General features: G+C 41.1%; 2 protein-coding genes across 2 annotated transcripts; both read left to right on the forward strand.

Annotated features, from left to right (window-relative positions):
* Positions 1-25,129: 25,129 nt before the first annotated feature.
* Positions 25,130-30,559, forward strand: AVPR1A (arginine vasopressin receptor 1A). Its single transcript, XM_063396563.1, has 2 exons — positions 25,130-26,243; positions 27,863-30,559. Exons 1-2 carry the CDS (start codon positions 25,235-25,237, stop codon positions 28,144-28,146), a joined length of 1,293 nt encoding a protein of 430 aa, XP_063252633.1. The 5' UTR covers positions 25,130-25,234; the 3' UTR covers positions 28,147-30,559.
* Positions 30,560-111,670: 81,111 nt separating this feature from the next.
* PPM1H (protein phosphatase, Mg2+/Mn2+ dependent 1H) lies at positions 111,671-241,492 on the forward strand. The gene is made up of 10 exons (XM_063396564.1): positions 111,671-112,248; positions 169,273-169,441; positions 178,038-178,382; positions 184,527-184,639; positions 199,599-199,683; positions 206,730-206,848; positions 219,820-219,883; positions 221,484-221,591; positions 229,378-229,529; positions 235,534-241,492. Exons 1-10 carry the CDS (start codon positions 112,013-112,015, stop codon positions 235,679-235,681), a joined length of 1,539 nt encoding a protein of 512 aa, XP_063252634.1. The 5' UTR covers positions 111,671-112,012; the 3' UTR covers positions 235,682-241,492.
* Positions 241,493-243,793: the final 2,301 nt, after the last annotated feature.

Genomic DNA, 243,793 nt, shown 5'->3' on the forward strand with positions numbered 1-243,793 from the left:
ATTAATTTTCAGCCTGGAGCTTTTCAACCAGCGTGATGAGAAGTCTGGTGGAATGTCTTCAGTCTTCTTACAGGATAAAATAGCATCTCTAAGAGATGTGATACAGGTCATCTGGAGCCATCCTACCGTGCCACTGCAGAACACCCTCTGTGTTAAACAGAGCCTAATTTTATTGCATTGTCCCAAACCCACTCTAAAGCCTAATTAAAAGATAAAAAACCAATTGTAAGTAAGTTCCATATTTTAATAGACTGTTAATTTTGGGAAGAAGAATTAACCTAGCTTTCTTTCTTTCTTTCTGTCTTTTTCATGGAGTTTCTGCCAATCTAATTCCAAGCACTTCAATAGAACAATCAGCACTTTAATAGAACAAGCCTTGAGAGCAATTCTTTACTCCAAGCCGATTAGCAAGGAATAGATTTTCAGGTATACGCAAAGGGACAATAAATAGAAGCCTAAAATACCCCTCTGGGTGAAGACCATTCTCCTACTAATTTAGTATTTTCCTGCTAATGAAGAACTAAGGGCTTTCCGCACATCTCATTCTTCAGCCTGTAATTCTGATTACTCATAACAATTCCAAGAAACTGACAAGCAATGAAAATAGGGTATGTCTGTGTTCTGTTCCCAATCATGCCTTACTTTAGAGGTTGTAAGTTTGTTTATAAACCTTGTTAAGGATATTCACAGAGGTGCACATAGTTAAACGACCAAAGTTATTTCCAACGGCCCAAAGGTTTTTTCCTCCATAGACTGTCACAGTTGTCTGAAGACTTAAATGCTGGGCCATAATAAACTACTTAAACTTTGGGAATCCTTGGCTGATAGTTCTGTGTGGTGGTCACTGGAGAAGCAATTCTTGCCTGCATTGCCAATGGGTACAAATTATTTGCAGAAGCTGGAGTGGACAGCAATATCAGTAGGAAAATTATGAACCAGACAGAATATCTTGTATATTCAGCCTGAAAGGCAGCCTAGATGTGTGCAAGTTGATTCTGTCCCACACTAGACACCATTCTTAACTTGCAAAAATATGAGTTTCTGCATCTTCTGATAGCCATCCTAGCTTATAAACTTTCTGTTATATGGATGGGGTTCTGTGACTGTGCTGTCCAAATATGCCGAGACATTTTGCTAGAATTACCAACTGTTGCGATGATGAGTCACCTCTTTTTCTCATTCCTATATGTCTTCTTTCTCTTGCATAAAAAGCATGTGCACAATGTCCATGGTATGCCTATTTGTCTAACATGCAATGTGAAATAACACCATATTTTTATTACAAATAATTCATGTTTTACAGCACACGTGCATAATGGGCTGTAGTTTTACTCTGTATTAGTTTTGACTTTCTAAAGTAGAGGCTTCTCCAGCTGAGCTCATAACTGACCTAGTACAGTAGGATGTGTACTTTTGACAAAATACTACAGAATTTCAGAGTTGCAAAGACATTAGTACCTGGTGCAACAAGGATTATTTGGACTTTAGGTTTACTTAAATTCCCTTACTGAGGATGTATCAAGGGAATTAACTGAATGGTAGGTAACTATCAATAAATATTAGTAGAAAAATGTAACAATGGTGGGAAGAACAAACAGAAGGCCTCTTTTAGGAATATAAGTTTCTGAAGGAGAGAATACTTTTCAAGAGAAAGCCAGCATTAAATTGATCCTGATTCCAAAATGAAAGACTGTATACACTAGATTAAATTACAGGTCTCAGCTTTAATTCACAGTTGCAAATTTGTAGTAATATAATTGGCATATGCATTCATATAGCCTAGAATTGCAGTGTTATACAACTTTCATGGTTTGCTTTAATTAGGAAATACAGGGGAAAGACTCTGTTCTGCCTGAAGCTGAAGATCTCTCCAAAGGGATATGCCTCAAAACTCAAGGTCTCTCAAGCAGGTATTAGATCTCATCTCTTGCTATAGAGGATTTTGGCCATGCTCCTTACAGTAGACTTCTGCCTGTTCCTTGTGACCATGCTTTGCTGAACTTGTTATGCCCATACTTGTTAGGCTGCAGGTCCCTATATTAAATCATAGCTGGTGATGTACACAACCCCTAACCCTGAGGTCAGAGGAATGTAGCAATTTTTTTGTTTGTTGTTTAGACTTTCTGACTCAATTATTTCAAGAAAGAACGTATCTTACAGCTTTTAGATGTATCTTGCCAAATTCTACCCGAGGGAAAATTTCTTAGAATGCTTTTGCTTGAACATGATTATGGCCACTTTTTAATTTCCCATTCAATTTTCTTTCTATAACCAAGAATCTGACCCCTTGACATGGAAGAATGAGCTAGGAGTATTCTTTTTACTTTGTAAAATCAGTGCATCACAGCAGCTTCTTGAAATGGCTCCTAGAAGGAAGGCAACACACCAGCAAAATCTGGTCTGTGCTTTTCGTAATTTTGTTGTATTTTTCCTCTTCTGTTGCTATTCTGATTTTGAGAGGTTCCTGCAACAGACATAGTTAATTGCCTCCAGAGAGCTTGGGGCATTTTCCTCTGGATCCTCCTACTTCCCTCTCCCTGAGCACATCCTGAATTCGCCCTGAGGCAGTCTTGAGCAGTTGCTTCCAGCAAAGTGGGAAAGGGAAAATACCTTGTATTTACCACTCTTGTATGTATGTACCTTGCACCTTGTACGTACCACTCTTCTGTAATATCACTGCCTCATCCTTGTAGGACTCTTGCTCCTGGAGTAGCATCCCTTGCACCGTGTCCCAGCCTTCTCCTCCCTCTATGAACCAGCCAACAGATTTTCGGGAATATCCCCTTTAGTGGTCAGATTACATCTGCAGTCATTATCATCGTGACCTACTTCATCCTGGCATCATTTTTTCCTCAAAGCAGGCAGAGAAATGCATGGACAGGCCAAGAGGTTCACATTCCTTCATTGTCAGATGAGGCTGAAGAACATCTTGTACATGTCACTTGAACACCAAGGAAAAGGTTTATACATCTGGAGTTTTTTGGAGAACTTATCTTTGGTTCCCTCCTGAATATTTGCCCTTTTATCATTAATATACTTAGTCTTGATGATCCTTTCTGATGACATATTGAAGTCTGAGAAACATAGGCTCTGGAGCAATCCACGTGGACTAGGATTTATTTGGATCTCAGATCTACAGGGAAATGACTGATCCTGGAGTTGAACTTAAGTAAAGACCACCTGGGTGAACATGCAGTGACTGAATTACCTGAACACTGGGGTATTACTTAGTATTACACTGGGATGATTTACTTAGTTTAAACTTGGTGAGGAAAAAGTACATGCTTACCCTTAAAGGCAAAGTTATTCCAGAACACAAAAGCAGGGTAGTGCCAAAGCTAATGCAGGGAAATGTCAAATCTAATAGAGGGAATACTGGTGAAAGTCAAACTCCAGAACAGATAAAACTCAGCAGACAGACACCACAGTTCCAAGAATGGCTGAGGAAAGCATCAGAAGTGTTTTTAAAGATGGGCCATAGAACCAACTGTTTTTGTTTTGTTTTGTTTTAATGTTTTTGTTTCTATGTTTTTTTGGTTTTGGTTTTTGGTGTGGTTTTTTTTGTTGTTTGTTTTGGTTTTTTGGTTGGTTTTGTTGTTGTTGTTGTTGGTTGTTTGGGGGGGTTTTTGTGCCTTATTAGGGGACTGTGGTTTGATATGAATTACCTTTTATGATAACTTTTTACTGACTCTTCAGAAGCTGTGGTAATCAGGAGTAAATCTGTTGTGAAGTTGAACACAGCCACTGCATACAGATAAAAGGGAAAAATAAATGGAGAGGATAGTAAGTGCTTTGGGGTATTAGGCATCATTAGAAGTGAAAGGTGCTTGGTGATTTTATGCTTACCACTCATGCGTGTATTGTGCTTGCCATTTTTCCACAGAGGCGTCAAGGGTATCTGATATGGTTCTGCCTTGTGTCAAGCAAGACATAGAGCTCTCTGAAAACTGACTTGTGCATGAGATACCAAATGTGCTGGGAAAGGGGATGTCTTTACTGTGGTCAGCTTTCTGTTCACAATGGGGAGCACCAACACAGGGGAAACTGAAAGCTCCATCCTTTACAGAGCTGTGCTGGGCTATATGCTGACCAGAACATGTGAATAAAAGTTCATGTGATACACTATGGCTCAAGAATTCCCTTTAAAATTCCCTTCTTTTCCTGGACCTTGATTTAAATTTATATCAGAAGAGATGTGTAGAGGAATCCATCATCATAGGGGCAAGCATGAGAGACTAAAGTGGTTAATAGCTTAAATATTGTTGAAATCATCAAAGGACTTTTGCCCACTGTAGTAAACTGCAAAGAAACGGGAGTTCATCTTTGACCATTGAAGCCCAGTCCTCACCAAATATGCCTATTGACTGGAATTTGGACTGTGACAGGAACTTAAGATAAAAAAAAGGGGTAGTACTATTCGGTCATCACAGGTCCAGGGAGGAGAATGCCCTGTCTCTCAAACAAGGTTTTAGTCTTATAAATGTTTCTAGGAAACTATGTTAGCATGTTAAAATGTTAACAGTCAGGAACAGTCGAAAACACACTTGTATATTATAGGGGATTAGAAAGGAACATAGCAAAGCAGTTACGCCACTGAGTAAATTGATGGTTAGCTCTTATCTGAAATGTTATGTTACATTTCCTTTCTTCCATTTCAGAAGGGGTGGTACCAATGGAAAAGTAATGGTAGAACACTAGAGTGATGAAAGTATGGAATACATCCTGTACAAGGAATGCCCAAAATGACTGGAAAAGAACTATTGAAAGGGATGAGATACTACAAAGTCTCTGAAACCATGGCTAGCATTGAAGAAACAGTCCTTGGGTGTCTGTTTAGTACAAAAAAGAAAGGTACTGAGAGGAACTAGTAGGTGGTGTGCTCAATATAAAAGAGAGTCCTTGGTCTGGTTCTTCCCATATAGACAGGTGGCAGACACATGGCCATCTTAGAACTTTAGGGAGTTCAAATGGCAACTGAACAAAACTCCCAGAGAACCCATGACAGTCAATAAACACATTCATCCCCTCTGGGTCAGTAAAATCCTTATCCTTCAAACTGCTGGAGGGAAAATATTTGTAAAGTACAATGACACATGTTTTTCTCTTTGGGTGTTGGCAACTGGCAGTGATAGGGTAGAGATTCAGATAGCCCCTTGTTCTTATCAATAGGGCCATCCTGATAGCAGCTTTTTGAAAATGTGGGCTTGTGGAAAGAGAACAGAGAGGACCTGGTCCATGTGGGTGCAGGATAAGCCACCAAAATGAAAACTGGCCTCCCGGCTTGGAGGCTTGAAATGGCTTCCTTGAGGAATCACCAGATGGCCTTTGGACATCCAGTGTAGGAAAGATTAATTGGGAATGAAAATGGCAAGATAGATCCCATTTTTCCATACAATAATGATACATTTTAAAAAAATGTTAAATAAAGCAAGCTGCCACAAAACATCTCCTTTAATTAAACACTCTCTTTATGAAAGTGTACGAAAGAAACAAAAAAGGATTCTGTTATGGCAGCAAAATAGAAGCATCTACTTCATAAGTGCTTGTGCAAAGGACAAAGTGTTTTGTGACTATTAGGCCATTTGTCATTACAAATTATGTGAAAAGGGCCCAGGGCACACATAAGAAAGCTCTCTGCTATCCTGCCCAGAAGGCAGAAGGATAAGATGTTTTAGTCTATTTTCATAATACAACTTATAATGTGTATAAGTGGTTACCTGGGTCTCACAGACCATTGATCTGTGTGAACTGCTGTTGTGCCTTCACACAGGAGAATGGACGTGGTGTGTGTGTAACTTGACATGTGAGCCTACTACTTCTGAATGAACTGCATGTGTTCTGTAACTGCATGTTACACAAATTAATCAGAAGTCTTTAGGCAGAAAGAGAGATCTGGAGATATCTGATCCATTTCACCTGGTCAGGCAGAGTCACCCTAGAACAAGTGACAGAGATTGTGTCCAGTCACAGTTTGATCCTCTTCAAGGATGACAACTTCACAACCTCTTTGAGTAACCTATTTGATCATGCTTACAGTAAAAAGTGTTTTCTTTTGTTCAGAACACACACAGATTGCAGATCCTGGTGTCAAGTCACGGGTTTCTCTGTGTTTTGTGTGTATTTTGCTGCAGTGCCTCTGTTTGGTATCCAGTTGCATAGATGTTTCAAATATAAACACTCATGGCTGAGCTATATTTAGCTTTTGCATGTGTCCTCCTGTTGTAAGTCATCAGGTTCTGCTAGTAGATACAACAGAGAACAGATAGCAGGAGAAAATGTTCTCTGAGGTTTTATGCACAGTATGTAACTTACCATCTCATTCCCAAACTTCTATCATTCATTTGCCTGGAGACTGAGATATATATATATATATATATATATATATATATATATATATATATATGATCTCAATTCCATGTTTCTTTTCCCCCTAAAAGTTTCAAGTTAGTAAATCATGCTTAGTTTTGGTTTCCCTCCCTTTTGAAAATAATGTACAGAGAAGTGACGGCTGTGTCAGAATTGAGTAGTGACAGAAATGCTTATCCTGCTTTCTTGGTTTTCTGTGTTGGCTTGAGAAGTTCAGTTGCGGTGTGCTGGTTTTGTTTCTGACACTGCCAGCTTAGTACAGGCAGGTAGCCAGGGAGCTCAATTCCTATGAAAAGCCAGGTCAAATTCAAGCAGGAAGTAGGGTAATAATTATTTCTTCAAATGACTGAGTCTCATAATTTTCTCACCCAACTTTCTGAAATCCCACATCAGCATCATTGGTCTTGGGAAAACAAAACACTTTTTCCTTGAGTGGTTCTATACTGGCAAAATTTAGAGAATTTAGCTATATTTTATTAAGACACCAAAACAGTCCTTCATGGCAGAAGTCTGGTATCAAATTTACCATCTGTGCTGAGAGTGTTGAGAATATGGATTGATCTTTGGTTTGAAGGTCATGTGGAAGCACAGTGGAGTTAGTGCCTCATATATTCCTCAAAACCTGCAAGTACCCTTTTCTCAAATATTCTGATACAAATATGAAAATGAATTGCAGTCTACTACAGGGTTTAAAGGATGGTTTGAAAGTTTTATGAAGGATATGAGAGCTCTTTGCTTGTTTGTGGTGTCACAAAATGGAAAGGGTGCATCAAAGATGTTTCCTACATAAGTAAAAGAGAACTAGATATACCACAAGGCAGCAGCATAGTACAAGTGCCCAGGGTATTCTGCCTTTTGCAGATAAGCAAGCAGAACCATCAGGTCTGACAGGCAAAAATACTGAACACTGTGTGAACTGAATATTTTAATACAATCATGGATAAATGAGGACAGGAATGGTCCATCATTTCCAAAGTTTTTTTTTTAAACCTTGTGAAATTTAATTCTATCATCTCTGATCACAAACTTCAGTGCAGGATCCCCCCAAAGCAGTTAAGGTGTGCAAGGGGAAAGGGGAGAACATAGTCCTGTTCACTGGACTAGGTTGGTTTAAGAGCTACAGGTGATAAATGCTGCATGTGAGCCTCTAATTTCATCAAAGGAGGTAATCGTTAGAGGCATCAGGAAAAGCCAAACCCACAGCTTCAACCAAATCACCTGAAAAGATCACTTGCATGCCAGCCCTGAAGGCAAATGGGTAACATTTGCTGCATTCTTGGCTGGACAGAGGCAGAACCCCAGGTCACATGATGGAGTGTCATTGCATCCAGCTCCCAAGTGCTTCTGCAAGACAATTCAGGAACCTCTGAAAGAACATGTGGGTTTATTGCTCCTCTTACCATTGTCCTTCCACCCCATGGAAGGACAGTTTCTCTGATAGATGTCCTAGTGCTGAATGCTGTCTGGGAGAAGGATCACCCAGCCCTTCCCGTTAAGCACAATGCAATCTTTCTGTCTTTGGATGAACTTTTGGGTGAAAGATTCCATCTCTAGGTGCATAGCAGTCCTGAGGTTTTGTGAGATGCTATTTACTGAGAATTTCAGTGAATTCTCTTTGTGATTTAAACATGTTCCATACCTAAGATTGAAGGTGGGAAATGTCTTCTTCTGGCAATGGTCTTGGTCACAGGATAAGCCCCATTTTTCTTTGGGACAAGTATGCAGGCCAGGCCTCATGCATTCTATCTCCAAATATGTTAGAGATTCTGTTTATCCTTTGTTTCTTGGCTCCCAGCAAACAGCACGGGGAAATTGTTTACACTGCCTGAGGGCAGAAGAGAGAAATGGGTGATTTAGTCAGGAGCTGTGGGCCAAGGAATGACAAGGAGGGAGACATTTGTATTTCTAGTGTCTACTATATAGCATAAAACTGAAGGTTACTTCATTTCTGCTGGGGGAGGAGAAGTGAAGGGTATTTCAGTAGGAAGAAAATGTAAGAATTTTTGTGTGAAACTGTCTGCACTTATGTGAAATTATCTTCAGTAACAAACCTTTACGTGTTTGGTATTATTAATATGAAATTTTAATTAAAATCTTCTAAGTCATAACTGTTGATAGTCTGGAGTTGTGAAGAAACTCCAGGTGCATTTTGAACTCCCAAGAACCTGGGCTAGAGGTGCTCATGCAGAACTGGAAGATGACCAGGAATACAGTTAGGGGAATTAAAATATTAGTTAGTGCTTGTCTGCAAAGTTATTTGGATAATGGATGGTTCAGCCCCCCATTCCTATGGTAGTTATCAACCCTTATAACAAAGCATTTGGATGTCATTGGGTCTGCTGAAATTGAAAGAAAGCAGAAACCTGGGTAAGAATTAAGGACATGGCAAGCATTGGCTTTGCTATATTTATTGATGCAGAAGGAGGTTTCTACAAACAAAAACCATATTTCATCTCAGCTCTTCTCTACCTAAAGTACTGGCAAATATTTCTTTATTCCACAGTACAGGAGGATAAAATTAACTTTAATTTAAATAGCACTGGCTTGAAGTATTTCAGTTTATTTTAATGCTGAGAGGCTATCATAATCCTACTTTAAAAGCAAGGGAAAGACATGAGATGTTGTGTTCTTGGAGTAAGTATTTTCCCTCTGGATCTGGCAGCATTTCTCCCTGTGAGCTGAGTCCTGCACACATTTCCATGATCAACGTGTCGAAGAGGAAGAGGAAGGGGAAGGGGAAGGGGAAGGGGAAGGGGAAGGGGAAGGGGAAGGGGAAGGGGAAGGGGAAGGGGAAGGGGAAGGGGAAGGGGAAGGGGAAGGGGAAGGGGAAGGGGAAGGGGAAGGGGAAGGGGAAGGGGAAGGGGAAGGGGAAGGGGAAGGGGAAGGGGAAGGGGAAGGGGAAGGGGAAGGGGAAGAGGAAGGGGAAGGGGAAGGGGAAGAGGAGAGGAGAGGAGAGGAGATTCGAGGAGAGGAGAGGAGATTCGAGGAGAGGAGATTCGAGGAGAGGAGATTCGAGGAGAGGAGAGGAGAGGAGAGGAGAGGAGAGGAGAGGAGAGGAGAGGAGAGGAGAGGAGAGGAGAGGAGAGGAGAGGAGAGGAGAGGAGATTCGAGGAGAGGAGAGGAGATTCGAGGAGATTCGAGGAGAGGAGAGGAGAGGAGATTCGAGGAGAGGAGAGGAGATTCGAGGAGAGGAGAGGAGATTCGAGGAGATTCGAGGAGAGGAGAGGAGAGGAGAGGAGATTCGAGGAGAGGAGAGGAGATTCGAGGAGAGGAGATTCGAGGAGAGGAGATTCGAGGAGAGGAGATTAGAGGAGAGGAGATTCGAGGAGAGGAGAGGAGATTCGAGGAGAGGAGATTCGAGGAGAGGAGAGGAGATTCGAGGAGAGGAGATTCGAGGAGAGGAGATTCGAGGAGAGGAGATTTGAGGAGAGGAGAGGAGATTCGAGGAGATTCGAGGAGATTCGAGGAGATTCGAGGAGATTCGAGGAGATTCGAGGAGAGGAGAGGAGAGGAGAGGAGAGGAGAGGAGAGGAGATTCGAGGAGATTCGAGGAGATTCGAGGAGATTCGAGGAGAGGAGAGGAGAGGAGAGGAGAGGAGAGGAGAGGAGAGGAGAGGAGAGGAGAGGAGAGGAGAGGAGAGGAGAGGAGAGGAGAGAAGAGAAGAGAAGAGAAGAGAAGAGAAGAGAAGAGAAGAGAAGAGAAGAGAAGAGAAGAGAAGAGAAGAGAAGAGAAGAGAAGAGAAGAGAAGAGAAGAGAAGAGAAGAGAAGAGAAGAGAAGAGAAGAGAAGAGAAGAGAAGAGAAGAGAAGAGAAGAGAAGAGAAGAGAAGAGACGAGACGAGACGAGACGAGACGAGACGAGACGAGACGAGACGAGACGAGACGAGACGAGACGAGACGAGACGAGACGAGACGAGACGAGACGAGACGAGACGAGACGAGACGAGAAGAGAAGAGAAGAGAAGAGAAGAGACGAGAAGAGAAGAGAAGAGAAGAGAAGAGAAGAGAAGAGAAGAGAAGAGAAGAGAAGAGAAGAGAAGAGAAGAGAAGAGAAGAGAAGAGAAGAGAAGAGAAGAGAAGAGAAGAGAAGAGAAGAGAAGAGAAGAGAAGAGAAGAGAAGAGAAGAGAAGAGAAGAGAAGTCACAGTGAGTGTGTGTTGTAAGCATGTGCACTAGACCTTCACTTGTCATTCTAAAGTATTCCCTCTTTCCCATCTTCCTTGCATTTTCATAGGGTCTGAAAGGGTGTTCTTGAGTAAGGCAATGCTTTCCACTGCCATTGCTGCTGTATTACCACAGTACATACACAAACTGCTGCCACTTTCTCTCCAAGCTCTAGCAATGATACCAGTGAGTCACAGTGCAAAGCTCACAGTCACTAAGTTGTTTGAAGCCCTTTGCAACTTCTAAAGGGACAAAGGTGATGAGAAATTCAAGGGAACACTTTTTCATAGGTGATGACCTAAGTCAGCTAGAGCCAGCAGAATGACTGTGGAGGCCCTTATACGGATGATCAATGCAGGGAACTGCAGAGAGGAGATCAAACGAGCCAGGTGATGGAGTAGAGGTTGGTTCTGTCCCAGATAAATTCAGCTGCCTTCAAGAGGACCAGGTCTATAACCATATTAGTAGCCAGAGGGAGCCTGACAATGATTTTTGACCATATGGCCAAAATGCAAGCTTAGTCCATGTCTGTATACTGAAAATTGCTGCCTGCAAACTGAGGCAGCTGAATCCAAATTATGTGTCTACTTGAAGTGACCCTGGCAAGAGTCCCAAACACTTCTGAACCCAGGCCACTCACACATTGAAATTGATCCTGCATCCTTCATGGTCTCAGTGGAATAGAGTTTTGGGCAGCTGGACATAGACACTGGGATACAGACATGTCATGGTGGCTGCTAATGCCCTAACAATCTGTGGAAGCACTTCATAGCAGAAGCATCATTAATATCTTCCAGGCCCTCTGCACCTACTCTGACCTCGCTTTCCCCCCTTCTCTCAGCAACAGACACCATCAAGTAGTGCACGAAGCCATCTGTTGCCATCACAGCCCTAGCAAACACTACAACAGAAGCCACAATATCCTTATGCCTTAACCTAAGAAGAGTCAGGAAACAGATCTGTTTTCTCTCCCTTTGTCTGTGCCCCTGACGTGTAACCTCAACCACTCCTTAGGTTGATGTCTCTTGTTTCTGCTGTATTTTTGACAAGCATTTTCTTGCCGCCCACCTCCATCCCTACTTTTCCATTAGATTCTTCACTTTTCATTCCCCACCTGATTCTAGCAATTCATCCCCAAAACTATTTGCTCTCTTCACACATTTTCTGCAATGCCTTTCTGAACTACATAACAAAAGCAAGTTCACAAAATATTTCCTGTCCCCTCTGCACAAGACATGATTTGCTTGGGCTACTGTCAACTTGCCAAGTTACTTTGTGCCTGGATGAACCCCAGGATCCTTTGAGTTCTGCACCTCTGACATTGCTCCATTTTACCCTCCAATTATCATTGCAGCCTCCTCTGCAGATTGTCCTGCCTCAAAGGCTCTGCCATATCAACCAATAATTTTGTGTGGCCTCTGCATAAAAGTTTCAACTTGAATTGTTCAGGGAAACCCACTTCTGAGTCTTGTCTTCCCTAGACTATGAACCTGACACATCATCCAGAGGGTGCCACATCATCCAGAGGGTGCCACATCATCCAGAGAGTGCCACATCTTGCTTCTGGAGGATGAATGGCAGGTAGACATTCCCTCTCTGGAGTGCTGGGGGTTCAGAAGTTCCACAAACTCCAGATAAAGCTGGCTCTGACCCTCAGTAGCTTTGGAGGATGGCTAGGGCTTAGAATATCACCTGTCTCGACTGGAGAAGTGATGCTAAGTAACCTCCTGCTTTTGGGGTAACCCTGAGCAAATTGGATGTGCCTGATGAGTTCGTTCTTGTTGGGAGATCAATGCATCCATCTGAGTTTGTTCCCTGTGCTCTGTGGGGACAGCATCTTGGAGGCAAATTTGGTCACTCCTTGAAATACTCCTCAGCAGGTGTTACTCCATCTGCTGTATTTACTGCAGGAGACCTCATAAAGCTGCAGTGCAGCTCCAGCCAGCAGGATTCCTATCACTGGACTCAGGGTATATTTAGTGTGATTATTCTTACTCCATAAATTTTCCTCTTCTGAAGTAGTAGCAGGAAATCATTACAAATTAGTTCAGCATATAGACAATAAGAAGAGAAGTTGTTGTGAGTCAGGGCAGTTATTTAAGGTAGAAAATAATTCCATTCAGTGAATTTAGTAGTTCACATTTTAATCTTTTTGCTTGAAAAATAGTCATGTTCAATTTAATATTATGTGTATTAAAATCACTCATTAAAAAAGAATATTAGTTTTCAATTATTTTTTCTCCTTCAAGTGATGTTAAGTTTGTCACAGGAAAATGAAGGGGCTTAGATTAAAGGATTTTCCATGAAACCTTGAAAAATTAGGAATGAATATTTTCTTAATGTACTTTCAACAAATGAAAGTAAATAAGCAAAAACCCAAGACAACCAAACTTTCTGACATAAAACTTTGGTAGTTGTCAGTATCAGAGGCCATATTGGTAGGCAAAGGTAAAAAGATTCATTAAAACAACTGATACAAATCATTAGTAGTGATATCACCTACAAATCTTACCTCTCCACTGTGCAAAGAAAAGCGATGCAGGGTCCCCAGGCAGGTGCAGAGGAGAGCCATTTTATTGCAAATCCCAGGCCTTTTAAAGCAGTTAGCCCATTATCAGCTGCATAGTTTTAAATCATAACAAACATAATTCAACCAACCACCGTACACCATGATATGAACACATAAATTGTTTTTCTATCCCTAATTCAGCTGAGCCACTTTCCCATAGTCCTTTTCTACTTAGCTGAAGTAACAGGCCTGAGCCTTGACTTTACAAGGCCTTCCTTTTGTAAGGTTTTTCCTATATTCAACACTACTCTATCCTTAGCCAAAACCTCTGGTATTTCTTCATTATGGGCAACATTGTCTCAGCGGAGTTTGATCTTTCTTCATTTCATCTATACCGTTTACTTCTCTCTTTCCTGTCTCTTCTCCTGAATTTACTCTGATGCATCACCGATTATTCCCTCCCTAAAATGGAATTTCAACAGAAACAGCTTGTTATCTCTTAGTAAAAGAGTTATATGCAGGTTTATTGCCCCTTGAAATTATAAAAGGGTTCCAGATCTGGAATCTTTAAAGAGAAACTCTCTTCTCTCAGATCCACTCTTATACACTGTCTCCAGATTTAGTTTATAAAGTAGCTCCTGTGCCTGAATAGGATATATTCTTGTACCTACAAAATCTACGTGTTTTTTATTTTTAAATCAAAACTTGAACTCTGCAAAATGCACTGTACAAGTAGTTCACTTACTTATATAAGTGACATTTGAGTTAATATATTAGACACAAGAAAAGAATTGTGATGCTATACTTGTAAATTTGTCTCAGTCCCCAAAATGTGTCATTCTGGCAAATAGTTCACATATCTAAGCTATTTCATCTCTAAAAAATGTTTCATCTCTGCAGTGCTTCTTACCTACTGCGTGGTGTTGACTTAGAAAATAAAAAGCATTTATGTAGGGGCTGGGTAGCAGAGCTCCTGACTTGGGAAAACATCTCTGTTCTACAGGAGCATTTAGACACCTGCCCCACTGCTGTCTTGATTCAGTGCACAAATTATAAACAAGAGATAACAATTCAAAAATCTTGGTCTACTCTAGAATTCTTCTGCAAAGTGCAGGAGGTCTCTTCTGTGGCATCTGCAATGCACATACAAATTGCTCCAAGTCTTTGTATAGTGGGGTTTTTGAAGGGTTGTTTTTGTTATAAAACACAGAAAGATAAGAAATCTATGAAAAAGAAGCAAAGGGGAAATGCTGTATTTCTTTTAAGGGTTGCAAACATTTATTAATTTTGTTTGAGGAAATTAATTTCCTTGAGTTGTCATAAAAAACATTTGGATGTGATTCCAGTATCATAACGAAATCTGCAATGTTCCTTAGCAGACATTAGATTAGACAGCACATACACAGGACAGCTCAGTCTGCCTAGCTTTATATCTTGTGCAATCACCTGTTACAGCAAGGTTTTTTCTATATCCATAGATCCCAATACATTTAGGAAAAAATTCACATTCTTGGAAGTGAAACAAAGCCACTAAGACTTTAGCTTGTATTAAATCCCATTCTGTTTCTTCCTATTGCCCTGTGCTCCTGCTTGTTCCACAGTACTACACAATGGGCAGAACAGCTCCTTGGCAATTGTCTCATCATTTGGTTCCAGAAAGTCTAAAGAGGTCTGTATAGTCCAACGTAATTTTTATCTAGGTTTGCTCCTACTACAAAAGAAATATTTCATTCTTCAGATAAACTAAATCCTTTCAGAAAAAAGCTTTGGCTGCTAAGTGAACCTGGTAACGGGAGAATTTCCCTCTTCATGCAGAACAATCAGGCAATATTTTTGCATCATGCACTTTAAAATCAAAGTTCTTGCATATTAATGAACTAAAAGCTGTGAACATAAAAGAGCATAATGATGCTGTGGAAGCCTGTATTGCTTAATTAATCTACAAGCCAATACTAATTTGGCTGTCTGTCTACAGCATGTCTACAGCACAACCATAGAAGCTAGATATTTGTGAAGCCAGTCCTTACTGCATTTTCTGAATTTATCTAGAGTTCTTCCCTGCTGACTTTAATAGGAACTTTATTAAGGTTGTTGGGCAGGTAAGGATGTTTTAATGTAGTGCAGAGTAATTCTATTCAAGCACATGCATTATCATCATCCAGAGGTGCAAGAAAGAGCAGACCAAATCTTAATGACTCCAATGAATACCTTCTCAGGCACACATCTCTCAACTTGTTAGTTATAATCAGTATTCTCCAAAGCATCTATGGAAGCAGTCATTCCAAAGGACACATTAAGAAATGTATTCTTCACCAAACTAATAGTTGCTAAGAATTTCTACTGAGGCTCGTTCATGTCAGCTTTCGAGATACAAATTTATTATAGTGCATTGCTACTCATATTTATCAAGTGGCATTTTTCACATCACACTGCAGATATTAAAGGGAGTTCTTTAACCTAAAAGCTGTACTGTGTTTAGGCAAACTCATCTGCAAAGCTGCAGTCTAACTGATGCCTCTGAGCTGAAGAAATAGTGCCATCTTAGGAGTCTGGCTCATCTTGATGCTCTGTGGTCCTGTCTTCTTTTCCTGCCTTCCTTGTAGAAACCTGTTGAGTAAAGAGAAGTTGTTAGCTCTGGAGTCTCTATAACTTTTCTTCTCACAGTATTTTGAGATTGGAAATCTTATATTAATCTTTCTTCTACTGAGTGGGCCGGAGCAGACTTCTGTATGATCTTGTGATTTCTGTTGGTAAGGTATTTTCTAGTTCCATAACTTGGAAATGTTTGTAATGTCCAGGGTGATAATAAAGTATCTGAAAGGGAGGCTGTATTAATAGGGGACTACACTAAGTCATGCTCCAGCAGCAGCTCTATTCCTACAAGGGCTGAAGACTGAAATTGAAAATGGCAGTTTCAGGATCTGAAAATGGCAGCTCATCTCATCTACCCATCTTAACACCTTTGAGGAATTAATAAATAACATTAGTACAAATCAACATGAATATTACCCAGAAATACATTGAAATATTAATCAAAAATACTACTTTATTTAATAAAGAGTTTCATTACTTTTCTAGCAATAGGTGTGCTCTGTGGCAACTGTAGAGATACACTTGTCCCCCCAAACAACAGACTCAGCCTCCTGGGAAAGATCAGGTCATGTCTAACTGGATCTCCTCTCATAATGGTGTTGGTGGTGGTGACAGTGATAGTGACAGAAACAGAAGAAGGACATTTCCTTGTTCAGAACAGGGACGAGCATTTCCTGGAACTCACTTGAGGTAATAATGATGACCCATCCTCTTGAAGGTGAAAGAATTTAGAGAAAATCACTGTTCTGACAAGTAGGGGCATCACAAATGTATTATAAGACTTTCTTGCTACATTATAGACAGGGGACTGGAAAGACTGAAATACATCAACAGCAGCCAATTTAAACACAAGTCCGTAATGTTGACGAACTGACATTCATACAGCACATCCAATTTATTTAAGGTCTGAACTACCTAAGAATTTAAGCACAAATGTGACTTTAGATCACATATTTTACCGCCAGTCCTGTGGTTGTAATGTCATTAAATTAACTAGTAACTAATGTTTGAAGGCTTATTCTGGATGTTGCTACTGTATTTGTACATGTACTACACCCTTCCTTATACATGTTCCCATGCTAATTCCCATGGCTTACCTAGATGAAATATGCAACACAGTGTTTTCCATACCAGTTAGAAAAGATTCAAAGACAATCACAACAAGTATAAAATAGTGCCATTTACTTTTCAGTAAATGATACAGGCATTCAGGAAAGACCACTGGAAGCAGACACTAATTCACAGAAGCCTTCCATAACAATCACTTCTCTATGGAGATATTATTTTTAGTTTTGGAGAGATGCAAGGAAAAGCTTTTTCTTCTTTCCTTTTGAAAAAGTTCATATATAAATGCTCTTAGAATCCTAGGAAAGTTTCAGAAAAACGTTATGTACTGGATTCCAGCTGTAGAAGTTTGTTCCAAATTTTCTTTGCTCTTCTGCTTTGTGATCTGGATCTAACTACTGTACTGCAATCACCTCTATTATTCTGTATAGCTGACAAAAAATTGAAATATAAATTAAAATATAAAACCTACTTTCTCTAGTAAAAAAAAAGCCATTTCACATGGTTTACTAACTCTGCCATTGGCAAATCAAGCATAAGCAGTGCAATGGCAAAACTTACCCAGAAACCATTAAAAATGTTTATTCAGTAGACATAAAATTGTATACTTTGGCTTATAGCTTGGCTATATCTCATGGAAATGCTTTTCCTCTCATGTCATGCTAGCCAGTTTGTTAGTACCTCCTATCCCCTAAAATTTATTGTTTTATTATCCTTCTTTATCTTAGAAGTATACAAATTTTCCTTTGGTCATAAAAGGAACAAGTAAAATGTTATATGATATAGAGTGCTAAATATGATGCTAAGGGAAGTGCAAAGAGAGTCTGCTTAAAACTGCCAGATAGAGAACTTGTTTGGAGTGAAAATTATAAACCATAGCAGATTAAAGTATAAAGCAAGAATACCTTGAGGGGCCTTGAAGCTGAAGTAATTATTATCACTATGTTCTCCCTGTCTAAGTACTTGCCATGATACAATTTATGCAACAGCAGCTTGGATACCTACACAAATGTCAGGCCATGTTTGATCTAGGGCTGCTAACTATCAGTGTGTACCCAGATGCGTTTAAAAACCAAACAAAGAGACAATGAAATCAGCAGCCAGGATAGTCAGTGCACCATCTAAAGATAATTGACATTCCCTCTTTTTCTCCTTTCTTCTGTTGGTCTTCTTCAACCCCCAAATCTACCCCATCACTGTAAACTAAGATTGGGGTACCAGGGCATCTCTTGGCCATGCCTCAGACACAGAGCTGCTGCTCATCACACTGTTTGGATTCTCCTTTCACATGCTCACACGTTACCCAACAGACAGCTCCAAAACCAGCCCACCTCCCTGACCTGTGTTTCAGCTTTCTTTTCTCTTACTGTCAACATGTGATTCTTCTCTGCCTTCCTCAATAGCACTGTTTATTTTGTTTTCTCTCTGGAGATGCCTGAACAGATAAGAGCCTGTGCTGTCAGCACTGTCAGCTTGTTGCTGGCTCAGATAAGGACAGGCAATGTGTTAAGAGAAGACACACTGGAAATAGGTAGGGAATATGCTGTTTGTTTCTTCTTCATGTTGAACACATTGCAGGCCACAGCTCAGGTAAAAGACAGCAATGTGTGTGCAGCCCTCAGTATCCTTAAATTGGCATTCTAATGAAAAAGTATTTTGGTTAAAATATTTTCTTCCAAAGAGAATTGGGCTTTATATGGAGAGAACAGTCTCACAGAGGATAGTCCTGTAGTAACTGGAAAAATAAATGTGCATAAAAATTCGTAAGATTAGTTGGCATTTGTATCCTCTCCAGCCTGATAAAAACTGGATCCTATTTCTCAGGAATGCAGTGGGAAAGTAACTGTGATGAAGCACCTGAACTACCAAGCTGGTGAGAATGCAGCTGCCACAATATTTTCAGTATGAATTATTTGAGGTGTGTTTTTCTTTTACATAATGTTTGCATTAGTATTCTGCATCAACCACCAATATTACATATCAGCAGGCTCTTCAAAATTATCACCATGAGAAAAATTACATACATACAGTTTCAAAACTAATTAATTTTAAACCGCTTTAGTACATGTTTCCAAGTAATAGCTACTAAACTAAATTTTGTCATTAACAGAAGCATTATTCCTTTTATTCCATAAATGTTAAGTGGCTTTGTCTTTCAGCTAGAATTATGAAGCAGTAATGCTCTGCCAGTGTATTCTCAAACACAATAGGCTTTCGGTTCTATGCATAGTTCTGGGATAAATAAAGCTGTTTTGTACAATGACTAGCTATTACACAAATTCACATTTTCTAGAATCAGTTGATAGCGCCATTGTCAGTTGCAGTTAAATCCCTCAGAAAAAATTTTATGCATAAATTTTCTGTATACCTTCCTACTACTTCAAATGCCTGAACAGACTCTTTATTAATACTATAATTTTTTTAAGAGAGTTGCATCTCACGGTGTCAAATACTTTCTGAGAAGATATCACAGAAATAACCCTTAAACTTCATTTCAGTTTGTTTATACTGATTACTTTTGCCACCAAACTTTGTGAAGGATTTTCCTTTGGCTTGGCTTAGTGTATGTTAACTAGGAGAGAATGCAAGAGTCATTAACAAATTGCCCTTAGATAAATCAAAACTTGTAAAAGGCACAAGGAAGGTGTTAACGGAGTTGTTGCAGCGTGTTTTTATCCCTAATGGTTTGTTCCCTTCCCCCCTGGATCGTTAGTTCAATGCAAGTTGTACCTTCTCCCCTATTTGTCCATCTTGTCCAAGACCTGCCTCTTGATCCAGGTCGTTCCCTGTCCCTCCTCTTACTGAGTTGTCTATCCTGCCCTGTACCCGCCCCTTGCCTCTAGAAGTCCCCTGGAAATCCCCTATTTCTCCAAGCCCCATAGGTTTGTTTGTACTCTTCCCCTCCCCCTGTGCCCCACATTGGTTTATGTACTGTAAACCCCACCTTGTGATGCTCCCCAGTTCTTTCCCTATTGGTTGGAAATTTGTACCCTCTTCTAGATCCTCCCCTGTTTAAAAGTCCCTGCACACCAGGGTTCGGGGTCTTTCCTTCCTGGACTCTCCTTGGAAATAAACCTCCTTGGAGCCATAGGAGACACCTCTCCCTTGTTCTTGCCTCTGCCCTCATCCCTTCAGCACAACCCCGTGCCGTAGGGACCGAGCCCTGCTCCGCTGCTCCTCCGACCAGCCTTGGTCAGAGACCGCGGGTGATTCCTGCACAGCATCTCACAGGGACAGGAACAGCAGGTGTGTGGGCTTTGTGTGACGAGCTCTTGGTGAGGGGGACAACAGGGACAGCCTCTGTGAGAAGCTGTTGTCCAGCTGAGGAGGGGAGTGATAGAAAGGCTTTGGTGGATACCTGACCTCCAGCCACCATCAGCCCACCACGTTATATATGGAATGAAATTCTAGACGGGAGTAATTCAGAAACTGGTTCAAGGACATAAGAACATTTTACATCTCTGAAATAAGAGAAATGAGAGGTAAAGCTACTGATTATGTGCTTAAAGCAAAAACACTGAAGCAATATCTCTAGAAGTGCCAAATGCATATTAAGTCTCTTTCAAGTATGGAAACTGAAATTGCACAATTTCAGCAGGTAGGCATAATGTGAGGAAGATCAGTTCTAAATTTTTCTTACTCTGTTAATGACTAAAATGGAATAATTCTGTGGGTTTATGGATTAATGGCTTTAATTCTTCAGATTTAATGAGAGATCTGCTGGCTGAGGCTCTAGTTAAACTGTCTCACTCAGATTTTTATTGTGCCTTGGACGTGTTGAAAGTCTGATCAACGTGATTCAATGGGGAAAGGCAGGAGCTTTCACCATGTTGTTTTGATATGTTCCTTCCACAAGGTTATAAACACACAAAGGCAAATTGCACCTTCAAATGCCCATTCCCTTCACTGCCTTGAAATCCAGACAAGCTGCTGTGTTAACATTTCTTCAGGGGAACAGTTGAACTCTGCATCCCAAAGGCCCTTATTACTGTCAACCATGTCAACAAAGGATGCAAGGAAGGAGGCAAAAGAAAAGGGCAACATGCTGCTTCTTCTGGTGACTTATTTGCACAGGTCCCTCTGCAATACTGCCTGAATACCACAGGAAACCTCCACGTGCTGCTTTTGGCTGGGATACAGTTAATTTTCCCCACACACACAGTAGCTTGTGTGTGGCTATGTTTTGGATTTGTGCTGGGAACGTTGCTGATAACAGGGACGTTTTTGTGCTTATCCAGAGTTTGGGCCTTTTCTGCTTCTCAGGACACCCCACTAGTGTTATGCAGACTGGGGGTGCATAAGGAGCTGGGTGGGGATACAGCCAGGACAGCCACCCCAACTGACCCCAGGGGTGTCCCACACTGTGTGATTTCGTGCTCAGTATATAAGGCTGGAGAATTAAGGAGAAGGGGCTGGATGTTCAGAGTAATGCCATTTGTCTTCCCAAGTCACTGCTGTGCGTGACAGAGCTCTGCTTTCCTGGAGATGGCTGAACACCTGCTTGCCCATGGGAAGTGGTGCATGAATTAATTGTTTTGCTTTGCTTGTGTGCAAAGCTTTTGCTTTACCTATTAAACTGTCTTTATCTCAACCCATGTGTTTTCCCTTCTGATTCTGTCCCCCATCCCACTGGGGAGGACTGAGTGAGCAGCTGTGGGTGCTCAGTTGTTGACTGCGGTTAAATCACGACACGCCGTCATGAAAAGAAATGCGGTATGACAGGCATGGCCAGACGTGACTTCCTGTGTATACAAATACCAGAACCTAATTATGCTTTCAGTTAACAAGCAAAGGGACGCTTGGGGCATAACCTTAAAGCTCTTTTTTTCCTGGCCACTTATCGACATTTCCAAACACTGAACTGGGCTTTTGAAAACTGAATATTGAGGGCTAATCTTGAATTTCTGTCTCTTATGGATGCTTTCTTAATTTTGAGTTTTCCAGAGTAGGAGTTGGCCCTTAGTCTCATTTGTCTCTTGGTCTCATACTACAGCCTTTTCAGAATCCTAAATTCAGACTTGTTGCTATTTTGAAGGTAGTTTGGTCAATTCTTCACTTGATTTTATTCAGGTAGCCCAAAAGATAGGCCAATAGAGGTCCAACAAGGCATTTTTTCAGGAGTCTGCTTTGTAGGTTTTGTGTACTCCTGTCTGCTTTCAGGTGGCATTTCCTTGACAAGGATGGCAAATGAATGTGTCTGCTTGCCTCCCTGGCGACCCTCGCTTTTAGTATTCCCTCATTCAGCACATAGGATTTTCCCATGCTTGGTTCCCATAGCTGTGAATTTAAATGTTGGGATCTGGAGCATCTAAGTCTTGTGGCTCTCTGGGAAGGCCTATCAAACTCATCTTTATTTACTAAATTGTGTCAGTCAAAGGGAGCATTACAGATACTTTGAACTTGGAGACAGACTGCAGGAGACAGCTGTTCATATCTATGTAGAGGTTTTATGTGCTTTTTAACAAGGCAGCTGAATTCTCTACAAATAAACAGACCTCTTTTTTTAGCAGTGCTTTAACCCTTATCCTGCATGAGGAATTTATTTTAAAAGCTTGACTTTTTTTGCTTATATTAATTTTTGCAACTCTAATTGCTAGAGCTACTCTTCACAAAACCTGGCAGACAACCATAGTTTGACTAAAATTCTAAACAACCAGTTTTCCTGAAGAAGATTATGCTGAAGAAGATTATGCCCCATTTTTTGTTTAAAAGTTATCCTGATGAATAAAAATCATCATCAATTTCCCAGGATTAAGATCTTGAGTCTTTGATTTACTCAGCATTTCTTTTACCTGGAGGAAGAGGCTAAGTCTGGAGGTAAAGTCACCACCAAAACGGCAAGGAATGAAAGGAAAGCAGCTGCATTTGGCAGCACACCAGATCCATGTTCCAGTTAGGTTTTTGAGTACTTTACAGAAGCCATTCAGTCTTCAATGAATTCAGCATTCAGAAACCTTTAGCCATTTTTACAGAAACCTGTATGGCAGCAGAGAACGTACTAGAAAGCCTTACCATTCTTGGTGCTATGGAAAGCTGTGTGCCTAGTGAGAACAAATAAAGGTTTCTTGTAACAGCAGTCTATATTTCCTTTACTAAGGGTTCAGTTCCAACCTGAACTCCAGGTGAATCACAGGGCAAAAATGTTAATTTGCTCTATCAGCCTTCTCAGTGGCATTTTTTCTCTTTTGGAAGGATATTCTACAAGTACTGATTAATTTGAAGAACACCAATACTCTTAGGATTAAACAACCAAGGTCAGACTAGATGCTGATTAATCTAGTATAGAAACCTTAGGAGTTATGAATTTGTCTGGAGGGTATTTTTTAACTACTAGATATACATAAAATTCTCTACTGGCTTACTTAGTTTTGTTAAAACAAAAGGATTTGCAACAGCCTCTAGGTATGCTATCTGTAAAAACATCAGTTTTGACCAATTTGGAAAATGAAACAAACAAATACATCAAGACTAGCCCTAGATTAGTTCTAGGACTAAAACACAGTAAAACTTATTGTCAGTGTCACGCTTGACATTGTATGTGATCACTAGGTACAGCTTTGTGCAATGATATTCAGGCAACTTCCCAGCCCTTTGCTCTGGAAACATTCTTACAAACACCATTCAGAGGAACAAAGAATGAGTTGGAAAAGGAGTATTTCTGAGTTGATGCGGGCTTGACAAACTCTCAGTACCCAGACTGATACAACCATTTTTATTTTATTGTCTGGACACTAAAAATACGACTGTCAAACATGAATATCCTCTCTTCTGTTAATGGATGACATAGATAGCAGTGAATAGAGCTTTATTATCCTTGCATAGTTTGCACAGCAGAAAATGTGTTAGCAGAGTGTCCTGAGTAACACTGTTCATTTATGTAACATTCAACTCCCTAAAACATGACATAGACACAGGCAAGGAATATGAAAGAAGCCTTGGTAGTGGTGTGGTGTTGTGAGATTTGTGATATACAACTTTAATTTCCCCTCTCTATTTGACCTGAAACGTGTAGTCACACTCACCAGTTCCCCAGGTCTGATACAATAAATAGGAACTAAGCTTTGAATAATGCACTGAACTGTTCATAAAAATAAGGTTTTGGAACAAAAGCATATTTAAAGAAATAAGTTTGCTAGAAACTTAGAATAGCCACATCTTTGTCTGTATTTCCAGGTTTTGGGAGGGTTTGCAGTTTTAACTGGACAGCTATTTGCACTGTAGGAGTAGGTGTTCTCTTAAACTGCTACCACTGATCCCCAAGCAAAGGAAGGGTAGTGACAGACTGGAGTGGGTGCATATACCCTTCAGGGGCTAAAAAGCCCAGAAAGTGGCAAAAAACCTGTGATAAAGCCTTGCATAATGCTAACATGTTTAGAAGCCTATCATCTCGTATTTTAAACTTTTAGCTATTCTGGAGTCAAAAATTTTAATTAAAGAAGTAAGATTTAATCTTTCATTTTTCTCCATTTTTTATTCTCCCTGTAAAATCACATTTTTTGTAACTGAATTTAACTGTAATTACCTATGCCTAGACCTAGGGAGTTTTATTAAAAAACAATTACCACAGTACCAACATATTACCACAGTAAGGCTGGTATCTAACACAGTATTTCTTTGTTGTGATCTTAGGTGTTTTTGTGTGGATGAAGGAAGGAGTTTCTAAATGAAGGGTCAAAATCAGATTCCAGTGAAATCGGGATATAATCCACCCTCGTGAAAATGGGACCAAAACTTTCACCAAATCCATTCATTCTACCAAGAGCAGGAAAATTCTTCCTCTAAACCACATTTTAAACAAGAATTTTAATGGCCCACTGCCAGAAACTCTGCAGTAAATGCGGAGATTTTGCTTGTAATTGCAGAAATGTGTGCTTTAGACCTATGCTAAGGCTTGGATGACATTTATTGTCCGAGATGAAGTCCTGAAACCTTCAGAAGCATTAGGTTGCTTTGAAACCCTGTGCTATTTTTTCTAATAATTTAATTCTCTGGGGCTGATCCCAGCACGACAGTGAAATGCCAAAGGCCCGGGCGGATTCTCCCAGGACCAAATCAGCACCTCTCATCGACAAGTCACATTGCCTTGGCTAGAAGCCCGATCGCGGTGTGCGGCTGATGCCGACAAACCCCCATTTGTTCTGCACGATTACGGCAATTGTGCTCGCAATTACAAGTGCTGCTTTACCTGGCCGTGAGGGAGCTCTCCGGGAGCACCGTTCCGGCCCGAGCAGCCCTTCCCGCCCCTCCCAGCGGGGCCGGGCAGGGCTGCCGGTCGCTCTCCCCCTGGGCGCGGCGCTTTCGGGGCGGAGCGGCCCCGGTCCGGCGGGGCGAGCGGGCGGCGGCTGCCGGGGGAAGGAGGGGGCTGGCGCCAGGGGCTGGGCGGCCACTGGCGCGGGAGCTCCCCCTCGCCTCGCCTCTTCTCCCACGGCCGGGGGGATAAAGGCACCTGGCCCGGCACTCCGGGCCACCGGAGGGGGAGAGACGGGCGAGCGGACGTGCGGGGGCCGGGCCGGGCCGGGCCCCGCCGCGCAGCCCCCTCCATGCGCCTCGCCGGCGGCGCCGGCTCCCCCCGGGCTGTGCCCTCGCCCGGGAATGGCAGCCGGTGGCGGGCGGCGGAGCCCGGCGGCGGCAGCAGCCCCAGTCCCGAGGCGTGGTCGGGGTCGCCGAACGGCAGCCTGAGCGGCTGGGACCCCTTCGGGCGGGACGAGGAGCTGGCCAAGCTGGAGATCGCGGTACTGGCCGTCACCTTCGCGGTGGCGGTGGTGGGGAACGGCAGCGTGCTGCTGGCCCTGCGGCGCACGCCGCGCAAGGCGTCCCGCATGCACCTCTTCATCCGCCACCTCAGCCTCGCCGACCTGGTGGTGGCCTTCTTCCAGGTGCTGCCCCAGCTCTGCTGGGAGGTGACCCACCGCTTCCACGGCCCCGACGGGCTCTGCCGCGTCGTCAAGCACCTGCAGGTCTTCGGCATGTTCGCCTCGGCGTACATGCTGGTGGCCATGACCGCCGACCGCTACATCGCCGTCTGCCACCCGCTGAAGACGCTGCAGCAGCCCACCAAGCGCTCGTACGGGATGATCGCGGCGGCCTGGGCGCTCAGCCTGCTGCTCAGCACCCCGCAGTACTTCATCTTCTCCCTCAGCGAAGTGGAGCTCGGCTCGCAGGTCTACGACTGCTGGGCGCACTTCATCATGCCCTGGGGGCCCCGCGCCTACATCACTTGGATCACCGGCGGCATCTTCATCGCGCCGGTCCTCATCCTCATCATCTGCTACGGCTTCATCTGCTACCGCATCTGGCGCAACGTGCGGGGCAAGACGCGCCAGGGGGAGGCGGCAGCAGCGGGCGGCGGGCGGCGGGCAGGTGATGATGGTGGCCCGCGACGGGGGCTGCTGCTCGCCCCTTGTGTCAGCAACGTCAAAACCATCTCCCGCGCCAAGATCCGCACCGTCAAGATGACCTTCGTCATCGTCTCGGTGTACGTCGTTTGCTGGGCGCCCTTCTTCACCATCCAGATGTGGTCCGTCTGGGACCAGCGCTTCCCCTGGGTCGGTAGGTGCCGCCGCCGCTTGTCCCCAGCGGCCGCCCCGCACGCGTTGGGGGCGCAGCCGGCTGAGCCGAGCGGGGGGAAACGGGGCGCGGAAACGGAGAGCGGGACCGAGGCGCGCCCTCCCGGCCCCGGACGGGTCCCTCTCCCGCCAGGGAAGCGTCCTTGTGTGGGGAAGAGACAGCCCTGGGCAGCCGCCGCCCTCGGGACGCCCCGCCGGGAGCGGCCGGAGCGGCTGCTGGCGGCAGCTGTGCCTCCGCAGGGGAGCAGCAGCCGCAGCCTTCTCATCCCGAGCAGAACGAGCGGACGGAAACCGGAGCATCTGCTGCCGTAATTTGAACCAGCAGCATTTGCCTCCGTTTGGAGCTGCCGATGAGAAAACTTTAGAAATGTTTAGTGTTGTTGAGAAGCATGCGCACACACATATCGGAGAGGTTACATGAACAGAGAACTTTATACGTCTTCTTTACTGTATCTGCTGTCTAATAATAGGGTTGAGCACACTCTGAACCCTTCCTCTCAGCAAGGCAGTCACCTCTGAGTAGCTCCATTAGTCAAGTCACCACTTTTCATGAATCAGTGGCAATTTAGGCTTTGGAGATATCTGTCCCGCTGTTCAATATGGCTGAAAAAATTTGGTGAGTTTAAAAGCTACCACACAGGTAATGACAGGCAGCAAAGTGACATATATTCTGTTTCCTCATAATGAGAGAGAAGCAAATCAAACTGTTGAATCCATAATTTCTTGATTTTTTTTTAATATCTCCAAATTATCACTTACTGTACCAAGAACATTGGTTGCTTCCAATACGGGACTAAAGTCAAGCCTATAATGCAGATCTCTATAGAGAAACAAAGGCTTACAGTGAACGAATAGATTTTTTTTTTTTCTTTACTTCAAAGGAAGTTAAATCTAATTGAAGAGATGGGTATTTGATAGGTTTGTTTGAAGAGATTCTTCAAATCTATGGAACTGCATAACACAGTAATTACATTGTTTTGAAGATTCAATATTTACACAGAGAAGTCACTAATAATTGATTAGACTAAATACATATATAGAGTATTAAATCTAACTAGTTATTGAAAGTTGAACACCATAGCTTTTCCATGCCATAGTGCTAAGTTCCATTTTTCCCTTAAGTAAAATTTGTTCAACCTCCAAGATCCAGATTTGATGGACAATCCAGTAGTTAGTTAAGCATTCAATATTCTTCAACATGCAAATATATACAGCAAAATTCAGTGTTATTGAAAACAGTGGAAATTTTGCTATTGTCTCCCAGGGTGTGGAAAAGATTTTTCAGTATTTAAAGCAGGAGCTTATCAACACATGGGTACACATCAGTGGAAATCTGACAAAATCATTATTTTGGTTGGATTACCCCCTAACTTATTTTGTCACAGCTTTTTGAAGTCTGTTCAGAGAAATCCCCATTGAGTTCAACAGCAGCCTTACATAAATAAGACCTTTACTGATTATGTTCTCATTATTTGTTTCAAATGCTGCAACTCAACATTTAGAATTCAAATATTCAGGAAAATAAATCCAATGGTTAATGAAGCAATTGAATAGTGCAAATGTTCTTTTGATGGTTAAACAGCTTTCTCCCCCCCTCCCCAGATTCTGAAAACACTGCGACTACTGTTACGGCTCTGCTGGCCAGCCTGAACAGTTGCTGTAACCCCTGGATCTACATGTTCTTCAGTGGGCACCTCCTCCAAGACTGCCTACGGAGCTTCCCTTGCTGCCAAAAAATAAAGCAAACGCTGAGTAAAGAAGATTCCAACAGCAACAGCAGGCGACAGACTTCTTTCACCAACAACAGAAGCCCATCCCACAGCCTAAACACATGGAGAGAGATGCCCCACTCCAAATCGACCAGCTTCATCCCCATTCCAACATGAGACAAGCCTCAGGGCAGGCAGGGCTTGCAGTCCCATCACAGTGTTCAGGAAGGTTGTGGCATGGCACTTTATGCCAGTCCGGGGCACCATCATGGTACCAAGGAATAACTAAGATGGCCATGAGACAAAAAGTGCCACCTTGCTTGATAAGCTATGCTGCAGTGTGTAAATTATTTTCTGAAAGTTATTTAGGATTTGGGCAACTGATCAGGAAGATATGGCAACAATAAAGCGATTATTTTTTAAAATAGAATTTATTTTAATTTTTTGTCTGTTTCTAAAATACTAAGTGCATTGTTTGCTTGCAGTTTAAAACAGTAAAAATAATGGAGTGTTCATGTGTTGAGGTAACTACTTTCTAGTGTTAATACATAAAACTTCTCATGATTGTCTGATGAAGTCACAGGGAAAAAAGACAATATGAGCAAGATTATAATTTGGTCTTAAACATTAAAAGAAAGGAGTTGGGAAAAACTTGGCTGTCCAGATAAGGAATGGGTTAGACAGACTCTGAGTTGTTGGAATTCAGTTGCTCATGATGCTTCATCTTGTAAAGGTCGAGCAGTTCTCAGACACTGAAATTTAACATCCCTCTTGAGGGCAAATATTTAGTGCTGTCAATGTCTGTATGTGTGTTGTGGGGTTTCATTTTTAGGGTGACACTTCCTCTTCCCTTCATGTTGATGGAAATTATACAGCATATTTGTGTGTGTGTTTGTGTGTTATTGCACCTGCTTTCATTTTTTTAAACTAACTTTAAAAAATATTGATAAATAAGTATGATACGCTATGACTAGCTCAGCACCATTACAAACAGTTACACCAAGAAAACTCATAATGAATACCAGAACCACTTGCTTTACTGGTAGGAATGCCATATATTCTTTTTTAATGCACTAAGACATCTAGGATCAAGCTACATTGCTTGGTTGTCAAGCAGATAGCCTCATGAGCTCAGGAGAGTGTAGTCATTTGGTAAGAGCTGTAGAACCATTATATTTCAAGACACAGATCTGAGAATCAAACTTACAAGTCTTCTGGGAACATATAAAAATTGTCAATGATGTTGGCTTGTCTTTTCCTATTATTTTTTTTATTGCCAGCTCATGACAATACACTCTTAAAAATTGTCAGTAAACTGCAATAAAAAGTCATCACAATGTATTTGCTAATTACAAAACATTCAAAGTGTGCTTGTTTGCAATACAATGCATGCTAAGTTCACTATAGTTCATTTATATGGTAAACAATCCTATTACATCTTTCCTTGGAGCCTGTCTCATATATCGAGGTTGGGTTTTGAAGCTCCTTGAGTAAGTTTTGCTGAGTGTTTAAGTCTTGAGACTCTCTTTGAGAAGTACAACTACCTGTCTGCTCTGTTTTCCTGAGCTCGCTGGATCCTGAAGTCCGGGTGCTCCCCTGGCCCTCTGCAGGACTGCTGACACAGTCCCAGCTGGCTGCTGCAGCAGCAGCTATAACGTGCATGCAACGAGGAAGCTCGGCAGCAGGTTTCTTTCTTTCTTTCTTTCTCACCAAAACCTAACAAACAAGATTGCTTTTTAATTGCTTGAGGAGATCACATGTGGCTTTCACTGAGGATGGTGCCCATGCCTGCCTCAGTAATGGTAGCAGAAATTAATAATTAGGTGCAGAATAAAATCATCTTAAACCACTCCAGAAGCTCCCCATTGATTAATTTGGGCAAAGAATAGGGAATATTATACCCAAAAGAAATTTTTTTTGGTCACTAAATCTTGTCTCCATTCTCTTTTTTCCTTGTGTTTGCTGTTGTTCAAAGCACTAGAAGCCAGAGGGACAGTGTGGTGGAATGGCTTATATTTAACAGACTGTCTTTTTGACCACCTTTAATATACAAATGTGACTACAGCTCTCACCAACTCTGGACGAAGGTTTGCGAACCTGAAGCTATATTTTAGTAAAAAAAAATGCATGCAGTGATGTTGTGTGTGTGTTTGTGCACATTATGTGTACTGTGTATATGTTGCAAGTAGGTAATTCACAGTTACTGAAACTGCAAGTGTTTAAAACTAAGTGAATTATCCTTTGCCTAGTTTTCTGTTTGTGCTACTACTTTCTTTGTACAAGGAATCTGTATTAAAAACCAATTAGCTGTACTAACAGAACTTTCATGTTTGCATAATTGAATGTTTTTTCTATTACACTTTACATTCAAACAGAAAAGATAATGAAAAAAATGTGTGTAGAATATTATTGATAATAAAAATGAACTAGGTAATGACCAGTATATTTATTAAAGCAAACAGACCTGAATATGAATTTAGGTTTTTTTCAAATACATTACAAAATCTAGGCTTACACTTGGGGCTTGTCAACATAGATTTCCCTTGTGAGTGTCCTATTGTTTCTGTAATTAAATTGACAACACAATTTATCAATATTTGGTTTCCAGACATTTTTTGTAAATACTGACTTTTTCACATAATTGTAATGTTGGGAGCTACAGCCAATATTTTTAAATTGTTCCTCTGTGGAGATACTTTTTTAAAAGCTACTTTGGGTTATTATGAGGGTGCCCTAATGAAAACAGAAGGAAACAAAAAATTGTGAAACCATTGCAAGTTTAAAACATGGAAACTTGCTCTAATAAACCTCCATATTGGTTTGATCAGAAGCACTTTGGGGGTTTTGCTTGTCTAGATTTTGGAGGGCCAGAAATGCAGTTAGTAAAGCTAAATATATTTTACAAAATTCAAAATGTCTTCATTTAAAATGTCTTCAAATGAATGTCTTCATTTAATAAGTTGTGTCCATGCAAAGCTTTAAGGAGTGCACAAAACTAAAATATCTTTCTATTATATATAGTGCATGAAGGACTCAAGCAAAGAAGGAATGTGGAATCAGCTTTCTACTATACTTTGCTAGTATTGTTGAGGAAACATGTAACTGAACATATATTCATGTTCTAAAGGGGTTATTTTGATATTTTTGTTTTAAAAACTTATCTTCTAATGTGTAACATGATTGAACAGAAGAGCCTGTACTCTGTTATTTGTACTAGCATTTATTAGAATTCAAGCATTTTCAATTCAATTAGATGGCAAAAGTGGAGATGATACAGAAGATGGAAAGGATTTTTTTCGTTTATATAAGAACCTAAGTTTCCAAAAAGTGTCTTTTCATTAATTTCTCTTTAAATTTGCAGGGAAACATATTGTTGGCTCACAGGAGGAAAAATAAAAAAAAGAAAGAAAGAAAAAAAAAAAAGAAAGAAAGAAAGAAAAAAAAAAAAAGGCTTGGGTTTTTTTCCCCTTGTATTACCACATCAACACCAAAATCTACAAGAAGACACAACTTCATGTGTACCCAGTACTGCAAAGACAAGGGTTTTGTCTGCAGAAAATCTTATAGCAAATCCCAAGTTTTATAGATTGAAGGACGTTACTAAAGTGCATGCATACTCCTTTGCAACTCATGCGTATGGAAACCAGGGCAGAAGAAGGAAAGGCCTTGCAGAGCTGGATGTTGTCCTAGGCAGATACTAGTGATCCAGCTTTGGGAAGTGAACACAGGCCTTACAGTAGAGCTTCTGCTGAAATAAGTTACTTGTTGCATAAAAAAACCCTCTTAAATAATAATTCTCCCAGGCTGAGTTCCCCACCTACAAAAAGGACTAATTAAATACAATGTCCTCTTCTAAAATAATGTCTGCACAAGTTTCAGTCCCTTGTGTGCATGGAAGACTGGGAAGGCAGAAAGACACTAGCAGGAGCTGTAGTTACTCTTACAAGCTGGTTTTCCATGTTTTTCCTTAGGAATGGGCTTTACTAGAAAATCTATCACTTGCTACTTGGGTAAAGGAATTACAGGATAAATAAACAGACATGTTTTGAGGTCCAGGGCTAGATCCCAGCTGCTCTACAAGGAGCAATCCTGACTAACTCAAGTAACAGTCCCTCACACAAGAGTAGGTCCAGCTGGTAAGTCATGCAAAATGGTTTGTGCAGCTATGCAAAAAGCAAGCAAACACCAATCACAACTAGTTCCTGCTGAGCTTTGTTAGAGCCAGCCAGCACAGGTCTGCCTCTCCCAGGACTGGTCCTGCAGAAATGCAGAAAGCCCTGGATCCAGTTCAGTATTAATTAACACTGTATCACTATTTTGGTACAACTGCTCAGTAATTTGACATGCCTTAGTATAAACTTGCTTAGAGTAACAGTTTACATGCAAATTAGCCTCAGTTCTCCATCAGGACATTTTCAGCTGAATTCTTGATATACAGTCCATTGGGTTACTTAGTTTCTGAAAAGCAAGGCTGTGAGGCACCATCAGGAGTGCAAAGCTCTATCTTCGGCTCTATGGTGAGAAGACTGGCAAGTCTCTCTAGTTCTAGGTGGATCAACATGTTGTTAGATATGAGTGAACTTTCTTCCAGTAAAGGAAGAATCTTTTGCATAATCCCCATATTTTTCCCATTTCCAGCATTTGTTTTTCCAGGGGGTGGATGTAAGAGGAGGCTTTGAGATAGAGCACTTTCTCAGTGCTCTGCAAGCAAAAAATGCTCAAGTTATTAATTCTCAGTTCAGGGTAACGATGATTATCTTTCTCCATAAATTCTAAAAAGACACATGGCAAGAAGTACTATGTACAAGTTCCATACCCCTTTTCAAGCAAAGATTTGGCAATACAGTCTGTTGGTGTCCCATTCCTTTTATACCCTTGTAAAAAAACATGACAGAATTGATCTTGGCTGTCCAGGGTACAAAGCCCATTCTGGAAGATGTGGAACAGGTAACCAGAGACTAACAGTGACTATCCCAGCCTCTTCTACTGTTACTGCTGTGACAGGCCCTGCCATAGTGTCTCCTGACCCTGGTAATGATGGCAGCAAGAATGGGGACAGGGACTGCAAGGGCAGCAGCAGACAGGGTTGTCATTAAAGATCATTAATTTCCAAGTCCTTTTGGAGGGAGGAATGTGGATCTTATCAAATAAAAAACCCACAGTGAATATTGGGAGAGAGATGAACTGGTGACTCAGAGAGCAAATGAAACATTTGATCTCAAAGGTTATTTGAAAGTATCAAAATGCTTCCCATTTTTCAATTTTAGGATATGTTTTATGTATTTAGAAAAAGAGTCCCTTGTCTCCTGGAACTGCAACTGCATGATGCTCCTTACAAATCTAAGTATCTCTGCTGAGATGGCTACTAGGCTATGTCTAAAAAAAGGACAATGAGCTCTCCAAGTTAAGCATTCAACATGTGACTTGCTTGAGCCTTGGCTGCCCCAAAACTAATGTGTCCTGTGGGAAATATGAACAGACACAGAGTTTTCTGGGAGGAGAAAGGAAAAAGCCTAAATATCATTCCCCTTTTTGAAAAGAGGTGATAGTCAGGGTAAATACCATAATAGACGACTAAATCTTCAAACTATAAGGCAACAATCTTCCCAGTATTTTAGAAAGCTCTTGGTTGAAGGTTATGTGGAAGTGAGAGGCAGTAGATGAAGAATCAGACTAGGAGGCATGTCACTTTGTAGTATTTATATAAAAAGGAGAAACTTGCTTAGGTGCTGCTCCAGTGTTTTTCCAAACAAGAGTAACAAATGTACAAAATAGTGCACCAAACCCAAAAGATTAAGATAGCCAATGCTCTGTCCTGGCTCACTGTAAAGCAGGCAGAGCTATACAGAGTAAGAAATCTGCAAACCAGGGTAAGCACAGAAATGCACCCTCTGAAATACTGTATGTGTCAGTCACCTCAGAGGAAACTGCAGATAACAATTCTCTTTATTTTTGGCTGAGATCCTAATAAAAAGGAAATCAAATCATCAGACTAATTTTCTACACAATTAATCTGAATAATCCTCTTCCAGAGAAGAAGCAAACATTATTAAATAGCCACCATTATATTTTCTAAATGTGAGACATCTCAGGGTTTCCATGGGAGCAAAGGAGTGGCTTCCAAGTGTTACAAGTAGGGACAGAGTAAGGATTGATTTCAGTAAGACACTTCAGCCTACATGTGGATTTCATCCCTTGTGTGGTCTCATTATCTCCAATATTCCAAACATTGTGTCTTAGGTTGCCATGCAAGATGTAACCAAAAGTATGTATTCTATTGCCATCTATAAAACCGGGTGGGGCAGTGTTGTTTATCTCTTCCACAACCCATCCTCCCTCCGGGGGATATCTGCTGTTAATGGGCCATTGAGGCTCACTGCATGAAAGATAAAATTAAATCCTCTCATTGTGAGATGCTCCACCCAGTGGGAGGAGCCAAGCACTCCTACCTGGATAAAAATCTGAGAGTCAGAACACCAAGGCAGGCTATTTCTGATGGATTTCCAGAGGAAGTCTGGACCCATCTCACCACTGCTGGACCTTCAGAGGAAAACTGCACCCTTCTATGGGATCATTTCTCAACAGAACCACTCTGTCACTCCCCAGGAGGACTTAACTGGACTGCTACCAACACCCTGACCAGCAGGATGTCAGGTTGTATTCTGACTCTGTCAGCATTTTCTTTTTTTTTGTTTCCCTTTTTTTTTTCTACTACATTTTTATTTTAATATTCTTAGTAAAGAACTGTTATTCCTATTCCCATATCTTTGCCTGAGAACCCCTAATTTCAAAATTATAATAATTCAGAGGGAGGGGTTTGCATTCTCCATTTCAAGGGAGGCTCCTGCCTTCCTTAGCAGTCACCTGTCTTTCCAAACCAGGACACATTGTGAGGGCAGTCAGGGCAACAAGGACTTATATACAGTAAATAATAAAAGCAAAAGATACATTTGTGTGACTATGTATCATCTCACTTTTCAAACCAAATTGTACTTACCTTTTTCAACAGAAAAGAGCAGGGATTTGGTTATGTATCTCTGATAACCTAGTTCACCATGAAGCTGATGACCAGAGGCTCAAGAATCCTAAGCTGTGATATATGATTACAAATATTCTTTATTAAAGGCATGGATTTGGGGCTTATCAGTTTAGTAACATGTTATTAAATTCAATAGAATATGGCAAATGAGGAGACAGTTCTATCTTTGTGTTGTTTTGTTGTTTGTTTGGGGGTTGGGTTTTGTTTCATCTATTATGGCATCTATTCAGCTTTCCCCTGAAAAGCTATAATTTAAATATGCTGTACTGAGATAAGATGAGATGAGATTATGAGATGATCGAAAGCATCATGAAGAATCCCATCTTGACTCTCTCTTTCAACCTAAGAAATATCATTAGTGCTTCCTCTTCTGTCTCACAGATTATAATGTAAGGCATAATGTAATTAAACAACAAAATCTCATTTCTTTCCAAATTTATGACCCAAGTGCTTGAATATAGGCATTTTAAGCTGGATGACACAAAGATGGAATTCATCTGCATGAATGTACCTACAGTGCATGTGTGTCCATCTGATCAAGAGTGATTATTTTTGTGGCAAATACAAGACCAATTTTTGGAGACCAGGGAGTCATCTTATAGAGGATATCAAGAACACTGCCCTTATCTCCATTGATATGCAGACCAGAAAAATATTTATTCGTGTTTTTTAATGACAGGTAGATAGCTAGCTCAAATTGGTACACATGTACTGCAGACAGCTGTTTACCAGTACTATAGGTTTAAGATCTTGACAGATACCTCCACGTTACTAGTTCATGATTTTAATTTCTTTAAGGGCAACTACAAAATATTGCCATCTAATAGCATTGTATTATTTTGGATGGGGTTGATGATACTATCACTAACCAAGGGGGCTCATATTGCTAAGCTTCTGCCAGCTGGGTGCCTTTGTTAGTTGTGTCACAAGGAAGACCAAAACCAAAATGAGCCTGGAGATCAATTTACATCCTCACATCCAGATGATATCTCTGGCCTTATGAAGAGGGAAAAATCTCTAAATCTAATCTCTCTGTGTGTCCCATCTGTGCATGCTGAACCTTTCCATCTCCTTTGTTCTTAAAGGTAGATTTGTGAGAAAATCTCTAATTAGGCAGAACTCTCAAGATGCTCAGATAATACAATCCTAAGGTCAATGTACAACATAGACATATATATCTCATTACACAAAGAGTTCAGACAGGCTGGGGGGAAAAGTCAGGATAACACCTAAAATTCTTGGTAATATTGTGTGGAGTAAAAAGGAATAATAAGGAAAATGAGAGTGGCATGTTAGGTATGTCTGCATGTGAAGTCCAGTTTTCCCTAAGAAACTACTCAATTACTAGAACTTTGAGAATATAGTCAGTGTAAAATGGTTTGTGCTGGATGCCATCAATGGCTGATTCCAGCATGAGCACAAAAAATGACTCAGTGGTTCTGGTCATATTGCTCTCACAAGTGTTTAAAAGGAAAGTTAAAGCCACGTAATAGTTTAGTGGAAAAAACCCAGATTTGACCTCTTTGATGAAAAATGGCCTTTTTCCACCAGAAATGTCAGGTTCATGCAAAAAACAGAAATAAACACTGTGTGCCTCAAAGTCCATGTACCTTTTGGCCTGTGTGGGGAGGTCAGCTTTTCCTTGAGTGTAGGGAAAACAGGCAGCATGAACCAGACACCCCAGAGGCCACCTTGGCACACTTTAGCTCCCATTGGGAAAACACTTTGGCAATAGTAACTCTGTAAGTACTAACATGATTGATTTCCTGGGTGTATCTTTCCATTACAGTTTTTAAATCCTTGCTGAAGGCAAGGACACAAGGGAGTGAAGAAACCCAGTGGGACACTTGCACTTGTGTCCTTCCTCCTGAACCCAGGAGGACTGTACAGGCAGGGGTTATCCACACTGCTGCTGGGCTGGCAGCAGGGCAGAGAACTCTCACTCCTGGATCTCCTGCCCCAGAGTAGCAAAATCCCAGATTAGCTCTGGGAAACCAACCAGGCCCAGGAAACTGGAGAACAACTCCCATACTTGGAGTACGATGGAGCACCCTCAAGTGACATCCTCCAGACCAGCAATGTGAGTCCTCATTTGCCCTTGCCTCTGTGGAAGCCTGGAGAGAAACTGGGTCTCCTAAAGAAGACAAGTGGTTAAAATCCTTTTCCACATGCTGATAGCTGGAATGGGAACACTTCCAAAAATAGGGGCTGAACTTCTTCAACAATTGAAAACCAGGTCATGGAGAGATAGGTCTATAAATGTGTTTTGTAGATGAGATGAAAACTAAATAGGAGTTTTTCTGGATTTTTTTCTGTTTTGTTTCATTTTTTGTTTGTTTGAGTAGCACATGCGGTAGCTGAGATTCTTCTCCTTGAGCTTGTTAGCAGGAGTTGGGAAATAAAGATGCAAATCTTCAGGCTTTCATTTCACTGGAAAAGACACAGCAAGTCAACATAGTGCTAATTAGCAGACACACTCATAACATATTCCAAACATTTGGATTAACCAGTTATAAAGCATAAATATTTTAAAATGCACTTTCATGACACTCTGATTTATAGCTATTACATAACAGAAAGAAGGTACTCAGTTTTCAAAATTGAATTAATTTGTAATGAAGAGCATTTGAAACTTTTCATTCTTAGTCTCTTTATTAATCTTCTTAGCTTGAGGTTCTTTTCTGCCTTACAATCATGTAGAAGCATGACAGAATTCTTCCATACTACAGAAATATTTTCCAAGCATAATAAAATTATCATTACGCTTATCTAACCTGTAAATTATAGAATACTATACATATTGGAGATATCGATTCTAAGAATGAAGCTGTGGAAACATGCTTTCAATTAATTTACCTTTGATCTTTTGTATAACCGTGTTTGCCATCAGAAAGGACTCATTTCTTAATTTCAGCACTTTTCAGTGGAAGCATTCTTCTTTGGAAGAAGGAAGCTTGCTCATAAGACCGACAGCCCTGTTATGTATCGTGAGGCAACAGTAGTGGTGGGATAAGAAATCACACTCTTTGTCACAAAAAGAAATTACTGCAATTCTGTCACTTTAATAGTGCAAAAAGAAATGCGTGAGACAGAAATAACACCAGCTCTGAAACTTCTGCATGACCCCAAGGAGTGGAGAAGGCCAGCACACTGTTTCTCTCGACTGCAGGCTGTATCTGAGGAGGCAGCCCTAGAGTTCCTGGCTTCCCTCTGTTCAAAATGTTTTTCCCTAGAGGTTGGTTATGTTTTATGAAATGCTGGCACTTCAAGGACAAAATTATCTTTCCTCTGTGGTGTGCACTCTCAGGCAAAAGTAAAACTTCAGTTTTGACAACATGACAAAGAATTAAAGGGATGTGGTATGTGTGCTATTTGCTGTTTTTCTTGGAGCTGGGCTTGAATGAGTGTCATCTGAAGGGATGCAGTAGGTGAATATATAACCAGCAGGCCAGTCTCATGTAGCTACCGGAGGACAGCAGGAAAATTGATTCTGACCCATTGAACCCTGACACTCATGATAAAGCTGTGGCTTTGTTATAAAGCACAGTCTTCCCTTGAAGAACTTCTCCATTTCCAATTAGATTGTCTCAGGGCAGTCTTTTAAAGATGCTTTAGATAGTCTTTTAAAGAATGCTATTTTTTTCTGTTACTTTTTATTGTACTTATTCTTTCAGCTGGCACTGGCCTAAGAGCTGAATGAGTTCATGAGTATGTTCAAAGACAGCATTTCACTTACTGGTTTCAACATGATTCATTTTTATGAGCCTTTGCTCAGCTGCAGCTGGGAATTAATCACTGAATTTCAGTGTTTTTCTCATCCATCTGAATCCAGGTGTGATTTTATATGACGTTTTGTTTGCCTTCTGCTTAGTGGGGTGCTTGATTCCCTAACTAATCAATCTCACACGTTCTTCTATATTAAATCAATTGGGGATTAAAGAAAAGAGATTAGAGGACATAGTCAAGGATCATGGAAATTCTCCTTGCTTCCTACTGGTCAGTGTCTGGAAGTTTGCTGAGGATGTTGCTTTTGGAGTGCAATTTATGGCCATGCAGATCTGTATGGCATGGTCCCTCCACCAGCCAGGATCTACCAGGTCACATTGGCATGAGGTGATGGGGTGACACACTGGAACAGGCAGCTCACCACAGTCCTGGGCAGGACACAGAAGCATTAGTGCCATTTGTTGACATTTGTTAGAAAAATTCAAAGATTTGTGAGTTGATTATGGATTGAAATATTTGTGTGAATATTGCAGATGAAACAGCAGAATAAAGTTTAGAAGGAAGGTCAGATTAATGCTCTATGTGTGTGATTTCATTCAAAGCAAGTGGAGGAACAAACTGACCTAAAGATAAGGTAACAAGAGGATGAAGAACAGGACTGGAGCCATAAAGTAACCAAGTAAGTCAAGAAAGAATTATGAGGGCTCTGTTGATATACTGAGGAAAAAGATCTCAAGCAACATCCATTTCCAAAAGGCACAATGGCAAACCAGCATCAGTTCTTCACTGCAAGCCCTGACATAAGTCTTAGTGCTGCTGACCATATGTGAGAACATGTGAATGAGTAAAAATCAGTGTAGAGACTTTGTAAATAAAAATCACCTTTCCCTTCCATAAGATCTCACGGTGAATTAGCTTTATAGTAATTTACTACAAATTGGCTGTGTGGAGACACAGGAGGAAAAAGCACCACAGAGCATTCAATGATGAAGCAATTCTGCTTTCAGGAGGATCTCTCTCTGGGCATAAGTCACACATGAAGCTGTAGCAAGTTGACAGGTGTTCCCTCAGGGGTTGGACATTATATCCCACTGAGATGGGTACCTGGAATCTGAAATATTTGAAAGGATGTGTAAAAGACTTTTGAACAGTATCTGAATTTTGTGCTGGCCCACTAAATATTAAGGGTAATGAAAACATAACTAATGTCAGAACAGCAACAATTGTACCATACACAGTCTTATGTAAAAATAGGACTAAAACCATTTTAGACTTCAGAAGTAAAAAAGATGCATTGTCATCAGCCTTTCCAGTAATCTGCAGCTGTTCTGTATCAAATTTAGTTCAATCCAGCTGAGACACAAGCCAGATTTTGATTTTGGCTATATATGTTCTAATATCGCTGGAAGGTGGAATCATTTTGGTCCCATAACTCCAAACTTTAATCTTCCTTTGTTGTATAATCAAACTGGAAATGCTAGCAAATGGTCTTAAATTGCATCAACTGCAGAATTAAAATTACTGCAAAGGGAAGAATCTGGGGATGAGGAAGAGATGGGTCAGGAAGATTTTGGACCACGTGACTGACCAATAAATTCCTACAAGGGAAGAAGCCTCAGAGGAAAACAGTCAAGGGTGATGTAATCATGAAGCTCAAGGAATGATGTAGGATGTGACTCACCACAGCTGCTGCAAAGAAAACTTCTTTGCAACAGCACTGCTTGGCAAAGGAGGATGACCTTTGTTTTACATAAACAGCTATGAACAGTTGAGTGGCTCAAATGGTAGTGTAAATGTTTCTCACCGAATTCATTAAAAGAGTGTAAATGTCTCCCTGAGTTAGCCAGAAGAGCATGGAGGAGTGATTATATGGCTCAACATGACATGGAGTATAAGAACTAGACAACTAGCAAAAGTGTTTTGAAGAGAACAGGCTTGAGCAGCTTTCAGCCCAGAGGTTCCTTTCCAACAACTGGGGATGCCCAGTGTCATGACAATGAGTATATTATAAAGATGGATAATGAGAATCACACAGTTAAATCGTTTATTGCAATTGCAATGGATGCTTTGCTAAGTCTAACTTACAGCAGTATTGTGATTTGAATATGTTTTCTATTACTCTGCTAAACCAGAAATCCCCCAAAACATCAACCATCTTTAAATAAGTACATTTGACATTAAACAGTTCATATTCCATGTGTGGAATATCTAAAAGAATCCAGTCAGGGAGTATTGGACTCTGACAGCTACTCCTGTCTTCTTTCAATACTGGGTTGCCTTGAGGATGCTGTTGATCTCTGAGAAAGTGAGAGGAAACAGTACAAGTTTGCCAAAGCTGCAGTAACCCTTCTGTGAATCCAGTCCTGTATCCTCCTTTTTCTCAATAACCTCTGTGCATGGACCAAGTTTGAGAAATCATCAAGTGCTTGCTAATACGTATGATACAACTTTTGAGTGGATTTTTCTGCCGTTGTAGTATTTCCTTGCAGTGTAATGACAACAACAATAATAGCTGTTATTAGTTGTAGTATTAGTATTACTTTTATTTTACTACAGCAAAATATTTAGAGCATATCTTTTAAAAGTGATGACATTAAATGTTTGGGCTCCTGGGAAAAGCTGGGACTGTGTATTTGGAGATTTCTACTTCATAAATTTCCTTGGTTGCTTTGAAAATTCCCTCTAATGAGTATATTAAAAGTAATTCTGTGAAAAGTTGGCTGGATTACAATCAAACCCTTATTCCTAGGTCTTTCTTTTAGACTGACAAAAGAGATGGAGTGCTGCATAATTTTGATAGCAGCCTTAGCATAGATCATCATAGATCATTGCATGTAGTTCACTGCAGTATGCCTTAGGTGAAGAGACTGATCCTGCACATTTCAAAACACGAGAGATTCAAATAACATATTTTCCTCTTTGAGGACTATAGGAGAGGCTTATGTACCTTTCAGACTGTGTAGTATGTAATTTTTCATTGTTAGCAAACAATGCAATGAACATCACGCCCCAAAGTGTTAGGAGTTTTTCAGTTCCTGTGTGTTCGTATAATCTCACAGAGTCTTATAAGGAACTGCCAGTGGAGGCATAGGGGCTGTTACCCTCTGGATGGGGCTTCTTTATAACCTTTTGAGTGTGGATTAATTACAAAGGAGTATTTTAATATAGTTTTTTTAAAACCTCTCAGTCCTTGTGCCTCTAGACCAAATTATGACTCCCATTCATACTATATCTTTGCAATATCATTTAAGTCAGTGGTCTCTTTCCTTTCATTTTTCTCTTTAGTTTAAGATAGGGATTGAAATTGATGGGATAGAAATTGCTGAATTTAATCAGTTTTTGTATGCATAAATCTAAGGGTAGATTTTTCTTACCTTACATTTTTCAAAAGTGAGTTTCCTGTAGAAATAGCAATCTGGTAGTCCCAGTTGTTCCAGCACTGTTTGATAAATTACAAATGCCTTGAAAGCAAGTTGTAATCCATTACAGAACTCCCCTCTACTCCCTGCTGTAAGGATATTTATAGCTAGAAATAAAAAATGCATGTACAAAAAGAAGATATAAATGGCAAATGATAAACAAGTGCTCAAGAGTTGAAAGTCAGTAGAAATTTTTAGATGACCCCAAATGATTTCCATTTTTTAAAAGAACACTCTGTCTATTTTATGACTTGACCAAGGTAAGACAAAATAAAGAATGAGGCAAGCACTTTGATGGCATGTGTCAAAAACTGGGAAAAGAATGTATGTGAACTTTTAGGGAGTTTTTCTATTAAGAATTAGTATGTTTTAGTTAAAACCTGTCAGTCATGGGGTACAGTAGAAATTTACAGCCTACAAATATCTGCCTGGAAGGGTTGTAAGTGGGAAACAGGCTGCAAGTCACTTCACTTTTGGTACAAAATCACTGTAAAACCTTGAATTTGGAGACGTCTATGCTCTCATGCTGCTTTTGTTAACTAGAATAAATAGATACTCCTTGTGTTGTTTACAGTGTAGAGTGGCAGTACAAACCAGGGACCCATTGGTCTTTGAACAACTGACAAGTCTCAGACACCCTGGGAAGGTTCAGGGATAGACATTTGTGCACGTGGAAAACTGCAACACTTAGTGTACATAGAACCTTGAGACTTACAAAGATGTAAATATTTAATAGTGCTTGATTCAGAGAACCATCGCCTTCTGTAAGAAAGGAAGTGAAGGAGGAAAGACAAGCTCAAAGGTCAGGTTATCTCCTGTCTTCTGCAACTAGTGACATGGAAATGGAAAGCAAAAGGAAGCAGGGACACTTGTTGCCACAACAGTGCAGGCAAAGGGAAGAGCAGCAGAAGGAGGCAGCCTTGAAAGGACATTGATTTCCCCTGTGCCAGGTCTGCTAAATATTGTGGTGAAGTAGATATGAGTAGTCTGTTATGTGTGTTACAGAAATCAGTGCAATTTCTTGGTGCTGTACAGCACTGAGCTGAGGACTCCCTGGTGGGCTGTGCTGTGGAACTGAAATGGTAGGGGCTGACCTGTTGCCTCTGGAGGATCTCACAGTCTGGGGATGCACCTGCCAGTCCTAGTCCCAGTCTAATACTATCTTCTGCCTTCTACTGCCAGCTATGATGCTGAGTCCCAGTGCAGTACCAAAACATTTGAGGCAGGGGCTAGTGGGAGCAAGATGGCTATGTCCTCTTGGGGGTTTCCTCAGTAAAACTGTGTCTTTTCTGCAAAACAGGGCGTTCACCAGCAAATGACTCAGGATACAGATGTCACGAAGCAAGCCACTGGGAAGCAGTGAAGATCTAAGAATTACCTGCTCTGTTGTCTATTGGCACACCAGCTGTGAATCATCAAATGCTAAAGGGCTGGAGATCTGCACAGATGTGAAAGAGGAGGAAAAATCCCCCATGCCACTGCTTTGCAGCTGCAGACTGTGTGGCTGGTGGCTCACTGCAGAGGTAAGTGATGTTTACATGGCCCCTGGTTAACAGAAGCAGCTTTTGGGCTATGAGACAATATTGTTCTCAGGGCCCTCATATGAGTGAAGAGCCTTGAGGGAAACCATCCAAATCAGTGAGACTTCAAGAGGAATTAATCTGCTTTTGAAGCTGAAGATCTAAGCAACCCTAAAATTCCTGCTCTTTTTAGCTCATTACTGTGTTTATTGGTTTTGGTTAAGGTTTTTTTTTAGCTGAATTTGTCTTTTATGGTAAGTATTAGATTAGCTGACTATCCCTGATTTCTTGGGTCATGATGGTAATAGGAAGAAGACTGCAGCACAAACATGAACTTTACAAACTCTTACCATTAACTCTCCCTCTACTCTTCACCCTAGGGACAGTTCATCTCTGACCTATAAGCATGGTTCTCAGCAGATGGCTAATCTGTTCTGTAAACAAACTGATTTCTATTCCCTTGGGAAAAAAAAACAAAACCAAAAAACCCAAGAAATAAACTTACAGCCAATTAAATCAGTTTTCCAATCTCAAACAGAAGCAAACAGACAACATTTTGCATCTGAATTAGTTTTCTTTTATGCTCCCTTGAAGACACCTCTGCAAATCATCAGCTGTTTCAAGGAAAGGCCATGCACCTTTCCTCTTTCCCATGAAGGAGAATGAAAGAGTTAAATTTGCTGTTTGAGACTCCGGGAGAGTTACATCTTAGGACTGCATTTGTATCTGTTCTAGTCAGTGGGAATGTTAGAAAGGAACAAGAAAAAGTGCATGACTAGTACTTTTCACAAAAAAAGAAAGTATTATTTAGTCCCACTGAATGACTGGCAGTAGAATAATCATCAATGTTTTATCATTTATTACAGTAACCAGTTTCCTGCCCTGAACTCCTCACTAGCTACAAGGACTTGTAAGTTCTATTTTGATCTGGAACCTGGAATTCCTCCTCACATTCTGCCACCTGCCCAAGTACTACAAAATGTGATGCAGTGGAGCCCCTTGTAGATGAGATATGTCAGATAATCCCCTTCAAGTCATTCTTGGCGCTCCACCAGCTGTTTGGCTTTCAAGGCTGTAGGCACCCCACAGTTTCAAGGTTTCCTGGATGTAAGGTGCACATTCTCAGAACTGCTTCCACTCCCCTCACTAACTACAGTACTTTCATGACCACATATATTGCAGTGAACAGTATTGCAAATCCATCCATTTGGCATGATATGATCAGATTGTTATATTATTGACATAATATTTGATATAAGATTGAGTCTGCTGAACTAGATGAGGTGATTTTCTCCTGTACAGAACTTTTACGATTTTATGTTTTAGGCCTATTGCTGTGCTGTACTGTTGTCATAGAACTACAATCCTAAATAATTTTAATTCATAGAAAAGGCTAAATTTAAAAAATTATGTATTTTGTAAGTTTTTTCTAATGTTATTTTGGCAAATATTATTTAAATGTAGAAAAAACACACCGTGGGAGACTGTGAATCACCACACACTTGTTATTATCTATATTCTAACCTAAGAGGTTTAACCCAGTACCTTCAAGGCTGTGGTGGACCCCACACCCAGCACTGTGTTCTCATCCACGAAGAGTGTTACAGACTTCCCGGTACAAAGGAGCGATTGCAGAACTCTAGGTCTTCCCAGGAAGTGATGGGGTGAGACACTTAATTTGATTGTGAAAGGCTTTGCCCAGAAAAGGGCTTAATGATGGCTCAGGTTTCGGCACTACTCTGGAAGGTACCAAGCTCATGTTGTATGTTTCTGAGAAGAGCATAACATGAAGAGGGGGGAACAGATTTCTGCACTATCCTGCCAAAATCCTGGGTGTTTGGTTCACTTTCTAGGATGTGTTGCAAACAAATGTGCTGCTTAGGGAAGTGGTGTTGCACACAGCTTTTTTCCAGGCTCTGGAGATGACAGAAATAAATCATAGACACCCTTAAAATATGAGCCAGTCTGCAGATCTGCAGATTCAGATGCTCAGTTTAAAGAGGTGGGTCACCAAGATAGAGCAGAGTAGATGAGGGGATTCTGAGCATCTGGAGGCATGCTGCAAATTTTGAGCCATGAGCTATCAGCTGGACACCTCAGATAAACGCAGATGAAATATCCCTTGCATGGAGAAAACTTTTGGTTTGTAGTATGGAACATGCATTGATAGGAGCAAGTGACAGGCCAGTCAAATCCAAATTTAAACCAGTGTCCCCAAAGCTGTAGACTTAGAAGTTCTCTGTACCCAAATAATTATCTTAACTCTAGTGGCTGCAAGGAGGTGAGGCAGAGGTCACCGACACAATGGGTGGCCCAAATTAGAAAGGTGGCTGCAGGGCCATGCACACATTAGCATGACTTTTGCAAGCCCAGAGTCCGTGGAGCTGTCAGCGTTGTTCTTCTCTGAACACTAACTCCAACCCCAACAGCAGGGGCTAAGGATGTGGTCCCCAGGATCATGAATGGTTTAAAAAGTGTGAAAGGAGCAATGTTGGTACATGCTTTTCTCAGCATGACTTTTCCAGCCTTAGTGTCCCTGGAGCTGTAGGCTTTATTGTCCAAGGAATCCTAACCATAAAATGAATTAACTCTAGAATCTGAAACTGATGTCCCCAGCTCAATGGGTGGCCCAGATTAGAAAGGTGTGGAAGGAGCAATGTCTGCGCAGTGCTGTGATCTCCTTGGCATGTCTTTCCCAGCCCTTTTGTCCTTGGAAATGGAGTCTTGAAAGAGTTGCTATATGTTCTTCTCCATTCTCATAAAGTTTGTACTTTATTTCAACTTACCTCTCTAAAAATGTCTTAGCAATTCAACACTTTGTCAACTTACCCTGCTCTCTCAGCCATGGAAATGCACTTTCTTCCTGGCAGAAGGTCCTACATTTTCCTTTTTCTTTGGGAAATATGTATCTTCAAGCTGCATCCCTATGGTAGAGATGCAAAATCTTGTTCTCTGAAAAGTGTATTTTTAAATTTTCTCATTAAAATGTCATTGGTTGTAGATTTTAAACCATCTAGGACCATAAATTGTGCTGATCCAAGTTCCTAGACTGCTTTTCTGTGATTGTACAATTATATGTCTTCTTCTGTCCTGTTTTCCCACACTATGGTGAAGTAGGAAAATAGCTTTCTATTCAATATGCCAATTATATGGAAAGAATAAAAAGGGCTCCATCAGAAGCATGCTTTGCTCAGAAACACCAAAATTAATTGAGAGGGATGCTAATTTCTTGATCTAATACTGTATTTCATATGTTTTGTTTATAAAACATATGGTTGTGTAAAATCACAGTAACCAGTTTCTTTACCAGGTTTAAGCTTTTAATACAAGGCAGATTTGCACTATTCAAAGAAGCACTGCAAAGATGAAAAGAAATCATCACTTACTTTATCTTAAGAAATATTAAATTCTTTTTTCATCAAGAGGCAGTCAACTCAAAATAGCCAATTGTATCTAAAATCGTATACTGTGGGAATCACAGAGTCACACAGAATCATGGGAATTATACTCCACAACTCTGTTCCTAGATGTCTTAACAAAACTGAACAGATACTATTTCCCCTGAAATTATCAGGATGTTTTCTTATTATTATTTTGTTTTGTTTTAGCCTCATAACAAAACAAATAAATAAGATCGTCCTGTTGCTCTTATTGTTTCACGTAATGGTAAATATTGTAACTCAGCACTTTAGGGTCTTTAATTTGGAACATAAAATAAGGGTGGTGGTACACAGAGAAAAGCTTAGCACTATTTGTAGCAGTTCCTTTCGCATTTTGATTGTGCCAGGATTTTTAAACTCCAGTTCAACCTATTCATCATCATATTGTCGGAGCTGCACTTACGTACCTGTGGATCAAAAATCTAGTCTGTGAGTAGGACATTCCTGCAGCTGTTCAAGTTAGTCTATCTGTCATCTGAACAGAAATAGGACTTGAATTTGTAGACAGATTACTGCTCTGTCATGTCTGGATAAATTCAAAGCTCTCTCTGCAAAAAACTTTTTTTTTTTTGGTACAGAACTACATAATGCTGTTCACTGTGCAGAGCATTTAAAAAGTTTGGGATATATGATGTTTTCAGATCTGTCTGTAAATACTGGTACAACAAGCCCACAGCACCTTCTCTTGGTCTGATCATTCCAATTTCTTATGCAACCAGATTTTCTTTTTCATCAGTTTCTAAAAGAAGTGTGAGGGAGTGAGAAAGGGTGATGCTCATTTCTCCAGGGAGCCATTAGGACATGGCCAGGTTAAGTACCCACACCTGGGATCTGGACAATAGTCTCACCTCACAGAGTAGAATCATTGCCACCAGTAGCCAATTCTGTACTTTTGTCTTTCTAACCTACAAATCATTTGCTTTCTAAGACTCTCAGTAAACAGCTTTTACTTAAAGTTCTCAGAAAACTTCTCATTCTCTTTACAAAAGTTGCTCTCTCTCAAATCCTGAATTATTTATGTATCCCACCTGTCAAGTAAGCAAGTCTACTTCAGATTTTTTTCCCTGGTGGAGAAGAAAAACATTTTCTGTTTTCATGTGCATTTCTTTTGACCAGTGTAAAAAAGTTTCTTGTGAGGTGCAGGAGTGCTGACACATTTAGGACAGCATTTGGCAACTCTGGATGACAGTTTTCATGTTTTGCAAAAGTAAGAGCAAGGCATGTCTGCACCTTCTAGCACGCAGAACATAATGGCCTACAACTTACAAGTCATCATGACTGATTTTATTAATGGCTTCAGAAATCAGGCTGGGAATGCTCTCTTAGCTGACTGCTGTCTTCCTGATCCCTTTGCCTGTTGGTGTGGCTGAACTGGAGTGTCTCTAAATGTTTACAGCAGAATTTCCAGATGTTGCTCAGCAACAGAATTAAAAGGTGTAGCAGTGGTTTTCATTCTCTGGTACGTCCTTGGGCACACGAGTGTGTGGTGTGAGTGAAGGATGTAGGAGTGTACACAGAGACGTGAAGCATATCAATATAATAACGCTCAATGGACTCCAGTGTGGGCAGAATTGCAGAAATGCAAAGATTGCATTTTGTGGAAGTGCCCCACAAATAACAAAACATATCAAATAGAATATTATAAATTTTCCAATTGTAAAGAAAATCTTCTCTACTCCTCATTCATCACCCAGTCTACAACAAAAATGGGAATGTAAAACTTTTGAACAAAATGTACCATCAGTTAATAAATGGAATAAATATTACCCATATCAGTTTAATTTATTATAATTTTTCAAGTAGCATGAAAATGCTTGATAGTTTAAAAACATAATAGCAAAGTGGTGTTTCCTGTGAAGTCTGTTATGGGAAGTCTGTTATGGGAAAACTTATCTGTCCTGCATGATTTACGAAAGATCACCGGCTTTCACCATTATGCATACAATTATGTAACAAACATCACCATTATGCAACAAGCAAGACACAAACCCTAGTTATTAAAAGGCATATGGCCAAAACAGAAAAATGTGGATATGCTAATTCCCAGGTATAAAATAATCTATATCTACCTCATGTTTATAATTGCCACCCAGTCCAGGAAGCCAAGGGTTTTTTAGAATTAAACAAACAAACAAACAAACAAACAAACAAAAAGTGTTTAATTAGGATATTTTTATGTTTCTATTTAATTGAAATGAAATTAAACCTTAACTTTAGAGACCACATAATCCCTTATGCCGTATGCAACTTTAAAAAGAATCATTTTTCAATATTATAATGAGATGAACCTTCCTCAAAAACCACTCTTACATTGGCATTCAACTGATTTTTTTTCCCTTTTCCTTTCAAACCATACATTTCCTTTCCTACACCTTCTAAGAGAAAACATTAGAATTCTAGTTTTGGAAATGAGCCTCACATTCTATTCAGCTGTGTGAACTATTCAGTTGTGAGACAGGATTTTCACCGTAAGAGCTTGACTCTTTATTTAAGAAAGGAAAATTGAGGTGCTTGAAGTCACAGGTGTCCTGAACATCTGGCAAAGAAAATCAGCCATTGATGGCAACAACACACTATGTGTTAAAAATGTAGTGGTAAAGTGGTGCAGCTGGCAGTACTGCAGCTGTTTCCTAATCATCCCTGCCTAGTTACCTTGGGGGATTGCTATGTGCTTTGGAACCACACCACAAAGCTCACATGAGCATCCTAAAATGCTCTGAGAGTGGCTCTGAAAACTGACTTTACACTTCCAATAAGTAGACGACGAAAATATCCCTACTTGGTTTCTATAACAGTACAAGACACTTTCCCATCAGCCCTGGAAGAGGATTCAAAGTGTTTTCAGAAGAAGAAAAATTACAATTTATATTGGCTATTAACGAGATCTCTTTAAATTGTCATAAGCATTAACTTGAGTCCCCTGTGTCTGATATATTTACAGCTTTTGGCTTTTATTTCCAAACAGAATTTTAATTTCTATCAGAGTTCTCCTACAAACATTTCAGTTCTTACTTCTGAAATGTCCATTCTGCACTGAAATGCCTCCATATTATTTACGCAACTTTATTGGTAAATTATTCCTGTTCAATACCCATCCACACCTTTTACTAAGGCTGCATGCACATTCTGGTATTTGTCATATGTCTTAAGAACTTACACAATGTTGCAATATTCTACCTACATTCTTCACATATTTAAGGGCCTTGATCTAAAACGTATTGTCAGAGATGAGTTGTGAATGACACAGATTTGTTTCTGTCATACTTTAAATACTCAGACTTTTATTAAACTTACAGAAAACCTTCATGCTACTCCAGTAGCAAAATATAAATAGCCATATACTAGATGTTCCCTAGTGATGAGGTGGACATTCTTTATTATGTTACAGCTTGCATGAATTCCTCATTACCTTTCAATTTTTAATTTTTATAAACCAGTCTTTGATTCAGAAATGTGCTTTCATCTATGTCACAAAGCATTCATTCTTCACACTGTACTGAGGGGTTATCAGCCTTCTTGGTTACACATATTAAAAATCATGAGAATTTTATAGTCTCTTACATTATATTTGACAAAGAAATGCCACACATTAGATATTTTGTGGCCAAGCAGGCAGAGTATAGTGCAACAGACAAATGCAGTAATAACAAATGAACTTTTCAAGTGTGCATTTGTGTGTGAGGTGGGAACCATCAGGGTTCACACTGGTGGTGATCCAAAGCTATGCAACCCTTGGGTAGGAACATCCCCCCTACAACTGTTACAGTCTCTGGTGTAGGCAATGATTAACAGTGAATGTCTGGGAGACAGAAGTGTAAGTCAGCCTTTGCTGGTTACAAAGGCAATAAGCTCCTAAAGACAAATAACATTCATTATCATTAAGATACTGTCTACACAGTGTTATATATAGCTCTGGAAAAACAAGCTGGCACTCTGTCGTCTATGTCTGTTAAACTCACTTTCCAGGGAGATTCACTTTGTCTGTGTAACCCACTGTCAAGAAACACTCATTCAGATTTGAAGCCGTATTGAACTAGAAATGCCAGTAATTAATTTATTCATAGTTCTAGTCCTCAACACAGCTGCCAATTTCTTGCAGAATACTTCAGCTGGATGTGTCAGTCCATCCAGAATCCACTGTCGTGATTTTGGCTCTGCAGAGGGTTTTCTGTACCAGTAGGACAATTTTCTTTAGCAAAAATTTAAGTGGTTCTGGGAGGCACAGTCACCTCAGCACCTGCTTTCTCCTTTAGATCTGAGGCTGAAGAGTCCTTAGGTAACAGGTAGGATGTTCCTCAAACATGAGTTAAGGAATTGAGCTGAGTTTTATCTGAGTTTAGATTACCTGCCTGTTTACCCCAAGGGGTCCATATAAATGAAAACAAATGGACTTTCTTTCCAGTCAAAATTGTGAGTTTCCACAGAAAGACACATCGTGTAAAGGTATTTAAAACCCCATTTTGCCACCAGGAAGGGTCTGAAAATTCACACCCCATTCTCTCTGGGTGTCCTGCAGTCACTGGAAGGAGCAGAGCCCTGAGAAGCAGGAAGGTGCTGGGGAAGGCCCAAGTATCCACCAGCATGGATATCTCTTAGACTCAACTTTTGCACTGATGCTGACCCACTTAGGACTGCTACCCAGCTGACGTGGTTGAGTTGTACTGGTTTGGGTATGCCTAGGGTATTTAGTACCTAAATAATGCTGGAAGAACAGAGACCTGAAAGTGGACCTGAAAGAACACCTTGATCTGTGTCAGTATTTGGATAATATGAGAAGACTTGTGTTTGTCTCACTGCTTAAAAGAAAGAAATGAAACCAAAAAAACCCACAAAGCCGCACCAAACCAAACCAAACCTAACAAAATCCACGGCAAAGCAAGAGGTGCTGCATTTCCTCAGAAACTGCCTCGGTTGCCTCCGGAAGGCCCAGCTCGCCATTACACTGGCACCACACTGTGGACGTGTGCTACTACTGCAAAGCTCTTGTGCCTCTAAAATATGTTTTATGCTCTGGGGTAAATTTTTAAAAAAACCCCGTATTTATCCTATGGTATAAAATAATCCAGATTTCAGAAGTGCCAGTTGCCTCCTGACTTGCCTGTGACAGGCAGTGTGTTGGTGGCTTTTCAGCCATGGAGCCTGTGAGGGGTAGGAGGTTAACACCTGCCATCAGCTGACTGAGGAGCTGGGGGGACACTGAGGGGAGAGAAGGCTCCAAGGAAAATTAAGCAGCTCCTTCTCTCCCTGATGGTGGAGTTTTTGCCGGCATTATTCCAGGAGTGAGGCTTCAGACGATGAGAAGCCTCAGCAGTAGCAGTGGCAGCCATCCCACACTGGAGCGAAACCCAGAGCCACAAGTTTCGAGGGATTTTATTCAAAAGCACTGTTAGGGGCTGGCTTTCAAAAAAAAAAAAAAAAAGTCTTCCCAACAAACTAAGAGAGCTACTCTTCATCCATAGCATTTTCCAAGCACAGCTGAAGTCACAATGATCCCTGATGTTTCATGTCCCATGGCACATGCTCACTCTCTACTGTATTGAGAAGCGCATGGGACCATGGCTTTGGATGTCCACACAATGTGTCCACTCCTTGTAGTCTTCATGTATCCCAGAAACAGCACATGTAAAGGACATACTGATCTCATCCTGCACACTGCCACCCAATAAGAAATCTATCCAACATGAGATGTTTATGAATTACCTTTCTGTCCAAGGCTTGATCTCCTTAGGTTTTTGTTATTTGCACTATCTTGTAGGCTTCCTAATGCAAAAGCCTGATCCTTTAAGATCAAAGTATTTTATTCTTTCACCAAAATTTATCAAAGTCAGTTATTGATCACTGAAAGCTCTTGACAATTCAAGAATTATCAATCCATTGCAATTAAACACCAGATGGCTGCTTAGAATTTAGAAAAATGGTAACTTTCAGAATACATATTGCAACTAACTGATTCATGAGGGCTTTGTTACCCATTTTTCTGGTGACTGGTCTTGCCAAATGCTGCACCAGCCTTTCTGTGGAACTGCAGGTATGTCAAATACATTATGTTCATACATTGCTTTCTAGTGGAATAGATGTTTTGATTGTTATACGTTCTATATGTCTGAGATCTTATTTCCCTTAGTACCTATTTACTCTTGATATTATCCAAATACTGATTTAAATAATGTAATAAGCACAATAATAACCCCCAGTTTGGGAACATCTGATTCACCAATGAATTAGATATATCTGCATTTTGCAGCTGGGGAGATGGAAATACAACTAACACAAAAGGACATCTCAGTGTATGCTGACACATGTGTGAGCATTGCCAAATAACTAATTATTTTATCAATTATTTTATCAATTTATAAAGTATAAAGTATAAGTATAAACTGAAGAATAAATACGTGATATTTGAGCAATTACTGATCAAGCTGACAAAGAACACGGAGAAATTTCCTAGGGTGATGCTTTTCCTTTCTTTATGATTCCTTACAGAAAGAGGCTGTCTTTGCTGATTTGGGTGAGTCACAGACATTGTTTCAACGGCTGAAGATTTTTTTTACATAGACACTGAAAGTGTCTGGGCTGCTTTAAAACCAAAAGCTAATGGTGTTGAAATAAATAGGTTTAGGAAGTGGGTTAAACTATGCCAAGTGGTACTTGCTGCCCCCTTGAGAACTCCCTTGCTCAGTCATGTCATAGCAGCAGAACATTAGAGGTGTACAGATCCCAGCTACTCCAGCATCCTGTTCTGGTCAGTAGCAAAAGTAGGTGATTAGAATTAGCAGAAGAGCAGGCAAACATGTATTGATCCCTTCCCAGTGTGATCCCACATTGCTTACACTGATATGTAGCTCACAGCCCACCTCACTTGGTCTCATTTCAATTTAGCTTCTTGTCTACACCTTTTGTTTCTTGTTAATATGGTCATGTTCATCAGTGCACCTGTCTCATTTCAGCTTGCTACCCCTGCCAGGCAACATTCTCACAGCCTAATAAACAAACAGTACAGGAAAGAGGACAAGGAGGAAGGGGAAGGAGGAATGTGCTGCATAAAATAATGAGGAAGAGCTCTCAGTTCATGACTATTCATTCAGAGGCCCTGTAACAGGATTTAAATATTAAAGCTCATTACAATGATTTTGATAGAAAGCTGTTCCACCAAAATCCTGCTCCCAAAGGAGTCTTGTGATGAATTACAGGAAAAATGCACTGATTCATCTTCATGTTCTTGTTCCACTTCCAAATCATTGAAATAATTAATATTACTTAAGCAAAATGCTAAAAACATTTTGGAGGGGGCTACAGAGAAGAATTATATGCAAACTATGATGAACAGAAAGAAATAATGGTACCTAAAGAGTTATAGTTTGCCTGTCTCCAGACTATGTACTCAAATGCTTCTTTCCAGCTAAAATCTTAATTTCTTTCATATGGATTAGTAATAATCTTTTGTTTCTATCTGTTTATAAAATAATTACATAAACACAGGTGATGATGTTTTAAGTGATATTACTTTGTTAATCTATAAACTACTTTATTTGTCCACAACGCACACTGAGACAACGCTCATAGTTGATTTTGAGATACTACAGCAAAATCCAAGTGTGGTCCCAAAAAGAAGCTGGCTGAAATAGCAGCTCTTTTCTGCTCATGTATTACTTTTCACTGAGTTTTTAAAAGAGCATGAAACAGTTATTGTCAATAACAGTAACCATTGCTCTTACATTGCAGTTTTGGCAAGACATAGTAAGGACCCCATGGTTAAATACTGGAAGGCACATATCCCACTTGACAAAAAGAAAAAACAGACTTTCCCCACCATTTCTTAATAACTATGTGACCCTGATTTAGCAATATTTGGAATAAAATTATATTGTGTTTTTTGTTTGTAAATTCTCCTTTATTTTTTACACAGATAATCCTCAAGCCAAAAATGTTGTGCTGCTTAAAGAAGAGCAAACAGAATCTAAGGTTGTGGTCTGGAATAATTGTGTCAGTCAGCAGGGAACAGACTCCTTCCGCTCTCCCCTCTTGAGTTTGCCCTTAAAAGCTTCTTACAGTCCTAACTACTTAAGTAGAAGAAAGATGTAAGTACCCTGAAAGTAAAGAGCAACAGGGATTAAGGGGCTGCAGGGATTAATTTACAAAGAACTATTTTTAAAGCATTGCACTTCATAGACATGGTTTTATCCTCTGTAGAAGCATTCTACACCACTACCACCCCACCCAGGGAAAGGCATTTCTCTTGCCATCATCTGTAACTGTATGTGCTCCTCCCATCAGTTTTTTCATCAGCTTTTTTTTTCTCCCTTGTTGTGCTGCATCTCTGAAGTGTATAATATTTGTGGGTCATAATAACTGCAAGGTTAGTGACAAACTGCTGGAGCTGCAGGGCAAATTTCCTATATGAAAATGTGCCTGGCTACCTCAAAAACTCCTGGCACAGAGATACGTTTGACTATGATGCAGCCTCCCAGAGGAAGCAGTGCAAACTTTAGAATTCAAAATATTTTAAATAAGGCCAGACAATGCTTGAAGGAAGGTACTCCAGCTATTTACATTGTACAGTCTGGTCTCAAAGTGTTGAACCAATAACTACAAAATGAAATTATCAGTGCTTATCCTTCAGGAAACCAGTAGTTCTTTACCTTTCTCTTAAGCGCCAAGATAGAGACTGAGGAGTGAACTTCATAGCTTAATTAACAGCACAGGGTGTCCACATGCCCCTGTCTCCAGCTGACCTGAGTCAATAACAGAGGCAAAGCAAACACAGCACCCTGCTGTTCCAGACCCTAATGCACCGCCCTCATGAACATAACCAAAGAGCAGCTAAGTGCAGACAGCTCTGCAGACATCGCTCAGGACTTTAAATGTGAATGAAGCAAACTGTGGAATCAGTATGTAATCTGATGGTAAACCAATGAAAAAACAGCAGGACTAATGGTACTAACCTGGTAATAGAGGAGCTGTTGTACTTTGACAGAAGATGCATCTAAGACACAGTGCAAAGCAGAAATATGATAAATAAGCATTCCAGCTACATACAACAAACCCTGAAGGGGTTCTTTTGTAGGGTTACTGCTCTTTCTTGGGAAATTAGCTCAAAACCACTGTGTGGTTTTGTAGGCAGTAAAAGAAGGCACTTCTTAGAAATTAATCTATGCATCAAAAAGGTGAATATCATAAGAAAAAAAACCCCGAACATTTTGTTCTTGGTGATATAGGCAGTAACATATGATTGAACTATGAGAGATGAGACCATCTGGCCCAATTTTTGTTTGTTTGACTGATGTAATGAATCTACTCCTTGACTTTAACCAATATCACTTCAGGTACATGTTTATCTGAAAGCAAGGAGCACAAAGTGAATTCTCACTGGAGCAGGAGGTGGATTCTTCAGACTCTGCTTTTAAATCAGTAACCATGGATAGTCTGCAATGTGTGTCCAACTTGCAGAGGCTTAGTGAAGATACCATGATTCCAGGTAACCAGAGTTGGTCACTGTTTACAAGTATTAAAACTGTACAAAGAGCTATAGAAAAATATTGTTAATATACTTTGGTACCAGTGCTGTTCTTCAGTGGCTCATCTTCTTTTTCTTCTTATCATGAAGAAGACTGAGACCAAACTAAGGAAGAAAGAGCAGAGTGAGGAAGTGCAGTGAGTTTTGTTGTTCTTGCAAACTCATGCTGCTGCACATTTTATAATCAGCTTATCATTTTGCTCCATCTAGGACTGCATTTCCAGAATGATAACTAATAGAAGAGAGAAACAGAGCATAGGTGGCAGCTGATGCCTCCATAAGCTTTACTTCTGTGACTCTGGTCGTATCCCATTGACAATAGCATACAAAGAAAATCGTTGATACTAAAACCATGAAGCACTGAACTGGGCAATCCCAGGGGAAGCTCTTTCTGTTCAGCATTTCAAAGAGCACTTCTAAAAACACAGACGAACTTCCACCCTGCTGGTGACAACTAATGGAAGTCAAGAAAATCAGCTACATTTTCTTGCCAGCAAAGGCCACCTCTCTCTCCTTGCTCTTCAGAGACCTTGACTGTTGGGTGAGCTGATGCCACTCCCTGTAGTAGGTGTCCTCACTGGTGGAGTGGTATGAGAAGCATAAAAGGCCTTGATGCTATGCAAGTATTGCTCAGCAGTAACTGAAAAGAAAAACATTTCCATATTATCAACCTGCTTTTCAGCACAAATACAAAACATAGCCCTATAGTAGCTACTGTAAATAAAGTCAACTCTACCCCAGCCATCACAAATATCAAAATGGCAGTGTCATGGGTTGGTACTGGCCAGATGTTAATGTACCCATGAATATATTTTTCCCTAACAACTACTGTGGGATGTGATCAGGAACAGAGCAGAGCAGGCTTAAATCTTGAAAACAAAAAAACACTAAAACTTTATTACATTACATAAGAACAGAGACAGAAAAACTCTTAAACACACACAGAGACAGAAATAAAAACTTTTCAGAACATTTCTTCTCCCAGTTTCCACTCCCCACACATTACTCTTCACAGACTAAACCTTTGGGTTTTAGATCAAACAATCACCACTCAAAAAAAACAAACCAATCTTCAATTCAGCAAGGGAGAGAGGAGTCTCTCTCGCACCACAGACTGTTCCTCAGAAAACACGGGTCCACCCCTTATGTGTTTCTATGTCACCCGTGGCACCGCCCGGAGAAGTCTGCCAGGGTAACACTCTCTTTTTCCTATGTCCAGTGCTCTCACTGCTGTCCATAGTCTGAAGCTGCATACAGGGCTCTTTTAAGGATACTTGCATGCCGAGCTCTCCCCTTTTTACCCAGGGGCCGAGGTTCCGAGAGCAGGTCTGCCCTGAGGGCAGAGGGCACCACCTCACCCTCCCCCTCTCTTCTCTGCTCGCTCCACTCTTCACGTGCCAGTCACTGTAGCAAAAGCAGGGGCAGCTGCATCCACCCAAAATGCAGTTTATGTTCAAAAGAGACTTAAGTTCAGTCCATGGCTGACATTATGCAAGAAAAGTCTAGCTCAGAAAGCTACTCCTCTCATTCTTTGCCCATCGGGTTCCTTCCAATCGTGCTTTATCATCTCAGTCTCAGGTCGCTTCCCTCTCTCCTCCGAAACCGCCAGTCATGAGAATCAATGTCTAAGAAAAGTTTCTTTCTGCCAAGCAAGGGTTAACAGTTTCTATCTCCCAGCAGGGTGCTGCAGGCTCAGGCACTCCCAAGCTCAGCAACCCCCACGTGGCTGGGCACCTTCTCCCCAAGGGGGGCGGGTGGGGGGGGCGGGGGGTGAGCACACACAGAAGGCACTTTCACAGTTTTCCACCCCTCCATCCTGGACGGGGCAGCTCAGTTCCAGTCCTGTCCACTCTCTTCTCCCTCCGGGGCTCCGGCTTACCTGAGCCCGACCACGTGTTTCCCCTCCCCCACCCAGCCTTGTGGCTGGGGGGGGAAGGAGGCCTGAGAGGTCTCTCCGCTTAAACTGGAATCCAAAAGAGACTGAACCCCCCTGGAGTCCTGCTTTTAACTCTTTGTGTCCTCAGAGGCGTGTCCAAACCTCCGAGTGACCAATCCAGGTGCCAGCAGAAAAGCTGATCACTGATTGGCCTGCCCACATCCCCCTGGAAAAATTGACCTACCCCCGCAACCACGACAGTCTGCCAGTTTTTCCCCACATGACATGTGGACATGGAGACACCTATTTCACTGTTGCCAATATCACACACCATTGTGGATGTAGCAGAAGTTCAGTGCTCACAGCATGTATGGCTGGTCCCCCATGCCCTCCAAATTTTGGAGGCTAAAAGTAGATATTTACAGAGCAGAACTGCCCTCCTCAGAGGAGGAGCTCACATAGTCCATGCATGCTAAAGCATGTATGTCAAACAAGTAAGAAACCCACATCCTAAAAACACCTTTTGTTGACTACAAAAAAAATCCTAAGGAAATGCTTATTTGCAGGAGACTGTGCTGTATATTTCTAAAACTTCTGTGAGACCATCACCATATGTCCACAAGGAAGTTATAGTTCAATGAACAGCCTTGAGGGCCCTTGCTAATGAACAAGTATTAGTTTACCTGTGGGATCTGACGTGAGTAACCAGAGCTGTGTGAAATCACTCTTATGTGAAAATCTGATGCTCAGACATGGGAAAATTCAAAACCTGTGATGTTTCTCTCCCCCCCCTTTCCATGAGGTTACACAAGATCTCCAGAATTACAAGTTTAACAACATATTGCTGGTTCTAGAGAACAGTCATGAATAAAATAACTAATAACTTGGAAGTACAATAAATTATAGTTTGATAAAAGTAGGGATTTTAATATATGTGATCACAGTTTTTGCCACTCTGTCTCTAACCCATCCCACCAGAGAAGAGTCTGGGTTGTGGATGCTGACCAAAGGGATATTCCATACCATATGGCATCATGCTCAGTATATCACATACAAAGGATGCACCCATATATTACACAGAAAATAAGGAAAATGAGAGCATTGTTAATACTTTGAAGGGCTTTGTCATAAAAGCAGTAGAAGCATATTGGTATTTGAGGATAATCTGTGATTGATTGGCTCATTCTGACTATGCAGTTAACCTTTCAAGAGGAAATGCTTTTCTTGAAAAATTATGGTGCACATCAGACAGCATCCAGCTATGGTGCATAGTTTGTTATGCCACTTCCAATAATATTTGTCCATCTATTTTGTTATCTTTTCTGCCTGCTTCCTTGGCCACAGGATAATATCTTATGAGCCATGACCATAATCAGAAATTATAACTTCAGATTCTTTGGGCTAAGGGGCATTAGACAGCAGACAAATGGTGATCCTATTGGGCCACTGTTTAGCAGAGGGTGGAAATGGTATACGAGGGCAGAACTGCCCTTTGCTTGTCCTTGATGGGGAAAAGGCCCCTTGCTTCCAAAACTCACAGCTAGCTTTATACTATAATGTTATCAAGACTTATTTAAAATCTTTTTAAAATGCCTCCATTCTCCCTCTAGCCTCCTCTTTGCCTGCAGCCAGGGGTTGGCAGGACACAGGGTATGACAAGGCACAGTACTGAACTCCTTGGGTTTAGTTTTACTTCTTTGATCACCAGAGGTCAGAATAAGCCAAAGTCCTCATAAATCTTGCTCATGATGCAATACTCACATCTTCACATCCCGATTATCCATATTTTTTTCCATATGTTTTTGTGAAATGGTCCAGGTAATATGCTTATAAGTAAACCTAATTTGTACATAGGTAAACAGTTTAAAATGGCTGAGGGGAGTGATTCCTTTGTATTAGCAGAGCATGCAGAGCTGTAAAAAAAGCCCACTAACCAGGTACCCCAGCTTCTTGTGTTCCTCTCACTATTTTATTACATGGAATGGGAAGTGACCAATAATTTACTCACATAAGCAAAAAAATATTACTTGTCCCAGGAAAAATAGTAAATGGCTCTCTACCATGTAAAGCAGGAGAAATGTTTTTGAAGATGGAGTGTTCTGGCTCCAAAAGCTGCAGATTCTGAGTATATGTTCTCATTTCAGTGGCCTTTAAAAAAAAGGTGGAAAATCTCTAATTTAACCATTAGAGGTCAGTAAATCCCAGGTTATTCATCAGTTTGTTGAACTAAATTTAAAAAAAATAGAAACAAGATAAGAATAATTACTGCATCTCTGGACAGCTGGGCAAAATGCTGGTTGAAATAGAGTCTTGGAATAGAAATTTGAAGAGTAAAATTTTATTTTCAGCTGAATATGAGCACAGATGAAAAATTGAATTTGTCAGTGTTCCCTTTGTAAGCCTTATTTCAATAACTTAAAGACTAAAGCAAATGACTGTCCAATATAAGCAGCAGGATCAATCCAGGGAGTAGAGGGCTGTAACTAGGGAACATTTTCTCATACATGGATGTGTAACTACTGCACTGTGCTGCACAGTTACATTCTTGTATGCTGCTGCCCTCTCAGCCCAGGGAATTGTCCTTCCTGCTCTGCAGCAGCTCAGCTGCAGTAAGAAAGGTGCAAGAAAATAATGACTTCTGTACACATACTGATCAACAGGAAAGTTATACTATTCTTCTAATATTACTGCCACTAACAAGACATTTTCCTAATCTAGAGTAACTGCACATGATTTAATAATGTCTGATCCAAATTGATGCAACTTAAATAATGTGTCTATTGACCAGCTAAAATCAAGTTTGTTTTTTGATCCCCCATTAGAGAAAAACTTGAGTTAATTTCTAAACTGAAATGAACTCCAAAGGGTTTTTGCTATTTGATTTTCTGTTAGCCTGTCTGAAGCTAACTTGATGTATTGCTACCTCTGACGATTCCTCAAATTTGGTAAACAATTCTTCACCTTTTAATGTTACTGAGTGCCCAGGTGCTAACCTGCAGTTTGGAGGCATCCCCCTGCTCCATGCAAGCACATCCCTCTGGACCATATGTCTTGCCATGACAGATTGCCATGTTACCTAATATGAGCCTTGATGCCTGAGTATTTTAAAGAGGGAATGCAAGCCCCAGTCTAATGAAATTTGTGCCCTGATGTGCATTCACTCCCATTGTGGGCACATGCCATAGGAGAGGAGGCAGACACAGGTCTTTTAATTACTTACAGGAGGACTACTAGGCTCCCAATGTGATGTCCCTGTCAAAAAAACTAAAGAAAATCTGAATAGAATATTCTTTGTGAAAAAGTGTTTTTAACACAGTAGTAAGACCAAGGTGAAACTTCTCTAGAGTTGCCTGCAGTCCTGTGTCAGACAGTCTGATGTCCAGAAGAGGCAGGTCACTGAAATGATGAATAGGCATAAAGCAACAGTGGTGATCAAAATAAAAACAAAGCTAAAACAGCACACTTGTCTAGCCTGGAAAAATAAGACTGGGGACAGTTGTGACAGTTGACTATAAATACACTGAGGAGTGAGTGTTGAGGAGGGAGACAAGCTATTCAGGATGAAGAACATTCTTGGCTAAGAAACAGATGGGTATTAATTGCCTGTAAATAAAATTTCAGCTGGAATTCAGGAAAAGATTTCCAGATCTCTCAAATGCCTCTATTTCTCTTGGGCAACAAAAGATTAATTTAAATTTAGATCTTGGTCATTAAATAAATTACAAAATATGACTGCCCATGACAGTAGGGGACTGGAACTGGTGATCCAGCAGGCCTGCAGGTTTGCTTGCTAGACAGGACTCTTTAAACATCCTTTACAAACAGGTCTCAAATAATGGCTCCATAGGGTCCAGTTCTGCTAAGAGAATCCCTCACAGTGATGAAATTAAAGTTTCTAGCTGCTGATTGGCAAGGGATTGCCAAGGCCTGCATGCAAGACAACATGAGGTGACAGCTTGTAAGTCATGTGAGCTTTATGCCAGTAAGGAACACTGAACTTGGAAGGGTGAAAAACCCCTCCTTATTTATGACTATTGGATATTTGTGTTGAAATGTGGCTCTGGGATGAAGAAAAAATATACATCTTCTCTAATCTTGAAAAGCAGATAGGCACAGAACAAGGTTTCTGCTGAACCTGTGCTCAGCACAGAAGGGAAAGACACTGAGAATATGTTTCAGCATGTGCTCAGAAGCTTCTTCTTTTATTCTGAAGAAATAAAACTGAAGCAATAAAACAAAAGGAACTGAATCCTGTGGTTGGGGATTTGAACTCAGATTGGTGACTCAGCCCTGTGGCATCCAGAAATAGTTTTCTGCTTCAAAATAAAATGTGTGTCAGCAACAGGTTCTTCCTTCTGAGAAGAGGCGAGGCCACCGCACTGCATTGGTGACTGCAGCAGTGGTGAGACAAGGAAAGACTTTGCCATCACTCCCAGGGAAGCCAAAAGCAGGTAGGGCCTTCCAGAACCCTGCAATAGCAGATATTGTAAAGATTACAGGATGGGGTTGTTGATGTCACAGGGTCACTGCAAAGCCTCTGTCTGTCAAGGACAACACTCTAGCTGATTTTGTTCTGTAAATGTTGAAGATGAAATTCATGTTCTTCTGCCCAGGTTCAGGAACAGTCTGATTTATGCACATCTTGTGTGTTCAATAACTCTCATTAATGTCACTGGTTTAGGTCTTTTTGTAAATAATATATCATTCTTGTTAATAGAGAAGAGTGCTGCAAGACTGTCAAAATAATAAACAGCTGGGTGTATATGACATTTTAATAATTTTCCTTCTTAAGTATCATGGCCCTTCTCATCAACCTAACTCATTGATAAATGATTTCATCTTTTATTTTCTTCAATCAAGAGCTCTAGAACTAAATAAACCATTTTACTTAATGGGAGCAGTAAAGTTACTTGAATAATACAGTTTCAGAATTCAAGTCAGATGTCAGTTTTAAACAATGTGCTATATGGGTCAAACTGTGGATAAAAAAAGGAGCGGAGACTAGGGTGAAAAAGACAAAAAATAAACCAGAGACAAAAGCAAAAATTTAATCTGTTTCAGTTTAGAAGAGAGCACATCACATTAAAAGGCTAGAAGATAAACACATCATCAGCTCTGTTTTCATGACTTAGTGGAGATATTTTAAGAAACTTCATCAACTAAGTAGGAAGTTGCTGTGTGGCTAATAAGGAAGATTGGATGAAATAACAACACAAATAGCCTCAGAAAAAACCCCATGATATAAACTGATGACTACAGCTAAAAGCTGCTATTTAAACATTTTTTATTGATGTAAGAGCTATCATGTGTTCTCCATGCTGCAGCATTCACCATGAAGGTCATACTGGAAACAATGTGTATTGATCTGAGCCTATGTAAGAGAAACATTGTAGATGCAGAATAACGATTTGGTCCCTGCACCATGCGCTGAGGCTGTGCATGTCTGAGCCCAGCGCAAACCATTTCTGCCACCCCTCTGCATACTGCCCAATCCTCCTCCCAGCACTGCGGTGTGAGGCAAGCTGGGGGTCCTGCAGGAGGAAACTTTCTTCTGGGGTGTGCAGCAAATGTGATTCCCTGGGCACTGCTTATGTCTCATTGTGCTGGGGCATGAGTAGTCCCACAGTGTAGTGTAAAGTTGAAGTGAGCAGATCATAGCAGCAAGAGCTGACAGCTACTATTCATACCAGCCTTCCTATTGATTTGAAAACAATTTTCTGCTTGAGTAAGCCCTGCTCAGCTGAGAAAAGGGTTACAAAGTCATGGTCAGAGACTTCTGAAAGCCAGATATGTGTGTTGTGAGTCCTGTGCTCTATTTTTATTAAGTTCTTACAGTCCTGGGAGTTTACTCAAGTCTTCTCTGCCCTCCTGTTTTAGAGTTACTGTATGTAGCCATGGAATTGATTCCTTGGTGTCTTTTAGAAAGATTTGGGATGTGACTGAGTTTGACAAGCTGTCTAGAGGGTCCTTGCCAAGGTTCTCTGCTTCTAGCTAGCCCTTGACATGGTTTCATAAATCTAGCTTGGACTTGTGAGGGTCTGATAAGAAGAGAGGTCTGTGTCCAGCTTGGCTGCTGCTCCCTGAAGACAAACCAGCCCTTTTCCAGAATCCTAGAAGAGCATAATGAGCTGAGAAGACTCCCCATTTCTGGGCTGTATGGTCTGCACCATGTACTAGGACTGCCTGAAGGCAGAGGTGGAGGAGATGCCATCAGCTTCAATAAACTGAGAGAGAGGTGGCTAAAGATGCAGCCCAAGAACTGGCTGTAACCACAGCAGCCTTGTCAAAAAGACATCCAAATTGCATCCTGTTCAGCTCCAGGCACATTTTAACTTGACTGTGCTACATCTGGACTGTAACTGGCCATCAGTTGGTCCATCCCTTATAGTCTACAGAGTAGAAAGAGCCACAGTAAATATTTTGTTACAAGCAAAAATGAACCTTTAGCCTAGAAGGTAATCTTAAAAAGCAATTTCCAGCGTATGATTCTTAAACATTTACAGCTGTAGAGAAGTTGAGCCACTCAGTGGACTAAGATTATGCAGGCAAAAATTAATTCTATACAGCTTCTGGTTTAGTACATAACTTTTGGTCAGCCATTTACTCTTTGCTCTCTTCTTCATGTGTAATGGTACAATGGTAGGACCCAGTTCAGGGTGTGCTCTGATATTTGAAACTACAAAGATCATATAGTTGCTGAGCATCACTTGTGTTATGTCAGTTATACTATCTTAGAGACTTGAATGGTGATGACAAACCCTTAGTAATAGGAAAGTTACAGATATTAGACCATCTACAAATACAGGTAATTCTTACCTTTGTGTGTATTTTGTCCTCAAGTGGATCACCAAAATCAATCTTTTGCTTCACACACGTTAAATAACCTATCCTGAATATCAAGAATTTGTAGCTATCTGTAGCACAAATCCTCTGCAAGATCTTGCAGATGGCATGAGTTAAGTATGACCTGATTTGCTTTTTTCCTCTCTCTTTTCAGGGATGCAGGTCCATACGCTGAAATCATGAAGACTCCTTCTCGTGTTGCTATGCTTTCCTTGTCATTCATAGATTTGGTGTATTGAATGCCACTAACATTTAAAGTACTATGAGTATTTTCAGTTAGTAATGAAATTGTTCAGAGTTTTCCCAGCTACTGTTCATCACCTAACTAGTACTGAAATATGAAGAATGTATATGCTTGAGCTTTGCCATTTGTTTTTAGAGTATGTTGGTTCTCAAAGAGTGTGATGGAAAATTTTGTGGGATCAGTGTCTGAGGTGCTACCTAGAAAGACAAGGGTCATGTAGCCCTCAGCACCTTGTTTTCCAGATGTTGAAATGGAGATACTGATTTTTATTGAAAGATGACGGCAAAAATTGCCTTGACTGCAGAAAAATAGCAGGGAAATAATAACAAAACCACTTAGGAGTTATTTGCACTCTTGGATGCATTTGAGATGCCCATAATATATTCATTTCATTAAAATGCATGGGGTTTTGCTAAGCATGAATTGGGTGCAGATAAGGTGTTTGTGGCTAATGTAAGGACAACACTAGCTATTCTCAGAGATAACTGCAGTCCTGCCACTGCAGATCATAAAAAACTAATCTGTAATCATAAAGTTCTTGTACTCTATTTGAAATGTTGGGGGGAAATAATGCAATTCCTAGTATTAAGTAAAAATGAAGTATGCAATATGATCTTTTCATTTAGGGAGTGACCTTGAGTGGTCTTCTAGTGCGACCAACCCCAAGCAAAATCAGATGTGTTATGTAGCTGCTGACAGACATATGTCCCATCTGTTCATAAAAATCTCCATAAATAAAGCTTCTCCACCCTTTCATTGTAAATTTAGATTTGTTTCCCAAAAGAGAAATTTAGAAGTCTGAACTAACTTCACTGGAACAACATTTTTTTTGTCAGAAGAAGTTTCATAGCAGTGATCTGTGCTCTCTCACTCCACTCTCTGGAAGAAATTGCCTGCAGCCAAGAGGCTGCCCCAACCTCACAAACCCAAATGTTGTCCCTCCTAGCACTGGAAAGACTCTTGACCAAAGTAGCCACTCTGTAGTGCCTGATCATTTTATAAATTCTGTTGATGCAGTGAAATTTCTTGTGCTGTGACAGAAGTTTTGCAGCCACTGTCACTGTCACATGCCACTGGCCCCCCAGGTCCCCTGAGAGGCAACTGATAGATCAGACTCACTATTCTTTCATGGAAGTGGCAGTCTGTGCCCAGTCTGTGTGGTGGAGGGGAAACTGCTGCAATGGGCCTGACCCTTACTGGCAGAGGGAAGCTCACACATGCAGGGCTGCATGCTTTTTCTTTCTGAAGAAACAACTGTCAATAGCCATTTCCTTATGTTGTTTTCATTTAGGATGTTGAAAATTCCATCCAGGAAGTTCACTGGTATGGCTGGCTGAGACAGTCAAAGTTGCTGAGCCCTGATACCCATCATACTTATTTATGAGGCCCTCCTACTTAGAATCTGACCCACATATTGCAAGTCCTCATCCTTTTGTTTAATTCCTTGATTTATCTGTTCTTAATAGACATTAAGGTGTAAGACATTTACTTCTCTTTTATTCTTCCACTGAGATTCATACTGGGATGGAAAAAATTATGCATTTTCTCCTGACATGGAAGGGTTACAGCTGACTCATAAGTGTTTGTGTTCTTCCAGGTCTACAGCTGCTCTGTCCCATTCTGACTTGAAAATACCATGAGATTTGGGAATGACACTTGCTTACTTATATACATATAAGTAATATAATGTCTTAAACTTTAAAAAGTTGCCTTTGTGTTATGTTCCCCCACATTTATTTAGATCTTTTCCTTTTTCACTCCCGCAATTTTTCTATGGTGAAAGACTTGCAAACAATTTCAAACAATATTCAAAATACCAGCCTTTATCACATCTGTTTGTTCTGTTGATACAGCTTTTCTCTCATTTTATTTTTCCTTTTTGACTTCATAGAATCACAGACTAGAATCACAGACTACACGAAGTTGGAAGGGATCCATTAGGATCATCAAGTCCAACTCCTGGCCCTGCAGAACCTCACAAGAATCACACATGAGCCTCAGAGCATTGTCCAAACATTTCTTGAATTCTGTCAGGCTTGGTGCTGTGACCACTTCTCTGAAGGGTCTGTTTCAGTACTCAACCACCCTCTGTTTGAAAACTTTTTCCTGATATCCAACCTAAACCTCCCCTGGCTCAGCTTCATGCCATTTCCTTGAGTTCTACCACTGGTCACGAGAGTGAAGAGATCAGTACCTGCCCCTCTGCTTTCCATCACGAGGAAATTGAAGACCACAATGAGGTCTCCTCTCAGTCTCCTCTCATCCAGGATGAACAAACCAAGTAACCTCAGCTCCTTCTCATACAGCTTCTCCTTCAGACCCTTCATCATCCTTGCAGCCCTCCTTTGGACACTCTCTGATAGCTCAATGTCTTTTATATTGTGGCTCCCAAAACTGCACACAGCACTCAAGGTGAGGCTTCAATGGTGTGGCGCAGAGTGGGACAATCCCCTCCCTTGCCCAGCTGTGATGCTGTGCCTGATGCCCCCAGGACAGGGCTGGCCTTCCTGGCTGCCAGAGCACTGCTGGCTCGTGTTCAACTTTCCCTTGAGCAAGACCCCCATGTTCCTTTCTGCAGTGCTGCTGTCCAGCCTCTCATTTCCCAGCCTATGCATACAACCATGGTTGCCCTGTCCCAGGTGCAGAATCCACCTCTTGTTGTTGTTAGACTTTGTATGGTTGTGACTGCCTAGCCCTTTAACTTGTCAAGGACTCTCTGCAGGGCCTCTCTGCCCCAGAGAGAGTCAATAGCTGCTCCCAATTTAGTGTCATGAGCAGACCTACTTATGATTCCTTCCAGTCCTGCATCCAAGTCATTAATGAAGATGTGGAGGAGCACCGGGCTGAGCCCTGCAGAACCCCAACAGTGACAGGTCTCCAGCCTGACGTCACCCCATTCATTATATCTCTTTGTGCCTGGGAGCCAGTTGCTCAACCCAGCATAACGTGGTTATTTAGCTGAATGCTGGACACGTTGTCCAGAAGGATGCTGTGAGAGATAGCAGCAAAAGCTTTGCCAGAATCCAAAAAGATTACATCCACCAGTTTTCCTAGGTGAGCTAGGAAATCATGTTCAACAAGCAGGATTCTCGCCTCGTGAAGCTGCGCTGGTTGTGACCAATGACTGTGCTGTTCTCCAGGTCTTTTTCAATACTTACCAGAGTAATGTTTTCCATGGTTTTACTGGGCACTGAAGTGAGACTGACAGACCTGTAGATTCTATGGTCCTCCTTCTCTAGAACAAATCTGTGTGATGAGGGAGGAATGTGTTTTCCTCTGCTGCCCCTCTTCTAAAACTTCGCAGTTTCGCAGGCCCTGGGCTCACTGCACTGTAAAACACAGGGAAGAAACCAGAGATTGCTTTGATTAGGGCTCCTTGTATTTACCTCTTATTTCTCATTATCTCCTTTCTTTGAGGCCTTTACAGTCTTTTCTGTCTTTATCATGTTTGACCTCTGCTCAGTTGACATGTCTGTGCTTTGATCTGTTTCAGTCCCCTATACCTCTTCTCTCCTGCTCTCTCCCTTAGCACTTTCTCCCACAAGCATGCAAAGAAACCCTTCCATTGCTGGCACTTTTAATCCCTTTGGCTTCTCCAGTTATTCTAAATATACTCAAGACCTGGGAAGACAGCAGCTATTGTTACACCCCCAACGAAGAGCCAGCAAAAGCCTCAGTGTCCCAGGTCTGCTCAGCGGCGACCCCGCTGCCTTCTGTTTATTGCTGTTGGCCTCTGGCCAGGCCAGTGCAGCCCGTGGGCTCACTGGCCGTGTTTGTTCTGGTTCTCCGGCTGGATTTAAGGATCCCCCAGAGGAAAACCTGAGCACTGGAGGAGCAGTGTGCCTGCGTGTCTGTGAGCACGCCTCCATCACTACCCGGCGGCAGCCCCAGCTCCTTGTGCAGGTTCCCGCATCCCTTTTATTGCTGAATTGCCATTTTCCTGCTACCCTGAAGGGGCCTCTGGCTCCTGCACATCCGCCTGGAACTCGCTGAAGTCTCCTCCGGCGTGCCTCCACGTTTCCTCACAAGTTCGGGGGGAAGAATAGCACTTACTGAATGGCCCATTCACAGCCTGGTAGACTCACAAACCACCCAGAAAACGCCGAGGTCTCCTCTGCGGAGCCGGCTCGGGCAGAACCCCCGAGCGGGCCGGAGAGCCGAGGCACCGCCGCTCCCGCCCGGGGCCGAGCAGCCAGCACGGAGCACGGGCTGGCCCGGCAGGCTGTGCCAGGGCAGCTCCGCCTGGGACCGGGCCACCGCGCCCATCGCTCCCTGCCCACCTGGCAGCTCATTAACCTGGCAGCTCATTAACACGCGGCAATGCCTCCAAAAGGAGACTCGTTCTTCTCCTTCAGCTCCAAGCAAGGAGCTGGATCATTTCCAAAGGCAATGTTTTGTGTACTCATCTGGAGGTTGTGTAAATAAATCGGTTCAAGGAAATTAACTGGGGTTTATGAGTGTAGAAGCTGCAGCTTCTTCTCGCTGGACCCTCGGCAAGGCAGCAATCAGCTGTATCAGGCTGCTGTGCTCCCTGTGCTGCCCTTGGTCTGGGCAAATGTCTCTGCTGCCCAGGTGAAAATGCTGGCAGGGCCAGGGGTTTCAATCGTTCATACATGTTAACTGGGGAACAGCTGTACCTTGTGCATACAGGATCTTTCCATGCTTAGTTGTATGCAAAGAATTTGCAGCCCTCAAAAAGGGTGGGACTAAGTTTAAGCCTCTCTAGGTGAAAGTTTATATGTTTTAATAGCATTTTCTGCTGGCACTGCTGGTGATGGCCCTAGTACCTGGGGTCCTACTGTGGATAGAATCACCATTACCTTACATTTTAAAAGGTGCTTTGGGGAGACCCCATTATGGGAAAACAGCTGAACATAGCAATAGTGCCCAGATATTGGGCCCAATATCCCAGGCTGTTCAAACAGCTGCCTTGTTTGCCTATTTTGACAGAAAAAAACGTTGAGGAAACATGACACTGAGCCTCATTGGCTGGACTAGTGTTTACCTCTGGAGTTCTATACATCATGTTTTCATATCACACATTTTTTCTTAATTTAACTGAACTTCAAATTCTGGCAAAGGAAAATAACATTTTCAATACAATTTGTCACAAGAGTGGGATGAGGAGCTTTCCTTTCCAAGCCTGACTGGGCTTGTGTAAATTTTTGTAAAAATCTCTTTTCATGCTTTCATTTCTAAAACTGAAACAAGGTTGTTTGGATGCTCACCTCACAAGTCTCAAATGGCTTTTGAGGGTGAAAATCATTTCCCACTCTTCAGTCCCCTTTCCCTCTGACATATTGCTGGACACTTAGACCATGAGATGCTGAGTGGACTCTGTTTTTTAACAAAGATCAGTCTGGATAAGCGTAACCCAGGGAATCAGGGGGCTAGGCTTGTAATGATCCCAAGGCTCATGACAGTAACTTCATCTTGGCTGTAAGTGTTCCCCCTGCATAGTTCAGCAAGGGCGTGCGTACCTCCAAAACATATATTCAAGGCCTACATGTATGGGTAGCTGCATAGATAGGAAGGTAAATGGGGTTTTTGAACATCCAAGATGTTGCTGCTATCTGTCCAGAATAAAAAAATGAATTAGTAATTCGATCTTGCTATCATTACATAGGTAAGAAATTCATTAAATCAGTGTGACTAATCCTGTGATTAAGAACTGCACACCAGGTTTGAGGCTTAATCTCCTCCGAGAAAATCTGAATTTAACAGGAGTAAAATGATCCTAGAACCAGTTTGTGAGAGCTGATATTTTAAGCATGTGGAAGAAGAAAACATAATTAATTAGTTTTGAGGGATATTTTCTTATTTGGGTAATTCTATTACACATGAGGAGTAATTGCGTCTGAGTCTCCTCTTGTAAGGTAATGATAGTTTTCATTGGAAAATTAAGATCATCTGAATGCAAATACAGGACAGCACAATATTTTTGAAGCATGAAATGAAAAATATGGTTCTTTGTGAAAATGCAGTGACAGGGAGGGGATACAGCTTCCTTTTTCAGGAGTCACATTTAAAGGGTAAGATTAGAAGTGCATTATCTTGATGCAGGATTACAGAAAAGTCCACTGGCACAGCTAGTGTAACTGGCACTGAGAGGAAGACAATCTGCCTGCTCTTCAGCTTCTAAGCATCAACAGCATTGCAATGTTTTCAACACACTGTAGCATACCACTGGGAAAGGGCCTCACTGAATTTTAAAGTAATTTACATATACATGTGTGTGTGTGCCTGTGTGTGCCTGTGTCTCTGTGTGATTAGCCATTATTTTTTTGCTATTTCCAGTTTATTAAATATCACATGGAGCTATTTCATTCCATTTAACTTTTTAAAATTTCCTTTGACTCTTATTTTTGAATGTCCCTCTTTCAATGTGCTCTCCAGGAAGGGAGGGAAGAGTGAGCTGAATAAACATCCATAGCTGGGTTTTGTTTTCAGAGCAGTTCAGTACATTCCTGCAGGCTGGGTAGAAGAGGAAGGGTGTCTGCTGTGTTTTCTCAACATTACAAGCTGTCCAGACAATTCAGAGGTCATTTATTTGCAGGAGAGTGGCACATTTAGCCCATCCATGTATACTGAGTGGACCCAGAAGAAAATAAGAGCACAAACTGATGCAACCAGCATGCCTTCCAGGTGAAATGAGGTGATCTGTGAACTGAGACATTAGACAGCAGAGTTTGCCAACACTTGAGAGCATCATGTGCTACCTACAAGGCTGAGACAGAGAGACTTTTGCAAGTTATTTCTATAAATAGCCTGAAACTTCTAACCAGTTTATAGCCTAGGTCTCTACAATTATTGTTTTTGTAAGTACATGAACTGCTCAAATAGAAGGTGTGTGTGCCACTAGGCATTTGCAGGCACAGTGCTTCAAAGGTCAGGTGATATCTGAGCTAAATCCTTACGCTGGTTAGCCCTCACTACCTATCCCTAAGCTTACATATAGGAAACACAAACATTCAGAATCTAAGGAATCTGGCTTTGTAGAAATGCCCAGTGTTGAAGTCTATATCTTTTGAACTGGTGGATTTGGTGTGTTTGTTGGAGATTTTTTTAGAGTGTCACTACACCTTCGTACAAATGCAGGTCTCCTGGGATGTTGCAATGTCTACATGCAGCATAACAAGTGCTACACCAAGGTCTGGTGTAGGAGGTTACTAAAAAACCAGCACCAACAAAATAAGAGTTGGCAAGACAGTCAGGATGGTCAGTTCATCTTCTTTTTGTCATAGAAGTTTTCTCTTTTGTAGCCCCTAATATGTAAATTCCATTAGCAAAATGCATGTTGTTCTCTTCTCCCAGGTAACAAGAGATCAGGTGAGAAGAAATGGCCTCAAGTTGCACCACAGGAAGTTCAATTTGAGTATTTGGAAAAATTTCTTCACTGAAAGGATTATAAGCCATTAGAACAGGCTGCCCAGGACAGGGGTTGAGTCACCATCCCTACAGGTAATTAAAAGCTGTGTACATATGACACTTGGGAATGTGGTTTAGTGGTGGATTTGGCAGTGCTGGATTAATGGTTGGACTCCATGTCCTTAAAGCTCATTTCCAACCTAAATGAGTCTGTGGTTCTATGATTATTTTGTATTTCATGCACCCAAAGGATAACAACCCGAAAATACTATTAGTAATGAGAGCATATTAGAGCTGGTAGCCTGTCCCACTTGATTTCTTGCTATCAGTTTGGGTTGCCCACAGACAGGCTTCGGGCATATTTATAACCAATAAAGGGGGTTGTAAGATATCAGGAGGTAAATTCATAATCACTTTTTTCTTGGTGCCAACTGGGACCATAATAAAAGATGCAAAGAAGGAGGCCACCAATTTCTTATTGCATTCAGTCACTTACAGAGAAATTACACTGAAAGTCATACTGCAATAATAGCTAATGTCTCTGCTGAGCTCCAAGCCTATTTTGTGCTTGCAATTTTTCTGAAATGGAGTGGCTCAAATAATTGCCTAATGAGTCAGGCCTCTGAGGAGCAGCATTTGACATCCTGGCAGGCAAAACATAGCTATTATTGTCAACATTTTATAATCTGAAATTTAAAATGCTAACTGATCATTTAAAAGCTGGTGATCCATCCCAATAAGATACACGTTTTCCTCATGAATAGTATTTCTTTTGATCTTTAGTTTTTGCTTGACACATCTGTCTCTGCAGTTAACAGGGGCTATCACTCTTTTGGTTCTTGGTTGTTTCTTTTTCTGGAGTGCTCCATCTGATTCATCTCTTATCCCCCATCCTCTTTTCTCTTGAAAATGTAATGTGTATTTGTTTAATTGCTGGCCCACAATAAGCTTCCTCATTATTCATCCATCACAATCATCAAGCAAGGTAGAAAAGAATAAAAATCAAAGGGAATATATCTTTAGTGTTATTTGATGTGTCTGAATCTAGTTAGAAAGACACAAGAGAGAAGTATTTTGTGTAAAGAACCTGAAAATTATAGTTCTACACAGATCCTGTTATATATATCAGGCAGAAATTTCTTCTCTTACTCCAGGGCTTTTTTATGAAGGAAAGAGATTGAATTTGCTTTTTGTATTCTGTCTTTGCTTCCCTAAATTGGATACTTTTGGTTCCCTTTTCCTCTGTATAAGAATTGTGATTTCGCTCAAACCTCCCTGATTTTTTCCACCTCACTTGACATACAGAATCATTATCATTTCTCCTTTGGCTGTTAAGCAAAATCTATCATTTACCAGAAGCAATTTTTGCTAGAAGAAACACCCGAGTCCTTTCTCCTCAGTTTTTTGAGGATTACCACATGAAACACAGCTCATTTTAGTGTAAAGCATTAAAGGTGAGTTTTGAGCTTTTCAGCTCACTCAAGGCATGGTGAGGGCCTAGTTGCACTGTCCAGGAACAGGCCAGGTCAGGGAACAAAACTTATCTGTAAAATCAGGGGATGTTTCAAAGCAAGGCCATACGTGTTAAAATCTCTTATGTGACTGTTGCAGCATCCAGTGCTACAGCTGAAGGCTAGGCCCAAAAGCTCATGTCCATGCTCTGGGAGATCAGATCTGGCACTGTCTGCCACACGTGTAAATGTCTGTTCCCAGCTCCAGAGGGAGCAGAGGGCATCAGACACACCTGGCTCAGTTCAGCAGTACCAAACTCTCACCTGCTCTCCCCATGAAGAATGTCCCCAGCCCAGCTGCAGCCCTCCCTCGAGCACAGGGATGTGAGTGAGGAGCGGGTCAGCCTCGGCCTCATGGCAGCTGCAGCTTAGGTGGACGTGGCTGTGCCTCACAGCCAGAGCATAGCTGGTGCCCTGTCAGACCTTACAGGGGCATTATGGCCAATGAGAGAGATTTGAAAGCTATCTAATGAACAAATCTTTGGTCCCAGGGTGCAAACTGGTCGTCACATGGCTCACAGCAGTAATAAGCAGGAGTGGGCATGCTCTGCCCCCCCAAAAAGCACTTGTCTCTGCACCCTAGTGAAGGGAATGCTTTCTCTCCGCATGGTACCACTCACCTCTGACACCCATCAGCAAATTCCCATGACAAAATGGCTTCCTAAAATACTATAGAAAATGATCAGGAACAACTGAGCAGATAGAAAAGTCATATCATCCTAAGTGTACAGAGAAAGCACCCTTACTCCTGAGCGTGACCTCTGAGTTAAGGTGGCACCAGAATGAAGGGTGCTGTTTAAGGAGCAACCAGGCACTGACTATTTCTCATTTTCTCAGTCAGAAGGAAGGATCTTATTAGCCTGGTTACTTAAACTAATAAGATGCCTCAAGGAGCAAATGGAAGATGCTCCTAAATGATTCCTCTTTCAGTGACCTCTGTGTCCTTCTGATGACAGCAACCACTCACAGGAAGGCGGGTTTTGGCCTCCTATCTCATGACAATGGGCCTGAGGAGTGGTTTACCATTTTAATCACTGCAACTACTTCTCAAGAATTTTATCCATTCTGATAATGAAATGTTTGACAGACTTGCCACTTTTGAAACACATTTTCATTGTCCATAGGCTAATCACAAACTTGAGCATGGCATAACACCTCTGAGCTCTAGTCGCTCACTTCTCACCAGTCGGCGGTTTCTGGAAATGCTGACATCTGACGGCTTGAAAAAACAGAATCAACAGCAGAAATCACATTTTAGAAAATTTATTTGAGCAGCTAAGAACTACTTCCCAAAAAGTGTGAATGGTGACAATGTGGCCCAGAGCACAGTGCTGTAAAAAGGCATCTAGAAACTCAGCAGGATACCATTTAATTTCAAACCGTTCATTTCCATCTGTTAAGAGCTACCTCCTAGAGGAGAAAAAACACTGTGGTATAAATCTTCTTCATCTAGAAATACAGAATTTGGGATCCAGAAGGGATTTGTGTTTTTTCCCACAGACTTTTGTGCTTGTTTGTGTCTGGATGTAGCAGCTTTACCTCTCTGCCTCCACAGGTGCTGTTGAGAGGTAAGAGAAGGATGGCAGCAGTGCTGAATTACAGGTGGTGCTCAACTGCATCAGCTGTGCCTGCAGCAAAGGGTGTTCTGCCATTTGCTCCCCACCATGGTCACTCTGATATCCCTGCTGTTGCTGTAAATGAGGATGGAGAAAGGTGCTCCTGTTTTAGCTTTAATTTCAGTGGACCAAAGAAATTACTTAATCCTTGTAGCCTTGAGCATGAGGATTTAACTATGGCATGTTGAGGCAGCAGCAATATCATAGTGAGAATCCTATTTTCCCATTAAAATATGGAAGGAGCATCTTCCCCTGTGTAAGAAAATCTCTCCAGCTGCTTTTCTGTACTAAGTGGAACTGTTCAGAAGGTTAAATATGAAATTCTAACCCAGTAGGAATTAGCTAGTCACTCTATTAAAAAATCACTCTATGAAATGATCCCTTGTTTCTAAATGTTGTACTTTAACAATTTTTAGAAACAAGATTCCAAATCTGAGTTGATTTTATCTATTTCCCAGTGCTGTTCAGAACCTTGAGCTAATGGCCTCAATCCATCAAGAATTTGCCACACTTGGCACTGTGGCAAGTCCAAACAGTTCAAAATCAAAATTCACTTTCAAATAACAAGATTAAAAAAAAAAGACAAATCAAAGCTCTTTCAGTTTACTGCTTTATTGCTGAAATAATTGCTTGTGTTTTAATAAAATTTTGGAATCTCATATAATTTTAGATTTTCAGAAATGGGGTCAAAGAGAAAAAGTGTTCAATACTTTGCAAGTTGGAATGAAATTCAGACTTGATAAAACAAACAATTTTGTTCTCACCTCTGACTTTCAGGGTATTTACTAGCACAATTTATTTTAGTAAAAGTAATTCTACTCATTGCCATTAGTCTAGATTCAGGCAAGAAGAAGGTATAAGTTCATCATTTCAACATTAATTTTTTCATTTGGATAATTTGTGTTTAGATATTTTGCTGAATTAGTGACATACAAGCGTCCCCTGTTATAAAACAGTGAAGTGACTTGACCATTGGCAAGAAACCACTCTTGTGCTGATGAAAGCTGGGAGGGTACAGTGCAGTTATGGTGTTTCTTTGTTATATTTTAATACGATTCTTCTGCAATATGTGCGTAGTTATCCAGGCTCAGCCTTGCTACCTAGTGAATACTCACCACTCGTAAGATTTAAGGAGAGTCTCCTTTTAGTCTAAGAGGTGCAAAATTGGGAACCTGCCATGGAAGGAGGATGAAGGTGACAGAAATGTCTGCTTGCAGACCTAACCTGACATACCAGAAAGGACAGTGTGTGTTGAGAGCCTAGATCAGATCTGGTAGAAAACCTCCCTCATTAAACGAGCCCCTGGACAGCTGGGAGTGAGCCCTTTGCTTGCGTCATGGGAAGGAGGAGTAAGGATTGCTCTTCCCACCACCTCCAACTGAGGGCAAATGCTGGGGCAGAAATCAGCATCTAGACAGGATGGGGTGACTAGGAGACAGGACTTGGCCAAAACTGCAGCTTCCCACTGAGGAGGCAGTAATACTTGAAGAAAGAGAGTACATCTCACACAGAGAAGTGAGAATGTTATCAGGCACAGCCTGAGCCAAGTAGTAAAGAGACAGATACTGCATGTTCTGAAAACAGAGCACTAAATCCCCCCGGGAATGAAAAGGGACAAGAAAGAAAAGAGAGGGAAGACTACCTTGGAGATCTGTACGCTAATATAAAAAAACATGAAAAACTAATTGAAGAAAAATTTCATCCACAATCAGAATTATTTTTTAACTGATTGATAAGTGAAGGGACATAATACATTTATGTTTTATTTCAGGTAAGTGGAGAGAGAGAGTCGCATTTCTGAGGTGTGTATGTGGTTGTGTCTGAGTGCTAGGAGCACCAGTAGTCTTTGAGCATAAAAAGGAGGGGAAGCAGCCCTACTGCCATGGAGATTATTATCTGTTTCTCAGAAAAGGAAAGGCTCCTTTGGATTTGTCTCTGCTGAGAGAGGAGGGGTTGGTCCAGAGGGAGAAGGGAGAAGGCAAGCCCTGTGACAGGCATCATAAAGAAAGGTACTCCTGACATCTAGCAAGAGAATAAATGAAAAGCCGTAAAATAAAAATAGGGGATTTGAGGAAATAGAGCATCAGTTAACTTGGAGAATGGAGAGAGAAGAAACACAGGAGGAAAAAGGAAGTTTAAAGGAACCTCTTAAAAAGGTAACTTCAAAAAGATAAGCACAGATTATTTTCTGCAAAGGAGATACAGGAGGTGTAGTAAAAAGCCCCTTCTGCTTCAAGGGTATTTCAGTGACCTGAAAATTATTTGACACTGAAAGTAGGTCAAGTTAACAGCAAGTTATATGTAAGACTAGTACAAACTTACAAGGACACAAAATCAGAAAGACCAAGGCATAGAATACAATAGAATCAACACAGGACGTAACCAGAAAATAATAGAAAAAAATATTTTGAAAAATAATTTGCTAGAACATGAGGAACAACGCAGTACACTGCTGAGTGCCAGAGTAGTAGCTTTCTGTATACTGGCTGTAGCACTGCTTCTGACTTTGCTTCCCAAGGGAGTCTCATGAGAACGTTAAGGAAACAGTTTTATTGAAAACATTATGAAATTGTACAAGTGACTGGAAAACTATACTTCTAGACAAAAGGATGAGTAAATCTGTGTTAGGCATTCTCCTGGCTCTGGTATTATTCAATATTTAATGGTTTGGACACTAGACAATGGAGCTCTCTTGTACAGGACACAAGCTGAAGTACACAACAGGAATTCTAAATTATTTTGAAAACATGAAGTAGTGTAAAATAGCTAATTTATGTTTCAAGAATACAAGATGGGAAACTGTGGACCAAACAACTGCTTTTGGTAGAGGCTGTGGGTGTGGATGACCTGGGCAATGACATTGCACAGCCATGACAATGTAGCTTCCAAGGGATGCAAAAATGAGTTGTATGGAAGACACATTCTGCCTTTGTTGTAACTGGTAAGGTCCCAGCTGTGCTTTAAGAAAGGTGGGACTAGGGCAGAAGCAGAAGTAGATAAAGACCAGGAGTCCACAGTCTTGGAGGCAAGAATGAAAACACTAGGACTCTTCTTAAGCAAGAGAAAGCTGAGGAAAAGTGTGATAAAACTTGATCATTTGTAGAACTGTTCTGCAGACCATGGATCACAGGACGAGAAGAAATGGCCTTAAAAAGTGCCACATGGAAGATTTGTGTCAAACAACAGATTTCAAATACCCTAATACCATGACAGTCTGTCTTCCAGGGAAGCTGGAAGTTGTGGGGATGGAGGGCATTGACAGGGGATTATCTCAGAGGCAGATTAGACCAGCCTCTGCCAGGGATAACTTGGCAGAACTGAGTCTGGCCTGGGGCGTGGAGAGCATGACCTACATGACCTACATGACCTACATGATCCCTCAAATACCCTGCCAGGGCTAGTTTCCATATTTCTACAATGACCTAAACATTCCCTGCACTGAAAATGGTTGTCACTGAGAAATTTCACAACTGACATTTTCCCTGTGAAATTCATAACTGCATTGGTAACAGGAGTGACCAGAATACCTAATGATTCATCCAGCCAAAAATATCTTAAGGAGCTGAAAAATGAGAGCACTTAACATGATCAGCTTCAGTCTTGAGAGGACACAGCAGAAGATTTAATTTTCAAATGTGCCACATGTTAAAATGACGTATTTCAGACACAAACAATATATCTGCTACACTGATATTTCAAAGATGAGAAAATATTTATCAGAACATCATTCTGAATAGAAAATATTGGCTCATCAGAGATCATTCCATTAAATTCAGGTAAAAATTGGAAAATATTATAATCAAAGCATCTATTTGATGTGGCTTTTAGATCTGCTGCATCAAACCCACCTCAAAACAAAAAGTGCTGCCTCCAAGCTCTAAGACAGGCCTGTCTCCCATTTAGGACTAGGTGGAATGGTGGCAGGCAAGTACTGATAATGAGCTAGCTGGTTTTGTGCTTTGATTTTGACCAAAACCTTATTTGAGTCTCACATGAAAACTTGACTTAAGCAAGAAATTTGTTCTGATGTCCTGTTTACTCTCTATGTGAGAAAAATACCCTTCTTGCTCCTTTGCAGTTATGTGGTATACATGCACTTAAATGCTAACACAAGACATTTTGGTAACTCTCTGAAATAAAGATCCCCCTGAGTGTGGAGAAGGCAGGCAACTGAATCAACAAATTAGTAGGCTAAAGCTGAAAATATGTCTTGGACTTCAATTATGTGAGCAGCTCCTATCTGAAAGAATGGATTTTAAAAACAAACCAAAAAACCAAGCTGAGAAAGACAGATGCAAGTCATACCCCTGCCTTACTATGACATTTTGATACAGGGAAATATTATCATGATTATCTGTACCAAATCCAAATGCAATCACTTACGTAATTGCAACAACTCAAACAGATTCCCTCATTAGGAAATAATCTGGAGAGCTGGTTTAGGAAATGAAAACCATTGTATTCACCATCTACTCCCATTCTCTTATCATCTTGTCAGCTGTGTAGGTGGATAAATTCAAATATTATCTCTTAAACTACATCTTCTATGAACCCAGATCTGATAAAAGGACAGTGCATTTATAAGTTTGGGCACAGCAAGCATTCCCTTTGTTTTCAGAGGACTGTCTGGTACATAAGGATAACACAAATCCTGGTACAGTTATGTTCTGATCTTTACTACAATGGAGAATAAAACCTTTTCTTCCCAAAAGATTTATTACTGATCATAAACAACAAGCTAGCCTTTTATTACTTTGTATATTCCCTGGCAAAAGAGATGATCAAAGGCTAGCAGAAGGCCTGGATCACTAGCTGTAGCCATGCACATTATTTGTAAGGTACAATGCGAGTAACCTAACAAGAAACACCCCCCACACTAAGAGGAGAATCACTGTTTTTCACTGAAACTCTGATTAGGAAATTATTCCCATCAAATAGCTCTTGAATACAAAAAAAATACATATTTCCTTATAAAACAGACTCCCACCTTGATGCTTGGCTTGGTGCAACCTCATGATAATCTTCATTTCTCAGATGTGGAGGATGTGTAATATGTAATATGAGGCCAGCTGCTCAAGGAGCTGAGACAATCTATCCAAGATGGTCCCTGGCAAGGCTGTGGTGACTGGATCACCGTGGTGTTGGGGGTCCTGCCTCAAGGGGACAGGCAACTCTGTACCACCCAGGGCCCTTCCAGCATGCATTTCTGTCATTTTGTGATGAATGCTGGAGCAAGAAAGTTGGTTTGAATCAGATCCACAAAAGATTTGCCTTTGTAGTCGCTAAAGGTTTATGTGTAGGGGCTCTTAACAAGGTTATGAAATTCCCAGGATGACTGTGCATGTATCTGCACTTTGAATGAATGCCCTGGGACTATTAGCTTATGCCCCTAACTAGGAGAAAACATTTGCTGATTGTCATGCAGATTCTAAGGCCTTCGGACAGCAGGACACATTTCAATGATTGTTTGCTGTTGGATTACTTGTGCTGCCAGCACCAGGCTTGGTGGGGTTCATCCTCTTGGCAGGTAGTCAGCAGGGGAGGATAAAGAAATGCAGTGTTATCTTGGTCTCTTGAACCTTTTGCAAAGAAAAGGAGTAATACTCAGCCAAGAAAGTTTGGCTATCTTTTAAGCCTGATAAAATCCTGATGAAACACAAGTATTAATTATTAATACAAATGGCACCAGTAGCAAAAATTCATGCATATAAAATTGACTTATATTTACATTTGAAATGTTTTTCTTTTCTCCAGTGTAAAAGTTTGTCTTTAATGGTCTATTAGTGCTTAGTTAATGCTGCATTAGCTTATTTTTAATGTACTGAACTACCAACAAAGAAATCACAATCCAGACATTACCTCAAGAAGCAAACACAGAAGAAATCATGCATGGCAAAGAGGTGCTTACTTTTTTCCTTTTCACAGTCTGTCTCACCAAATAAAATTCATTAGAATATTAGAAATTCAGTCTATGTAATAATGCTCATGACATTACAGAAGATCATGTCAAGGGTAATTTTGTGGTGTGATAGAAGGGAATTGAACCAGCCATTCACATTAACAATACCAACAGCTAATCACCTATGTATCATCTGAAATTCTTCCTCTGAATGAACATTTGAATGTCTCACCTGTTTTTTCTAATGAGCTTTCCTACTCAAGAGAAAAAAGGAATTGTAATGAAATTCTAATGCAGTACCTGTAGCTTTATTTGCAATTTTGCATACAATCCTTTAAATTAATTATTCAAGAGAGCTATACATATTTGATATGAGCATAATAAACATTTATTTAGTTGGTGGATAGCTGATAGCCTCTGGATTGAACTGTATAGTTCTCCACAGAGACAGTTACATTAAGGTTACATGACTTAACTGCCCAGACTGATGTAAGTCATGCTAATAGGAACTTGAATAAATGAAAACTCTAAGAAGAAAGTACTGCCAGAGACAATAGGTATGAAAGAACTTTCTTTCACAAAGCCTGGCTAGAAGTAGCCATATCACAAATTAACAATCCAGGTAAACCTGTGTGTGGGCTGAGGCCAGGACAGAGCAGACAGAAGATTCTGGCTGAAACGCTCCTATGAGGTGCGAGCACTGGAAGCACAGAGAGCTGCTGCACAGCAGGAACACCACATCTCCTCCACAATGATGCCCTGGATGGGCAGCTTCCAGCCAGTGACTGAGCAAACCAAGAAACATAATCCACTGGAAGTAAGATGGTTTTCTGTCATACTAAGAAACTATATATGAGTAATCTATGTACATGTACTCTACTCCTTATTTTCATGATTTACTCTTTATATATTTAGTGAACTGTATGCTTAAGATTTTCTAAACAGACTTTTAAATATACTAGTTCCTTATGCTTGTTTCTCAGGGGAAAGATCCTTTATTTCTCTTCATTTGCATTTTATATTTAGTTTTTCCCTATATCTATGTTATGTATTAAATGATTCCCACTAAAACACAATCTTTGTTCATGAAAGGTAGGATTCCTGTGACTTAACTTTAGACTCATGGATTTCAGTGTCTTGCCTGGTGTCTGGGTTCCCTCTGTTATCAGCAGAGAGTTTTCTCCCAGGGGAAATAATCTGATTTGTCTTGGAAGCCTTTTTTAGACAACAATGAATCCCTCTGCCATGGGAGGGCTTATATCTCTCTGCTTTGATTTTAGAAATGCATGTCTACCTCTTTTATACCCAGTGCCTGGCTTTTAGATGACTGAAGTCAGGAGAGTTGGATTTAATCTCTCCCTGCTCTAATGATGTTCCTCTACAGAAGTGGTAGGTTTAGAGGATCTTCCCATGCAGTTGCTGAAATGAAATATTGCTTAGCATATTTGAAAGCATATTTGCTCAGAAGACGACATACAGCTAATTTGCCCTCCTTGATTTTCCCTGGCAGATTTATCTTGATAGAACCCATGTGGAAATCAAAACCCTACCATGGCAGGGCTCAGATCCTACTTAAAAATTTCTTCATTGCCTTGACTACGAATGTCTCCAAGCAAACAGCCACATTCAGATACAACACAATCTGCAGAACTTCCAGTACATTATTTCTGTAGCAAGCACTTCTCTTTGGAGGAGCTGGCTGGGATCTCCAATCCACAGCTTTTCCAAGTGCCTCATTTTCACCACTGTGCCACATGCATTATAACAAACACCATGGCCTTTTTTGGACGGGGAGATGGTAGTTAAAATTATAACCTAACCCATGTAAAGAATAGGCTCCCCTGGCTGGTAAACAGTGATTTCTGCCTGGCAATTGCAAAGGTATTTACAGGCTTCAGGACAAAAATAATTGTATGCAGGAGTGTAATGTAAGGTCTACATAAGGCCTAATTTCCACTCTTGCTTGTTATATAACATTTAAGGAACACTTCAAATATGCAAAGCTCCTGATCTGGCCTTTTGACTTTCACTGGCTAATTCAGGATCAAGATACTAAATTTTAAGGTCATTGCAAAATACAAAGAAAGTCTAAGAGTAGAAGTCAGTTCCTCTCAGTTGCTAAGCCCCAAGACCTTAGGTGTCGTTATATCTAAAGATACTTCCTATGCTGAAAATGTTCAACATCTTCTACAGAAGCTTTTAAGATATTTCTTTCAATGCACTTCTACAGATTTTACAAGGTTCTTAATATCTTGCATTTTTTCAAATTGATTTCTGATTACTTTCTCCCTAATTATATATTCCACAGCTGCAGTCTTGACAAGGCAAGCAGCAGGAATCTGCTCATCTTTGAGCTCCCTTTACTCTTAGAAGGTGATTTTCATTCATACAGAGATGTAATTAACAACCTTCTGGCTTCTCTGTGTAAGCACAGCTTCTAACTGATTATTATCAGAAACAACAGGTTGTTCTAACAACAATTTCATTTGTACTTCATTATGCTGTATTAGATGACATTGAAGGTGACACTAGGAAAAGTAAAATAGTTCTATACTGATTGAGTTCTTTTGTCTAATGAGATAGTGCTACAGGATGTTTCCAAAGACTTATGTAGTGCCTCTCCTGAGAAGTGGGAAGCTGTCAGGTGTTTGCATTCACTGTAACCAGAATGTTCTAAACTTTTTTTTTGCAGAGATTTAGTCCAATTACCTTCCTCTAATTCCAGGTGGGGTATTTTTTCCAGCCTATCTCTTATTTTCCTAGGCAAACATTGCTGTATAACTCCATAGGAAATTGTTCTCATGCTAACTTTCTGCTGCTGATGGTTTGGATAAGATAACTTCAGTAAAGATGTAGCTAGTAGAGATGTAAACTACACAACAAGGTTTCCTTTAGAGCAGTTTCTGTCTTACCTTCCCTTATTATATTAATTATAATTATAAGTAATCCCACATCTTTTGGAGCATTATCCAAAATGCTAAAGTCCGTGAGTCTTCCCATCAGTATCAGTGGTCTTTTTCCCTCTTGGCTAGTGATACAGTCATTTAGTACTTAAAAAGCTGTGAAATAATTGAGTTTGTATCAGCATGATATTCCTATTATTTGCTTGCTACAGCATCAAAGACTGAGAGAGCCCGGGGTGATGCCAAAGCACCCATCGGGCTGCTGCAGTCTGTCTGCTTTGCAACAGGAGCAGTCCCTTGCCATTGCTTCCTCATCAGCTCCAGCAGGACTTACTTTACTGAGGGACATTTGCCCAGTACCAAACCACAGATTTTGCTGTTGATCTTTGGTGTCATTCACACACTGCGTGGTGTGTGTTTAGTGGAAGGAGAAGCAAGACTTCACCCAAAGGTGTATGAGCATCAAATGCAACTGCAGAGGTAAAGGATCTACTCTTTTCTGCTATTTCTCAAACCCTACTTGTTATGTATTAGTTCCCATTACCAAAGACTAAAAAAATGGTAAACCACTTTAAAAAGTATTTACACTGAGTATTGCTGTTGCAAGAATAATTTTTAAAATGTATCAGAGGTGTTAGGACAGACAAAAGTTTCAATACTTTTAATGATGTGCATATGAATGAGAATTCAGGAACAGAGCAGATTTGTACCGGGAATGTTCATGCTCGAAAACCCAGTATTATGAGTGAAACAGGAAATATCTTCCCATGTGAGACAAAGAAGAATTCTTTCAGTGTTTATAAACCTTTTCTTTTTACTGAAGCCCCTGATCAAGTGCAGAACCGAGTATTACTGTGTACATCAGCTTTTACATTTCTTCATACTATTTTCAGAATAACAAGGAGTGACTAAGTTAAAAATATGTTATCCTTTTATGGTTTATGAGCTGTAGTAGCTCAACAAAGGAATTGGGAACAAATTCACACAATGTAAGTAGAAGCTTTGTTCCAGCTAGCTCTGGCCTGACATTTACTTCAAGTACTTATCTCTGGGAGCATACCAGGAAGGAAACTATAAAAATACATTTGAGGATCTTGTCAAGTTAAAAGTGGTTGACAAATAATAGACCTCTGCTGATACTTCAGTGCATTCCATAAACTCACCCTGTTAGCCAGTTGTGTTTTCCCAGTAACAAAATCAAACACTGTTCTTTAATTTTATCTGTAAATTTATAAGTCTATTCTCCCTGTTGCTTTCCTATCACCCTACTTTTCTGTAAGGTTCAGAGTGACCACTCCTCCATGTATTTCAAGGGAAGAAAATCCACCTCGTTCTTTCTTTGTAAATACCTGATGACCTCCAGTAGGCCCAGGCACATGTGCACAGAAGAAGCAGGGTTTCCCAGTGCAGAAAGTCAAATCAGTAGAGACCCTGTTTGAGAAATAGCAAACAAAGATTTAACTCACTTCAGTTCTAATAGCATTTGTAGAAAGGAAATGGAAATTATTAGACCACTTCAATGACAACAATCTTTGTATAGCACAATCACAAGTACATGCTTGTATTTGTATACTTCAGCTTCTTGCTCACCTTATTCTTTGCGTGGAAAGAGAGCAATGCACACAATAACTGTGCACTGCAATAGCAATGTGTGAAGGGATAAAATCTGTGGACTAGTGACCCATCCAGGAACCATTCTGTGGCATGTGGCTGGAAAGCTGTGAGTCAGCTCTCTTGGTGAATCTAGAAGACTTTAGGGAGATGGGACATAGGTCCCATGCACTTCCTACACTGACTTCTTACCCTCTGGCCAGATGCAGCCTAGCTCTGACATTTGAGGGAGAGGTTCTGGACAGCTTTTAAACAGTCTGACAAAATGAGAAAACATGATTCAAGCATATAGGTGTTCACTTTAGGGTGATCAAAGTGCTCTGTGCCCTCTCTACTCAGCACTAGTAAATACCCACTGACTTCAATGGGGATTTACATACCCACAGACTGATTCACTTGATAAACAGAGGTACACAATGCAACTCATGTTAGATGTACTAGCTTATCCCACCCAGCTTGTCCTGCTGCTCCAGGTGAACATGAGGCTCCCACTGATCACAGCTGCCCAGGCTGCATGGGTGGGTGGTTCACATAACCACAGCTCAGCAGATGAGCTGCTCTGGTTGCTCCAGAAACATGTAGTCAAGCAACTGTATCATGCCTTTAGCTCACATTCAGATGCTTACATTTGGAAGTTTGAAGACAATTAGATGAATTCCATGTTTGGCTGGAAGAGACCTTACCCAATTCTGCCTCAGTTGTGGCCAGGGAAGTGCCAGGGCACTGTTAACTGATAATGAGTTTTCATTTCAGTGCCTACTGTGCAGAGCTGGATCCTGAGGTTTCAGTGCAAACCAGGTGTAGGTGCCACACGAATTTCTAGCATGACTGCCGAGCTTTGTGGATAATGTTTTTTACTCATTTTATAGAGAGAATGGATATGACATATTTTACCCTGACTTAGAGACAAATCCCCACCCCAAGAAGCTTAACTGATAAAAGGAGTTTAAAATAGATTCATTGCCATTGCTTGCAGGAACCTTAAGATGTATAGCTTTTGCTTCATTTTCTACCCAGCAAACCCTTATCTTTGTCTAAAAGCTGACACATAATGTGCTACCAGTTCCTGGGGAGCAGAAGCTAGTTTCAGCCTGCATTGTTGCAATCCAGTGTATAGAACTATCAGTCTTTTAAACGTAAACCAGGTGGTGGAAAGTTGTGGAAAAAGAAGTAAAGCAAAAGCTGTACCTTTAGTGGAAAACAATCATGAAAGTGACTGCAGAACTACAGACAGGAACTCTCACAGGCTTATGCAGGCTGCAGTGAAACCATTCCTGTCCTGAGCTGACAGCTCTCTGCAGTGTCTGCAGCGTTCATTACGTACAGCTTAACATGTACAGAGCCGTGGGAGGAAAGTGTTCTTTATTCACCTGAAGAGCTAGAGAGGGACTCAGCATGCAGCATGTTACTCTAAAGTCTGGGTAGCAGCTAGTTTTTTAAAGAACTCCGTAAACAGACCTCCTCTTCAAAGCCTTGACCAAGGTACATTGTAGAGGTACAGTACCCACAGAGGTTCAATTCAGACACAGCAGAAAGCTTCAGCCAGCAGCAGCCAGTCACAAAACATTTCTCATGTTTGTCAAAATCACAAGAGTATTGTAACTAAAATGTGAATTTTCAAGTTTGTCATACTCATAATTTGACCCAAACAATATGTACCTCTTCCTCACAGTAACTTCCCTCTGTCCTTCCCCTCTTAAAGCAAAAGTAGGCTGAGGGAAGCATTACAAAATATTTCCTATTCAAGTACTTAAGCGTTCAAATTACTTTAAAAGTTAAATTAGCACCTGCTTTAAACCACTTGCTGTTGAAGAACTGAGGGTTTTTTTCCCATAAAATGCTAATTTAAGGTGAATTGAAACTTTTCACATTTCAGTTGAAATAGAAGGCAAGTGTTAGGAGACCAGCAAACCTCAAAAACTTCTGACACAATTCTTCTGGACTCAAAACTGCCTACAGTCACTTTCACCTTCACAATAACCTTGAGAGAAATTTTCAGGGTGATGATAACTGTATTTTCAGAATATTTTATACAGAGAAATAGACCTTTCACCAAAGCACAAGGCAATCACAACCTAAGCTGTAGAACACCCCTGCTGAGAGTATGAGTACATACCCCATTACCTTTTTTTTGCAAGTTACTATAACAGATTAAAATTTGGTAGTTAAATAAAAGGTATCTGAAAATGATCTTCTTTATTTCATAAGTTAGTTTTAGAGACTCTTTTATCTAGACAGAACTTAAAGGGAAAATGTTCTACTTTTTTTGTGTCTCACTAAACTCTTATACTCTGAGCAAAATTTCATGGATAATTTTTACCATCTTCTGACAACAAAGTAGAGAAAATATGAAGTGCTTTCATCTACCTACACAAGAAAGTAATGGCTGTAGAAGTGGAGTACTGCATACCAAATGCTCACATGAAATTGCTCATAATCATTCTCCCAGAATCATTAACATTTTGAATAATTAATAAAATCATGAAAATTACAATCTGTTCAAAGACAATCCATGAAAAAAGGCTAAGACTGCCAAACAAGTTATTCATCATAAATTACTGCTCTGCTGATGCAGTTACATTACATAAAATCAAGCAGTCAACCCTTTAAGAACCAAATGTTTCACTACCCTTTCTAATGGGTGACAAACAGGTGAAATGAAGCACACAGAGAGAATTAACAGAGGAGAAACCTTGCAGTGACAGGAGATTATCCTCAATATATATCACATTTCCTATATTGGGAGTGCTACAGCTCTTTCAAAGTAGAATAATAAAAAATAAGGTAACACCAGAGCAAGAGGGATGCTAAGACCTGAATGAGTGTCAGTATGAATTTTCATTAGGCACAGCTGGAAGGTCTTTTGTGTTGTGTAACCAAGTCTATGAAAATTAAACAGTGTGAAAACTGCTGACACACCAACTGAGCTGCTTAAACCAAAGGCAGCCCCACAGCTGGTGCACAACAGCAGACATCTCCACACAGACCAGTGAACACCAGTTGATTCAGAGGTCATCAAAGGCATTTTTTAAAACAACCTTCAGAGGCTGAAAACGGACTAAGTTTAAAGTTCCCATAAAAATTGCAGGTTTATAAACTGCTGCCAAATCCTTTCTTGTGTATGAATGATAGACATTAATGAAATGTGGCATTTTCTTCCATAATATACTACAAAAATACCTGGTGAAATAACGATTATATCTGAGAAACTTTCATCCTCCTGGTCTTTTGTTAATAAAATACAGACATTAATCAGATGACGCCTTTTAAGTATCAGAGCAGAGATTTACATTCTTAAGGGTATTTTTACAATGCTTTGTCCTACTGTCAGATAAGAAAAGTGTGCAGTCTGCCAACGAGTAACTGAATATGCCCTGGGATAATCCCAGTGTGTTTCTTTTTTCAGATTTCTACATAATTTCTATAATTCAGATTCCAGTTTCCAGACGCATCAAGCTCTCCTCCCCACACTGGCCTTATGCACCAGAAAAATAGGTATTTGCAGAGGGGCTCAGAATGTTAGGGCTGGCCAAAGAGCCTTGTCCTCTTTTCACTGTTTTGTGAAGCTACATCTCTATAAATCTCATCTGGTTTCTGCTGCTTAGAGAGGGGTGGATTGGGTAAAGAGGTGTTGAGGCGGCTGCTGTCCCATTCCTTACATCTCTTCAGTGCCAGCAAATCCATCTCCCAAAGGCTGCTCCCCCTAATCTGGTTCACCTTCCATATAAGGCTTATCCTTAGGTTTGACATTCTTCCTCCCCTGGGAAAGGTCCTGGCCCATGCTCAGATCACCATTCCTCCATTGTGCCTGTTTTGCTGAGACATCATCAGTGCTCTCTGCTCTTTGACAAGCTCACAAAACAGAGTTAGAAGTCCTTAGGACTCTGGTTCTGCTTCCAAGTCTTTAAATAAAGTAAATTGACATCTGCTTTTCTTTCCCAAAGCAAACAAAATCATTTTTGTAGTGGACATTACCCTTGATTAATAAGATTCCACCTAAAGTAATTTCACCAGAACAGCATCAAATGCAGAAAACCCAAGAAAGATCCCAGACTTTTTCCCCATCAAATATCAAATATCAATAGTTAATAATTTTATAAAATTTCGCATGGTTGTAAGATAAAAGGTTGATTCTTCCAAGGGAAGAGAGCATGCAAGAATCAGAGCACGCAATATGCCTCCAGATGAATGGAAACTGAAGTCACATCTTGGTGATTTTCATTTCTATTAGCCATGTCTACACTACGTGGACCAGAGGATCTAGTGCCACACACCATGGCTGTCTCTGTGCTTGTGCAACCAGACTTCTTTCCAAAAGCAACCACTGGGCACTAAGGGATGGTGCACACCAACACAGGATGCCACCATACAGGCCAGGTGCTGTCCATATGTACACCTCAGCAAATTACTGAGGATGACCCTGTACAGCAAGAGGGACAAAGCCAACGCTCTGTCCTTCATCTGGAAGCAGGAGTCACATGAGAAAGCAGGGAGAGATAAAGGTGTGTTTTAGAAGTTACTAAGTCAGAGATTCAAAGAGTTTCAGCAATCAACTTGGGCACTGAGGAAGGTACTACAAACCCAGCAGGGTTTCAACATGGGTACTGGTTAATAAATTAATAAACTTACTATTACCTGAAGTTAAGAATTACCTTACTAATTATCTGAATGAAGGCTTAAGGAGTTGGTGTTTTCAGCCTGGAGAAGAGAAGGCTGCAGGCAGACATTATTTGGCCTTCCAGCACCTAAAGGGGGCCTGCAAGATGGCTGGAGAGGGATTTATTACTAGGGCCTGTAGTGATAGGACAAGGGGCAGTGGCTTCAAATTCCATAAGAGTAGTTTCAGACTAGATATAAGGAAGGAGTTCTTGACTGTGAGGATGATGAGACACTGGCACAGGTTGCTTGGAGAAGCTGTGGTTGTCTCATACGTGGAACAGTTTGGATAGGGTTGGATGGGGCTTTGAACAACCTGGTCTAGTGGAAGGTGTCCCTGCCCATGGCAGCAGAGTGAAACTAGATGAAGGATGTCCCTTCCAACCCAAACCATTCTGTGATTCCATGATTCTGTGGCTATCTATATAAAGAAACCCTCTTGCCTCATAGCCCTCTTGTTAGTAGTTTCCCTCAGCACCTGTCATCAGCAAAGGGTTGGTGTCTCCATGGCCCAGAGACAGTCCAGTGTTGCTGGTGGAAGCTCCAAGCCTAAATGCTTCCTGCCTGCATGTCTCACTGAAAGGGGTTTTCCATTCTTCACTCACCCCAACCATTTAGCACAGAGACGATAAATACAAATCACCTTAAGATAGCCATATATTCAAGAGTTTCCTCACAAAAATATTTTTGTTCATTTGAATTTATAAGGAAGCCATTTACCAGCTTGTGATAAAGGAGATATTGGCCCGCTGAAAAGAAGCAAATAACCAGGGTAAGAAACATTTTGTTCTGCTGTACATTTCTCTCTTCATACATTGCCAGGAGATGGTAATGAGCAGTGAGTCATGAGTAGAGTTTCACTGGAATGAAAAATGGCAGAAATAGAACAGAAGATACACCCCATCCTTTCAAGATCCCCATCCCATAAACACCAGAACTTCATTAATTAGGATTTGAATGTAAATTAATGTGATTATTGCAAATTAATGCTGGGAACGAATCCAACAGAGTTGTCCAATAGATGTCAGTGAGAATGCCAAGGCACATACACTTTTCTCTGTATTGTCACTGGGAGCCTCATTTCTAACCATGGCTCTCCAGGATGTGCAGGCTCCTGGATGGGCATTCAGCATCATGCCTCCAGCAGCTTTCAGGACTTAAGGCATTGAAAGAATGAGGTACAGCAATATTTAAGTTTATTCCAAATGTAACAGACACATTACTAATAGTGCTTGGATATAAGTATCCAGTAGGTGTTCCAGAAGAACTCCAGGCTAACTGGAAGTCTCATCACCTGAAGGTATTCTCATTATTCGTGCTAAGACAGCAACAAGAGACCAGTGATTCAGGATTTCAGATACTGTAGGAATAAACAGACAGTCGGTTCCCTTAGCTTTCCTTCCTACAAAAAATAAACTGTACTGGGGTCATTGTATGAAGGTCACATTGTGTCTGCAAGGCCTGAGAAGACTGGGAAGCCCTACTGGACAGCTGTTTGCTTGTCAAGCCCACGATGTTAGAGCAGATCATCCTGGTTTGGAAATAGATATCCCTATTTCCAGAGCTCAGGTATTTTCTTGAAAGTGTCACACTGATCCTTAAAAGCCAGTGACATCTGAAGTGTTCTTTGGGCCAGAGGGAAAACAGGTTTTTTTCCCTTTCCCTCTTACTGTTCATGACAATCTTTCTATTGCCAAAGAAACTTGACCTTGGTTATCACCTGATTTAAAAGGAATGAACAAAATTTCCAACTTCCTTATGCTGCCATATGCATGTATTTTTGTTCAAATACATCACTGACAGGACAGTTAAGTGGCCTGAGTTTTCTGCAACACATCTTCCAAGTACGCTCATCACTCTGCAAGGCACCCTTCTATTGCAAGTGCCTACAAAAGCTTCCCAAACTAAATTTGTCAGTGTTGGTTCCCTGACTACTTACACGGCATTTGATTTGGTCTTGTCAGGACTCAGTCCCATAACTCTATTTACTTCACCCACTCTTCCCAGTCTTTTGCACCTTGATGCCCCCACCTAAACTCTGTATTTTTTCATTCCTCCTCCTTTGCCTATGCCTCCGCCAACCAGGACACCGTCCCTCCTCATTCATGCAAGGCAGGCTGCAAGATCTCAGGCCATAGTCCTGTCCTCATCCTGAGCCACATCTGGCATCCTGTACTTTAAGCACAATTGCAGGCTTCAAAGTGATGTGTGTGTGAGGCAACCACAGCCACCATGGCAGCTCAGAGCTCTGTGTGTGCTGGTTGCCAGTGGATGGAAGTACGTGGGTCATGTCTCCTGAAAAGCACACATGCAGTGAGCAGGTTGTGGCCACTGCTTCCCATGCAAATATTTCATACAACACTTGAGCAAGGTCTAGAGTGATAGCTGGAAGAGCCACCAGCATGTAGTCTGTATTTCCTTGCCTGCAGTGAATATCTGGATATGATCTGAGAGGAATCTCTGCTTCTTAACTCTGTGTAGTGAATACTCCCACCTCTGAAGGGGCAGCTTGAGAAATCCTACTCTGCAGCCGACCTACTGATCACTAGCATGAACAATCTTCTGAGCTCATAACAGATGGTCAGTGAGAAAACACAACAGATTTCATGAAGCTTTACAGATCTCTGGGGAATTAACAGAATGGTGTACAGAATCCTGCCAGTTTTGTTCCATGTGCTGGGTCCAGCAGATTTCTGAATGTGAGCAGCTGATGGGATCAACATCTGGTGGTTGGTCCTTTAAGCAGGGCATAGCCTGACACGTGGCAGATGCAGCAGAACTGTGTAACCTGCAGCTCACATCTCACTGGAGCTGCCAACCCAGGCTATGAGAGCAGAGCTTGATCCCAGTGCTACACTATAACCAGGAATACTCTTCAACCACCTTAAATAGGCATGTTTGGAACTTGGATTTCCAGCCAAGATGCTGTTTGGAGATCCAACTGAGAAAAACTAATAACTGAGGTAGTAGATAAAGTCCAATTATCTTGAGTCTTTTCATACACTTTACCTGTAAGACTTGCATTTTAGATTCATGATTTTTGGGAGAGTTCAATCCAAAACTTCTGCAGAACTGCCTAGAAATTCACTAAAACCTGAAAAGAGAGATAAGCTAGTTAAACGGCACACTCCAAAAGTCAGCCATTTGTTGTGACAGAGGAGATGCAGATTCTTTCCAACTCAAATTTGAAAGAATCCGCATGTCTTCATCAATTGGTTTACCATTTTGATCCTATAATTATAACTATTTTAGTGGCACTAGGATGATAAAAACTATGAGCAAGGCATGATGTTCTGTGTAGTGTGATCCAGACACCCATTAGCTGGTTCATTGATCTAATCCTCAGGCTCAGTGTTTCTAACAGTTTGGTTATAATCATGGATCTTGATAGCATGCACACATGCACACACTACACAGCAATTAGAATTACAATAAATTTGAGTTAAGTCTTTAGCTACACTATTTCAAGTGTTGATTAATCAATATTCTTATTTAGTTGATTTTCAATGTGCTCTTGTTCTTCTGGCAGCAAGTGCAGTTTACTTGCATATGGAGTGAAAGACGATCACTGTTATCAAATATAAAAGCAAGTGAATGGTCTCCATCACCATGACAGCCAAACAGCCAATTTGGCTTGCAGTGGGGCTGGGATAGAGCAATACACAGCACAGCTCCAAAGTGCACACTTAAATGCACCATGCAAAACAGCAAGCACTGGGAGTGCCACTCAGAGCCGTTCGTACGCCGAACAACTACCCTGGGCCTTGCTCTTTCTTACTGGATGTCTGCAAGCACATCCAGTCTCTCAGCACAACTCTGCTGTAATTCTCACCTGCACTGAAACAAGTGCAGGAGAACCAGTAAAGCTTGAGATTTTATCAGGTTTCTAATACAGGAAGGTTTTCCCAGAAAAAATAACAGAAGATCAGTGAATGTAGGACTAATTCCCCTGCCAAATTTCATATTCCTCCTCTGAACTTAAGGGTTGCTGCAAGCACTTCATGGTGGAGAAAAAATATTAGGTACTGAGAAATGTCTCACCTATTCCTAGAATTTTTTCAATCACATCAAAACTTTTTAAAATTAGTTTTGACATTAAAATTCAGTGTAAGCTACAGATCAGATAGAAAGTACAACAGTATCACTGACGTTTCTCAAAGCAATTGAAAGTGAGGTAATATAAAAGACTTACCTAATAAAGGCACCCAAAGAGGACAGTTTAAATATATAGATAAATCCATGCTGTTTTCAGTACAAAATTCATTCCCACTCCTCCCATAAAATTTAGTTTTCATTTTAGTGTAACAAAATGTTGTAACAGCATCACTGCCAACTTTAATTCCTGTGTAACACAAGATCAATACCATATTCCAACAGCTGGTTTTTTTACTCTGCATTTTGCTTCAGAAGAAATCATTATATCTTTCACAAAGGTGCACTCTCTGTGCTTTTATACTGCTGTTATCCAAAACACATTACAGAAGCAGGCTCATCAGCTGAACAATCTTGGTCTCATAATATCTTTGTCAGTATTGGAGAAAATTGTCTGGTTTATTAATGGCTGCTGTTTACCTAGGGTTTTTCTGCAGAAATAAAATAATACAGCTCTATTGCTATCTCTACATCAATATAAAGTATATTTTCATGGAGATATTAAAGAAAAAGTAGTGTTCTTTATCATTTATTTTATCTCCATTATCAAGTCCCGGCTGAAGTAAGGACCTCAGTGTACTGGATTGCAACCACATAATATTATTGGTCTCCCATGTATTTTAACTACCTGTCATGCATTTTTGCTCTTGGAATGTATATTGAAAAATAGAAAACAGGGATGCATTCATTATCTATAGCCAAAGGGAGATGTTATTATTTATTTCAAGGGGATAAAAAATACTTTGTATCAAAGATATTTGTAGTTTCCTTTGTTATCGCTTTATTTAGGCATATTTCTGATATTTTCATATTTGTACTAAATCAGATTGGGACCGTTTTTTGTGGGAATAAAACACAAAGAAATTCAGTTGAGAAATGCAGAAATGTTTGCTGGGTGTGCAGTCATGTAACAATCAGGATTTGTTATAGGACTCTGGAGAAGGGATGCCCTGGGGCATGGTAACAAGGAAATTTATTCCAGGGATTTGAAGCACCGAGGTTGTAGTTCAGATTAAGAAAATCCAAGCCAGCCTAATTTGCTTCCTTCTCTAGTGCAACAAGTCTGTAAATGTAATACTTTTTGTGAAGTTTTGTCACTTTGTTGGACTAATGGTTAAAATCATTTTTCCGGGAAAATGCCTAATCAGGTCCAAAAACAAGTGAATTTTAAAGCAGCACTTTGGCACATTCAAGGAAAATTAAAGTTTAAATAAACCCAAGCAGGCTAAATACACACTTGTCCAAGAAAAGTCTGTGACTTGCCCTAGCAAGGTCAGCTACATGTGTGAGAAAATAAAGTTTCAACCTGAGAACCCTTGTCAGTCAACATCTAGGAGAAGACAATCTGCAAAATAAAACAATCTATGACATTTCACTAAACAGATTTGAGGAGATCACTATATGCTCATAAAATTGGGGGGTGGGAGGGTGGGGGAGGGGGAAGAGAAAGGTTTTATCTGTCACAAAATATATAGCTGCTATTCCTTCTAATCCCTTGGAAATAAAGTAGTTTCATTTACAAGATATTGAGGATATCAGTATGCTCCCTTCCGGAACAGAAGTTGCTCTTCCTCAGCTCATTTAACTGTTTTTGTACTATAATTTAGGAATTCCAACACAAATATTTAACCATAAGGAAATGTTGCAAGGAAAATATGATTTGTGTACAAAAATGCTTCAATTTAAAATAGAAGCAGTCCTCCTTTGACAAGGTTAAATGCAATTTTTAACACTCTAAGGATGCCAGCAGATAAAACACAGAAATAAAAAGCAGAGAGCCAAAAGACACATATGGAGTTAACAATGTTCTTTACAAACTCAGCGGGTGGGGGGGACTGGTGTTCTCACACATGGGAGAGCCTTCAGCGAGCCCTGCAGGGAATGGGTCTACAAAGCAGGCTTCTGGAAAGGCAAATAGCAGCTGCTTTGCCCTGCTGTCTTGGTTTTGCCTGCGATAGAGTTAATTTTTTTCCTAGTAGCTGGTACAGTGCTGTGTTTTAGATGTAGTATGAGAATAATGTTGATAACACACTTTGTTGCTAAGTGGTGCTTACTTAAGTCAAGGACTTTTCAGTTTTCCATGCTCTGCCAACAAACAGTTGCACATGAAACTGTGAGGGAGCATGGCCAGGATGGATGACCTTGACTGGCCAAAGGGATATGCCATACCACAGAACATCAAGATCGGTGCACAAACTGAGAGGAATCAGCTGGGAAGGATACTCACTGTAAAGGGATGGGCTGAGCATCAGCCAGTGGGTGCTGAGCAATTGGATTGTGCATCACTTGTTTCTCTTGGCTTTTATTATTCTCTTTTCTTATCTGCTTTTTCATTGTTGTTGTTACTAGAATTATTATATTTTCCTTTACTTCAATTACTAAACTGCTCTTATCTCAACTAATGGATTTTACCTTCTTCTGATTCTCATTCCTGTCCCACCAGGGATAAGGAAGGAGAGATACGGCTCACTGTACTTGGGCCAGAACTCCCCAGGCTGTACTCAGACCTCTGCTCTTCACCTTTCAAGTTATTTGCATCTCAGCAGGACATGGTTTAGCATTCAGTTGGCTGACTTAGTTTGAAGTCTAAACACAGTTGCAAGAAATGGTTGACACCTTTTGATCTCAAAAATCTTCTTTGAAATTACAGCTAAGCTGTCTCCTTTCCACTCTGGGGGGACACAAGCATATCTGTAACTTTGAATTGCAAAGGAAGAAGATGGATAGGGGCTGCAAGGAGCTGGGAGTGGAACCAATCTTTTCCACAGTGCAACAGCTCTGATTTTTGTGAGAGGCACACTTGTAGTAATTTCCCCTGTGAATCACACTGCCTCGCTGGCAACAACACCAGAGGAAATCAGAAAAGGGTTCCTGAATCTGAGCTGCTTATGCTTGTGCACCCACACAGCAACCCCTCTGCACTGGTGGATGTAAACCATGGCCAGTCAGGGTGAACTGGGATGCTTACTGAAGAGCCAGCTCTCTCCCTGACAGCTTGTACACCAGAACAGTTACTTGGACACTGAACAGGCATCTCGGTGCCATCTGGCAAGGGGCTGCCCAGAGGCGCAGCCCTGTCCCCGTGCAGAGCAGCAGGGGCTGCAGGCAGCCTGCAGGGCAGTGTGGACATGCAGGGGCAGCGTGTGGGCTCACAGGGATCACCCCTGCACACCAGGACAGACTCAGTCATCCCACCCACACTGGAAACCTCTTCCACTTGAATTCAGATGTCTTACAGTGTCATCTACCTATGCCATCTACAAAACCATGAGGTGTTTCATATTAACTATGTATGCAGGCACATAAATTCATGTGCATAATACAGCTTTTTAGCTTTCCTACAGAGATAATTCTTTCCCTGCACAGAATAATCAGAAACCTCGGGGCAGCTTTGTTTTCCCTTATATTACATTAAAACTGCGCTATTCAGATTGAATTTCAGAGTGAATCATAAGATCATGTTGATGCTTCAGAATGTAAGTGCAGAATTCCCTTTTGGCTTTAAAGGCATTTATGAAAGAAATCAAAAGAACTTGTTCAAATTTAAAATGTGGTAATATGTTACCTTCTAGCTATTTTAAAATTTTTATTTTATTTCTGCAAAAGGAAAAGAAAAAGCAGTCTGAAGAGATTTACATTAAAAAAATCAAAAGATCCACCACCCCGGAGGAGATTCTCACATAAAGTTTCTCTGTATTAAAAAGGCAACAGTTTTCTGCATCAATGTTGTTGTTGTTGCTATGGAATTAATAATTAATTTCTGTTTTATTGTGAGTATTCCAAGCTTACATGCACTTTTTATTACACAAGATATGTGACTACTGTGATACTGGCTAGAAGTGATATGGAGAAACACAGAGAATTTGTTTGGGAAGAGACTGAAGAGGAAGAACACACATGACTCATACAAAAATGTATTGAGCATTGTGTTTCTACAAAAGATAACTGTCTACAAGCCTGAGAAGCACAAGCTGCTGTGATCTCATGTTCTCTTTCACAGAGCCCCATGCTGGCTTTGCATCTGGGTGGTGTGGAAGAAAGCAAAGGTCATCCTGGTCTTCAAAATGGGCAAGAAGGAGGACAGAGGGAGCTACTGGCCAGTCAGCCTCACCTCAGTCCCTGGAAATGTTAGGAAGTGCCTCAATCTGGAGGCTGTGTCTACTCACAGGAATGACAAGTGATCAGGGGTAGTCAGCACAGATTCACTCAAGGAAAATCATGTTTGACCAGCCTCATGGCCTTCTACCATGAAACAACTACCTGAATGGATGAGGGGAGAGCAGTGAGTACTGTCTACCTCCACTTCAGCAAGGCTTTTGACAGCATCTCTCAAAATATCCTACCTCAAAATATAGGCAGACTCAGGAAGTGTGAACTGGATGAGTGGACAGTGAGGTGGGTTGAGACTTATCTGAAACAGCAGGTGCCAGGCCTAGTGAGGCCACATCTGGAGTATTCTCTCCAGTTTTGGGCTCCTCATTACAAGAGAGACATGGAGCTCCTGGAGTGGGTTGAGTGAAGGGCTAAAAAGATGATTAAGGGACTAGACTGTCTCTCTTATGAGGACAGGCTGAGGGAACTGGGGCTGTTCAGCCTCAAGAAGAGATGACTCAGAGGCGATCTTGTCAATGTCTATCCGTATCTGAAGGGGGGAGAGTGTCAAGAGGATGAAGCCAGGCTCTTCTTGGTGATGGCAAGCACTAGGACAAGAAGCAGTAGGCAGAAACTGATGCACATAGAGTTCCAGCTGAACATGAGGAAGAACTTCTTTATTGTGAAATGACCACACACTGGAACAGATTGGCCAAAGAGGTTGTGGAGTCTCCCTTGCTGGAGATATTCAAGAAGTGTCTGGATGCCATCCTGTGCGATGTGCTCTGGGATGACCCTGCTTGAGCGGGGAGATTGGACCACATGACCCACTGTGGCCCCTCCAGCCTTGTTCATTCTGTGATTTTGTTACTTCATTGAAGTAGGTCTGGCTGAGAGACTTTCAGTTTACCTAGGGAGAAGTAATGGTTTTCAGAAGATTATCAAAACTAACACTGGGTTTTTCCTCTAGAAATACTGTTGTGCTAACACCTGCACTGTTTCATTTCACTGTGACCATGACTGTTACCCAAGCGATCAAAACTAAAACCAAATGCATGGCAGCTTCCCTTTACTGCTATCTTTTGTATAATGATTATTGCCAAAAAAAAGGCAGAAAATATGGTTATGTGCTAATCCTGCCAATATTGGTACAATATGGTTTTGTGCTTATCTGCCAATGTTGGCATGTCACTAATTTTGCATGGGTGAGCAATTCTGGCAAGTTATCATATAAAAATTTATTTGGGCATATGAGTTCTTGCAGTAATACTATTATGATACAGTAAGTTTATTTTTCTGAATCAGTGTTCAAGATAAAACTGATGATGTGTATGTCAGGAAACAACAGGAAAAGATGAGTGTTGAAGGCAGCAATATGAGCCCCAAGTTTTGATGAATTTTAATCACCAGGACTTTCTTTAAAAAAAATTACTATTTAATCAGAAATTCACAGTCAAGTGCTTAACTCCAGATCCAAAATACAGCTATGGGTACCTGATGGGAATGCACCACTTTTCAAGACTGTTAAGCACATGATTTTGATGAAGCTAAAAGGTGGCTGAAGCCAAGTGGAAGAACTTTCTAAAAATCAGGTTTGCTTTCCTTGGCAGTTTCAGAAGCAGTTGGAACCAAATTCTAACTCTTTAGTTTCTTATGTTTGTGTTTTGCAGAATAACAGCATCAAGGGGGCTTAAATGGCTATGAATTTCCTACATCAAGATATTCACAACTCTAGAATTAAAGGCAATGTTGATTAAATAATTAATATTTACTAAAACCTGGCAAATCACCCTTTATTCATGAAATCAGTAGTTCCCAAACTTCTTTTTCACTGAGAACTGCAGTCTTTGCTGAGATCTTATAATGAAACAAATAAGGGCATTATGATATTATGCTAATAGTCTAAACTTATAATAATCCATATTACTGAATTAATGTCTTTATAATTGCTGGATGCCTTTTCCACTTCAGCCTTCTGCTGCCCCATCTTAAAATCTCAACCATTTTTCCCTGTGTGGTGGCTGCTATCCCCCACAAACCACTTCTCACCAGGTCTTAAGCATCTCATTTCTTTCCTTGCTTCCTCTTTCCATTCTTGGGAGGATTTATGGCCATTTGCAAACCTGTGCTCAGGCAAGAGACCCTGTCTTGAGACAAGCCCTTCCAGGCAGAGGTATCACACAAAACTGCTGGGGCATGGTACCTGCTCTGTTTGGGTGAGCCCCCTGCACACTCATAGACAGGGACAGCAAGCTCAGCATACTGCAGTGCCAAGCATCAGTTTCAGTCCCTTGTTAAAAAAAATCCCTGGATGTGGACTCTCAGTGGATGGCTTTAGGACATCAAATAAAACCATAATTGTATGTGTGAGCTACAATCCCGTGACACAAAATCCCTTGTGAGGAGCATATGAGAACAACCCGGGAAACACGGGAAACTTAACAGTGCTGCCACTGTTTCCCTTAAATGTGTTTGTTTACACTCAGGGCATGGCTGGGTTTGACTGAAAGCACTAAGAGGTCAAACTTTCCTGAGAAACTTCTCTCAAAGAACTTCATCCTTGAAAATCTGCTACATTAGTGCAGCCACCAACAGGGTCGAGAGATGCCTGCTTACCGTTTGGAAATGCTTCCTATGCAGGTTATACAAGCCTTTCCAACCAGCTTTGAATTTCAGGCTTCATCAGTTTTAATGGAACACTGTGGCTGTGTTTGTGGTGTCAACACTTTTCGTTGGTCTGTTCTTGAGCTGCAGACTCTCTCTCCCTGCTATTATGATGGGGAACTCTGACTTTCAGGCCTGCATCTCCCCCTAAGTGCTGCTGAAACAGAGGTATGCCTAGCAGAGGTATTTTGAGCATTGTCAGGGGAAGTATCTCACAGTGCTCCTCACAAACCTAAACCCTTTATTGTTAAATAAATAATGTATAAATATAGACAACACATTTGCAGATTTTTCTTAATCATGGGTCTTTTTATGGGTCTTTTAAAATTCCTGTAGTTATGTCCTTTTGTAAAATGCAAATGGAGATATAACAAAATCCATGGAGGAAATACATTTTTGGTTTGGGATAGCAAAGCACAGGCACAAAGGACCAAGGACAAGAGCACAGATGTAACCACAGTTCCTATTTTTCACTCAGGATGGATTTGTGAGAGCTGGAGCTTCTAAACCTGGGCTGAGCAGCCTCCAAAACTTCCCCATCATGTTCACTGCCATCCCACATTGTGCTGGGCAGAAGAAGGCATCAAGCAGAGGCAGAATTACTTTACTCTTGTCTTCAAACTTTTCCTGAGGCTGGTGACAAATTTTGGACTAGCCACGGGGTACCATGACTGCACCACATCCTCGGAGGCAGAGGGATTGTGCCAGCCGTGGGCAGCGAGCCCTTGGCACCTCCCTGCTTCAGGCAGGGCTTTAGGAAAGAACTCAAGGGGAGAGTAAAGGATATGAAAACACAGGACAAAAGGGACTGCCCTGCAGCACGGTGAGGACTGTTTTCAGTGGCTAAGCTGAAAAACAATTGGCAGCAACCAACATTAGGTTATGGCATGCTAATTATTTACTCTCATTACTTGAACGCATTTGAGGTGCATGTATCGCTCTCAAAAGGGGCTCCAGCTCCATAGAAATAATTAAAGAGATTTTTTAAAAATACTTTAAAATTAAAAAGCAAAACACTATAGATACAGATGAGCAATCACAAATAATTATTTTTCCAGAAGGTCAGCATGTTTATTCTATGTCAGCTATTTGGTGGAAGACCATGATTCTTGCTTTATTACTTTAAATCTGTTAAAAAGCATCTTTTCTACCGGGTTTCTTAGCTTGTTACACACAATAGTTGAAAGACCATGACCCATAAAAGCCAGAGGTTAATTTGATTTTCAGATATGTCAGCTGGAGTAAGCAGAAGGTCATGCAGATTGCCTATTGTTGTGGCACTGTGTTTGCTTAGGACATTTCCTGTGGCTGCCTTGGCCATGGAAGCAGAGATGTTCAGACAGTCCTGTTTGAACATTTTCCCCATCAGCTCATTCCAGAACTGAACTGACTTCCCCCAGTGCAACCTTTTCAGTGTTCACTGCTTGAGGTGGTTTTTTTTTGTTTTTGAGAGCATCTGAAGAAGATCTGGTTTCTGTGATCTTGGAAGATCTTTCAAGTTAGCCTGAGCGCTGCCATTACAGCACAACTGAAATGGGTCCAGCTCTCAATCAAGGAAACTCCTGAGTGTTGCTTTACTCAGGATGGACATTACTGGCACATTGTTAATGCTCTCATGTCTGTCCCTTGACTGGCAGCACTGTAGTACTGAATTAAGTCCTGGGTTTTCATCACTAAATCAGTTCAAATTGGGAGAAATGAAACAGATAAAACTGTTACATTCTTGTCCCTTTAGGAAGAATAATGAAGAGAATTATTTCATTATTATTATTATAATTATTACTACTACTACTTTTGCTACTAGTAGTACTTCTTTTAAAACTCACTCTGAAGGAGATTTGGATTTCCTTGTGTCTTATTTTTGCCTTTGTACCTTCTTTTTTAAAGAACTGTAAGAAAATTAGCTTCTAATCCATTAAAAAAGAAGTAAAAACTGAAGCAAATCAGTCCCAAAACCCCTCCATAAATAAAGCAGGTGAGGAAGAATCCATTTAAATAAAACTGTCATGTACAGTAATAAAAGAGACCACTCAATTTATAAAACAAAAGCAGAGGAGAAAGAGAGCCATGTGTTTGTCCAAGCTTAAATGCTTTAGGTCCCACACTACTGACACAGGGTTTTGCAGAAAAAGAAGCAGATACAAGACACTTTTGAAGGATGCTATAGAAGAGTAGATAAAATTTATAGTATTGTGTTTCACAACTAAACCAGAATAGCTTTTTTTCACTCTAACAAACTCAATAAATATTTATATACTCACTTTTACTTCATCAAACTTTTGGAAGTGCCAACAAATTCTAAATCCTCACTGTTGTTGTTGCTTTTGTTATCCTTTGACAACATTCCATATACTAGTTGTACCAGTCTGAATGAGAGAATATTAATATCAGAATGTCATGTATTTGGAAAAGCAGATAATCAGACTGACTGTACAGGGCCACTTCATGACCAACGCTGGAAAGATCATTAAAAAAATGAGAAAAACAGTTTCCATGTTCCTGCTTACAGAAGATGTGCCGAAATCTAAGAGCTAAATGAAAAAGTAAAATAATTTTGTTAACGTTCTCCACCATCATTCACTATAGCTGCAACATGATTATGAAAACATAACACGTCTGATAAACTCAGCCTGAAGTCTAGGACCCTGGAGTTTTGACAACTTCCTCAAATATCCTACTTCCTTCCTTGGCAAAACTATCTGAGAATGAGTACCACATAAGGCACGTGGGATTTCATAATTTCGTATGTCCAAGCTGAGATTCAAACCTTCAAGTTCTGCCAGAACTGTTCATTTAATTAATAAAAAAATATTTTAAAAAGGACTGCCTAACTCTAAGCATTATGGTTAAGGCTTGACCATGCTGCCAACAAGACCACGGCTGATATGCATTTGAAAGCCAGTGCCTGGCTGGCCTGAAATGCAGGAAAGCTTGTGTAGCAGAAGCCACAGCCCAAATGAAGGGAGAGAATCTTTATTCATGTTCACCATCTGCTCCTAAGCCACAATCAGCAGACAAGAAGCCCCTCATCTGCCCATCCTGCTTAATCTTGAGACATCTGCGTGTAAGGAGTGTCTGCAGTGAAGGCAGCTGGCAGGTTACTTAAAAATTCCCCTCCCTATATGTGGTATAGACAAATCACTTCCCTGAGTGTTTAACCCATGTTTAACCCAGGCACTAGTCAAAGCTATCTCATATTCTGAAACATGCTCCTAGTCAATCTGAAATGTTGAGGTAGTTGAAACACATGTGCCTATACTCAGGCTTTTAGTACTGTTCCGCACCCCTACAAACACTTGTCCTTTTACCTGTTATTTTCCTGTTGTCTCTGCGTTGAAAACTATTTGATTACTTTCAGCTTTTTTTTTGCTGAGACTGTCAGCAAAAGTGTTGCCACTGCTGACATTCTGAAGCATCTCACAACATCATCAGGGCAAGATGTTCTTTCACAAGAGCCAGGGCAAAGAAGCCCCAGTGAGGATATAATCATCTTGCTCCACCTCCCCTATGAAAAGCTGCCAACAGAAGCACATAAACAAGTTAGTCCCTATTCCATCCCAGTATTAGCAGATTTAGCTACAGGCATTCAAAAGGAGCAGATAATGGAAAGTAAGAAGAGACTGTAGAAGCAAAATCATAATGATGATGGTTATTGTGAAATTGGAAAATTATTTTCAGGATATTTGCAGATATATTCTTGTAGAGAAAGTAATTCTGTAGCCTTTGGCAAATGTGACACTTGCAGCCCTATGGGCAGCTTATGTTGAAGTATTCCTTTATATTTATATAGACTGCAAGAAGTGTTATTTTGTGACATCTTTTGCTGTGACTGCTAGTCAATTAAGATCCCACCTCAGAGCCCTTTTTATGCCCAGGTATGTAAATGAAGGCTGCTTTCATGCAGCTCATTATGTTGCATTTATTAGTCCTCCACTGTGAGAAAGAATATGAACCCACTTTTCTGGCATGAATACTTTCCCCACTCAGCTGGACAACATATTTTTGAGTAAAGGCAGGGCTGTGACAGGCCTTCTCTTCGTATTGTCTCCAAAATATTTCTGGGAAGGTGCAGGAAGAATGAGTTTGCAAAAGCAGGAGGGGGAGGCTCTGTTGGGAGATGGGACACCAGGGCCCCAGCCCCTGCTTCGTTAAAGCCATCCTGATTCAGTACAACAGTTGTGCTCTGAAAATAGCTTCTCAGTTAAGTCCTGCTGGTGAGAGAATTTCTAGTTTTTGAATCCCTAAAAGTACAGGGGTATAGCTATTCAGCATGACCAAGAACAAAGGTAATTCTCCACATGTATGGAGATAGGAGTGTGGCAGACAACTTCCAGCTCCTGTTCCTGCCTGCCATCCCAGGTCTTCTGATGTGTCCATGTTGTATATTAGCACTAAACCCATGTGTACTACTAGTTTGACACTGATGTAAAAGAACCTGTGTATATCTGCTTGCCCTTCCCATGTCCCCAGTGCTTCAGCAGCTCTCTGACACGTGCAATACTCAGAGAACAACCTGCAGATGAAGAGCACTGGGCCATGAAAGATAAATCCAGCTATAGTCCCTGTAGCCTGACAAAGCAAAAATACTTTTGGGTTTTGGCCACCTTGTAGTTAGGACAGCAGTAGAAAAAGAACATTTTACCCTCAATTTCATATACGAGGGCTAGGCCATGATGACATTTTGTGGATTTAAACTCTTTGGATAGCAGCCTTCACTTGGACTACCCAGCTTATGCTGTGTGGGGGACTGGATTAGACCACAAAGCCTTGGGACCATCACACTAACCGTGTTCTGATGGACATGCTCTCTCTGAGCTTCAGGAGCTTCAGTTGCAGAAGTCTCTCAAAAGAAAATCCATATTTGAAATTAATATTGACTAGAGGATGATGCAGTAGATATCAGGTAGAGCAGAGCAATTATATCACTTCAAATATTACTAACATTTATTTATTTATAAGCTTGATTGGTGCTTCTGCATGCAAACTGGCAAGAACATCATCAGCTTCCATCTCATCAGCTCTGATAAGCCTAGAAATGCTGGGGGTTGCTGCAGGCAGACAGAGGTCGGGTATTACAGGAAGTAGGATTGATGTCTTAATAAGAGGCATTTTGTCCTCCACATCACTGTGATGCTTCAGGCACTGTGCTTCTGAAGAGCCTTTCTCTAGAGAGAAAGAGCTTCCTCATGCTAATGAAAGGTTGCACAATCTTTTTGAAAAGGTAAGAATAACTTCATAGATCACCACATGACGTGGTAGTCTTCCTGTGCAGAATCATATGCAAAAATAAGACTTCCAGTGTTATTTGTATGATGAATTAACAGAGAAGTGCAACCAATTCTTCTGTCAAAGCTTTTTTTTTCCTGGCATATACAGCTTCATCTCATAATGTCCGGCACCTATTCTGACACGCTCTTCGAATTCGTTCAGCAGCTCAGTTCACACCTGTGAATACTGACTACATAATGTGATAACATGACCCAGAAGTTCAAACCTGCAGAAATGGTGCATTCCTCTCACATCAGATCTACTTCTTCTCTCACCAATGTCTTTGGGAGCTTTTACTGCCTTTATTCAGCACAGGAAAAAAACTCAAGCAAGCAACATAAGGTATAAACAAGGTACAAGCTAATGAGAGTTACACCGTTGAAATAAATTCAACATTCTTATAAGGCAGAGCCCCAAGCATTGCCATATTATGCAAAAGAAACAAAAAAAGGGCCTGTACCAGAAATATTTTTTATTATCTGAAAAATTTTAAACACATCATGTCAATTCACATTCACTGGATACACTTCCAGCTACTCCACATATCATATACTTTCTCCTCAAGTACAAAGCTAGAACCAGAATCTTTACAGCCAAGTGGATATTTCACTTTGCAAGCTTTTTCTTTATTTAAAGTGATTTTTCTTACAGTTCTTTAAAAAAGCAGCTACATAGGCAAAAATAAGACACAAGGAAATGGAATGAAGCTGCATCAAGGTAAGGTCAGACTGGACATTAGGAAAAGTTCTCACTGTGGGTGTGTTTGGTCACTGCAACAGGCTCTCCAGGGAATTGGTCATGGCATCAAGCCTTTCAGAAGTCAAGGAGCATGTGGACAATGCTCTTAGCCACACGTTTAGCTTTGGGTAGTACTGCAAGGAGCAGGGAGTTGGACTCTATGATCCTTATGGGTCCTTTCCAATTTGAGACATTCTACAGTTCTATATAAAAATAATACCTACAGAGATGTTACAATAACCCTAGGAATTCTTTTCAGACTCTAAGTATTTGTCTCCTTTCCTCCTGATTGTGTGGAATAAGTTGGTAGCTGGCTGACTACAACTCAGAGGGATCTCAGCAGCCTGGAGAAATGAGCTTACAGGAACTTGCTGGAGCTCACCAAGAACATGTGCAAAATCCTGCAACTGGGATGGGGAAAACCCACGCAGACAGTCAAGAAGGCATCTTCACAGGAAAAAGCCTGTGATCCTGGCAGGCAATAAAGTATCAGTCACCAATGTGCCTTTGCAGTGGTGAAGGTTAAATATACATTGGGGTGTATTAGCAATAGTCATGGGAAGTGATCATACCCCTCTGAATGGCACCTGTGAGAGTATTGTGTCCAGTTTGGGGTCCCAACCTGACCTACTGGAGTGAGTCCAGCAGTGGGCCACCAGGGTTCTGCAAGAAGATGCCGAGATAAATGCCGAGATTTATTCAGCTTTTAGAAGGCAGGGCTAAAGCGAAGAAATCTTACTTCTGCCTTCAGCTACCTAATAAGAGGGTACAGAGAGGAAAGAATCTCAGAGGTATTCTCAAAGGTGAAGGGTGGTAAGAGGCAACAGACACAAACTGCAACAACAGAAATCTCAAACAGGTGGCCAGAGGGGAAAGAAATATTGAATGGGTGGCTGAATATTGGAACTGGTGCCCAGAGAGGCTGTGGAATCTCCATCCTTGAAAATCTATCCTTGGAAATATTGAAAACTTGACTGGACAAGTTTCTGGAGAATGTAACATAACTTCAAAGTTGATCCTGCTTTGAAAATGAGTTGCAGGACATGATCTTCAGAAGTCATCTCCAATCAGAATTATTTTATTCATGAAAGTTTAGAGTGTTCTTTGTGTAAATCTGTTTTCATTATGATTAAAATTATTGAATTTGTTGAATGCTGAATGTGATGCATGGCAAGGTGGCATAATTCAGATGCTTCAAAGAGCTCATATGAATGTGTTTCTGGCCCAGTGCAGCTTCACTCCCCAGCACAGTTACCCAATCAGAGGAAAAAGTAGATTTACTCCAATGTCACAAATAAATTAGCATTTAAAAAAACCTCCAAACTGTCATTTTTCCTTTGCATTAGTCATGGGATTTCAGGACAGAGAGTCAATTTTCAAACATTTGCCTAGAGAATTCAGCCTCAAATTTTTATTGGAACTCAATATCCAAACCTTTAAAGGTCTACTTATCACCAAGAAAAATGTCTGGCTTGGACCAGGTGGACTACAGGCTGGGAGATATGGGGAACTTGCAGAGCCCTGCAGAGTTCCTTGGAGAAGTGAGGCTTCACTTTTGACTCAAAAGTGGACACAATCCTCTTTCCCAAAGAACTGAAATCAAGGCATCTCTGTTCTTTTTAGTATGAAGAGGCCATACCCCTCCTGTTGTACTTTGTATCCTTACAGTATTCTTGTTCCACAGGTAAGCATACACCAAATAGATAGAATAGAACTCAACAGTGAATTTCAAACAGTGCACAGATCTGTTTTGAGTGGTGAGCTGCTAAGCTGTCTCTCCATATGTCTTATCTGGGTTTTCCTTGTCATCTAGCAGAGATAATAATTTAAACTCTAACGTATCCCTTCACATTTCTCCCTCATGCTTTGTGCAGAATAGTGACTGCAGTATGCGGCCAGAGAAGAAACACTGCATTCTCTCTGTTTCAGTTTTAGTCAACATTTTTCAACGTCTTTGGATCCAATAAATTGTAAAATCCAGTGGGTTGGCACGGCTTATCCAGAAGTACAATTCTTAACCTGTGACGGATACAAGGATACAGGACAGCTTCTGCTCATGTCCCTCTTCTCACTCCTGTCTTCTCTGGGTGGCAGATCCTATAAGCATTAGTGAGGGAAAAGAGTGCTGGAGTACCTCTTAGATGAAAAAACAGAGGCCATCCAGCAGACAAAAGATAGTGTAAAGAGGTCATCCTGGGTAGAAGAAACTGGGAATAAACAAAGAGAGGTTTACAGTTCCTCAAAATACTTATAATATCAACCCTGGAAGTGACTAAACAAGAGACATGAAAAATAAACACCTTGTCCTAAAAGAAGTGTATCTGTAATGCTAAATTTGGAGTAGATTTATTTCCATTTCTACTTTAGAAGGCACTCAACATGCTCTTAGCATTGCTGTTCTCTAATATACTTTTGGCTCTCTAGAGTTTCTTAGCAGACAGCTTTATCATAAAACTGGTGTCACAACAGTTTTACATTTCTTATGTCTGTATGTAAGGAACCTGGAGCAAACACAGGCATTGTTTGAACTCAGTTCTCAGGATGTTAGTTAATAATCAGAAACTGAACAAGCTCACAGGACTCATTCTTCAAACCTCTGCAACTGGGTGTTCAGTTTGGTGCCAGCCAGTTTCCAGTGTGAGCCAGCAAGATGATAGCGGATCATCCCCTCTATATGTATGCCTTGTACGATGACTAATGAGCTTTCTCCTGCTAGCTTCCAGCACTGCACTGCTCGCAAGGTTTGCCATACCTACCTGCTCCGTTTTGCAGGTCACTGCCTTTCACTGAGACTTACAGCTCTCAGGAGGGCTGCAGAATCACAGGGCTCAAAGCCTCGCTTCAGAGGACAGACTTCCTATGTGCTCCTGTTCCATTCCTACATTTTCTTAAAGCTTGGCACACCCAAATCTGCAACACATTTGGGTGACCACTACATGGAAGAGACCTCACAGTTTTGTTTTATTTTGTTTTGTTTTTCTAATTGTGGAACAGTATGACATGGTCAAAATTACGCAAAAAGAGAAAAAGGGGTTAAAACATCTTGTCCGCAAATTTGAAAATCTTTGGGCCCGTCCTTTCACTTTTGCTGTATGACAGCATCCCAAACGTCTGGCGGTGCTCAGAGGAGCCCGGGGCTGCCGCTCCGTCACCCTGACCGGCGGACGGGCATGTCCCCGGCCCCGGCAGGCAGGGGAACCCACGGCAGGCCGGCAGCAGGGCTCGCTTTCCGCCACTGTCCCAGGTTCTAATAAATGGCTTCCTGGGGAAAATATCCTTGGCGTGTTTGAGCAGGAGAAGGCAAGTAAACCCTCCAAGGGGGCGTCTTGTCCCGCAGGATTAGCGGGCTCCGCCGGGGCTGGGACGGCGCCGGCTCAGCCCAGGGGCAGCAGGGACAGCGCACTGCGGGCGGCGATCTCCAGCCCCTGGTAATGGAACCCCGAGCGGCTCCGAGGGCACTGCCTCCCGGGCGGCTCATCCCGGAGGCGGCCGCGGGTCCCGGCCGCATCGCTGCGGGCAGCGGGGGCGGCCCCGCCGGGCCCAGGCTCCGCCCGCCGCGCACCTGCCGCGGGCCGGCCCCCGGCGCGGGTGGGCGGGCGGGGGCGGCGGCCGCCCGTGCCCGGCGTGTGCCAGGAGCCCGCCGGTGCCGCAGGAGGAGCAGGAAGCGCCCGGGCGAATCCAGCCGCGCTATCACATGACTCAGCAACCGCTGCCGCCGGGCTGAGTTCACCCAGCGCCGCGCCGGGAGGAGGAAACCTGCAATGAGGCCTCGGCCCCGCGGCTGCCCCTGAGCCCGCCGTCCTCTCGCCCGGCTCGGCGGGGCCCGGCGCCCCCATTGCGGGAGCGCGGCGGGGGCTGCCGGAGCCGCCTGGCAGCGCTGCCCGCCGGCGCGCCCCGCTCCCCGCCCTGCGCGGCGGCCCCGGCGCTGCCGCCGCCGGGGTACTATGCTCACGCGGGTGAAGTCCGCCGTGGCCAATTTCATGGGCGGCATCATGGCTGGCAGCGCGGGCGCCGAGCACGGCAGCGGCGCGGACTTGCCCCTCCGCTTCCCCTACGGGAGACCCGAGTTCCTGGGACTGTCCCCGGACGAGGTGGAGTGCTCCGCCGACCACATCGCCCGCCCCATCCTCATCCTCAGCAAGGACACCCGGCGCCTGCCCTGGACCACGGGCTACGCGGAGTGAGTACGCCGCGGCGAGCAGGTGGAGCGCGGCCGAGCCCGCTGCCCGCGCTCCCGGCGCACCGGCGGCGATGCCGAGGGATCCCCGGCGCTGCCGGAGGCGGGGGGAGCGCAGCCCCGGGCCTGCGCGGCGCCGCGGGCAGCGGGAGCGACGGGGGAAGGTACCGGGGGAGGGGAGCGGCGTACCTGGCACCGTGTGCCCTGCCCTGGCCGTAGCTCCCGGTGGCTCATTCCTGGGAGCCCGAGGATGCAGACGGCCAGCTGCCCTTGAAAGCCCCCGCGGGAGTGGCCGATGCCTGGATCGGCGGAGGATGGCGGGGCAGCACCGGGCTCCCCTACCCGTAGTGACGGCTCCGGGGGCACGGGGGCCAAGGATGGGGTACCCGCCGGTGAACGGCAGTCTCGGTCCTTGACCCTGGAATAAAAAGGGCTTTTGGCAGGAAACCCGGGTTGGTTTGTGCGCGTGTAAATACTTCCCGCTGCCCATGAATGGTGAAATGTGTGGAGTTCGGAACCCCTTCCTGTGGACCCCACAGCCGTTGTGCGTGCTGGTGGTGACTGGTCGCATATCAAAGGGCTTTGCACTTTGGGGAGACGCTTGAGGACCACAGGCTCCAAACTGAAAGAAAAAAAAAAATCAATTGGCTAGCCCCCAAAGTTGGGCTTTCCAAATGGTCCGTTGCCCTGACTCACTCATATAATGGTATTTACTTTAGAGGGTGTCTGATCAGGACCTGGTTGTAGCCTTGCCAGCCAGGCAAGAGGCGGTGTTCCTTTGGATGCAGCCAGCTGGCAGTGGGAGTAGCTGCAGAGGCAAGGCATGTCCTTGCACTTGATGCCTTTATCGGTAGGCACGTTGTTTTCCTTGAGGATTCTGGGTGCAGGATTCAGTATTTGGTTTCCTTCTGTTTGTTCTTTCCGTGTTTGGTTTCTTTCTCTTACTGCTTCTAAGTCTTGAGCATGTCTGGCCATCCATGTTGCTACCAACTCAGAGATTACTGAAGTTATTAAATTAGCCCTTCCAGATTACAAGTTGTTTTATATAGTCTCTTCAGACATCCATGAATTCCCCAAAAAACCATTGCAAAAACTACAGTGAAGGCTTCACATTGTTAATGAGCAATCCCTAGCTTTATTTAAAAGGTTATTATATCATTGGGGATGCTGAAATGGGAGATTTAAAGAGAGATTTTAATGAGAGATTTAAAGAATTTTAAATTGGATTGTTCTCCTCAGATTAATAAAGAATTGAATAGGTTACTGAGCACATTGCCCATGAACTGTAAGTTTAAATATTTAAAAGTAAGCTCTAATTGTTCTGCTACTATAATAGTCCCTTAAAAAGCACTTCTTTACCAAAATAAGTACATGCTGCTATTTTCAGCTTAGGTGAAGTTCTGTGGCTTCCAGCAAGTAACTGTACTTGCAAGCTGGTGACAAAGTGGAAGGGAGGTTCTCTGGCTCCAGGTATGTGCATCCCATGAGCTTCACCTGAGACTGTTGGGGCAGAAAAATGTGGGTGCTGGAAAGTGAATGTTTCATTAACTCTGTTGATGAAACCTCATGAGAGAGAGTGTTTGAAGATAAAGTAAATAGCTCTGGTGGTCATGAAAGCAGAACATACCAGGATTGTTTTCATATACTTGTTGCTCTTCCCTCTTGAGCATTGAGCATCTTGGTTAATTGGGAGGCGTAAAAAGTCAGTAGCTTTTTCAGTTCCTGTTGTTATCTACGTGAAGAGAAGTGGCCCTTTTGCTTTGTCTCTGGTGGCTTTTTTGTTGTTGTTTTTGTTTGGTTGTTTGTTTGTGTTTGGTTGGTTGGTTTCGGTTTTTTGTCTCATCCCCTTCCCTTGCAGTTACTGGCTCCAGTGCTGGTGGAGCATATCTAAGGGAAAGGTGGTACCTGTTAGAGAGAACTAGTGAACGTGTTACTACCCTCTTCCCAGAAGTGTGTATATGATGTTCCAAAACTGGAGTTCATTGTAACCAGAAGATCTCAAAGTGCTCACCGCAGAGAAGCTGAGAGGAAAGCAGTGCCACCAAAATTGCATTGTTTTCCAGAGGCAGAGCATTGGAGAATAAAGAAGTAGAAGAAAATACAGACAAACTCAGATTTTGCCAAATATGACCTTTTTTTGTTGTTTTACTCATACTGAGCTATTACCAGGATTTCTGAAAATAATTGCAAGACTTGATGGGAGATATGTGTTGAAACTGTTTTTCTTTTGAAACGGGCTTGAGTTACAGAGAAAAGAAATGGAAAAGGTACCAGGAAGATAAAATTATGATTATACATATTCTGAAGTTTGTTGGCTTGGGGAAGGCAGGGAATAAAGCACTTTCATGCTATTATTTAGCATTTTGTTACTGTCTATAGTAAAGAAACTATCAGAACAATGTTTGCCTTTTGTTACTATACAAGTGAGCACTTACAAGAATGTTAGGAGGAAGTTTGGTGTCCTCACAGGCAGCTTGTGATGTAACACAAAGGCAGCTATTTAACTCACATTTTGCTAGTTTGCTTTGGAAGACATGAGAGATGTGCCATACCTGCAGAGTGCTGAGGTGCAGCTTCCCCTGAGCTATTGCCTTTTCAGTGTCTCTGTTTTAGCAAACCAGCAAAAGCGAATTCAGTGTTTTGTTGGCTGGGATGCCTGTGGACACAGGGATTTTTACTTCCTGTAGCTAATGAGAGGTTTGTTGTTGACTTAGAAGGTGGGCGTTTGGCCCAGGAGGTGTAAGGAGAGCATGTGCCACCTGTACTGTGTGTACCTTGATGTTGTGAGCTGTTGCACAGCAGGGTTGGAGTCAGTGGATTTATGTCCCACACCCAGCACCAGCATCTGTCTCACTATCTTTAGGAAGAAATTCTGGCTCTGAGAGTAGATCACCTGGAGGCTGAGCTTCAGGAAAGCATTTGTAATGTTCATGTTCTGTAGTTGTAAAACATGTCAGTTTACAGATGATGCTGGAGTTCCTTGATGTTGTCATGCTGGTGTTTCATCCAAGCTGGAGAAGGCATTTTGGGGTTAGAGCTGGTTCCCATGCCAGACTGAAGCTGTTTGTATCTACAAAATATGCATTTTTAGGGGATTCCTCTTGTTTCTTTGATTCCTGGGGATTAGTATTTTTTACTAAACAACATATTGACAAAGTAGCTCACCCTGTTGGCTGTTTCTTTTCCCTAGCATCTGTGTGGTATGGGCCTGTTCATCTGAATTCTTCCTCTAGAACAAGCATTTCTCCTCCACTCCACGTTCTTCTTCCTCTTATACTGAACATTTTTTGTAACGGGTATTTTTGCAGTATTGCTCATTCATGTCATATATTTTAACTTATTTTTCAAATTACCTGCTTACCTCTGTGAAATTATGTAGTGAAATGTAAATTAGCCTTTATTATTAACTTCCTCTGTTTTAATGGTGTGATCATTATGAAAAGCATGTAGGCAGGCGAATGAAATCTTCAGAAAGGTACTTGGTGCTGGGATAAAATATCATTGCTTCCTGACATTTTAGTGGGAATCCCATAGGGACTCAGCTCTCCTTAGTAAGTAAGCAGCCTAAAAGTTGTCTTCTGAAATGAATGTCCTGCTGTCTCTTCCTTGCGTGGGAGCCCTGAGACATTGAATTGCATTTCATCTCATACAGGATGGCAAAGGCCACTTTTCAAAGAGATATTCTTATACCACAGACACTTGTCTAATGTTTGTCAAGCTCCATAGAAGCAAAATTAAAATTGTAGCCCACATCCAGTAAGCTTTTTAATTGTCTTTAAAGGTATAGTTTTATTTAGAAATAAACTTTTCATTTTTAATCAAGGGCATCCTTAACATAGTTTTCTGATGTGGTTAGCCGGCGTGCATCAGGAATGACCCTGGGAGAGGGTGGTCTGTTAACAAATGTTCTTTTAAGTCTGCCTTTAATCCAGAGGAGTAAGGAGATTTGCTGCTCTCTGAAAAGTTAAGTGATTTCAATAAGGGAGGCTGGGAGGGATCCTGCCTCACACTTTATTTACTCATTGCCCTCTCTCCCGTCTGCAAGCAGCAGCGCTCCCAAGGCCACTGCCATCTCCTCTAGAGCTTTCCCTGCCTGAGCCACAAGCTGGGTTTTTAGCAGCTGCTTGGATTGCCCTGTTACTGGGGGGAAGTTTCTTCTTTGGTCCCTTCCTGTGCTGTTTTCAGTGTGTTATGACCTCTTCCCTGCAGCACTGCTGATGAACAATCCCAGTGTTCAACTCTGAAAGTAACTGGCAAAGTAAAGGCAGTAGCAGAGAGTATGTGAGTATGTAATGTGAAATGACCCAGGTGATATTCACTGCATCTAAACTCTACCCGGAACATTATTTCTCACCTTTTCCTCTTTTGCTTTATCTTCTTCCCTCTGTGGAGGTAGAGGATGAACAGGGTGGAGCAGAGCCTTCCTCTCTTAGCTGAATTTCCTTGGCTACATATGGCACGATAAAATAAATGCTAAATTTGCAAATGACAAAGAGCTAGCCTGCTGCTCATGTGGTGGAGTTGCAGAGAAACTGCAACTGAGTAGCATTTTGTGGCAGAAAAACAAGCTTAGTCATTTTCCATCCATTTTGAATGTATATTCCTACAGTCCAGTATCCAGTACTATAATTGCTTTCCTAAACTGTATGAATCCTGGGGACAGGACCATAGCTGTGTCACATGTTCATCTCTTGCTCTTGCCTTTCTGCCATCTCTTTGGAGAACTTCAAAAGGTGCTATAAAATACACTAAAGGGTTGGGAGAAAGATTTGATTGTATGTTGTCTGGGTCCTCATGCAAAAGACAATTTTGCCTTTTATTTTTTAAAAAATTCTAAATGACACTTCAGATACCTTTGCAGTTCCAAGTTAGAATGGGTTTCCAGGAACTTGACTTTACTGGTATGTGTGTTCCTTGCCTTAAAAAGTCAATTTATTGTGCCAGCAGTGCCTTTTGTTTGATGAGACAAAGTCCGGGCTCTTTTTCCATAATGTTACAATTCAGAGATACTGTGGTTTCTCTGCTCTGCAGGCCTGCAGTAGAAATTATGTTTTCTCTGTGGTGTTGGTGGCTACTGACCCATAATGAATGTGGAGTCGTAGGTGAAAGTATGATGAGCGTGTCCTTCTACAGCATTATTACAGTGGCAAGTTGTTACAGTTCAAAATGGAGGGGGGGGCAGGTTTTCTTTCCTTCTCGGAGTACTGGATTTTTTGTAAGGCTGATGATATTGCATCATGTTTTCTCATGCTATGTTACTTAGTTCGTAGCAAATGAATGGATGTGAGAATTAACTGGAGTTCTTTATTAAAATATTTTCCAGCATTTCTCAGTTATCATAAATACTTTGAGTTAAGATAACACAGAAGTATTCTTCTACCTTTCATGTTCTGTCTTGACCAAACTATTTCTTCAAATGCTAAGCATTTTACTAAGGTTATGAAGCAGGTGAAAGCTTAGCATGTCTGAGGTAAGGCAAAACACAAAGAATGCTTGTCCTGAGTTGAATATTCGGATGCTGGAAGACAGCATACGGTTTACAACTGATTGCTTATTCTAATCCCCATTGCTTCTTATTAATAGAAGATAACAACACTACAGTCCTGCTCCTGTGAATTGGAAGTGATAGTCTTTCTAAACCTCCCCTGGGAACATGACTCATACCCCATCGGTAAACACATTTCTTGTGTGTGTTCTGTTTGGTACAAATTTCAGGAGGATGAGACTTGTGGGGAAAGGAATACTTTTATTTTATCTTGTTCTGTTTGGTTGTCAGGTTATGTACACAGAAATAATGAATTACTTTCCTTTTAAACTTTTTAAAAATTGCAAGTCCCTTTGTCTAGATGAAAATACTTTCTTTTATTCTTTTTGTAGTTCAGAACATAAGAAGGAGTAGGACCCGATGAATGAACTAAAAACTCAAGGACCATACATGTAGCTAGAGGCAACTAAACAGTCTTCCTCTGTGAATGAATTATTCTTCTATGCATATTATAATGTTAACTTTAATGTATATTGCCTGGCTCTTGTTTAAGCCTGAGTTCATATAAAACAGCCCACAGAAACCTCATGATAATTTTAAGAGCTTCAGAAATCCCTTTCGTTGTGTAAGACCTTATGTTATAGCATCTAATATTTATGTAATACCTCTAATCTGCCAAGTGCATTGCAAATAATAATTTCAGAATAACCTTGGAGAAAAAATGTACATATGTGTAAATGTACTGGTTCTTCCAAGTGAAAAAATGCAGCAGTGAGGGTAAGTTTTGGCAAGAGATTTGATATGAATGTGAAGAGTGAATCTCAAGTTTTAGGTTCTGTATTTTGATGACACAGTTATTTTTCTTGATGTTGTGTACTTGGTTTTTCCTATATGGCCTGTGATTTCTTAGAACTTACAGGGGTAAAAGGAGAAAAATAGAAAGAGGATAAAAATGTAAATCGTGCTCAGGTATTTTTAATACTATCTAAGTTGCACAAACGTGATTCCTGATGGGACAAGTATGAAATTCATCCCTCGAAGCTGTCTCATATTGCTAGTCCCTCAAAGGCGTAAGACTAGTGCTGGCTCACATGTTTCTGAAAGGCTTGCTTGAGCATGGTCCTAGCTTCTGACACCAGAGCATGACCATGTCCTGCCAGGTAGCCTTCCTTTGGACCCTTCTGCCTTGGCACAGGTGGCAGCCAGCAGATGTTGCCTGCAAACACTCCAGCTTTGTTAATTTGTCTCTGTTGCAGCTGCATCACTTCGGGTAGGTGTAAGTGGGAATGGCTTGGCACAGTTATCATCATGGCATAAAGTAAAGTGACAGGGCTCTGCCCCTCAGGGTGAACTGCTTTGAGCCTGTGAATGTGAGCAAATGAAACTTGCTCAGTTTGACCTTGACAGGAAGCAGTGCTGCAAAGCACAGGTCATTCCTGTGATGGGGTCTGTGTGCCACTGTGTGGGAAAGAAATATGGTTTGTGGGTTTAAGGATGGGTTAAGTCAGCTTTGTGAGCTGAATCCCAAATAAGACTTGGAGTGGGGGAGAGCTGTTAATGAGTGCAGGGAGATAATTTAGGCAGAGCAGACATAGTTGCTTTGCTGTGGCATGTGGCTGGAGTAGGTGCTGTATCCTGCTGTAGTAGGAGCAGCATTTGCAGGGGAGATAGAGGCTCCTGAACTACATCTAACCTGGATCTTTATCCACTTCCCCTTGGATTTCTATTCTGATTGAACTTGCTAAAATGCCAGAGGTCCTATTGGACAGCAGCACCTTTGTATTAACTGTGCCTTTTGTTGTCTCTAATGATTTTTTTCTTCCCTCTTAAAAAGAAAGAGAAAGGTGACTTCTGAAAATTGGTTCCCATTTGACCAGTCACATTTACTTGGTAGGGTATGTTTGGGATGTCCAGCTATAATACACATATTATCCAGAGTGGTTTCCTGATCAGAGGTCAGGTGGCGTAGGTCACAGTTGCAAGTGTTCAGGGCACAAAACAGTGAGCAGAGCTGGCGAGAGAACTCCCAGCTTGTGTGGAGCTGCTCCGCCCCTCAAATCCAACTGACATGGGGTGGAAGTTTTATTGTGTGGTAATTACAGAGGGTCCAGCAAGTAGGACATGGCCAGCAGGTCCATTGAAGCCTTTTGGCTTCTTCACCACCATCTCCCTCATGCAGCAGCACACTTGCTGTCTAGTAGATGCTGCCAGCTGTACTTGGGGTTATAAGTGCCATGGTTGCTAAGTGGCTGATGCTGCATGAGCTGTTCACTAGGTGAAGCTCATAAAATGGTTGGAGGCAGGTGTGATACCTCCTCTAAATACCGTATGTAAGGTAAGTGTTTGTCTGAAGAGTTTAACATTCTCCAAATGAACACTGCACACAGTATTTTGTCAGGGGAAGCAGTTCTAGGGTAAAGCCAGGTGAAGGGATTTCTGTGTTTCTTGATCACAGCATGGTTTAATTGCTGGAGTCTGAATGGGGGAAGGACAGAAATAACACCAAGCTGAGGCAGTCAACATTAACAAGTGCAGTAGATAGTGCAGGAGGGTATGTGGTCAGTGCCTAATTGGGAAATGCCAAAATATGGACCCTGTACATAACTTAGCAATCACACTGATTTAAAAACGAAACTCATATAAGAAGAGGTTTTAGGGGGCTGTGGCCAGCAGGCATAAAGTAGGGTGGCAAATCTAGAGCTTCACTCATTGTTTGGGATCTCTGTTCAATACAGTGAGGCTTAAGGGGCAGAGAATCTGCTGGGGGAGTCTAGAGCTGCTTGAGGTAGAGGGCGATGGGTACTGCTGTGTCTGCAGAGAACCTCTGGCTTCAGAGAACTGAAAATCCTGTGTGGCCCAAATGAGGACCTAAATGCACCCTCGCCAAGGCAAGCAGGAGTTGAATGGGTCTGGTCCCCCAAGATCATGTCAGCCTCTCCCTCCTCTGGTGTGGGAAGTTCTGTCTGTCCATCACTGTCACTTGTCATAGTGGCAGTTTGTTTTCAGCTCTGTGAATGATGTTGGATCCTGTAGGCTCTGCACTTTTCCCTCTTATGAAAGCAGGTCTGAGGTCCAGGTGGTGACTGTCACTTAAAGGTGAATAACCATTTCTAATTTTTTCCCCCTTCTTCTTTCTTCTTTTTGAAGTGCTACCCTAAGGTGTAGTAGATGCTGACTGATTGTTTTGATGCTGTTCAGGCTCTTTTGCAGGCAACAATGATGATACTGAAACTGTGATTTGAGACAGCCAGTTTTGCCTGACTTCAGGAAGAAAGGGTGGGGGTGGGAAGAGTAGAAGACCATGTGCCATTGCCTTTACGCTTTCCATGCTGGTATTCTGCTACAATAAGGGGAGAAATACTGAGCTTTGATTGCCTGTGGTATCCTGCATACCACTGCTCCGGAAATCCTGCGGCAAAATGTCCTTGGACTGGCATTAGAGGTCTGCAAGATTGTCCCTTTATAGGCATAGCTCTGTTTCCAAAGTCTTTGCAGTTATTTTCTTCTTTTATTTCATCTGCTGGTCCCATATCTAAGTGCCTTTTGTGCTGTCCTCTCTGAGTATCTACTCCATTGCATAAAGCTACAGAAAAGAGGTGAGTTCTTTCCTCCTCTCTGCTCCCCACTGTGAGCCCTTCTGGATTTCTCTGATTTATTTCTCTGTCCTTTGTGCCCTGTTATGATAATTTCTGCTTTCCAAACTCCCTGCAAGGAGCAAAAAAGATCCAACTCCAGCCAAGTTCTGCAGCAGATCACTGTTTTTTTTTTCCCTGCCAACACTGATTCATTCAGGCCAAGTATGATTTTTCTATCTTTAGGTATGTGTTAGAGACCTCCTCAGAAACAGATGATGCGTAGTGCATGTTTGTAATGCTGTAAAATACCTGTCAGTCATAACTAACAATCTGGTCCTTGGTGGAGTTTTACATTGGAGGTGGGACTGAGGACACAGCTCCAGCTCTTGTAACTTGAGCAGTGCTCCATTTTGTGCAGAAGTCTTGTGAATAGACAAGGTACCTTGCTGTTCATCAGAAATCCCTGTATTTTCCAGATGTGGCAGGTCACCATGTGAACCCATGAGTTTTGTTAGGTTTGGAAACAGTTTAAGTGAAAGGTGGGTTTGGGCAACTTCCTTCCCCCCGCCCCATTAAGTGCCACTAATATTTTTTAAAATTATTATTCTTTTCTTTTCCCCTTCTGAGGAAGTTGTTATTTTATTGTTGGTTGCGGACTTTTTTCTTTGTGATTCATTGTGTCTGCTGCATGTCTGGGGAGGAGAGGGCAGGAAGCTGTGAAATTTAATAATGGGGAGCAACCTTTTTATTTCTGGTTGGGAAGAGCACTCCTTAAATTGATTCAGGCCCAACATTGTAAATGAGAGCAGGGTCCTCTTCAGCAGGTTCAGGGTTGCACTGGGTGATCAGTTTTGAAGGCAAGGAGCCCCGTGTTAAACTCCTGTCCCTGCCTTGCTGAGCAGGCTCCTGAAGCAGGGAGCAGCTCTGCTCCTCCCCGGAGTGCAGAGGGCTGCACCTCCCTTGGCTTCGGCGGCCGCGGGGGAGCTCAGTGCCCCTTCCTCTGTCCCATTGCATCCCTCCACTGTTAACTCCATGGCTCCAAGTCTGTGCAAGTGCCTTGGCAGGCTGACTGAGGGGCTTGGGCTTTTTTATTTGTTCAGCAGTGATGCTTTGCAGAAGCCTGTGCAGCACAGTGAGGGTCATTAAATTGCTGGTTGTGTGTTTTAAGACCTCATTTTGAAAAAAAGTGCTTTTTCTTCTGAATTTCTATTAAGAATCTTTGTTTCATGAATGAATGCTAAAATTTGGAGTTGAAACTAGATTTATCTCAACTAGTTTTTGTTTGTCTTTGATGACCTTATTTGTAGGTGTCTTGACTGAGAAAGATAAAATCCTTGAAAATAAATGGGGAAAAAGAAAACTTTTAATTTCCTAAGTTCAAACTTGCAATGTTTATCCTTTAGAAAGTTTACAAGTTGTACAATGAAACCTTGCATTGTATTTGTGGTGCCATGGTGGGTGGAGTATGGCTTTAGATTTTGGTATTTGGAAATGGAACACAATAATCATAAAGCTAACCTCGGTGATTATTGCTGCTTATGTCATGACAAAAGTCAAAGTTTTATGTATGTTTGGTTTGAGTGACTTACATTTTGAAGAAGGTAAACAGAAAATTTTGTTCCCTTCTTCGTCTTCCCCTTTGAACAAAAAAAAAAAAAAATTGTTTTTCAGCTATTTTTATGAGTAATTTGAAGATTAGAACTTAACCAGACATGCTCTCAACCATATTGCAGGAGTTGATAAGGCATTAAAACGAACACTGATCTCTTTAAACAAATGTACATCAGCATCAGTCTTGGAGGGCAATTCCCTCTCCCTTACTTTGTCACTACTCTCATTAATCACATCTCCAGTCCTGGACTTTCAGTTAGCTTTGTTGTTCTTCTCAGTAAACTTTAAGATTAGTGTCTCCACAGCCCTTACAAAATCTAGATGGCAACTTCTTCAGGCCGTGGCTCCCTCTAGGATACCTCTCAATGTCATTTTAAGGTCTTTCTATCCCTTTCTGGTAGTGCAAAGCCAGGAATTACAGTCCAGTTAGTTCCTTTGGCAGCCTCTCCAGAGTAATCCCTGAAAATCCTAGGTCTGTGGATGGTAATTCTATTAGCTGTTCAGCAAGCTGAGTCTGGAAGAATGCAGCTGGTGTGTGGGAATGTGGGAAGTTCCCCATCTCTGCCTTTAATCCTGCTTTTAGAGGGGAAAAAAGTTATAGGCTAATATGCTTAGCTGTAATTCCATTCTTGCTTGGTTTTAGAAAAGTGTCTGATTCCTAAACCACAAGCTAGTTCTGTAAAGTGCTTTTGTAGAGGGGAGAAGGCACTATTTTGGTAACTTGGCTCATCTGTCTTTGAAAAAGCGCTGGAATCAAGAGAAGAAGAAATTCTCATAGCCAGCAGTGAGTTTCTAGTTCCTGCTGCACAGCATAATTCAGAAATCTGAAACTGAGGGCATGTAAATGGAAACAGAGCATGAGCATAATCCTTCCAGGTGTGTGTGTATAAACATGGGCATGGAACAGTTTAATGCCCCCTGCACGTGGCTCTTCAGGGCTTTGCAGCCCAGGGGTTTGCACTGGGATTGTGTTATCGGCTGATACGTGACTGCTGCTGCTGGTACCGGTGGCGTGGCCAGTTTAATGCAGACCAGGGATAGAGCTGTCTCTAACAAAAACTGCAGCTTCTATCTGAAGTGAAGGGTCTGGAGATCTTTTTCCCCCTTGAGGCACGTCTTTCTTTTCAGTGCTGAGAGAAAGAGAGGATGAACTTCTGTGGGAGTGCTGGTGTGTTAGAAAGGCTGTTGGGTGCTGGAGAGGCAGAAGCCCCCAGGACAGGAGTGGAGTGTGCCATGGCCTGTGCCAGTGTGAGCATGGACAGCACACTGCTGTGGGGACAGAGGGCAGCGTCCTCACGTGTGAAAGGCAAAATGCAACCTGAGCATGTTAGTTGTTCTCAAAGGTGCCGTGCTCCCTATGGCCATTGTCTGGGGAGAACAAAGTGTGGCCCTCACCAGCTCAGCCTGTTTTCTATTTCCATGGGAAACGAGGGAGAAGGCAGGAAGATACCTTGTTCATGTCTTGTCTGTTTGTTGAATTCAAAATAAGTGTGCCTTGGAGTCAAATACTGCCTGAACTGTTTCTAGTGAAGAGCTCTGGCAAGGGTGAGGTCAGAGGACTTGATTTGTTGCTTTGTTTGTTCAAGCAGCAAATTTGAGATTGTTTGATTTAGAGAAATTGTGTGCCTTGAGGCATTTCCTTGATTTCCTGTCAGGCTGCCCCACCTCTCATGTCCTTTCTTGGCAATGTGGCAGCAGTGACACTGGGGCAGGGAGGTCCTAGAGGCAGCTGCCCCCAGAATCCCAGGGAAGAGTGTGGAGGCACTGCTGGAAGGGTGCCTAGCCAAGCTATAACACAGCTGCTGTGTTATAGGATGGCAAGGTGGGAGCAAATTCACTGAAAATGAATATTACTCACTTCCATCTCCCGTTCAGTTGCCTCAGATGTTGATCCTGTTACAATAGTTCAAATGCTTGGGAGAGCTGATGCTCTGATGCAGCAATAAAATGTTGCAATGCTAATCCGGTAAATTTACACGGGTACCTATTTTGAAAATACAATTACCCCTCTAGTATCGTTTTGTAAAGCATGCGTACGATCAAAGTAGGATGTGATAGTGGAAAATGGGTTGCCACTAGAGAGTCTACATTTGAAACACATTAAGACTGTGTTCACCCTTAACTATAGGCAGAGCTAAAGAGGAGTAATGACTGAAAAAATACAAGTAGGGAACATAGAGGAGTTGAAAGAGGGGAACAAAAATGAAGCCTAAAAAGGCAGGAGAGAGCACACTGAAGGCAAGTGAAATATTTTTGTGTTAGGAGAGAGGTTTAACAGGAGTAGAAGTCCCTATGACAGAAAATGAAAGGCTATAAACAGCAGTAAAGATAATGCTTTGCTGTGTCACTTCAGAGTATGTAGGCAGAATTCATTGCATGAGGACATCCTGAAGAAGTCTGTTAAAGATGTAGTTCAGGGTCTCCTGTTTCAGGAAGCCACAAGACTCTGGATTGAAAGGTATTTAAAGTTAAAGACAAGTATCTCGAAAACCTAAAATCTTCCCCCACTCCTCTTTTTTCTTTGAAACAGAGAACTTTTTCATGTTTGCTGCATGACGTGTCTACTGGGCATTAAGAGGATTGCTCTGCCATGGTTGGATTCATTTCTGAATTAACCTCTTACTTCTCCCACCTATGCAGCAGAAAGTAGTGCAATTAGTAGGGCACAAGCTGAGCTGCTGAGAAAATTTTTCCAAAGTTGTTTGTTGTTGTTGTTTGGAATGATAATCCAGAGCGTTGTGTTTTAACTTTGGTCAGCAATTGAGCACCAGCAGATATTCAGTCACTCCCTCACAGTGGGACTCAGAAGAGAATCATAAAGGTAAAAGTGAGAAAACTCATGGGTTAAGATAAAGGCAGTTTAATAGGTAAGGCAAAGGCTGCACACACAAGCAAAGCAAAAGAAGGAATTCATTCACCACTTCCTATGGGCAGGCAGGCGTTCAGCCGTCTCCAGGAGAGCAGGGCCCCATCACACATACTGGTGACTTGGGAAGACAAATGCCATCACTCCAAATGTCCCTTCCTTCTTCTTATGCCCAACTTTTATTGCCAGCATGATGCCATATGATATGGAATATCCCTTTGATCAGTTGGAGTCAGCTGTCTCGACTCTGCTCCCTCCCAATCCTTGTGCACCCCCAAACCATTCACTTTGGGATGGGGTGAGAAAGTAGAAAGGTTGCTTTGATGCTGTGTAAGCCCTACTCTGCCATAATAAAAGCATCTCTATATTTCTGACCCCGCTTCCAGGATAGATCCAAAACAGAGCCCCACACAAGCTACTATGAAGAAATTTAACTCTATCCCAGGCAAAACCAGTACACAGAAAAAATACCAAAAGGTAGGAGAGGGCCCTTCCGTGGAGACTGCAACAGAAAATAAGTGACCGCACAAACTACCAAAAAGTGGTCTGTAGTTTTTCTGCATTGGGAGAAACTCCTTCAAAAAAGAAAAATCTCTTTTAATGGTGGGCAGTATTTTCATTTTAGGAGTGTATATTTAAACATTGCAGAAGGCAGGGTTTTTTTTTTTTGTTCAAAGATGAATGCGTTTATTTTTTGGTATTCCAGAGTAAGAACTTTTCACCAGAAAAGAATTGAGGAAGGCTACCTCACCAAGAAGAAAAATAATTACTGCTGGCTATTGGCATCATGTAACATCTTATTCTTTGTCTTTCAGTTCTTGTGTAATATTAGAAGTCATATTTCAGAAACAAAAAGGCAGGAGAAACATATCCAGATACTGTTTTTTTCCCTCTTCTCCTGTTGAAAGTCACAGCTCCTCAGAAGCATCACAGACCTATGGGGCTCTATACTGCTTTCCCCAGTGTTGCATGATTACTGTTTGAAAAAGACTTCACAAAAGTGAACATCCTACTACAGCAAACAAGCCAGCATTGTTTCAGACAGGTTAGAAGGCATGAAAAATCTGTAACAAGTGAATGGATTAGTCATAAAGAATCATTGAACAAATAGCTCAGTCTGGGGGAGTGGCAAGGTGGTGTTAACATTGAAAATGAGACTGGAATCTGAGAACTCTTTCCCTTGTGAGGCCTTTAACAAGACCTGGAGGAACTAAGTATTGACAAGGAAGTAGTTATACTCTCAAGGAATTACAGCGGGTGGGATTTGTTTTCTGTGCAGAGAAAAGCACTTGCAGTACAAAGCCCTTGGTGCTCGCAGCAGCGTGTCACAGTGCAGTGAGGGACCTGAGTCACATACGGAGCTATCGTAGCATTCTGCTGGAGAGCTTATCTTAACCAAAATAAAAAACATGTTAGGAATCTGTGGAAAGAGATGAGAGTCTTCATATTTGAGGCACAAAATAAGCTTGTTTGGGAATGTTCCTGCTAGACTAGAATAACAGCTTCTTCAAAAGCTATTATTCTCCTGTGTCTGAAAAAAGCTATTATTCTCCTGTGTTTGAAACAGGGAAAAATGCATTATGCATATCTGCCGATCAGCACTTATCCAGTATTGATCAGCAAAGTAAACCTGGAAAACTATTCAAGTTTATCTAAGTAAAAGATACATCTTTGGGAATATGGGAGGAAGTGTGATTGGAGGCTCAAAATGAAGGTAGAAGAGTTCCAACTTGTTTTAGGAAACAATGTTAAAAATCTGACCAATAACTTGAAGTGTTAGAAATATTATACTTCCAGGTAGCTGTATAAGGTGTGTGTACCCTTGATCAACTTTGGATGGGTTGTAGGAAAGGTCCTCCCTGTTGCCTGTGTCTGTTACCTTATGCTCTGCTGCCCAGAGATGCAGAGCTATAAAGATTTCTTTTTGCAACAGTGCTGCTGCTTTTTGTGGATGAAGAAGCCAGTGGTCCCATGGCTATGGAGGGGGGACTAGATCTGTCTCTGGTGGTCTGCAGCTGATGGGAAGGGTTTGCTGTAGAAAGCATTGACTCCTCACAGTCTCTCCATGTGCTGTGCAGGATATCTTCAGATCTTCTGAAGAAGGAGGGGAAGCAGGTGATGTGACTGGAAAGGTGACTGCTATCCCTCTTGTCCTCCATATTTCATGGATGCAGTTCCTATTATAAAAGAGTGACGTATGTCCAGTGAATGGCAGAGTAGTTTGACAATGTGGCTAAAGAAATGTTTCCACTCAACTAGCTGTGAATAGGACGTTGGTCTAAAAATCTGAACATAAAGAATTTTGCAACTTATTGAAGTCTAGGACCATTACTAATGCTCCCTTGTTGCAAAAAGGGGCTTCCTGTGTAAGCAGCTGCCTTAGCTGGTGTTAGCAGCTGAGGAAAGTGCACCACAGCTGAGAGTATAGATTTCATCTGCATGTGTTGGTAATGACCTATTAGATGATGTTTTGAAAAAAGCCATTTTAAACAGGTTTTTAAAGAAAACAAACCCATGACCTTTGTCTGAAACAAAGCCTTTCCTTATTCAGTGTGCCCAGCAGGTTGCCATACTGGGAGGTGGTTGTGCTCTTGAAAGTGTTTTGTTTTCTTTTACTTGTTACTTTCCTTTGGCCCTTCCCATGAAATTGCTCCTGGGAAGTCTCCCCCTGTTTGTTTGTAACAGTCAAATAAAATCAAAAACTTCTAATTATATCTAAGAGTGTTGCCACTTGACTTGAGTACTATATGAGATAAAAAAGCCATGTTGTTCTATTTTTCAGCTGGTCTAATCTTGCAGTGTGACAGAGATATGTGTTGTGAATTTTGTTGATCGTAATTCTTTTTAATTAGTTATGTGGCAAATCAACATGAAACGGAAGAGTTTTGTCTAAAGAGAGACGATATTGCTTTCTTCAGCCAGCTTGTAGTCTGTGATGCCCAGCGTGGCTGTGCTGTCCATTTGACCTGTGGAGCGTGGGGGACAAGGAAGTTGTCGTCATGCTTTGATTTCCTAGATCTTGTCAAAGTACTGGCAAACTCAAATCCCCAAAACTAGCAGGTATCTGAAGTACTAGCAAAGTGTTACATGCAACTCATGTGTTACACTTACCTTAACCGCACATTCTTTTTCTGTCCTTAGTTCTTGAGCCTTCAGAATAACCATCAGTCTTACCAAAATCTTTGTAAGAACAAACTCCCAATGCACTAAAACAAAAACAAAACCAACAAAAGAAAAACAACAACAACCAACCAAAACAAAAAAATCTGAAACTGAGCTGTGCCAGAATAGAATCAGAAAATCATGGAATGGTTTGTGTTGGAAGAGACCTTAAAGATGATCCAGTTCCAACCCCCCGTCTTGGCTGGAGACAACACTGTTTCTAATAAATGCTTTGGAGGACAGAGCTGTAAGAATTTTGAAATTTACATATGCTTTAGATATAGTGGACTCTGTCCAGAGCAGTAGGAATTGTGTGGGTGACTCTACACCCAGACACTTTGCTCCAGACAGTTGGTGAAGGGTTGGAACACTATTTTAATCTTTCATATCTTCCCATCATCTTCCTGGCTGTGATTTTTCTGAGATATTTTAAAACAAATCGCCCAAAAATCCAGAACAAAACAAAGAACAGTCTTAAAAAAAAAAAAATGGACCTGAGAAATCAAACTTACTTAACTCTTCCGGATATGCATAATGGAAAAAGCTAGAGATACAAATATGCATAATGGTAGGGATATCCCTAGGTATATATAATGGCTTTATGGCCTGAGTTGTAATTATACTCTGCTCTCCTTCTGTGCCCCCCTTCATTCCTAGTCTGCCCTTTCTTGCATCATCTCACCAACTAGTGCTCTTCTTCTCTGATGAGGTGCCCTATCAGCAGTTTGGTTTTTTATGGTCTGTCTGCGTGTAGTTAGAAGTTTTCTGCATTTGTTAATTTCTGAAGTTTCTGCATACTTTGGGGAAAGCATCAAGCAAAGTTTGAGCTCTGTCAGCTATTCTCATAAAAGATGCTGTTGCTCTCTGGAGACCTGAACTCCCTAATATTGTTTTGATAATGGGCCATTTTAAGCCACAGTCAAAAACAAAATAATCTCCAAATTTGATTGTTAAAAGGAACACATGCTACAGACTTACAGTAAGTCTCTTGGAAAAAAGCCAGTAAGATCAAATGCTATCTGTGAACTCCCAGATGGTGAAGCTAGCAAAAGATTACACTTAAAGATTGTGTGAAACCCTCCTAGTCACTGAGAAAGAGTTATAATATATGAGATGCCTGAGAAATATTAAAACAATTATTTGCATAACACTGACTTCCATCATCAAATATAATCGTTGTATTTTCAAGTTTTAATAATCCTCATTTTTCTGCACCTTTAGGTCCTGTTAACACCATCAGGATTTCCTAATTTCAGAATATGGTGGTATTTGTTGACAGTCAAATACTTATGTGGCTTTTATAGGTTTTGATACAAAAAGAAAATGGCTATTTTCCTCTCATATTTCAATTTCAGAGTCTGTTCTCAACCACTGCTACTGTGCCTTCTGTTTTAATGAGGACCTGGCAGAGGGATGGGAAGTGTAGGAGGACAGGCAATTGATGTTTAATCCTTCATATGATTTCTAATTTATACTAGGGCTGATTATACATGCATCTAGAGCAAATAGATGCACATGCATATGCTAAATAGAGATACATTATGATTTTCTTGCTACAAACAGTGTATCATCTTCCACGGCCTCCATAGTTTGGGCCTGGTAAAATTCCTTATTATGTATTTTCACTTCTTCACTGTTCTTGCAGATGGGAAAACCTTGATAAAGATTCAGTGCTTGAGAAGTCTTGTTTCCTGGCAGATTTTCTCAAACTGTCACTTCTTAGACCAAAATTGGACCTTTTTTATACTGAGTAATTAAAAATGCTGCATAAACTACAGAATTCCCTAAGTGGTTGTCATAATTGAGTGGTTGTGATAATTGAGTGGTTGAGTGATCATTTTGTATGAAGTTTGCAATGTATCTAATGCTTTGTGTAAAAGCTAAATATAAACCCTTGCAGTGTGCTGAAGGCAAGAACGATGCTGCTGCTTTGTTACAGGGCTGAATTTGGCCCTTTTATCTCTTTGGTCCCCACAGGCAAAGTATCTGTTTTGTGGAATTGCCCGTTATTCCAGGACTGAAAGCTTGGACAAGTCTGATAGCTGGCCCCTGAGGGTACTTTGCAGGCTCCCTGACACCGTGGTGGCATTTGTCAGCAGTGAGGAGTGCTGTGGGAAAGGTTTTGTGCAGTTCTTTTGTTTGGGGTAAAGGTTTCTTGTTTTTCTCCTTGATACAAAAAGAATTTTCTTTATCTTCATCTCATACTCTGTAATGACTATGAGTTATTTCTGTATTATTGAGCGTTTCCTGCTCTGGTAATTACTGGTGTATAGCATGCTGCCAAATGGTTTTATAAATCTGCAGAGACTGCAGCTAGCATGGGAAGTCTATTAAAATAACACTGACTTTTGATTTACAGGGTTTCTTTCAAATTTTGAAATTTCTGTGCTGCAGAGCAGAGACACACTGCTTACAACTTTATACTGCATTTTGAAGTCACCTTGACTTTTTGAGGTGGCTATTGCACTTCTTGGGATGAGAAGGGAAAACTACAGGGATGCACCCAATGGGAGTAGAGACAGGACTGGGCAAGTCACTTCCAGTGGAGACCTTTCCACTCTCAAAGCATGAGGTTAACAAGCTGGTGTGCTTTGAAAGAGGAGAGAGCAGAAGAGAACACACTGCAGAAGGTTTTAGAGACTAATCACTCCTTGGCGTAAGTGGGCAGAGCTGAAGGCTTTGGGGTTTTGATGGCTTGTGCCTTGCTTATAAGCTGAGATGTCGATGAAAAGACCCACTGTGCTTTATGGGCAGCCTGGCCATGTCTCTCTGCTGTCTCTCTAACATGCCCCGAACTGCAGGGTGAATAAGGTTTTGCCTCTGCATATCACATTGCATGGGCACTGGGTGATGTTTTGTGCCAGTATCCTTTATAGAATGTTAGAAAAGCAGCAGGATGAAGAAGGGGGCTGTGGAAGTTATTCCAAAGACTAAGAAAGCGTCTTAGAGCGGGAGACTTGGATGTAACCTATCTGGTTGAAGGAAAAAAAGGTTGAGAAATGAACTGATTAGATTTATGAAAATATTAATGAAAAAAAAGGAATTCTTTTCCCTAGTGAAGAAAAGCAGAAGGAAAGCTGAAGCCTAGAAGGTAAAACTGTTAATTCAAATGAAAAATGAAGCTCAAATCTTCCATGAGATGGTGGGTAATTCAATGCTTCATCAGGAAAATGAGTGAAGCTCCTATCTTTGCTCCAGACTTTCATGTGAACACACCAGAGACACCAAAATACTTGTGGAAACACAAATGACTGATGTTGCGACTGAGCTATTTCAATCACACATAAGGATCTGTGGTACATCAGTGGTTGGACTAGATAATTAACTTTTCTGTCTTCAGAACTGACAAGTGTACTTTTTAGAATACTTGTACTTTAATAGCAGTGGGGTGTATTGGTTATAGCACTTGGCTGCAGTTTTTAACACAACTACTCGATGGTGCTCACACCACTCTAATCAGAGATTGTGACAGCCTTATTAGTAGCTGTGGAGGTGCTCTGCACTTTCACCCATGTAGAACACATTATCTTGGCTGGGCTTGTAATTAAGCAGGTAGCCAATTAGCTGAGCAGTGGCTGAATTCCCAGATGCCAAGTGTGGGCATACAAAATAGGTGTGCTAGGTAGTGCTCCTACCTGGTGACAGAGCTGTAACAGGGATAGCCTCAGGGAAGCAGCTGGGGAGTGATGAGGTGACAGTGACATTTGGAGAGTTGCCCCTTGCAAAGGTGCAGCCTTCTCACTTTGGAACAGCAGCAACCCACGGCTTCAAACTCATAAGGCTGAAATTTAAAAGTGGATTTCTCACAGTTGCTCTGTGAAATACCCAAAAAGGATTCTGTGAAAGCCCATCTTTGGTAGTTTACAGTCTTGAAAAAACCTCATTTTAATTAGGGGGTGCCTGTACTTGGAGCATTTGTATTTCTGCTGAGTTATTTACTATATCGTCATATTTACCCTAATGCTGCTTTGACTGCTAGAAGATTGGTTACTTTTATTTTGATTAATTCTGATTAATTAAAGGCAAGCTTTTGCGTCACCACATTTCCTTTTCCATTTGATTTAATTTTATTCAGCCCCCAAGGAGTTATAAAATTTATGTCTATGAGCTTTCTGCAGTTTCTACATAAATACTTAATTGTGAGGAGACTGCATTAATGGATTTTATTGTTCCATATATGAGTTTAATGTTTACATGTCATTTCATAACAGAAGCAGTGAAAAGAAAAGTCTGCTGTATTTCATGTATACAGAAAGTAATGCCTCCTTGTCAGAAAAACTGTAGGGATTTCTGTGTGTGTGTCTCCCTCTCTAAATATATCTGTGTAAGAATATATTTATAGATACGTTAAATATATCTGTGTTTGTAAATATTTGTATATGTGTATATGTTTTAGAATAAGTTTCTATCGAGATATTACAGACCATGTGAATCAGGTCTTTGAGACCTCACATGTTCAGAAACCTTTCAGGACAGCTGGCTCAAGACAGGGCTAACATTTTAACTTGCCTGCTCTGCTTGGTCTTACCTTTGTGCTATAATTGTAAAGAGTAGTATATTCACTACCAGTGTCTTTCCATTATCTTATCCTAGATTACTGGAGTTGGAAATTGGGATGAAAAGATCAGAATTGTATTGTCCTTTGCCTGATTCAAAATATGTATTAAAGTGAAACTGATTTTACAGAACAAACAAAAACCCCATATAACTCTGTGGACAAAGTGAAGTCAAAATTGAAGGACAGATGCACACTTGTTTATCAGATCTCTCAGGGGTAGAGTCATAGCTTGAAGTTTGCTGAGGAAAATTTCCAAGCCAAATATATCCAAGGAGTAGGGCTCCAAGTTGAATACTCTCAGACTCGTTGAAAATACCTTGATTTATCTGTTCTCTTTGGCCAGGCCTGATTGTCAGAGTGGGTGCATTGGCCAGTGAGTCAGTAGATGCTTAGCTACAGACTGGGCATTACAGAAGCTGACTCTTCCTCTGAAAGAAAGGTTGTGCAGAAGGAGCTGGAAATAATCTTAGAAGATTTGTTTCATCAGAAAAGGGGAAAGCACAGGGACTGTGGTGATATCTGGGACAGAGACAGGTATGGTGTTACAGTGTTTCAAGGGGCATAAGGATGAGATAAACCAAGTTTCATCATCTCTGCTGCTGTCATTCCAGTCTTGTGAAATGCAGAGGAGACAATGAAGCTCTCTATTGACCTTCATGAGAGCATCAATGCCCTGGTTCCTAATTATTACTGTGCTAAAGCAAAGGGCCATTTGATACCACAGAGCAAAAATAAAACTTACCAGAAATAAGTGGGGGGTTTTTAGCATTATGTTGAAGTATAATCTATTCTTAATGGAAATCTTTTTATAACTTGTTAGGCTGGGCATTTTAAAATATTGATTATGGAACTAGTGGTTTTAAGTGAAAAGATGCTTTATATGCCACAGCATAAGGGGGAAAGAGAACTCAGTTTGTGCCCTAGTTTATGGTGTTAAGGAGGTACAGAGATTGCTGTCTCCCTTCTCTTAAGGGTATAAAAATTAGAAATTAGGTTATAAAAGTGAAATAAAAGCCAAAAAAACCCCTAATGCATGTAAGTAAAAATTTAGTGACAATTTTTTCCAATTACATCTGTAAAAATACTTTGTTTCAAAATGCTGTTTGGACCATTTACTTCTGAACTCTGACATAGCTAACTAGAAGCCTAAATAATTTTGCTATTTATAAAGAAAAATGCTATTTATTTATTAAAAAGAAAAAGAGGTTTGTTTTTTTTTTTTAGTTGTAGTGCTCGTTTCTTGTGGAGCACGTAGAAGAATTTGAACACTGATGTTTCAGTTGTTTTTGAAAACAAATGTTCCATGGAGCACTCAGAACCTTTAAATTTTAAAAATAAGCTGACAAAATATGCAGTAAAATCCAAACTGTTGGTGCTAGTCCTTTTATTAAAATTTACCAAAGGTGATGACATCCATCATCTAATACAATGTACTAGGGAGGATCTGAAAGTTTAATACTGCCAAACTTCCTTTGAAGAATGGACATCAGGGATATTTGATTAAATCTGATCTTTGTCAGGAGGATTTGACATTCATGGGGCCACTAAATTTCCGAAAAGCTAGAAGTCTAACCTTGCCTCTTAAAAATTTGCTTACACTGGTATAGTTGAGTTGATGTATGCAATCTAAAACATAGATATTGCTGGACTTTTCTGTGTTGTCTTGCTATTCTTTGCCTTCATACAAAAGAGCTGGGGTGTGACTTCATGGGGGTTGGAGGACTAGACTTTTGAGTATCTCAGCTTGCAATACCTATGAAATATCGATTATTCATATGAATTATTACCTTAGGGTTTAGTCCTACATCTGTTGAAGTCAGTTAAGTGGCTTAATGTGAATCTTAGGAAATATATATGACTTTGAGGTGGAGGTTCTGAAAAAATAAATCCCTTCTATGAGTATATCATTAGTCTGGTACAAAGGTAGTTTGACTTTCAAAAAGGAAATAATTATTCTTCAGATACATATTTGTCCCTTTGACCTGTGCAAGTAAAAATTTTACTAAGATGGGGAAACCTGGGAAATAAGTATTTTATACTTGAATTACCTGAAAAATCAGCTCAGGAAAATGAGTGTTTTGCACATGCAGTACCATCTGTTCTAGGCACTGTACATGAAACCTCAGTGGAGGGTATTTTGTTTTTCTTCCTAATGCATTGCTATTATGTAGTGTTTAATCACGAGTTTGGAAAAGGATATATGTGACCTCATGTTAAAGTCCCAAAGCTCGTGTAGCAGAGTGTTGTGTTGATTGTTCTGTAAGTGCTGCTCTGCCTGCTCTCACTGATGTGGCTCATGTGAGGCAGCTGATGTTCTTTAGGGACCTTCCCTGTTCTCGGGGTGCTGTGTGTTCCAGTGTGGGCGTGAAACTGCTTGGCAGTGCATACTCGTAGTCTGGTAGCACAGTGTGCCATTTGGGTGTGAACACCAGGTGTGTTGTAGTGCTAGAGGACTAATCACAGTTGTCTTTAAAAAGTCAAAAGCCCGCCCTTCTTTTGTCACTGGATCTCTTGTTTCAGTAAAAGTGATTGGAAGGGTCTTGAGCTGTGGCCAAAGGAGCCACAACCCACTTGAGAAGGTCGGTGTAAGAAAAGTGGTGCTGGGAGGAGTTTGGGAGGCTGTGAGTGATCTTGGTGGCAGAAGACTTGACTCCTGGTCATTGGGGGCTGGAAACTGTCTCATTAACTGCATGTATTGTCTGTGCTGTTGTGTACAGTGGTTTTTCCTCTTAGTGCTTTGTCCTTAACACTGGAAAAAATATTACCCCCTCATGTCAGTATTGGTCCTGGGGATTGGAGAAGGTGGAAGGTGGCCAGCCCAAGTGTTGTGCCCTGCATATGCTTGATTGAAGAACTCATGAGAGGAAAAATCTGTTGGCACCAGTGTAGAGGTTTCACATTCGCTGAACTTTGCTTGTTAAATTTAGTGTAGTGGTTTAAATATTTTCTTATTGTGAAAATAAGATCAGGAGAAAAGGCAAAGCAGGCTCATCCCTCAAGTTGCAATGCACAAATTAAGAAGTTTGCCTGGCAATAAACATGAGATGAGATAGCAAAAGCAGAAAGACACAGAGAAACAGTACAATGCAGAGCTCTAGGAGCAAAATTAGAAATGAGCTGACTGAGATGAAGTGCTAAAAACTGATTTCTGTTAATGCAGTTGCAAGCCTGAAATACGGGCTGGATGAAGGAGGAGACTGGCATTGCTGTCATTAAACAAAGGAGAGAAGAGGAAGCAAATGAATGCAGAAGAGGGAAAGGATGAGTGGCCATGTGGTATACCTTAAAATAACTTTAAGGTGATGCACCCAAGTGGGGAGGCAGCCTGGGGACTGGCACAACCAAGTCAGCAGAGGTGCCTTGCAGGCACAAGGCTCTTGCTGCAGGCAGTTGGTGCTGCCTGTGATGCCTTGGCACAGGCTTCAAGCCAAATGCCACTGTTGTTTAAACTGACTGTGAGTTTAGGCTCTGCTGTTTGGTGCTCTCAGGCAGTGCTTTGGTGCAGTTCTTCAAGCCTCTTCAAGGCTGTTCTAGGACATCCCTACAAGAGCTGCTGATCTTGCCGTGCTTTGACATTTGCCATTTTCTGGGTTTAGTTTAGAAAGGCCTTCTCATGATGCCTCATTCTTGCCTTGAGATCCCAACAAACACTGAAAACCTTGAGCTCAGAACAACTGCTGTAATGCCATTCATAGATGACTGGGGTCGTGCTGGGAAATTGGTGAATATACTCAAAAGTCTATTCTGGTCTCTCTTGAAGGGGGGCTGAAGTGTGTCTTTCATGCCTTAGAAGTCCAGAACCCAGTAGGATTTATCACTTTGATATTGCAAAGACCTGGGACAGGAATTTCAGATTTATGTAGTGCATACAGTCACTTGATCTCAGTCTGGTTTAGAAATTATTTTAAAAATAATATTTAAATTTTATTTAACAATATTTAACAATATTATTAAATATTTTCAAATATGATTAATATAATATTGTTATTATATAATTACATTAATATACTGTCATTATATAATAATTAATATAATTATATATTATTTAATATAATATTAAGAATCACTATTAATCATATAATATTTATATTTTAATTAATATTTAATATTATTTACTAAATATTGAAAATAAGTCTATTCATATGAGATACTGGGAATAATATTTTCAAATTCTTTTTAAGAAAACTATATGCCACAGAGAGACATTCATCAAGATATGAGTTAATCGGTTTTTGTGAAGTTTAATAAATATTAGTGAAGTGACCTGAGCACTTTTCTGTCTGTTCCTAGAACTCAAAAATATACCTGGTCTATGAAAGCAGGAATAGACTTACAGTGTGCCACAGGAAGTAAATTCTTGAGTTAGGCCTGCTTATTATGCAGAAGCTTCTGTTAGATTACTTGACTTGTAAATATCCGTAGTAACTATTTAAAAGAAAAGCATTCTACTTAAACTTGAGCATTCTTATAGTCAAGACTAAATCCTTATCTGAGAGTTCAGATTGTCCAAAACAGTCATTTCTGTCTGTTCTCCAACTGAAGAATTTAGAAGCCATCATTAGGCCTTCAAAATGTTGTTAATTTCTTGTTGTTAATTTCTTCGCATTGTTGTTAATGTAAATAGTCTGAACCAAAGAAGTAAAAGCCTTTTAGTCTCATGAAGCAAAATAGTTACAAAAATAAATTGTAAACACTGATAGACATCAAAATCTTAGATGAACTGCATTCTTGTGTCTGTTCCGTGCATTGTTAACTTCCCTTTGCATTAACCATATAGACACAGCTCTCTGCAAGAGTCAGGGACTTGGCCCAGGGTTATCAATTGCTGTTCACCAGCAGCTTTCACTGAATTGACTTCTGTTTCCTGAAAGTGTTTCATTAGTATACTGCTAGTTTGGTTTTTTAGGCTAGAGTTTCTGCACTTTCTTCTGCAAGAAGTGTTTTTTGGTTGTGGAGTTTAAGGAAGCTTTGCCATTTGTTTCAATGGAAGCAGGCTACAGCCAAAGTAGCTGTGCATGTCTGGAATGTCAGTCTGCACATGCAGTTATTGCATCTGAAGATCAATTTATGTAGTCAGCTGAAAATGTAACTTAATTATATGGTTCAGTGAGAAACTGTGTAGTACAGCTGGAGCTAGTGAAATACAATGTGAAAGGAACACACAGTTTTAAAACAGATTCATCATCTGTAAACCCAGAGAAAAAGAAGTTAAGTGAGGATTTTGGTTTTCTGGAAAAACATGAATAGAATGATACAGCGCTTCAAACATGGTCTCTGCATACATGTTGTAGTTTTGTTTGTCAGTGAGGTTTTTTGGTTAGTTTTTTTTGTTGGTTGTTGTAGTTTTTTTCCCACCTAAAATAGCAGTGGCTGGCTTGTGAGGGCTGTCCTGTTGCAAGAAAAATTTTGGTCCAGTGCTTTTTTTTTTTTTATTACAGAATCACAAAATCATTAGGTTGGGAGAGACCTCCAGGATCATCAAGTCCAATCCTAACCTCAACTAAACCACGGCACCAAGTGCCCCATCTAGTCTCTTGTTAAACACATCCAGAGATGGTGAATCCACCACCTCCCCAGCTAGACCATTCCAATACTTTATTACCCTTTCTGTAAATAACTTTTTCCTAATATCCAGCCCTTGGTGCAGCTTGAGACTGTGTCCTCTCATTCTGTCAGCTGCTGCCTGAAGAAAGAGACCAACCCCACCTGGCTACAACCACCCTTCAGAAGTTATAGAGAGTGATAAGGTCACCTCTGAGTGTCCTTTTCTCCAGACTAAACAACCCCAGCTCCCTCAGTTGTTCCTCACAAGGTTTGTGTTCCCAGCCCCTCTCCAGCCTCGTTGCCTCTTCTGGATGTGCTCAAGCATCTCAATGTCCTTCCTGAACTGAGAGCCCAGAGCTGGACACAGCACTCGAGGTGTGGCCTCAGCAGTGCTGAGCACAGGGGAAGACTGACCTCCCTGCTCCTGCTGGCCACACCATTCCTGATCCAGGCCAGGATGCCCTTGGCCTTCTTGGCCAACAGGGCACACTGCTGGCTCATGTCCAGCTGCTGTCACCAGCACCCCCAGGTCCCTTTCTGCCTGGGCACTGTCCAGCCACACCATCCCCAGCCTAGAGCGTTGCAGGGGTTATTGTGGCCAAAATGCAGGACTCAGCACTTGGACTTATTAAACTTCATCCCATTGGACTCTGCCCATCCATCCAACCATTCCAGGTCTCTCTGCAGAGCCCTTCTCCCTTCCAACAGATTGACACAAGCTCCCAGCTTAGTGTTGTCTGCAAATTTACTAATGAAAGCCTTCAATTTGAGAATGTAGGATTGCAAGGAGTCAAACCCCAGAAACCTGTGCTTTGAGAGCCTGGGTATAGGGCCTTACAAGAACTTTGTTTTCCAGATGTTTAGACAGTATTGAAGAGGAGATATATGGGTGTTCTCTAGTTTTGGTGATCTGGAGAACATTGTCATTGCTTATGGGTACATCCTGGGAAAATCTTTGTGGGATCAGTGTTTCTCTGCAGAAATGATGGAAAAACTGATATGTCTCTAGGAAACGAGTGCTTTGTTAGATACATTTTCATCTTAACATGTGATGTCTTTTAGAATCTCTTCAGTAGATTTTTTTTATAAAGCTCCTTCTACTGGACCAATGGTCTCCAAAATGGGGTGTGCAAAATGATCCCTTGTGGTGCAGGAGACAAAACAGCAGAAAATGTATGGAATTTCTAAATAAATTTTAAATTATAAATATTTTATGAATATATATATATAGTGAGTGCATGGTCAAAATTCAATTTCATTAATGGAATGCACAATGAGGCAGAGTCACTGCATGGGATACTAATGTATTGCCTGAAATAAATACACAGAAATTACAAGAATGAAGTCTTGTTAAAGACTTTACTCATTACAGGGAGTTTGTTTCATTTAAAAATATTTTTGTTTACTTGTCCTGATGGAGTCTTCTCTTCTTTTCCTCAGGGTGTGCTGCCTGTGCAGCCAGTCCTCCTTGCATGGACAGAGTGTCTCAGCTACTTCAGGTGGCTATCACTTCTACACACATTTATGTTCCAGCTCAAGAATTTAGTAAAGCCTTATGCTGTGTTTTGACATGCTATTATGTTGACAAAAAAAGGAAGTGATGCTTTCTCTGTCAAGGATGAGTCATCCTGATTACCTTTCTGTTGTACCAATTAAGACTATCTTCACATTAGGGCCCAGTGCTATTTGTCCTATTTGCTCCAGCCCGGACCTTCCTGTTCTCAAGAATGGCAGATCTGGAGAGAAGGAGCCCAGGATTAAAAGCACTTTCTCATTCACCTGTCATTCTTTGGAAAAGCAGGTGGATGAACCAAGTCCCTTATCTGCTAAAGTTCCTGTTGTGATATGAGGGAATGTTGAAAATGATCACAGTTGGAAATCCAGATACAACTGAAATTTGGTTCGTTTTGAGTGCTTGTATTTAGTAAAAAGTCCTGTTTATTGCTTTTTGTTATTTATAAGGTTATCTCCTTTAAAAAATCATTACCTTCAGAGTAAGGAGTTCATGATCTAGGTTTTGTGCAGAGAATTTGAATGCATCATGGAGAAGGATGTTACTTCAAAGCGGGTGCATCTTTTTGCTTCTGAATATTTTTTAAAGGTGTGAGAAACATCCAGTTTCATAGCTCTTTCTGTGGATAGATGATTACTTCATGTAAATCACTTCTTTTCTTTTATGCTGCTCCATCTCTCCTTGCCCACAGCCTCAGGCACCAATGATTGTAGCCAACCTCCATCCTTGCTGGTATGGGAAGTCACAACCAGTGAGCTATGCTGCACTGTCCTGGGCTGTGTTCATGGTACTCAAGATACCATTCTGGGTAGTGTAGTATTTGGTCTCTCTTGCTTAGGAGTTAATATTTAATTACACTGCTTCTTCAGCTCTCTAGACTGTATATATTACTTTTTCTAGAACCCCTATTCTAGAGAGTGATCTTAATAACACTATTTGTGGGCCTCCCTGCTCACTTAATGTTTGATGCTGATTATAGAAATCTTGGTCTGAGGGTTCTGAAACTCTTAGAAAGGTGTATTTTTATCTGGAATTTGTATGCTAGCAGATGGTAATCCTGACCATATGACTCTGGCTGTAGATCTTTCTTTTCCATGTGTTCTGGGGAATAACGCACCATGTAAGATTATTTCAGAAATGGTAGTATTTCCTAGGGAGAATCGTGTTGCCCTAATCAAGATGCCCTAGGTCATTAAAAGAAAAAAAAGGGGGGGGGGAATTGCTACAAACAAATGTATGTCTACTTCCGAAATACCTATTTTACAAGTCAATTAGAAAATAAGAATTATGAAAGGAAATGTTACATATCCCAGGAATTCTTTTCAATAGCTGTTTGACTGAGTACATACTCTGTAACTCAGCTTCTGTACTGGGTGTTTGACCTGATTATTTAATATTTTGTTTTGTTGAATTCTACAGAGTTGCATGCCTGCCAGCTATCTACTGACTCCACTAATGACATTCCTCTTTTGCTCTCAATTATTGTGAAGTCTACATATGATCTCTGAAAAAAAGTAGGCTGTAAGTTCCAGTTGTGACTGTCACTGACCTTGCTGAAGTTGTTTTGCAGGCTTTACCCTGGATGCAGACGCCTTTTACTACCACAGCACTCTGGATTTAATGGACAGGTACCAGCTCAAAAAGTGGGGCAACACTAGAGATTTAGTTTAACCTGCACAGCCACCAATGGTAGCATTTTTATGGGGTGGCACTAGCAGGTCAGGGGATTTTTAATACAAATGCATTTTTCACTTATATCTTTAACTGGCTTGAATCTGTTTAACCGCATGGTAAAGTACCCATCAGAGGAACCTGAAAGCTTTGTTCTAAGTGTCTCTGGCTGATGGAGTATGCTGAGCTGGGACCAGCCAGACTGAAACATGGGCCACATGTACATTGGGCTGTTGCCCAGATTTTCTGCAGGAATCAGAATTTTGCTGCTGCTAGTTTGACTGTTAGTGCTTTTCTTGACTAACTGATGTCTGATAGTCTTCATTGTCTTTGTTTGCTGTGTTGATCACTAGCAATGATACTAATTTAGCTTTGAAGTTGAGCACTTCTTCTCCCAGCCTAAAACTACCAGTTTAGGAACAGCTATTAAACAGCTATTAGGAAAGCTATTAAAAAAAAAAAAAAAAAAAAAGGAGAGAGGAAAGAGAAACAGAAACTTCAGAAACTTTCCTTTTCAGTAGGAAATTTGTAGATATCCTCCAGGCCAGCTCTTCCCTAGTGTACAAGCCATCCCATGCAAGGCATGAACATTGCCTCTTATATTTGGCATGAGCTCCTGCTTATAGCCAGCTTCAGGCTTCCTGAGCTGGAGTGAAATTCAAAGGGAACTGGGAGGCATAGTGACAGATCCAGATCATGTCAGCCCTGGAGCTATGTCCTCCTGAGTCTGTATTTGAGCCCATTTGGCAGAACTAACATCATATGACTGGGCATCTCCAGTGAGTGAGTAAAATCAGTTGATTCAGTTGTTTGGCTGGGCATGGAGAGGACAGATAAATTCTGTATAGCCCGAACTTGAAAGAGTAAGTTCCATGTATCCATTTTTATGTGGCTTATGCTGTTGGCTCTCTTACTGGTCATGCTCACCTGCTGCTGGGAATTTGTAGGATTTGGTATTTTTACCCTAGGGTTCAGTTTTTGTTGTGTGTGCCTCTTTGCAGGAACACCAACAGTGACGGGTGAAGTGCTTGAGTGTCACTGCTGGCTGCTCCAGTGTGTCTCTATGTCACAAACAAGAATTGTTACACTGCAGTTGATATATTTGCAAAGGGCATTTTTCAACCAATTTTACATATTCAGGTTGGAATGTATTCCAGCAGGAAGAAGTAATCATGGTAAAGGAAGCTTTTGGCAGCACTGCACTTGTGTTGCACCCAGGTCTGTGCTTGGGGTGGACAGGCAATGCTGTGGTGGTGTCACATCTTCCCAGGCGCCTCTTGTGGACTGGCCCAGGAGCTTGCAGCTACTTTGTTCTTCTTCCCCAGCAGATACAGAAGGAGTCCTAAAACCTAGCACTGACGTTCATGGATTGGAAGGAAAGAAGGAGTGCTGCTCTAATTAAATTTGATTTATTTCAGTGCTTTGTTTTTACTTCTGATTTTCTGCTCTCTTTGCAGGTGGAAACAGTCCTAAAATTATTTTGCTTTGCTATATGCAACTACTGTGTGGGTGTTGCTAAGAGAGATGGAAACAAGGGGTTGAGAAATAATCCCTGTTTTTCTTTTTATTAAGAGTGGTGTGTATTATTTGCCTGGTTTGGGGAACAGATATGGTATGTCTGTACATTGATTTTTTTTTTTTCCAGAGTAGTATTTCTACCCTGATTGCTTTTAGCCTGTCATGTGTAATTTAATTCTTGAAAATCTTGCTGAGCTTCATTATTTGAATAATATGAAAGATAAAGTTAGTTCAAGTCCTTATTCATGACTTGTTACCTAAGCATTTACATGCAAGTGGTGGGTGTGTGTGTTGAGGGTTAGGAGAGGAGAGCCTTGCCTGCCTCCCTGACAAGGATATGCCTGCAAGTACTTCACCTGAGCTCAGAGACTTGTGCTGGAAGCATTGCTTGTGCATCACGTGGAAGGCAGCAGGTGTTAGTACAATTACTGAGGTACATGTGTAAGTACACATGGTGAGAAGGGGCTGTGTGGGCACCTTCCATCAATTCTGCTCAAATTAATCAAATCCTTCACAGAGGTCCTGTTGATATTTGAGTATAAAGTAACAGCTAAAAGACCTCTGTTCATTAATTTTTAACAGCCCAAATGGCTTCCAAATCATAAAACAGTAATTCAGATGTGAAAAAATTTGTCACATTTAAACAGCAGCAGAATCCTGTAGGACTTTGCAGAGGAACACGTTTCTAGACTTTTAGAAATCAGTGGTAGGAGGCCTGGTTTTCACTCTCACACTGCATAAACCTGGGACATCTTCATCATCAGATATGTTTACAAATGGGAAGGGGCTTTATATCACACCAGATGAAATGCAACAGTGGTAAAATTATGTGCCTGTACTTAAAGTCTTCGTAAAGCTATAATTCTTCAGGAAATAAATTCTTTTAGCTTTTGACTAGACTGATCAGCAAATGGCTTTGTGAAATAAGCGTTCTGTTGGGTGAGTCTGGTGGTATAACCTCATATTGATTTCTAGCCCTCTAATATTTTTCCAGAAGTAACCCTGGGACTATGAAACCCAAATTCCCTGTAGTATGGGACAGTGCAAAGAAGTAAGAGGCAGCTGCAAGATAATGATGCTGGTTCTTGGATGTGAGCACTGCCAGTTGAACTGCCAGGATGTGTCAGTCTCTACTGAATGTTTAATATTCAGTGATATCCTTAAGCTAATAATTATAATAATTAAGCAGTAGCATATGTTGCATAATCCAGCATTCAGTTTTATTGGAATTGTATTCCTTCCTAACTTCTTACTTTGCTTATTTAGTACCAGCAAAGAATGGTTTGTATTTTGTGCTTGTTTGTAACTTTAAGATGAAGCCTTTCACCTACTCCAGTTTTCTCTAATAGCTGGAAATTTTCTCATGATTTTAACAAATAAGGATTTAATGTCTTGAATTTTATTCACTCTTTGAATGTAAGGAGAGGAGAAAAATTGAAATTGTGAGATGGTATGTAGTTGAGTGATGGAAGGCAGAAGAGTTTGACAATGTTTGCTTCAATAACTTTGAATCTTTGAAATCAAACTGCTATCAGATAACTCAGCAGTTAATGCAACAAAAGCAAAAATGACAACAATTGAATCATGAAGTATGCTCATTAGGTAGTTTACAACTTTACAAAGTTAATCTAGGTGATTAGAGCAGGCTCCTTCACCTGCTGAAGTTGGTAAAAGGAGGCTTCTTACTGTTTCAGGTATAGAATGCTTGCATTTGGTTCTCTTTGATTCAGCGTAGGTCTGAGCTTGAATCTTTGAAACAGAAACCTAATCTAAAGGTATGAAGAGTGACCTCCAAAAGAGGGTGAATTTCTTCATTTCACTTTTCTGCTATGGCAAATAAGCTAACCCCAATCTCTTGAACTCAATTTTCTTGCTTTACAGCCAAACCCTCTGAGATGATCTTGCGAAGCTATTTGCTTGTTGCTCTGCTCTCTTTCATTGCATTTTCAAGCAGTGCACACTGAACAGGCTTCACCCCCCTCAAAAAAAAATTGATGGGCACATAAAATTGGAGAAAGGACTTCCCATTTTACTGCAAGACTTAAAGGTGTTCTTGTATGCCTTCAGGTGTTGTGTATTGGTCATCTGCAAGCCAGAGAGTGGAGTGTCAGTGGGCTTGTATTTGGTTGTCTCTTAGTGTTTTACCATGAAAAAGCCTTTTTGCTGTCAGAAGTGTCACATGTAGTGACACTGGATTTCATGAAATCTGGTAAAATTATTTTTTGCTACATGTTATTGAGCAGATCCTGCTTTCTGGGAGCACTGAATATTGATACCATTTGTTTACTGTTTTTAAGTAGATGTATCCTACTAACAAGAGTGTCATTTTGTACTTCCATTTATCATTAAATTCACATTTGATATACTCTGTTTTACCAGTCTTATACATTTTGGAGCTACACTGTACTTCTTGAAATGCCAGATTTGGGCTGTGAGTCACGATAAATCTGCTCGGGTATGTCTCATCTTCGCCCTCTGTGAAAGGCTGTCTTCTCACTCTGGAAGCAGAGATTGCTTTTCTGTATTTCTTCAGGAAGGGCTTCTTCCCACTGTGGACCACATTAACCCTCTTCCAATCTGAATCTACCATGCAACAAATTAAGTATATTTATTTTAAAGCAGTTTAGAATGGAGAACAGAGGTGATGCAAACCAAAGTCCTAAGATCTGGATTTATCAGAAGTTCAGGGGAGCCTTTCTCTCCATGCTGGTTCTTGTGATCCTCTGCTGGCATGTGCTGCCAGTCCTACCAGGCTGGGTCTGAGGTGGGATGCAGTGAAAGATGTTTGCTATACTTAGTGCTAGCAGTGAGGTGTTTTTGTCCAAATTGATGTCTTTATTTTTTTCCAGTCCTTAGTGTTTGCTTTATTGGATTTAAATCAGGAATGGGGTAAGGAGAAAGACAAAGGAGCAGTCGTAAATTAAACTGGCACTCCTGCAGATTTGGGCTTAGTTGCAATGGGTTTCCAAGAGCTCATGTTAGAAAAAGGTTATGTTTAAAGTAAGTTATTCTCATGTTTGGATCACAGTGATAGTTTTGCCTCTTGCATTCTTCACTATAGATGAGGAGAAAGCAAACATAGCATCCAGGATAACAGCATGTTTCAACACTCTCAGTTCAATGCTGTGAATTCTTGCCTGGGAGGATGCTGTTCTGAGTGTTTGGGGGGTGGATGATTATGTATCACCTTCAAAAGTCCTGAGGTTTTTAGCTTCTTGAAGAGCTAATCCATCAAAACTTCATTTAACAGTGCTAATAATTTTCCTTATCTGTCTGGCGGGGGGTTGTTTGTTTTAATGTGATCTCATTGGTACTATTAAAGGAGTTGGAATGTTGAAACCTTTTTTTTCTTTTATTCCAGTGCAAAATATGTGTAAGTAATTTTAGGTGGAGAGTATGCATTAGAATTATAGTGCAGTATAAGCAGCAAACACTTCTCAGAGGGTGAGTGAAAATAATTTTAGTTTCTATTCTGCAACATGCAGTGTCATAATGGTTTGAAGCATCCTATTTTACAGGACAGATTTCAGATACAGGTGACTGAAGCCTTATGGCAAGTTCTATCACTGTCCAAACAAAACCTTGGTTTAAGAGATACATATCTTGCTCTGTGATTACTCCCTAATTTTAAATGTTGCTCCATTTATGTATGTCATTTTACATAATTTGTGTATTAGTAATTCTTTGAACAGAGCAATGAAGCCAAGAAATAGGGAAAACTGAAAGCAAGATTGTACACTTGCATAAAAAGTTTTCCAGTCAGAACTTTAAAAAATCACTGATGTAGAGGAAACAAATAGTCCAAAAAATACTGGGTTTTATCTGTTCTCTTTCCTTAGGTATTCTGTGCCTTCTCTTATGAATATTTTCCTTAGCAGGGCATCCATTCTCAGGTACCTTAGTATTGCTTGTGGGACTCTGGAGACCAGCCCTTTGATAAGAATTAAACTACATCTTTGTGATGTTATCTGTGTGGGAATTTGTAGCAGTCAGTTGGTTTGGTTGTCTCAGTGATTTTGCTTTGTACTAGAAATTGGGCTGGATTCTTCCCTTTCTGCTACAAACAGCAAAAATTTTGAAAGCTGCTTTTATCTTTGCCCTGGGCTTGCTTCAGTGATGACCCCATTGATTTTGTTTGCTTTTGTTGTGGGGTGGTTTTTTTTTTTCCTAAGGCATGGCAAATGGCCAACTTCTCACCTGTCTCTTTTGATGAGCAATGTGTTCTTTTTTTGATCATTGCTCTTTATTCAGCATGTATTGTTCTAACTCCAGGTCGTCTAATTTCAAATTCTAATAATTTTCAAGGTCATCAATTGTCTTTCCCCACATCGAGAGGAGAGTTTTGACTAGCAGTGAGGGAATCATCTAGGGGAGGGGGAGTAACTCCTCACCAGCTGGAATGTGAATATGCTGTTGGAAACCAAGCAGTGCTCGCGTGTAGTGAGTGTGTCGAGTGAGTGTGTTAATGGGTTTGCTTTTTGCTAGGCATGTGATATGAATACCAAGAACAGAATAATTTGGGTATTTTCCTCTTCTGGTGGATTAAATAGCACACTGTGTTCAACCAGTCTACACAGAGCCTTGAAATATTTGGTGACAACACCTGTTAAATTCCTCTAGAAAGTGTTTTAGGTGTTATAGGGAGGAAAATTGTACGTCCTTGTTTATGTACCCTAGAAAGGATCTTGGTGCTAAAGACAAACATTGATCCAAATGATCAGTAAAAAAGCTACTTGGAAGCAGGGGTGGGAAATCTTCCCTTGATTTTTTTCTGCTGTTGCAATTGCTGTGTCATTCTCCTCAGCAAGCAATGTTTAACAAGATTAAATATGAGTAGAGAAAGATATATCTGTATTTATCTCATCAGTGTAGTCACTGATGTAAATTCATGTTTCTGAGTAGGCCCTGGGATGATTTTTTGCTAAAATCCAAATGTTATCTTGAAAGAAAAGATTTTCCTTTTTGCATCTGATTTTTTTTCTAAACTGACCATCATTTCTGGACTGTAGCAGTAACCCACTGGAAACATAAAGCTCTTCGTGGTAAAACAGATGTAAATCTTGGTCAAAAATACAGTATGACTTGCTATGGTCACTAAAGTAAAATGGCATCTCTGTCAGTTCAAATCAGTCTGTAGCTGAGTTTAAAGCTTCTCCTGCCCTGTGTTTTGATGACTCATATGCCATCTTCATGTTCACCTCAGAATTCCTTGAGGACTCTTAAGGTTTGGACATGCTTAGAATAAACTGAGTACCAAGGAGGTAGCCTGCCCAAGGTTTGTCACACAAACTCCTTCTTCACCTGGATCCCTGCAATGACCCATGCAATTGCTGCATGACCCATACAGTTTAGTAAAGGATTTTGCTGTTTTCCTTTGAGAGCCCTTGAGCTCAACTGGGAGCTGAGCATCAAAAGAACTCTCCATGTCCTTGGTGGTGCAGTGCATTTGTGTACCAGGTGTCCTGAGGTCAGGTTGGTTCAAAGTAAAGGTTTAGGGTTAAAAATACATTTATTTGATTCACTACAGAAAAAGTTTGTTTTCAGAGTTGTAAAAAGGTAACATCAAAATGTACTTTCAGAGTTATGCTTAGCTGGGTGTTCTGTTTGTATTTTCTTTGGCTTTTTCAGTCCTAAGATCCTTTCTTACCAGCTTTATCATGTTAAATAGCTTGTGATAGTGGGTAATGAGCCCCACAGCTGGGCTGACATGCCCCAAAGAGTTGCTAAAGCTACATCTTCCTTTTATATCCTTTCAGGTAAAGTGTCCTTCCAAAGGCACTTTTGCTGGAGCTGGTCAAAACACCTGCTGAGTTATTTTCCTTTCCCTGCCTAAAATATTAGGAATGTCCTGACTTTTCCAACCTCATTTCTTTCACTAGACGCTGGCCTGTTATCTTGTGGGAGATAAAGCAATTTCTCTGTGTCCTTAGACTCTTGATTAAAGTTTGTGTTGAGTATCTCACCTTGCACATTGTGGCCCCTGGATGCTTGCAAGGCACATTGTGCATTTAATGTGGTCATCACCTATTACATTTGAATAGTATGGAATGAAAAACAATATAGTAGAGATAAAGATTATGTGTTTAATCTAAGATGAATATATGAAGTTCAATTTACTACGCCTATAGCTCTTTTCTTTGTGAGTATCATATAAAACAAAATGTGTTACTATAGAGCTGAGTTTGAGTGTTAGCATTGAGTAATTTTATCTTCCTGTCATGTGCAGTGGTAAGTTTTGAAAAGAGGAAGAGGATATTCTGAGATACTCTTAAGAGTTTTTTTTAAAAATTGATAGTGTGAAAAAAATGTAGAACTCTCAGGCAACTTTTAGTTAATGAGTTGTACAAATGTATTTTCAGTAGGGCAATATTTCTATTTAATTGAGGTACAAGAGGAAGTTCATACTTGTTCAGAAGTATGTCACATCATGCTGAACTTGTAGTACTGGTCATAGTACCAGACTGCATAGACATCAGATTTCTGATTAAAACTCTTTTAAGTTTCCAGTGAAGCTGAAAGAAAACATGGAAACCTTGTGTCTTGGGCATTATCTCTATTATGTTGCACTGGAATTACATTGCAGTTTTATATTATTCTTTATTTGGTAGTTATCTACTGGGTGTAAAGTCTCATGGTTTCCCCTAGTTCTTAAAAGCAAACAAACAAACTCCCTAAAACTCACCACGAAGAAACCAGCTTGCCGTTCCTGTTGAGCTCTATAATCTGGTCTGTAATAGCTGCACTATTTTTTTTATTTAATCTTTTTCATTATTCTGGTCAATTATTTGCTCTGTTTTCTACAGAAACAAGATCTGTGCAAGTGTTCTGTGTACACCTCCTTACTTGGCTGAAAATAGTCAATGGGTTTCAAACCAAGTTTTACATTTATTACTTCTTTTGTGGAAATACTGACTGTAGGGAGTGCTTGTTGGTCTAATACTCAGCAGATATCGGGTGCTGGAGATGTCACATGTCGTTCAGTTCTGGGATTTTCATGGCATTTGAGGTTTTGGGGTTTCATCAGTACAGCCTTTTGGGGAGAGATTGTTGCTTTGGCTCTACTGATGAAAGGCAGATATGGATTTAGTTTCATGAATTGTTGAAATTTATTAGCTTGCAAGATGGCAAGCCACTTGCCATGACCTCTTGCCTCAATCACCTCTTCTGGAAATTGACAAGTACCCTGTGAAATGAGCTGCTGCCTAAAGTGAGGAGCAGGAAGCTAGAAAGACTTAAATCACTTCAGTGTCTTCTCTCTCAGATTTGCTTTTTCCTATGGATATTGAAGAGTTTTTCCTTAAAATAACTCAAGAATCGATTAATATGAAAGTTGTACACAAGAGCTCTTGTATGGCATAGGATAGCTCTCTTATAACCATGTCTGATTTCTCTGCTGCTGCAGATTTCAGCTTTCAACCTGTGTTTTGCTGAGTGGAGAAGCCACTTCAAGGTACACATCAATCACGGGCAGAATGTGGCTGGCAGAAAGCTAACCTGAGAAATGTTTTGTGGCCAGGACAGCCTGCAGCTTTAGTGCAAGCTGTCAAACCTGCCTGCAAAGCCAGGACGAAGCTGTTTACTCGCACAAACCATCTCCGCTGGTCTGAGGTACTAACATGTGCACCATTTTTTCAAGACTGTAAACTGGGACATGGGATAGCGTTCAGGACAAGGGTGCAATAAATCTGAGCCTTAAGTTTCAGCTTGAAAAAAAAAGATTAAGAACAATCTGACCCAAATCTGGAGCTTTCTTTTCTTTTGTATCATCTTTAATTTCTGTTTCTTCATGCACCTCTCTCTGCTCTTGGAGTCTTTGGTCAGTACTGAGTTCACGTTATCAATAGTCTAGTTCACATCTCACATTCTGAGATCTCACCAGCACAACACAGGTGTTTTCTGTTACTGAATGCAGCTGCAGAGAAGGAACTTCAGAGATAATACACGGAAGTTGTCGTTTTGCCTCCTGAAACCGTGTTAGGGCAGTACTCCAAGGAGGAACAACACTTTAAAACCACTTCTTCCTTAATTCCCTCTTCCTGTGGTACATGCAAACATTACTGTAGCAAAAAGAGAAAGACAACAAACTGGCAAGCTCTTATGTTATCCTAGCATGAATTTTCAGGCAATGAAAAGGAGGCTTTTGTATTTGGTCTGCTGACAATTTTACTTCAAGATCTTAAGAGCCCCTACTGGGAGCAGGACTCTTCTTATGACTGCCTAATGTGGAGGCTCCTAATGCAGTTTTTGCCCATTTTTGCCAAGACTATAAACTGAAAATTTGCCTAAAGTGGAAGCAACTTTCTCAGAACCTCACAACCAATGTGTGAGGAAACTGGGACCAGATACAGATTTCTAAGCCCAGCATAGCATCATACTTGCATTGATGCTTTGTGCCTTGGTGGGAGAGGGAGAAGTTTTCGAGCATCTCCCCTAGAACAACTGGTGTTATCCAGCTAATGCTGTTTTAAGACAGCCTGCTTTGGCTGCCTGCCCGTGTTCTCCACCAGATGACCTCTTTGGTAACGTCCCTCAGGACAGTTTGGTGTCTGTGGCTCAGCCGTGCCTGCTGTTGATTTGGCATTGGTCACTGCAGGTTGGTTTGCCTGTGAGTGGGTAGGTGGGGGGCTGGAGGCAGTTTGTGGAGAGGTGACAGGCACAGTAAATCCTATTGGGGAAGATGGCAAAGACACCTGGAGGGTGATCAAATTTCAGCTGCCTCTTTGCTTGGCTGATGACTCGGGTTCACAAGGCTCTTTATGAGGGCTTATTGCCTATGCTGAATCCTGAGCCTTTGATTCAAAATAGCTTTTTCTTGATTTGCTAGAAGGATAAAAGACTGACATATGGGCTTTTATTGGCCAAAAAATTACAGTTTATCTGATTCAATACCTGACTTATCTCTTCTGCTGAGGCAAAAAACACAGTTGCCTAAGGCAACCAATATGTTCGGTGTGATTGCAGGTTGTGATTGGTAAACCTCTGTGGGTTTGACTGATATGACATAAAAAATGGGATTGCCTTGTTTCAGTGCAGTGCTGGTTGCAAATACATATTAATTTTACTGATTTTATCCTTCTTTACCAATGTTTGTTAAGAATATCTGTCATCTCCTAATAAATGAGATACCGAGTGGGAGCCAGCTTTTCCTTTTTTAAAAATGGTGCTAATATTAGTTTCTACTGCATTAGAATCTGTCCTGAGTGTGCAGATAGAGCTGGATAATGAAAAAGTTTGCTGTAATCCTTTCTTCCCTTGGCTTACCTACTACAGTTAATGGTCTGAATTGACGAAGGTGAGGAGGGTGAGAAGAAGCACTGTACAAAACCAGCCATGTGTCATTCCTGGGGTGCAGAGTACGAACCCCCTGTTTGGAGAGATGGGATAGCAGTTAACTCAGTTAACATCCTGGGGATGTGGAACTGTAGGCAGCAAAAGCACTTGCTTTTCCAGGCTTACTCTAAGTTGGTCTTTCAATTTCTTGCAGAAATAAGTCCAGTTAGGCTCTAGGGACACTTGGGAGCACAGATGTTCATTCTGTCAGTCCTTTGTCTAGGGGTGTAACCTTTGTGTAGGTGAACAAGGCTGTTTCTCAGTTTGAAAAAAATGGGGTTTTTATGTTTGAAAAAAATGGATTCTGTCTCATCTGAGAGATGTGAAGAAAGGGATTACATTCTGATTAATAATATATATTTGGGAAGTAATGGAGGCATACCTGTTGTCAAACACAAAATTCAGATTTAGAGATGTACTTCTAAATAAAAAACTGATTAAACACCTGAAGGACTATTATTATTAATTACTGGGGTGCTCATAGATGGCTCCAGTCTATATAACCTAGTTTTCACTTCAAGACAACTGTAGAACATGCAGGGGAAAAAATAATCTAACTTTATCTCCTTACATGTAATGTGTTATCAGATGCATTAATCTGTCACTTTCCTCTCCCCAAACTAGTGTTCCCCATGCTGTTTGTCCTCCTTACTGTGCTAGGATTATGTCAGAAAGCTCCATTTAGAGGGTGATTTTACCTCAGCAGAATGGGTTTGCGTAAGCTGTGCTGCGTTGTGTCTGACTGGGAAGACTTTGTTGCTGCGCTGTTGCCGCTGAACCGTCGCTTCCCAGTGGAAATGCCTGTCGCTGTGTGCCATCAGTAAAGCTCATCCGAGGTGCAGGAACAAAGCTGATGGGGGACTGACCCCGAGCTGCAGCATCAGTTCCTACAGGAGCCTCACACTGGGACAAATAGTCTTGGAGTTGTCTGTGCTTGCTGGCTGTATCCTCTGGTGTTCAGTACCTTCTCTCAGCAGCAAATACAAATGAAGCTGCCACTCTGATTTTATATGTGAGAGGTAGTTGAGATATATTCTGAAATCAGGAATAAATTGGCATATTCTAGTGAGCAGCAGTTCTGCCTGTTTCACTGCATCCTGCACTCATCAAAGCACCAGGAATATATTGAAGGCTATAGGCCTGCATGGCTGGGAGGTAGATACAAATAAGCTGTAATAGAAGGGAAACATTTCATTTCTGTTTTTGTTTACATAGTATTCTCCCCATCTACTCATTTACAGAATTGCCCATGCTAGTTTGTGGATTTTTATTATTTTTATTTAGCTCCCAAAGACTTGGAAACCTTATTATTCTTTTAATCTGCCAGCTGGAAAGAAAAGCTGTTTGTTCCATTAGGCTGTTTCAGGCTAAAAGAGCTATGAGTATCGGAATGCCTGAAGGGTGAGGAATAAGCACAACACAGAGATGTCTCAAGCTCTGTTCATAGCTCTGAGCTCTTGCTTGTTTCCATTAACTTCTGACCAAAGTGATAGTGCTTAAGAGCATGCCCACCTCTTTACTTGACAAGATGGATAGTCTCTTTCCTCACATAGTGACAAAAATAGCTCTTTCTCTGATTAAACAGGCATTATCAAATATACTTGAAAGCAAAGGTGGCTTTCTTATTTTTGAAAGAGCAATTCTTCAGGTAAATAAGCTTAGTAGCGTTGCAATGTTTTTTTGAGACCTAATATAGATGGGGTTGAGGACTGTTGACCCCTGGCATGCACCTAGATGATATGCAAAACAGCCCCACAAACTGAGTCTCATAAATGCCTACAGATGATGCAGGGAATTTTCTTAGAGCAAACAAGCTGAGTGTGATCTCCTTCTTGGGCTCTTAATGAAATGCTGCTGCCTTTGTTACAGAAGATAACCCTGTAAGTGTTTTGAAGACACTTTGTAAAGGACAAAGCCTGAGATGATTTAAACAGTTTGAGGAGTGTTGTTCCCATGTCCAAACAATGTATTTCTTTGTTATTATGTTGTAAAAATGATCAGTCTTACCTTAATCAAGATAATTTTTAAAGTCTGTGTACTATTGAGGACTAACTATAACAGTGTTTTTGTTCATTTTTTTTTTAATTGTGATATTTAAAGCCCAGTTGAAGGCCACTGTGGAGTCATAGGTGGATAAAAATGCTGGAAGCACAGAAGTGTAATGGATACAATTATCATTGTAGCACTCTGTGCACTAATTATCGAGGCTATTCAAAATGTAATTGGGCATAAAGTTTCATCGCTAGAAAAAAAATTCTACTGAATGTTTGGGTCATGTTCAAAACATACCATATCCTAAAAGAATATTATTTGGTGTTCTTCACAGCACATTGTACCCTTATCTGTTAGCTGATGGAGGAAATGACAAAAAAAAAGGAAGGTATACAGTGATGCCAACTACCAACTCAAAAATCAGAGGAGTAAAAGTGAGGAAACTCATAGGCTGAAACAAAGACAGCTTAACAAGGAGAGAAAAAGCTGCACATGCAAGGAAAGCAAAACAGGGAATTAAAAGACTGCTTCCCATGAGCAAGCAAGTGTTCAGCCATCTCCAGGAGAGCAGGGCCCCATCACATATAATGGTTACTGGGGAAGACAAACTACATCAGACATCCCCCATCTTCTTTCTCTCAATTTATATACTGGGCATTATGTCACATGGTCTGGAACATCTCTTTGGCCAGTTTGGGACACCTGTCCAGGCTGTGTCTCCTCCCAGCCTCCCAGGCACCCCCAGCATGGCAGTACAAAAAGCAGAAAAGGCCTTGGCTCCATGTAAACACCTCTCAGCAATAACAAAAATCCCCCTCTATTATCATCACTGTATTCAGCACAAACCCAAAACATAGCCCCATACCGGGGCTTTGTGAGGAAAATTGTCTCTTCCCCCATCAAAACTATCATAATTAGGCATTTAGATTTTTTGTTTTTCCTTTCCTTTGTGCTGGTAGGTAGGAGATAAATCAGGGGTTGGGGAAGTACTGTTGTCATAGAGGTATTAAAATAGAGTGCAGTGAAGTTTTTGTATGCGTGTATACGTGGAAAAAATGGCATACTTACTGCTTAATCCTCTGGCCTCCCACTGATGTCTTTATGGCAGAAATACATTTTACATTCAATGGCTAGTTATGGTCTAAAAAGTACAGTAAATCCAGAAGACTGGGCAATGCTTCATGCATGTGGAAGTAAGAGGATTAAGCAATTTCAGTAATTTTTTCTGCTGTAATTGAAAAAAATCATGCCTTCTTAAGCAGCAATACTGCCAGCAAAACAACGACAAAGACATGCAATTTTCCTTCAGGATCCAGCTTCCTCTTCCCTTCATAAAAGGGAAAAGAAGTGCCAGTCAGAATAAATTCCACAGGAAGGGAAGGAATCACACACAGAGACATATTTTCAATCTCAAGGGATAAAATGTGATTAACTGAGACTGAAGCAACCTTTGAGGCTGGAGCAGGCATCATGTACACTAGAAGACCATGAAGCAGGACCATTCTTCTGCCATTTACTTGGAGGTGTCTGGTCCCAGTACTACAGCAGGAGAGTAATGTTCCTTTAAAAACTGTTCAGTAAAAGATGTAAATAGTTTTCCTTGCTGCCTGCTGTCTACTCCAAAATGCTACTTTGTAGTTGTGACACATCAGGGGCAGAACAGCTGTGCTAAGGCCATTCTGAAGATGCTTCAGAAAATGATTCTGGTTTTGTTTCAGTTTGTGAATGGAAGCAGATCATAAGGACTAGGAGCTGTCAGGTTGGCAAGCTGAAAGGTTGGGATCTTTCTTTCCTGTTGGCACCACCATCCCCCAGTGTGTAGGGGAGCAGAAGGACATAGTTGCTGCCATTGTCTGCTGCAGGCTGGTTTCTTTGCAGAACTAAATGGACACCCCTGAGTGTGTAATGCTGCTGTGGAGGAGGACAGTCAGTGTGCCTTCACTCAGGTGCCTTTCTTTCCCTTGTTTCATCATATGAGGCCACACAATTTTTAATTTATGTGTTAAAGCAGAGAGGTGTATAACAGTAGGTAGTGTAGCAGGAGACACCTTTGCCCCTGCTGCAACTACTCTCCATTCTGTGGACAAACCTATTTCTTCTGTTTGGAAACACATTACTCCAGATCACTTCTTTGTAAAATTGAATTTTGTGCTTATTGATAAAGTCAACATTTCAGAGCAACAGGAATTTTTTTGTTTGCTTTTTAAATTTTTTCCTTTCTTTTCCCAGTAGGGGAAGACTCCTCTATGTTTCAGATCTTTCTTTTCTAATTGCTGTGCTGATTACTCCTGTATTCTGTGGGGCATTTTATTTCAACACTCTGAGATTATATTTCTTAATCTTTGCATAGTAAATAAAATGTGTCCTAATCAAATAAGTTTATCCCTGTTTAAACTATACATATGGGAGATATATATAAATATGTATATGTGTGTATGCATGTCTCCAAAGCATAAAGGAAGTATGGTGCTTTAACTGGTTCAGGAAACACGAATTTTGTACAGTAGGTGGTGTAATTGTATTTTGTGACTATTTCAGTCTGTTGAGTCAAGAATCTCCTTTTTCTCAATTGCAGAGCTACCCCTAACCTTGAAACATGCTTGATGAGAATAGGTTAGTATTCTGAGCTGGTTGATGAGTACAGAGAAAGAAAATGATGTTGATCTCAGTTAAAAGTGTGGGACAGCCTGTGCACTGCTTTGGAGATCATGCACCAGCTCTTAGTGACTTTCTTTTTTTTGGTGGCAGTTTGGTAGCCGTCACTTAATGCAACTGGAGGTATTTGGTGTTTTGTCCATGGCAAGTGGTTTGCAAATCCTTTGCTGCCACTTGCTGATCATATTGAATTGAGAGGAGACTAATGACTGTTTCTCTACTGGCAGTGTTGGCACCTTAATAAAAGTTATCCAGCTTTCTGTGCCTATCTAACTATTCTGTGCTCAATGACTCCAAAGGTATTTATCTAGGTAGAGCTCAAATGTCTAAATATAGCAATAATAATCTCTAGCTTTCTTCTTTTTGCTCACCAGAAGAAATTGGTGGATACATTTCCATGTGTGCAGAGTATGGACTGAGATAAGTCTGTGTTGACGTCTGTTTCAGTATCAATATCTGACATCTCCCTGGTACTTTCAGAAGAGGAGAAATTCTCCTTATGAGGAGGTCTCTGGTCCTATGTCTTTGGTCCCTGGTTGTGGGTTGGGCTTTCTCCCTGTGATGCTAGAGAATACGCAGTTCTCACCCCCTTTCCGAGCTGCCAACTTTATGTTCCATTGAAGTTACTTCTGGCTCCAGTCCCAGTATTTGTGGGGAACAATGGATCCTATTTTAGCCTATACAGATTTAATTGCTGTGAATAAGATTGATAATTATCTCCTTTTGAGTCTGAAAATCCCACCAGCTGTTTTAGATGCATTTAAATAGTTACACCACGCTAAACTCTCATACTGCATCAGAAACTATAATGCCAGTATTTCCTTGGCCTTTATTTTAAATATTATTTTTGCTGCATTTATTTATTTTTCTTCTGCTTCGCTTTAAACCCAGCTGTTTGCCTTGGGTGGCATTATTAATCATACCACAGGACTTGCATATCAAAGATGCATTTTGAGGAAAATACATTTCAAATAGCAAAAAAACTTATTGAAAGAGAAGTTGCTTTTGTTGTTGTTGTTTGGTTTTTTGTTTCTATGTTTGTTTTGCTCCCTCCACCCTGGTAAGCTCAGGCATGTCAGTGGGAATCATCTGACCACATGCTGACAACCTGCTGTGTCAGTGTCTAGGCTCAGCTTTATCACGCGCGAAGAGGAAGACAGGTTTCATACTATGTAAACATCTAAAATAGGTCAGATGAATCATGCCCCCAGATGTCTTCTTTCTCCTTAGCTAATCACCCAGACTTAATAAGCAGACTTAGCTGTCTGCACCGTAGACATCTGCTAGGTCTCACCTCTAGGAACCATACTTGTCACAGCAGTCACATGTGGGTGACTAGACACATGTAGACACGTAAGAAGATTAAAAAGTACTTGGCTTCTTGATGCAGAGCCACTGCCAGTGCCAAGGTGAAGGTGCTCTGGGCTCATCTTCTTGAAACCAAAGACAAACCTGAGAGGATTTTCCCAGAAAAGAGACATATCAGTATTTGATGTGCACAGTTACATACCACTAAACTGGGGTGCACCATCTCTTTTTCACTACTAGCTTCCTAGACTCCTAAGATACAGCTTTGTAGCTTTCTGTTTCAGAAATGTTAGATGGGACTTCCTCTCCCTATTATCTGCAGTTTCTACCTTCATATTTTGTCTTCAGTGTTGTTGTGGAAATATATTGATTTAGATTTAAAAAAAATCATTTCATGACATAGGTGTGTCTGTGGGGTAGCACACTGCCATATGAAGGTGGAGGTTATATTGCGAAAGCCAAGAGAGGAGATACTTGAAGTTTGCTTTTCACCCTTTGCCTGATAAGTTGTCTCTTGCTAATTTTACAGGTTATTCAGTTGCTGAATTCTGTGGGTTTACTTTTCAGTCTGAATACATTGTTTAATATTTATTTAGAATCTTGTCTAGGGATGTATAAATTCAAACTTGCAGTTTCACTCTTTGCCTTCATGCGTATTGCACATTTGTGCAGCTTGTAATTTCTGAAAGTGAGTTGTTCCTTGGTGCAGCAGGATGCAGGGACACTCTAATACTTTATTATTTCCTGATACATATTTCTACAGATTCTGACACAATTTTAATTTCCCAGTGGTCTGAGAGACATGGAGAGGTTTACATGGAAGTTGCAGTAGTCAGTTGGTTCTGGTGTTGACTTTGTTCTCGTTGAGACCTCTCTGGGACTGCATGTACTTTTGGTCACACTGTGCAATATCTACCCCATCAGGGCTGCTTAAGTTTGTGCCAGGCTGTGCCATTTCCTCTAGGCCTCTTTGGGCACAAATGATTCTCCGTAGTAATGAGCGCTTTTTAAAATATTCAATGTTGGCCCTACTTAATGTGTTTGTGCTAAGTATTTGTCTGTAGGCTTTCCAGAGTGCCTGTTGCATGTAAAAGTGAAAACTTGGATCAAGGCTTTATAGGTGCTTGTGCTATTGACTTTGGAAAGGGTAAAGTTTGTAGTGGAGGCAGATTGCACAGCACAAGTAGAACAAATAGTAGTGCTGGGGAAGCATGACCTTTCAGACTTCACAGGGTGTCAGTGAGCTGTTCCTGCCCAGGGCTGGTTCCTGTGCACACATCAGGTAAGATAGGCCTCTTGCTTTGTGCTTTGCTCCCTCCACGTTCCCATTTTTATAATATTTGATGTTGGCCCTACCCACAGGGTGCTGGACAACCTGTTCTAGGTGACCCTGCTTGAGCAGGGGGTTTAGACCAGATAACCTCCAGAGGACACTTCCAAGCTCAGCTGTTCTGTGATTCTCTGGTTTTGCACCTCCCAACCCTCTTGTTAAGCCTCCTCTGCCCTTCATCCCACATCTCTTCATCCCACCCCCTGCAAGGACAGAAGGAGCTTTTGGGGAAAATTTACCCTGAGGTTGTGGCATACTATGTTAATAGGTGTTGTGCAGACCCCAGAGCTCCAGTACCTTCCCTCTGGATAAAGGTAGCAGATGAGGCTGGAAAGGACACCTTTGTCTCCAAGCTGTGTGTGTGCCCACACACACACTCACTCACACAGAGCCAGATACTCATTTGCTCACTGCTAGTTGCCTACTCTTGGGTAGAAATTCTGCATTTGGCTGTCATTCTTCTTTTACTGGCATGATTTTACCAGGATTTCTGTGATGGCTGAAAAACTGGGCAAAGATATTAAGCACTTTGACCTATATTACATGAAAAATAAGTGTTTTCAATGTCATAATATTTAACTGAATTTTGTATAATTTGCATGAAAAACATCACAGGTTTTTGTTTAGATGTGTTTGTGTGTATGTATGTGTATATAAAATATATGTTGAAGTACTGCAAAATTTTCTTAGTCCTGTTTTGATTTAATTTCTGTGACTTTTTTATACTTTAAATTTAGGAAAGCTAATTTGGGAATTGACTGTTAGCCCCAAAAGGAATAAATGAATTATCACTACAAATGTTTTGATGAATCATGGTCTATCAAGATTAAGAGAGCTGCCATTTTTCTGTAATCTTTTTATTCAGGTTCAAGATTGCTGATATTTCATTGGTTTGCATTTAGCTTCTATTTTAGCAGCTTCAAAGATGAGGGCTGGGAATGCAATGTCAGGAACAGAAGTATAAGACTGGGTTTTGAGTCACATTTCTATGGCAAAGTCACTGGAGTGTTGACCACTTCCTTCAGATCTATCAGCTAATGTTCTCCCAGAGGAAAAGTGATGAATGTAAAACTCCAGAAGCAGGGTGTAGTTTCTCTTTAATTATTAAAGAAAAACCAGCATATGAGTGACTCTGAATTTATTTCCTAGTTGTGATAATAAAGCTGCATGTAATGTTTTCTCTCTTTTTTTCCTCTCCATTGTCTTGCATATGTGCACTTCCGTACATATGCAGTTGCTATAATGACTTTTAAGACTAAATTATCAGATGGTCTTCTTTCAGGCTGTGGGGGCTTCAAGTTCCTGCTGCAGTAGAGGGATATTGTGAATAAGGCATTAGTGTGTATCTGTGGAAATGTGTACCTTCTCTGTCACACTTGCAGAGATTATCTTTGGGCTAAATTCAGTTGACAGCTGTATAAAAGGGATTAGTACTGTCACCACTCATCTCTTGGGGTTAACTTTCACACATCCTAAATATGAGAGATAATTTTTTTTAAAGCTTGGACCAGTTTTGCATAAGCCATTTATCTTGATTTCTCCTAACGCTGAAGCTGAGGTCTGCAGCATCACAGTCTAAAGATGTGGGATTTACTGCATTACTTTAAGCACATAATTTGCTTCACTGTAAGCATAAGGAGAACTTTTATTTGCATATAATTGGCATTTCTGTAAGGAAGAAAGGGTTTATTTTAGATGTGCTTTCAAAAGTAGAACTTTGAAAAAGAAACTGGGGAGGAGGGGGAAGTAGTCTTTTGTTTTCATTATGCATCCTTGTCATGTGCATACACTCATTTAAAAGTCTAAAAGAAAACAAAAATATGAGGTCAATTCAAATTGAACTTTTGGTTGAGGTTTGGTGTAGTAGTAGTTGGTGGTGTAGTAGTAATAGTCGTGCAGAACTTGGTGTACAGCTCATGGGAACTATCATGGAAGTGGCTGCTTTTCCTTTGGATTAGAAGAAAAGGAATGGCAGAACTTTGGTTCCCATCCTGAATGTGAACTCATCCAAAGATGTTTCTCATCTAAAAGCAGCTCATAGCCACTATCCAATGATGTGTTTCTTGGTGTGGAGTTAAAAATCAAGTATTGCTCATCAATGAACTTCCAGGATCACCCCTAAAGGCTATGACAGTGAAATCACGTGTGATAAAATGACTGTGAGCAAAATAAAAGTTACTACCAGGGTGTGATTTCTTTAGATTGAACCAGGTGCCTCAATTTCAAGAGCTGTCAGTCCTAATACACAAAGTCACAGGTACTAGTCACACACAGCTATTAAGACATGATAAAGGATATTCCTGTAGAAAGGATCCATTTCTTTTCATTACTATTTAGGGGATTTTTAACAATTTCTGCTTCAATTTGAAACTGAAAACATATCACACCAACCAAAGCTGGTAAGCATTATCAACAACATAATAATGTCATAACGTGGTAACATAATATTATAAGGTAAGCTAGAAAAATTTAATAATGCATAAAAATCTCAGAGTTTTTGTGCAAATATATTCATCTCAAGGCTGACTTCACCAGATTGAATGTGGCCTGTTCATATAAGCAGCATAACTTGAAGAACTTTCTAGGCAACTTCTTCCTGAATACCAATGGAAATTTTCCCCAGATTAGCAGGATTTGAGAACTTAACTGTTGGAGAGAAAAAGAAAAAGGTCCAACTGCATTACTGGAAACTGGACTAGAAGGACACTGGTCAACACAAAGTTGTTTGTTCTCATTGTCCTCTGGATCTCCTGCTTCTATTTCAGCAAGCTTTGAACAACTAGGGAAAGTTGTTTTAAATATGGATGATGAGCAGTCTGACCTGGCATTCTCTGCAATTTCACTGTCCTTTGTGGGAAATAAATGGTGGTTCTCTTACAGTGTCAAATTAATCTTTGTGTTTGCAACCCCTTCTTACCCTGTTCTGATAGCTAGTACAGAAGACGTGAGGAAGAAGAATTTGGCAAGTAGTATTGTCAGCTGTGGCTGAGCCTGCTTAGCTCTGAAGTTAGATCATGCTTAATCACCTTTGTATCCCACTGGTCTGGCTCAGCATCTGCTCCAGGGCTCACTGTCCCTTGGTTTTCTTCTGCAATTCCTGCATACTAATTACCAAAATGAGCTGCTTCTCCCTGTGTGGTGGTCATAGAGCTTGTGCACTCCTGCAGTGACCTACAGCTGTTTGTTCCTTGTAGTCACTTAGTATTTAATCTTTTTTGGAAGGGATAACTGGATGGTGTGCTGCATTGTAGCATTTTGGGAAGTCCATACAAATAGCATCTGGGTGGACTTTCTTTGAAGATGTCATTGACTTCAGCCCAAAGACAAGCTGTGTTACCAGGTTATGATCATTTACACTGAACTTGTGGTAAATTTCTAGCATAAGTGCTATTCTACTTTTATACTTTGCCTTATTTTAATCCCATATTTAGTTCTTATTAGCTTCATGGGTGTCATAACTTCTAGCTGGGCCACATAGTGAACTTGGCCTAGTATACCAGTGTAATTGCTGGTAGGAGAAACCGTATTTTCACAGCACATCATTGCAAGATTTCATGGCTAAATATTAATTTCTTCCTTGGTTAATAAAATGAAAGTTTTATTTAGCCCCATGGATTTAGAGAACTGATTCAGGTCTGACTTCAATTTCTGCCTGCAGTGGACAATACTAGTGAGTGCTTTGGTTTTGACATGCATAATGTGACAGTTACAGCACTAAATGAATGGGACTGTTTAGGCTGCTTGGAAAGCTGCCTTTCATCTGAGGGAGGAGGTGAACAGCTAGAAGGAAATCTCTTTCAAGTTGGTTCTCAGTGCAGAAATAAATTTCATGTGGGTGAACGGGAGGAAACAGACACCTACCTGAAAATCTAAGACTGTAAGTGAGATGTCACAGGAAAAAAAGCAGTGGCATCTACTTACATGCTTATCCATTAAGGGGAAAAAAAAGTGGCGGGGGGGAAGCAAAGCCAGCAACACTTCTGTGGAAGTTGTTTTCTGATGGTATCTTCAATTGTCATTCTAAGACTGTTGAAATTAAATCACGAAACTGTTAAGAACGTGTTGTCTGTACGTATAGTATTCATTCATCTGAGTTACTTCTGTGTTATTAGTTGGGTTGGATGCAAGCTGGTGTCATGCAGTTGTGGAGAGGTGTGTGTGTACCACAGCTGGAAAGAGGAGAGGCTGGCTGTAGCTCCTGTGAGGAGAGGAGAGAAGGGCTTTGTGCTTCCTGATGAATTGATTCATTCAGAGTCAAAACAAATACAGGTACTGCTAGTCTGAAACCCCAGAGGAGGGTAGAATTGAAAATTGTAGTGTACAACAAGCTGCCTATGGATATATCCTTTTATTTCTAGCTTTTTTTTTTTTCTTGCTAACCCTTAGGAGCTTTTGCATTTGTGTGGGATTAATATTTGTGGAGCAAATGAGCACAGGTTCCCCAAGTAAAAACTCTACTTCCCCAAGTAAAATCTCTTCAGGGCACGTTACAAGCAATGTTTCTTCACTGCAGCTCATGGCCTGTTTAAAGCTCCTGTTGTGGACTGTATTTTGCTCCAAGTGGGTAAGGCAACTGCATTGGGATTTTTTTGGTGGGTAAAATTTTCCTGCTACAGGACAGCTTGGAATTTTGGCTGATTACAACTTCATGTAACATCAAATAGCATCATATAGGAAGGAATAAAACACCCAAAGAATATATACTGGTATTGATGCAAAAAAAAAATAGAAGAATTAATAGAAATCCTTCATAAGACTGAAGCTTTTATTTTTGGTCTGTGTTTGCTTCTGGTTTGATTTGGGTTGTTTTGGGAGGGGGTTGAAACTATCAAAGCCTGTTTTGGATTTGTTTACAGGCTTCTTTTGGTTCTCTTAAGATAAACATAGGATTTTGCTATCAGTGATCATGGTGCAGAACTTTGAGCTCTGCTTGTTGAGAGAAGAGTAGAGGCACAGTGTGACCTGCATTTCCATCTAGTCAGGTGTGGTTTGGGGTCTCACAAGATACCAAGAGAATCCTAATTGTGAGCCAAACAAACAAGCTGGTCCCTGTCTGGTGGATTTGCTTTTAGCTAAGGACTTGTTTAAGACAAAGACTCATGAAATGCTGAAGTGTCCATGAAGACTGATGCAGGTACTTCAACTGTGACCAAAGTCCACCATCTGACTGTGCAGGCTTCAGGAAACTCCTGTTTGGAAAGTGGAATAGGTTTTTACTAGAACCACTGTACCTTAGACTAAACTTTAGGATTATTTATTTTTTACTGAGAAATGTGTTTCACACAATACAGACAGCGAATTCTATAAAAAGAGAGGCTTCTCATCTAGGTATGTTATTTGGGTTGAATGTTGCAAAAGATTGGATAGGAGATAAATGGATACTGGGAGAGATTAGGGAAAGGATGGAAAGGAGTTGATCATCAATAGGTCTAATCAGTGTCTTGAGAAATTTGGAGCGAGAACAAAAGGAGGAATTTGCTTGAAAACGTGTGTCTAAATAAGCTAGAGAATTATGTCGGCCTCCATCGTCTTTTAATTAATTTTTAACTATTTTTTCTCTGCATTATTATTATTAACAATAAAATAAAATTGAAATGATTGGAGCTGGTTTATTGCATTTTATTCATTTTTCTGATGGACAACTTGTATTTTGAGTTAGACAGAAAAAAATACAAGGGGCAATCTTTGGAAGCTGAGGCACTCCATCAGTGGAAGGAGGGGGAAATTTTTCCCTAAAATATTCCAGAGGTCTAATTAAAAGTTACCTTTTGGTGATACTAATATCTTGTTCGTTCTGCTTTGTTATTTGTACAGGCAGCTTAAATGTGATTTTTGTTCTGATAAGTTGCAGTCTGGGAGAGCAAGGAGGAAGGACCACAGTGAAATCAGCATTGGAAAGCTGGTTGAAAGAACTGCCTGGATTTAGGAAATTGCAGGAAGAAAAGGATTTCAAAAGTCAGCAAAGACAGAGCTGTTCAAGCTGGCTAGAAGCTCTTTGAAGCTGAGTAGATGTTTCCAGCTTCTGTGCTTGGCATCAGGCACCAACACATAGTTCAAGATTTGAAATTAAAAATCACGGGGCTTCACGGCAGGAATTTTCCAGGATTTGCCAATGAACTGGGATGTGATAGTAGAAAAGTGTCCATGTCAGGGAAGGAGCAGCTTTTGGTATCTAGACTCTGTACTACCTGGTTGGATCCATTTTGACATAATGATAAATTCAGGCCTTCTTCACAAGGAATGAAATACACTTAATCCTCTGATGAAGAAAGAAAAACTCAAATCCTGGTAGATACAGTTGATTTCTTGGGTGAAATGTATTGTTCAGAGCCCCATTCCTCCCTCCTCATTACACTGACACCCCAACTCCCATGTTTACTCAGTATTCAGTATTGCTGGGTTCTTTTTAATCATACCCTCTTTCGCAAGATGCTTGGTACACAATTTCAGCTCCAGGTGTTTTGATAGCTGATTGTCAAGCCAGTCTGTTGAGTCACTTTGTTCTCATAGTCTTCCTAATGTATTTAGTGCATTGACAAATTCTCTTCATAAGAGCTTTAAAAAAATTATAATATTGTGCATAACTTGACATGTCATTAAACATCAGAGTGTCTTCCACCATACATGGTCCTGAAGTCCATCACTAAGCTCAGGAACCACGGCAGCTCCAAGAGTTCAATGACTCTGTAAGGAATAATAAGTGGTAGGAAAGCAGCGATGTTTGTAGAGGAGTAACTTTTTTCTCTTGCTTAGCTGCTGCTTCTTTTTTAAAATGGGATTGAAAACAGCAGCATCAGTAAGGAGTCTGGTCAGCTAAACTGAATATTGATTAGTTCCTGATGTGATAAAACTACACTTTCTCAGCAGCTGCAGTATTTTGATTATGTTTGTAGCATTTCAAACTGAACAGATCTTGTTCAGCTGACTTAAATGCTTTGGTATTTATGATTTTGTCATGTGTTTTGTGTGTTCTACCCTCCCCCTTGGACACTTTCCCCCCATTTTTGAATATATGCTTCTACTTTTCCTAATGTCAGGAAAATGAGAGTTTTCAGACTGGAAGCTTACTGCAATTTAGTATTTGATCTGTAATTGTCCAAAGGTTAAGCACTACAGGGGTTAAGTTGTTAAACTGCTCAGAAGTGCCTTGCAACTAATTGCTCCTTCGTCTCTGCTCTCTATGTGTTTTGCAAAATAATTTTATCCACAATTAGAGTTTATTTACAAGACATACTTGCAAACAAATTGTATTGTGCATACAGATAGACTGCAATGTGTAACATTTAGCACTATAAGGAAATTTCCCATTTCTGAAAGCAGTTAACTGCAATGAACGTACATTTTCTTTTTAAAAAATACTGGTTTTTCTGTTCAGAGGGAAGAATACTCATTTACATGTCACAGCATCATATATTGCTCCTTGAAAGTGAAAAGAATGTATTACCTTTAAGCAAGGCTGATACAGACTTGTCATGTCAGCAAGAGCAGGCAAGCTGGGGTTCCCTGCAAGCTTTCCTTTGAGTTTTGTTTTCATTTCAACGGCCTTTAGCATGTATTTTCCTATTGCGTAAAGTTTTACTGTAATGAAAATGTTAGAGCTCAAGAAGTCAGGTATGTCTTGAACTTGCCATCAGGATCATGATATGCCTTCAAGCTGTTTTAGATTCTGGGGAGGCAACAGTTACTTCTAAAGACATCGTGTGCTGATGTGAAACTTGGTGCTTATCCAGTAGTGGAAATACTGTCTCTGAGTATTGGTCAACTTGTTGACCCAACCCTCACAGTAAAGAGGAGTGGGTGGATAGTATTTGTGGAAGAAGACATGCTTGCATCAAAGTCACAGTGTCTTTGCTTGGTTGGAACAAGACATCATCCTGTCTTGCATAGGTTTTCCCCATATGAACCCAGGACTGTCAACTGATGCAAAATTGGTCAGTCTGTGATGAGATTCTCATGTAGAAAGTGGAAAATGTGTTTGAGCTTGACTGTTGTGAGATCAATGATAGTAACCACAGTATTTTGGATAACACAGGGTTCTGATTAAGGTTTGAAAAACTTGTTAGTGGAATAGCTGTTATTCCAGCCTCTTCACTGATCAAAGGAAAAAAGCTGTGGTACAAGTCCCAGGATACCTTTGGCTTTTAAAATCTTGTACTGAGCTCTTAGTTCTGGGTTTTGCATGCCTGCAGCTCTTAATGCAAATCTTCTGTTTTCTAGAGGGCAGGTGAGACACATGGTTTGAGTAGGCTTCTAGGGGGCAGGGGGTTATATTTTGCAGTACTACAGGAATGTATTTAACATGCATCACTGTATCAGTGTGGTACAAGCAAGCTTGACTTACCTGTCAGAGACAAAATCTTTCCTTTGTATTTCTGTCATAGCATTTCTAATATATGCCATTTGAACAGACTGCCTTTAGCAGTAACAGCTTTGTAGATTTATAGCAGGTATTTTGTTTGTGAAAAGACTTGGAACTTGACAGAATGCACACTCTTAGCCAGCAGATTCATTATTTATAGCAGAGATGCTGACAGGTAGAAAAGCAAATGGGGGTCTCATGTTTCAACTGGGAAGCATATGTGTTACAACTTCGTCCATATAGTCTCTTCTTAAAAAAATAGGGTATGCCTAGGGGTGAAATATGTTCATGGCACCATTAATTCTTATTCACATAGCTCTGCAGGAAATGCTTGTTATGTCATGTGTATGTGTACAGAAATAAGCAAGTATGCCTGTGTGCATGTTTGCATCTCTGGAAGGTAGTCAGGTATTTTAATTCAGTCAGTACTTGCAACACTGCTGCATTCTGCTTCTGTACATCTTGAGTCACATTGTGAGATACAGATGGGGGCTTCTGTGCTTTGCTAATCTGGTCACCGTTTTCTTATTTTGTTTTGCTTTTTTCTCAGAGTAATAAATGCAGGGAAGAGCACGCACAATGAAGATCAAGCCAGCTGTGAAGTCCTCTTTGTCAAAAAAAAAGCTGGAGGCAGTAATTCTACACCAAACAAGAACTCTTCAACAAAACGGAGGTCATCGTTGCCCAATGGAGAAGGTCTCCAGCTGAAAGACAATTCAGTAAGCAAACTTCTATATGTTGTCACTGGAGAAATACAAAATAACATAAAAGGATATAAGAATATTGCACTAAAAGGTATTTTCTGAATATTTTGTATCTTTTCAGTTACCTCTTATTGATTATCTCTGCTTAAATGCAGAACACTTTACTATATTTTTCTTAGCTCTGTCTAATTTTTTGCATTGAAAAATGCTCTGTGCATCTAAGATATTTTAGTTTAAAAATGGGTAAGGGAATGCTCCTGGATTTTTCTTTATTTCATTTCTGAAATATAATGTTGAAAAATTTGAAGATGAAGGAAGGGCTGGAGCATGTCTTCTGTGAAGACAGGCTGTGAGCTGGGTCTGTTCAGCCTGAAGAAGGGAGGCCTGCAGGGAGTCCTTGGACTGGCTGTCCAGTACCTAAAAGAAATTGCAGAGGGGCTTTCACAAGGACCTGTAGTGACAGGAGAAGGAGTAAGGACTTCAGACTAATAGAGGGTTTAGATTAGATATTAGGCAGGAATTCTTCACTGTGAGGGTGGTGAGGCACTGGAAGAGGTTGCCCAGAGAAATCTGGCCAGGCTGGATGAGACTTTGAACAGCCTGGTCTAGTGGAAGGTGTTCCTGCCCATGGCAGAGGGGTTGGAAGCAGATCATCTTTAAGGTCTCTCTCATCTCAAACCATTCTGTGGTTCTGTAATTTACACAGCTGCCTCATGGTGCCACGAAAACACAGGTCAACCTCCATCTGCTTTTTCTAATTTTCTCCGCTGTCTTGTAGGCACACTTGCACTACATGGAACTCTGTGGACACTGCATTGGCAGCTGTTTTCACTGTGCCTACACAGGGTCAGATAAAGACCTATATGAACCATATAGACTGTTAAAATGTGTCATATCTAAGCCACTAAACCACATCTTCAGCCAACGTCAGAAAGATACTTCATTCTCTAGTTTAATCAACTACTAAAGCAGGATGATCTTCTGGTTTATACAGGTAGGGTAAGGTTATCCAGCACACGGAATTCAATGATTTTTGCAGACTATGGCTTCTTTCATTTGTGTGAAGTGTGGTGTATGTCATACCCTGGCAATCATCTGCTATTTTTCATTTGTCTTGTTTCCTGGCGGGCTAATTACTTCATCTGCTCTTTAAGCATGAGCTCAGCCTTCAGCAGTGATTGATAGTGTGTGTTCAGTTCCAAGATTTCACCATGTAATACTAAATGCCCTGTCTGAATGTTGGAGTCAGATAATGTGGATATGCTGTGTTCCTGCAGCTGGAGAACACAGGTTGTCCGTAAGTGATAATTAAGTTTTCAGTGGACTGTAAGTAGCCTTTTTTGGTAGTTTGGGTTTTTGTTTTGTTTTGTTTTAGAGTTTGATTTGTTTGTATGTTTTGTTTTTTGTTTGGTTTGGGTTTTTTTGTTAGTTGGGGTGTGTGTGTCTATTTTAAATTAGAAGTCTGCTTTAGTCTCTTTCCCAGCATTCCATGGCTTGGTACACCTGATGGCTCACTGGGGTCCTGAGAAACAGCATTCCTCTTGCACTGTGTCCCTCCCAGCCTTGTGCTCCTCTAGTTCTGTTTCATATTTCGTTATTGCTGCAACATTTTCAAACTGAGAGATTCTCAGGGTTTGCAAATTGCCCTTTTCTTTCCTGTATAAAAATCTTTCTTTAAATCATGTTTCAATTCCTGTGTGCTGATATTCCTCATTGTGTTCAGACAGTCATGATTTCTTTTTTCAAGTACATTTTTGCAAACTCCTAGATAAATAATTGTGCCCAGAACTTGCTGGGACTAGGAGTTCTACATACAATCATGCAAAGGTTTCAGGAGTGTATTTAACTTTTGTATGTGTTAATTATGTTTAATGAAGCAAGCATTTCACCACAGTACTTGTTGGTGTATAGAAAACACAGCAAGACAACTGGCAGCGTCCTTGGTCCAGGTGATGGGTTTGTTTGACACTCAGGGTACCACTGTGCCATGCACACAGGCACACTGCACAGACCCCTGTGCACACGCCAGCCTGGGTACACACATCTTGATGCTGTGCAGAGATATGAGATTTGATCTCGTACTGCATTAGAGTTCCAGACCTACCATGTGCGATACGTGGTCAGGGGGCTCTGCATCAGGGATATGGGTGAGTGTGAACTGTGCTGAATTCGCCTGTTTTTGCATATTTTGGGGGCTTGCATGGGACATAAAAATCTTTGTAGCATTGTTTCACAGAGCCCAATTAACTTCCAATATCAAAAGCTTCTCAGGAGCAAAAGCCATGGTTAATCACCTTCTTCAGAAGGAACTTTTTCGAAACATTACATAGTTAATAAGATTAGATTGCGTTAAGAATACAGGGATCTAAAATAGTTTTGTTATTGGAAAGGCATCTTAACTAACCTTGATGTTATCCATTGTTACAGTTGTACTGTTATAGTAATGTAATGATAGGGTCAATAAGCTGCATGCTTTTAAAAGCTGTTCTTTTTATCAATTTGGCATTTCGTGATTCTCAGTAAATTTCTACTTACAGAGTTTATGAGAAGTATCTTATGGAATATTCTGATTTTTCTTTTTCTCTTCGCTAGTATATTTCCAAGTTTGAGTCTGTGTCTTTCATCTTGGTTTCGGAAGAAACAGACCCTCCCTTTCAAGTTTCTTGAGAGAAACACTTTTATTTCAAATCTTCTGTTCTTGATTCTATTTCTGACATATTATGACCAGAAAGGAGCATAACATCTAAAGTCAGGAGCCAGCTGATCCATATAATAGAACGTACTGTTTTCTAGGTATTTGTTTTCTTGTTCATTATATGTTCTCTTATTATCTATTGATTTACTTCTGTTTTCTACATGGCACTGGAATAAGTGCTGTCACACTTATTATTTAGTTGTGGAAAAGCTATTCTACCATGTTATTAGACCACAGCTTGTATATTTAAATTTGTAATGTGTTTTCCCAAAACAGGCAGCATATTCCTGGAGAAAGTTTTCTACTAGAGGGCAGTCTTACACTAGCAGTTAGTAGGATTTTTTCCTTGCTACATCTTTTGTTGGTTTAATATATCTAAAAAGGGGGAGGAAAAAAAGCACATTCCTATGTTGTGTCATATTTTTGTTTTCATATTTTTGTACTGTGAGGTATAATACCCTTCACATAGCACTGCTGACAAATATTTTTTGAGTATATGAGTTTGATGTTAAATGTTATGAGGGTGCAACTTAATTTGTATGAATAAATTTAGAAATACTGGCTTTAGACACTACAGTGAACAATGGAATATCATGGCAGGAAATATTTAGTAAGAAAACCAGAGGCTAAATAGTGAAAATGCCTCATAGGGAAATCCCACTGTAACACACAATCTGAAATTGTCTCTGTGTTATGAAGCACCTTGCAGAAATACTGAAGGAAAAAGGAATGAGGGAAGAAGATCATTAAAAGGATTTTTTTAAAGTGTGTAGCACAAGGAGAGTAGGCACTGAAATGTTAAACTTTATGTGACAGAGTCCTTTTCATCATCCTTAGATTTTTCTTTTTGAAAGAACTCTTTGAAAATGGCACATGCCATCTTTGTTTTCTCCTGCTTTTTGGGAAATCTGTGAAACATCAGCTGCATCTGAGACTGTGTGGTTGTTGTTTGATGTTAACCCCATCAATCCAGCCCTGTGCTTTGACAAAGCAACCTAAAGGAGCTGGAGATCCATATGTGGTTAACACAAGTTGAATGCCACTCTCATGGTCTTGACTCTCCACATGGACTTCCAGGGGTGGAAAGGAGTGGTGGTAGGCCAGAAATGCAGAAATGGAGAAGTGAACATTTCTTTAACTGCAACACACAAACAAATCCTGCAAACTCTATTAGCATAAACACAGTTTTCTTCTTGAAAGGGGGGGGTAATAAAATGAGCAGAGCAGTGAAAGGAAAGACTCCTTAAGTTCCTCCCTAAGTTAGTTCTCTCCCCTTCCCCCATCCCGCTCCATTGCTGCTTGATTAATCCTTTCTCCTGTCTGTCCCTATTCAAGAACATTCACGTTAAATTGCACATATTTTTCATTTGTACTATTTTTAAATGCCTTTAACTACAGAGAACCTTCATGATGAATGCTGAAAACCATCAGCAAGCAAAATGGAAATCCCATACCAGGATATTGTCGTAGTGACAGTCAGGCTGCAGGACTTAATGTGATGCATTATTAATTGTCATTGTAATGTGAGGATACATAATTACTAATTCTGCAGTTTTCTTTGCCACAAATCTGGAATGGTGTATGTTTTGTGTGCCCAAGGCTGGTAGCCTACCGCAGGCAGCTGAACATATTGATAGCATGAGGTGGCTTTTCTCTAATGGCAATTGCTGGCCCAGTTCAGATTTTATGAGAAGTCAAGTTGCACTCTTAAGTGTTTTGTGACTGTAGTTAATATCTGGAATAATAATAGTCAGGGTAGGTTATAGTTCCCAAAATAAATCTTTAGTGGCAGCATGATTTATTTGCCTGTTTGGAATTCATAACAACAATATGAAGGTTTGCAATGTAAGACTGCTTTCTAGCTTACCTGAAAAGCATGTCCCAAACTGATCACTAGCTGTTGCTAAGGTTTTCCTCTTTTTTTTTTCTTCATATCACTGAGCTCAAATTATGTGTGTATATACATGCAATTTCTCTCATGATTTCTTGTCTGTTGCTTGAGCCAAAACTTTGCATGTCTTAATTATATTTTACAATTTCAAAACCCAGGAGACTGCTGAACCTTCCTGAAAGCTAGGTCAGCAGTTGAGGAGCCTGAAGCTTATTAAATTTCCTAGTACATTCTGGAAATTAATTGTAAGGTCAGTGCAGTGAAGGATTTGTTTTCTCTTCATGTTTCTGGTAGTTATTCAGCCTGTTGTTAGATCAAAATCTTTTGAATGAAAATCTAAAATAAATCACAATGGTGGCTGACCACACTCCTATTTGAGGATTCTGTCCAGATAAAAGAAGAAATGAAGGCTGATGTTTGAAAGACTACTTTTGGCAGAATACTGCCAGTGCTAGTAAAAATAGACGTCTTGTTCTCTGAGTTTGCAGAGTGTCAGTTCTTTTTGGGAAGAAGTTCAAGCTCCCAAATGTAAAAGAGCAAACAGCAATGCATATGCATGCCAAAACAGGTCATCACTTGGTGGCTGCAGAGGTCATCTCAGCTGTGTGAGGAAGAGCAAGGACCTTTCTGTGCATTTTGCCTCATCTGCATGACTTGTTGTTGACTGCTGGCTCATGTTTGTTCACTGAGTCACTGCTTTAATTGCGTCATATTTTTAATTCCCATTGAATAGGTGTGGTTTTGGGGAATTAATTTCTTTCAGATAGAGGAGCTGTTTTTATTCTCAGGGTGGAGAAAAAGAGTTTGTTTTTTTCTTCCCTTTTTAGACAGCTAATAGGTTATCTGTGGTTTTCCTCTTTGCTAGGTCGAAAGTAAATGAAGCTTTGTAGGAATACACAGAAGTTTTTCAAGACTAATATTTAGGTTACAGTAATGCCTGCAGATCCCAGCTGAAGTTAAGGCCCTAGAGCATCTCACACAGAATGTCTGTATGAGAGCAGCATTATGGTAGTCATCTCCCCTGAGTACTTGGAATACAGACTTTGCAGTTATCTAGGGTGCTTCTGCTGTTGCTAGGGAGAAATAAATCTACTTTGGAATGAGATGAGCATAGTCTGAAAATGCAGGGGTTTTTCTGTCTGCCCAACATAAGAGCAATTTAGAGAGCTATCTTGGAGGTGTGCAGTGTAGATGTCTGAACTTAGCTGAACTGGTAGAAACATCCTCTTTGTTCAAAAATTACTACTCCAAAAAGGACAAGATCAGTGGACTACCATAGTTGATGTGGCCATGGCACAGTGACGTGTCAGTGAGAGTATGAGAATACAGTTCACATGGACTTCTCTGTCCAAATTTGTGCTGCCCATTAGCTTAGAGGAAATAAGTGGTAACATTTCGATTTCCCTTTTTGTCAGGAGCTATTTTCATCTGTTTTAAAGCATCCTAGTGTCATCTTTATTTAACTCCCAAAGTCACATGAGGCTTGATCACTGTAGGACATACCCAGAGTTGAGCTCATAATAATGAGAGTAAATTGTGTTAATAACTGTTCTCCATTATCTTCTGAAAAGCTGTAACACAGACTTTGCTAGGAGGTTTGCTTTGGAGAGCTCATGAAAATGGAGTGCAGATCAAACTTGTTCTTTATTCTAAGTTTCTGTTCTGTTTTGGAGCAGGAGGAGAACAATGACAAAATATCTTCTTCCTTTTTGTGGAAGGTAAAATATTTCAATCTCAATCAGAGTTGAAATGCCTTGGGCATTATTCCCCCCCAAAGAGAGCACATTTCCAAAGGAGTAGCACCTTTAAAGGACATGAGGACAAAAACAATGGAAGCATTATCCATGGTGCATCATAACATAGATTTTGGCTAGGGAGGCAAACTCCTAAGAGAAGAATGAGAGCAGAAGTGGTTTGATGTACAAATCCCAGGAGGCGCAATGTTGTCATTTTGAATAAATAGTTTCAGTTTTCAACTGAAATACTTTCACTTTGGAAAACTTGTTTCTATTGGCAAAATACTTTACATTTTACATGAATAGCAATCTATTTTTACAAGCAGGTTTTTAAATTGCTAATCCTGTTAGTCGTTAAAAATTAGTTATGCAGAATTTAACAGCCAACTGTTGTGTGAACTTGGAGGGATTCTGAGCCCAGAGTAAGGTGGTACAACTGCCAGTCCTGCCTTCAGGTGGGAAGTTTCACAACAGTTTTTTTTATGAATTTACCAGGCTGGGTAAGTGCAGGGGGAGAAGGGGATTGTGTCTGGCTAAGGAACCATGTTCGGGAATGTGGCCACGTATCTTTTCTTCCACCATTCTAGGATGTATCCTATGTGATCCTTACTGTGGTAAGTAAACAGTACTTTAGGACAGTGTCCCTTTATCACAGCATTTCAGTAATGAGATGAAGAGTGCCTGAGGGACTGAAGAATTCCTCCTCTTGGAGGAGCTCTCTGCTGTGTAGTGGCTATGCTGTTGATGCTGCGGTTAAGAATATATTTGAACTTTACCACATCAGCAAATACAAAAAAAAAAAATCCTACCTTGAATTTTATGTGATTTTTATTATCACGGCATCTTAGTGGAGCAGCTGAAATAGCACAAAGTAAAAGGAGCAGCAGTTCACAGCCCTGTCTGTAAATTTGAAATAGGCAGTGCTTTGGACATGAAGTGCTGTGATGCAGGTGGTGCCTAGATTTTATGCTGATCTGTAGTGTAGGGGAGCAGTGTTTGGGTGAACAAAACAAATCACATCTGTCCCTCCTAAATTAGACCACAGTGTAACATGCACATGTAATTTTGAGGTTCTTTGATTGCAGCGAGGTCTAGGTTATATTTTCTTGTTATGAGGTATTTTATAACAGTATAGCCTCATTCCTGTCCCTTGCAAAATTGTTTCTTCCTAAATCTGTGTTAGTCCACCCACATCCGACTTGCAAGGCAGCCCCACTAACAGCTTTTTCTGCATAGCTGGGGGAAGGAGCAAGATTAAAAGAAATGGAAGGGAAGGGAAAGACAGGAAAGACTCTTCCCCTATACTGCTGCCAAGTATGTTGTCATAAAAGGTGGCTATCATCATGCCTTAAATCATTACCTGAGGATTGCTAGGCAAATTTCTCTCCCCCCAAAAAGTTGAGGTTATCAAGAGGATGGCTCCTTGGTATTTTCCAGGCATATTGGAGCTTGTGATGCCCAGAGCTACTCTGCCTCCAGCCCTGGGTTAATGCCCTAGGCGATAGGGTACCCCACCATTTCTAGTACTATACAGAAGAGTTTTTAGGGGACTGTGAAGAACCAGGCAGTGAACATAGAGGCTAGATCAGATGAAGTGCTGCTGATCCCACTTGTGTCTGTCATCTTCAAGAACCTCTGCTGGTGCTGTTTCCTAGGCTGGAACAGGCAGGGAAAGCCTGAGTTGTCCCATCTGCCAGCACGGATGGACCTTATCTACCAGTTGTGGAAGTGTAGCTCACAGTTGTTGCTGGATGTCAAACTGAGGTCCTTTGTCTCGTGCCTAGTAAAAAAAAGGTCTGTCACAAAGTATCAGGTTCTGTCTTGTGTAGAATTTTGATCTTTCATGGTGGTAGGTCTATCATATATTCAAATACTGTTCTTCTACAACCTATGATGGCTGTAAGGTAAGAAAGATTGTAAGTTCAGCCTTTCTTATTAGTTTGGTTTTTTTTTCCTTGGGCTTTTTTTTTAAGAGGTTAAGGAAAAGAAAAAACGTGGTGGGGATGTGTGGTAAAAATAAGCATCTCTTCTTTCAACCAGAGTTGTGTTGACACTGTGGATATTTCTGCATTTGAGAAAGAATGTTACCTCTGGGAAAGTTATCTGTGTTTCACCTGCTACCTCCATGCCAGCAGTCACCTTGCTCACAACTGTGTAGTAGTGACCATCTCTTTTCCTTCCTTTGCTCACAACTGTGTAGCAGTGACCATCTCCTTTCCTTCCTTTGCTCACAACTGTGTAGCAGTGACCATCTCTTTTCCTTCCTTTTCTCACCCTCTTGCTTTCCAGGACACAGACGGGATCAACCTGTACTACTGGTCCCTGTTTGATGGACACGCTGGGTCAGGGGCAGCTGTGGTCGCTTCCAAACTGCTGCAGCACCACATCCTGGAGCAGCTGCAGGAGATCGTGGACATCCTGAGGAACACAGCCGTCCTCCCTCCCACCTGCCTGGGAGAGGAGCCTGACAACCCTTCCACCAACAGCAGGACACTGACACGGGCGGCCTCCCTGCGGGGGGGTGTGGGAGCCCCGGGCTCGCCCAGCACGCCTCCAACACGCTTCTTCACTGAGAAGAAGATCCCACATGAGTGCCTGGTTATTGGGGCCATAGAAAGTGCATTCAAGGAAATGGTATGTATGTCTCAAGGCTCTGAAGTCCTTGTTATTCACATTGAGTCACATGACCTGGAGATGATGAAGATTTAGATTTTTTTCCCTCCTTTCATTGCTTTAATATTATCCGAGTGTGAACAGAACAGTTTAAGAGCCTCAACAGCTTGCCAGGTAGATCCCTGTGAGGCAAGAGCTGCATCTTAACTCCCAGGTAGTGCTGTGGCAATGCTTATGAATTACCTGAATTTTCAGTGTATGATACTCTTTTCAATTTTCTTCTCCCCCTCCTTTTATAAGATAAAGATCAGTATTGCCTTACAGTGCAGATTTCAGCACTGGCAGTTGTCTCAGGCTGAGTATATGAGCAAGCACTTTATAAAGCCTTGTTGCCCTACCAAAACAGCAGCAAAGGTTGCTTGGTCCAATGATCCAGAGTTTACATTGGTGTTGGAGTGGTGACTGTAGAGTGTCTGCAGCTCTTCACTGAGGCAGATTTTGTGGGTGAGTGGAGCATGAAGTTCATTCCTACCACCCACTTGACTTGTGTACAGCCTGAACAACTCTCAGGAAATCATGACCCTATGGGAACAGAATATCCATCTCTTGCCCTGTGGAAGCTGTTTTTCTGTTTTTTTTCTCTTCTGTAGTTGATGCAGTTTCTCCACAACTTCTCTTTTCACTTCTCCACATTACTGAAAGTCATTCTTGTCAGGCAGAGCAAAGGTCCAGCCTGCCAGCAAGTACATATGGATTAGGTCTTGGGAGGTCTGATTCTGTTCTTTTTCTTTTTTAATTTTTTTTCCTGATTTTGTTGCTATAGTTTTCAGAAAAGCCTCTTACTTGAAAAGAAGGACTATGAACTATTCAGTGATTTTATTTGTTGTCTAAAATGAAATATCTGATAATTGTTTTTCCTGATGTATGTGAATTTTGTCCAGTACATGCATTTAATTAGAGACTACAATTGTTGTTACCAGTAGTACTTCACTTTGAGTTCTGAATAACAATTATCTTTTTCTGGATTGTTCTTTCTTCCCAAGGAAGCGCAGGCAAGCACACCCACCAATTCAGTTTGGACTTACAGATGGGTAGGTCCAGGAGCAGCATTCACAGCCATGGCTTGGGCATACTTCAGTGAGGGTTGTGCGGGCAGATTTATGCACTGTGGATAGTGGTCTCAGTTTCTGCTGGAAAAAAGAGGTGTATGCATGAAAATCTCTCAGTTTAGCACACCTTTTCAGAAAGGGAGATCTAGATTGCTCCCTTCTTTGCTGAGAAATGAGGGAGAAGATGACCACCGCCATCCACTGCACCCTAGTGGGTTCAGAGCATGCTTAAGAGGAACCCCAGTTTCATGCTTCAGTTGGTGTAATTTTGAGCCCAGGAGAGTGCCAGGCTCTGAGAGTGTGATGTGATTCTCTCCTGTTGAAACTGTCTCCAAGTGCAGGTGAGATGAGGAGTGGAGTTTACTGAAAGTAGCAGAGTAACAGAGGAAGGGCTGTTTCAAGTACTCTACCTCTCAGGAGAGCAGCATGTGCATTACCCATCACTGCCTTCCTGAATGTGTCTGAGTGAACAGGGCATTGTTCAATCAATTTAAACAATTGTTTAATTGTTTGTACTGGACCGTCATGGATGTTGTAGAGTTAGGTCAGGACAGTCAAGATGTGCAGGGTGTACAAGGGTTTTGTGCCAGCAGAGCGTATCAGTTTACCTGGCACTCGGTGAAAGCTCAAGTTTCCTGGACACGTTGGCAGACTTCTTGGTGGTTTTTCCTGAAACACCAATTGCTGCAAATGATTCTTGTGAACCGAGTGAAAATAATGAGTAGATAAAGATACTGTTTTTCAAAGAGTCCGACCTGACAGGTTTATCTAATGATGGCTTTATCCCCTTTTCTTGGGAGCATTTAGTATACCATCATTTTTTTTCCCCAATTTGCTTTTGAATTCTAGTTATGCTCTCCCTGGTTTTGCCTCAAGTCTCAAATAAAATGCAATTCATTGCTTTCAAAAGGTTTTTAGAAATTATTTTCCTTTATTTGATGTGGGTTTTTTTTGACAGTTCTTGTCTAACAGCTACATGCAGTATTACGCTGTGGAAAGCTGACACAGGTCATCATTGCCTAACTTAGACAATTAGCAATTAAATTGTCCCCATTTTGAAGTACATCTAAATTATGTTTTCTGTGTTGAAACTGGGATTAGCAAGTTTGTGCTGTGTTTTCAGATAATTTAATGCCCTGTCTAAAAAACAGTAAATGTCAGTATCACAATTGTTCCAGTTAAAAGGAAATAAATAAGCTCAAGTTCTGAAGGTGTCATAAATCAAATACTCTAATTTTCATCTCAACAGATGTGCATTTATAGATTCAGTTCAAAGGAGCCAGGAGGAATGCTTCCAAGTGCAGGTCCATATTGGACAGAAACATCAAATTTTAGCTCTTTTCCTGTATTTAACCTTGCATACATGTGTGATGTACGTATTTGCAAGAAAGGTTAAGGAGAGAGAGCACCTATTCTACTCTGAGCCCCATTTAATTTTAGATGGGAAAAAATGGCACAGAACTAGTCTGATTTATTGGGGAAGTAATACATTTGCATTCATTGTATCATGATTTTCTTCTTTATTGAGTTTATTTTACTTAGATGAAATCTAGACAGATGCTTTTTCTAGACTGGTGCCATTTTAATTAATTGAACAGAGTTGAGAGAATGGCGTGTGTTGTACAGTTCACTTTTTAAAATGTTTTCTCCATTATATAGCCAGTAGAATTGAGAGTTTAAATAGAACTACAGGCATTTGATGTAAAGCATGCTAAGGAGTTAATTTTACCTTTATGCCTTCTGAAACTTTTTTTTAGCCAGATACCTAAAACTGTGTGTAAAGCTGCTTTCTGCCATAGCAAGGTTGAGAACCTGGAGGAAAGGCCGCTGCTCTGAGGATAAATATGGATAAAAAGTGGCCAGCAGGCTGAGGGAGGTGATCCCCCCCTCTGTTCAGCCCTGGTGAGGCATGTCTGGAGTGCCATGTCCAGTTCTGGGCTCCTCAGTGCAGGGAAGAGGAGGAGCTGCTGGAGAGGGTCCTGCACAGGACAACAAAGATGATTGAGGGACTGGGGCATCTCTCTTACGAGGAGAGATTGAGGCAGCTGAGCTGTTTAGTCTGGAGAAGAACTGAGAGGGGATCTCATTAATGTGCATAAATATCTGAAAGGCAGGTGTCAAAAGGATGGTGCCAGGCTCTTCTCAGTGCTGCCCAGTAACAGGTTGAGGAGCAATGGCCATAAACTAAACCACAGTAAGTTTCACCCCAACCTGAGGAAGAACTTCTTCACACTGAGGGTAGCAGAGCACTGGAGCAGGCTGCCCAGGGGGGTCATGGGGTCTCGCTCTGTGCAGACATTCCCACCCCCCGTGGTTCCTGTGGGCGGCCCTGCCTTGGCTCAGCCGAGCTGCCCGCGGGGGGAGCGGCCGCCGCTGCGCGCAGCCTCCGCCAGGGGGCAGGAGCGGCCCGCGCCGGGCCCGCCGCGGCTCCGCGGGGCGGGCGCTGCGTGTGGGGAGCGCGGCCCGAGCGCGGCCCCGGCCCGCGGCTGTCCCTGCGCCCCGCCGCCGCCGGGCTCGGTGCGGAACGGCGCCCTGCTCGCCCCCCCTCCCCTGCTCGGCACGTCGCGGTGTCCTCTGCAGGCTGTGCTCCGCCCTCCCGCAATCCGCACCACGGAACGGGGACCAGGCCTGGGGCAAGCCTTGGGAGCAGCTGCCATCCGCTGCAGCGTGTCCCGGCACGGACGGCACAGCTCCGACTAAATTAGCTGCTTCTTCGGAAAAATAAAACAAAACGAACAGAAACAAACAGACACCACCACCACCAAACCCTCTTGCTCTGAAATAACTCTCCGGGTGGAAAATGAGGAAAGCTTTGTATACACTGTCTAGAATGGGCCCCTTTACACTGGAAAAGGCTTTAGAGGCGTTTTGGGGCTTCTTCCCATGTTTGTACTACTTTCCCCCTCAAATCTTGTTGAGCTGTCAGAAAGCCTTGCCCTCTTTCCTTGCTGCTGAAAAAGAAATTGTCAAGCAAAGTATGTAATATCAAATCATGCATGGCACTCAATGTACTCTGTCAAGTCATGGTAGTAAATTGAAGTTCTAGATAGGAGAGCCCATCAACAGCAATGATTTGGGAAACCCCAGTACACAGATGTAGTTTAAGACATGGAAATTCTGAAAAAGAGGCCCTAAGGATTATCCATCTTCTCTCCTATAATAGATGCTTCTGAATTCTGCTTATTGGAAGAAATAAATTTTAATTTAGGCATTCCAGCACTTGCAAAGTATATGTATGACAGAGCTGAAACCAGGTGAGGACTTGCACATTGTTTGAAGGTCTTGGAGGATATTCTGAACTGGGGAAATGAAAGTTTCTTAAAATTGCTGTCAGTGCTTGGAAAATCTGTAGTAAGTTTAAATTATTTTGGTGGTTAGGAATGTCTGCTTCCTTTGAACTCTTCTTTTCAGCTTTATTTTAAAAATATATAGAAACCATGGGGAGGAGAATCAGCTTCTCTATGGCCAGATTAGATAAAGAGGCATTTATAACAGGCTCATGTCTGTGACCAAAGGTTCTGCAAGATATGATTTATAGTTGGAGGTGTTTTCCTCCTGGCCCTCATCACCCACCCCCACCTCCCCAGAAAAGGTTGGTGAGTGCAGTAGAACCTGTGTCCCCATGGCAGCCACGTGCAGTTTGCACACACAGCTGAGGACAGTACCTTGGCACTGTTCATGGCGCAAATAGGATGTGTTGGCCAGCGAGGAGTCAGTGAGTTATTTGTGACCGACACTTCTGCCCACTGGCTCAGGACAGTGCCTGAGTGCTGCTGAGCATCTCTGCTGCTGCCCCAGGTCACCTCCCTCCCCTGAAATTTGTAGAAGATAAAGCATGGAATAGGGACCTCCTCCCACCTCTGCAGATTTTCAGTCAAATTGCAGCTGTCATGGTTTGTGTTTATTGTAGTGTTTTTCTTCAGAGAAATTTAGCTCTAAAATAAAGCTCCAAATTCCATACCCCAAGGCATGAACAATTTGAGCTGTTTGTTGCTTGGTGCAGATATGAAAATGGCTGAAGTGTATTATAGATCTGTGTGTATGCACACACACAGAGGCAAACATACATTCATAATAAAAAACACATAAAAGTAGGCAGGGTTTAGCTGGAAAAGATTTGCCAGTATTTGCAATAGTGATGTTAAATGATGCTCCCTGTTTGAATCCAGTAGTATAAGAGCAGACCAGTTTGAAATGGGATTTGGTTCTGGACAGAGGAGAGAAAGGTAATTTGTAGCATGTTATTACCTGAAGCTAAACTACAGACAGCAGAATTAATTCACTGGCATACACTTCAGTGTTTGTTTAAAATGTATGGATGAAAGTAGCTCATTTACTTACTTGCTCTATGTTCCGCAAGCTTTCTGGGGCACTGTGTGTGTATATGTATGTGTGTGTGTATTTATGTATATTTTTTTTCTTTCCAGGACATTATTGACTGTTGGTGATAAGAATAACTTGCATTCTCCACTTCTGTTAAGCAGAAGGACTTTTTTAATATATAATATTTCTTCCACTCGGAGTCAGTTTAGCATCCACTCCTTCCCTGTGTTTCTGAAGGGTAGCCTTGTAGCACGAGTGCATCTTGCTGTTGTTGTTAAGGTGTATACCCCCCAATCTTTGCATTCCTCTAGGGAAGTAGGTAGTTATTCATGTTGTAGCTGGGTCTCATTAATTATCTGCTGTCTACGTAAAGCACTCTCCAATTATACCACCAGGTACCTGTTGTTAAGCTTCATTTATCTTTGCCTTCATTGTGCTTTTGCCATAGCAAATTCTCTTGCATCCCTGAGAGTTGCTTTTTATTCCTTAGTATCTGATGTTTTGCAGTCTCCTGACCTGATTTTTATCAAATATCTTTGTATAAGCAATAGGTACTCCTCAACTTTCTGTTCTTCTCCCAGCTCATGTTACCATAGCTGCAAGAATAGACAGACAGTGGGACATACAATTTAATAAAGACTCTATTGTATTTTTTTGTTTTTAGGGGAGACTTCATTCTCTCAAGCATTAATTGCAATGCTGTCTTTATAAATCTTGTTCTCTTTTCCCACAGGATTTGCAAATAGAGCGAGAGAGGACTGTGTATAACATTTCTGGTGGCTGCACAGCCCTAGTGGTGGTGTATTTATTGGGGAAGCTTTATGTGGCAAACGCTGGTGATAGCAGGTAAGTGTGTTGTCGTCCCATCTAATCCTTCACCCCAAACTCCCCAGTCCTGTTGTTAACGAGTTCCTTAAATGCAGACAGCATCACAAGGCGATTCTATTTCTTGGCTGGACACTTAGCACTTCTCACAGAAATGAATGCAAGTGCCAGGGATAGCATTCCAGTATCTTGAGCAGAGGTTGCAGTCAGGGAAACTGGCAGCACTTCTGGTCCTGTAGCAGTTTCTGAATGACTTGATGTGTGCAGAGAAGTGGAAAGGTGCTAAAAAGCCATTGAATCAGAAGAGGTGTTGGGTGTGCAGTAGAATTGCATGTTGAACACTGACAAAGTGACTGCATCCGGAAGAGCTGGTGGGCTGCATTTGTTCTGTAGGAAGTCTTGTGGCTCCTGTTGCCAGGCTTAGTCTTGATAGGCCATTTGGCTTTCAGTTTTTCATGTAACTGAAGGTAGTGATCAGTAAGCAAAAAGCTGCTACTCTTACCTTGGGGGAGGAGAGGGAGACAGACTATCACATTACAGGTTTTTTGGCTTGTCGTGTTCTAGCTCATGTACTTGTCCATTTCTCAGAACTGAGTGCTGTTGCTCAGGAGCTGCTGCTTTGTTTTATTTTGAAGTTTGGTACTTGAAGATTCATGATAAGAAACATTTTCTTTGTCTTCTGATGTTGCTAAAGATAAGAGCATACTGGAAATCTCTCATTTGCATTCTTTTCCCCTCTCTGACTCTCCCCTTACCAACACTGGAGAAAGATAATGAGATTCCCCTTGGAGGACTTCAGTGCATTGCATAAACAGGGCAGGGAGAAGAGTTCCCATGTAATACAAATTGCTCTTGTATTCTGTTCATTAATAGCTGAATAATTAACATCTGCAAAGGTGTTGAACCATGTTGTCTTTAGGTAAAGACTGCTACAGTTATGAGTTTGTGTTTAAGGTTTGTGCACACAGTTCATGTTTGTAGTGTGTACACCCATGGAGTTTCAGAGACAAGACTCAAAAGGTAAAGGTTTTGTAGTTTAAACCTAAGATTTTTATTGCCTCTTGCTGCTTTAAACTGTGTAGGAAGTCAGATAAATCCTTTGTGCATAAAATTCTTTTACTTTTCATGTTGATGATTATTTTTAAAATGCTAAATTTGCTGCATGTGTTGCAACTTGCTCTCCTAGTTTCTATTGACAAGTGACATATTTCAATCTCCTTTTTGTATCAAATGTCAAGTGAGTCCTCACATGGTAGCTGCAAGCATGTTTGAGGTGATCACCTATCTGGTCAACAGAGCTACTAGCTGAACTACATTTTATCTCTACTGCCATTAAATTAGAAATAATCATGTTTTCTTGTGCTATTGCACTTGAAGTACAGTTGAGTCTCTGACTTGGCTAATTTGCTTTATTGTCTCTTAAAAGTGTGCTGTGTAAAACTGGCCATGCAGAACTTACTTCTGAGTAGCCAAGATCTTTGTTCTGAAGTGACTGGAACTGGCTGCTTCCAGTTCCCTCAGGATTGCTTCTGTGCTCCCTGAGAGCAGCCTCAGCTCCACTGCAGCCTCTGACACCCAAGGGCAAGTCACTGCTGTTGGCCGTGATCTGGTGTTGGTGCCAGAGTATTAGGGTAACTGTAGTTAAACATACTAAGTCTTCAAGAAGTTTTGCATGTTTATTAAGTCCACCCAGAACATCTCTTCAGAAAAAGAGGAAGAGCAGAAATCAGAAAGGAAACCATCAGCAAGACTGGATGTTGTTTGAACCAGGATTCAAATTCTCATGTCTAACACCTTGTTGGTAATAAAGTCCCTCCAGATTCAAAATAGTTTGGTTTTGTGCTTCCCAAATGGACCTCACAGAAAATCTGTCGTATCGTGAGGAGAATTATTCCAAAATCTTTCAGATAAGTCCATTCCTAGACTTTCCTAGCTCAGAAGAAATTTTAAAGCTTTAAAGTGTAGATCAGTTGGTCTGGGTCTCTCTCCCACCAAATCCCCTCTTTCCCACTTACAGGGAAAAAACCAGCTGTTGCAAAACATCCGAGTTGTTGTCATGACAAAAAGGACATTTTAGGACTAGACAAGCCACTCTGAGGTTGTCTGCCCACTGCCAGGGTGCACAGTGCATTCCTGTGTTTTGAAGAGCCCAGTTATACAGTCAAGAAATTTTACTTATGTTAGTTGGAAAAATACTTTTCTTTTTGCAGTCTCATACCTTGTGTGGGCAACTTTATGGTTTGTACAGATAAAAAGGAGGGCAGTGAGAAATACAATAAGGAAACAACTTCAATAAATAGTTATCTGCTCTCGAGAAGAAGGGTGGGTTTGTTTTTTCACTCAAACAGGAGACTTCCTCTTGTTGCTGTTGGGACTAGATGACAAAGCACTTAGTTTTTAGTTCTTTGAGTTCACCTATTCATTTGTGCCTTTCCCCTCCCCTCATTCTCCTTCTTCCCTCTCTGCTACCCCACTGGAAAAAGCCTACAAATAAATCAAGTTTCCCACAGATAGGAATCTGTGAGAGGTTTTGTGTGCGAAATAAACATTTTGGGTTCATGCAAACCTCAGTTATACTACCTCTCCCCAGGAGGAGGTTAGGTTTTATAATTTCAGGGAACTTCAAAACAGCAGAAGCTTTTACAGGTGGGGTTTGAACACCTTCTGCTGTCAGAGGACCAAGGTATGTGCAACAAACTGTTACTATCACAATGAGACTAAGGAAACGTTAAGTGTGAGATTTGAATAATAATGTCCTATGTGGTGCCAGCTATACCTCAGACTTATGTCTGTGGTATTCAGTTTATCCACCAAAGCTTCTCAAATCTAATCATTTCATGCCACGTACCCTGGCAGTGTTGTATAGCAGCTGTCCTTTTGTAGTTGATGTGTAATTACATCATGAAAAGACTTTAATTACCATATTACTAAATTACCAGCCAGCAATCCTTTCAGGTTCAGCCCTAGCTCACTTCTGTATGGACTATTAGGCTTCTCCAAGCTGAACACTTTTGGTTGGTGTAAAAGGGAGGAAAAATTGTGCTAATTGTAGGTTTTGTTATGAACTATTACCGAGCTTGATGTTATGGCATCACTAATGTCAATGATATAATTAAACTTCTACTAACGATGCAATCACAGTTCTGTAATAATTATATGTTAACTGCACATGATACCAGAACCCTACTAAAAATGAGGTGATGTATTCAGAGCCTGATAAAAACAGCTTGGAAGGAACTGCTTTCATTCTCTAATGGCTTGTCTGATCATTCTTGGATTCTGCCATAAATATACCTACTTGTACGGTCAAAATTCATATCTGAATATCGGCCAAAACTTTTTCTAACGTTTCTTTCTCTCTCTTTCTTCTTTTCAGTGATTGGCATTGTCCATGTGAGGTTATCTGATCAGGGACTGATAGTGTTGTAGTCAGCTATCCAATATATAGTGCTTTTTTTGGTGAGCATGGAGGCGCTGTATTTTACCAGCATGACATATTTTCTATGAAAACTAGGCCATTGGAATAGCTGCTTTTTATTTCTTTTCTTTTTAAAATATTGAGTAGTAAATCTTCTCTGGTCATTGTTTTAAATAGTGTTGTTCAATTCTGTATTGCTAAAGTGACTTTTACTTCTAAATTGCCATAACATGCCTTGTTAATCTCAGTTCTTTTTAGTTTTATGCTCTTTAATAGGATTTTGTTTTATAGCTACTGATGAAGCAGTTTTAAAACAGGGACTTAATGTTTTTACTGATTACTGCCCAATTATTGTATAGCCTCATGCAACATAACATTTGTCCAATGTCACTACAATGACTGTAATGCAATATGATCATATTAACCATGTTTGGCACAAGCATTGTTCTGGCTTTCGTGTTGTCTGGAGCTGCTCAGAGACTGCAGGCACTTCCATTTTGTTCTGTGCTGGGAGCCACGTAGGGAAGTTGTGCCTTTATCATTATACAAGAAGCAGAACATCACAAGTTGATTTTTCATACACCCTGAAACCCGCACTAAATCTGCAACTGGGTTCTTGGGCTTTTCTTGATTTATTGGCAGAACATGGCATCAGAGCAAAAAGCCTGATGTTTCAAAGGCTTCACAGACTTTCAGGGTCACTGAATTTTTCGCTTTGCTTCATCAGCTCTTTCTTATCATCTTTTTTGCCTCCTTGATTTTGCTCCCCAGTACTTATATTTTCAGGGCATATTCACACTCTACTTGAACATACATCCTCATGTCCAGAATAGATTTTCTCCTCCTTTTTGCAAGTGTAAAATGAATGCTAAGGCATTTTGGCTTGTTAAGCGGTAGGAGCTCATTGAGTGAATATTTTTGTGATGGTTTTGAGTGGGTGCAGTTGAAGTAACTTCATTGGTACTTCAAGAGACAAGGTGTGGGAGAGCATGTTAATAACACAGTCTTCTCCCAGTGTAATAAAATAGTAAATTGAAAATTGAATTTGTTTACCATTTCAGTTCTTTCTGGATTTGCTGCTGTGTTGAAGTTTACTACATTTATACTTCCTCCTCTTTGTCATGGTCCTTGTCAGCTGCTTCCCTCATGGCTAGTTGTCATTATAGGAAGTCTGATTTGGGGCCTAATTTGCTTTTATGAAGTAAATAACAGCAGCACGGAAACAGCCACATATCTGCTGACTGGCAGTTCAGCTTAAATAGAATTTCTGAGAAGTCAGAATTGGTGATTCTGAGCCATTTTTGTGGTTCATGGTATCTGACCTCTTCCTCGAGGCAGTCCAGCAGGATCATTTTTGCCAGAAGTGCTAACACTGTGTAAGGATGGAGAATGAAAAGTGTTCTAATATATTACTATTGTAGAACTAGTTGACTTTAGTCTTTGGTTTAGGAAGCTTTAATTTTCTGGTTTTCGTAACCACTTATCTTCTAATTTAAATGGTATGTATTTTCCCTGTTCTCTGTGAGTGCTCTGCCTAAGCCTTCTCTGTCTTCTTACATCTGTGTCTGCGTAAACAACAATAACTGTGCTTCATACTAGAGACTTAGAGGTCTCCAGAGGAAAGACTTAGTTACTAAGCTTCTCCAGTCTGCAGTATTTGGAAAAGCATTCTTTTTCCTGTCTTCTCCTAAAGATGGGGCAAAGAAAGTTGCAAAACTGAACAACACACTGGGACCATGCAATCAGTAGGGATTTCTCTTAATTCTCTGAAGTTCTCATTTCTCCAAATTCTCAGAAGATGCCTCCCCAGAGACAAGAGCAACACTTACAGATTGTAGTTTGGTCAATCTGTAGTACATCCCCCTTTTAGGTTATTATTAATTCTCTGACAGAATCACTTGAAAATTAGAAATGTTTGATCATTTCGGGGCAACAAATAACCTAAGTCTGGTTTGTTCAAAGGTCTATGTTGTGAGACTGAATTCAAAACAAAGCAAGTCTCTGCCAGGTACATTCTCTTTCACTGCAGTTTGATAGGTGGAGAAGTCTGACCCTTACTGGCCCAAAATGTCGAAAAAGCTTAGCCATATTCAGGAGACATGGCCATGTCCACTCTCTCTGTTCCTCTTGTCTCTTTTCCTTAGAAGCATGATACGCAGGCCTGCAGAAAGCCCTTCTCCCCTTTTCCTACCTGGTTTTCTTTCAGGGAGAAGCAGGAGCACAAGATTCATTGGAATAATAGCAGCCTCAGATACTGCAGGATTTTGTGCTGGGTAAAGCTTTTGAAGGCACTTCAAGAAACACTTAGGGTGAAGTGTGAAGAAAAGGTGTTGGATTAGAAAAGTCATTTCACTCAAAGGGCAGTGCTAAGAAAGAGCATTTTCTAGTTATCCAGAGCATGACAAGTTCCCTGTTATTGTCATATCACATCCAGCACTGACTTGGCAGAAATTATTGATTTGGTAGTAAATGTTTGCAAGCTTTGAAGACAAAGCCAAATGTCCTACTTCTTTTCCAAACTCTTGTTTTTCCTGGGAGAGCATATGCCTTAGCAATACCTATGGCAACTAGCAGGTATTGGAGCCATTGTAAACATTTTCAGTGAGGGGTACATTCAGTTAAATCTTTGGTCCTAACCACATGGACATTATCTTATGTTCCAGATAATGAAGAAAGAGAAGAATTTTGGCTATTGGAGTAATACCAGTAAACCATAAAACCAGAGTTCATTGTATTGGTTTCCAGGAATAAAGAATTCTATTAACTTTAATTCTCATGGGGTTTCAGCCTTAAAAAAAAACAAAGAAAGAAAAAATATAAGCAAACAAACTCCAAACAAACTATCTTTTCAATCTGTGCCTTTGTAGCTGACCACAGAGATAGGCAAGTTCTTCACTGCAGTGTTGCAGGGCCAGGGCCAAGGCATGGAGAAGCAGGCTGGGCACCTTGGTTCAAGGTGTGTACACATGTATACACCTCCACATGTGTACTGTGGGAGCACCCGAGGCTTGCTTGGTGAATGTTCCAAAATCTGCTCTGGTCCCTACTATGTTAAAAAGTTTTTCCAGTCACCTGAATTCAGCAAACTCAAGGCAGCTCAAGCTGTTCAGTCTCAGCAGCAGCTGCACAATGCTGCTCGAGCCCTGCTCCTGGAACTTTTAGTGATGGCTCTGGTCACTTCTGTGTGGGTGAAGGAAGCAGGGCTTGGGGAAAAATTCACCCATGAAGAGTGAGCAGAGAGCATGAGTTGTGATCTTTGCTTTTACATATAAGTCCAAGTTGTTCTAATATCTTGCAACTGGTACTGAGTTAAGCAGAAAAGCTGAAATCAAAGTAGATATGGCTTTAGGTGCTAAAGTCATTCTTTTTGTCTGTGGCAAGAGAGTGAAGGGCAGAGAGATAAAAACTCCTTGCTGCTTCCACCTTACATGGGCAGTCATATCCCAGCCATATTACTGGCAAAATAAACACTAACTTGCACAGCAATGCCTTGATCCAGTAAGCCCAGGTTTAGTTGCCATAGTAACTTGTCTTGGAGATGAATGTGATATCCTGGACAGCAGGGAGAAAGACTTTGATTCCTCAGATACTGGTCCTGAGGCTCAGAGCTGGTCACAGAGGTGTGACCGCATTTCTTTGTTCAGTTCCCTGGCACGGCCTGAGTAATTGGTGGCATGTTGTTCAGCCGTGATACAGAAATGTGGTGGTCTGTCATCATTGCAGCCTTGTACTTAGCTGTGCTCAGGTGAAGAATACACTGAAATCATCAGGGCAAAATGAATCCTAAGAGGGCAGTAAATCTCTAACTCAAGGATATTGGAATCAACAGTGGGCAGTTTTTGTGTGCTATAAGTAGTGTCACTATAAACTGACTTGTAATAGCTTCCTAGCTGCCAGCAGAAGCCCCTTCTGAAAGATAGATGTGTTGAGATGTAAACCATCAGGAAAGGACACACAATTAATTACACAGCGTTTTAGTTCATTTGCATTTGGGTTAGTGCTGCTGGAGCTGGAGTAAACATTACTAGAAGTGTGTAGGTAAATTTATAAAGTCACTACTGGTTCAGTAGCAAAAGTTACTTTCCTGATTAATTAAACAAGAACATTTCATACAGATAGCCAGTGTCATCACATTAGTGGAGGGGTGGGCATAACAAAAAAAAATATAATTAGCCCTAAAATAAAGCCCTAAAAGAATAAACATGGTTAATAAAGCAAGCTGCTAATAATAGCTCCATACTTAGATTTCATCAGCCAAGCAACACACCTGAGGACCTAATGAGAGCAGGGAATTCTCTCACAGTAGAGTCTCATGGGAATGGAGCTGCGGCCCTCTGAAGAGGCACTGACAACTGGAAGCATACTGCTCCAGGGGTCAGAAATGATGGGGCAATGTGTCTTCTCCAAGGGATCTCCTCTGGGGACAGCCTGCAAGCTCAGCATTACGTTTAATTTGAAACTGTACACTAGTGATGCAGAAACAACTGAAGTCATTTAGTTCCATTGTTGGTGACAGCCAGGTGCTTCTCATGGTTAGATGCAATATATAGGGCAGAAAGTGACTGCCAGCAATAGAAAATCATTTTAACTGCTGCTTACTATGTTGTTAGTGGATACATGAGATGGAATACTAGATCAGTTCTAAAAATTCTGATTTCTGTTATTTTTGGTGGCAATAAGGAAAATCCTGACTGACACAGGTGCTATTGAACATGAGAAGTAGCCCTTCCATGGAAATCTATGTTATTCTGCTTACAGAAACAGTTTCTATTTGCCTATTTGTGATCCTTTATTAAAAATAATACACTTAATTCAGTAAAATCAGACCACCAGAATAGTGGTTTTAGAGTATTTCAGCAGTCTTATTGTGCCCAGAGGTCTTCTCCAAAGAAATCACTAAATAAGCACTATAAATATAAATATGAATGAGTCAGGTAATTGGAAACAGCATAAAGCTCTACATGTGTGTGCACAGGAACAGCTCATGTGCTGGCAGGCGCCTCTGAAAGACAACTTTCAGGGGGTTTGCAGGAAGTGGATTTCATAATTTCTATCTCTGCTTCGTTTCAAAGGCGGGAGGAGGTTCTCATCTTGCCACAGGAGAGGTATAACATGCTTGGCTCCATGCTGTGGCAAAGACATGAAAAAAGGACCTTGAATGAAATTATTGGGAGTGCCCAGTCAGTGTCCTGGTGGAACAGGGGCTGCACTTGGCAGTTGGGCTGCTGAGATAGTAACCCTTGGAGCAGCTGGGGTGGCTGGCAGTCTGCAAAAAGCCTTAGCAGAAGTTTGGGAGTTGTTCAAACTTCATTGTTCTGGCAGGAAATGCCAGAGCACACTCCTTTAGGAAATTATTTTTGCAATACTTCACTAAGACAAGTTCTCACACCTTTTATTGGCTTGAGGGAGCTGAAGTTCCCCCAAGTGATGAATGAAAGTGTCTGAGCAGCCTGCTGTAACCCACAACGTAATACAAAACTACATTGTCACAGGAAGAGCCACAAGCAGGGAGAGTCTGCTCCTGCTTAACGTTGGCTTTGTTTGGCTGAAAAAAAATGATCTAGTGTTTCTATCCTGTCACAATGTTTCTGTGAACAGGCTCATGTTTGTGCTGAAAAATATGAACAAATCAGGGTGGCACGACTGTTGAGTGGCAGTAAATGGAAAATGAGGACAGAGACGATTTTCACTGGCTCTACTCCTTTCCTGGTTTGTTGCTTGTTTTCTTCTTGGTAGTGATGAAGTCAGAGTTGGGACATTATCTTAGGTATTGCAGGTGGGAGGCAGAGAGGGTGTTTTTTCCATTGCTGTTGCTAAGGGTTGCTGCTTCCACCTGAGTTTTATGGTGATGGATATGTCATCACTGGAAACTGTTTTAATACCAGCTAAATGTTATATAATAGTCTGTTTCACTGTCCCCAGCCTGCCTTAATTCATGAAATTAAGGAAATCGTTTAAAGGCTTTGCTCTGCAGTTCCACATAGTTAATGAATACATGGGGTGGAATATGAGATCAGTTCCCTACTTAATGCAGTGAGGTGTTTGTACACCTGGTGTCTAAAGAAACATTGAGAAATGGGTCTGCGTGGGACTAAGTAAGAGTAATTCAGTTTGAAAAAGTAAAACCAAGGTGCCAGTGCTGAATGTATTAAAAGTGATCAGTAATCGTAATGGCAGTAAGTTCCAGTACTTCATTTACAGAAGTGAAAAACATTTCTCATTTTAATTGTTTTATAGTCATTGTCTTCGACTTCTTAGCAATTAAGAAAAGGTAAAGAAATGAAAAAAACCCACAACCGGTTTGAAGCTTACCAACCATTAGCATTGATCTTCCCTGGATTGTTTAAATATATGCATTTAGTTATCAAAATAAACAAGTATCTGTATAGACTGATTCAACAGTTCTAGGATTTACTTTCTTTTTTCCACGGCTATCTTGTGACACACCTAATTAAAATCTACTGCTTAGTTCCCCTTTGAATATAATAAAACCCTGCCTTATTCTTTCTGTCAGTTTAATCCCTCTTTCTTTTTCATTGACACATTTCTAATACCTTTGCAGACAGGCCAGACACTTCTGCTTCATCTGTACTGAATCCACATGCTTAACACCTTTTGACAAAATGGATACAGCCTCCCTGTGGCTTGGAATTGATATAAACTGTCAAAAAGGGTTTTCTGAATGGTCTTTCTCTGTCACCTTTACCAGATTTTTATCCTGTGTTGTAGAAATGTGCAGTTTAATGTTGCGTTTCATATCATTTGTGGCTGAAAAAGTGTGTAATGGAATCAGGGTGTCCCCTGAATGCTCCTAACCATTGGAGATGTCTCTTTGTTTTGAACGCCAGAATCCCAATAGACCTGTGACAGCAGTGGAATTACACTTTTGACCTTGTTCACTAAAGTGTTGCTTTCTCTGGATGATTAAATGAGAGTAACCAACAAGAGCTTCCTCTAAAATGTATCATTTCCTCTATTGGTTTCTCATAAGAAACATAGAAAGGATGCTGTACAATTTTCAGCTGATTGTATTTTCCACAAAAGAGAAAACAAACAAAACCAAACCCCTGTTTGGTTCAAGGAGAGGTAGTAGTTTTTAGCCATATTAAAAATGCAAAAGCAGTTGATATATCAGTATTTTCCTTAAGCCAGTGTTGTTGCTACATCCTGAGCATCACAGCAACAGTACAACACTGTGGCAGATTTTTATCCTTTTGTTGCTTCACTCTCCATGTATTTTAAAAGCTAATGTATACTAAGGCACCAAATACAATTTCTAAGTATTGAATCTGAATATAGAAAATAACCATATATTTAATGTTCTGTGAGACTTTAGCTGATCATTATGGACTACACAGTCATGTCAATCCAAAAGATAAACACTCTGTTTTCTGCAGATGCACATGCAGCCTTTTAAGCTCCTGATGTTTCTTTTCATTTGCATGTGACTGAGCAGACATAGCCAGCTGCAGGATCTGCCATGACTGCCGGTCCTGCCTTGTGCACTGAGCCACTGGCACATCTCTTACTCCCCATTAACTTATTCAGGCTGTGGCTTCTCTGGATCAGAAGAGCTCTACAGGCCAGAAGACATACAAAATCAGATTCTTGATTCTTCTATTTTAGGCTACTTCAGCTGTGTTTTAGGGATTTTTTTTCTCCAATATATTCCTGTTTACTGTGAATATCCCAGCTCTGGAATAGTGAACATACTTTCATTGTCATGCAGAGCATGTGAAATGCAATGGCAAGTACAATCCTGTAGTTCCTGTGGGTGGGGAGTTAGGGTTCAAAAGAGAGGAAAGAACTCAGAGAAATTTAGATTGTTTTTAGAAGAAATCAGAATGAGTGACTTAGTGGCCTCTGTGGCCTCAAGATTTCAGAGCAGTTTCTTGCTGTAGACGATGCTGTGTGGAAAGGGCATCAGAGGGCAATGCACTGAGGAGGCTGCAGATCTGTAACTCCCGATTTCCAATCCTGCCAAAAAAAAGCTTTTGTTTTTTTTTAATTACTACTTCATTGGTGATATAAATTAATGATTGGTATGGGTCTGAAGCAACCTTGTCATCAGAGAATATTTGGTTAGTGTTGACACACTTGTTCTCTGCAAACATGAATCATCCATCTGCCTTTGGCAGGCTCGCCCTGTGGCTCTGCTATAATGTGTTTCGCCAGTGTGGTGGAAATTAAAATGTCACTATTAAACATGGCAGAATCAGATGCTCTCTGGGCACCGCATCTATTCAAGGAGTTCTTGCTTCCTATGTAGTTATTTCTGACAGTTTAATAGGACAGCTGTATTCCAGCATAAAAGAATATGTGTATATATCCTCAGTATGCGGGGAGTTAAATGCTTTCAGAACACTATTTCATTGCATACATGCATGTTTCTGCATGGCAGAAGCAGTAATGCTCATGTAACACCATGTTGCTGCTTAGTCCATTAGGAAGTGTAAAGTCAAAATTAATTGTCCTGCAGGACCGTATAGAGTGCAGTTGCTGGAGCGTTTGCAGCTGCTGCATCAGCCAGGCTCTCTCCTCGTGAGCAGTTATTGACTCTGGGCTATTGAATTCAGGGCTCTGGAGGTTGCTTGGTGGAAAAAGCCTTCAGTTGCTGCTTGGCAGCTCTGTCACTGCAAGGTCACGGAAAGGGCACTTCAGTCTCCAAACGCAATTAGGGCCTTTTTCGGCACCTTTTCAATCACAGGGGGAAACCCCACTGAGCAGGGTGGTTCCCAGGCCAGGCTTTTGCACCCAGCCCCCTCAGTGAGACAGCCAACAAATGTGTCACCTGGGGCATCAGAAATACCCTTTGCTGTCATGGAACAGCTAAGCAGTTAGTGCAGAAAGGTAAAGAGCCCAGTACGGGCTTATAAGCTCACCACAGTTGAATTTCAACCAGTGCTTTGTACATGTATGTCTGTGTCCTTCCCTGTACTCATATCTAGAGCTGTGTCATTCCTCAGATCAAGTCATTTGACTCTTATGAACAGCTGTAACTTGCACGTTGAATAAAGTCCAACTGCTGAAAACATTAATGAAAAACATAAAACTCTCTTTTACCAGGTATCAACAGTATTGCTTTAATTCCTCCCCCTCTGAAGATTTGTGTGTATGTACTGGGTTGTACTTTTCATCCCAGGTGGCTGCCAATTCTGGGGAAAATAAGTTGAGCTATGAAAGGTTGACCCACTCGCCTTTGAATTGCTTTTTATATGATGTGAGTCCCTCAGGGCCCAATTCTACCCCTAGAAGTGAGAATGACAGCTATCAAAATATATAGGAAGTATGTCAGTGTGCACAAAGAAAAGGGTGAACCCCAGACTGATTTGAGTGGTCTTCAAAATATGGATTTCCTGTGAAATAGTAATTAAAGGGGAAGCAAAGAATAATTAGAAAATTAGCCTGATGTGCTAGCAGTTATATCAATGTGTGGTTTTATATTAGCTCTTTTAGACAAGCAAAAGATCAGAAAATCCCTTATGACTCACTGAAACTAGTGTGTAAAATTTGGTTATGTCTGATCAGCTCCTTTGATCAGTCTAGTCTAGACTGTTGCCAGAGTACATACTCTGTAGTAAACCCACAGACCCCTCAAGTGGAAGCCTACTCAAGTGAATCAAATAACGTATTAAAAAGTTATATAAAATGTTCACTGTCTGAGTAAATTAATCTGGTTCAAAGCTGAATACCTTAGGAACTGCAAAAATGAAAATGTTGTTGCAGAAGGGAGGTGGTAGAGTTCTTAATTCATATTTAAATAACTGCCTCAGAATGCAAAAGAAAAAAATTCTGCAAACTTTTACTATTTTTAATTGGATAGGCATTTTTTGTAAGCCTGTAGTCAGATTCCCTAAAGGAGAAAAAATCTGTCAAAAATTATGCACAATTTTTTTTAGGAAATTAAAGATTTGTAACTACCATGCTTGTCTCAAGTACACAATATTGGTTTTAATTAAGGGCCAATGGGAATGTTCCCATTGCAGTAGTCTGTAGGCTGCATTCTTGCCACCTCTGATTTCTACACAGGATTATTTGCAAGGAAGTGCTGGAAGTCCAAGAGCAGTAAATTTGTTACCTTTCAAAGCAAAGCAGTTTTCTCCTCATTGCCAGAGCTTCTTCACACATCTGCCGTTGTGTACCATCCTGAACCTATGTGTTCTTTGCTACATGAATCTCAGAAACGTGAACAGTTCTTTTACTCATAGATAATGCTGCATTGTTTTGCATACTAGCAGTAGTAGATGACAATCTGGAGACAATTTTAGTCCAATGACCAGTCCAGGAGACTTGGAAATCTGGCCAGTGCCACTAATTTTAGAAATTCATGTTTGTACCTGAGTTGGTTTTCTTGAGATGCCTGTGTTTTGAATTTAGAAGTTTAAGTTTTCAGTCTCTGTGTGCCTACCATATTTGTTGATTGCATTGCAATGCCATCAGAACTCCCGGCATTGAGGCAATGACAGCAAATCAATCAAATTATCAAGGGAAGTAAGCTAGCTCATAAATAGGGCATCAGTAGGGTGAAAATATCACAGAAATGGAACCATTTAAAACATAGAGAAATTGGAATCCAAGTGGCAAATATTTTATTTAACTACATCAAATTCTGACTAAATTCAAGAGGAGAGCTGGTACACTGCTCTTATCCAAACACTGAATTTATCTACTGATGGCTGGGAAACAGTTCCACAACAGGCATTAAAGTCTTTGGGATGATACATAGTTTATCAAAACTGCCAGGCATTGCTCTACTTACAGAGAGATAAATAATGGAAAGATAAAGGAACGTAGTTCTGAGTGAATACAGGAATGTCAAATGCAGTAGAAATATTGAGTAAATTCTTCCCTCCTGTGACTTGTCTTCCAGCCAGTGGCATTACATCAGGGAAAGATTGGACCATATTTTGTGTCCAACATATCAGATTGTTAAGAGACAATAGGCAGGTGTTTGAGAACATTTTCTCTCTGCCATTTGCAGAAATGTGTATGAAATCTCCTGGCTAATCTACAGTCATTCCATTACCTGCTATCTTTCAGCAGGTAACTAGTTAAATTTGTGTTAAATAGGATTTGCTTCGCTATTTCCATTTACTGTTGTAGTAGAAATGTTCTGACATGACATATGACCAATTAATAGTTGGAAAGTGCTTGGATGAGTCATTTGAAGCCAGTAGTTTAGACTGTGTCAGCCATAACTGGTATTAAAATCTGCTAAGAGTTATTCTACAGTCAGTGATTCTGCAGCATCTCTTCTGGGTGTCTGCATTTCACTTAGTAAAGATGCCCTGTAGACATCAATTGAAGTAACTCTTGCCTTTGTTGCTTGGATGTTTTTGTGAGCTCTAAAATGAACTTGGCTTATACAAGTATACTTTGTTAGCCAGCCTAAAGGTTGCAGGGCAGAAATTATCCTGTTCCGCTAACAACCTCAGTAGAAAAGAAATGGCATTATTTGATTGTGATTCTGAAGAGAATAAGAGTGTGACCACCCTGTGGTTTTCTGGGGGTTTTTACTTTTTTTTTTTTTCTTGTGCTGATGATGTTTTATTACTTTTACAGAGCTATAATAATCCGAAATGGCGAAGTCATTCCAATGTCTTCAGAATTCACTCCAGAGACTGAACGCCAGCGACTTCAGTATCTGGTAAGTGACCTGAGGACCAAATCAGGTGCTGCCTATGACGAGCATTGCCCAGTAATATCAAAGGCTCAGAGAAATGCTGCTGAGTTATTGTGGCTCAATGAAGGATGATGTGTCCACGGAACACCACTGACTGATCATGTATGTCTTTAAGCTATCAGCAATTGTGGAGAAAATCCTGGTGGTGCAAATCTCAGTGCAAGGACTATTACCTCTTCGACAAAGGCCATCGATTAGCCTGGCTGTGCTTGTGTACATTTTTCAGCTGCAAACCCTTCAGCAGCACAGTGGTGTTGGGTTTTGAGAGCTTAGACATAGAGCTACTGAGCCACAGATGTATTTCAATCCATCCCAGTGCTTACTGTGTGACAGTATAAAGTACCACAGACTGCTCTTTGTATGTGAGTGATGTTGCAGAGTTTGATTAATTTACTCTAACAGTATCCTGGCAGTATCTCCATCAGGAGAAAGATATCCAACTCAGAGGGGATCTCAGTGAACATTAGTAGCTGCAGGATGGGATGGGTGATCAAAGATTAGTTTTATTTACTGTAGCAGGACCCATAAAGCTGGGACAGAGTGACTAGCTAGGACATACAGGATGCTTTATAGACCAAGCTGTGTTGGCTGATAAGCTGCCACAGTAATAGAAGTCAAAATGTATGGTGTTATTTCTCATACAAACCATAGTGTTACTTTTTAAGGTTTTCATCCATGGACAGATCCGTTGGTTGAAGTTGATTAGTTGTTTGTCAAAATATCGTTCCTAACATGGCTGAGAGATTTCCTTTGTGATTTTTCTGTTCTGCTTTTTCCTTTTAGAAATTTAAGCTTTAGCCAAGGCAGGCTCACTCTCAGCCTTGCCTGACTCAAGGTGGACAGGCCAAGGTTAGTGATGTTCCCAGGGTCTTAAGGTGTCTTCTATTTTCAATCTGGACCAAGCACTGTGGTTTGAAACTAGACAGAATGCCAGTGTTTGAAAGGTGGTGGTGGAAAATTTTTAAAGAAAAAAAGTGTTTCCTCAGTTATCCCATTTAATTTTTTTTCAGCTGGATTCACTGGCTTGAAGCTGAAAATTTCAGAGGAAACAGTGCTTTGGGACTGTTCTTATTCAGAGAACCAAATGGAAAAGAGGCCTAATAAATATTTACAATTCAGTTACATTTAAAATAATTTGTTTGCCTCTGAAATAAAAGGTATCTTTAGCATCTTGGGGGTCTGCTACTTCTGTAGGAAATACGAGATAAAACATTGCCTACAAGGGTTTTTTTTCTCTTTTGATGTCCTTTCTGGCTTAAATTTGAAGCCAGTAGCTGATCTGAAAAGCATTTCTGCTGCTTCCTGTGGAAAATTCCTTTACCTTTGTCTATTTTAATTCTGTATGTAACAAATATGCCAAGTCTATGGGTATCATGTTCAAAGAGAATACATGCAAGACAGCAAGAGCGTGAAACAAAATTACAGATCATTTCAAACACAACATTCTCTGAAGTAAGATTTTTACTCTTGTGTTTAAAAGAAGGAAAAAGAAAAAGATGACCCCAAATTTCTTGTAAGGGTGGCATAGGCATTACACTCCAAAGTTTGCATCTGTCTTGCTAATTGGATTCCAAATAATTCCTCTTACTCACTTGTCTGTCCCCAGGTTCTACTATTAGTATGTTATTCTACCGTCAGCATCTCTCATCTGTTCTTGGGTCTCAAAGTTATTTACTTTGAGTCTATTTTCTTATCTGCAGTTAAAGCTGAGTTTCTTTGTTTCAAATATGTTGGACTGCTCTCCCTGCACAAAAAGAAGAAAATCCCTTAATCACTTTAGCATTAATATTTTACTTGATAATGCAGAAATACTATTCACTGTGAGGAAGTTATTGTACCAGCAAAGGGAGGTTATGGATTTACAGCCTGCAGGCTGTTCCCTGTGCAGCAGACTGTTGATGCAGTCAGAATGAAGGAGCTTCCCTCTGCCTTTAGTGCCTATTGATTGCTGCAGTCACATAGGATGTTCTTTTAGGCCCTCTTTTCTGAGCATAAATTTCTCTGTGGAAAGAAATCCATGGGATAATGAGTTCTCCAGGTCATGTGAGTATCTTTATATGAAGTTCTCCAATCTAGTCTTAGAGAAAACTGTGCTTCAGCTAATACTGAGTGAGTAACTGAGAGGGGAGGTGAAAGCAAATGCTTTCCCTGTCTTGGCAGGTTTATTGCCAGGCATCCAAGAATGGCCTTGGCAGTCAGCCTCTGGCATGGAAACCTGAAAAGAACTATCCAGTCGTTGACTATCCAGTCGTTCTGACTTTGAAGCAGCTCTGAGCCTGATGATCACTCCATAGGAGGGCAGTGAGGGGGCAGCATCCAGCTGCAGACTTCAGGCAGGCTATGTGGCAGAGATGGACTTCTATGTCTGGCAGCTTGTGAGAGTATTGCAGAGGGCAATCAATCCTTCAGTCAGAGAGCACTTCTTAAGATGTAAAGTGTGAAAGCTTTGCACCAGTATTCCCTTGGTCCTTCAGCTTCTGTAGAGGTTCAGTGCTCAGTGTTCCTTCCCTTCCACTGGTGGGCATTCAAAAGCCTCCTTTTCTTCTGAATTTCTGTGTCTCTTGTTTTTAGCACTGTAGCAGGAGAGCTCCACACAGTACTTGGGAAAAGTCCTGATTTCCCATATCGGTGTATCTTGAAGGAAAAAAAAATCCAGTATTTACTGGGAACTGCTCTGGTACATTCAGCAGTTGTGCAGGCAGTGACAGCTAGAAGCAATTTTCCTTTCATCCTCTGAGGAGACTGTTAATTTCAGTCATGATAGTGTAAATTGCAACAGTAAATAGGATAGATTTTGTTACTTATTCCCTTGGAAAATGTGTTTAAAATAAATGGTGAATTGAGCATACTGCAAATGGGTGTATTTCTATTAGGTACTGCAGTTGCACTTTCAAGGTGTTGTGAGGTCAATCAACATGGTATTTGTAGCAACTTCATGTGCGCAGCCAAACAGCCCCTCAAAAGTTCACCAGAACCACTGGTGCTAGCGCAGGTGTCACTGCTAATAGAGACTGGGTCTCCACCAGTGACAGTGACCATGGGTGCCCTTTACGTTTGCCACCATTCAAGGAAAGATTAATGAGCCCAGATAGTCATGGGCTCAAAGGGGATCTGTTATTGTTTTGTTGCTCAGGTGAGGATAAAAGGGACACTAACTCACCTGCTGAAGGATGCCTGCAGAACCTGAGCCTGAAAAGGAAATCCACCTAGATCTCCTAAATGTCCTGTCAGCACTTTGATTACAAGTCAGTCAAGATGTAATTCTTCTACAGGTTTTGGCTCCCTTATCACCCAACATAGGATTGCTTCAACCATCTGACACAGTGTATGATGCTGTGGTAAAAGAGATGTGTGGTTCCATGGAAGAGGTTCTGGCCTCTGACAAGATGTGAGACCAATCAAGAGACAGATTTGACTTCTAGTCTTCTCTTTTCTTTTACCACCACATCCTTTACTTTTAATCTCTCTTTGGTTTAAATGTGTCCCTATGATAATGGCTGAGTCATTTGCATAACTTCTAGGTGTGTTGGGCTGTGCATGCTGTTGTGAGCAGTAGTCCCATATAGTAGAATATTTTTTTGGAGGAAAGGGCACAGTATGATAAAAATACAAACTTGTAAGATATAGTTGGTGTAGGGGAAAGTAGCAAATTGCAAAATAGCACAGAATGCAGTGAAACCACTAGTGCTAGTGACTTTCCAGTTCAGTGCCTTCTCAAGGAGCTGGAAAAAGCAGTGGCAGGCCTTACTGAGGTACAGATTAGATACATGCAGTGTTTCCTGCTGCCTAATTAACTGGCGTGCTAGTGTATAAGTCTAGGTTTATCTTAATTTCATGTTTGCTTTTCTAATCACCAGGAAACACAGCAGGAAGTAAATGCCCTTTTTAAACAACCATGACTAATATTTCTTTGACTGACATCCAGCCACAAAATACACCATAAAATGGCAGAGTACCAAAAACACACAATGCAGACTATGCCAGATTTATGCCAGAAAGCTCTAACAGCTTCTGAAAGAGAAAATATGAAAAATGTTCCAGTTCCATAACACAGAATAACAATGTTGTCTGAAAATACCTCGTAAGGATAGAGGAAGTGTTTGAAAGCACGCTATTTGTTAAATTTCAGGTTCTCTGAGCGGTGTGTCTGATTTGAGGTTCTTACTAATCAAGGTAAACAAATTAGAAAATACATTGCATCATCACAGGTGAAATTCTGGTAGTCAGTTCACTTACCTTTTTTTGTTTGTTTGATCACTTGAGGGGATTTCATGGTTCTGCTTGTATATCTGTCTGAAAGATCTGTAGATTTTTAAACTGTTGCTTTTTATTTATTTTCTGGTTCTGCTGCCCAGCATGGTTTTGTTGAGGTGAGGAGCAGAGTCCTCAACATGGAGAACCGTTCTCAAAAACCCAACTGGAAGTTGCAGCTGAGTTTTATAGTAGAACATTGTTCTCTCTGTAGAATTACCAGTGAAGCATCAAAACAGCTGCTTTAAAAAATGGTAAAAAATATGGAAAATTAAAATATAAAGCAAAGCACAATGGAAATCCCCATTTCTTCACATAAGAATTCAGATCACAGACACCAGAAGCTTCCAAATTGCTCGTTTCCCTCTGTTTCACTGACGCCAAAAATATTAGAATCAAGTTAAGATCCCTGGATTGTAAATCAAGTATTGAGACTTGGCTGCGGAAGTCTTATTTGAACATTAACAGTCCACTGGTAACTGTGCCAGCTTTATTAATCTTATTTCAGTTATGACCTCAGACTTTCCATGTGAGTAAATCTTTATGCAATGCAGTCTCTCCTGATTGCTTTACCTTTTCATTAAAGGAAATTCTTGTTTTTAAGTGAAAAAATGCTAAAAACATGTAATGTTTTTCTTCTGGACCTCTTATACTCTTATAATCTCACAATCTCAAGGTTTGATTACTTCATTTTGATATCAGGTGTGATGGTTTTTTTCTTTAGGTATGACCTTGTTTTGTAGGTAGGTGACAGTATTTAGCTGGTAGTGGTTTGTAGTGTTTTAATCAAGATAGGCTGTGAAGTTTTAAAAGTGAACTGAATTGCACTTTCAATGCAGACTGACTTCATTGTTTACAATATCGTAGACTAGAAAAAAAAATCTAAAAATACCAAAAACAATCACTTCTTTAACATACAAAGAATACTGTTCATATATTGCAATACATCCAATTATTAGGAATTTTCTGTCTTTTTTGCAACTGAAATGAAACTAAATAAAATAAAAGCTTATGTATACCTTTAAATGAAGAAGTTCCAGAGTTCTGGAAGTATGAAAAACCTCATGTGGAGTAATACTGCTGAACCTCTCAAAAGTCACTAGTGCTTCTCAACCATTTCTGTAATTAGGAGAGGGATCCAATTAGAGGGCCCTTGACAACAGTAATTGAGTGGAGAAGGGGATCTTGGCTGACCGTAGACTGAAGGAGAAAAAATGTAATTCCCTTAACTGTACACAGAGAGAATCTGATGGAGTTCCTGTTCCAGGCAGGGATCGCGATATCAAGATCACTTGCATGCTTGAAAGCCACCTCTTGAAAGCAGAATCCAATCTTGCTGGCTGCACACAGCAGCCTTCCTCAGCTCTGTTCCAGCCAAGCTTGAGGTGTTTTCTGGAAGGATGTCTGATGGCGGGAACAGGGACAAGCTGATAGAAAGTTAGTGTTGTGGTGTGCTGAGCCTGATGGAGCTCCTATTAAATTGAGTGAGAGCAGGTTCAGCTCTTAAATGCAGGAAATATTTTATTGTGAACTATCTGCATGACAGATGCCAGGTAGATCAATAAGAGCTTCCAGTGCTTCCTGCTGCTTACCTTTGATGAGCACTAGATTTATGACAAACCCACAAACTAAACCCCAGCTCATTTCATCTCCCTTAATGGCAGCTGCTGCTGAAGATAAGACAGACTTTATTGCCTTAACTGGCTGGATAAGGAAAAAGTTATCTGCAAAAAGGTTAAGAAATGCATCTTTTTCAGTTTCCTAGCCAATTTGACTGTGTCTTTCATAAGAGCTCGGTCATAGTGCAGCTTTGAGGAGGAAGAGAGAAAGGCTTGTTTATTTGAGTATTAAAGAAAAAGGAGTGAGATTTATTTCAGAAAGAAGAAATAGAGTATGTTTAGGATTAACCTATCATGTCAAGTGATCTGTGTATAAATTCAACCCAAAAATTTACAAAGTGGACAAAGAGCCTCATGATGCTCTCGTCTATGGTCAGCTTTGGAGAACATGAGCCAGAGGCAGAACTCTGGCAAAGAGGCCTCCCAGCATCTGCAAAGCACCAGAAATGACATGAGCAGCGTTTGAACATTAAAACCATCAAAGACCTTAGTTGCAGTTGTGACACAAAACTGCTGCTGCTTTTCTAAAAGTCTATTTTGCATGAAGGATGTAGTTTTTCAAAAACGAGAAAATTCGTTGCTCTGTAGCTTCTGTTTATTTGCAGTGTCGTGTGATGGGGTGCATTTTTCTTGCAGTGGTGGCAAAGTGTGGTAGCAATGTTAGGTTTTCTGTGTTGTTGGCATAACTGAACTGGGAGTCAAAAAGCTTGAGTTTCACTGCACACTCACCTCTCCAAGTCTCTCCATGGCTTTGTATTTGATCATTCCTTTCTCTCTTGCTGACTTGCAAAAGGGCATTTGTTCTATTTTACAAAGCTCTGCAGACTCCTTCAGGGTCAATGGATGAAGTGCAGTTTAGAGATCCCAAATCTTGAGGAACAGGGAGAAGAAATGAAGGATTTTGAGGGCAAGAAGACTGCTCCCTATAAGGCTTCTACTGGATATTAAGCAGGGGCAGAAATGGTGTTATGAGCATTGTTTGCTGAAATGAAGCACATCATCTTCCTTATTTAAAAAGAAGGGTAGAGGAGTGGGTGGAATTTGTGTGGGAAGGACCAGGAAGGGATGGTAATACTACCTCATTAAAAATAGATAATGTCTTGTTTTATGTGGTATCTGTGGTTTGGTTTCTGCCTGCAGGCTTACATGCAGCCCCATTTGCTGGGAAATGAATTCACACATTTAGAGTTTCCACGGAGGGTGCAGCGCAAGGAAGTTGGAAAGAGGATGCTGTACCGTGACTTCAATATGACTGGCTGGTAAGAATGTGTCCTTCTCAGCATGGGATCAGCCTTCTCCCCAAACCAATGCCTGCTTTGTACCTGTCTTTGATTAGTGAAAACTGCATCAAACATGGAGGTGTACCCCTGCATACTAAAAGAAAAGGCATTTCCTTCTTTCAAATGTCTCTTTCTTATCTAGAAGATAATGTTTTATATAAGTTGACCTCCCTCCAGAGAGTTGATTTTAATGTGTGAGCATTCAAAGTGGAGCAAGTATATAAAGTCAAAGATGTGCCAGGGGATCTTTCTGAAAGCTAAACAATTTTGCTAACTTGGAAGGAGCTTTTTATAATTCTGGATCAGTGGGTCAGACATTTGTCTCTTAAACCAACACACTGGGCCATCATGCCTTCACATGCTGAGGAAAGCTTGCAGAAGGGAAGGGCTGCCTCCCCTACTCCACTGCAGCTGGCCCTTGGTTTGGATATCCCTTGAGGAATTGTTTTACACATGGGCCCATCTAAAGACAACCAGCCTAAAATGAAAAGGGTTAAATGAACAGCATGGACTTGAAGAAGTGAAGACAGAAAGAATGATGTTAGGTTTTTTTTGTTTCTGGCTAAATGTCTTCATTGTTTTTTGTTGGTTCGAGAGGCTTTTTGGAGAAGCCCTATTCTTTGCTGTTGTGAGTTCTGTGCATGACCTATAAAGGCAAGAGCCCAATATATGCAAATGATCTTCGTTTCTATGACATTTGTGTTTTAGGGTCTATAGTAAATGACCTTTCAGGAAGGAAAAGAAGAGAAGGGTCAAAAAGAAAGCCTATTTTAGGTTTGGAAGCCTGGATGCTCACAGAGAACTACAGCTCTACGTAACTTTTGCTTTTTTCCGTGCTTTATGGACCATAAATATAATGATATTTTAATTGCAGAATAATGATTTAAGTTTAATATAATCTGATATGTTTGTGCAGAATATGTAAATCTGAGAATAACCATCATTGTCTGTCATCTTGAGTAGCTGCTAGTAGAATATGCAGTTTCACCCTGAGAATGATGATGTCACATTTTAAAAAGGCTACAGGCATGAGCAAAAGAATAGGAACAGAATGAGAACATTGGATCAACTGAGGACTTGGACAGCAAAACATTTGGAAGATCATGAGACACTCTCCCAATTTCTGCAGAAGGAGGGTTTTTCTGTTAAACTCCCAGATGTCTCTGGAGGCACCAATAAAGAATGGTTTCATGTAGACTTCCAAAAGCTCTTTGTCAAGATGTGACATGCCAGTTGGGACAAAAAACATGTGGGGGAGAGCTACAGAAATATCATGGGCCAGGAACTTCCTGAAGGGAGGGCAAGAGCAGATTTGTCATCATAGTTGGAAGGCAAAGAGGGTTTCTTCAGGGAGTTGTTTTGCATTTCCCTGGTTGGTTAGTGGTCTGGAAAGAAAATTAGGTTGGAATGCTGAAGTTGCAGCATTGGCAGGTGACACCGCAGCTCTTTTCTTATTAAAGAAGAATGACCATGAAGTACTGCAAAGAATTAAGTGATTAGTGCAAATGGGCGTCACAGTGATCAAGTTTGGTACTTATCAATACAAATGTATCAATACAATTTGGTACTTATCAATACAAAGCATGAAGGGGAAAAATAACTATTTATGCACAGTAGAGGTTCCAAATGAAATGTCAAAAAACTCAGTGGAAGTTTTGCTTACCCTACAGTATTTTTTCCAGTCCAAATCACCAGCAGACTGTTGAGATTCATACAGCAATGGAACAAATCTTCACTTAACTTTTAAATACAGTTTAAAAGTTAAGTGAAGAGATAATTCTGTATATTCGTTTCTACCTTACGTGTGAATGTATGTGTAGCACTTTACCTTATCCAAAATGGTTATTACATAGTAAGTACTGTTTGGCATTAGAAAAAGGAACACAAGTTCTAAATGTGGAATAATGAGTAAGGTAGAAGAGCTTTGGTAAGTCAAACTGGCAGATTTGATTCAATGTGTTGCTTTTCAGTACTGGTTTGTGAACTCTCTTAGCTCTGGCATATAGCAGGGAGGAGAAGGCCGTTATTTTCCGGCTGATTTTTCAGAATTTCCTGAAGTCTAGGACACATGTTGATCCAGTGTGGTCAATGCAAAGATGGTCACCAGTTCAGTACAAATATGCTTAGCTGTAAGCAGTTCTGGAATAAATGCTTGAACTGTGACTTGAAAATTCAAATTTGAATTCATCACAGTATTGTCCCAGAAAAAGGTGGCCTGTGCCAAGCAGAGGCATGTGGAGACTGTGATGAGGCTACCACTCCCTGCTGTTCCTTTTGACTTCTGGATGGAAGTGAAAAATGGGACCCACATTTTTGTCCTAATAAAAGAATTGGAATCTTTCAGCTGCTCCATATTGCACAACTAGTGCATCAGTTACCTCTTTCTTTCATTGCCTCGGGACAACAAAAAGACAAGAAAATTGCTCGATTGCCATACATTTGTGTAAAACAGAGCCCTTCTAAATAAGGATCCATTTTTTTTTGCACGATTTTGCCCAAGGTGTTTGTTATCCATTGAATTGTGTGCAGTGATCCCCTAGGTGGAGGAGAAGCAATCCGTTTCTGTTTATCTAAAAGTCTGGGTCAGTTTGATTGGTTGTGACTGTGGACAAGACATTAGATTTCCAGTGTGGTGGGCCCTCAGAGGTGACGGTTTGAGGTGGCAGAGGTTTCTTAGCGGCTGTTTTCCACTTCAACAATTTTGGTTCTATTTTCTTCCCTTTCTTGTTCCTGGATTCTACTGATGCATCAGGACACTGGGGCCGAGGACATGTCTGTTTTGCATTTGTTTCTAAGGACACTATCTATCATGGAGAATAAATTAGCATATATATTCCTTTTCTAGAAAATGTCAGATGGTGCTTTGACCAGCCAGAGCTTGATACACTAAAATGCTGCTGAACTTTTATCACATACAATGCAGATGATCAATTATCTGAATTGTTTTTTCGTCACTAACCTCACTGTGTGTAGACATTTGCACATACATGTTGAGAGGTGCAGATGATATTAGGAAGAAACAGCCACTCTTACACTTAACTACTTAATCCTTTAGTGAGAGAATGTAGAACACTTTGTGTTTTGACGTTTCCTCAGGAAAATAAACTCTTTTATTTTACAATTCAGTATACTTTTTGTGTTTTGTATTAGAAGCTGTATGACTTTTTTTTCTTCATTTTTATCCTCCTCCTTTGCTCTAGAGCTTTTCAGATTCTCAACAATGCCTTGGCTTGCCTAGCTTGTTTGGATTACAAAAGATTATTGTCTTTGGGTCTGTTATAATGTATTTGGCCCTGTATTTTTTCTTTCTACTTTTTCTTTCTTTTTTTTTTCTTTTTTTTTTTTTTTTTTCATGTGAAGTTTCCACACTGGCTTTGTCTCCAGAGCCCACAGTGGGAGCACAGCTGCCAAGTTTCCCCACAGCATTGGGACAACCACAGATCCAGCAATGTGTACCGCATCACTAGTCCAGGCTGCCTGGAACTGCTTTGAGACCAGCCTTTCCCTTCTTGCTCCAGCTCGCCTACCCTTTCTCCTTTCTTTTCAGTGGCAATTACAATGAGAAATCATGCTGTATTAAATATACGTAAAATAAATCCCACACTGCTGGGAGCTGACCATGAGCTGCCCTTCCTGCACCCTTGCCTCATGTGCGTTGTGGTTGAACAACGATTGCAAAACATGTAGTGTAGCTGGCAAGGCATCTTAAGAGCAGTGTGTCCTGCTGAACAAGCTTTAGAGCTGTCTCAAGCCATAATTTGCTGGCAGATATCTGTGTTACTGACAGTCTTTCACAGCTGGGTCTCTGGGCTGGAGTTTTCAAGCCCATGCCTTGCAGAGGTTGGACTTGTATTGAAGAGAGGTGTCCTGGTGGCTTTGACAAGTCCAGACAACAAAGGCAACAGGAAAATCTCAGAGGCCATGTAAGCAGAGAGTGGTCAGTGCTAAAAAGGGGGGTGAGTAAGTGGAAATATGGAGGGGAAAGCAGCAGGCCTGGTGATAGCTGCTCCTTTAAAGGGCTGCACAGAATTAGTGTTCTCTGTCTTTGGCTTTTGTTTAAAGTTAAGACACAGTTAGATTTCCTTCACATGTACATCCAGTGTGAACAATTTTGAAGTACTTTGCTTTGACTATATTCTAGAACCTTCCCAAATTTGGCTTTCTGATTGGCTGTGTCCTTCACTGTGGCTCCTTCCAGAGCTCCCCTCTCAGCCTTCTGTGGGGCTGGAGGAGCCGTGCAGCACTGTGCTTAACTAAAGGCAGCCAGAAGGCACTACCAGTTGGCATCAACTTTGGTGGTTTCAGAATTAATTTTTTGCTCCTCCTTGGAACAAAACCAGTGTTTTTTCTACTGCTTGCATTGAAGTGGAGTTCTTTAAAGGCTTCTTTCCAGATCACAGCTTCAGGGTTTTTTTGATTTTAGCATGAAAAAAGAGACCTAGATAACAAGTAGTATGGGTTTTGACCTATTTGTTGATTACTTCCTTTGCTCTCCAGGAAAGGCAGAACTGAGCTGCACCCCATCAGAAATGGTTTGAGGTAGTGTAGTGCCCACTACATACCATGGGCTGCAGCCCAAGGCAGCAGCGAGTGGGAAAACTGGGCAGTGTCTCTGAGCATGCTGTCTTTGCAGCAGCAGTGGAGCCCTTGCCAGCTCCGTGTCCATGTGTCTGGTGAGAGGGTGCTGTGGCACATGGGGTCAGCCCCTGAGGGTCAGCCCGTGCTGGAGAATTGCCTGCCCGCATGATTTATTCCAAAGCAGGGAGGCTGGTGCCCTGAGGCGAGCACTAAGCAAAACCCATTTTATTCTAGAGTCAATATTGTCCACTGCCTGGAAAGCTGCCAGCCTGCTCTGCGCTCGCCCTTTTCTTTCCAACAGGGAATGTCTTTCAGCCTCTAAGCATCTGATTAAAAAAGCAACTTCACTTTTCAAGCCGTTTTATTTTGTTTGGGATGGATGCCTTTTGCTTTCATTGTGCAGCTCGCCTTGCCGTCTGCGGTTCAGACTCCAGCTCACAAAAAACAGGCTCTCATTAATCACTTACTGGGGATCCAGAATACCCTGGTGAGAGCCAATGTACATGTTTTGCTTGGTAATGTGTGAGCTGATTTGAACAAATATTGCCAATGTGGCCGCTATCTTACTCTTTATTGCTGGGCTCAATGTCCTTTGACAGCACATTCAGGTAGCCTGCCCAAGGAGTGCCTAAGCAGATTGAGAAATGCTACAGAAATGCTTTATGGAGCTGGCACCTGTGCTGCACCCTCCTTTAATATAAATTGATTTACTGAATCAAGCACAGAAGCCCTGCTACAGAAACCTCAGGCTATAGTCTCTAGAGAACCACCTAATAAAACAGCCCCAACTGACACTCCTCATTAGCTTTTCTACCGATCCCAAGGCAGTATTTAAAGTGACAGTGTCCCTCTTTTTGGCCTGAATTTATCTGCTGGCTAATGCCTGTGGGTCTAATTAGCTTAGCATTATTAGTCTTATTCAGATAAGCTGCATTTCCTAACAGCTTGATTCCAACTTGTAAGAAGTAATTGGAAGCCTGCAAACCTTGTGCTCTAACCTGCTTGATTGCACCTTTTAGCCAAAACCACGTAATTTACAAAAAGTCATCCTTTCCCCTATTTCTAATTGAGCTTTTTTGTCTAGTGAAACATTCTATGTTTCTTCTGCTGAAATCCTGGCTGAATCATTGAGTTTGAGACCTCAGCCGTATCCTTTGTACAATCGCCAGGGAGAGATCAAATTTTAATTTCATAATTACTTCACAAGAAAGCAACCTTTTCCCCAGTCATGCCTGGTACTAATTTCCTTCCAGCAACTTACATTTTCATAATTTAATGATTATGGGGCACCTTTGCTGCACTGGGCCATTCTGGAGAGAAAAGGGATATCATTTTTGCAGCAGAAACCATCATCCACAGTCACCTGCCTTGCTTTCTGTGCCTGTGCTTTTGTCTCTTGCTGCAAGGTGGCAGGGAGAAGGAGGGGACGTGCCTCGTTGGTGCACACAACTAGAGCAGCTTGCTGGGCTGTGTCTGGGGCACAGCTCTGCAATGATGAATGGCTGTTTGCAATGTGCATGTTATGCATCTTTTCAGGATTTGCAGCCCTCACTGCAGGAGCAGCAGGAGGTGAGAGCTGGCCTGCTCTGCACATCTCCTGATGGTGATGAATGGCTCTTTCCCCCAAGTGTGCACATGCCACAAGGAGCTGAGCCAGTCTTTGGGGCAGAAGAAGGCAGATACAGGAGATAAATACTGCTGCAACAAAAGAGAAAGCTTAAGTCTGGGGTAAAGCTCTGAGTAAATGGCCTCTCTGGGGCCAAATGAGAGTTATATAAGAATGAGGTTGGTCTGAGTCATGTCCTGCAAGAGCATCTGCTTCTGGAAGCTGTGCATCTAAGACCTGTCCCTGCGTGGCTGTGCATCTCCACTAGGGCTTTGCCTTGGTGTGGAATCAGGTGCTGCATATGCAAGGGCAAACAAAAGAATCCCAGTCTGTTTCATCAGAAGGAAACTAAGATGGAATGAGATAATCTTCAATCTGAAAATCCAAGCAAAAATAGCCCTTCTTCCTGATAAGGTGAAGTCTCCTTCCACATTCATGCTTTCTTTGGCTGCCCCATCTGCACAAATTTGACATAACCTCAGCTGGGTCCATAGAAGTTCTCTTTCTTTCCCTTGTTACCAAAGATTGATTTATGGCTCTGCTTCTGGCTGAGAGGAGGCCCCTTGCTCCTTGGAGGAATTTCCAACACTGCTGTGGAATGGCGAAGTCTCTGCTTGCTGTGTCTCACTGCCTCTTCCATCCTGCACTACAGAGATCTTTCATAGAAGAATTTGCTTTGTGATTCCTCCTTAACCTCAATCTCCTTTGCTTCCAGAGGATCCCAGCTAGCAAGTGTGGAGCAGGCACTGTGAGTTTTAACATGCAGCCTTCTCCCATCTGCCTCACAACATTTTAACAGGAAATATGGCAAAATACGAATTTTCAAATGGTTTTTCTGTCTGTCACAGTGCACTCCAGTGCACTCAGCCCACAGAGTGATAACAACCCACTTCCCTTACCCCTCTATCTCCAGAGTAAATTGCTGACAAATCCTCCTGTTTATCTTCTAAGAGTAGAAGAAATGAAATAAATGCTAAGAAGTGCTCAAGGCAGCAAGTTCACTGGGGGCAAAAAAGAAAGACTTAGCCTGCTTAGGCTGTTGCAGAGAGTGAACCTGCTTGATGTGCAGCTGCAGTATCTGCACACAGGTTTTGTCACTCGGTAGTGGGGAAGCTCAACAGGTTACCAGCAGTGAATGAAAGCACTTGCAATATTCTTGCTCTGTCCCTCCCAGCCTCTGCTTTTAAATACCTTCATTAATTTTTTTTTCCTAATTTTTCTTTTTTTTGGCAAGGACCTCTCTAAACGCTTGAGATGCTTGACAATCCTGTCCCTGACTTTTCTTCTACCACTTTATTTTAATGCTCTGGTGAAGATGAATGGACTAAAAAATCAGCCACATTCCAGGAAGTGCCTGAGAAAATTCTGGTGTTTGAGTCTTTAAACTGGGCTGGCCAAAATGGATAGTTTGTTTTGCTTAGGAATTACTTACACAGGAATATGTGGTGCTGGTGCTCTCTGAAATCCAGACTCCATCTTAGGACTGTACACAGCAGTGAAGGCTCCCTGGGGGTCCAAGGCTCATGTATTGATCTGATTTGACCAAGCAAGAGATCATAGATGTGTACTAGTCATGCTGAGAGACTTTATTTTTTTTTTTAATTTGTAGATTGGTAGACAGAACTGGGATTTGCAAAATGAAGCATTATACACTTTCAGGTTCATAAGAAGGTATTTCTGAATTTTCTGTGAATAATGAGTGTTTTAAACTTGTATGTTTTCCTGTTTACTTGAAAGAAGGCTTATGAGAGTATCTTGGTTGAGGTAGATCTTCCCCTAAAAACAATTTTTTGCCCGTGTGCACATGCATCGGTCTTTGAGTTGGCTTTGCCATCATCTTTTCTCTTAACAAACATTGCTATAGTTTGTGTGCCTTAATTATCTTTGTTTATTGTATTTTTTTTCATTAAACTATGTGTCAGATGAGCAATAGGGGAAAAATACTGAGACATTGAACATTAGAGCTAACCTATCTAGAGGGTACTTAGTATCAGACAGTGCTGTCTGGATTTAGAGATCCTGACTCGGCGAAGCACAAGGGTAAGGACATTTTTTAAGATTATGGCTGAGTTGAGACATAAATTGTATAATTTTCAGTGGCTTTGTGCCTAACCTGCACTACATATCTTTTCTTCTTAATAGTAAGCATGCACTTACACTGGTTAGATGCCTGTAGTTCAACAGACAGTACAAATGAACAGTTCTTTTGGACTGGTGGTTTAAGCTCTGTTACCCAAAGGGTGTGTGGGAGGGGAAAAAAAGAAAGAATTTCTATCAAGCTTTGTGTTGCTTAGAGATTAAAACATGCTTTTCTGTGGGTATGACCAAAGAAAGCTGAGCTTGAGAAGGAGGTTGTTTGGATAGCTAGGGTAATTTTGTTGTGAGTTGGGTTATTTTGGGTAAGGGGGAGAGTTGGGTGTATGGTGGAGGGTGTATGGATGGCCCTAGGTTTGGGGGCTTTTAGAGTGGTAGCAAAGCAGTGCTAGAAATACACAAAATCTACAAACCTATCTCCGAGATGCCTTTAGCCTTGTACTCAGTGTGAACTAGGGCTTTTATGAAGCAGTAGTACTTTCTCTTGGTTGCTTGCCACAAGTAGGTTTATTCTATGCTTCAAGCTAAAGCCCTTTGATGATGATTTTCTTTGCTCTTCCTTAGGTTTAATTCTCAGTTTACTATTAGGTGTCACAAGCAGAGATGTGAAACACAGACAAACTTTCTAAAGCCAAGTGCCATGAAAAAACAGAGCACAGAGTCTGGATTCCCCTGTCGTGCACAGAACTGAGCCTTCCAGGTCAGGGTAGGTTGTGTTTTCAACACCATCTGTTGTGCCTGGGGATGCCAATGCAATAGTTTTCATGACTGGTAACCTTACACAGTTTGCCATGAAAGAAAACGGAATGTGGATTTTGGTTTTAGTCATCAACTTCTACTCTTAGGTGAATTTGTATGTGCTTTCAGAAAGACAATTTCAAGAACATCTTATGTGGCAGGAGAACTCATAACACATATAAGTTGTTATCTAGGATTTTGGCTCTGAAACTTGCATAGGGGAGCTGACTGGTTTTTCAAATTCTGACCCAGAAATATGCAGATAACTTTGATAATCTTTTTTTTTTTAGAGTGCTGAAGCACTGCTAATGACCCCAGCACTCTAAGAAATTTCTTCTGTGGATTGTGTTGTGCATTTAATAGCTCCTGGTTATTTTTTCACCATGCATTTAGAGCAGATTCCAGTTAGCATATGAGTAACATCATGTCAGTCCTAGTTCTTTTGTTCTGACATCTCTTTTGGCTCCTGGTGCGATTTGGCCCAGTTTTCCAAAATGTTGATCCTGAGTCCAAATGTAACTTTGTGGGTGGTACATATGTCAAGGCCTAGTTCAGTATTTTTGGACAGCAGTAGCATTTCATAATTCTTTTGAAATGAAAAGAAGAAACAAAGTTAACTGAAAAAAATGCAGCTAGATCTAGCTGGGCACGAGCTTGCCTTTTCTACTCCCCACTGCTCCCCCTATTTTTCCATTTGGAAAAATAGAGACTTACGTGGCAGAAGCACTTAACAAGCTTTAGGCTCATTCAGAGCTGGAAGCAATAGCATTGCCTTGTCTTTATAACCTTTCTTGTCATTCCCTGGTGGCCACCAACACCTCCTGGGATGTGGACAAGGAAGACAGGGAGAAGGGAGGGTCATAACACTGTGTTGTTAAAGCAGTGAGCTGGGCTGAATTATGCAGAGGGCTGAATAAGGCCGTGCTGGCACTAAAAGAGCCAAACCGGCCCCTCAGGTTCTCTGCATGTCTGTGTTTGATATACCTACTGCTGTATTATATCTTTATATACAGTACATGACAGTATAAATGCAACTTTATTACATAAAATCAAGATAAATAGTCCAGAAGGTTGTAGCCTGTGTGAAATAAACCCACATACAAAATACAGGAGGTTTCACAGGGCATAAATTAAAATGCACTTCATATCTTCTTTCCGTCTCCCCAGTACAGTTGCTGAGTTGTTAGCTGAAAAGCTGTGCTACATGCTTCTTTTGCAACCTCACACTAGTATAGTATTAATTCTGTTTCTCCAGTAATGCAGGACATAGGTACTTTTCTAGAGTGTCTCAGGTTGCTTTTCAGTATGTCTGTGCTACCTCCACTACTGTGGTTGCAGTTCTGAGCATTAAGTAATGATAATTTTTCAGGAAATAGCAACATCAACAGAAAAAGCACATTTGAGATGAGTTTGACACCCAAGTTCTGAGCCCAAGAGGTGACAGGCTATGAGAAACCATGAAATAAATCACTGTAGCTCTCTGGGCCTCCCTCACTTAGTTGCACAGCTTTGGGAGGTCACAGGCTAGCCAGCCGTTCTCCCTAATCTGCTGGTGGAACAAGTTAGCTGCAGCCCTTGGAACATGGCCTCCCGCAGTGTCCTTACACTGAGGTGTCACAGTTGAAGGCCTGAGGGACAGTGGGTTTTGTAATGGTTCTATAAAAGAAGCTTCACTCAGCAGTGGGGAGCATTCTTTTGAAGGACATTGGCCTAAATGATATTTTTTTCCCCTTCTTCCTAAAGCACAGTCAGTGTGAGGTGTTGTGCAGGAGAGTATAAGGAGGGAGAGAACAGAGGGGAGAGAGAGAAAAAAGCTTGGTCTCTGTTTTTGTCAACTTACAGGGCAGTGTAAAGTGAGAGTTTTAGTCTTAAATTCTTGTAGTTACCTTGCAGATAATACAGTCTGTGTGTAAAGAATGGACTTGTTTTTTCTTTTAAAAAAGGGGCTGCAAATAGTTAAGTCACATCATCTTCGTTTTCTTCACTATTTTAACAAATATGTACAACAATGTGAACATCCAGTAGGGAATGGTTGTCTTCTGTTCTTATGGCTTGATTAGTCATTTGACTGATGCTCACAATGGACTCAGCTTATACCCATTGTCTTGGTGGCAGGGCACAACTGGCTCTATGCAAGGCACAGTTCACACTCCTCAAGGATGTTTTCCCAGGGCTTCCAGTACTATAGGTCCAGTTGGAAGCTTTGAAACATGTTCATGAGTAGTCAGAAATAGCAAATTTTTTTCTCTATGTTCAAACCAGGCTATCCAAGTTAGTGATGAGGCAGAGATACTTGTTGGAAATAAAGTAAGGAACAAGAGCAAAATCCATGACTGACTCCTCCTTCCCAACTAAATGCTATTCCAGGATTTCAACATCAGGGAAGTATTATCATGTTGGTTACTTGTAGTAATTTGTGCCTCTTTGTCTGGTTTAAGAGCTAATTTATTTGCCCTCCCCGGTGCAGAATTCTATTTGAATACCCTCACTGTACTGTGCCTTAGAGAGGTATAATGCCTTATACCTTGTGGTTATATATTCTAATATATTCTTGACTACATGAAGGACCCACTGTATTTTGCAAACCTCACCTAGCTTCATTTGGGGATTTTACACATAGTAATGTTTTGTCGTGTGTAAGGGGAGCCCTCCACTACTGTTTCTTCTATGCATTTTGGTTATTTTTCTCTTGGTCCTTCCTCACCTCCAAAACGCTGATATGATCCCTTCCTGTGATTACTGGGAAATGTGAAGTGGGGCTTAAATGTCTATACAACTCTCAGTAAGTCTGAGACTTGCCTTGGTGATGCAGCATGTACAGCACCATTTATTGATCCCAGACCTGTGCCATATTTTGGTGAAGTAGAGGGCAGTTTGATTACAATATAGGATTTCACCCTTAATTTTTAATTTCCTGCTGGTTTATGTCACAGCCTTAACATTGCTTAAATCCAGTCCCATGTGACTCCCTGGAGCTCAGGCACCCATCCCAGGGAGCTGGAGAGCTACACAGCAGGGGTTGGCAGTGGCTGGCAGGGGACCTGCCCAGCACCTTCGCTCACCCTCCAGTTTGTGCACTCAGGGTACTTTTGGTCTCACCCTGAGGGCTTTGGGTGTGAATGGGCCATGAGGGAAGCACAACATGCAGGGAAAGGCTGAGGAGAATGACTTTGTGATATGAAGGGAAGCATGCCCCTCTGGGGCTATGTACCTTAGCCAAAAAGGTACATCAGCATCTGAGCTCAGCATGTATTATACAAACCACAGAACTCTACAGCTTATGAGAATGACTGTCATCTTCTGTTGTTTGGTTTGGTTTTTTTTATTTCTCACTGGCAAAACTGCTAACCTTCTCACCTCATCAGTGTCAACAGCTGGATGTGTAAAAGGTAGAGTACGCAGGCATGCGGTAAACAGAACCAGAGCATGAACATTTACTTCCCTTGTCTCTTGTCCATGGGAAAGCTGCTGTGAAATGTGAAGCCTCTGACAACCTTGACTGTTGCAGTCAAGGTCAAATGAGCACTAAATATCCTAAGACTTCGGCACGTGAAGCTTGTCTTGGTTTCTATGGTCCTGAAGGGTGAGAACAGGATCAGAAAGCTGTTTCACACCATGTGTACACATCCTGTCATTGCTCATGTTTCACATTAGCACTGTGAATCTAGGCATTGGATCTTTGCAATCAATCTAGGAGCAGCCTGGCATGTTAAGTATTTTCCCATCTTCACTTTTTCTTTTGGTGAAATGGATAACTATTTACAGAAAACCTTCCTGCAGAAAAAGAAATTTACATCTTGGTTCAAAGACAGAGTCCCCAGGAAAAATAATGATTTTTTTTACCCCTGTTTTTGAAATCTCAGCTCCTTGTTTCAGGGCACTGGGTCACTTATTGAGTATAAGCTTCATAAATGTTGTTTGTCCTCCCCCACAGGGCATACAAAACCATTGAGGAAGATGACTTGAAGTTTCCCCTTATATATGGAGAAGGCAAGAAGGTGGGCATGTTTGCTTTCCTCAGACCAAAGGAAGAAGGATTTCTGTGCTGTTTACCACTCAGTTTAGCCCATGGCAGTCCAGTGTTTTCCACTCAGTATCTCTTTATTTCATCGTTTTGACAGCTTGAAAGAATATCTTGGTTCTGTCATAAATCAGTCTCATGTCTGGGGGATGGTGGGGAGAGCTCAACGTAGTAATAAGCATTTTACAGCAGTCATTTGTTGTTTCATTTGCTTTTGTTTTTCTTTCATTGTAGATAGGGTACAGTGAGACTGTCATAATGTTCTTGTTTCAGTGTAAAATATAACTAGAACAAAGCAGGAAGATATTTAATAGTGCTCTGAGATGCAAAACTCTAATTAGGAAGAGGAGGGATCAGGGCAGGATTTGTAAAGTATAACAACTTTTAACCTTATCTTCTTCAGCTGTTGTACGTTAACTCACTGATGAATTTTTCTGATGTGTGAAGGCTGATAGTTGGAAGGGAGAAACGCCGTTCTGTTTGTTACACTTTGTTTTCAGCTCTGCGATTAAGAACGGTGAGATCGTTAGTGTCGGTCCCAGCAAGCTTAGCTGGATGCAGCAGTAGGATCAATATAAGGACGCAGTGGTGTCAGTTTGCTGATATTGGTATTGCTGCTGTGTTTCTAAATAGTGCTCCTCTGCTGCATTAGGTTCTTATATCAGTGCAAAAACAGACACTCTTCCAAATTAGTCCATGTTTTGAAGGTTCAGACCTGCAGCTTATCTCTGAATTTCGTTAGGTTTATAATTATTTGCAAAAATGTTTCAAGCACATCTTTTTAATTTACTTTCTTATGGCCTGCCAGGAGTCACTGAGGCAAAATGATTTGGAGTCAGTTGCTCACTGTTAGTGATGCTGAGCTCCCTTGCTCAGAAGCTGCTGTGGCTAAGCTGAAGTTTGGGGGAAGAGATCTGCAGAGCACAGAGAGCAGGGTTCCCTGGGAGGCTGAATGCCTGGTCAGTCTTTGGAGCACCTTTAAGCCCAGAACCTCTTGGGACACCACACATGTTGCAGAGGAAGGTGCTGGGGGAAGGAAGTGGTACATGTGAGGGAACTGCAGACCTGCTGTAGAGTGACTCTCCCTAGAAGCGAGCACTGTGGTCAGTGCTGCTGTCCCCTGTGTGTTCAGCAATTTAGGGTGGCCTTCAGCACTTTTCCCTGGTAAAGGGAATATACAATAATATGTCAATAGGAAGATGCCCTGGATTCCGTATGTGAGTAATTAAGCTCCTTGTCTTTTTTAAAGAACCTATAGTAACAGTATAATTTGCTGAAGGAATGCTCTCTGGTGTGGACTGTGTGACTAGGTTAGGTTTCTATAGACCCCAGTACCTTTGAGATGGTGACTGAGTGGGATGTGGATGAAAACAAAGGTTGGAATAAGGAGAAAAATGGAGATGACATGAGAGTGAAAAGCTTTGATGTTGATTAGGTGTGTTAAATCTAGAGTTTCTGGGGGAGAAAAGGGAATTCATCCCTAACTACAGCAGTTACAGAGTAGGAATGTTATCTCATTCCCTATTGATGCAGTCCATGTAACAAGATTTTATCCCATTGCTATTTTTTATTTTCAGGCTCGGGTTATGGCAACAATTGGAGTGACTCGAGGACTGGGAGACCATGACCTGAAAGTGCATGACTCCAATATATACATCAAACCTTTCCTGTCCTCATCTCCTGAGGTAAAACAGCCAATGTTCAACTATCTGATTTGTGAGAGGGAAATAAATTTACTTTTTTGTGTGTTTATTTGCTCTTCTCAAATCATCTAATCTGATTGTAATCCAGTCCAGATAACAATGCTGCCTTTTCAGAAGGTGCAGCATGATAGTAACATCCACATAGTAGGAACTAAGTTCATAGTAGATTCTAAGTTCCCCAGCTGTGTGCTCTAGCTCTGATTGCTCCACATCCCTGCAGAGCACGAATTCTTTCTCACTCCCTGTTCCATGGTTATCCCATAGCCTTGCCATTCAGTGTGACAGACCCTCATCTCTCCTTCCACCTTCATATGCTCCTGCTCCCATCAAGGCCTAGATCATGCTGCCTTCACAGAAAATGTAAATCTGTGTACTGCAGAAGGGATGTCTTCCACAGCAGGGTAGTGGAAGGAAGGCAGGAAGACATACTGCATTACACAGAGGATACCAAATCAACTCTTAAGCAGGAAAATGCCAAGAGCCATAGGAAAGATACTTTACGCTTCCATCTGTCTGCCCCTTAACCTTCAGTTCTTAATTCTTTTGGTAGTTCTGTGCAAACACCAAATAATGACAAGTGTGCATTCCCAGATGATGGTGTAATGAGGAGATTATGTGCTATTTAAGTTAGGAGTAGTTTTAAATGTCTCATTCATTTTGAATGGCCTCATCACAAGCAATTCCACACAGTTTCTGACCACTGGAGACCTTGCAGTGAAGGATATTAAGTCTTCTAAAGGGATTTTAATGTATTTGTTAACAAGGAACATGCAAGCCTTGCTTTTTTTTTTTCTCCTGCTGTAACTGCATTAACACTCATAGGTACACAGACCTAAAAGAGTATGTATGTGTGTATGTATATATACAGCCTGCTGTGGTCCAGGAGAACTTAAAGGGTCTCACTTGGACCCATTTTTTATAGGGTTGCAAGAAAGTTTGCTTTAGCCATAGTAATTTTCCATTCTGGCTGCAATTTGAGTGGTAACTTGTTATAATCTTGTTCCATTTGGGTTGTTATTCAGGTAAGAAGAATAAATTTCCAAGGCTGTTTGAAAAAAACACAGGAGCTGGTTAGACAACACAAGTTCCTGGGAGCAGATGGTGTTTCTGATAAGCTTGAGAGGAACTCAGCCCAGGAGCTGTTCATCAAGGCCAAGGCCTGACAACATTTCTGAGATCATAGTGTGGCCTGAGGAGGGGCAGGGAGAAAGGATGCACCACCACAATGCACCCCACAACCTGGCTTACTCCACAGAGTGGCGGTGTGCTCACCTCTCACCTCTGTGCCTATAAACAGAGATATAAAATTTATATATACTTATATTTATTATATATAAATTATATAGTAAAATTCCAGTTATAAAAATAAAAATTTAAAAAGTGCTGAGAGAATCCAGCCCTGAAGAAAAGAGGGAGATCTACAGAGAGCCCCTTCTTCGTATTTCCTTGCTATCAGTTGTGTACTTTCTCTCTCTCCCTTTGAATATGTGGTGTCCCTTACTTGAGGCCTGCTCCTGTTCTCCTCAGCCAGGCAGGCTCTGCCCAAATTACTGTGATGGATTTGTTTAATGCCAGAAAAATGATGCAATTCTACCTATTTATTTTTCCTTCTGGCTTGCTGAGACCCAGTGTTTCTGGGGTACATAATGGCTGCAGCACAGCATCCCAGCAATATTATTTCTGCCAATTGCTGCTGCAGTGTTTGTCTGTGTCTATAAACCAAAGCTTCTCATGGGCTTTTCTGATTTGTAGGGAATGTGTCCGTACACGTTCAAATTCTGGAACGTGGCATCCAGTTCATATGCTAGCCACGTTTCAGGATCTCTTAACTGCTTTGCAAAAGGGAAGCAAAACTGGCTTTGTTTTCATATCCTCTTCACAGCTAAATCCAGCAGAAATGTACAAGGGCAGGAGGAGGAAAGACAGAGTACCAGCTACCTTAATTTAAAGACACTGGCAAAAAAAAAACCCTGAGTATTACTAGGAAGTAGCATATATACTCCAACTTGCTTTTCATTGCACCTCCTCCTCTTAATCATCTCCTCTCTCTCTTCCCAGAGAGAGCCCCAGTGCTTAACTCCTCATATTTTTCCCTGACTTGTTTAGTCCAAAATGGGCAGCACACCTTGCACAGAAACAGGCATTGAGAAACATCTTTATTCTGCCATCTGGGAGGCTTGGCACTTGGAAACAAAGGCAGTGGTGTCAGGCAGCAGTCATATGTGGTCCCTGTGCAGCACCAGATTTTGATTTTTGTTTATATAGAGATAGGGAAACACAATTTGCAGTTTCCAGACCTGGAAAAGGGGAGGCACAGGAAATTAAGGCACAGAGTGAGTCGTGACAGAGGGAAGATCCAAGTCCTCTGGCTTCTGTTTCTGTGCCATAATTGCAATGTCCTTTCTCAAGTAAGGGACAGTGTGGTGAGTTTTCTGAGCAGTTTACTTCCAGCCTGACAGAGCTCTGGTGTGCCATATCCACAAAAATTTAGCTCAAGGAAAGGTAAATATCCCTGAGATTACATCCAGAAATAGGCGTATAATAGTAATTTGAGGGTGGTGTGAAATGATACTTTGACAGAGTGCCAGGCCATGGGAGGAAAAGTCATGCAGCCAAGACTGACAAATGTAATCAGTATTCACTGGCTCAGCTGTTATGAGACCAGATTTGGAGGACTTCTGCAGGTTGGTGAGCTCTAGAGATTTGAACCTCTTATAATGAACTGGAATAGCACAAAGCAGGCAAGCCATGGCTGAGGCTCTCTGGCATGGAATTAAATATTTATTTTTCATAATGGAACAGTTAATTTGAAAGCTTTCAGCAGGAAATTCTGCTTTTCAAAGCTTAGTAACAGCCACCTTGTTGCAGATGAAAAGCAGAATTTCATCCCAAAAATTTTTGGATGGTAGCTCAGCTATTTGGTGGGGAAAGATGTGGCTCTGATGACAGCATTTGGCCCTTGCCAGGAAGGAACCCAAAGCCAGCCACCAGAGCTGCTAAGAAGGTAATGAAGAAGAATTTTTGTTGTTCCATAGTATTGGTAAAATCTTTCTGACAATTCCACAAATATGCCCAAGGAGACCATTTTAAGTTGAAATCTGCCTTCTGGAGAAATCCTGAGGAATTATGCCATCAAAAGGAAAGTAAGGCAAATACATAGAGAAGTACAGTATGATCAAAGGGAGTCAAAGTGGCTTCAGGAAGCAATCATCACACTTTAGTAGCTTCAGGTCCTTGAGGTTATGTCTACAAGAGAATTAAAATAATAGTAATAATAATAAATGCAGTTGATGCTCTTGCATGAGCACTTCAATACCTCAGAAAACATTTGAGAAACTGTTGTGCATCACAGTATAAAAGATACACTTTTATATACAATATAAAAGATATGAAGCTACAGACAAAGTGGAAAGTTGGCACAGTCTACTGGAAATTGGCTAACGGCAGGAAACAAAGGATGGCAGTAAAAAGCTAAAAGGAGATTAATTGGTGAATGCTGCAGGGAGCAGTGTTGGGACCCACTTTTTATTATTTACATATAAATTACATAGAGACCGGTACTGAAAGATCTCATCATTTGCCAGGAAAAGCTGCACTGGATAACACTGCGCATAAAAGGGACGATACAATTAGGGAAAGGGCTTAATTTATTGAAGTAGCTGGGCTGATCAATAGTGCAGGCGAGTGAATGCAGGCTGTTGTTTAGCTGGAATTCCCCCGAGGCCAGCTGCTGAGGAACACCTCAGGTGGCTGCAGGCTCGCATGTCACTCTGTTGTGAATGGTTTTCCAGCCGCAGGGACTCGCGTTGGCTGCCTCTGAAAAACAAGCCTGGCAAACGAGGCACAGCGCCTTCGCAGGGCTGCTGTGGTCCTTTGCAGCAGCCAAAGGCACGGTTTGTCCGGTGGGAGGATCGGCTTGAAATGTAAATAAAAACCAGCCCACCTGTTTGTTCTTTGCTTGCCCAGAGCAGTTTTCTCAGTGCTCTTGACTGCATGTAGGTAACATGTAATATGAGAAACAAATACCTAGATTGAAGAAAGATGTTATTTGACAAACTGCATTATGCATGTTCAGAAAGATGTGTATTACTGTGGGCTCTAGTGGTTTGTATCCACTGTTACCTGTCTGCAGATCTGTAAGTACTAGTCAGTTTGACTAGTTATTATTATTCTGTCTGTAGGATATAAGGGTAACCCAGTGCTTATTGCTGTAGCTTCATGGCTGGCTGTGCTGCTGCAGTTCTTCTGCTTGTTCCTTACAGTTTTTACATTTTGTGGTTGCTAACATCGAGTTCAGCTAGTTAACAGGTCAGCTGCTTTACATCAATAAGCTGTCAGTGGATGGGAGAAGTATGGTGACCAAACCTGGCTCCTTCCAGGGCTGCCCTGGTACTCCAGAGAGATTAATTTAAAGAGTGAGAAACTCAACTCTTCACACAGAAGGGGACTGGTAGGCTGGAGGGAGTTGCTGGGTCATCACGGGAGGCCGAGGACACAAGTTCTGTGGGGCACTCTCAGGATTGATGTCTGTCTGCAGAAACAGTGATTCATAAGGAAGACTGAAGATTCAGGATGGCATTGTTAGGAAATTTGTCAAGGGTGCTGCACCAGTTAAGGAGACTTCTGCACAGCCAGTCATTGTTCAGCTGTCACCTGAAGGAGCAGGGTTCTGCAATGCTGCTTTGCAGTATGAGCAGCTTTGCACAAACTTGTGTCACAGACAGACCTTTCCTTAAACCTCACTCTTCGTTTTCCTGAAATACAGCTACAGGAAGGAGTCATTGGGAAAGTTTAATCTGGAATTTAGAAAACTAAAACAATATAGGCATTTCCATTGCGATCATTGAGCTGCTTTTGGTCACATAATATTTAAAGGGCTGTGGAGTTCATTGCTGTTGCAGGCACTTAGGTAATTCCCTGGATGTCTCCTCATACTTCAAAACTGTGGCATATCTTACTCTCACCATTTTTGTAGAGTGTGGAGTGTGCGGTGGGTGCTGCACAGCGTGGGATGTGTGTGGAGTGGGTGTTCAGTGAGCCCTGCTGGGCTGAGCTGCTGTTCCACGTGCCCTGGTGGTGCTGCCCAGCCTGTGTGCCTCCAGGAGCTCTGCTGTCACATTACTCCAAGTCCAGCTGAAGGCACAGGGCGCTACTGCAAGAGACCCTCACTGACCCCAGTAAGAACAGGAACAAAGGTGCTGGCAGAAAAAGGAAGGGCTGGGAGCTGGTTACTTTCTGCACCTGGGCAAGGCAGTCTGTGAACATAACCTGACCCTACAATGGACTGGACAGCTGTAACTCTTTTTTGTCAGCAACATTTTAGGGGCACCTACAGCTGTATTTAAGAAATCCAAGGCAAGACACAAAGAAAGGACTTAAGGTAACTGGAAGGCAGACAAAACTGCATGTCATTGAATGTTTTGTTGCATGCCCAACTGGTTCTTGTATGTAACAGTTTTACGTCAGTTGCTCCAAGCTTGTCTCCTGTAACCTTGGCACTCTCTTTTCCTTAGCCTAGGGACTGGCCTAACACCTCACTGTCCTCTGCATCTCTTCTGACATCTAGTTTCTTCTCAACATATGCCTTTCTGCTGGAGGTGCCTAGTTCACAAAGCTTCTCCTTTTAGGATGTACCCTTCTTCCTAGATTGCACAATAAATCAGGGAATGCATTTTTTTCCCTGTTTCCTAAAACAAAACATATTCTTGGTAAAGTGATCTCTTCTAGATGTTGCTTTTGCATTTTGACCCATGGACTGGCTGCAGGTAGCTTTGAAGTGTTTCTCATCCATCCTAGTGCTGCTCCTCAGTCAGACAAAATGGTCCATTTCAGGAGGATTCCAATCGGTGATGCATATTGTTTTGCTTTCCCACCTTCTTCCCTACCTAAGCTGCAAAAATGGCTCCTGTGGTGTAATGTGTCTTTTGGGATGTGCTTTTCCCAGCACAGATATTTGAAGCTTGGTTAGCCCTACCAGGGGCTTGGTGCTGAGTGCATCCCTAAGCATTAACTCTGATGCTTTCTCAAGTGTTTGCCCCAAGAGATCTAACCAGAACATGTGCTGTATATTGATGGTTGTGTTGGCCAACTTACTCTCCACACCCCAGTGATTTCTGAGTTGCAACTGTGGGCTGTTAAGGCTGAACTAAATTCTGGGAGACAGGGACTATGACAGCTACTGATTTCTGTACAATAAGCTTGAGATGGGAGCTGTGCTGCATATAGGGGTCTTTTCTATATTCCCACTCAAGTCTGAATAAGCAGATCTGCTCTAATGAAGAGAGTATCTTGACTTGAATTTAATCCTCTCCAAAGTCCTTATTCAGCTGCTACCTTAGATAATGAAGTGAAGGTTACATTTTACAAATGACCTTCTTGTGCTTTTGAGTGGAAGGTGAACTGGTAAGGATTAGCAGTGAGATCTAGGTGATTTTTAATTTTTTTTTCCTCTGGTATTGGGTGAAGTCTCCTAAAAGCATAATTACATTAAAAGGTCCAGGCATTTATATGCATTGCCTGTTCCACAGCTCGTAAGGGGGAAGAGTGCACCATGAGGAAGAATAACCCAGCTCATATTTTCTTATTATGCCAAAAGCTTGTCCTGACTAACTGCTGTTGGTAGAGTCCAGGACTGGAGCAGGGTGCATGATGAAGTGCACAGTTTCTGAATTTCAGGATGGGTGATCCTTCCCTCCTGTCTGCCTTGCTGTGATTGTTACAGTTCTTTCAAACTGGTTGTTGCTGGGGTAATTAAGGTGCTCTGTGGGTAATGCTTCGTAATGGCTCCCCATCACAGCCTGGGAAATGCAGGCATTTCTCAGCTGGAGTACAGCATGTGCTGGAAGGGGAGTTACACCAAACGAAAGGCTTGTTTTACAACACATTTTTTACAACACAAAACACTTTCTATGGCCTTTGCTTGCATTCTGGCTCAGGTGATTGCCTTGCAGCAACCCCCACCGTGACTGCCTCTGTGACTGCCTTCACCACTCTCAGCTTCTCTGGGCCGAGGATGGTGGAAGTTGTTTTAAAAGGCAGGGTGTTAAGAGGTGCCAGCAGTGATCCGCCTGACAGGAGTGCAGACAGATGAGTTGAAGTCAGTGGGTATTTTAATACTGTGAATAAGCTTCACTGTTGTGCAGATCCTGAATCGGTCTGTAGCTACTGAAATCCTTTCAGATACATGTGACTGAGCAGCTTTTCTGCATTTTTTGGAACAACTCGCTCAGGCAAAACTCTTGAGTGCAGCAGCTGCGTCAGGTTTAGAAAAGTGAATGCAATGCTGGCTGTCACAGAGGCATTTCCAAACATGCAACCTGGCAGGCTTAAATGGATCTGGACAAATAGTGAAAACAATTATTTGTGAATATTTTATTAGAAAATATCAAAAATTCATCAAATAAATTATTCAGCTTCCATATGACTAGTCCTGCCAATGATAGGGAAGAGCCTCATGCACTGAAGCCAGGCTGCTGGGTGGGGGAGGCTTCGAGAGCTTCTGGCATCAGGCAGCACAGTGCCTTAGAGCCTGATTTCGGAACACTTGCCTCCATCCCATCTGGGGTTAGCACCTGAGCCACGCTGGGCCGCAGCAGGAGGGGTTGCTGTGTGGAGGGCTGAACTGGAGACAGACTCCACCAGTGCCATGGGAGGTTATTTCAGTGCCCTGGCTGAACCTGATAAACTCACAGCCAAACTCAGCAATGTTTCACAAACAGGTCTGACAATCACCTTCTTCGTGAATGTCTCTTGGGCTTTTTTCTTTTAGGTGCGAGTCTATGACCTCCAGCAGTACGAGCATGGGCCAGATGATGTTTTGATCCTAGCTACTGATGGACTCTGGGATGTGCTGTTAAATGAAGAAGTGGCAGAAGCTGTCACAAACTTTCTACCAAACTGTGACCCTGATGATCCCCACAGGTTCGTGCCCATCCCTGATTTTCTAGCTTCTCCATAGAAGAGCACTTTCTGGTAACATATTTTTGTAGAAAGTATGATATGAATAACATTTAGGAAATATGCAACACTTACAAGATGATGTTTTTATAGCCTGGACGGAGCCTCTACAGAAAATGTGAGCAGTTGGAGCAGGGACTCTATTATAATTCAGAAATGCCTGCCTTCAAAGGAATAGGTCTGAAATCACAGTATCTTGGCATGGGATCCATTTTGTTTGCTGTGTGAGGTCCTGTGAAAACTGTAGGAGGCTGAGGTATGGGAAGAGCATGGCAACAAGTCTCTCCTCTGGACAATCCCTTAACACTAAAGATTGTTTCTCAGAAGGACATCCTCAACATCTCCCTCTCTCACTCTCACTGTGTATGTATATAAATACTTCACACTGTGATTCCCACTCATTCCTAGTGATGGTGTGTCCTTTAAACTCATTTTCCATAGAAGATGCTCAGTGCTACCAGCTGCAGGACAGGTGTGGTGACAAAATAGGCAGAGAGTCTGACTTGTATTTCATGGAATTAGATCTGCTTCATTTCACCATTTTAATCTACCTCATGCTTTTAATTTTTCTATATTTATGACTTCTTAGATTATCAGTTTCTGTCCTTAAAACATACCATCATGCAAACAGACAAGTTCCCAAACAACCATCTAGAGGCTGTCTGCCTTGAGTGAGTCCATAGGTTTGTCTGCTACTGAGTTCAGTGTCACTGTGAATTAAAACATTATGCCAGAGATCAGAAGTCTCTTGCTTGTAAACAGGACTTTGAAAGTGGAAAGAGCTTTATTTGTTCTTAGGCACTGCTCAGGAAGGGAAGTTTGTGTTGCTAGTGAATTTAGGGCCATCTACCACTGTGTTCTGCCTTCACCCTGGGCTGAGTGTGGGGAAGAGAGATTTTACACATCCCCAGTTGGTCTGTGAAAAGTGGAGTTTCAGAAATAGCTAAGACCCATCTCAAAATGCTTGTTTTTTGCATATTTCTAAGTGGTCATCTTCACAGAGTCAGCCCTGTTCATCAACAAACAAGATAACTGGGCATGGACACCTTGACAGTGACTTGGGTTTTAAAGAGAGAACACCTTCAAAATAACTCAACAGCAGTATCTTCTTGTCCCGACACTTACAAATATGGAATGCAAAAAGAGGTTTTGCTGCAATCATTGGGAGAATGGATGATTGACGATTATCCTGAAGCTGCAACTACAGTATTTTGACTTTGCCCATCCCCTTATGCCAAAGATAAGATATGGTATGAATGACAGTCCCGGGCCATCTCTACTTTAGCAAGACATGCAGCTGTGTCTACCCTCTCTCTGGGAGGAGATTAGACAGGATCAGCTAAGGACACTTCCAAGGCATCTGACAGTGTGCTATGCAGCCATGCCATTAATTTAAATGCCATTAATTTAAGGCAAGAGGAGATGACCCATCCAGTCGATTTCCAGTTATTCCCTAACACCATTCTATGCTATGGTGCTTTTGTTCTCATTCCTGCAGCCCTGAGATTCTTGCAAAGGCACCTAGTAACACGCAATACCTCTGTCCTGCTCTGTCTCCATTCTGATCTAGTATTTGGGAAAGGTTGGCCCTGCCTTCCATCCTGACCAGTCCCATCTGTTGTGAATATAGTCAGGGTGTGTTGTGTCTATCTTGTTCCTTTTGGTCTTTACTAAGCTGATGGTGATGGCCAGCATGATTGCTGCAGTAGGAAGCAGGATTCTTCAAGCTTTTTGACTTGTTATGTGAGTAACTTGTCATCCATTGTGGAACACTCAGAGCAATGAGAGGCACTAAAGGAAAATTGTATTTTCTTTGTTCTGATTTAGATTTTCTCATACTAGTTTAGTAATTGTAGTCACTGTGCCAACATAAGTACCACATATTCCAGAGCTGAGCCTGCTGTTTATAATTTAGAACAAACACATCTATTGGTATTTGACCTACTGGTCTATGAATGGACATCTGACATTGTAAATAAATTTGTTCTTTAATGCAACTTTGTGCCAGATTGTTCAGAAGCTTACAAATACTGATGGCAAGACATTTCTCATGCCAGCATGCAAAGGGTATTTAGAGCAGTCCTTCATATAGTTTACAATGATATTTATTAAAATTACCTTTGTGGAATTGCTCTTGCTGCTTAGTTGTAAAGAATATTTAAAGGTCTTAAAGTACTGAGTGAGGGGTTCTATATAATTATTTCACAGTGGTCTAAATGAGGTATAACTAATGAATTTACAGTAGCACTGGAGCTGCATTCATTCCTCTCACTAGTCAGTGACAGAAAAATCTCCTTTGCCGTATTATAAATGTTATGTTTAAAGGAAATGTTATCCCAGAAAATGTCAGGTTCAGTGATGGGTGCGGTGACATAATCTGTGGTGAGGTGATCACCTGAAAATGCAATATCTCTAGGGATGTAGAAAACTTGTCAGAATAAAGAAGGCTTGTACCCTAGGTTTGGCAGTGCTGTGGTCTTCAGGAGAACCAACCTGGAGCAGCCCTTGGATCCACCTGACCCAATAGCCTACTTGTTCCCTGTCAGCAGCATATTGGAAAAGAGAAGAGAAGAAAATAAAAAAAAAACAAAAACAAAACCAACCTAGAGGGGATTTCAGAGCTGCACAGTACTTATCTGTTACTTAATTAGCACCTTATAGGAACAATCCCTCCCATTTGAATTAGAACTTTATAGCCTGATGGGTAAGAGCTTACAGTCCTCAGCAATGCTCTTAGGACTCTCTCCTGGTGATACTTACTGTGAGTATTTGTTGCCCACATGAAAAACATCTCTGAATTCTGTCAAACACAGCATGTGCCAGGACATCTCCAAGTGCAGGGAGAGCAAAGTCCTCAGGTCTCTCTTCATTCAGCCATGCAGACGCAGCCTCAGGATTTGGGCACAGACTTGTTTAGAGAACGGTTCCCAAGTGAGGGCTGTGATGGAGTGAAGAGTCTGGGATGGAGCTGGATTTCTCAGCCAGCTCATTTCTTATGGGTGTTGTGGCAGATGAGCAATGCGAGGGCTCCTACCAAAGGACAGGTGGCAGTGCCACTGCTGCTGTCCATACATCAGCTCTCTGAAGAGGTATGGAGATGGAGAACTATGAGTCTTTGCCAACTTCCTTCAGCTGCATGTATGCTCGTTTACCCTCTGATCTTGGGAATCCTTTATTTCTCATCCTTCCTTTTGTCATTTCTTGTCCCCTCATTTTCCCTTTCACATTCACTAGAGATTTATGAGGATGCTGAGGAGCTCCTCCACCTCTGCTGGGTGTGAGGAGATAAGAAGCTACTCAGACAGCAGCACAATTCCCCCACTGTCACCATTTCTCCTTCAGTACTTTCACTGATCAATACAGAAAGCTTTGGCATAAGAAAAAAATTTCCATATATTTATTCTTAAAACACAAAAGTTGTATTCCAGCAAGGCTATTCATTAGGAGGAAGTAGATACTTTAAAACTACTTCAGCAGTTCTCTAATGCTGTCTGGACAGCTGAATCCCAATTTCACAGCACTGGAGAATAAAACATTCAGTAATGGACTGCTGCTGCTATTCATCTCCAGGTACAAGAGACTCACCCTATCTCTTCTAGTGCCAAGTTGAACAGCATTGCTTCAATTCAGCTCTACACAGGAGAGGAATACACTACTTCACTACTGCCTTCACCTGTTCCTTTTTCTTTGCTTCATTGTGCTGGTTTTCTTGAGTATTTCACGGTTTGTCTACGGGAGAATTTCTTGTTTATTAAAATTCCTTCTTTTATCTTCCCCTCTCCAATCATTCAGCAGCAAAAGCCAAATGCAATCAAAAGCAATACTCATTCCTTTGTACTCCTTAGATGTGGAGAGTTCTTGTTAATTAGAAAAAGCAGGAAGGCAAAGTTTTCTTGCAGAATGATGGGTGTTTCTTTCTTAAATTCTGACAATAGCTGAGAAATCTTTGGGAAATATGTTCTTGCCAAAATTCACTCAGCATCAGACACGCTGTGAATAAATATTTCAGTTTCTTGCTTGCCATGTGGAGTCCTTTTGTTCCTTAGCCCTGCATCTGATTTGAGAACTGAGAAGTGCAAGTATGTATGTTTGGGTTTTTTCCCTGTAGAAAACACAATTTCATATTGCATTAGGACAGCAAGGGCAGTGCTCCTTGTTACATCCTGATGTTCTAGCTCAAGGTTGTGGCACAGGCTGATTTCAGAACATGCAGACAGTGCATGTGTATGCAAGCATGTGTGTTAGATTTCATGTCTTTGGGCCCTTCTTTTACTGCTAAAGTAAATCATTTGTCAAAACTAGTGAGGCCTGGAGATTTTATCACTCAGTACCATTAGAAACAGGGTGCATTGCAGCTGTACAAAATTGCTTGAATTTGGCATCAAACCTTTCAAGTAGTCAAGCATTGGTTTATTTGCATACTAGGAAGAAATATTCCTAGTTGTGCAAATATATCTACTCTTGATTCAAAGGAGTCCTCTGAGTTCAAAACTCTAGGCACAGAACATAACTGGCATGTTCTTTTTCTTCTTTTATCCCCAGAGACTGAATCAAAGTCTTTATGATAGAAATTTGAACTTAATAAGGAGTTCTGTGGTGAAAAGTTCTAAGGTTAGAAGAGTCCTTGGTAACTGACAAACCTAAACACACACAGAGTGCTTCTGATCAACAGAGATATTGTTCTTTCCCTTTCTACAGATGAGATCTGGGCAGATGATTTCTGGTCAAGGATCCTCCCTAGAAAAGAGGGTATTGAAATGCAAACCCTTCTTGTCTTTTCTGGTTTTGGAAACACAGAGGTGTGCTTTAGTTCTTGGAGGCCTGAGTGTGTGGCTTCATAGAGCCCTGCATCATCCTGGAGGTTGATACTTACACTTTTAATAAAAACCATGCAGACTGGTGGTTTTTTTATTGTCAGTTAACTATTTAACTATTCAGTTAATTTTAGCTATTCAGTTAATTTTAATTATCAAATTATAGAAAAGCTTGCCTCCACACAATCAAATTCAAAACCTCTTGGCCAGGTAAAACACATGACAGTAGCTCTTCACCCATAATGAGATTTTTTTTCAGAGGAAACTTCTAAGGGAGTACACAGATGTGTTGATGTAACAGCAGGTAAAGCAGTAAGGGAGAACATGACAGAGCACTGTCTGTGCACCTTTTGGACTCTGACACCCTTCTGCCCCCAAGGAGCATGTGGTAGCTTTTCAGGACAGACAAATAACTCCCATAAATCCAGTGCCACTCAGCCCAGCACAGGCTGCGAGTTTTGAAGCAACATGAAACTTGGTATTTCACTAAATTAAGCACCTGACCATTCACATTCATGCAGTTTTCACTGGACTCATAAATGTGAAAGAACTGTGGGACTCTGTTAATCTGATCGTATTAACTGTAAGTTTCCTTTTCCAATTTAGAATAAAAAAGATTTAAAAGTCATTCCTGTGGTCAAGAAAAACAGGCAAGTTAGTCTTAAAGTGAAATTTGGATTTTATTTTTTATGCTCTGTTACTTGCTATCAAACTACTTTCTTTGTTACAGTTCATCTCTGGAATAGCTGAGCCATGTTTACCTTCAGGTGTGTCAGTGAACAAGTGTGTAGTTTTCACCAAGTGGTGTTATTTGGGGTCCTCAGTTTTTCAGACTACTACTAGAAAGCCAATTTGTAAAGGCAAGTGTGTTCAATATTTTTCTAAAGATCGGTGAAGCCAGGCACAGGATGGCCAGTGACTTTTGATCAAGTGGTGCCTGTCAAATAGCTTTACATTCTTATTCAGGAACTGTCACTGAACGGGAAGGGGTTGCCTTGTGCATATGCCATGGTTTGTGTTTCTCTTGCCTGGTTCTGAAGCCCTGGGAAGCATGTCTTGGTAGGTCAAACATTAAGCCTGGCAGGCAGCAGGCTGTAATACCCTCTTTCCTCGCAGACACAACCCTCCCTGGCTGTACTGTGCCTTTCCCACAGGTACACGCTGGCGGCGCAGGACCTGGTGATGCGAGCCAGGGGAGTGCTGAAGGACCGGGGCTGGCGGATATCCAACGACCGGCTGGGCTCCGGAGACGACATCTCTGTCTACGTCATCCCTTTGATACACGGGAACAAACAGTCGTGAAAGGAGCACCGAGGGCGGCTGTAGGATGGGCATCTTGTTGGGAAGGGCCTGTAAGAGACTATAGGTTTTTGGTGGTCTGACCAGGACACTTGCAATTGGTGTAATCTAGTCAAAACTAATGCTGGAGGGATATTGTTCTGCCCAAAAGGTAGGGCTCTGCACATATACTGTATATGATTAAAGATAACCCTTAAGATTCCAGTTTCCCTACAGAAAAGGTTTTGGTGCTTAAGAGGAATGGGATTTAAATGCTGCTAGCATATTATGGATTCTGCCATCCCTCTAGGTGGGGTGGGGAATTGATTTTTTTCTCAGTTTACCATGTAGCTTGGAAGAGCCATTTCAGTTGTGAAAGTAGAAGTGGGTATCAGAAGCCAAGGAGGCTCCTGAAATATACCCTAAAATATTCAGAAGGGGGCTTGGGTCACATCTCATTTAAGAATATAGATATACATATATGAGACTCAAGTGTTTTCTTCTTTCAGAAAGTTGTATTCATGACTTATCTATGGACAACTTAAAACTTGTGTAATCCTCTGAGCCCCCATTTTCCTCTCCTGTCTCTTCTTCAGTAGACCGTACCTCCTGTATTTTAGTAGGAAAACTGAAATTGGTTTCAGTGTGACTATGCCTGTTTACTGCAGCTAAAACTGTCACCTGCAAAGTTGTCCAGGAGAAATAGGTCACAGTCCTGTATGGCAGAATTTATTCTGATGTGAGGAGGTCCTTGTCCATATTTCTTGTTGCGTGTATACCATGATTATACAGAGCATGCAAACTCAGCCTTATGTGATGTTTACCTGGAGGCCGTGGTTTCTTTGGGATCAGAGATTTACATTCATTGAATGGTTCTGCCTGCTTTATCCTGTTGAAAGGATCCCTTACCATAAAATTTTTCCATCAGTTGAGATTTAGTAAATTTGTTTGGGCTCCTGAGTGTATTTTCAGTTGGACTTCTACTTGAAATAGTGATACTGTTCTCATTAGCAATTTGGATACCCAGATAGTGATCTATTTCAAAGGTGTTTCAGTTCTTCTGCCTCATTTCTTATTCAGTATACCTCCACTTGCTTGACTTCGGTGATCAGAATGGGACAGCTTAAAACGTTCTCTCATTTTGGCATTGAGAATTGTACTCAAGGATCACAAGATGACTGTGATAGATAGAAGCCCTTGCTTCAGCAGTTCTTTTCTTAGCAGTGATAAATCAATTTAAATAAAGAAAATTTGTGTACAATCTTACTGAAATGAAAGTAGTCCAGGAGAGAAACAAGTGAGCAAGTCTGCAGTGTAACCTGGCTGCCTAGTCCACGCAGGCAGCTCTCTTACTTCACTGGCAGGAATTTGAGACAACAAGATCAGAAAGTACTGGCAGACAGGCAGGTATGTTGGCTGGGGAGCCAACTTCCACCTCATTTGTGCCCAGACCACATTGCTGTGGAGCTGTTCATCTGGTTTGTGCTTCTTTGATAAGAAAAAAGGGAGCTGACATCATTGTAGGGCACTGACTAGGGAGCTGGCAAACATTGTGTCCTTTCCAAAAGAGAAGGAGATGCTGTGCCCTTTGCAGACTTTCTCCTGAACCGGCGTGGCCCAGATCTTGCCAGGTCTGTAATTTATGATGTGCTGTGTAAACACAGCGCAGCCCGAGTGCGGTGCAGCTGCCCAGATGCTGTGTTTGGCTGCATCTGGAAGTACAGTTTGGTGGATTTAAACTACTCTTGCTCCAAATCTCTAGACCCAGAAGTGTCTCAGGATGAAAGCAGACAATGTGGAGAGTGGAACAGCTCAAACATTGCAGCAAGCTGCATGATTTTAGCCTGAAAACTGTTCCATGAGTTCCCCAGTGCCTCATGTGATAAAGTGGTACAGAACGTGGATGTTTTGTATTCTAGAGCTTCAGTATAAATCAATGGCATATCCGATTATGCATTTTCATGCTTTCTTTCCTTTTTTTTTTTCTCTTTACCTCTTTTTCTGTGTGCATCTGGGTGAAAAGAGAGGCTTGGAGTCTAGAATATTTTTCACATGGCCCTTCATATGTTTTAAAATTTAAGCAAGAGATACTCTTCCACTTTTTTTTTTTTTTTTTTGGCCTAATAAACTTGTAAACATGCTTTTCATGCTCTGTGTAACTCCTGTTGTCTCTTTGCTAATGCAGTTGTATAGTCTTCTGGTAATTCAGCTCCTCTGACAAAGAAATTAGTGCTGGCAAATCTGAAATCATCTGAACAGCTGAGACACTGGTGCCTGCTGGTACTAACTACAAGCCTAAGTTAAATACTTCAGCGCTCATGCACTGTTGGTCTTCCTTTGGTAATATGGTGTCAACACCATGACAAGATACCAGTTGCTATAAAACCACTGAGTGCAGTGTGGTAGAAATAGATTTCCAGTGTAGCATCCGCCAAAAGTTGAGCATGAAACTTCAAGGCAGTGGAAAAGGCACCTTCTCATTCAGAGGTGTTTCTAAATGTACCTCTGAAGAGATGGGTTAGCAGACTGCAGGACTTGGTGGGAGCAGTCTGGCAGGTGACTTCTCAGAGCATGATCTGGTGGGCTGGTGAATCAGCCTGCAGAGTGTGTGCTGTTCATCTGAGGCACTGCCATCAGTCAGGAGCTTCTCTGCAGCAACTGGGCCCAGGCTGAGTTACGTTCAGTGTCAGCCCCTCTCCCAGAAAGGGCAGAAATACAGTATCAACAATTAATGTCAATTAGCATCAATTAAGGAATTGTGAGAACTTTAGTAGAAGGTTTTATACTCAGATGTATGTGACTGAAACTATGCTGTGACGCTTTTTGTTCTGCTTTTTTGCAAAGTATCTGTTACACATTTACCTGCTTTTGGTGGGAGATTCTTGATGCTCTGCTTCAAGGCATGGTATAAATACATATACACACCTAGGGCTCACAGAAACAGCAGGCAGGAGTCATTTATTGGGGAGGTATTATGTGAGAGGCAAGCATAATTAAAAGCATTTCCAATTCCCTTTAAAGGCAGAATTACTTTGCATTGCACAGCATTAGAAAACACTGATGGCAGGGAGGATTCCTGGTGCACAGTGCCATTTTCACATGGGTGCAGGATGGGTACTGCCATGTTCAGACTTGCAGCTGCTCTAGGGCTCAGTGAAGCTCCTAAGTTAGGAGCAGACAGCTTGTGTCCTCAGATTGGAGCAAGTCAGGCACCAAGTCCAAATTTATGATCCCTGGCATGTCAGTTACTGCCTGATGCTGGCAGTGCTCTGGCTTTTGCCAGTCCAGTTCCCTTAGCATCCCAAACTGCTACAGCCTCAGCAGCAAGGAACCTCAGCCCTGAGTCACATCTGTGTTCATCTTGCTATTGCACAGTGCTCTGCCTTGCCTGTGCATAGGCACTGCTTAGGAAGTTGGGCAAATTCTTGTCCTTCCTTGGATAATGGCAAGGAAAGGCACCAGTAAAGGAGTTCCAGTTAGCTGCAGTATAACTCTGTTTCCTGCTGCGTAGTCCAATCTCATTTCTAGAAACTCAGAACCAAGAAGCTTTTACCGTTCTCCCAGAAATACTGTTGCAGAAAGTAGAATAGCCATTTCAGATATTTTTCTCTTGCACTATAGCCTAAAATTTTCTTTATTTAATTTGATGAAGAAGGTGTTTAGAAATTTAATTTACACCTGATTATGTAAGGCACACAGCCATCTTTTGGTGCATTAAGACAAGATTGCTTTCTTCATGAACACAAACTTGTGTTCTGTTGTCTGAGAGGGCTGCTGTTCAGTGGCCTCACACTGGAGAGAGAATTTTTTTAATGAATTCTTAATAACAACAGGGCTAACAGGCTAAAGGAAAAGTGGTCAGAATATGCTGTTAATAGTGAATTTCCATTTGCAGTTACTTCTGTGTTGAAATATGACAAGAGTTTTGTCAGGTTCTGTCAGCTCTGTCCCTCCAGGATGTTTCTCAAGAACTGCTTTTGATGTTTGGGCAGATTTTGGCTCTGAACTTCTGCTAGGTTTTTAAAGAACACTACATGCTTCAAGCAAATCTGCTATGTTTCTTCCAGCCTTGGTGTTCTCCTTTTATTTTACATTCTATGTACTAATACTTTCAGCATTTTTCTGTCAAACATGAATGGCAAGCTGTGTGGACTGTTGTTCCTCCCGGACGTTTTAGGTATGTAAGTGGTTTTCCTCCATGTGTCCTAGATGACGACTCAGTGATGTGGCTGTCATAGAGAGTGACCAAACGATGCTGTAACTGTGCTGCTGTATTTCTGCCTGTCATGTACTTGAAGGAGGATGCCCTTCTCCACCTCCATGCTCACTCTGTTTTCTTTTTTTTTTTAATCCATTGCTGTTGGTGTTCTTTCATAGGTGTCTGATTTTTTTTAGTACCTGCCACATTTATCTTCCCTTCAATGGGCACTTCATCTTAATATCTTGAGATCTGTACAACTGTCTAGGGTTTATATTTCCTGAAGAAAGAAGGACCAGCTGCTGGAGGAAAATGTTTTGGACCAATGTACTTCTGCTTTGTGACTGTGAAATGTTAATCTTTTTGTAACCTAAGAACAAAAAATGTTTAGTAAAGGGATATATTTTGTGTTTTTTGAAACTTTTCAGTGCAATGAACAAAAGAGGAGGATACTGAAGAAGTGTATGTGCAAAGTTTTAAAATAAAATTTTAAATTATATATTATATAATCCATCTAGATGTAGAATCATTTTTATTCTACGTTTGTCATGAACATTCCCCTAGTCTCTTAATGTGTATTACTAATTGTGTGATGTGGACAAGTAGCACACTCTGCTTTACAAGGGAACTGACGATTCACTGACAAAAGGTCTGACTCTTGAGTTAGTGAAGTAAATTCCTCTGAGGTGCATTAGTGGATGGGCTGATCTGTGAGAGTTCAGCTGTAGGGTAGCTGTGAGAGCTTTGTGCTTCCATCAGATAATGATTCATCACTCAGACTGCCAGTTGCCATGTTCTGCTATGCAAAGTGATCCAGTACCAGATCTCTGAGGCATGGGATGTACTTTTGGAAATGACAACATAGTTGGAGTAAGTTTTCCCTCATCCTCAGTTCCTTAGGAATCACTGTCTGAAATTCTACTCTGAGTTTATGTTTGAGTAAGGGTGAATTCAGAGATGCCACTGAAGCAGGCTCTCACAGTTATTTAGTAACCAAAAGTGCTTTTGCAGGTACTGAAGATGCAGGAGCTGACACCCAGCACAGCCACGGACAATGCCCACCTGGGTTGCCAGCAAGAGAATGAGAGCTGGGCATGTTCCTACTCATAATATTTTGAAATACTGCATTGTAGCACAAGTGGTTCTCCTGCTTCCTCTTTCACCTCATGCTTAGTAAAAGAGCATTGAAAACATCTGTTCTAGTGCTACTGCAGTTTTCAAAGTGCTGCACATGCCCATTGTGTCCACTGAGCACAATGGGGAGTGCAAAAAGAGGCGATGCGTTACTTTCTTTCACTCTTGCTTCATTACTCCCCCCTTAAGTTCTACAGTTTGTTACTGCACTCCGACCTCAGTGTCAAGTTTAAAATTGCTGTGCAAATAAAACTTCAGCACAGCTTTGCCTGCCGTGCTGGTGTCAGCTGAATAATAAGTGTTGGTAGCATGCAGTGACAGGGAACTGTTGCACACCAGCTGAACCTAAAGGACCTTTTCCACATCATCCTTTTGTATTTCATATGCCCTAAATTCTGTAAGCTTGTAGATCAAGTAAGGCTTCTTTTTAATTTTTTAAAGTGATCCATACAACTCTTAAAATTTGGACATCAGTCTCTGTCATTCATGCAGGCAATAAATCAGAGCTTTGCCAAATAATCCATTTGTGTATCCTACTGAATGTGCCCAGTTAACTAAAGTGACATAAGGGAACAATCCCAGTAATTTATTTTTTGTACAGTTTCTGTAAAAACCGAGGGCTGAAATTTTGTCTCCTTAATGTATCCTGGTAGAGCAATGAACTTTCACAAAAGCTGACTTCTTTTTGCTTTTACACAGTGGCTTTTACTGGTTCCAGAGTTTCTCTCACGCTTTCCAAGAAGGCTTATATAAATCAAAGTTTTTACACATCCTGTTCTTGTTAGGAGGAAGGATGAAGGTTTTTTTTAAAAAATCCACCACTTTGACAAACAAAGGATGTCATAACTTTTTGGGTATGTTAAAATATTTTCAGGGGAAATGGTGCTTTGAGGGTGAGATTGCTACAAAGGAGTTTGATGAAGGTAGACAAAATGTGTCTACAGGTAGATAAAGACATATTATTTGGAGACTCTTAATAATTTAAGAATAATTAATCATAAATTTGAAGCTGTTGCAATAGTCCATGACACTCTGCCACAAAATGGTAAGGGGAGAGGGAGGTAGCTGCAGCAGAAGAAATAACTAGATCTTTACTGTAGCTAATTTAAGACTGATTATTTAGATGTGTGGCTAGATAAGATCTCTGAACCTTCATGAATTTGAGGCTACTCAGTATTAGAATTACATTCTTTTTCTTATGTGTTTTAGTGCATAATTTCTCGGCCTCTAAAGAGTCAAAGTATCCCTCATCTTGACCACAAGCATTTATTCCCTTAATCAAGAGAAATCAATCAATCCCATAGTGTTCCTCTCTCAGGATGGCACGCAACCAGCTCTAATGGTTTGGTATTTTCCGTGAGTTTCTCAGTCATCCCTGGATTTACAAGTCTGTTGGTTGGGTGTTCTGCTTGTCTGTGGCAATTCAAGGGCTTTCCCAGCAGACTGGATTCCAACAGAGCATCTTGCAGGTTTATTTATGCCATGGGGTAGGATTTTTCCTTTCTTTCCTCTCCTTACTGTGCCTCTCTCAGATTTAAAACATTTTGGAGTAGTTAACCGCACCATCCACCTCCTCCCACCACTTGCCTCCTGCAGGTGCTGAGAGTGAGAGCATCACCAGCAATGAAAGACTGCTGGTAGCTAAAGGGAAGACTCGTAGAAGGGGAAATGGTTTCTTCATTAGCCTAACATTGCTCATTACCTCTAAATTAAAATTTACATGCCTGTAATATTTAAATTCTCCAGTTTGAAAGGGGGAACTTTAATGGTTTTTAAGTTGGTTTTAGAAGGCTCAACTTTTTGTACCATTGTTACCTCAGTTCTTTGGCTCAGTTATTCTCCAGGAAAAAGTACTCCTCCTTGGCAAATAAAGGACTGTGTGGAAAATCCAAAGGTTGTCACACGAGCTCAGATCAAGCATTTAGCATCTCATAGGATAGTCATTGTGTCTTTCTGTAATTGCTACAACTTTTTGGGTACTAAGCAAAGCAACCTGAAATTTTGCTAGGTAAGGTTAAGGCTTTAAAAGGGTAAGACTTAAGGATATGAAAATTCTGCAAGATATCCATGAGTAAGATTACAAGGAAAGATCCTGCTTTCCCATGAGAGTTACTGTGAAAGACAAATGAGTAGGCAGTCACCTTATGAAATAACACAAATTGTTCCTAAATAGAGACCAGTTCTCTGCCCAGTATAATATTCATAAAGCTCCAAGGATGTAAAAGCAACCCTGCAGTCATTTCAGTCTGTTCAGAATCTGACCCTGCCCATCCAGATCTCTTAGATGGGTATTAGTTTAATTTTTAATCCTGCAGCCCTTTGTGGCAGATGTGTGCCGAGGCAGCTGTCTCGGGGTACAGTGCACTATCACAAGAGGATAGGGCAAGAGGAGACAGGGAGAAGCCAAATGCAGTTGCAGTTATCCAGGATCTAGAAGCAGACAAACCAGTTATTTAAAGAGGGAATTGCCAAAGAATGTACAAAGAGCAGGGGATTCCTGCAGCCATTAGTTGTTGGGACCTTAATTCTGAAAAATCCCCTCTTCCTCATGTTGTGCCTGTTTACTTTCATTCCTGGGTTGGTACCACAGCTTGCAATTGCACCAAATGTCTTATTTCTTACCATCCTCCAGATTTCCCTGGAGCTTTGTCTGCCAAATGTCAACTGCATCTCATCTAGCTGAGATCAAGGTACTCCACGAACAAGCTCCTAACACAAAATTCTTATGCTGCATTTTCTGAGGATTGTGTTCACTATGCTCCCAATTAAAAAAATAAATTTACTTTGCTGGTCTTTGCGCCCCC

Source organism: Prinia subflava, chromosome 4, assembly GCF_021018805.1.
Source record: "Prinia subflava isolate CZ2003 ecotype Zambia chromosome 4, Cam_Psub_1.2, whole genome shotgun sequence".
Lineage (NCBI taxonomy): Eukaryota > Metazoa > Chordata > Aves > Passeriformes > Cisticolidae > Prinia > Prinia subflava.

Coding starts and splice junctions, on each gene's coding strand:
- AVPR1A (XM_063396563.1), top strand. CDS start 25,235: ATGCGCCTCGCCGGCGGCGCCGGCTCCCCCCGGGCTGTGCCCTCGCCC. Junction 26,244..27,862: donor CCAGCGCTTCCCCTGGGTCG/GTAGGTGCCGCC, acceptor CCCCCTCCCCAG/ATTCTGAAAACACTGCGACT.
- PPM1H (XM_063396564.1), top strand. CDS start 112,013: ATGCTCACGCGGGTGAAGTCCGCCGTGGCCAATTTCATGGGCGGCATC. Junction 169,442..178,037: donor TCCAGCTGAAAGACAATTCA/GTAAGCAAACTT, acceptor CTTGCTTTCCAG/GACACAGACGGGATCAACCT. Junction 184,640..199,598: donor GCAAACGCTGGTGATAGCAG/GTAAGTGTGTTG, acceptor TTACTTTTACAG/AGCTATAATAATCCGAAATG.